Source organism: Desmodus rotundus, chromosome 2 (genome assembly GCF_022682495.2).
Source record: "Desmodus rotundus isolate HL8 chromosome 2, HLdesRot8A.1, whole genome shotgun sequence".
In the NCBI taxonomy this organism is placed as follows: Eukaryota; Metazoa; Chordata; class Mammalia; order Chiroptera; family Phyllostomidae; genus Desmodus; species Desmodus rotundus.
Window position 1 is genome coordinate 54,817,678 of NC_071388.1, and position 253,387 is coordinate 55,071,064.

At 38.6% G+C, this 253,387-nt stretch overlaps 2 protein-coding genes, 2 non-coding genes and 2 pseudogenes across 7 annotated transcripts; 2 read left to right on the top strand and 4 right to left on the bottom strand.

The window, feature by feature from the left end:
• Positions 1-34,057: 34,057 nt before the first annotated feature.
• On the bottom strand, positions 34,058-122,167 carry PLOD2 (procollagen-lysine,2-oxoglutarate 5-dioxygenase 2). 2 transcript variants are annotated; one of them, XM_024556314.3, is made up of 20 exons: positions 121,873-122,167; positions 88,386-88,477; positions 84,808-84,944; positions 73,839-74,002; positions 69,540-69,652; positions 64,147-64,210; positions 62,592-62,689; positions 57,346-57,447; positions 52,947-53,072; positions 51,083-51,204; positions 49,460-49,564; positions 46,423-46,548; positions 43,854-43,995; positions 42,697-42,759; positions 41,583-41,696; positions 38,948-39,013; positions 37,569-37,673; positions 35,867-36,013; positions 35,635-35,760; positions 34,058-35,470 (listed from the first exon to the last, which is right to left on the bottom strand). In XM_024556314.3, exons 1-20 carry the CDS (start codon positions 121,979-121,981, stop codon positions 35,315-35,317), a joined length of 2,277 nt encoding a protein of 758 aa, XP_024412082.2. In that variant the 5' UTR covers positions 121,982-122,167; the 3' UTR covers positions 34,058-35,314. The 2 variants fall into 2 exon arrangements, with proteins under 2 accessions (XP_024412082.2, XP_024412083.2); XM_024556315.3 differs by lacking the exon at positions 42,697-42,759 and having other exon boundaries at positions 121,873-122,166.
• LOC112301031 (U6 spliceosomal RNA) lies at positions 117,192-117,298 on the top strand. The gene has a single exon (XR_002974453.1). It is a non-coding gene; the product is annotated as a U6 spliceosomal RNA (small nuclear RNA).
• A 7,646-nt stretch (positions 122,168-129,813) lies between the features above and the next one.
• Positions 129,814-129,936, top strand: LOC112301033 (small nucleolar RNA SNORA31; annotated as a pseudogene).
• A 130-nt stretch (positions 129,937-130,066) lies between these two features.
• On the bottom strand, positions 130,067-130,170 carry LOC112301030 (U6 spliceosomal RNA). The gene has a single exon (XR_002974452.1). It is a non-coding gene; the product is annotated as a U6 spliceosomal RNA (small nuclear RNA).
• A 35,447-nt stretch (positions 130,171-165,617) lies between these two features.
• Positions 165,618-221,856, bottom strand: PLSCR4 (phospholipid scramblase 4). Of its 3 annotated transcripts, none has more exons than XM_053918237.2 (9): positions 221,580-221,856; positions 192,001-192,028; positions 190,751-190,861; positions 175,969-176,204; positions 172,958-173,000; positions 171,637-171,863; positions 168,798-168,959; positions 167,323-167,481; positions 165,618-166,223 (listed from the first exon to the last, which is right to left on the bottom strand). In XM_053918237.2, exons 2-9 carry the CDS (start codon positions 192,005-192,007, stop codon positions 166,176-166,178), a joined length of 993 nt encoding a protein of 330 aa, XP_053774212.1. In that variant the 5' UTR covers positions 192,008-192,028; positions 221,580-221,856; the 3' UTR covers positions 165,618-166,175. The 3 variants fall into 3 exon arrangements, with proteins under 3 accessions (XP_053774212.1, XP_053774211.1, XP_071076694.1); XM_053918236.2 differs by having other exon boundaries at positions 221,651-221,848; XM_071220593.1 differs by having other exon boundaries at positions 221,615-221,633.
• LOC112300943 (transmembrane protein 106B pseudogene) lies at positions 221,517-235,335 on the bottom strand (annotated as a pseudogene).
• Between the last annotated feature and the right edge of the window lie 18,052 nt (positions 235,336-253,387).

Here is a 253,387-nt window from a genome sequence, read left to right on the forward strand (position 1 = left end):
TATCAAACTTTGTCAAATAAATGAATAAAAAGAAATGGCAGATTATACACATTTTACAAAATGCAAGGAAAAAGGAAGGTATCATGGAAACAGAGAACTATTTTATGTTATACAGTTTATTGGGCATTTGCAGACATAACTCCAGGCCTTAGAGCTACAATTCAACATTTCATATTCTCTTGGATATTACCTTTGCATTTAATCCTCACATTTTAACATCGATTTGGGTGGAAGCCATATATTTGAACTTCATAAGTTCAGCTTAAATTTTGGCATAATTCTGAAAAGAAAGGCCTGTGGTCTCTAAACACAGAAAAATGTTATATAAGAAATAAAGCAAAATACACAAATATAGATATAAAATGAGACATCAAAAGCAAACAGATTGGGACATGAGAAATTATACACTTGTAATGGTTTTTCTGATGAAAGTTGTGAAATCTAGTTTTCACAAATATCCATGAAATTTAGGATATGCCTAAAGATTTGAGAGAAATGCACCATTGAAAAGAACTTTAGAAGACAAAACCCAGGGCCAAGACTTCCGGTAAAGATGGTGACACAGCTCAACACTGGACTTGCCTGCTCTCCTCCCACAGCCACATCAAAATTATAACTAAACTCCAGGACAACCATCATTCAGAACCACCAGAAATAAAACTGAATGGAAGTCCTACAATTACAGAATTTAAAAAAATGATCTCATTGAGACTGGTAGGAGGAGCAAATATGCAGAACAGACTGGCGTTACACCCACATGTAGTAGATAAATATCAGGAGGGATATCTTGGGAGCAAGGGTTCCCAGGCATACATCAGATCTGCTGTCCAGGGGTCCAGTGCAAGGAAGAGATGTCCCCATAACTTCTGGATGTAAAAACCAGCAGGGATTGAGGCTAAGGAAGATGGAAACTGTTGGAATCCCAGGCAGTTTCTCTTAAAGGACCCATGCACAGGCTGACTCTGACTCATTCCCTCTGGCTCCAGCATGGGGGCAGCAGCTTTAAAGGTACCAGAGACATATGGGGAGGAATTGAATTGTCTGGCTTCAGAGAAAAAGCTGGGGAAACAGCTTTCTCACAGAGAGAAGTGCTGGCAAAATCCATTGTTCCTTTGATGAACCCCACCACCATTCCCAACTGACAGAGCTGGCAGGCGGGCACCATATCTGAGACTCCATCAACCTGGCTCACACATTTCCCCACACTGGTGATTCCCTAAGGCCTTGCTCCAGCCAACTTTTAGGCCCACCCAATCTATTTCCAATGGCTTTTCCAGATGCATGGCTTATCTTGGCTCATGCTTTAGATTTTCCTAAATTCTATGAAACAAGCAGCATCTGGCCTCAATGAGCCTTGTACTTCTCAATAAGTGGCCTAGGCCTGGTGCTAGCAGCAGCCAGCCTTGGTTCACAGCTTGGCATCACATGAGTACTTCCACCCAGCACAAGTAGCAGCCATCTGCAGATCACTTTGTAGCTCATGCCAGGAGGCCCTGGGCAGAACACAGGGGTGGCTGACCTTGGTCTGCACCTCCTTGGAGGCCCTAGAGCCCAGCACACCCAAAAGACAGCTTCAGAACACATCAGAGCACCACCATCTAACCACCTCCACAAGCAACACATTGCAGGGGCAGACTCACCAGGCACCAGAGACCCACAGAAGTAAGTCCTGCTCTATGGAGTAGGCCACAATGTAGCTGATCTTCCACAGTGGTCGGAGGGTGGTGGTCAGAGGTCACAGCAAGTCCTTGCAACAGACTGGCCTCAGTTAATCCCTCTTATTGACCTGCCAACAGCAATCAAGGCTCAACTACAAGAGGAGGGTATACTCAGCCCAAAGACTGGGTGCACCTTGAGTACCCAATGTAGTGATAAAGGAGGCTCTGCCACTGCACCCTACAAGACACCTACTATATTAAGCCACTCTACCAAGCCTGGGGAATGTAGCAGCTCTACCTAATACATAGAAACAAACACAGGGAGGCTGCCAAAATGAGGAGACAAAGAAACATGGCCCAGATGAAAGAACAGATCAAAACTCCAGAAAAAGAACTAAACAAAATGGACATAAGCAATCTATCAGATGAAAAGTCAAAACACTGGTTAAAAGAATGCTCAATAAACTTAATGAGAACCTCAAGAGCATGAAAAATAACCAGTCAGGAATTAAGGATGCACTAATTGAAAGAAAGAATAATTTACAAGGAGTCAATAGTAGAATGGATGAATCTGAAATTCAAATCAGTGATCTGAAATATAATGAAGCAAAAAACACCCAATCAGAACAGCAAGAAGAAAAAAGAATCCAAAAAAAGTGAGGATAATATAAGGAGTCTCTGGGTCAACTTCAAGCATACCAACATTCACATCATGGAGGTACCAGAAGGAAATGAGAGAGAGCAAGAAATTGAAAGCTTATTTGAAAAATATAATGACAGAAAACTTCCTTAACTTGGTGAAGGAAATAGACATGCAAGCCCAGGAAATGCAGAATCCCAAACAAGATAAACCCAAAAAGGACTACACCAAGACACATCATAATTAAAATGCCAAAGGTTAAAGACAGAGAGAGTCTTAACAGCAGCAGGATAAAAGCAGTTAGTTACCTACGAGGGAGCTCCAATAAGACCATCAGCTGATTTCTCATTAGAAACTTTGCAGGAGAGAAGGGATTGGCAAGAAATATTCAAAGTCATGAAAAGCAACAATGTACAAACAAGATTACTCCATTCAGCAAAGCTATCATTTAGAATCAAAGTACAGATAAAGATCTTCCCAGACAAGAAAAAGCTAAAGAAGTTCATCACCATCAAACCAGTAGTATATGAAATGCTAAAGAGTCTTCCTTAAGAAGATCACAACTATGAACAATAAAATGACAATAAATATACATCTATCGACAATTGAATCTGAAAACCAAAATAAATGAACAAGCAGAACAGAAACAAGACCATAGATACAGAGAAAATTTTGATGGTTGCCAGGTGGGACAGGGGTTAGGGGAAATGGGCGAAAAATGTGAAGGGATTAAGAAATACAAATTGGTCTTTACAAATAGTTATGGGGATGTAAAGTACAGCAAAGGGAATATAGTCAATGATAGTCTAATAACTATACATGGTGTCAGATGGGTGCCGGATTTATTGGGATGGTCACTTATTAAGTTATGTAATGTCTAATCAGTGGGATGTACATCTGACACTAATATAATAATGTATGTCAATTGTAATTGAAAATAAAAAATAACTTAAAGATGAAAAAACCCAAGACCAAAGCACTATTAGTATAATAAAGAAGTGAAGCTATTTGTAAAATGTTTATGGCTTACAACTATTCAACAGTTTATGCATGTATGTGGAACGCCCACAACGTGGCAGATACTGCATGTGCCTGTGCAAAATGCTGTTCAGAACAACAGCCTCCAGTCACATGGATTTACAGAGCACTTGGAATGTGGCTAGCTCAAACTCAGGGTGTACACTAAGTGAAAAATGCACACCAAATTTCAGAGACTTGGGGTGAAAAAGATAAGTAACTCAATAATAATGTTATACTAATTACATGTATAAATGCTAACATTTGGGATGTATTGGATTGAAACGTATTATTAATATTAATTTAACCTACTTCTTCATGCTTTTCTAATTTGGATACCAGTTATTTTTACATTATATATGGAAATCTCATTATATTTCTTTTGGGGGAAAAATGTCATAAGTACTATTGTGGCAGATATTCATGTTTGCCAAACAAGTCTACTTTTCCATCTTTTGTGGTACCTGGTATATGGCACTCCCTTACTCCCTCTGACATTAAGTGTGACCAAGAAGTTTCCTTTGACCAAAGGATTATAAGGAGATGAAGCAAGTGTCACCTCCCAGAAAAGACCATAAGAATCAGTGTGCATTTCACTCCCTTGCTGTTGTTACTACAGAAACAGATGTTGTAAAGAGGACTCCACCTGCCTGGCTGCCTAGTGACTAAGATTAGAGCCTTTCCACTCCCCCCATGATAGGCACGTAGTCTGAGTCAGTTTTAGTATAAGTCACTAAGGTTTGGAGTAGCAGCATATCCTGGAGTCCAATGTTTTCCAAACTTCAGGGTGCAGCAGAATCACCTAGAGGCTTTTTAAAAACTGGGTTGCATTTCTAACAAGTTTCCAGATGGTGCTGATGCTGCTCATCCCGGGACTACACTTTGAGAGGCTCTGGCCCTGGCTGTCCTGGCTGGCAGGTGCCATGAACAGGGGGAAAAGAATGCAACCAACTCTGGGGGTAAGTAATAGTTTAAAGAACTCCTACATAACTGTTGATAATCATTCCCAATATTATTGTTTATCCAAATATACTAATGAGATGAATATCAGCACATCTATGTTAAGAGAAATTATGATTATGCATTAGACAAGGGTTTTTTTCCTAATTATTGCAATGTCTTTTTATTTACATTATTCCATCTCAGGAACTGTCTACAATGACATTTTCTACTTACTGCTTTCCTTTTCCAAACCATTAGAAAAAACAGAGGTTAAACTGTGTTATAGTAAGTCATCACAATTTATAACTTGCTTTGTAAAAATAATTCCTGTTAGACTGTCTCTAACAAATGCTACAATTGAATACTGACAAACAAAATAGTGATACTAATTAACTTGTGCTAAAGGAATTTTTAGTAAAAATTAACCTGGAAGCCACAAAAAACTAGTCTTAATGTCCTCAAGAGATAATTCCATTGTTTCCTAGCTACCCTCAAGATGGAAAATGGACACGAAGGTACCAGGGAATATCCAGTGTTCAAGCTGACAAATGTGGAAAAACACAAAGGAAGCACAAACACACCCAAAATGCAGGTGTCTCAGGGTTTCATTTGGGGCGGAAGAGGGGCCATTTCCTCAGCAATGTCCAATAAAAAATAACCAGACATGCACAAGTAAAAAGTAACTTTTAAAAAATTATTCAACACCCTCTGCCCAGATCCTGCTTTCTAACATCATTCTCTATTTCTCTTTGAAGAGCTGACGCATTGCAGGAATGAGGCAAGATAGCCCTGAGGCACCTCATCGTGCCAGAAAGTGAGGAAGTGTGCAAAAGACACAACAATGTGGCGAGATGTGTCTGGGGGCAAGGATGGGGGCAAAGGGGAAAAGATTGGGGCAACTGTAATAGTATAAACAAAATATTTTTAAAAAATAAAAATTAAAATAAAGTATTTTTCCCCTGGAAAAGAAAAATAACCCATAGGAGCCAACTGAAAGAGCTCCAAATACCCAAAGTTGCGGTAATTGCAGCAAACAAAAAATAATGCTATCATTATAATTAAAAGTATAAAATAAGTATCCATGAGAAAAATAATTGAATAAATAAATAAATCAGGGATACAAGACAAAGCTTTCCTACAGAAGAATTCCACATACATGATGTGGATGTTCACCCTCATGAAGGTGAAGCTTCACTTCTCACCCTCTGAACGTGGACTGTGCGTAGCGATTTTTTCCAAATACAGAACAGAATGAGGAGCAAACAGGTCACTTTATAATGGAAAAGCCTGGCAAACACCTTCTTTTCCAGGTGATCAAGGTTAACGTCATGTTAATAACATGTACCCTTGATGTGTAATGGTGAGAATGGCACTTCCCCTATGAGGTATTCTTCCAAAAAACCATAACTGACTGGACCTGAGAAAAAGAGCAGACGAACCCAGACTGCGAGACATTCTGCAAAATACCTGATCAGCACCTGGCAAAACTGTCCAGGTCATGAAAACGCAAGGAAAGTCTGAGAAACTGCCACAGCCCAGAGGAGCCTAAGGAGACCTGAGGGTGAAGCTGGCCTGGGTGGGATCTGGGAACAAAACAAGAACTTCAGAGAAAAACTAATACAACCCAGGTAAAGTATGGACTTCAGTTAACGATAATAGGCCAATATTGGTCCCTTAGTTACAATGAATCTGCAACGGTAATATATTAACAAAAGGAAAAACAGTGTGGTATATATGGAAATTAAGTGTCCTCTCTTTGAAACTTTTCGGTAAATCTAAAACTATTCTAAAATAAAAATTTTATTGAAACATTAAAAAAATTATAGCCACTTTTAAAATGTCCTTATCTTTTCATTGGGAGATAGCTGAGCTGAGCGAAGATTCGGGTCTTTTACATCCTGGATAACCTCCTAGAAATTGTTCCTGCCCAGCTACTCCAGAGGGCAACAGTGTCACCCAGGGAAGTCTTCCCTCCTGAAGACAAGATGTGAGTCTTCAGGCTGGTGAGATTGTCTGATGCTCACTATGACACTGGTCGTTGTTTCAATTAGGTTGGAAAATTTACTGAAATATTAAGTTGTTAGGAATTAGAATAACATTAGTAAAGCTGAACAGATAAAATCATTACCCTCATCCCATCAGCTGAACTGACCCCTTCAGATTTAAGTGGTCCCGGATTTAATCAATTTTGAACAAGAAATTTGATGATTTCTCTCTAGAGGATTGAGCTTCAGCCCATGCCTCTGGGAATAAATCAAACGATGGAAATGGTTCCATATAAAGTCATTATTAATGGATTTGTATAAACATATATACAGCATGGAGGTCAGGAATGGAAATCATTTTGGTATGAGGTTAGGATTTTATATATACCTTTAAATCCCTACTTGTTTTCATATAACTAAATTTACATTTCAAATTTTAGTTAACAATTAAAAGAAATGTCCTTATCTTTTAATTGTGAGATAGCTGCACTGAGCCAAGATTTGGGTCTTTTAAAACCTTAAAATGATATTCTGACCATGTGTCCTTTATTTTTCCCTTTGACTTCTTTCTCTCTCCCTCTCTCTTTCATACTCTCCTTCCCTCCCTTTCTCGTTTTCTTTTTCTGTTTTTATTTCTAATTCTGGCTCTTTTTCTCCATATTTCTCCTGGGGAGAAATCTGAGGATGGGAGGTTCCCAGGGAAGTCTGGGTGCCATTGCTAGTTGGGACAGGGTGGGATGTGCACACATACCCCTACCCCCCAGTGTGACACAGGGCCAGCCCAGTGACAGCGTTGCCTCCACTGTGCATTCACCCAGCTGCACAGTCATGGAAATGACCTGTGGGCCCTACTGCTGCATGTATTCAATGAGGACCCTTCATCAACGGGCCAAGTCTGAACAAGGAAATGAGGAAATTACTGTGCAGATTGCTCCAATTTATCCAGTTCTTCTTCCCTCTGCCTTTTCCCAATTAGTCCAGGTCTTCTCTTTACTTACCCTCTTTCTATAAAATCTGTATCTTTTACTTTTGCTTTATTCTACCTACACTTACTTTGCTTTCCATTTTCATGCACACACGCTGCCAGAAGTGCAATCTTCTCCCCCCTGGGAAGGGTTTCTTTTCTAAGCTAGACTTCTCACCCCTCACTGTCTGTAGTTTCTTGAGAAGTTTTGGTTTATGTAGAGTTCTAAATCTCATAAGATGAATAAATATATACACTATCGATGGTGATAATTCAGCGTTTGACTAGAGTTTTACAGGAATTATATAGTGCGGGGCACTTCTAGAGAAGAACTGTTAAATTAAAACCAGTCAAATACAAATATGCAACATAGATGGTACATATTGGCTATATTAATGTAACTGGTTGCTTATATTGGATATTGGTTATATTAATCCCTGTTATTTTTTGTGTTCAAATATTTGTTTTATTTTTTAATTATATTTTTTCCATTACCATTTATCCCTCTTTCCTTCCCCACCTCCTCCCCTGCAATCAGCACATTGTTGTCCATGTCTGTAAGTCCTCAAATATTTCAGTCAACGGTTTTATCAGTACAACCCAAGTTTGGGGTACACTGTAACACACAAGAAAATTCAAGAAGAACCATAAATACCTCATGCAGTTATACATCAAGGTTAATTTGCCTCCTTCCAAGAAAATGTTTTTGATTTTGTGTCAAAGAATTTATTTTCTAATCCACATAAAAGCTACCTGGATCCTTACAGTGAAAATGTGTGTGTGTGTGTATGTGTGTTTAACAAATAAAATCATTTTAAGGACGTTGGTTTAAAAAAAAAAAAAAAAAACAGTCAAATAGAACTCTCTACCTGTATGTCAACAATGTCCATTTAGAAAATTGCATGGGGTTTATGTTATATCATCTGAAAGTTCAGATAGCCAATCAGAGACTGTCTTAAGGTAAATAACAAGAAAGAAAAACACACATACTGAGCATTGTCTAAAATCTACTCTCTGTGGTTAAGGTTGAAGTGAATCAGCCAGACAACAGTTCAGACCCAAACTACTCTTTCTGGTTGTAAATAAGCAGAATAAATACCTCAAAGATATTACTCAGATCCAAACTATGGCTAAAAATCATATGTCAGTTGTTTCTGCATTTGATTTTGCAAGTATCTACATTTTACCCCTGCCTAATCTGGGGGGTTCAATTATTTATTTTTCCAAATCCACTATATCCACATATTCATGCTATAAGACTAGGTGTACTGAAAAATGCAGATAATTAAATATGCAGTTTCCACCCTCCAGGAGGTTATAACTCATTTATCGTATGACTATAATATAAAAAGAACAAAAATCTGCAATCCTAAATGTTAAACCCTGCAGGTAGATCAAAAGAGTAAATTGTATGTAACGTTCCTTATTGGCACCCTTGCCCATTCTCATACACCCACATCTACCTAAAAGCACCACATTAAACAAGAGATACTGAGTAAAAATGTAAAATATTTCCCTATATTCATATATTCATCCCTTTTACCCTGAAATACTATATGCATCACCTCTCCTAGTCTCTGATTCCCTCTTCTTTTAACTTAACGTGGAAGTGGTGAGGAGGAGCAAGGCCCCTGGAGTGTGCTTGCTCTGTTCTTGGGAAGCTTTGTGACCTTGAACAAATTATTCACTCCTTCTGCAGCTCAGTTTCCTCATCCAGTAAATGGTGTTTACAATAGAATTTATGACATGTTGTCAGGATTAAATAAAATAATTACAGTATTTAGATAACAGTGTTTGACATAGAGTAAGCATTTAATAAACATGGGCTATTGTTATTACTGATCCAGTGGTTTGTTACTTCTTTCCATGGCATCCTGGGACTCAGGAACCAAACTGCAGACAGATGCACCGTGCTCCCGCAGCCAGATGGTGCTGTCAGACAGCAGCGGGGAGACCCCCGGCACTATGCTCTGGTAAATGGATCACAGAAATGTCTAGAGGAGAGATAAAGTTGCTTTTTCAACTTAGCAGTCAGATAAGGTTTCACAGCAACAGAAAATGTACTGCTTTCCCACACTATCACATGTTTAAATTCTATTTACGATGCTTGCTTCAAAAATTCAAAGCAGACTTGCTTTCAACCCAGGTTGAAATGATAGCATGCTGCATTGGCCCATGACTCCTTCAATGAAAATAGTCCTGATACAGGACCAAAATAATGATCTTAAAATTTGATTGAAATATAATGTCTTGGTTTTTAGAATGCACTTTAAAGGGTATATATGGTTAGCTCTTTACTCTGAGAGCCTCATGGAGGCATTTAAAAGCAACCTCAATTCTGAAGAAGGGAAGAAGGCACAGCAGATGAGAAATGTGAACTATAGGAATTCTTATCTCTGTAAGCAGAGCCATCAGCAACAGACCATGCATAAAAATATTAAAAATGCCACTATCTCTATAAAGAATGTAAGCATTCTGACACCCGAAATAAAGGAAAGCTGTACAAAGGAGAACACAGTCTACTCCAGTGGTTTGGCTTTGAGTGAGTGACAAGGATCATTTACGTCTTCACAAATGAACTAGCAGTATGGCAAACGTGAAACCAGTTGGTGTTCGATGTGGGGACATTATTCAATAACTGTCATCTTGTCATATATTTAAATGAGTTAATTTGTTTCAATTCATTAATTTTTAAATTAATCAGTTCTATATGTTCTTTTTGCAAATAAAAAAGCTGGCAGGATTCTCCTGCAGCTCAACATTGCTCTCCTGTGGACTATAAGTCATAATATGGTATTTCAGATATTTAAGGAAGAAATAAGAAAATTATACTCCCGTGACACCAGTTTTCAAAGAAGCAGTCGGTTCTCAGAATTCTGGATAGGAGCACACGTGTCTGGCCTCGGCATTTCTGATGTGACCATATCATATTTGAGCGCCTCCCTCTGGGGATCAGCTCTTCCCTGAAGACAGTTCCCAGCTTTAGGCTGGGAGTCTATCCTGTAGTCCTGTGGGCGATTGTTACCAAAAAATGGAGCGATGTGCTAATAAGTTAGTTCACTGAGTCTGGTCAATAGTTACAAGGACTTCCAAGGAGATTTTTCTTACTGAGCATCAGGTATTATCTAAGTTAAAAATTCATAAAACCTGTTAGATTTCTGGGAGATATGGTGAGTTTAAAAATAAGAAAAATTTCCATTAATTAAGTACAAAGGTCCTTGTCAGTTTTACACCCTATGCTGCCAGAGAGAAATATGCCTTATTCTTCTAGGAACCCACCAGGACCTCTGGACTGACTTGTGTAAGAAAAAGTGAAGCTGTTGGACAAAACAGAAACAACCACCAAGTCAAAGGACAGAATCAAGGTGGATCAAGAAAAAAGAAAATGGGAGGGATTGGGAAAATGTTGTGTGTGTTTTTTTCTGAGAATTTTTATAGTTTATTTGATCCAAACTGATGACATAAGCCGTGGAACAAGATTGTCAATATTTCAGGGAATAACAGTCTTGTAGCTTTTTTCATGCATCTGAAATTAAGAAGGGGATGTAAGGAAGATTAGAGAAAGTAGAGTGAGAATTGGATTATAGGATAGCTAACAAGATTATATGCTTTATTGAGGGTTAATACCCCCATTTCTGGCATTTTAAAGGTGTCTTAATCTAGATGCAAAAGAACAATGGAGAGGGCTGCCTTAAAACTTTCACCGAAGAAGTTACCGGCCTGGATTGTAACCACTCAGCATGGCCTGCCCACTTAGGAACTTCTGGTCAAATCGCCCTGTGAGGTTACTTTTCATAGAACCCTCTTTTTTTTCCCACACAGTTCATTCTTTTGGTAATAAATCAGTCTGAAGGATGCATTGATGACCAAGCCTTTGGTCGGGTAGTGTGGTCTCATAGCACTGGAAATGCATTCCTAGGACGTCTCAGTAGTGACATCATCTTATTGGCCACTGGAGATGGAGCAATGCTGTAATCAGAGGATCTGAGCTGAGGCTGAATTTTTCCCCAAAGAGGGAAGAGTAGTTAGGTGTTACGACCTTCATTCTGAATGAAGAAAAAACACTCTGAATCATTTCTATCCTATGAACTATCATGATTTGACTTTTGCCTTCTCATCTTGCTGTATTCAGCATTTAGTATAACATTCACTAAAAGAGTATTAACAGATATCTTATACATGCTCAGTAATCATAAGGAGTTGGACTATATAGAAAAGCCTAAAGAACAAATGTAACTATTGTTATGACTAATGTCACTAGCAGAGAGGTGAAGACAATCAGACAAAATGGTTTCTGAATTCAGTGTCAGTCTGTAGAAATGCAGAGCCTGTCGGTGCCCTGGGATAGCTGTGTAGCTTTGCTGTCAGCAGCTCCTCGTCCTCAACAAGTCTTTGATGTTCACAGACAGGGGAAGATGTCCAATCACAGTTAGCGCCTGATTAAGATCCTTTCCAATAAGGTTGGAGTGTGTCTTTTATTAGATGTTCTTTCCAAAAAACAACGTCTCCAGGTGACAATGATCCTGAAAGTCTTTGACTTCTGGGAGCCGGCCAAATTCACCTGTGAAGCGAGGGGCCGGGGTGGCACAACGGGCCCTTGCTTGTACCTAGCACTGCGCTCAGGTCCAGGTCCATGGGGTGGTCCTGGATGGGCTTCTTCACATTCCCACCGGCTACCAAGAAAATGTTGATGCCAAACCACCTCTCAGCTTCTGGGATCATCCGGTGTCACCCGTGGCTTCTGCAGCCAGTACAAGTCACATTGGGACTGACTCAATTTTTTTAAAAATAAAAGCCATTGGATTTACTTTTTAGAAATATCCTTTTTGGAAATTAATATTCAATTAATGTCAATTTAATTAATATCAATTAATATAATTAATATCAATTTATTAATCTATGTTAATGTTGAATCACGACATTAAGAATATGTTTTATGTCTACTCAAATGGTGATAAAAAGAGTAAGTGGCCCAACATAAGTTGCTCTCTTACAAAGCATGAATCATCGCAGAACAATTATAGTCAGTTTAAGATAAGTTATATTAACCTTTGTGAGCTCAGTTTGCTCATCTATTGAATAGTATTATCATTCTTATTTTTCAAGTTTGAGGGTATAGATGAGAAATAAGCGGGACAAAATACCTTACTTAGCACACATATTGGTAGCTTTTTGAAAGATGGCTGATAATTAACAGTAGCCATAACTGTTTTCTTAGATTTTAGATATATAGTTTACACATATAGTTTAATTTCATTTTATAATAGTATTATTGCAGTCACTGCTCCATGGTAAGGCTTCCCAAGGGTTTCCAGAGTAGAGAACAGAGAGACCACCTAACTTGGGAAATTTTAAGAGTAAATCACAAATTAACCATCTCAAGACCGAATCACAAGAACATAAACTTTCACTGAAGCCCTATTATGAAAATCCACATCCATAATTCAACATAATTTCAATTGCCTCCCACTTTGGTGCCCTGTAGCCACCATAAAAACCTGTATTGCAGAAAAAGCTGTGGAAACTATTTGCAAAAGAAGCTGAAGAAATGAGTCCAAGACCTTCAAGCCAGGTCGATTGTGCATCCTCAGGAGTCTTTTCGGGGAATCACCTCTTTTTCCTGCGGGTTCTTGGTGTGCAGGGTGTGGAGCTCCAGCGCCTCACTCGACACAGACTTTCCTGGGCTCAGAGATTCCAATTGTCTTGGTCCCAAAGCACAATTTAGGTCATACGTACCTTTTCGATATCCAGCATGCTTTTGCAAATCAAACAATAATCATAAGCAAAAAGGAGGAAGGTCAATATTCCAATTATTTAATTATGCTCCAATCACAGAAAGAAACTTATCAAGTCTTCTGAGGCAAAGGGTGTGAAGGATGTCACCTGCAGCACTCACCACAGGTAAATTCAAAGTGCTAGTTGGTAATATCATCCATCTAAAACGGCAATTTTCAACTGCTGTGCCACGACAATTTTTAAAACATGAAATACCTGACTCTTTAGTCAGGGGCACTGACCTCTTTCCCTTAGATTGTCAAATAAAAAAATTACAACAGCCAGCACAACAATCGCCTTCTGGAGTGAATGAATCAAAATTGTACCTATTCGCTTTTGTCACATTGGCAAAAAACATATTTTTGGGTGTGTCATAGAATGCCAGTAGTTAGTTTATGTGTTCCATGAGATTAAAAAAGGTTGAAAATCACTGATCTAAAAGGACACTATACAAGAAAACAGAAAGGAAATGTAATCTAAACTGCGAAGTCATATAAAAAATGAGTTAATTTTTAATCACTATTCAATCACTGCTCTAAGTCCTTCTCATAAATTGACACATTCAATCACTATAGCAAACTTATAACATATGAATGTATCGTTATGCACATTTTACAAGTTTGGAAACTGATGTCCAACAAAAGAAATACTCCTTACTCAAGATTACACGTATAGAAAGTCACTGTACCCACATTAAAACCAAATGTGAAGCTAATATTCAAATCAAACGTGTCTGATTACAGAGCCTGAGCTCTTACCACTCCATGATATTGCTTTTCTAAATTATTAAAATTGTTCATGCATATTTTTTCCTCTTAAAATATACCACGAATCAAAGATATCTTTGTACTGGTTAGGAGACCTACTAAGCTTTATTAAATGTGTCTCCCTCTAAGAGGTAAAGTTATGAGCTGATATAAGGCAATGAAAAACCATGTCTTCTTCTGGTTGGGGAAAGAGGTTTGTGAAAAGTCAGTTTTCTTCCAAAGGGTGAATCTCCGTGAGAGCGTTATGGAAGGCTCGGTCCTGAGTCACAGACCGGAGTTACTGCAGATGGTATTACATTGTCCCTGATTAGATGCTGCCCAGAAACACAAGTATACTCTGCTACTCTTTGAACCATGAAAAAGGGGAGCTACTATAAGCAGCCGCAGAAATCAATACCTGTTCCAAGGAAAAGAGTGTCTTCACCCTAAAATTAACCTATGCTAGGATAAAGACAAAACAATAGTAGTCAATGACACTTTCTTCCTTGCCTTTAACACCAAAATAAATAGGCCTCTTTTCCTTTAAATAAGTGCCTGATGTAAAAGTAATTAATTTAGTTGGTCCATTTTCTTGCATGGAACAATTTGCATGAGCTGCTGGAAAACCCATCAGGCTGTGTTGGAAGGTGTTCTGGAGCAGCCTCTTAGACTGAGTCTCCCCGATGACATGCTGGAGGACTGGAACAGAGTGGGGTACATCGGGGGTCAGACTGGTAAATTTCAGAACTAACTTCCCACAAGTTGAAAGGTTAGAGTCAGTTATAGCACACATAAATGAGAATCATGTTCATTCAGAAGAAAATTGGTAAGCATTAGAGAACAGTCCCATAAACTCACGGAAGATCTGGCTTTTACGAAAGAACTCCAAACCTATCAGAAAATTAATCAATTTTAATGTAAATTATTTATTAAAAACGATATTGTTTTCATAACAACAATGAGGTTTGACCAGAAGTAACAAAGAATCTTATTTAGGAAGCAAACACATTGCCAGGGAGGGAAATGAGGCAGTGAATTGGAAATAAGAGTATGTAAAATTCAGGGCCTGCTCACTTTGAAAAAGACACACCTACCTCAAAGATCAGCAAAAGAGTGAACAGTAAAAGGGAGGAGGAACAATCACAGCCAGGTATCACCAGAGAAGTGTAATAATAAAGAAGAACACAAAGTAGTCATTTATTTCAGACCTGGAAATGGTCAATTTGTACAATGCTTCAAAGGAACACCATTCAGAAACAAAAAAGAGCCAGTCGGAGGGTTTGAGCCTGAGACACATTCAACAAAAAAATTTCGCATGAGATATATGGTCCTAAACACAAATTCTGCCTCTGGAGACAAATTTTACATCATTGCTGCACAAATTCCTTGCATAAGGTATATTTGAAAAAAGTTAGCAAAAACTTCCCATCTTCAATAGTTTATTTAACTCCAATTTCAATTAGATATAAAATGTTGCATGATGTGTTGTCTAGTTAAAAAACAAATTTTAATAAGTTAAATATCTCTGTGACCCCAGAGTTAACAGGAAACATGGAAAACTATTTGAAAACAGGCTCCATGCAACTGACTGCCTGGTCCCCTTGCCTCCTTGTTCCCTGCCCTGTCACTTAGAAGGATGAGAAGGCAGATGGAGAAGGGCGAGGCAGACAGCACTTAGGAAGGAGCAGAGGTGTGGAGAAGGAGGAGATACTATTGGGGATAAGAGGAAGGAAGAGGAAGAAAATGTAGCAGAGAAGGGTGTATTGGGATGAAAACTGAGGAGGAGGCAGGTAGAGGGGAGATAGGAGGTAAGGGTGGAGTAAGGAAAAGCTTATTGATCTCTTTGTTATATCATTTTAAGAGTATTTGAGCTGGAATTGGATAAATTTTCAAGCTATGGGATTGTGAGTTGCACACTTAAAGTGAAAAAAAAATGAGTTCTAAAGGAGGGCAGGAAGCCAAAATTTTTTTAAGTACATCATCTATCTGATTATAAGTATATGGTGGTAAAAAGAAAGTCAGTGCCTTCAAAGGAAAATGTGGAAATATACACAGTATAGAAAGTCGGCCGGCCACCTACAAGAAAATCTGGAGAAAACATTTTTGGTTATGTTCGTTAAGGCTGGTCTCGTATTAAGGTTTTCCAGATTATTTGCCAGGCTGCTAAAATGGCAGTATAAATAAGATGTAATTATTGGTTTGCCCATTGAGAATTACAGACCTTGGAGATAAAAGGAAACCCTCGGAGAGATCACAAGTCTAAAATCCCTTAGTTCACAAACCCAAGTGCCTACTGAGGTCAGGGACATGATTGCATGAGCAGCCCAGTGGGTATTGTGGCAACCGGGGGACTGTGGGCGCCATGTGAAAGGCACAGGGAGCACCTCTTAGCTCCAGCTGGTTTTGCCATGTGAGACTCCAGGCGCTGCATTGCCAGATCTTCTGATTTTTCATGAGAAACTGGAAACACAGCTTTATACATGAAATAACCTAGTTTTGTTTTCATTTTGTTTTTACTATTTATTTTTAATAGGCTTTATTTTTTTAGCACAGTTTTAGGTTCATGGTAAAACCAAATAGAGGTTCCAGAGATTTCCCATATACTCCCTGGCCCCACACATGCAGATTCAAATAATGGCTGTCTGATCCCAAACTCCATGTTATTTCCAGTGTGTCAAATGGCTTCTCAACTCTCACCCACGAACAACTATTTTAAATTAACAAACTTTATTTTTTAGAGCAACATTAGATGCGTGGCGAAACTGAGCAGAAACAGAGTTCTCGTATACTCCCTGCCCCTGCACGCACAAAACCTACCCCACTATCAACATCACCCACCAGAATGATGCGCTTGTTACAACAGCTAGATCTACATGAACACATCATTATCCCTCAGAGTCCATAGTTTACATTAAGGTTCACTCTTGGTGTTGCCCATTCTATGGGTTGGACAAATGTATAATGAAATACAATTATAGGCAGAGAATATTTTCACTGCCCTAAAAAAGCTCTGTGCTTTGCCTTTTCATCCCTCCTTCCCCACTAAGCCCTGACAACCACTGATCTTTTAACTGTCTCCATAGTTTTATCTTTTTCAGAATGTAATATGGTTGGAATCACAGAATATGCAGTCTTTTCAGATTGTCTTCTCTCACTTAGTAATATGCAGTTAAGGTTCCTCCGTGTCTTTTCATGGCTAGATAGCATGTCTATTTTAGTACTGAATAATATTCCTTTTATGGATGTTCCAGTTTATTTATTCATTCAACTATTGAAGGATGTCTTGGTTGCTTCAAAGTTTTGGAAACTGTGAATAAAGCTGCTATGACAGGTTTTTGTGTGGACATAAGTTTCTATTTTGGGTAAACACCAAGGAGTACAATGGCAAGAATGCGTTAAGTTTTGTAAAAAACCATCAAATTATCTTCCAAAATGGCAGTACCATTTTTCATTCCCACCAATAATAAATGAGAGTTACTGTTGTTCCAAATCCTCATCAGCATTTGGTGTTGTCAGTATTCGAGATTTTGACCATTCTAATAGGTGTGTAGTGGTATCTTGTTGTTATTAGGAGTTCAAGACACTGATTAAAAGACCAAAAATATATTGCTCAAACCTCTGGCTTAATTTAATTAAGAGAAAAAGAAAGAAAGAGAATAGAGGGAGGAAGGGAGGGAGGAAGGGAGGAAGGGAGGGAGAGAGGGAGGGAGGGAGGGAGGGAGGAAGAAAGGAAAGAAGGAAAACTCGGTACTCACTTCCTCCCACAACCACACCAAAAGTACAACTAAACTACAGAACAACTGTCATTCAGAACTGCCTGAAATCTGGGTGAATGAAAGTCCTAAAACCAGTGATTTAAAGAAGAAGCCACATCAAGACTGGTAGCAGGGGCAGAAATGTGGAAAAACCTTATCCCACAACCACTTGTGGCAGATAAAAATTGGGAGGGATATCTAGGCTACAGAGATCCCCCTAAGGAACAGGGTCACAGTCCCACACCAGGCCCCCAGCCCAGGGTTCCAGTGCAAGAAAGAGAAGTCCCCATAACTCTAGCTGTTAAAACCCAGCCATCAGCAGATTGCTTGGTAGCTAATGCCAGGTGCAGTGGGTCTGAACACAGGCAGGGCTGACCAGGAGCCATGCCTGGGCAGTTCAGTTGGCTGCAGCATTATCCTGATATGCCAAGGTTGCAGGTTTGATCCCTGGTCAGGGCACATACAAGAATCAAGCAATAAATCATAAATAAGTAGAACAACAAATATCTCTCTCTCTCTCTATCTCTCAAAAACAAAATCAATTAAAAAATGTTAAAAACCAGCAAGAATTGAGGTTGAGGAATACAGAAGGTTACTGGGGTCCCAGGCAGTTCCTCTTAAAGGGCTGTGCAAGAACTTACTCAGACTCACTCCATATGAGCTACAGCACTGGGCCAGCAGCTGGAAAGGCACCAGGGACATATGGAGAGAAACTGAATAGTTTGGCATCAGAACCAGAGCTGGAGGTATGGCTTTCTCCCAGACAGAAATGTTGGCAGAAACTATTGTTCCTTTAATGAACTCTTCCCCCACAGAGCTGACAGGCAGACACCATATCTGAGACTCCGTCAACCTGGCTCACATTGTTTGCCATGCCCTGGTGATTCCCTGAGGCCCTGCCCTACCCCATTTTTGGACCCATCCAACCTGGTTTCAGTGGCTTTTCCATGTGAATTGCCTGTCTTGGCTCATGCTTCAGATTTTCCTAAAATCCCTCTAAACAGCATCTGGCCTCAGCCTGCCCCATTCATCTTGCTAAGTGGCCCAAGCCTGGTACTAAGCAGCAGCTGACCTTGGTTCACAGCTTAACCTCATGGGGCACCTCCAAGCCCAGCACAAGCAGCAGCCATCAGCAGATTGCTTGGTAGAAAATGCCAGGTGCAATGGGTCTGAATGCAGGCAGTTGCTGACTTTTACCTGTACTTCCTGGAGGCCCCAGAGTGAGCGCACCCAGAAGGCAGTTTCAGACTACATTGAAGTGCCACCAGCCAACCACCTCCACAAGTGACACTCAAGGGGAGGACTCAGCAGGCACCAGAGCCTCATTGAGGTAAGTCCTGCTCTGTGGGGTGGGCCGCTGCGCAGCTGATCTTCCACAATGATAAGAGGTTGGTGGTTGGTGGTTGCAGCCAGTCTTTGAAGCTGATCAGCCTGGGGGTAAATCAATCACAGTGACGTACCAACAGCAATCAAGACTCAACTATAAGAGGAGGGTGTATGCAGTCCACATGGCAGGCACATCTGGAGGGCCAAGCTTGGGTGATAGGGGAAGTTGTGCCACTGGACCCCACAAAACACCTACTACATTAGGCCACTCTACCAAACCTGGGAGAGATATAGCAGCTATACCTAATACACTGAAACAAGCACAGGGAGGACGCCAAAATAAGGAGACAAAGAAACTTGGCCCAAGTGAAAGAATAGAGCAAATCTTCATAAAAAGAACTAAACAAAATGGATACAGACAACCTACTAGATGCAGACTTCAAAAGACTGGTTATAAGAATGTTCAATGAGCTTAGTGAGGACCTCAACAGCATAAGAAAGATCCAGTCATAGATGCATCTTTCCATAGAGTAGATCTATTCTACTTACAGTAGAATAGATGAAGCCGAATATCAAATCAGTGATCTGGAATATAAGGAAGCAAAATAAATAAATAAATAAATAAATAGAAACACTCAATCAGAACAGTAACAAGAAAAAGGAATCCACAAACTGAGAATAGCAGAAGGAGCCTCTGGGACAACTTCAAATGTACGAACATTTGTATCATGGGGGTGTTGGAAGGAGAAGAGAAGGAGCAAGAAATTGAAAGCCCATTTGAAAAAATGAAAAAATTTCCTAACCTGGTGAAGGACGTAGAGATATAAGGCCAGGAAATGCAGAGGCTCAAACAAGATAAAACCAAAAAGGCGCACAGCAAGACACATTATAATAAAAATTAGAAAGTTTAGAGACAAAGGGAGAATCTTATAAACAGCAAGAGGAAAGTAGTTACCTACAAGGATGCTCCCCAAACACTGTCAGCTGATTTCTCAACAGAAACTCTGCAGGCCAGAAAGGAGTGGCAAGAAATATTCAAAGTGATGAAAAGCAAGGACGTACAGCCATGATTACTCCACGAGGCAAAGCCATCATTCAGAATCAAAGAACATATAAAGAGCTTCCTCGACAAGAAAACCTTAAGGAGTTTATCACCACCAAATCAGTATTATATGAAATGTTAAAGGGTCTTCTTTAAGAAGAAGAAGAAAACAAATATCAAAAGTATGAACCACCATTTGTTGTTGATAAACAGCAACACTTTATTTCCCACAGTTCTGAAGTCCGGGAAGTCTGGGATCAGGGTGCCGGCAGACTCAGTGTTTGGTGAGAGCCTACCTCCTGGTTCACAGAGACCGTATTTTCTGTGTCCTCACATGATAGACATAGAAAACTACGGTCTCTTCAGCCCCTAAGAGCACGAATCCCATTCATGAGGGCTCCATCTTCATGACCTAATCATCTCTTAGAGCCTCAACTCCTCTCGCCATCACATTGAGGGTTAGGTTTCCACAAATTAATTAGGGGGACAGAAAATTATGCAGTCTATGAAACCTAATTAGAAATTTCCTTGAGACTTTGCTGCTGTTTTATAAAACGGACACAGTCTTCCTCAGCCTCAGATTTCTGATTTCTTGGGAAGCTTCTGAAGTAAACTAAACTTGAAATGCAATAGCACTCACTGTTCACCTGCTGCCCTGAGGAGTGAAGTTAACACCCGGTACTCCTAGCTTGCTTTCCAATGCAGGTACTAAAAAAAAAATTTATTGTTGTTCAATTACAGTTGTCCCCATTCCCCCCATTGTTCTCCCCTGCCCCACCTGCCCCCCATATCAAATCCCCCCCCCCACCATTGTCCTTGTCCATGGATCCTTTATGTACATGTTACTTGACTTGACCCGGGCACTTTTTAAAACAGCTTATGTTTCATATCATAAGTGGTTACATTTTGGACAATGGTTTCAAACCAAAACTATATGAGATTTTAAAAACAGATGTAAAGTGGTTTTGTAAAAATTATGTATATTGATATATTGACCATCTGAAAAAATATAAACTTTTCTTGCATACTTTAATGCAGAGAGTCTAAAACCCATACATTTTGTACCATAATACAGAAAGGCACAATTTTACTGGAATCCAAGGCAGCTCCACAATCTTTTAATATTCCATTTTTCCAAAATATAGAGTTTCCATCCAGGAGCTAGTAATTTAGTTTTAATGGGATGGCCCGCCCAGGGAAGGCTGCAAAATTGAATATTTCCACTTTCCAGTCTTGATAGTGGAAGGAGATGAGACATTTGAATGGCTCGTAGGTGGCCAAAGTTCACATCTGCCCATAAACTGACATTCTGGGTGACTTGGTGAGGAAACAAATAAAGCACCAAAACTTAGTATCTAGAAATGAAATTATTCTGCCCAGTGTGGAGTATAATAGCTTTTGTAACAGCATTTACAAAGTGTAAACAGCCTTTATAAAGTGTTGGCCCTGCTTAAAAACAAACAAAAAAAAAACAACAGATGAACTATGAACTATGTAAACTCTTTAAATAAAAATAAACTGAAGTGTTTGCAGAGTGCATTAAAATAGTGTCCATAAAATGTTGTTCTTTAGAGGACAGTTGATCTTTCGATAATGTAAGCCAGATGTTGACCAGATGCTGCACAGACTGACTTCATCGCAAACGGGACTTTGTTGTCACTGTGGGTAAGCTCCAGTAACTGCTCTCTAGGCTTTATTTAACCTAGGCTTGTACACTTTCAAGTCATGGCAGTCTGGGCTCTCAAAATGCGTGTGTGGAAATGTCAGGACCATCTGCGTGGCAGAGTACAAGCACGCGGAAATGGTACGTTTCTCCGGGGAGAGAGTGGTGAACAAGGGCCATAATTAGAACCCAGTTACAATGTGGTAAAATGCATAATGATTATCTTTTTAAAAGGTGATTCTTGACCAAAGTTCAGGAATTTTGTGAATGAAAATTCTTGTACGTACTTTTTAGAGTACACATCAATAAAAAATAATAGATTGGCAATTCAATGACCCTTTCCTAGAACTATTTCTTTGTGCAATGAGTTTGAGATTCTAAACTGACTTTCTCTTTCAGTGAATATAAATTCTGCTTGCACTTTTTGTTTATATACACACACAAAAATTTTTACACAAAAAAACCTAAAGTGGAAGACAGAAATGATTATGAATTATGTCCAATTTTGACCTTTAAAGATAGGAAACAAGTTGGAGTCCAACAAGGAAAGTAGGTTACATACTTTAAACTTATTGGGTTATGTTTCTAAATTCTAAAAATTATTTTCTAACTGAAGGCAGGAGATAGAAACATTAAGATTCAGGTAACATATTCTCTACCATGTGACTTTGGTTTCTCCTCCTAAAGGTTCCAGCCCTCAGTCTAGGTTCAGCTAGATGGTGTGCTTTTAGCATGAGGATCAGGTGGAAGTGATGATGGTCAGTTCCAGGCCTAGACCCCCAAGAGGCATTCCGTGTTCCCACTTGCCCTCTTTTACCCACATCTTTGCTGTGAGTAAAAAACATGCTGGGGTGGGGTGGAGGGATGGGGAGAAAATGCAGACAACTGTAATTGAATAACAATTAAAAAAAAAAAAAACATGCTGGGGTTAGTCCATGAGGCCTGGCAGGGAAATGAGAGGTTTGTAACAGAGAAAATCTCACTAAGCTGCCCCCCAGGCAACTCATAGATCCCTGAGATTAAATCACTGTTATTTTACGCCAGTTGGTTTGGGAGTGGTTTGTTATGTAGCTCTTTGTGTGGCAAATGCATCTGTGCACAGAGAAACTGCTCTCTAGCCCCGGCAGGACCCCAGTCTCAGGGAAACAGCAATGACAGTCAGGATGTCGAGGAAGGTGTTCAGACAAAAGAAACAAGACAAATCCAGTTTTAGTCAATGGTGTATACAATTTTCCCACGGGCTCAAAAACAAACAAGCTTCAGTACTATCTTGTTACGTGATCTACTTGGGACCCTTAAGCACGGAGAGGATTAGAACTGAGTTGAAAGCAAACGGGACTGAATCTCTAGGAGAAGGTCTAGTATGTCCAGAAGTGGAAACAAATGATGGGCAGCCGGTATTGAGAGGAATGCCGTAGTGGCTTACAGAGAGGACTCGGCCTATGTGGCTTTTGACTTGTCTCTCAAAAGAGCTTAGTGATAGTTTTGTGTGCAATTACAACCCTTCTTATCTTCATTTAACGTTATTAACATCATTCCTTTGGACTATCTCTAATTCATTTTAAGTGGGCATGACAGATACTATGAAACCTATGAACTAGCGCCTTCAAAATTGTACATTATAATCAGCAACAATGTATTTAATATACCAAGAATAATGGGGGATACTACATGAGGAGGTTCCTTGCCTTTAAATAAAGGGCCAATAATGGTTTTTAATGAAATTCTAATTCACTACACTACAACACTAGAGCAACCTAACAGCTTTGAAAGAAATGCATTTGCCAAATGACCCTGAGATCAAAATTTAAATAATTATAGTTATTCTAATTAACCCCTACTCAGGACCCTGATTAATTTCAGAAGTGCCTGAATGAAAGTTTTTCTGCTGCCAAACTTTTTTAAACAATACTCTTTTTAATAACTGGAAGATAACTGGAAGCTACCAAAAGTCAAGAAATAAAAAGTAGTTTAATTTGGATATGCTTCAAGACCCAGTATATTAAATAAAAAGACAGCCACTAGCATAGGATCAATGCATGTTTTATTTGGAAAAACCTTGAATTTTGAAAGCCTTTCTGTATCCCAAGGTTACTGGGCTAAGTAATTTGCTATTGAGTACCATCCAAGGTTATTCATAGTATGATTTTAGGGTGCTTTTATGTATAGCACATGTCAACCAAATTATACTATGCGTAAACCCAATATAAGATGTGTTAAATTGAAATTAAACTTTGTAATTTTTAAATATCCTTTTCAAAGTTTTCTAAACATTTTATAAAAATTAGTAGTAATTTCAATGTTTTTTGTTGAAGATTGGCTTTTAAAAAATTACATTTGGAAATTCTGAAAATAATATTATCAGAGATAATTAAACTGGAACAGAGAAAAAGTCTGATATGTGCATTCAGATTTTTTAAAAAACTACATTTACATACAGTTCAGGAAAACCTCATTTAAGAGCAGAACTCATTTTGTTACACGCTAGAATCACTGAGACACTTAAAAAAATACCTGTACCTGGGCCTTACCCCAAGAGATTCTGGTTTACTTGGTCAGGGTTAGAACGTGGGCATCGGTACTTCTTTTTTAATTCCCCAGGTGATTTTAATGTGCAGCCTGGTTTGAAAACCACTAAGCTAGTGTTTTCTTCTGGATCACTATGGTATGCCTCCTATAAAAGGTGATGAAATCTTAAGCTCAATTCCTAGAAGTACAGTGGACCAGAACGAAGAAGGAAAACAGAACCCGCAGTTATTGGGAAGTGGTGTCCTATTCCAGGGGACAAGGAGAGAGAAGCAGGGAGTCACAGAGGCCAGGACGATGAGATGGTCGTGAAAACCTGCAATGGTTGTCTTGGACAGCAGACGTAGAAAAGTTGCAACCCACTTGCGTTGCTAGCACACTGAAAACGGCATTCAGCTTAGTTACTGTTCCTCCAAAGCCAGAACTAGAGGCAACGGGAAGAAGTTAGGGGGGCACCTGACATCAGCTCGATATAAGGAAAAGCATTCTGACAACAAGAGCTTTTCAATCACAGATGAGCCATCTCCAAAATGCCCAAGGAGAGGCCAGTCAGTGGTCTGTCATGGACATGGAAAGGAAGTTGGACTATATGTATGATCTTTTTTTTTCTTGTACAAATAACATGAATGAACATCCTGAAGCTTCATAAAATTTCGTAAACGGACCTTGTGTTTTTGGAGCTAAAGCAGAAGATACATCTGACTGAGGAAATTCAAACTATTGGCTGGAACTAAGACCGTCTAACCATGAGCTGTTTCTTCTTTGTGAGACTGATTGCACTAGGTTTAACGCAACTGCCTTAGCACTGGTCAAGTCTCTGGATGTAGCATACCCCAGGAGAAAATAGTTCTGTCTTCCAGTATAAACATCGGACTTGTAGATTTCACTCTGATTGCCATTAACGCCTGATCAGACATTTTCATTTAATATGACTCCATTATTAGCAAAAAAATTTCCACGCAGTAAACTACGTTAAAAGTATTGTGTAGTGATAAAAAATAATCACTTACCTTTGTTTAAAAAATTATTCAGTGACACTTGTTAAAGCGCAATAAAGCAAAATTTATCCAGTACCACTGCAATATATATAGGAGCCACTGCAGTGGAATTTTGCAGTGGGAGAGACGGGACTCGACTTGGAATATAGCATGGGCAAGGGAGAATTTATAGCCAAGGAGCAGGGTGGGGGGTGGGGGATATCGAAATGCCTACGAGAAAACATCTGTAGAAAGGAGGGAGTCGAGGTGGACAGACCCAAGAGGACTCCTGCTGAAGGAAGGCCGGGGTGATCAAACATCACCTGGGGAATGTTGGAGGACGATGACCCCAATCATGTATCAAGCATGATCAGATGTTGAGGTCAGGGGTGTTCCTGTAACCTGCCCAGAAATGGGCCTGGGAGAAGGTTCAGGAGCCTAACGTTTGGCCAAGCAAAGAATCTTTGTCACACTTAAAGGCTGATCTTTCCAACTGTTGCTTCTTATTGGAAGCATTTAGGGGGCTTTTAAAAATAATTGATGACCTGGCCTTGCTCCCAGAGCATGGGATTTAATAGGCCAGTTAGAGAGTCACAGCATTCAATGCTTTTAAAAACTCCCAAGTGATTCAAAGAGAAGGCCAAGGCTGAGAACCCCTAAAGTATATAATCTATAAGGAAATTCTCTAAAACTTCAGGATTCTATGTTTATTTTCATTTAACTGTAAAAAGTATACTGTTTGTTTAAAAAAGTAAAGTAAGGAATTCATGCCCATAATCAGCACTCAGATTAGAAAGTTCTGCAGAGCTTAGTAGGCCATTCTGACGTGGGTAGGACTCTCTGAAGCATCTTGTAAATTATCACGACCCAGTTGCTGATGGTTTGCTCATCACTGGGGTGTCGTGAATCAGGAGGAGAATGCCAATATTATGTCAAGTGAGAGAGTCAGCTTTCACACAGATTGCAACAAGCTAACACTGTAATTTCAAACTAATAAATGAAATTGAATTGAATAGCATTCTACACTTGGATCAACAAAAACAAGAAAATAAGTACTATAAAGTGAAGTCATGGCTCAATAGCTTCCCACGTGAAGGAAAAAAGTTTTACTCGATTGTAAATTGTCAGCAGTATGACACAGTGGCCCACTCCCACCAAAAGCAATTTTATATTAAACTATATTAACAAAACTCCGAACTATGAGTAACCTTTGTTTACATACAACTTATATTTACTTAGCATATTGAATTTACATCTGACCACCACCATGGACACAGTGGTACATCATTGCAAATGTAAGGGCAGGGCTGGAAGTGCCGTTAACACTTTGTAAAATCAGCAAGCTATGCTCAGCATGGTGGAGCTTTCAAAGATGGTCATACAAGGACTAGTGAAGAATCTGATATTTAAGTGTAGAAAAGATAACAGGGTGAGAGGCACAGGACCATGGAGGGAATGGTTATGATTAATACTCTTAAGTATTTGAAAGGCCCATGGCATTAATGTTTTCATATTATTCACAAATGTGTAAGTAAAACTTTTAATAGAAGTTACAAAAGACAGATTTTTGCACAACTAAGGAAAAGCTTCACTGTCTCTAGGTCAGGATTCAGTGAACAGCTGGCCCCTGGATTATAATGAAGGATGATGTCTAAGTCATGACTAATTTCCGGTACAATGAAGGGCATGTAACAGATACTGAATAAGCATTCACTAAATGAAGTTTACAAGTACAGTCTGGATGATCAATGACCAGGGAAGCTTGAAGGGGACTTGTTTAGGGTGGGAGCAGCACAGAGACTGGACTACCTAGCTTTTAGGACCGCTTCCAATCTTGAAATTCTATTGTTGGATGATGTAAATTAAATTGCTAAACCCTAAAAGCACTATAAGTTTTTATTTCTAAAATCAATTCATACCTAAATCCAAATTAAATCTATATTTTTTATCACACACAATGATTTTTGCATTCGGTAAAAATAAGCTATGTTGCAAGCTTTGAAACCTCAGTGGCTTCACTTGGCCTTGTAGGTATGTTCCAAATGGGCGAACGATCCACATCACTTCTCTTAGGCCACTGGCCCAAAGCAGTTGCTCAACCCACCAAGCTGTGAGTGGGTGGGAAATCTGGGAAGCACATGGATACTCAGTGAAAACTCCATGTAACTGTTGCAAGAGTAAACCATCATTGAAGATTGAGATTCTGGGCTACAAGTATCTGAGAGGAGATGGCAATGGATTATGTGACACAGACAGAACATCTGCACTTCCTGCTCTGACCTCATTGCAGATCTTAAACAACAGTGTAACACTGGACTAACGTTTGCAAGAAAGTCTGAGGGAAGATGAAACTGTTTAAACACAGTGTCGACAACATGCTTCCTAACAATAGAATCTTACATCTTAACGTCAAGACAAATGTCCCCAATTAAGTAAATCTCATCCCTCTAATCAATGGCAAGTTTATGTCCATTTTTGGAATGTGGATTTATATCCAGTTTTCACAATCTTACTTTGAAATGTAATTAGTTTGATTATAACTCTTGAATCTCATTACTCTGTCCCAAGTCATTATTACTTTTCACACTGGAGTTCACTTTGTTACCTTTTATATGTTTAAGATCTGCCAAATCCTTGACCAATTTTAAACAGTTAATATAGCCTCTGTATTTACATGAAAACACTGCTTCCCAAGTCTGTTTATTAAAACTCTCACATGCAGACAAAAAGATTCTAAGTTCTGAAGGTTTTTTGTTGGTTTGTTTTTTCTGACATCAACCCAGTTACAGCTCCTTAATTCAGTTTTTGAACAGATTTCATACAAGTCCATAGACAGAAGTTTGTAAGTTGTGTTTTCTGTTGTTTTTTTTTTCCCCTGACACCATAACCAGTTATGGCTCTCCTAAACAATGCAGTTTTTGAATAGATTCACAAAGGTGAAATTATAAAATTTTAATTCCATTACTTATACATATCTAGGACCATACTGAACAGATACTAAAATGATATTTGTTTAAAATCAACAAGGCACACCCAAAAAAGCAGGTCACTTGTAACCAGAGTAACAATAGTTTCAGAGAAAATACACAGTGAAGCCACACTCTCCACAGCATTTGGAAATCCAGTTTTCACATTTCTAGTTTAAAACTATTTTTAAATTTAAAGTCAGATGATAGACTTTTTAGTCAGTATATTGGCATGACACTTTTTAAAGCATTTTTCTAAAAACTGTTTTAAGATGCATAAAACCAAATCCATTCAATTCAAACTATTTACTGGAAGTCTAATAAACATAGGGCCCTAAGCAGGTTACTCCCAAACGGACCAATCTTTCTCTCAGTCCTTCGTCCCAGAATGTGGAGGGTTAACAGTGACACCAGTTTCGTTTCATAACACCTTAGCACATCACTCTATTCAACTCGGGGCCCCCATGTATCCCTCTACTCAGGAATAAATGTACAAAATGTCTCAGGTCTTTACCTTATACATCATAACCAAAATACTCATTGATTTATTTTTATTTTTAGTCTATATGCTAAATTCAAAACTCCTATTCCCTCCAGCCTGTATGCTAGGGTCTGAAACTATAAAGACTGAGTAAGTCCCAGTGGCCCTACTGAGGGAAGGTAAATAAACAATCCACCCGGCTAAACACTAAGAAAAGCAGACCCGGCTAAAGAGGCAGTATAGACAACACCCCCTAGTTTCAGGTATCTGTTGCAGGGTAACAAACTACGCCGAACTTCATGACTTAAAACAATGGTACCTTTATCTCTCATGGCTCTGTGGGTTGACTGGGCTCAACTAAGAGGTTCTCTCTTGGGGATTCACATGTGGTTGCAGACAGAAGTCAACTGTGGGGACAACAGTCATCTATAGGTTTGACTGGGTTTGATGCCCAAATAATTCACTCATGGGGGGACAGAGATCAGGAGCTCACCTTCAGCTGTTGGCCGGAGTGCTTGTACAGGGCCTCTCCATGTGGCATGGGCTTTCCAGAGAAAGCGCCTGGACTCTAGAGGGAATGCCCTAAGGGTGAATGCTCCAAGAGATGGAAGACACAGGGTCTCCCATGACTCAACCTGGAAGTTATGCAGTCACTTACCCAGCACTCTCTTGGTTACGGAAGGCCCCCCCAGATTCGGCAGGGGAGGAGCAGTACCAACGTGCGACTCCTGGGAGGCACGGTTCATCGATGGCTATCTTTGGAGACTTGCTATTACAAGCACCCCATCATTTAGGTTTCAGTAACACATACTTTTTAAAAATGTTCTCTCTTCTTGACTCACAGATGGTCAAAAGGGAAGCTGCCTTGGGACAATATGAAGTCAGTGAAGTCACTCCAGTTAAATGAGGGGCACCTGAATCCGTTCCAGCAGCCAGGGCACAAGGTTGCCCACATGAGGGGAAGGTCCCAAGAAGGACATGTTGTCAACATTTGAATGTGTTAGAGGTGAAGTAAATTAAAACTACTTAGTACACCACCCTTCAGCAACTTCAGCAGGAACACATTTTTGAAATTTTCAAAAAGCCAAACACAGATTATTAATTTCACTGTTTGACTCACTCAATTATTTTTTATCACAGGAATCCTATCCTCACTACCATACTGACTAGTTCTGTGATTATGAAGAAAAAAATTACTGTGACTTACCTTTCCCTGCCACAAAGACATTTTTAAAAATATATTTGTTTTCACAATAAAATTCTCTGGAACTGCTCCAGTGTTATGTAAATTATCTTGTTTACTTAAGGCCAGTTATTGGATCCGTTATAATTGAGTCTGGCCACTTCTACACTAATTTTATTACTAGTCCAGGCCCACATTCCCTAGTGAATATGAATTAGCAGTTTACAAAGTACATAAGGAACAATAAACAAGTTGCTTCGGCAGTATGAACTGCAAACACACTTAGTAGCTAACTCTTATTTCAGAATAAGGTGTCCCAATTCCTCCTTTCAAAATTATGTATTGGATATCACAAAAAAAATTCTGAAAAAAATTATCCAATCTAATCATTTTCACTTATATTAGCCTTTAAGAAAAATTTTGAAAGCATGAATATTTTTTAAAAAATGTAAAGCTCTTGCTTTTTGATGGAAATTTAGAGCCTAGTAGTTACCTACATTAACCACAACGTGAGCCAGTCAGTGATGGCACAATCTGGCAAGATTTGTAAAGTATATAAACTATGTAAACACAAATGAAAATAATTTAATAAAGTTTAATAGAATAATGTCATTTTCCAAATATGTACTTTTTTCAATTAATCTGTTATCTAACCATTAATGCTCACAAGAAGAAAAATATGCTTTGATTTATCCATTTCTCACCTGGAAGTTATGAGCTTTGTCAGATGTAAAGTTCTCCTGAGTCAGTGCAGAATTATACAACACAGTGTGGTTTATACTTAAAGATTCTTTCTACCGGTTCACAGTAACATTCCTGAAGAAAAAGCTGCTGAACATAAATTATCATTAAGAATAATGTCTTTTAAAATGATTTTATAATTAAACAGAGTTCACTCATTACAAATCAACATAAAAAATGTTCTCCTCCATTCCTTAATTCTTTTTGCTTTTGTAGACGAATATTTCCTTTGGCGAAGGATGTTTTCAAAGAAACAGTGTTTTCTTATTTATGGCATGCATAATCTGTTCCATTTCATTTATTAAAACTATTATTTCAGTTGATTACTTGTGTGTTTTGTATTATTAAATAGGCAGAAATTCCTTTCTAACTTTCAGAAGAGCATACATATTCATATTTTTTTAGTCAACCATTTCTCAGGAAAGACAAAATAACATGCAAAAATAATCACTGTTACTTGATTTATCAAAATAATAAAAATTAAACACCACTACCTCAAAAATCAGCAAAACCTACTTTTCCAAATGAATATTTTCTAATATATTTTAACATATCAAGAATAAAGACAAAAATATAATTTAAAATTAATCTTTAATTTTCTTAAACCTCTCAGGAAGATTTAAGATTTATGAAGTCCACAAATCCCTAGTATGTAATTTACCTATCCAATTTTTCTAATTCCTTTTATTAGAATAATTTATCTACATAGTGCTTGCATTTTTAAAGCATGTCTACATGTATTTTTTTCTACTCTTTACTTATTTTTTAGTATATTTCTTTTCAAATTTAATCCAAAATTTGCTGCTTTTATTAAATAACGTTATACATATCCCCCCCCCTTTTTTTTTTACCTTTGGCTTTTTCTTAACAAAGTGCTTTTCTAAAAGAAGTCAGTTATTCTTCAAAAAAAAAAAAAACCAGAGAAAGTCTTGCTATTCTAAAAGACCAAAAGTAAACAGTCTTATTTGACAAAGGCTGCTTTCATAAAGTCTGAAAGACTTTAATTTTCCAAAAATAGTCAACATCTAGTCACAGAGAGGTATTTACTGAAACTGACTGCTAAACTATGACTAAAAGTTTTATTTGGTTTTCCTGCAACTTGAAGAGAACTTTTGAACAGGCCACTCCACATTCCAAATGAATGTCAGGCCCCCAAACTGTCATACACGATGGGCTTTCGGGCCTGACAAGCAGGAAAATTAAGCTGCATATGACAGACAGGAAGATGTAGTAAAGGAATATATAAAGTCTGTCATAGGATGGACTACTCAATTCACATGGTAGTTGTTTTCCATTTTTCTAAAGACTTCATTTATTTACTTATTTTTAGAGAGAGGGGTAGGACGGGAGAAAGAGTGGGAGAAATACATCGATCGATTGCCTCTCATGCACCCCTTACTGGGGACCTGGCCCGCAACCCAGGCACGTCCCCTGACTGGGAACCAAACCAGTGACCTTCTGGTTCGCAGGCCCGCACTCATTCCACTGAGCTATTGTTTTCCATATTTTTATTCTGTAGAGGGGTAAAATTTGATCTCTTAGGTAAGTTACCAATAAAGTTAAATTACTAGTTTTTTTTCAAAAATAAAGCCAAATGGAAAAAACTAATATGCTCAACCACTACAAAGTATCCGTGTGAGGGGAAAATATTTGTGCTGATTCCTATGCACATTAGGAATTAGAAAAAAACTGCTGCCACGATGAGCATTTAGAGCCTTTGGTAATGTACGCATGCACATGCACACATGTTATCTTTGACGTTAATATACTTTACTTAATCAAATCAAATTAGTTATGGGAATTCTCTTTCTACTGTTTTTAAGTTAAACAATAATATACAAATTTATTTCCATAGAAAAATCATTCATTTCCTCAAAAATAAAAAATAGCAATGATATAATCTAGGAATTCTACTTTTGGGTATCTAAAGAAAACAAAATCATTATTTCAAAAAGACATCTGCAACCCCATGTTAATTATGGCATTATTTATAATAACCAAGACATGGTAACAACCTAAATATCCATTGACGGGTGACTTGATAAAAAAGTTACACCCACAGACACAGACACAGAAAATGGAATATTTGTCAACCATAAAAGAGAAGGAAACACGGCCATTTGCGACAATATAGATGAGCTGTGAGGGCGTTAAGTGAAGTAAGTCAGACAAGACTAATACTGTATGTTCTCCCTTATATGTAGATTCTAAAAAACATGAACTCACAGAGAGGACAGATTGCCAGGGCTCAGCATGTTTCGAGCTGCTGCTTTCTCCATCCATCCAAACCTGTCAGTTTTCCATCTTTCAACTTTTCTGACCTACTTATGGGAATTTCTCACACTTTTCCTCATTAATCATGAATTTTTCTTTTAAAAAGGACATGCACATTTCATGAAATCTGGGATAAGGACAACAGAAACTGTGCTCAGCTGAGTGCTTCAATCCAATTTCTGGAAACATGGCACATGGTTAATATAGTTACTCTAGGTCAGCACCCATGTACACCACAACCAAACAAACTAGGATTCTGGAGACATCATTCCTCTGAAATGACCACAAGGGACAGTGAGCTGGCTCGCACTGGGATAACTCCACTTTTATAATAAGAGTCTGTTTCTACTGGTGGCATCCATGACATACCAGCGGTTACATATATGGAATACCATCCCTGAAGTATGCTAAATATAAATCACAAATCATTATTAAAATGTCTTCTCTACCAACAATGGGATGGACAGTAGGAATGTACTCTGGGTATTAAGTGCCACTTAAGAGGAGAAAAGAGGTAGAGCCCCCTTCCTTATTTCCTCAGCCCACCTCCCAGTAATTACAACATCGTGTTCATCACCACATAACAGGGCCTGGCCCACAGTAGAAACTTGAAAATCACTATTGAATAAATTTATATTGAATAAAATTATGAATGAAATCAGTAACATAATAAATATAGTTCTACTTCCTTACCTGTAAAAGAAGTTAGATAAATTTCTAGTCACTTTAAGATTGATGATATTAATTCTATGTATAATTCCAGTTTTCATTAAGATATGATACCTTGGCCCTGGCTGGTGTGGCTGAGTGGGCTACACACCAGCCTGTGAACCAAAGGGTCTCTGGTTCAATTCCCAGTCAGGGCACATACCCTGACTGGGTTGTAGGCCAAGTCCCCAGTGGGGAGGGGACGGACGCATGAGAGGCAACCACACATTGATGTTTCTCTCCCTTTCCTTCTCCCTCCCTTCCCCTCTAAAAATAAATAAATAAAATCTTAAATAAAACCTTAAAAAAACAAAAATAAAGATACCAGGAAATATACCAAGCAAAATGAAAAAAATCATAGCCTATTATAACCAGATATTCAGCCTACTCCATTATAATTCCCTTCTTCTTGTTTAAAACCCACACCCGAGGATATGTTTGTTGATTTTAGAGAGAGAGGAGGGGGTGGAGAGAGAGAGGGAAACATCAATGTGAGAGAGAAACATTGACTGGTTGCCTCTCATTTGCGCACAAACGGAGGATCAAACCCACCCAGGTATGTGCCCCAATCAGGAATCGAACCTGCAACCTTTTGTTGTAGGGACAACACTCCAACCAAATGAGCCTCTGGCTAGGGCTAATTCTCTTTTTAAGATAAATCACCAATAATAAAGATAACAACAAAAACTTATTTTAAATTATTTTATTTATCATAATTTTCTAACACATGGTGTTAGAAATATGAATTTTGGCACCATGATTCAGAACTTTTTTCAAGTTTAACCTATAAATTAAAAACAGTAGCTACAATAAGGACACTTAAACCTCACTGAGAGAATTGGTGAAAATCAAGGTACAAACTGTTTTGTGTAGGGAAATTATTTCAAAGTGGAATTTAAAAAAGCTAATAAAAAGAGTAAGAAGGATAAAATGCAGACTATGCTGGGAACACAAAATAAGCAAATAACCCTCCCTAAAAAGAGAGTAAGGAGGGAGGCAAAGGGAAAAAGGGAAGAGAGGCTCGCCAACTTATTTTCCTGATATAAAATTCAAGTACTTAAAAAAATCTTTTTAAATCATAAAATGCTGCTACTCATCTCCAAGAAAAATTAATCCTTATAATTTTCTAGAATTAAAGAAAAAACAACCACCTTCTTTGACATAAGGACACTTAATGATCTTAGTCAATATTTAAGGAATTGAAAGTTTGAAAGCTTTTCTAAATCTAGTATCTACTTAATATAATCTACCTTGGAAAATTCATCTGAAGGAATGAACACAGGGCTTTATTCCTAATACAAATGTAAAAAAATCTAACAATCTAAACAAAAATGTTTTCAACTGGATATGCAACTCATTGTATTTTGCACTAAATTCTTAAGGGAAAACATTGTGTAATACTGTTCTTCGTATTCCGCCAGGAACAACTATAAAACATACCTACATACGAGTTCAAAAAAGTACTTACACATTAATTGCACACAAATTCAGTTAGAATTCCAGTTTTCCAACATTTCAAAAATTGCCAATTTTCATTTATTTCCATTTTATCTAAATGGTGATAAATAAAATTCTTCTCAGGCTTTGTTAAATAAGAAAATATCATTAGTCTCATTTGTCACTTGTACATTTGTACCTGAATATTTCATCAACTGGAACAAAAATTCAGGAAACTGTCATTATTCTCAGAGATAATAAGGCAAAGAAATAAATATTCACTTTAGCTTTTTCTTTCTTTTCTTCTTCAATCTGTGTTTTAAGGCTCAGAGCAGATATTAGGATATATCAAACAATTTTTAATAAAGTTTTTCAAATGTTTGGCCCAAAGTGAAGTTGTTCTGTTGAAGTTACTTAAATATTCCTCTCATCTTCTCAAGCACAACTTCAAACATGTTCATGCCAGTCATCCATTCCCAAAAAAACGATCCAAAAGAGAGTGAATAACTTAGGGGTCTATAAATGACACTGCAATGTATCTCGTTCCATTTTTAACGGGAAGTCCTTCATGCAGATGCGTGAGTCTCCCTGGATGCATGAAGCTCCAGCCCTTTCTGGGTGATTCAATGGAGCAATTGTACCTTAGAAATTTGCATCCACCTCCCTAAAAGAGAGAGAACAAATCATGTATTAGCCTATTATGTTTAATTCTTTTTATCAGTAGCAAAATTCAAATTATGCCATAAAGCAGAATCTTTTTTAAAAAAGGATAAAGGCCTTTTTGTAATGACATATTTGAGAAATGTAAAGAATAAAACCCATAATCACCTGAAAATCTTCCCCCACGTTATTGAGTGCAATGTTGATGGTAAACGTAGAAGCATCGTGATGAGGACGAAGAGAACGCTGTCTATCTGGGGAGTATTTTACCACAAAATTCAATAGTGCAAACCCCTAAAAGGCGAGGTAAACAAATGCATTTGTATCAACAGAAACATAAAATAGCATATTTGTGTAAAAACTAGTAGGAGGTAGGCAGGAGAAACAGGAGAATAACTACCTTTGTATAATAGCCTGCAAAGACCTTCAGTGTCACCGGAGCAATAAACTCCCGGATAAAATGAAGCCATACGTTCTCCAGATCAATTTGCTTCATGTGGATATCATCAGTTGGGACATTTTCATAACCACCGGATATACGGCTATCCTAGAGAAAGCATTCATGACATCATAAAGTGCGGCCCACAAGCAATCCACATTTATACTATCTTGGTATTCTTTTCAACCCCGAGACCATTGTGAACAAAAAAAAAGAATAGTTCAATTATGGCACACCATCTACCTTAACTGTAAAACTATAAAAAAACTTAGGTAACATGGCTTTGCAAGTATATCAATGAAGCAAAACACTGCAAAGTCAGTAGACTCCTGTCCAACTTATTTAATGTGTTAACCCAAAATTAAAAGGCCAAAATAAGAGGCAACAAGTATTTATTTGAGATGCAGAACAATAGCTATTCAGAAAGCACTGATGCAGGCAGAAACCCAGAGTGTTCACATTAGGAGGCAAAGACATGGGGTATTTATGAAGAGGGAAGGGGAACAACTATGCCAATAGAAGGAAGGCATTTCTATAGGCACAGATAAGCTAGCACAGTGTTGCTAATGCTAGGCAATGCGTTTAATTTTCAGTCCAGGTGGTCATAACACCTTCTTTCTTGCCATCTTTGCACACAGTTGTTTGGGATGCAATGCTGCTCTGAGGTCGAGTCCAAGGCCCTTTCGCCCTGTTTCAACATTCTAAAGATTTGAGGAAGAAGATGTGCAAGGCTCTGCGATGGCAGCTCCAACTCCATTTTAAAGTGGCTTCATTTATTCAACGTATTATTTTTTACATATGTGTATATGAGGTCTGACTATAAAGTAGGTAAAATTAATTTCCAAAGCCCTCCCAAGTCCCCCCAAAATGAGGTTTTTACAGTTACTCTTCAGGCAGTCTTAGCGACTTGATGGGCAAAGATCCTCTGGATTACCAACCACCAACACTAGCTCTCCCCACTCTGTTGCTCACATCTTCTTTGTGGGACCCAAAGTCCTTCCACGATAGGTTCTCATTATTCTTCCTGTAAACTGTTGACTTCAAGTTCCTCATCATTCTTCTCTTATCTCCCCGCTCAGCTTACTCACTGAAGTATGTAATTAAGCAGAGGCAGTAATATTCAAGAGCTTCCACTTAAATTCCTTGGTACTGTTAAGAAGCTGGCATGTGTGAGTTCTCAGAGGAAAGGAAAAACACTGAACCACTGAGAGCAGGACTCCCTGCCAACTCTTTTACGCTGAATGTAAATGCAAAGCTGAATTACACTAATGGCATTCGAACAGATTCTTCCTTTTCAAGTTGTGTACTAAAAAAAAAGCTTAAGACAACCAACTGGATAAACCTAGTATTTAGAACAAAAAGTAACCTTGAAGAACATCACAGAGTAAAGACGTACACTACCTTACCATTTCCAGCCTGGGGACACTGACTTTCAGGGACCATCCAGTGTAATTATATGCATAAATGAGAAACTGGGCCCCAGAAAGATCAAATGTTAAACACTAATTAGTAGCAAAATTAAAAGAGCTTTCCTGACAGTCGTGGCTAGCCCATTCATTTCCGTCTACTCAAAGTTGTACTCAGCTCTGAGTTCTCTAAATACCCACCCCTCCCTCCTGCCCCACAAACACATTTTAGTTTTCCATGTGAAACTCCAACTTACGTGATGTTTCCCCCCAGACCACTGGCCATAATGCTCCATTTCTTCCACCAGCTCGTCACAGGCTTTTTCAGAAAATATTGGAAACCAAAAGACATCTGGACAAGGCTACAAAACATGGCATCACCATTAAGAGAGTAACATTTTGTGTCTTTTAACTAATAATGAGCATTTCAAAAGTAATAGGACAGAATAGTCAATATTTATCTCACGTAGATGTCCTTTTTAAGAAGTTTGTCACTATTATGGCATTACTATTGTATTACAAATAATACTAGTTTGGGTTTTTTTTTTTTTAAACACATTCTCGGACTTTTAAAAAATATTTTAACATCAATGAAATCAACACGTGTCTTAAAGCCGTAGCCAAGCAGCCATTGCGATGTAGTTCGAATGCCACAGTGCTTGGTCAAACATTCCTTCTGTCCTCACCTTGTGTGTCCATGTTGTGTGGATGTGTCTGTATATATACATGCATTTAGCTGGTGTTGCATTTGCTGAACTGAGTTGCCCTTTAAAATGTCTTTTTACATGATTTACACTGTGATTTGCAACAGAAACAGTTATTGTATATACAGTACACTAGAACATGTAACATCTATGCCTTAATAAGTCTAAAATAAGCCTTTAAACATATATAAAATAAAAAACTCTAAATGATGAGAAAACACTGTGTTATAGTTTAATTGGCAGCATTTTTTTTCTTTCTCACAGTACATAAAACAACACATCTCAGAATCAGACACCTTACACTCTCTGATATATACGGTATTAGCAATAGTTTGGGATACTAATTTAAAACAGTGTTCATCTGTAAAAAACACCCCTGAGAAGAGTCTTGGGGCCCGATTTCTTTCAAAGGTAATCTGTCACTAAAAGGGATCGGCCAATGGCTTCGTATTTTCAGTGGTTTGAGAAAGCTATGACATTGGGAGTGCCCTGAAAAAAACTCATAATCTTAAACTCTTGGTTCATCTGCACGTTCTACAGTTTTACAGCTATATGATGACCCTTAAGGCTACAAAATTGGGGATTAAGCCATTTGAATTTCACCTAAATTAGGGCAGTTTCTCCTCTTTCACAACGTCCTCTTCTAAAGCAGTACTATACTAATAATTTGCCCTTCTGGAAAATATATAACAAAAATGCTCTACATATCATAGTAATTATTTTTTATTCATTGTTTTATTTTTAGAGCAAGGTGAAGGGAGGGAGGAAGAAAGGGAAGAAATATCGATCAGTTGCCTCTTATACGCACCCCTCCTGGGACTGAACCCAAAACCCAGACATGTGCTCTGACTGGGAATCAAACAGCTTTGCTGGATGATGCCCAACCAACTAAGCCACACCAGTCAGGGCTCAGAGCAATTATTAATACAAACCTGTTCAACTATATTTTCAGTGAAAATCTTTGAATAATCACGGTTTATGTACTTTTCCTTCCAGTCCTACCAAAAGAAAAAAAAATCAATTGCACAGATTAAAACAAATACTTTTACAAAAACTGTAATAAAAATATAAAGTATATGCATTTTAGAAATTGCTCAAACAACATAAATGACTGTTTGTTTTGGACAAAATAGGAGTTCTCAGAAACCACATTTATGTTTTTTAATATTTGCCTGTTTCTGTGTTTGATCACATCTTTCAATGACACACAAAATTTTTATTTATGAAGTTTTGGACCTTAGGATTTTAAAACTTGAGTAATCTATAGTGATTAGATTTATACGCTATACCATATGCATATATACAGGTAGACAAATATGTGTTTAGAAGTGAACAACAAAATCTATCAATAAATATTAGTAAATATTAACTAACACATTTATCAACTTGAGTCTTATACTTTTATTATACTTTTTATAGTGAATTCCTCTAAAATAATTTCAATTTTTAAAATGTATTTAAAATTTCTTCCTTCACTTCAGTTTTAATATTTATCAATGAATGATCAAAGGGTTACTAACACTTCACTTCTTTTAATTACTAAAATTAGGATGTAAGACCATATATTAAAAAATAGGTCCTCTTCACGCTACCTCATGAACCTGATTCTTCTCTTTAACCAGTTGCTGACACATCAACCACACACTAAAATCTCTCAATCTTTGTCAACATCAGCTAAGGAATCCTTTTCCTGGGTCAAGTGTTTCATTTAAAAACCCAATTATTTATAGGGTATATATTAAAATAAATGATTTCTTATCCAAAAAGATCTCTTCTTAAAAGTATTTAGACAGTCTAACAAAATTCTTAATTTTCTCTTTACACAGGAAGCAAACAGGGAAGAATTGAGGTATGGATGTAAAGTAATTCCAATCAAAATATGTTCCAAAAATATTATTTTGAAATATACCTTTTGTGCCTAGGTTTCAGAGGAGTCTAGATAATTTATATGGCATTCTTAGTTTTGCATATCTCTGCTTATATGTAGCTCAAATATTTTTGATATAGAGAAGCAAAGCTATCTTCAAATTCTTTAATAAATTTTATTTTTAAGACATAATAATAAGGATCAAATTACTATATTATCTCAAATTACTGTATTCCCTCTAATATTAATTAGCTTTCTGATTCCCAAATATGGGAAAAAATTAGAAGTAAATAATAATTCATAACACTTCAGAACCTTTCTGTATTCTTTCTTATATATCATTACTGATTTTTAAAGTTAAAATAAAGTTCCTAAAATTTTACATTAATTTTTCATTTTAGACCACATTTCAAATATCATTGAACAAACTGTGACCTTACTAATTTCTTAGTAAGAAATTAGAAAGTCTGATAAGAGGCAATCATTAAATATTTTGCCATGTATCTCCCCCACAAGGCATATCCATAAGGCTAATTTCCAAAAAGACAAAGTTTATAAAGCCATAGAAAGAAAAACGGTCCCAAACTTCCTTGTGATATTATCATTGCATACTCTCCAAAGATTTGAATTTTTACACAAACATCCACAATTCAGGATATAATCTGGAATATTTTTCCAGGAAGCTAACATTACCCAAGAAATCAAATAATTCTCTTTCTCGAAATAACAAGACATTCAGTACTAAATAAAATACGTAATTCCACCCTCACTATTTAAAAAGGCCTCTTCTGAAGTCTACTCCTGTGAAAGATGACGATATGCAGCTAAAAGGGACTGAAAGTTCTTTTAAGATACAAAAATCTCAAAAGATACTCTTTTTCTATTCAATGGCCTTCAGAGTACTCAGAGGCCATTAAATTTACTATTCACAGATGTCAACTACTCCTGCAAAATAAACAGAATTCTGATAAGATTAATTGAGTCTTTGTAATTTAAAACTTTCACTATTGGCAAGGGAAAACCTAATAGTAGTATTACAAAGATGATTATTGAAGAGAGTACTTTCCCTTGAATAAATGTGCTGACTTCACTAAAAAGAATAGGCCCCATTAAGAAAAAAAAAAGTTAATTCCTGTATGATTTATATCTTTCTGTAAAGAAATGAGTTTAGACTTTAAAAGGAAATAGTTTCCTCAACTTAATACTTTCTTTATATGCTGAATCCACTTACTCTGCAATTTTCTCTGGCTATCTTTGGTATGCATTCACAAAATTGTTATTAAAAAAAAAATAAACAAAATGATAAAATAAAATGTATTTTCCCAAACTAACTTGAATTTTCTTCTTGAAAATCAAAATATATTATTGTCATGTTAGCTATTGTAAGCATTTCTTATGAAATTGTGATTAAAAACTTGATGGTACTTTTCAATACATAAGTAGAAATATTGGGAGAAATTTTTAAAAACTGCCAATTACCTTCCCCAAACCTAATATATGTCTAATTTAAAAGAAAGTTCTTGGTCAGGTTTTGATCTACTCTAAAGGACATAAAATATAATTAACTATGGCTTTTAAAAAATCATATAATTAAAAAAAACTTTTAAAGCCTCTTACTATATTTTCATATAATCAACCCTATTTATTTTCATCCATTTAAGTTACAGGAAAATAAGTAAAGTTGAGTATGAAATACATACCACAGGATTCTCAAAAATCTGCCAAAGGTCATTGTTATAATGGGAAGTATTGTAATTAGCAGTTGATAGTAGTCTCCCAAATTCGTGTCTGTTAGAAATGTACATAAATACACCCTATATGTCAAAAAATAAGAGTATTAACAATCTTAGAATAAAGTACAAAAACTACAGCTAACCACAGAAAAATATATAACATGAATTTCAACTTTTATATTTTCATTCATGAACATGCATTTTTATTTTTCATCTAAAACATGCATGACTGAAAATGAGAGGAATAAAATGTTGATTCATTATGAATTCAGCCACCATACAAAACTAATTAATTGCTAGCACTGACACTCAACTGAAAAACAGACGCGGCAGAATGGACTGTTTGTGTCCCTTTCTCTTTGATCCTACAGGTAGACATCGGGAAAAATATTCCTGTTTGAAAGCAGAAGTATTTTTAAACACGAAAGTTCAATGAATTGATTGTACCTCTTTAGGCTTCTTTCCCTTTCAAAGAATACATCACATTTTTAAACAAGAATTCAAATGGCAATATTATTTCATCACTCTATTTTATTATTTTATTATCCTAACGCTTAAAAACCAGACACAGATATTGCTCATACATTATAAGGCAGCTAAAGAAAATTAGTCTTATATCCCTGTCCCAAACCAGATAATTGTGGCAACACCACTAAAGTAAGGTAGTTTCATTTTGTACCTGTTTTAATGGTAAAAGGGTTAGTTATTAGTAACACAAAAACATTCATGAAGAGTGCCCAAATCTCATTTTTATTGAGATGCACTTTATGCATACTCCTACTTCTTCTCTCCTTAAAAAAAAACAAAAACTAGGGAAAAGGATTAATTGAGGTTTCATTTTCTCATCTGTCAACATAAAATGTAAATGAGCACAAGGAACCGAGAGCTGAACATCTCGCAATGCCCACCCCGAGTACACAAAGCTTACAAGCCCATAAGCAGACTCAGAACCAATGAATACCAAAAGTTTAACAAGCTAAATAGAAAGAAGACTCTTTAAAAAACTTTACTGTTAGGCAGTACACTATATCTTATATTAATTAAATCAACAAAAACAAATAAAAAGAAATAAAAATAACACCTTTGGGGGGCTGAGCATTTGGAATGTTTCCGGAGTAGGGGAGTCTTTTTCCCTTTGTACAGTCTAAAATGAAGAGAAGCATTGGGTAAGTTGACCTGCACACCCACTCTCTCAGGTATTCTCAGGTGATAGAATAGCAACGCTTGATGAAAAGCTGACATTCTGAAATGTCCTTCATAGAAAACATGCAGAACAAGCAAAGCTTATAGTGCACACAAAGAAACCATTCCAGCCCTTTTTTTTTTCTGATGAAACATAAATCCAAGCTCATTCCGTAGAATTTCCATTAGACACAAGTCAAGACAAAGAAAAAAATGTGTAAGAGAGGCCATTCCAGGATGCGCTGTTGAGTCAAATCAGCCAAACATGAGCACAAATTACAATTATAGAGACTGAGACTATTCAATATAACAATGCACACAGGGTTTGTAGTAGAAACGAACATATTCAAACAACACATGCCTTATTAAAGTAATAAAAAAATACTTGCCAACTTTTTTGATTTTTCCTAAAATTACATTTGTTTACACAAATTTGAATAAAATAATTCAATCCTTTCTAAAACAGAAAATTGTATAAACACATTTTAAAAGATATTTATACATTTTGAAAAACAAACTCTTTTCTACAGTCATTTAAGTTAATATAATGAAAGTAGAATAATAATGTATCATTAATTTTGGGGATAGATAAAATACACTATATACCTCAATCCTTCTCCCGGTTTAGTGGTAAGGAGTGTGGAGACATTGATTTTCAGAGTAAAAGAATATTCTTAACTGTGTAAATGATCATTTCACCCAGGCTCTATCTAATTAGTTTTAGTTAGGTCAAGTTTTCAATATAGAATTTCAAATGGAAGTAAAGATGAATTTTTAAAAAATGAAAAGCTGATTTGTAACAAATTCATTTTGATTATTGAATCCCATTGTTGTTTATGAGTTAGTGTAATCACCAGCCTAATTTTTCAAATGTTTCGTAGGTAAACATTCACTAATTATCTTCCATAATTGTTCCTAATTCTTCAACACAGAACCAAAAAAATTGGCTAGTATTTACAAATCAGAAAGGAAAGGAACGTCAAAGACAATGGCACATCAACTGGGAAAGCAAGCCACTTTCTGACAGCGTCCAGCAAGCCATCAGCACAGCCTTACCATTTCTCTAGCATTTCGGCAAAGAGCCATGTCCGGATCCAGTCTATCCCGAACAAAATAGTTCCTTTCATTCATTTCTGATCGAAGAGTCTTTCCTTTAATTAAGTATACATTAGCCATGTATGGGACATTCCACAGCCCTCTGAAAGTAAAGAAAAGACAGTCCAAAATACCACAAATACAAAATACTTAAAGTTTTATTTTTGTTTTAAAAATAAATACCTTGTATGTTTCAAATTTTATCAAAATTATTGAAACAAATTACATGGAAATGCAAATATATTTAATGCTATATGACATATAATTATATGAGATTATTTTTGGCAAACACTACATTTTTATGAGATAAATCACTACCTCCCCTAAATAAATTTTATTTTAAAGTTGATACTGGTTTGACATTTTGGCTGTCACCCCCTCACTTAGTTGTTACTAATAGAATAGTATGATATTCTATTGTACAGAAGGTGTTTCCATTTAAGATGAAGCAATTTGATAGAAAAAAATAATGACATAAACTGGTTTGCTAGAGCTGGTTTACACTGGCTCCTCAGAGCTGACTTGTAACTTCACCTCACAGGTCTATGCTGTGTGGTATCACATCAGAAGCTTGAAACCAGCCGTGGCAAAAGTATTTACACCATGGAAACTGGCAATCAGGACTCCCTCCAACCCCAAGAACCAGCTGTTATACATTTACCAGCATACCACTGAATACAGCCTAAAATTCTCCTAAAATACATTCTCTAAATTCATTAAGCCATCTCAAATTTTCGTTAAAAAAAAAGGGAAGAAATGAAGAAAGACAGCCAGAAGAGCATGGAGGCACGTTATTTTGTCCGTCATTCTTCCCACAGACCCATCTCCTCTCTCTGAACAGGCTCCCTTCCTGTTCAGGAAGAACAGTACGAGAAATGATTTGCCTGAAGGAATATATACGCCTGTAGCTTTCAGAGAACAGAAAGGAAAGATCTTGACCAAAAAATGTATATATTGACAAGAATATAATACCATTTTGTCTTACTAGATGAGCCTTAAGAGAAATGGTTGCAAAAATATATATATTGTGTCATCTGAATTCAGAAATTAATCACATAATAGCATAAACAATAAATATAATTTAAAAAAGAAATTAATCACTGGCAGAGTGTACAGTCTTTCAATTTTGAAAGAAAACACACAGGTCATAAGATGTCATTCCTTCATGTAGTTTTTAGATAAAAGCCTGTACCTTATTCTGACCCTCACACTGTAGACAATGACAGAAGGCTGGATGAAAATCGCCAGGGCCCACAGCAACTCAAATAAAACATGAATTCTCCATTCTACTTCTGTGAACCCTTATCTCTCCTATACCCACAGTCAATATCAGGCAGATGGTCTATACACATAATCCCGGAGACAATATAAGTACTTTGAAACAACAGAATACATCTTAATAGTGTTTTCTCAGCTATTATGCTTCTTAACTGCAGCTAACAAAAGCCTTTATCATATTTATATATCTCAAATTTACTATTAGTATTTTCACAAATGAAACATCTTTTTACTACTCAGCTGTGGAACAAGTGTGATTTTTTTCTAAATTTAAGTGCACATATTTTAGTAATGAAAGAATGTTGTCCCTTTTTAACTGGGTTGATGTATTTGAGAAACTAGGCAAAGCATTTAATGTCTCATTCACTCTGGTCTGCTGTACATATGGAAAAAATGAATGACAGTCTTCCATAATATTACCTTAGCAAAAAAAATACAACTTTAATGGTCATTTTTTAGTTTAAAAAATATCCCCTATTGTCTTTAAAATAAATATCAGTCACGCACACACTCTGTAACAAGTATATTCTTTTCTAATTCTAGAAATTGAAATCAGATACTGATGAGGAAATTGATCTTTAAAGCAGAATTTTAGTTATTTTACACAGAAAACACTTTGCAATAGAAAATGTTGGAAGGTTCTGATGCAGAGTATTGTTTTTATTTGCTCATTTATAAGTTTTAAAAGTTATCAAAATGACCTTCACTAACTTTTAACTAAAGAACAATTACTCCGCTAATAATTGATCATAAGACTGCTACCCACGGTAACCATATATTATCTCTTAGTATGTCCTGTAACAGGGAGTTTGTTCCTTTAAAGATTTAGAATTTTAAAAACTTTTTTTGTAAAATACTAGTTTATACAAGTATTTCAGGATCCCAAGTGGTCCTCAGGTTTTCAAATTTCCAATAAACAAAAAAAAAAGATACCCTGGCTAGGTAGCTCAGTTGGTTGCAGCGTCATCCTGTGCACCAGAAGGTTGTGGGTTTGATTCCGGGTCAGGGCACACAGCTGGGTTATAGGCTTGATCCTTGGTCAGGGCATGTACGGGAGGCAACCACTGATGTTTCTCTCTCTCTCTCTTTCTCCCCCCCACCCTCAAATCAATAAACACATCCTCGGGTGAGATTGAAAAAAAAAAAGTAAATAGTAAAAAAAATAAAAATAAAAAAACTTCAGTAATAATGGTAAGACCCCATCCCTAGATCATGGTATTTGACATTAAAAAGATTAAATTAAGTAACTTACACTCTATTCCCTTGAACAATATCCACATAATCTTCAGATCGAGCATAATATCCGTCAGGACTAAGTGCTCCCCAGAAGTTGGACCACAGTTTTCCATGCCGAGTTACAAGAGGAGCAATGATCTTTCTAAAATGAAAGAAAAAAAAATCCAGGAAACTATTTTTTCTTAAATGACCACACAATTATGTGTCTGGATTTTGCATGACACATAAAACAATAAAATTCATTTAACACACATGCAGTCAGTCCAAAACACTAAAATAGAAAAATTTCTTCCCAACATTTTTTTAAGTACACTGCTGATTTAGTAACTCAAAATGTGAATGAAAGTATAAAAAGGACTTTTAAAAGACCCTTACTTATGTCCAAAAAGTGAAAGTACCTTAATTATTTCAGAAACTGTACTATATAAAATCAAATATTTTCACCATTATTAGAGACATAATAATCCCTGGTGCATTAAGGTATCCAATAAATATCTGTTGAATAATGAAAGGAATGATGATGGGCTAAAATATCTGTAAATGAGCCAGTTTTCTTAAAGTTCAGTCCTCACTTTAAAGTTTGTTTCCATTTTGTACAACTTTGAAAATGGGTTGTGCTAACCCTGGCAACACGGAACATTTGTCTGGTCCCCTAACTCTTTCGGAAGACAAAAGAGACACAACTGCCACAGCACTCCACCTACCAGGGAACAGTCTCTTTGAGATCATCACATGGGACCAATCCAAAACATGTCATACTTCTTCTTGGGAAAATCTAGTCTATAATGCGTCAACACTTTCCAAATAAGGTAACAAAATCTAAAGTTCCTCTAGCATTACTTCTAAAATACAGTCCACGATAGTGGTATCTCAGTTTTTAAGAAAAGCCCACAAAACTCCTCCAAGAGAAAGCTTATGGACGAACTACTCTCCATGAAAAAATCCTATTCCACAACACGCCAGTCTTGTGAAGACCAGGTGTGCCCTTTCTCTTGCCCACAGAAAAGGGAGGCTTAGTCTACAAAATACACACCATGCAAAATAATAGTCTTGGTTTAATTTTCCCTGGTTCCTATTAAAATGAAATGTTAACCAGAAACACTTATATTTTGATTTGTTTAAAATACATAGATAACAAGTTAGAATCTATATATTATGTTTATTTAAGAAATGATAATGTCAATAATGGACACAATTAACTATTTAATATAAAAAAATTAAAATCTCAGCTGCCTCCCAAAGATAGTCAGGCAAAGAAATGTTGAAAATCAAAATCCATGTGCGGTGTGCCTAGTGCTTCCGAGTGAGGGGGTGACGACGTGCACTAAATAACGGAAGGAGGAAAATGTGGAGCAAGGGAGAAACAGCAGAGGCAGGAAGAGGAGAGGGCAAAGGGGACTACATGAGATGCAGGAAAGTCTCAGGTCCTAGGCTGTGACCCATCCCCTGCTCCTCCAGCCTTCAGCCCAGTGTCCTGAACCTGCCAGAGTCTTGGTATATGTGAATGAGCTGCGGAACTGCATGCTTGGGTATAGTAGGGCCTAATCCTTTGAAAATTAACAGAAATGTATGAGGCTGGAGAAAGAACCAAAGCTCTACTGGATCTTACGAAGGAAATTTTATATTTTACAAGGTTTAAAATATTAGATTGATTTTAAGGGGGAATATAGGTTAAATGTAGAGTATGAATCCATTAACAGTTCACTGTAAGAATTAATGTGTCATATAATGAAAACATCTAAATATTATTGGAAGCATATATATATTAAAAGTATTGAATTTCAGTCAAATTATGAGAAAATTAACATGTAAATTTCAAGAAAATATTACTGAATTCCACTGGTTTTAAGAATTACAAATTGCAACTCTATTCATGTACTGTTCCTTGTACAATAATTAAAACCTTATACATATGATTTGAAAAATTACCTGCAATTTATACTTATCTTAGATAGATATGTATCTATTCATAGTTATATAGTGGAGCTGTATATACAAATTAATACTGAGAAATCTTAGTTTTGAAGTAATAACTGAATTCTCAAATTGACAGATCATTTATATATAGGGTGGGTTAGTAAGGAATAATAAATTTCTCACATATTTTATGCAGTAAAATAAAAACAGTAATATTTCACTGCTAAGTATTCTTTCAAGAGAAATAATTGCATTAATATATGTAAATATATTTAGAAAAAACCTGACAATAAGCACTTATTAAAGGTGAGCCATTAGTATGTGTGTTAATAATACTCCCATTAGTGGTAGCAGTAGCATTAATAAGTAAAGATTTAATATCATTATAAGCTGGTATAGATGGTGTCTTTGTCCCATTTCAATTCAGTTATATGAAAACAGTTATAGACCAGTAATAATTAGCTCAGGACTAAATAAAACCACAGATCTGGCTGTGAAAAAAATTGTACCTCTGAAATTTCAACTTCTAAGAACTACAACTCTCTTTGTAATAACTTTTTAGGTCAAAAGCTTTATGAAATTCTAGTTTAAAAACATCTACAGAGTCCTGGCTGGTGTGGCTCAGTACACTTGAGTGCCGGCCTGTAAACCAAAGGGTCCTGAGTTTGATTCCCAGTCTAGGGCACGTGCCTGGGCTGCGGGCCAGGTCCCCAGTAGGGAGTGTGTGAGGGGTAACCACACATTGATGTTTCTCTCCTCTCTTTCCCCTTCCTTTCTCCCCTCTAAAAATAAATAAAATCTTTAAAAAAAATTATCTTTAAAAAAGTTCTACAGAAAATTTAAAAATTCCAAATTTCACTTCTAATATAGTTTCACCTGTCTTTAAACAGAAAAAATAAGGCAAATATAATTGACAAATACCACATTTGTGATTGTAACTAACAATAAATACTTCTAATTTTTATTAATTATTTTCTATTTGACTCCTTTAAAAGAAAACTAATTAGAATTGAAAGTTTATAAGGTATAGAAAATACTTTGTTCCTCCCACAGATGTTCTTATAGTGTGTCTACACCAAGGAAGAAAATGATCAGTGTTTAAAATATAAATCGATATTGAATTTCATATAGAGTACCTGTTTTGTTCAATCAAAATCTTTAAAGTTTTTGGGTTTGTCAAAACCACATCTGCATCCACACTAAAGTAATAACCACAGCTGTCATCCTGACGGCAAAAGTCCCTGACATGGAGAAAAGAAATACGAATTAGCAAAAACAGGTATTTGCTGTTGAAAACTGTTAACATAAAGCTTATGTGTAAATTAAAGTTTCTCTAACGTAGTTTGCTAATCAAAATAATGAGACAACGTCCAAAAGGGTAGGGAGTGTTTTGAATTTCAAAATGGCCCGTTTATCAACACAGATGTTCACAGGCAGATCAACACCAAAAATTTTAGGTCAGGTGAGATACGTTTTTAGCGAGCAAATATTTCAGAACATAAAATACGTCAGAATGGCAATTTAGAATTTAGAACTAAATTCTCTCTGAAAGGGAAAAATAATTTACCCCAATGTATTTATCAACTTTTTTTTCAAAGAATCAACATGTTTTCGCACATGTGCACGTGCATGCACACTCACAAACACACACTGCAAAACCTTGGCTATCCAGCAACTCAGATTTCAGTGAATTCCAGAGACACCGGTCAATTCCTCTTTAGGTATTAGCGCTTTGTTAACTTGATTTGAATGGGATTCTTTCTAAGATTGCTACTCCCTTGCTTCCTACCGGGGACACTGACTACAATGTTGCTTTTCTTGGTAGAATCTGCTGTGTTCTATCAGAACACCATGGCATGAACCCCTTGTGATACATGAAAATCTTCCCACTATCATGGTTTCTGCATTTCCTTCCGGGCTCCCAGATGCCATTTTCAGCTATTGTCAGTGTGTATCTCCACATCACATTTGTTTCTAACTAACCTCCAAACCAGTACCAGGCAGTAAAGTAGTTAAAACTGTACAAATAATTTTAAAAAATGTTTTGAATGTGGGCCCAAGGGTTCTCGAAAAAACAAGTTTCGGAACCACTAGTAAAGACATCAGTTTGGTTTCCAGAGACCTGTTTCCCACACAACCGTACCGCCCACACCCAGCAGTATCCATCATGCTGAGCCCGCGGCCTTCACAGCACAAAACAAGAAGTCACCGTGACTGCTCAACCCTTCAGCAGCAGCTATCACCCCCTGCCTGGAACATGCAACTACCATTTACTGAGTAAAGGATTGCTTTTACTATTACCAGAGTTTTATTAGGAATCTCTCTGAAGTACTGAAACGGTTAAACAAAGGACCTAAAATATCTCTTCTGATATCAGTAGCTAACTAGAATGCAGAAACATCCTTTCTTCCCCTTAGTCTAAAACACTCATTTCCACCACACACGACCTGCACTTAGGAGACATTAAATCACTACTTACATATGTCATACTAGACACCTGAGGATTTTTTAATCTTGATCTTAAGTTCAACTAATAGCTTGATTAACTACATGGACTCTTAACCATTAAAATAAAAATGAAAATAACTTCTACCTCCCTTGCATACAAGTGCAGACAGTCTGACAGTGGAAGGTGCTCACATGTGTGCACAAGCACATGCACACACATGTAACTGAGACATTCAAGTTAGGGTACGAATTTTTTTAAGGTTTTTTTTAAGTTTCTTTAGTAGAAATTGTTTAAATTTGTTAAAACATACATTCCCATGTTTCTGGCTTCGGCTTGACTTAGATTTTCTTCTGGTCCTACTATTTTTATAGTACTGATTTCATGTTTAGCTTTATCAAAAAATACCTTGATGTCCTTTTCATGATAAACTTCCTGCAAAATATTTAAAAAATAGAAAATCAGTGAGAAAATAAGACAACAAGATGACTGAGGTATTCACATATAGGGATGGGTTCACATTCAAAGTGGTGAATGTCACAGTTTTTACTTGAAAAATCACACAATTACAGACAAAATGATGACCAAATTAAATGTGTTTTATTTAAATATCATCTGTCACATACAGAATCTAAAATAGACACATATTAATATTTTTTAAAGAGAAGATATTTTAATATTATTATAACATTTACTCCTAGACCGGTGATTGCATAAATATTTAAATCGTGGGTGCTATAAAGTGTTTCCAACTGGGGGTCAGGAGAAGGGTGCGGGAGTAGCTTATGGCCTGAGAATGCCAGACATGTGTTGTAAAATATTCATTAAAAATGCATATTAAACCTAATAGATATTAATCTAAGCTATAGATAGTAATTTTATAAAATAAATACCATATTACAATATCTGTGACACCAGAGAGAAAAAATAATGGTCACATATAAAATTGTGTTTTACAAAAGCACTATTTAACAAAATTTTGTTGATGGGCAATCTATCACCATAAAGTCATCAAATTAATTTCATTATACTGTGCTAAAACTTCAATTAAGATTATCTGTCTCCCTCAGAGCATTTCAGAGCTTTTTATGTATCAAGTCTCATTAAGTATTTTTAAATACTTTTCATAGCTTATTAATATTTATCACATAAAGGCTACATGGAGCTAACTATAAATAAAAGAAGACAAAAATCTCTGCTATCAAAGGTTTTAGGTCCTACAAAAGGAGGAAAAGTACAAATAAAAGACAATGCAGGCTGGGGCAAAACTAAGCTTACAGTTGTTCATATGGAAAATAATACAATAATTAATAATAACACAAACATAAACTCTGTTTCACATACAACTGTAAACCTACTTTTGCCCCACCCTGTCTATAAAAAACATGACACTTCAATGTAAGAATATACATTACAACACATTTTACAAAGCAAATACTCAATGATTCACCCTTTTATACCCATTTTTGCTGGTTTTCTGTAAATTTAAAACATTCTCTGGGAAAGGCAAATGATTAGCTGGCATGTACATTTGGAAACAAGAACAGTGGTAAAGAAAAAGTATTTGGACAGAGAGAGAAAAGAGCATACTTCACAGCTATGGAGTTTTTCTCGATGATGTTAAATACCAACTGTTTTAACAGGAAAGAGACAAGGTCACAGCATACGTGAGAGGTGTTTGAGAGGCTCAGAATATTTCTAAAGGAAATGATACTATCAAATCCTTTGGGGAAGAGCATGCCATTGTGTGATTAATCAAACAATACTCTACCTGGAAGACACTTGAAGTTTTAATGTTATGGTATTACCATACACTGCAAACAATTAATGACAGGTTCTATAAAACAAAGTGCCAGAACTAACCCAAAGGTACAGGAATATAAGGACTTCTGCCATCTCGTTATTATACATTAAGCTGACCCACAAAAACTAGGTGGTATTCAACCATTTGTGATCCATAAAATCTGTCAGATTTGTGAGGCTTATCCCAGTATGATGATACGAGTTTCTAGATTCTTATCCTTATGTCTGAAAAAGGCAGGGCAGTAATTACTCCCAAAATCCCCTATGTAATTTCACCCCATGGATTTTTTCAGACACAAATAGAATATAACAAATAGTTCCAAAGAAAATAAAAAATACATTTTACATAAAATATTCATTTATCAAATACTTACTTTGTTATGAATAAATACTTTAAGTGCTTCTTTTGGGTAATCCAGGGTCAGTAATGTGTCCAGAAATCGAGGTAGGAAAGGGGTTGGTTGCTCAATAAAAACACCTATTGTTACATTTGGATAGACCTTTGTTTTATAGCAAACATAAGAAAAAACTATCATTAGTGTGGTTTGATTTTAAATTGTATTCAAGTCCTACTCAGAACAATATGAAATATGTTAGAATATAAATTCAATGTAATCAGCTGAATGTAAATGGCCCTATGGCAATTCTCTAACATTGGAAATACATTTTTGTAGACCTCATCCAAGTGATTGATTTTACTCAATCACATCTTGTCATTATGAATTAGGTTTGAAAGGAAATTCACTCTCACATTTATTATGTGGATACAATTAAAGATACTGCCTACTCTAGTATACAACACTCCCTTTGCAGTAGTCCTTAAAGAAACATCTTTCAGATCTAAATCTACTTTGACAGCTTTGTCTAAAATTAGAATGTTAATTTTGTTTCCCCCTTTGTTCCCATGGCTTAGAAGTTCAGTGGTTAATTTGAAGCTCAACTAAAGAAATTAAGCAGGTCTTAAGCCTTTATTTCTATCTTTGTATGTCTCCTTTAATCTCATTTTATTATGTATAATCTAATTTTCCTATGTATAATATTATAATAAAAGTAAAATAAACTATTTTGGTTCACTATATTATATGTAGAAAAGCTATTTTCTTTTTTTAAATATATTTTATTGATTATGCTATTACATTGGTCCCATATTTCTTCTCCCCTTTATTCCCCTCAGACCTGCACCCCTCTCCCTCCAGCACTGCCCCTCTTAGTTCATGTCCGTGGGTCATACATACAAGTTCTTCGGCTTCTTCATTTTCTATACTATTCTGAACCTCCCCCTGTCCATTTTGTACCTGCCATTTATGGCCCTTATTCCCTATACCTTTGCTCCCTTTCTCCCCATTCCCCCTCTCCACTGATAACCCTCCATGTGATCTCCATTTTTATGATTCTGTTCCTGTTCTAGTTGTTTGCTTAGTTTGTTTTTGTTTTTTAAGTTCAGTTGTTGATAATTGTGAATTTGTTGTCATTTTACTATTCATAGTTTTGATCTTCTTTTTCTTAGGTAAATCCCTTTAACATTTCATATAAGGGTTTGATGATGATGAACTCCTTTAACTTGACCTTATCTGGGAAGCACTTTACCTGCCCTTCCATTCTAAATGATAGCTTTACTGGATAGAGTAATCTTGGATGTAGGTCCTTGCCTTTCATGACTTGGCATACTTCTTTCCTGCCCCTTCTTGCCTGTAAGGTTTCTTTTGAGAAATCAGCTGATAGTCTTGTGAGAACTCTTTTGTAGGTAACTGTCTCCTTTTCTCTTGCTGCTTTTAAGATTCTCTTATCTTTAATCTTGTAATTTAATTATAATGTGCCTTAGTGTGTTCCTCCTTGAGTCCAACTTCTTTGGGACTCTCTGGGCTTCCTGGACTTCCTAGAAATCTACTTCCTTCCCCAGACTAGGGAAGTTCTCCTTCATTACTTTTTTCAAATAAGTTTTCAATCTCTTGCTCTTCCTCTTTTCCTTCTGGCACCCCTATGATTCGGATGTTGGAACATTTACAGTTGTCCCGGAGGTTCCTAAGCGTCTCCTCATTTTTTTGAATTCTTGTTTATTCATTCTGTTCCATCTGAATGTTTACTTCTTCCTTATGTACCAAATCATTGATTTGAGTCCAGGTTTCCTTCCCTTCACTGTTGGTTCCCTGTATATTTTTCTTTATTTTACTTTGCAAAGCCTTCAATTCTTCCTTTGTTTTGTCCATACTCAATCATTTCTGTGAGCATCCTGATTACCGGTGTTTTGAATTCTGCATCTAATAGGTTGGCTATCTTTTCATCACTTAGTTCTATTTTTGGAGCTTTGATCTGTTCTTTCATTTGGGCCGTATTTCTTGGTCTTGGCACACTTGTTATGCTGTATGGGGGCAGGGCCTTAGGTATTCACCAGGGTAGGGCAACCCACTTCACTTTGTTGTGGTGCTGTCTTTGGGGGAGGGGTCAGAGAAGGAACAATGCCACTAGCTTAGCTCTCACCCCACTTTCAGTAACTTTCCCCACTATCCTCAAGCAAATTGGGCCCTTCTGGCGCTGATCCCAGGTGGGTGGGTTTGTGTACATTCTAGGGCCCTGTGGACCCCTCCAATGAACTTTCCTGTGAGGCTGGGAGTTTCTCCCACCACAAACCCCACAGATTTTTACAGCCAAAGGTTTTGAGGCTCTATTTCCCCACCCTGGAACCCTGGGTTGCATGGTCTGTCTTGCTCTCCAGTTGTTCCTCCCGGTTTATCCACATCACATGCAAATGTGGGACTGTCCAGTCCACCAGCTGCTGCCTTGCTGCACATTCTCCCTGCCCTGGCTGCCTGTCTCTGCCCCTCTCCGCCCCTCCGACCAGTCTGGATAACTGTTTCTTCTTTAACTCCTTGGTTGTCAGATTTCTATACAGTTCAATTTCCCAGCAGTTCTGGTTGATTTTTGTTTTTAAATTGGTGGTTGTCCTTCTTTTGGTTGTGTGAGGAGGCAAAGTGTATCTACCTACACCTCCATCTTGGCCACAAAAAAAGCTATTTTCTTTCACTAATACATTTTATCTTGTTGTACCTATTTTTATATATTTTCTCCAATACTCCAGGTATATTTTAGAGGACAGTTTGCCTTTCATTCATTGCATGTCAACTTCTGAAATATTTGTCAGTCCTTCTAATAAGCAATATTTAAAAAAAGAAATGAAAGTGACTTGCTTGAACTTCCATACGGTGATGAAAGGAGATTTTACTCTGTGTGGTAGGCACACAGTGCAATATATAGACGGCACATCATAAAATAAACCTATATAATTTTAATAGCTAATATTACCCCAACAAATTAAATTTAAAAAAAGAAAGCTACTCAAGGAAAAATAAAAAATAAAGAAAATTAAAAGCTCCTAACTATGCACAAGCTTATCTCTATTCTCCTTTCAGACAGTTATATGAACAGAATCTGTAACATCTTACAGTGCAAATGTTTTGTATTTGCATGGGTTCAGGAGTTACTACAAATTTCATTCCTGTCTATTCGTTCTACTTATCTGGCATTCTGTAGATACTCAATAAGCTTGTGGTGAATGAAGGAAGTAATCAACCTTAATGACCAAAGTCATCCCTAGAATCCATACACATAATAGACTTCCAAGTTACAAGAGCAATTTTTAGAAGAAAACTGTTACTATAGAATATCTTAAAACTGCACTGGTATTGACAGAAGAATTCATAAAAATGTATTTCCAATTGATCATTTACCCTAAAAGCATAAATGATAAACTATAGCATAATTCTCTATAAAATACCTACAAGGTAGGCAAAAGTAGGTTTACAGTTGTAAGTATGTGAAAGTTTATTTTTGTATTGTTATATATTAATTACTGCTTCATTTTTTTTAAGATTTTATTTAATTTTTTTAGAGGGGAAGGAAGGGAGAAAGAGAGGGAAAGAAACATCAGTATGTGGTTGCCTCTCCTGCACCCCCTACTGGGGACCTGGCCCAAAACCCAGGCATGTCCCCTGACTGGGAATCGAAACAGCGACCCTTTGCTTCATAGGCCTGTGTTGAACCCAATGAGCCACACTAGCCAGGGCTGCTTCATTTTCCATACAAACAACTGTAAACCTACTTTTGCCTTACCCTATGTATGTAAGTAACACTGTGCCTGGCATATATGATGTACATGATATCCAGGCAAAATTGCACAGTGATCAAGAATATAGGACCTGGAGCCAGACTGCCTAAATTTGAAGCCCACCTCCAACACAAAAAATTATATGCCCTTAAACAAGTTACTTAACGTATATATACTTCATTTTTCTCATCATAAAACTCAGTCAATAGTACATTCTACTGAAAAAGTTTTATGCAGTTTAAATAAATTACTATATGTAAAATTCTTGAAACAGTCCTTAGTTATACAATAATACATTATTTTTAAATCAAATTTAAAATCAAGCACAAATAAAATTAGCCAATAAAAATGCTGAAGCACTATACCTATTTTTTCCTCATTGCTTTTACCAGGTTAGCACACTAAAATTAAACAAGAACACCCAATCATAGCATTAATATTAACAACCAAACCCCTTTTATTGGAATCAATTATTAGTTGGCTTTGCTTTCAAAAATAGTTCAGATATACATAAAACTAGCAATTTTCTTAATCATGTTTTAGCTTTATAAATCCAATACTACTTATCAAAACTATACAATAACATGCCCCCTCCCTTTTTTTCACAAATCACTATACTTCATGGCAGTGTCTTTCTTCTCACTACATTTCACCCAGTCAGTTCCACTCACATTTACTGCAGACAAGTCAACTGTATCCAGTTCACAGAAAGTGCAGCCTTTGTCCTGTGTCCATGCATTAGGCACATAGTTCCCAAAATAATTCAGGAGAATCTAGTGAATGAAGGAGAACTGTATGAACAAAAGTTATCTTCTGCTTTCAAGGTGCTTTTATTCTACGTAGCTGGTACATGCGACTAGGTAGATTCCTTTAATAATTCTATTAATATTTATCACTTAGTGGTACACACTAAACAACATTATCTCCAGACAAGGAATCATAAAGCAGGTCAAACTCTGTCTAGAAATGCCAAAAAAAAATGCTTCATAAAATATAAACGTCATTTAATGTATTATATAAGGAATGATACCAGAAGAGACACAATTAAAGAAATATGTCAAACAATGAAACAACAGTTTTATTGGGCGAATGAGACTTATCAGAAAAACACCACCAAGAAGAGCAGTCACGTGAAGAGTAAGTTGGTAATAAGATGGATGTTTAAAAGGATCAGCACAGACAGCTACAGCAAATTGGGGTGGTGTCAGTGTGACATCTTACCAACCATCACCACACAAGGGAAATACTATAAAATTTATTACCAAAGGCACTAAAATATGCTGTCTACTATAAACTAGGCTTCTGGGGCACTAATTTCAGGAAAAGAAAGCTTGCAAATTAAAACAGATCTAAAATAAACTGGAAAGTACAGCCAGCCCACAGATCCTATCAGCAATAAGCTCAAGTACCATACTGCTTCAGCCTTTTCAGACCTAGCAGAGCATCTCCTTTGTGACTCACCCTCTCCCCCGCTCCTTAAGCACCTACTGGCTGGCATTCCTTTTTCCTACAAAGTCGTGTCCTTGTGTGTTCTGGACGAGGAAGCAGGTGAGAGAAGATGGATGGAAAAAACACATAAACACACTAAAATTTGTTCTTAGCCCTCAGACAAATCTTGAATATCCATAGACTTGAAGATCTTAGGAAAAATTCTTCCAATTTACTTGAAAAAAATTACTGCACTTTCTACTGCAATACTAATACTTATAGTGATATGAACATCTGCAGATTTTTATTTTACTATTTCTTTTCACAAAGTTCTTCACTTAAAGACAGTGGAACTGCAGCAAACTAGCTTTGGCTGTGACTTTACTTTTAACAGGAAGCACCTACAATCCTTGTTGTGCTATGTAATCACTGACTTTTGACTGGACAGGTGAGATGTACTCAAAAGAAAAAGATAGGGGTCAAAAACATACAGAACTGCCAAGTAAATTTTTCTAGCTTCCTAAGACCCTAGAAAACACCTTAAGGTATAGAACAATTGAGGTAATTAGTCTAGTACCATTCTACAAAAATCGTCCAAAATATTTGAGATTCTATCCAAATATTTCTACTGAACTGAAACCAAAACAAGCTGTTAAGACACGTACAGGATTAATTCCAGTGGGAAAATCTCCGTTAGCTACGGCAGACCTAGTTACATTCAATCTGCACAGCACACAGGGGACATGAACAGCAACTGACTCAGTCACATTTCGTATGAACTACATGACATTTCAGGAAACGAATTACAAGGCAGGAAATACGTAGCTCTGGCATTTGTTAATGACATTTCAAGAGAAAGCGTGGTCACTTTAATGTGCCTCTACAATAAAAAATTATTTGGCTGTTGTCAAATCACAGATGCAAACATTAATTTAATCATTCATGTTCTGTACAAAATTATGGTTTTGAAGGAAGAAAATAAAGCGATTCATGTGAAAATAAATTCTTTATTTGGCATATGTGCAAAAGAGATTTTTAAGGCTAGGAGGAGATACATAGTTTTGATTAAAATATCCCAGGAAAGAATTTTTTTTAAGTAAGAAAAAAGTCCCCCAAACAGCTGGCATTATCTAAAATTCCCATCTATATATACTTGGCTCAGAAATCTAAAAAAAAAAATTAAATATTTATTTCATGAATTATTAATCAGTCTATTAGATTCCCAATGTGAATATAAAAATGAGCCAGTATTTTTTGAAAAGGTTTGAGCATAAAAGGCATTATCTTTAGTTCTCAAATCTAAACTTTATTTCATAACCTTTCTACTGTTGCCTGGAAACCTCCCTCATGGATTTCTCACCACATAGGCAGAGGTCATCCACTACTGCAGCCTTCCCTTTACATCTGTTCTCTTCATTAAAAACCAGACATTTATGCTGGCAGCTTTGAAAAGTGCAGAAAACTGTTTATGTATTTAGGCTGTGCTGGGAAGTCCTTAGCTACTAGGTGGCAGTCCTTTCCCGATTCCCCTTTCACAATATCAAGATGTTGCCAAGTGTAATGTCATTTCATTGGCAAAGAAACTTTTCCAACTCCAACCTTTCTTTTTTTTCAAATGATTCAATTATTCAAGGTCATAGTAACACAAGCATGGTAGTTTTTATGCAAAAAAAATAAATTTTTATTGCAAATCTAAATAGTTTCAGAAATGACTTACTTTCATGTGCAAATTAGGTGACATGATCCTGTTCTGTTAAACTTCTGTTTGTACAAAAATGCCACCACTTTCACAATGATTACTTTCAGATGTATATTGTCTGATATTTAAAAGAAAAGGTTGGGTATTTCATCTTTTCCTATGGCTGAGTAGAAGTCTGTGTATGTAGGGACCACATCTTAATCCAGTCATCTATCAAAGGACATTTGGGTTGTTGCAAACATGAATAATGATGCAATGAACAGAAGGGCGCATATATCTTTATGAATAAATGATTTGAAATTTTTCAGGAGGATACCAAGAAGAGTTATATGGTAACTCTATTCTTAATTTTTTGAGGAACCTCCTTACTGTTTTCCATAGTGGCTGACCAGTTTCCATTCCCACCAGCAGTGAATAAAAGTTCCTTTATTCCCCACCACCTCTCCAACACTTGTTATTACGTGTCTTGTTAATAACAGACATTCCAACGGGTGTAAGGTGGTATCTCATTGTAGTTTTGATTTGCATTTCCCTAATAGCCAGTGAAGTTGAACATACCCACACATATCCGTTGGTCATTTGTACGTCTTCTTGAGAGAAGTGCCTCTGCCCATTTTTTTAATTGGATTGTTTGTTTGTTTGGTGGTGAGCTGTATGCATTCTTTATATATTTTGGATATTAACCCCTTGTCAGAGCTGTTGCTCGCAAATATCTTCCCCCATTCGTAATAAAATAAACATCTCAGGAGCATGTGAGATCTTGCTCCCTGGCTTATGTCATCAGTTTGACTCAAATAAACTCTTTCAAAAGTTGTCCAAAAAAAGCATCTTAAAAAAACAAATGAAGCCCTGGCTGGTGTGACTCAGTGCATTGAGTGCCACCCTGTGAACCAAAGGGTCACCAGTTCAACTCCCAGTCAGGGCACATGCCTGGGTTGCACATGGGGGCACATAAGGGGCAACCACACATTAATGTTTCTTTCCCTCTCTTTCTCCCTCCTACCCTTCTCTCTAAAAATAAATAAAATACTATCTTTATTTAAAAATATGAAAAGCAGACTGAAATGGCCTCAATAAAATAATCAAACTTGTATTTTTTAAAAAAGCATCTTATGATGTATTACTAACAATAAATGAGCTTCAAGAATAAAAAGTAAAGCTTTAAACCAGAAATCATAGTTTTGATTTCATGATTTATTGATTTTTGATTTCAGAAATCATGATTTATAGTAGATTTTATCTAGATAAGGACAAAAATTACATAGAATAAAGAAATATATTTCAAATAAAAGGCTACTTAAAAACACAAAACTGTTTATAAACATTATGAAAACAAATGAAAAATAAGAATGCTCATAGATGTATACTGAAAAGACATTAAACTGAAAACAGCTCTGAATGAAAACAATATGGGAAGTTAATGGGATTTTAAGTGATTTTTATTTATAAATTGTTCTTCCTAATAATAGCATTAATATTTAGAAGAAGTAACTAAGAAATAAACTCATTTTTATATACTTTAGTCTACAAACACTACAAACAATTTATCACTTACAAATTACATGTATACGGTAGTTCCCCATCAACCATGGTTTAACTCTCTGGGGTTTCAGCTGCCCTGATCAACCTCAATCCGAAATAGTAAAAGAAAAATTCTAGAATAATCAACTCATAAGTTTTAAGTTGTCCATTGTTCCAAGTAGCATAATGAACTCTTGAGTCACCCCACTCCCGCCCAGGACATGAATCATCCCTTTGGTCCAGGTATTAAACCTGTTCATGCCCCTCCCCAGTTTAGTCACTTAGTGAGTAACTAAGTAGCCTTCTCAGTTAGCAGATCAACTGTCAGGGTATCACAGTGGCTGTGTTCAAGTAATTCTCATTTCACTTAACAGTGGCCCCAAAGTGCAGGAGTAGCGACGCTGGTGGTGTGTATGTGACAAAGAAAAGTGATAAGTGCTTCTTTAAGTGAAAAGATATATATGTGCAGGAAGAAACACTATATATAAGGTTTGGTGTTAACTGCAGTTCAGGCATCCACGGGTAGTCTTGGAACATATCCCCTGCAAATAAGGCTGCACCACTATATTACAGCTTAGGTATTAGTGAGCTCAATGTTATGGCACAAAAGCCACGGGCATTATACTCATTCCTCACTAAATAATAACTAAAATTAACTTATAAAACCTCATATAAAAATCCTTTCAACTTGTATGATTAAGAAGAGAGTTTATATCTAAAGAGTAACCTGTTTCCTTTTCCTGTTAGCCTGGACGCAGGGGAGAGTGCGGTATGGCCATGTACCTCTATTTAACTTTAATGTAATATTATTAAATAAAGTATTAGCATTGATTGCATGCTTATTTATATATCTTTTCTCAATTTTTTATATTATACCAAATAATAAAAAGACTTACCGTACTTCCTGTTTTGTGGTCAAATAAAATCATAGAAAGATAGACTAGACAGGATCATGTCAGAGAAAATATAGTAAGATCATCATACTGTTTAAATTCCAGAATCAGTGATCGCTCAAACTGAGAATGCTTCCCAGAAGATTTAAAATTCCTTAGTGTTAGGTGAGGGCTCCATAGCTTAGGGGTTAGAGCACTGGTCTGGTAAAATTCCTGAATGAGATCTTATCATACACTGTGTAAAAGATAAAGCCAGTAAATTGCTGGCACCAAAATAAAGCCTCTTAAAGATATTTAAAAGAGAAGATATTCTTCATACTGCTCCACAGTCTATCTCCAAGAAGGAAGAAAACAGAGAAAAGCCACTGTGAGTCACCTTAGTGGGTCCATTTCCATTAATTGCCACTGGTAAGGTTTCATAGAATACATTCTTAGCTCTGGCTTTGCCATTTTCAAATTTCAAAACAACTTCATCTGAATTAAAAAGAAAAACAGGTTTTAGTCATTTAAAATGTGTCTATTCATATATACATACATATATATATATACACACACATACATATATATATATTCTTGTTGTTTTAAAATTGCTCATGCATGCCCATGTGCTACAACACTTCTAGTAACTTGGACCGCTCCTAGTCAACAGACACCCAAAAGACAGAATCAGATCCTGAGCACCTCACTTGCTCCAGTCTGGCACCAGCAGACTGAGGTGCCAGGCCACTGAGGTGTCTGGCGGGAGGAGAGCCTTTCTGCTGCAGTAGGGTCTCTGTCCTGGATAGTGATGTGATCCTAAAAAAGTTAAATTACCATCTCAATTTATTCATCAGTAAAACGGGACCCTTGCCTGCTTTTCAAGATTATTATGAAGATAACAGTATATATACAGCAGATAGAACACTGCCAGGATCAATAAACAAAGTTTCTATTTCTTGAAAATCAGGCTTAATGTAAATTCCAAAAAGATGTACAAGTCATATGGGAGCAGAAAGGTTGTTTGTTTGTTTGTTAGTTTTCAGGTTCCTTCCCTCACATTTGCTGAGTACTCTGCCCTCAATGCTTTTCATTCTGAGAATCCTGTTACTCTATGTACTGCCTGGAGGAATTGTATTGACTTGCAACAGTAGTTTTTAATTTTAAAGCATAATGCATTAACAAATTAATGTATGTTGATTTTTAATGTATTGATCGATTTTAACATATTAACGTATTTTATCAAGATATGTGTCTATTTAAGCAAACACACAGGTACACAGGTGTGTATGCATGTAAGCACATGCACACAAACACTCCACAGTGAAAATGCCTAGTTACCAGGCACATTTCAACTAGGTGAAAATACTCTCCTACTCCTCTACCACTCCAGAGTAATTCTCAATACAGAGAACTTACAATGAAACATATATAACAATACAGTGTAATTAATTTAGAAATACATCTACAGTACCCAGATAATGAGATACTAAATTATAAATTACCTAAGGCCAGAAGCTTATGTTTTTTGCATCAGTCTCAGTCAACAATTTTAACCAAATATATTTAACTATATCAATAAGCTAAAGTCCAATATTTTTTAAAAGTTTCATTATCTGCCCTGGCTGGTGTGGCTCAGTGGATTGAGCTCCAGACTTTGAAGCAAAGTGCCAGCAGTTCGATTCCCAGTCAGGGCACGTGCCTGGGTTGCTGGCCAGGTCCCCAGTAGGGGCCACTCAAGAGGCAACCACACACTGATGTTTCTCTCCCTCTCTTTCTCCCTCCCTTTCCCTCTCTCTAAAATAAATAAATAAATAAATAAAATCTCGTTTTAAAAAAGTTGCAACATCTACCATAAACTTTAGTCATAGCCCCAAAATATAACAAAAGGCAGACCACTGAAAACACAGGTGTCCATTTGAATACATGAGCAATCCAGTGTTTAGGAAGCATACCTACAGCTCCATTCAAAGCCTGGAAAATTTTGCATTTGTGATCCAATGTGATGTTAAGAGCTTCCTAAAATAAGAACAAAGATAGTATTACAAAGGACAACAAAAAACAACAAACAATATTATCATGTTAATGTATTTTTTTCTTTAAAAAAAAATTTGTTAAATACCTTGTATAAATTATTCCAGCAGTATTCTTCAGAAAGATTGTAATTTTTTAGCTGATTAAATTAGAGGATAGAAAGTATGCGAAAGCATTCATGCTATTCTCCAAGTATTTCCACATCTCCACCTTCTGACTAATTCTAACCAATGAAATTGTTAGCAGAATTAAAATAAATAACTTCCAACCTGGAGATGCCATTACCAGTTCGAGACCCTAAGTGTGCTCCTTCTCTCTGGCACATGAAGCAACAAGGTTGGAGATGGCTGCTCCATCAGCCAGGGCCCCGAAGTGAGTACAATAAGCAGAAACCCCTTGCTGACTGATAATGGACTTGGAGCAGAAGAAGAAGTTGTGTTAAGCTACTGAGCCTGAAGGTTGCTACTGAAGCAGGGTGCAGCCAAGAGGAGGGCCCCAAGAAGGGATTTGTAATGGGGTCCAGGACTTGGGGTGTCCAGGAAATATTAGAAAAATGTGTGTAGGATGTCCTCACCCCCACAGGCCTGAGCCAGGGGGGGATGGGACACATGGAACAGGGCCATTCAGAGCTGTTTTGGGTAGCAAGAGCTTTGCAGCTAACCCCTGGCACAGTCATTTAACATATCTATAGCCTTTAACTGGTTTCATGGATATGTTAAACAGCTGTGGCCCTGCTTTGAGCCAGGGAGATGGGAGTGACTTCCATATGATGGGACTGGGAAGCAACTCCCCCTGGTTACAGGGCCTGCGTGAGAGCGTGGAGATGATGGCTCCATGCCATGGGGCCACACCTGCCCAGACTTACTATGGCAGCCCAGTAAAGCTGGAAGAATACAGGGATGCTGGCAGGTGTAGCTGACTGTAGGAGGAGTGGGAAATGGGGCTGCAAAAGAAGATGGGTGCTGGGATTTAAACCTAGGCGCAGCAGCCATAGAAGGGGGAGGACCACAAGGTTTTGGGGGAGGAAGGTGGAGACCATGCAGCTCTGAAGGAAGGAGGAGACCGTGCAGCTCTGAAGTAAAGAGTAGACCACGCGGCTCTGAAGTAAATGGGAGAACCACGAGGTTCTGAAGCAAGTAGATAGATAGAGGTCCATGTGGTTCTGAAGTAAAAGAGGAGAGTACCATGAGGTTCTGAGGGGAAAGGAAGAGGGCCAGGATCAGGCAGCTTTGGTGAAGTAAAGAGAGGACCATGCAGTTCTGAAGGGAAAGGAAGAGGACCACGAAGTTTTGGGGTGCTGCTTTTTTGCCACGCAGCTTAGGCAGCAGGAGAGACTTTGCAGCCATAGAGAAAGGGGAGAGAGGACTCTTGCTGCTGGGCCATGAGAAGGTGCCACATGGCTTTGGATTAACTGGAGATCACAGCAGCCACACAGCTGATGGTGCCGGGAGCCTGAATCACGGACTTCTACTTCTTTTCCTGAGACACGGTACCCCAGACTGGGCACAGGGAGAGGGAAGCACTGTGCATCTGTGGGTATTCTAAAGGACTTTAGTATTTTATTGAAGATATTAGGTCATTACTCTTGAGTTTGTGTAACTTTTAAATAAACAATTCCTTTCCTTTTCACCAGTCTCTGGCATTGAGAGACGTCTTTCCTCTGGCGGCGGGCATTGCGAACCTAGCAGGTGGGCGTGGGGGAAGGAACCTCCAGAGACAGAAAGGGGGAATCCTTTCTGTAATAATTTATCGTGAACCACCCCCCCCCCTTGCTCTGTAACACTACTACAACATAAACTGCCTGAATGCCACAACTGATTAGTAATTAATCAATTTAATCATAAAGATTAATCTGCTTACAAACCTTATGATTCTCAATGAACCAGTTTTTCAGCTACATTACTCTGTCACGACAATATTCCTAAAAGTGTATTTGCACGCTGTTATGGATTGAATATCTGTGTCCCCTCAAAGTTCATATGTGGAAGCCCTAACCCCACTGGGAAGGCATTTGTAGTGGAGGCCATTGGTAGATAATGAGGGTTAAATTCCGGTCATGAGAGTATGGCCCTCACCGTGGAAATTTTGTTGCTATCAGAAGAAATACGAGAGTTTGGGCACACAAGTGTGTGCTCTTTGCCGCCCTCTTGTTTATCTGCCCCCACACGAGGGCACAGCAGGAAGATGGACATCTCCGAGCCAGAAGGAGAGTTCTCACCAGAAACTGACCGTGTCGGCAGCCTTATCTCAGACTTCTAGACTGCAGAATTGTGAGAGGTAAATTCCTGTCGGTTACCGTGTGCAGTCAGCGGTATTTTGTTACCGCAATCGCAGAAGAGTAGGACATGCTAACCAGATAAAAAACCTTAGCTTAGAGGGAAAACTCAAAAGGATTTAGACAACCAAAAACATCACAACCCCAGCAAGGAGGAAGCATCCTAAAGACAACTACATAAGCCTCCAAGCACTTTCCCAGGTGAATTACACCAAGGGAAGGTGAGCACCGTGCTGCCTGGGCGAGCATCCTTGCAGGGCGGAGGCCTCTTCTCCGGGTGAGAGAGCAAGCCCTCAGGCCTGCCACGTCAGGCACAAGAGGGAAAGTGAGAAAGAGAGATGAAGAAAATAAACAGTTTAAGGATGGGCTTCTTAAGTATCAAGTGTCTATCGAAAATATTTATCTAAGAAAAAGAGACAGTTTTAGTTATAAATTCACTATAAAATGTATTTTGAAAGAACCTTGTTTCCTAATGACAGCACCCACAAAGACCCGATTCAGTAAATCTTAGAACTCTACTGGTCACATAAATTTATGAAACATTAACTTGTACTATGTAAATAAAAATATTGTTGAATTAGAGAATTTTTCTTTTTTATATTTTATTGTTTTAATTAAATTTTATTAATTATGTTGTTACAGTTATCCCACTTTTTTACTTCCCTTTATTCCCCTCTGCCCTGAACCCCTCCACCCTCCAGCATTAACCCCACTTAGTTCATGTCCATGGGTCATATATATATAAGTTCTTTGGCTTCTCCATTTCCCATCCTATTCTTACCCTACCCCTGCCTATTTTGTATCTACCATTTATGCTTCTTATTCCCTGTACCTTTTCTCCCATTCTCCCCTCTCACCCTCCCCACTGATAACCCGCCATGTAATCTCCATTTCTGTGAACCTGTTCTTGTTCTAGTTGTTTGCTTAGCTTTTGTTTTTGTTTTTTTTAAGCACTTATTATATGAAATGTTAAAGGGACTTATCTAAGAAAAAGAAGATTGAAACTACGAACAGCAAAATGACAACAAACTCACAATTATCAACAACTGAACCTAAAAAAAAATGCTTTTCATGACTTTGAATATTTCTTGCCAATCCCTTCTAGCCTGCAAAGTTTCTGTAGCAAAATCAGCAGACAGTCTCATGGGAACTCCCCTGTAGGTAACTACTGCTTTTCTCTTGCTTCTTTTAAGATTCTCTCTTTATCTTTAACCTTTGGCATTTTAATTTTGATGTGTCTTGGAGTGGGCCTCTTTGCATCCATCTTGTTTGGGACTCTCTGTGCTTCCTGGACTTGTATGTCTATATCCTTTACCAAACTGGGGAAGTTTCCTTTCAGTATTTTCTCAGGTAGATTTCCAATTTCATGCTCTTTCTCTTCTCCTTCTGGCACCCCTACGATGCAAATGTTTGAATTATTGTAGTTGTCCCAGAGGCTGCATACAGTATCCTCATTTTGGGGATTCTTTTTTCTTCTTGCTGTTCTGATTGGTTGTTTTTTGCTTCCTTATGTTCGAAATTATTGATTTGATTCTTGGCTTCATGCACTCTACTGTTGTTTCCCTGTAAATTGTTCTTTATTTCAATGAGTGAATCCTTCATTTCTGACTAGATCTTTTTTATGCGGCTGAGGTCCTCACTAAGTTCCTTGCGCATTCTTATAAGGTGGGTTTTGAACTCTGCATCTGATAGATTGCTTATCTCCATTTCATTTAGCCCTCTTTCTGGAGCAGGCCAAGGTCAGCCCCCACCTGTGTTTTTCCCAGGGTCACCCTACCTGAGCCATAAAGCAACCTGAGATGGCTGCTACTTGTGCTGGGTTTGGAGATTCCCAGGCGAAGCCAAGCTGTGTATTTAGTCTGGCTGCTGCTAGTGCCAAGCCTAGGGCTCATTGAGGCCAGCTGTTGATTGTTTGAGAGGATTTAGGAAGTTGTGAAACATCAGCAAAGATCAGACATTCATATGGAAAACCAGCTTTGGTGGGGCCATAAGTCTGGTAGGGCAGAGTCTCTGGTGATCTTCAAGGCAGGTCAAACAGTGTCAGCCGGGCTGATGGAGTCTCAGATTTGGCACCAGCTTGCCAGCTCTGTGGAGGGAAGGTTTAGGAAAGAGACAATGGTCTCTGTTCACCTTGATGTCAGACACTTCAGTTTCTCCCTATATACCACTGGTATCTTTCAAGCTGCTACCCCAATGCTGGAGCTCCAAAAGAGTCTAAGTAGGTGAATCCATGTGTGGGTTCTTCATGAAGAACTTCTTGGGGTTACAGTAGTTTCTTCCACAGGCTCAATCCCTGCTGGTTTTTGCAGTCAGAAGTTATGGGGTCTTACCCTCCTGGCACTGCAACCCTGGGATGGAGGCCTGGTGTGGGCTGGGACTCCTCATCCCCGAGATATCCCTCCCAAAATTTTATCCATCACATATGGGTGAAGGATGAGCTCATTCCATGCCAGTCTGGATGGATGTGGTTTCTTTAATTCCATAGTTGTCAGACTTCCATTCAACTCAATTTCCAACAGTTCTGAGTGTTTGTGCAAACAGGCAAGTCATGTCTGTCTACGCTGACATTTTGATCAGAAGTCCTGCTTTTATTTTTCTCTAAAGTTTCATTCAAATCAATCTTAAGAGTGTTCTCTCTAGGGCCTGTGGCAGACTGGTATTGGCCCCAACATCTACCCCACCCCCCCACCTTAATTACAGGACTCAGGTTTCTACAACATATTTACCTGAAATAAAGGATAACACTTCTGCCCTGGCTGGTATGGCTCAGTGGTTGAGTGCTGGTCTGCAAATCAAAGGGTTGCTGGTTCGATTCCCAGTCTAGGGCACATGCCTGGGTCCCCAGTAAGGATAACACTTCCTTTGCATGTTATATATAGCCACATAAATATGTTGTAGTAAAAGAAAAATGTGAGAAAGTATATTGTAAGAAGGAAGTTGACAAAAATGAGACGGTCCCTTATTTACAACTGCCCAGAATCTCCAGTAGCCAATAAGAAGGCAGTTACACTGCAAATGGGAGCAGGAGCCACTACATACCCTCTTCAGTGGATCAATGTAAATTTTAGTATAAAATAGTTGATCATCATCATTATCCTGTAGATTCCACTGCTGAACTATACGGTGGATATATGGGGCGTAACCAATAAATCCTGCAATACAACAGAGAACAGAGAATTTAGTATTCAAAGACCAAAACTCACCTCTATGTCAATTCCATTAATTCCATCGACCCACTGCTTATTGATAAACCCATGAGGTCTAATCCTGAGGCTGGAACCATCACAGCTCACCATGAGAGAAATATGAGTTATTGACAGTCCTCGGGTTTTATATATAAATTACAATAGGGTGAGTTTTAATTCCAATTACAAATCAAAGATTCTTTCAATAAACACATACCCAAAAATTAACTGACAGAAGACAGGGAACTAATAGTTTCCAGGGCTCCTTAGGAAAACACTTATTAGTAAAAGAATAGAATAGACAGAAGAAATGTCCTGTCTGACCTTCTAAAATGCTCTTCTTGGCTCCTTTACACAGGACTCAAATGTTTCTGAAAAAAGAAAATCTCTACTACAATGATTTTAACGTCAGTGCCAGATGCTAATGCAATCAAAGGAATGTTGGATTTGTCACTGACTGTAAACATCCCAAAGAAATTTTATATCTAGCACATTCGGGGAATTTTCCCTTTAGTTGAGCTAGTCATTATTGTACCTGCTAAACCATTTTCTGGCTAAGTTTTGTTTGTCATAGTCTGGAGAAAGGAAGTCTAAAATTGGATTGTTCCCCTTGGCCTGAGAACATAAGCATTAAGTTTGCCAACAACAGTTGTCTATAAAAAACACAGACAACAGGATCATTTTTCCCTTGTTTTGAGTCTTCCACTGAGTTTTTAAAATGCAGCCAAACTATGTTTCACTGGCATGCAATACTTTTTAAAAGAGACCAATTTTACTCCTGTGAATTAAAGAGAAACCTAATGTTTTACCCTCAAAATGAAAATTCACTCATAAAAATAAAGAATTAAGAGAAATAGGTCCAGGAATATTACTGTTACATACTGAAAACAACACAAAATAAAAATGTGGCTAAACCAATCACTGTTTGCTCCTTTTTGTCATTTTTGCCAAATAAAAAAATCTTAAAACACTGAGAAATGCAATTTTTAATACTGTGACCAATCTACTCTGATGAAAAAATACATGCAAGTAGACCATGACATTTTCAATGGTTTGTGATACTGTTTTTCAAAAATTACATTTCCTTACCATTTTTATAAATCCCAAATATCCTTTAAAAAATAAAAGGAATTATAGTTGACTCTTAAACAACATGGGTTTGAACTACCTGGGTCTCCTTAGATGTGGATTTTTTTTCCCAACAAATATACAGTTAACCCTCTGTACCCATGGGTTTCCATTCTGTGGATTCAACCAGCTACAGATCAAAAATAGCATTTTTGATCCAAGCCTAAGAATCCACAGATGTGGAAGGCCAACTGTATGCATTCTTTTATGCCATTTTACATGAGAATTGAGCACCCATATACTTTGCTATCTGCAGGGGATCCTGGAACCAATTTCTCTTGGGGACTGAGGGATACTGAAGCTTTGGGGGAGTAAAAAGTTATGCATGAACTTTTGACTGCATGAGGACCAGTGCCCTTAACTCTTCATCGTCCAGTGGGCAAATATACATCTATTTTTACTGCATGTGATACATATTTTGTATGATTTATATTTTTCTATTAAACCACATTATTTCTTTTTTTAATTTTAATTGTTATTCAATTACAGTTGTCTGCCTTTTCTCCCCATCCCTCCACACCACCCCAGCCGAAACCACCTCCCTCCCCCACCTCCACCCTTCCCCTTGATTTTGTCCTTGTGTCCTTTATAGTAGTTCTTATAAACCCCTCTCCTCACTATCCCCTCCCCACTCCCCTCTGGTTATTTGTTAGATTGTTCTTAACTTCAATGTCTCTGGTTATATTTTGTTTGCCTTTTTTTAACTGGAACATAATTAAACCACATTATTTCAAACCAACAAAGTTTCTCATATTCTGAAATTTTCCTTGTAAGGAAACATGTTCACTCTCTGTATTTTTCAATTAAATAATATACCCAAAAACAAAACTTATATCCCTTAACTGTCAATATATCACTCATGAAATCACATAAACTTTTGTTGAACATACTTAATTTTCTACCACCTCTTTAATTATTTTACTACAAAAAGCATAAACATTATGTTTTGATTCCTTGTATGATCTCTTCCTCACTTATAAACACCTTTTCCTTAACTAAACCTGCTCACAAAGGCACTCGCTTGGTGGTTTTTCTGCTATGTCTACAGTACTGTGCACTGTCTGAAATTAAATTCCTGATCGAGATTAATTTACACATTTCATCATATATGCTTTGTTTGGAAAAAATTAATAAATATAAAATAAAACATACCAGAGTTGCACAGCTAAATGGTTTTTAAACTATCTAGAACTTAATGCTAATTTGAAAGATTGGTCATCCTGAGGGCCTGACAGTTTGAAAGCAGAAGCAGCAGCAATCTATGATTCGAGTGTTCAGACAAGAAGTCAAGAGTGGAAGTCTTCTTAGGGACAAGCTTTGTCAGTGCATGAACTGGAAATCCAAGGGAAAGGCTGCTAGGAAAAAGAGGACAGAGTGACCAATATGACAAACCCTAGATTCTGACTTGAATGCAGAAGTAAAGCCCAAAGGTGGTAGGCAGGTAGATTAGAAGAAAATAAAATGATCAAGAGATCCCAGAAACCATGAACGGTCACTGTACTGAGAGGGAGAGAAGAAGGGAGCTAAAACTTGGCAGCACAAACTGCAACTGAAGGTTTTAGAAGTGTAGCATTATTCACACGGCCTGACAAAGTTCTATGGTACAACTGTAACAGTGATTTACTTAGATAAAGGTACAGAGGAATAGGGCCGGAATTCGGGCATCTCAGAGAACATAAACCACTTGATAAAAAAGGTTTCACTACGTAATCAGCTGAGCAAAGCCTAGAATTCAGACACACTGCTACTTAAAGCAGCACTTCTTTTTTTTATCCTCACCCGAGGACATGCTTATTGATTTCTCAAGAGAAGGGAAGGGAGGTAAGGAGAGGGAGAGAAACTTCGATGTGAGAGAGAAACACTGACTGGTTATCTCTTGCACATGCCCCAACTGGGACTGAACCCTCAACCTAGGTATGTGCCCTGACCAGAATTCAAACCTGTGACCTTTTTGTTTCCAGGACAACACTCCAACCAGCGCAAAGTAGCACTTATGTGAACTAGCCTGAATTGTATCAGTTGTATACATACATACATACGTAAATCACTCAAAAACATCTGTTCTCCCAGTGTGGCTTGCATGTCTAACATGTCCCCAGCCCCATCCTATTTGATTATAACTTATGGCCATATGTTTACCTTAATCTCAGTCTAAAAAGAACATTTCAGAGTCATATTAATGACCAAAGAAAAATTTTACTTTATATTTTGAAGGGAGGGAAGAAATGTGATAATTTGTTCCTTCAATCCATGGTGGCATAGCTCATGCAGCATTTGAAGTATACCAGACAGTGCATGATGAATCTATTTTTTTTAATGTTTTATTCATCGATTTTAGAAGGAGAGAAGGTGGGCAGGGCAGGGCAGGGAAGAGAACACTGACTTGTTGTTCCACTTACACATGCAATCATTGGTTGGTTCTTATATGCACCCTGACTGGGGACAGAACCACAACCTCGGTGTATGGAGGCTGCTCCAACCACCTGCTACAGAGCCAGGGCTGCATGTTGAATCTTTCTGACTAGTGACTTCAAGACAATTTACTCATTTACTCCAAAATATTTAAAATACAGATAAAATTAAGTAATGCCTATTTTTTTAAAGCTACATGATTATAGCTTACACTTTTTTACTAAATGCAGTTCTGTCCTGTAGCCAGAAAATTCTCAATGATACTATAATCAGAAAACCCGGATCCATATTGCTTTTCCTTTAACAATTGAATGTCTTTTGAAGAAATCACTTAAATTTGAGGAACATGGGATTTCTCACGTATAATTCAGAAATAATGACACATTATCTAGTGTTGTTAAGGGCATCACATGATATAATATGTATGGGAAAATGTTTTGTCAGCTATAAAATGCACTGTGCATTTTAAACTGATAAAGTTTGTTCAGAGTAATAAGATAATGGTTATTTAAAACTACATGTCTGTAGTTGTACATATAAAACAAGGCTGTTCCATCATTATTTACAATTTACTATAACTTACATTACACTCTTCTGTCAGTACCCTACCTACCTCCTGAATTCAGGTAGCGTTTCCCAATGTGCACAACAGGGTACTTGTCTGCCAGCCGTTTATCGGGCCACAAAATCCCATCGGCTGCAAAGACCACTTTGTGATTTGACTTTTGGAACTTTCTTAGAACTTCTTCTGGACCACCAGCAAATATGACATCAAAGCTGTTTAGTGAGAGGGAAAAAAGTTTTAAAATACAAAAACAAAATAGACTTCTTAGAATTTAGAATTTAGGCACATAAACCAAGAAGCAGTCTCTAATAAAAGTCAGAATTCGGAATCCAATACAAGATCAACACCAACTACTTAATGAGTACACCAATATCCCCTCAATTTAAATTATATGGATTCCATTAAATTAGTAGTGTTTGTTTACATTGAAAAATGAAGTCCAAATAAAAGACAGATTTTTGTTAGTACTAGTCTTACTATTTTTTTTCAATAATCACTTATTCCCTTATCAAAATTCTAAAACAGGCTTAAAATGTTGAAAAGTCAGTAACTTGCTATATAATGTAACAATCTAGACACAATCTTCAACAGAAGTTGCCACTGTAACTGCCTAATGTTTTAATTTGTAACCATTCATAATTTCTGAAGATTTCATTGCTTTAAAAAATGTGGCCAACTACTAAGTGTCATCAATATTTATATGTATTTTCATCACAACTTAGCCTGAAATCCTAAAATAGAGTGTATAGATACGTACATCATTTTAAAGCTCAATACACTTTAAAAAAATGTAAAAATTGACACCTTAATGTCTATAGTTTCACTGATCTGCCTGGAAACTTGATTCCTCATAGTCTATTCACAGACTCACAATGACTTAACAAAATATGAAATATAAAAGCCACTACCTAATGTATTTACATTCTGCAGTAAGTTCTATATTCTTGCTACAACGAAAAATTCTTCTGCATCATTGTGGGGGGAGGTTATTTTTGTTTTTTGCATCAGAGTACCTCAAGGCCAAAGGTTTTCAAATATGATAATGTAATAATTCAACACCCCAGGTAACACACAAACTACTGCTCCTGAATTCAGCACCAGGTCTTTCTCAAGTCAACATGCAGAGGTACTGCTGTGGCCTCTCATGGAACAGTAAGGAGGCTGTTCCACCGGCCTCTCCCAGCCAGACTTGCTCTCCGGGAGCTTGTTAATATGCGAGGATAGTAGTGAAGCACTAAGCAACATTTAGTAAGTTTCTATATATGAACTATGTTATCAAGAAATATATAATTTCTCATCTCTATAAAAGTAGAAACCCAGTAAAATTGTTTAAAACTCCTTTAGCAAGAATAGTGTAAGTTTATATTGTATTAATATTTGTGGCAGTGATTCAGATACCGCCCGCCCACACCATATACATTCTCATGCCTTTATTTTAATTCACAGAATCTCTCATGTTACCTGGGCCCATGGCCATCCTAAGGACTACTCTGAAGCTAGCTATGGCCACATGACTACGTCTGTCCAATGAACTGTGAGTGGAACTGCTGTGCTCCCATAACCTCCAGGTGCTTTAAAAAGGAAACTGCCTGCCTTCTGCCTCCTCTCTCTCTCTCTTTCCCCTTCATGGGGAACCAGACCTTACACAACACTTGACATGCACACCCTCACCATATAGTCCACTCCTGAATTTTAAAAAATTGAGGATTAAAGTGTTGTTAATGTGCAACTAAATGTAGTAATGATGCCTAACCAATTCTTTCTTCAGTAGTAAAAATAGGGTCGGGATCAGAGACATTGACTATTCCTTTTTATTTTAAATTAAATGTCATTTAAAATTATGCTGAATTATTTAAATGTTATCATCCACCTTTATTTCAGTTACAGAAAAATGGCAACTCAAAATTAAAACATATATATGTACTTAGGTTTTGGTAAATAGTTTTTTCTTTATTCCAGGATCAACAGGCAAGAAACTATTAGTACTACTAAAACGTAATCATAAAGTGACTTGTGACATACAATTTGAAGTCTGCTGGATGGGTTTCTAATCCCAGCTCTGCCACTTGCTGTCTATGTAACCTTAGACAAGTCAGTTACTTAAATTCTTACTCTTTAGTTCTTTGTGTATAAAATGGAAGAGAAAGTTGTACCTATCTTATTAAATTATTATAAAAAATAAATATAAATTAAGAACAATATATTAAAACAATAAATTTTTTAAAATTAATATTATTAGATGAAAGGTACTGAAGTAAAAGGAGAGGCAGGAGAAAAAGTCCCCTTTGAGTTTATACTAATCTGTAATTTAAAATAATTTTATTTTTAGCCAGACACACGTTTCAAGATAAATTTTAAGACAGAATAAATGTGTTCTAACTAAAACCTCAAATTAATTTTCCCTTTTTTTTTAATCCTCACCCAAGGACATGCTTCTATTGATTTGAGAGAGACAGGAAGGGTGGGGAAAGAGATAGAGAGAGAGATAAGGAGAAACACAGATGTGAGAGAGAAACATCTATCAGCTGTCTCCTGCCTGAGCCCCAATCAGGGCTGGAACCTACAACCTAGACATGTGCCTTGACCAGGAATCCAACCTGCAACTTTTCAGTGTACAAGATGATGACCCAACCAACCGAGCCAGCCAACCAGGAATTCCTTGACTGTTTACATAGAAAACTGAATTAATCTGACTTCAAAAAATATTATTTACATAAATATATCAAGTTTCTGTTTTTCTTACAAGTGATTTCCCCAGCATGACCACTTCCAAATTCTGCCTAAGATAATCTTATCTTTTCTAACAAGGGTATTTTCCTCAAGACTACTACTTGTTGACATAATTTTTAAGAATGAAGATCAGGAAATAAGACCAGTTTTATGGGTAATTGAGCCGGCAGAGGCGAGGCAAATAAACCAAACCATCTGAGACTGCGACTGCCAGACAGGTTGCAGCGGAACCCTGACACGGTGCCTGGAGACGGAAAAGGAGCCTAAGATTGGAGACTGGGGCCAAACTGATTTTTAAATGTTGCAGGTAGGATCACGTTCAAAGTTATAAAAGCACATTTGGGAAGTGAACATTTTCTGTCTTTGTAACCCTAGTGAAGGACACAATATCTACACAGTCAGTATACCTCAAGCTATTACCAGGAGCCAATGGCCTAAAAAGGAGAAGTTGTGGCAACTTTTACTTTTATAACTTAGTATTTCATGAGAATGCACTACCTGTGTAACAAGAAGTGATGTTTTTAAAGCAAACTGTGAAGGCAAAAATTTTCTTCACATAATTCAAGTGAGAATTTGATTTTTTTAAGTTGCTAAAATATTTCCATTTTATTATAGTGCTATTGTTATTTCTGTGTTTGAGTACTTTAGAAAATTTGCCGCATCAATGTAAAACTTTTCAAAGTTTTCCTAAAGTTACTTTGATAACAAAAACCGAAAGGTTTTTTTAATGCGTAAAGGTCATAAACATAATTCTCATAGTAAATATTCTGGGTCCTGCAAAACCCCTGAGGTTCTACCTCGTGTGGCATGTTGAGTTCTCCCCTAGATTGGTCACTGTTCTATCTCCAACAGGTCATTGAAACTGTTATGACCATTTGTCCTTCTGGCTTCCCTGTTTCCATGGCAACAGTAACCATGCTGTCATCCAAACTGCAAATCTTTTGTGCCACCTTGATTGACCCTTTCCCTGGTCTCCTCTCATCAAATCTTTTGCCAAATCATATTGATTCCACACACTTAAGCTACTTAGCATTCAAATCCTCTCCACTCCTGCTAGAAGACCCTGGACCAGCTTAATTCCAAAACCTTCCACATTACCATCTCCTCCATCACGCATAAGGACTGCGACCTCTCCTGAAAACCATTCTGTGCCAGCCCCCAGACTGCATCAGTGGTTCTCACTGGGCTAGGTGGTCTCTGTTGCAATGACTCAACTCTGTTGTTGTGGTACAAAACCAGCCACAGGAAACACATAAGCAAATGGGCAGAGCTGTGTTCCGATAAAACTATTTACAAAAACAGGCACTGGGCCGGACCAGAGTTTACCCTCCGTGGCCTACAGAACAGTCTAAATGAATCAGCCCCACGTCAATACCTTTCCATTAAATGACCTGTTTGGAGTCCAAACTAAATTGTTCGATCTGTCACCACATCTTTACTCATGTTATTTCGTTTCCTTATTAGTGTGTCTTTTCACAGTCAGGTCCAAACCATCCAACCTCAGGTCGATTTCAAATGTCACCCCCTCTTCAAATCCATACTTCATCAGCATAACTGAAACAGATCACTTGCTTCCTCTTCGCTCCCACAGCTCTTTGCCTCTCCCCTTTAATGAAACACTTTATTTTCTGCTTTTTGTGCTGAGACCAGAGTGCATGTTCTTCTGTATGCCAGACCCACATCTTCATTCACCTGTGTGTTCCTCTAGCCTTGTATGTTGAAGAGAGTCAGTAGACATTTGTTGAACAAGTGAATGAATAAATGAATACCAAGTTACAACACTTTCTTCATCATCACTGATATAAACTTAAGCTCATGTAAACTATTAGCAGCGAGAGTTTAAAAGTTTAAGTCTGATGAAACTGAAGCGCACAAGTAGCCACACACCTTATAATTCTGTCTTTAATGAAGTCTTCACCTTAAATACCTATCAATTGGGTTGGCCAAAAAGTTCATTTAGGTTTTTTTTTCCATAAAATACCATAAAAGACACAGTTTTCATTTTCACCACAAACTTTATTGATAGGGATATTTTGAGAATGTCAGGTATTTTCCACGTGGTAAAATGTTGATTATTCTCAATTAATATCTTGACTTGATCGCTATCAACTTCAATTGGTCTACCCAACCACAGAGCATCATTCAACAAGAAATCTCCAGCACAAAACTTCACAAACCACTTTTAACATGTTCAGATCAGTCATAGCACCTTCTTCATACACTGCACAAATCTTTACCTGTATTTCAGTTGCATCTTTACCTTGCTTGAAACAATAAAACATAACATGCTGAAAATGTCGCTTATTTTCTTCCATCTTCAATATTAAAATGGCTACATAAAAATTCATCAATTTTGATAAGTGGTTTTTAAAAGCAAGCTGACATGACAGCTGTCACAATACATTCTAACAATATTGTTTTCAATGAAGTTAAAAGTCAACTAAGTGCTACTAGAGCCATCTTATGAGAAAAAATGAAGCAAACTTTTTGGCCAATGCAGTATTTCCATAGATAATACCCCAAATCAGTATTATGGAACTACCCCCACCCCAACCCACCCCCCAAAAAACAGTTAAAAATTTCCACCCAGTTGAATGTGCAGAATAAATCTCAATAAAATCACAGAGGAGCCCTGGCTGGTGTGGCTCAGTGGATTGAGCACAGGCTGTGAACCAAAGGGTCACTGGTTAGATTCCCAGTCAGAGCACATGTCTGGGTTGTGGGCCAGGTCCCCAGGGGGGGCCACATGAGAGGGAACCACACACTGATGTTTCTCTCCCTCTTTTTCTCTCTCCCTTCCCCTCTCTCTAAAAATATATAAATAAAATATTTTTTAAAAATCACAGTGGAAATGATTAGACTATTGTAGGGGTTTTGGAAGGAGAAGGAAATCAGCTTGTAAAAAACAAGACCTATTTTTAAAATGAAATATTACTGGGAGGATTTTCCTCCAAATAGAATATAATTTTGTTGCTGAGAAGATGTAGAAGTCTAGGAGGACAGGGTCTAGCTGGAGGGTCACTTCCTGCAGACTATTTTCTGAGAGTGGCCTAGTACTGGCGTGACACCCAGCAGAGAGGCAGCCAAGCAGAGAAGGGTGGGCAGACAGCAAGCTGCTGCCGCTGGCTACCTGAGGGGCCATGAGTCACCTCACCTATTGCTGGGCCAGCCTCTTTATAAAGAAATGGTTAATAGATGGCTAATTAATGAAAATCTCCCCTTCATTTTAAAATGATAGTTAAATTTAATCTCTGCAACATTAGTACTTTCAAACCTGACACATATGTAGTGCACAATAAGTATTCATTGAGTCAAGAAATAAAGAAACCTTTTTTAAATCCCCAAAAAGTAGTATTATGTAGCCAAGTATTCCAGATACATCATATAGAAAGCTATGGATAGAAAGATGTATCCAGAAAGCAAGACTTCTATCCCAGCCAGCCCCCCATATTTTGCACTTAATAGATACTTAATACATGTTTACTCAAAAAACTAAATTCATGGAGTAAACAATCTGGTGTTAGGAACAAACATATATACATATAAACATATGTATGTATGTCTATATACACACATAAAATTGACAAGTTAATGTCGTACAAGAGTATCCTATGTCCATCTCCATATACATAAACAACCAGGGTTTCTTGGGCATACAACCTGCTTCTTCCTCATTTCAACATACCCACTAACACTCAGTAAAATTATCAAGAACATTTGAACAATTTGAAAAAATACATCATTTATTTCCTATACAATTTCTAAGCATATTTCACTATTCTGAATGAGCCGAAAGGCAGTACAATATATTTAAGTGACAGCTAATGACTCAATCTTTCCTTCAAAAAAAAATCAGTATAGAAACTGAGAACTTTGATGTATTTTGACTTTCCTTCACCCTAATATAATGAATGTTGTCCATCACCAATGACTAGGTTCCTTAAATCTGCACACTTAAATTGCCATCACTGCCAGGATGTAGGAGTCCATCAAATAAACCTGCCACACTTCGTTAAAATCACAGCCATCATATTTGAAAATCTCTGCTTTCAGAACATCTTTACTCTGCCTTTTGTATAAACAATATAAGACAATATGAAATGTAGGCATACTGGGTATGTGACCTGAAATATGAGAGGCATAAAATGTTTAATTCATAAAATAAGATAGGATTTGCCAAGCTGTAGAATTAACCTGTAAATTATATTTAGGGCAATATCAAAATCTTAAAAATATTTTCACAATTAGAAAAATGATGCAATAAAGTAATCTTTCACAATATTCTAAAAGTAAGAGACTCAAAGGAGATTATGCCAATATTCAAACTTTTTGAAAGCATACATCTTTCTTTCGAATTACGTTTGTTGTTTGCAACATTAGTATGCTATGAGAATTCCTCGAGGGTGAGACCTGTGTTTCCCTCACTTTCTGTAGTATGAGGTTCAATACCTACATCAGTGTGCGCTCAAGACACGCACACCAAATACAAAGTGAAAAATCTGTTTGCTGGCCTCACTTCTTAAACTAAGTAACACGTAATTAGAAGCTTTAAGAAACAAACATTAGCTCACATATGAAAGAGCGAACCAAGAGCCTCATTTTCATAGTTTCTAATATAAATTCAATTTTTAAAATAATTTTAGTCTTTGAGATTTAGAAATTTTCAATGGTTTCCTGCTTTTGTGAGTCATTTAGTTTCTCCAAATGAACAAAGAACAACAATCTTTAAAAACAGTTTCAAAGCATCCACCTTGTTTCTCCCTCTTGAAAGTTCTGTTTCTCCCTCTTTTAATGCAATTTACTCTTACCTAATACTTATCGGTTCCTTGATATTTAACCTGACAACATGTAGATCAGATACAGCCCCCAGCTTCACTGTCTGAAATGTACAAACATTCATAATTCCATTTGATAAGTGAACAGAAGCTAGTAATAATGGATCCAAGTGATAAGCCATACACACTAACAGCAAAGATTTGTGTGACTAAGACTTTCAGCCAGTATTTATCTATCCTAGATCAATCTCCCAAACTAGGGTCACCTATAAAACTACTCTAATAGTGGCTTTATTTTATATTCATTTTAATTCTACCTTAGCTCTTGTATTGTCACACTGACTACCATCCCAGTTTAAGTGGCATTCAAGTGGTCTTCCTTATGCTATCATTAGGTAGCAATGGCCTATAAATCACAAAATCATTTTAATCATCTTTAAACATGTACCTAAATGCACCAGGAGTTTCTATATACCAAAATGTTTTGGTAGATGTCTTCAGAGAGGAAATACTCCTTTTGGTAGCCTAATAACCACCCTCGAATATGCCTTTCAGATATTTCCCAAATTGGGAGACTTTCAAAGTGGAGAGCGTATTTGCACTCTGACTATTGGTGGAGTATTTAGTGCTGCCAGAAAAATATAAATGTCTTCTCAGTCCAAATTCATGTTCAAATAATTGCACCAACTTTATCTGATGCAATAGAAGAAACTACTTTTCTTCTAAGTAATTTAAAGTCTAAAATAAAAAGAATTAAACAAATAACCAAAGTTTTCTTCTGTAACTTTTTAAAAAATCCTCACCAGAGGATACGCTCATTGATTTTAGAGAGAGAGGAAGGGAGGGAGAGAGAAAGAGAGAGAGAAAGAAAGACATCAATCAGCTGCCTCCCATACACACCCGACCACGCATCTAACCCATAACTTAGGTATGCGCCCTGACTGGGAAAGGAACACACAACCTTTTGGTGGACCACATGACGCTGCAACCAACTTAGCCACCTGGCCAGGGAAATAACCAAAGTTTTTATTAGACACTTATCTAATACCCAAAAGGTATTCCACATGCTTATTTTAGGATCTGGACTCTGCTAGTTTATATTTTACTGTACTCATCACAGAATAAATTTGTGGGAACATTTGGTATGCAACCGTTTACTCACAACTACTCAAACACTGCTTGTTACATATCGGCCCCATGATTCTATAGAAAAAAAAACAACAACCTTGCCGTTATATAATAATTAGGTCAATCGGTCATCAATGCAACTAGAGTAAAAGAAATACATGCTTTGAAAGATAATTCTAAACAAATATTTATTTTAGCAAATAAAACTGTGTTCAAATTAATTATGAAAGCCTATGTAAATGAGTTAGAGGGATCATTCTGGGGTATTGGAAATGTTTTAAAATTGAATACTGATGATAATTGCACAACTCTGTAAATTTACTAAAAATTATTAAATTTAACACTTAAGTGTATATCATGATATATAAATTATACCTCAATAAAGTTATTTTAAAGAAGCCTACATAAGCCATTCACAGTAGGTAAATCTTTGTATTTTTTTCATATAGTGACCCATGCTTCCCTAAAACTATGACAGTTGAATGGTCCCTAAAAATTCACATAAGAAATAGGGATTTGCTTGATGTATTAAAATTAATATATTCTGAATTCTAACCTTAACCAGATGTAAGCTTAATTAGGAGATGAGCAATTCTGTATAGAACTCTGATAGATGGGTATCCTATTTCAAATAATTTACAAACAACCTAATTCATATCTCTATAATTTTCAATTGTATTGCTCACTCTGCACATGATACTTTTTTAAAAGGGTATTGTTTTAAAAACAAAAAGAAAGAGGAAAAAAAGCTCTGAAGTGGCACCAGTTGTCTACCCCTCTTTTCCTTGGTTACTTTCTCATTATCACTAGGTTTTCCAGGGCAGACAAGATGGGTGATGAAGAAAGTGTTCATGATTCTTTTTAGGAAAGGGCTTGGCGGAGGTTAGGCTGCATGTTTTCAGTTAGCTGACTGCTCTCACAGAGGAAGTTGTCAGAAATTTTGTCTGGTCCACTCACTGATATAGTCCAAACACTAACGCAGCCTGGCACACACTGCCCTACCATTAAAATTTTACTGCCGTCTTTTTTATCAAGCTGGATCTTAAAGTATCATTTAAATACATAAATGCAACCTCAAGCAGTCTTCAGATATCTGTGTTTCTCTCTCCTCATTAGAAACAAACTGGCTCCTTATTAAATCGGTTTCTTCCAAGGCTAAATCTTAGACGAGGGCGTTGGACAGGGTGTAAGTAGGACAGGGCATGGATACAGACACAGTGAAAGTTCATCCTAAAACCGTCACGGGCTAACATGCGGTAGGTAACTTTTACAAGGATAATCTGCCTCAAGGTCAAAATTAAAATCTACATGTGGTGAATTCAAACTGACCAAAATGACTGTTTCAAGTCCACAGTAATTATAAACCTAAATACACTCAATATTTAACCTAAACACTTCCTACAAGCTTCCTACTATTTTAGTAAGGATAAAAATATATTTAATAATAGAGCCTGTAGAAAAATTCTCAATACACAGCTAATACCAGCTATACCGCATCTCATATTTGCAAGAGTAAATCACTATAAGCAGAACTTACTTTTTTTCATAGGATTTCTGAGGGAAATTTTAGAGATTCAAGTATATGGACCCTTTCAAAACTTTTTAAGTGTTGATGGCACCGAGAATTCATTACATCTATTTTCACTTGAAAATATATGCCTTTGTTATTTATAGACTTGCATAAAAAGGATTAGTCTTATTTTCATCTGCAATAATGTGTGGTTTTAGATTTTCAAATTGAGGGAAAAATATAAGGAAACTTTCCTAAATTAGAGAAGAAAAGGCAAGGGGATTTCAAATGAGCAATCAATGACCAGAACATAAAAATAAAAAAGGCAGAGAAAATGGATGAAGGTAGCCACCACTAATGACCCCTGACAACATGACCTTATCAAAAACATATCAGAAGGTCAAGAAAGACAGCAGACACTCAAAGTTAAGTGGAAGTAAGGTGGAGTAGTATACAAAAAGATATTTACATGTTATAAAATATATTTATACAGCATTCTTAATAAACACAGGTTTTCATATTTCTTACTTATAACTTTACATGATCTACCTGCTTCTGGTTGACCAGAATCCCAAATACTCTCCGCAACAGAAAATCTCAACATGATCTTTACTCCATCTCTGATTCAAGATTAAAGCATTCATTTCAGAAAAATATTAGCTCATGCCATATTTTCTCATTGGTGTTTACGATACTCATCAAAATTGATTATTACATTACTATGTTAGACCATGGTTTATGAGTAAAATCTACTTTTAAAAATAGTGATTCCTTGTGATGAAGTAATTTAATCTGTAACCTACACATATGAATTTCAACTCTTTTTAAAAGTAATTTAATATAGATTTAGAAACCCGCAGGTTATTTCTCTTACCATTCAGTAAACAAGACAACCAGATCCTCTTGATCGGCGTAATGTCCCATAACTTCCTTCATTAATCTCACTTTCTGGCCCCCTCCAATACTATTAATTCCATCACCTCCTCTCCACTCTTCTCCTTGACCAAGGACCTATAAATACAATCCACATTTCATCCCTGAGCAAAATTCAAATGACAGTATCATAAAAACTGGAAGTCATCAGCAACTTGTAGAGTATTACACAGTAACCACCTTTAAACATTTCACTAAATCACAGTGCTAAAAAGAAAACAACTTGATACCTAGGACAGGTCATAATTATTAAATATTATCCACACCATAAAATGCTATTCCCAATGTTACCATTTCAAAAGCAGAGTCTAACCCGGCAGACAGCAGTGGGGAGAGGTGGTCACAGAAAGTATTTCTCATATGTTATTTCTATTTGTTCAGATTAAAAGGGAAATGGAGGAAGTTTCCATAAGACTTCCAATCTGACAGCAAATCTATGAGACGAACACAGAAAGTCTTGGAGGCTCAGTGACTCCTGATAGGGCCTTCAGCAATTTTCCTACTGAACCAAAATGGGTTGTTCAGGGAAACACAGAGAGCAGCAAGTCAAACATCACCTTCTTCACTTCATACATTACCCTGAAAAGCTTAGTAGTAATTCCTCCACGCAAGAAACTGCCTAAGCACAATTAATCGGAACTCAACTTGGAGCTGTTCTCGTCACTATCTACTTTCGCCTCAGCAGCTCCCTCCTGAGTTAAAGGTGAGCCGTGACACCCCTGGCTGGGAGGGAGCGGGAGGCATATGTCCCCCACACCCAACATACACCTTGTGGAACTTCGTTTCATCAGAAGAAAGTCTGAAGTTCCTGAAATAATGATATACTTGGAGATTTGTAAAATTAAGGGGTAATGAAATTTAAAACCAATAGAAAAGGATAAAATAAACTTAGAAAATAAAGTATTACTTTCAACTTTTACTTAACATTGAGCCAAATATAAATCTGGATGGCAAAGCCCACCTCTCTCATTATCAGCTCATGAAGGGTAGAAGAAAAGGCTAAGCAAGAAGACTCAAACTGATGTGAACCTGGGTTCGTACTGGGGCTAGTCAGTAAATGTATTAGTTTTTGCCCTGAAGAGTGGCCTCCTCAGGCCCTGGGGTTTATTACACTTCCACTTCCATTTCACAACCCTCCTGGACTTCTCCAATACTGCAGCAATGCCGGGCCCAGGGTATCTGAGAGCCTTTCTGTACAGCGCACTACACTAGGTTCGATTCTCCATTTTCAGTCGCCCTCTATCAGTGTGCCAAACTTGAGCTTGTATCTGCACCACAGAGAGGGCTTGTTAAAACACAGACTGCCACATCCTGCTCCCAGAGCTTGTGATTCAGCAGGTCTGAGGCAGGGTCCGAGAATGCGCATTTCCATTTCCCAGACGATGCTGATGCATTTCGAGAAGCACTGCATTTTTTTAAAGGGAAGTCAGCAGGAGGGTCAAAAACGCCAGGCGGTCCAACAGGACTGGGGTCCAAGAGTTCACGTTATAGCTCCGTACCCTGGGGCAAGTTTTCCTTACCAATAAACAAAGTAGAACCTTAGATAGTTCATATAATGATTCAAAAGTATACCATATATGAGGTCCAGAAGGTTTCCAGCCATGTAGTATGAAAAATAGAGACATTTATTGAAGAAGATACGAGAAACATTGTACACAGGACAATGATGCCTCAGTCTCCTTCAAAGCAGGCACCTTGGGACCTCACAGTTCTCTCAAAGGCCTCAGCTGCCCCATCGTATTTTCCTGAATCTCATCACCAGTCTGAAATCTCTTCCCTTTCAAAGGTAATTTTAGTTTGGGGAAAAGTCAGAAGTCGCAGGGTGCCAAATCTGGGCTGTAGCAGATCTGAGTCACCTGAGTGATTCGATGTTTCACCATAAAACTGCATGAAGTGTGATGTGTAAGCGAGCACCTTGTGGCAGTGAAGCTGCCTGTCACCACTTGCCCACAGCTGCGGCCTTCTGAATCATCCAAACAGTTTCCGTGGAGGAATGTTCAAGGTTAACGCAGATGCATTGCTCTACTCGCTCAGTTTGAACGTGATGCCTGCACAGTAACATGCTCACTCAATGGTTACTACCACCCCCACTGACTAGTACAGTGAAGTCATCATTGTCCACTCATGTGCATTCCAGTCCACTCTCCTCAGCCACCAGGTTACATCGATGTCACACAGACTGTTCTCATTATATTAACAAAGGCTGGACTTTTTACAGACAGACCTCTATACACTATGTAAAGTAACACAGTGACTCACACATAAGAAACACTTCTTGCTCTCCCCAGTCTGAGCCCTAAAGATTCCCCTCATTGGATTTCAGCAGTATTTTACCCTGATTTTTCTGTTACTTGTGCCTCCTATCCGTGCATACTACTACATTTCTCCTCTATCCTAACAAATTTACATTTTCATTTATCCTGTATTAAACATCTAGTTGTTAACACTAGCTCTCCTTCCCAGCAAAATTCAGCCTCTTTAATAGCTATTCTATCTTAACATCTGTTCCTGGGCTTCCAGCGGTAGCAAATTCTACCTTCTTTCTACATTACATACTGGAACAGCTCAGTGTTTCCCTAGGCAAGGATACCTCCCACCCCCACTTTGTAAGGTTTTTTATTTTGTTTTGTTTTGGTAAATAGGTTAATTTGTTTATTTGTTTTCCTATCTGGGATTCTTCCCTTATTCCCTTATTCTTCCCTTGTTACTCCCACAATGGGAGTAACAGAAAAATCAGGGTAAAATACTGCTGAAATCCAATGAGGGGAATCTTTAGGGCTCTCAGACTGGGGAGAGCAAGAAGTGTTTCTTATGTGTGACTCACTGTGTTAGGAACTTTACATATGGTATAGAGGTCTGTCTAGAAAAAGTCCAGCCTATTTTCTCTTATTTGTGGGGGAAAACTTTGTTGAAAGGCCCTCATTTGTATTAGATAAATAAGTAAAAAAAAAAAAAGCCTTTCACAGCTCAGTTTAGCTCACCAAATTCCTCAAGTTTCCTCTGATTATTTACCCATGAGGTATTCCCCTGAAGATGTCTTCTAAAACCTTTTCATAATTTTGTGTTTCCAAACTCCTCTAAAACAAATAAAAAACAGGAAAAGCAATTCTCCACAATGGGACAGAAAGGCATCCCCTTCGCCATGTTTGCATGTCTCTGTAAGCAAAGTAACAGTATGACGGAGAAAAAATATTCCCGTCAAATCTCAGTTATGTTGTGCTTACACGTGACCCCATGAAAGAAATATAAATATAAAAACGTAAACATATTTTTGTTATTTTATAAACATGTTTGTACAAAGCATTAGCAAATTTAAGAAATTACTGTCTCGAGTAGCAGTATATTAATGAGGCCAAAATGTATCTTTATATCAAGTATACATAAATTGTAAAAGCAATTATGTAATCACATTCACCTTCTCCTGTGGATCGCAGATTGGGTTGCTATTGTTATTACTGTTATAAAAATGTACTTTAGGCACATATTTTAATGTCTTCATGAATTAAAGATATACCGTACCTTCACAGTGTAATTGAAGTATTTGGCTGACTGCATAAACCGATGGAATCCATCACTTTCTTTTGTTGCTACAGTTATGACTAATAATTTATCTGAAAAGACAGAAGGAAATAACGTAAGATGGTTTCTCAAGAAAGAAGTTAAATGCTCCCACTTTACAGTCACCATGGTGATTCAAAACGTCGTGCACTCATGGGAATTCTCTGGTTTGTTAATCTACACAAGGATAAACAAAGAGCCGCTGAAAAAATAGGCAATTCGAGCTGGTGATACTACGGCCAAATGATAAACCATTGAATAAAAAATCATTTTAATGGTAAGAAAATGCATTCATGTTTTCAGAAAAGCATGCTCTCAACAGAAAGTTTGAACACTAAAAGAAACACTTCCATAAAATACACAACATTTTCATCTGTAAAGATAGTCTCTCCTAGATATTATCGAATCAACCAGCCTCGTCGTCCCCTGTAAATAATCACTGATGCATTACACACACCAGTGAGGTCTGGAAACACATTGCACGTACAAAAGAAAAGATCCAATTATGAGACTGGTTGTAATTTTTTAAAATAAATTATGATAAGTTGGAAGCAAATATTTAAAAACAGAATCTTAATTTTTTTCTTCCTGTCAATGAACTGTTGTATAAGAAAAGTCTGTAAAAACAACATTTACATCACCTTCAGTGTTTTGTTTTTACTTGTAAATAATAGGAGGAACCAAAATCCACACTAGCCTACTAAATACAGTTTTTAGTGACCATTTTACTCTACTGAATTATTATTTTAAATCCAACAAAATACTCCCTCTTAGTAGAGAAGTAAATAGGTTTAAGGAGTCTTTTCAAAATACCTACAGAAGCTATCAAAGAAAATGCTTATTAGGAAAAGATGTTGCAAACTGCAAAAAAGAAACAACTGCATCAGCAAATGTCAAAGATGCTGGGACTTTTTTTTTTTAACCTGAGATACAGGAGGACCAGTGGACTAAGAAAGCAAAATTAACATTTTTTTGACATTCTAGGCACTGGCACTAAGCTATATGGTTTGATTCTCACTTGCCTGTTATAAATAAGAAAAAAAAATCAGAAGGTCGTAAATGTCCCCTAAGCAATAGAATATTAAATAGAATCACTGAATATAGCATTAATGTATTATAGGAATCAATTAAAAACAATTTCATAGGACCCAAAGTAATCATCAAAATTTGAAAATAATTAAAACAACAAAACATAAATAAGCGCAGTACACATAAAGAAGTAATGAATTCAAACACTCACTAGTCAACCCAGAAAATGAAAACATTTCCATGAAGGTAAATAACAACACTGTTTGATTTTTTTTTCCTGTTAGGTATTTCTCACATAATATTTACCATTATGAAAAATATATATATAAGAAAAAAATAAGTCATTTTCATAAAGTTGTCAGACCCCAAGTAAATATATTTTAAAAGTACTTTTTTAATTAACTATTCTTTTTTATTTAAAAAATTTCATTTGTAGTGTTTCAAACAGGGGTTAACCAATTAAGAAAACCTGACATGTTACCACTCACAAAAAATTTCAAAATAGTGAATGCTAGATTGTATTTATAAATGTAAAGAACATGCTTTATAAAGTCTTTTTTCTCTGTAATTTAATGACATTTAAAGGTAGCTTGCTTTCTTAATTTTTTCTACATAAATCATAAGAATTAGCTACAAGTTTATATTTTAAGTGGATAGATTTTTATGCTTACCATTTCCAGTATAAAATTAACAGCAACGATTTCATCATCCTTACTAGGAAAAGTAATGTTGGCCAAACCCTCGGGCAGACAGATATGTCACCTAATCCAATGACTCAGAAGGCAAAACTAAAAATGTGTAGTCTGGCAATCTAAACAATTTTGTTCAATGAAGCTATGTTTAATAACATTGTATTTATATAAACACCTGTTTCCTCTCATCTGCTAATCAGCATCATTGCTGTGATGAGAAATCAATCTTACTCAACTGGGGGACACAGGAGAGGAAAGCGTTGACACGCACCACCCACGAGCTCTCTGACCAACTCAAGGGTCCAACTTGCTCACCACTTATGAAATGTTCTTGTCAAAAAATCTAACCTACATTTGATACCTACTTTAGATTTCACTAAAATGTACACTACAAACTTACCTAAAATGAAAAGGAATGGCAACTGACTCATAGAATCAATGGTAAATATGAAAAAAGGAAGGAAAAGTGTCACACTATATTAACAGAATTAAGAGATAATTCAACCAAAGGTAAATCATGGACTTCAGCTGGGTCCCAATTTGAAAAACTAACTGCAAAAAGTTATTTAGGAGAAAATCCAGGCTATCTGAACACTAATTGGAAATTTGTTGATATTAAGAAATTATTAATTTTTTAACATGGTAATGACATTGATTTTTTTTAAAGAGTCCTTATGATTTAGAGACAGATACTAAAGTATTTATACAAGACAGGCTAAAGGGTTTGTGATTTGTTTATAATTTATGTGAGGTTAGACATAAGGCAATGAAGGAGGAGGGGAAGGATAAATAGTAAATAAGACTGGCCATATACAATAACTGTAAAAACTAGATTCCTTTTGCATATGTTTGGAAATTCCTATAATTAAAAAAAGAAAGTTCAACTTTACACACAATCCCTTATCTTCCAATCAGAAAAATGACAAAAAATATTCAAAATAAAACTTTAACAGCCTAATCACTCAAGGAAAGATGCAATATATAGACAGCAGAAATTTTCTAAACGAAGTTATAATTTAAACAATTATGATTGGTACCTTATCCAGTCCATCCAGCTCACTGAAATGATAAAGTGGGATGACAGTGGAATGGGCTTGAGTAGCAGGCACCCACCAAACACTACCAGCACCAATCTATAGGGGCTGGCAGATGGAAGCGCAACTGTGGCCAAATGTAACCCCCATAGCCACTGTCTGACTCTATTAGACACGAGATTAATACAGTTTGCATGAACAAGACACATGCAATGCATCTAGAGTTGGTAGATTAGAACCGCCGCTCACCCATGAAAATCCCATCACAGAAAAACAACAACAAAAAGACACTTCTGGGATCATCTTTACAAAGTCCCATAAAATGCCTATCAGCATAGTAAACTTTAATAAATATTGAAATGGCTAACTATTTAGTCTACATAAATTCAGATGAGTATCAGAACTTCTCCAAAAGTCAGTAAGTTAATTTATTTAGCAAGGTCAAAACATGCTGTGTCTCTCATGAATGCAGTCACAGATGTGGTGGGAAAATGCACTGCATTACTTTTTCTTCAAATGTTTGTTGATGCAAGAGCAAAATTTATCAGTAGATGGTGCTGACCTAATGTTTCCTTCAAAGACAAATGATGGATTTATTCAAACAGGAAGATTTTGTGCTCATATATCCTGCTAAATGCTAAACTGGCACATAAAAACCATGTGGAAATCACTGCCTTAATGCCAGGGATTACATGAAGTAACTCAGCACGAGCCCAGCTGCCTTTGATCCCACCACTGAGGAATACATGTCCTATCTTTCCAAGAAACTTTCTCTACACAGAGTCAAACCAGTCCTTAATTATAAATTTGCAAATATCAAGAAAAATCATTCTACCACAGGGACTCTGAGTTCATTGTTCTCATTCTGCAACTCCTTTTATGACCAGATGTGGCCTTCATCTGTAAAGATCAGTAACTCTCAACTTCACCGAAGGCACAGTTTTCTTAAAACGGTCAGCACGTGCGGGGGCGGGAACCTCTTGCTGCAAAGGACGCATCGTAAATATTTTAGGTTTTGTTGGCCACATATACTTTCTGTAACAATTCTCTTTTTTTCTCTTTCTTCTTCTTTTAAACCCTTTAAAACTGTTTTTTTTTTCTTTTTCAGTTTTCTGGCTGTTTGTACAAAAATAGCCACAGGCCGGATTCACCCTAGCGTCACAGTGCGCCACTGCGGTTGGCTGGGTGAATATGAAGACAAACCACCCAAGTCAAACCCCAGCTCTACTACCATTAATTATTTGTCAGAAATCGGTCCATTAAACTCTGTGTCTCATCTGTTTCTCATCTTTGATATGCGTGTAATAACAGCACCTGCCTGACAGGTTTGCTGTGAGAGTTAATTAGTTAATATATGCAATGTAGCTAATACACTGTGAGTTCAATCTATTAAATAGTACCTTATACGTTTCTCGTTATTTCCATTCAACCATGCATGGAAAAGGCAGGTTGTAGTTGTGCAAATTTCAGTAGGTTTTATCTTTCTTTACCAGAATTATACACTCAAGAATCTAGTACCTCTTCCAACTCTCAATATTTTATGATACTAGTAATGGTTTTAAAAAAAAACACTATGTAAAAACAGTTCAACTTGAAGTTGTTCATTCAAATAATTTAGCAAACAACTGTAGATATACTTTCTCAAACCTTTACATCTCTCTTCAACTCCAAGCAAGTTATATAAAACTAACTCAAATTACAATCATTAGCCCAGGCTTCTGCAATAGCCTCCTAAACCCACTTTCCCCACTCCAACCATATCCCTGCAAAGCAGCCAGAGTGGTCTTTTCAAGAGGCTTATATATCTAATCATGTCACCCCACTGCTAAACACCCTTAAGTGGCTTTCCAATGCTCTTCAGATGGTGGTTGGGATGCCTCAAAGTGGTCCTTAACTACCTGTATCTTCTCCAATCTCATCCACTACCTCGCTCCCTCTGCTCTCTCTGCTCCCACTGCACTGGCCCTCTTTGATTTTTCCAACAATGCCTGCCTCCTCCCACCAGATGAAAAGAGCTTGTGCAAGACCATTATCTAATCCCTCCTGATCCCTTGATGTAGCTACCGCCTATTCGAATTTGAGATTCTTACATGTTTGCATTTCCTCACCTTCCCAGACCCACTAGAATAGGTCAGTACCCATGACATATTTTTACTGCACCTTCTACCTCTCCTTCGGTGCACTTGCCACAAACTGTTAATTGCTGTAATTGGATACTAATTTGCATGGTTACTATGTGAGACTGAAGTCTGTCTCCCAAACCAAACTAGAAATTGCAGAAAGGCAGGATGTCTTTTGCTCAGCACGACACTTCCCAGGCTTATCACAATGTTTATCATACAGTGTGTTCGAGGTAAACACTTGTTCTCTATAAAACCCTTATGTTGTTAGCTTTATGACCTTCAGTTCACGATGAAGGTCAGGTTTACACAAGTTAAGCAACTTAGCCAAAGTCACCCATCAAGTTACTAGCAAAGCCCGGAGCAGAACTTCAGTTATTCCTCAAAGTCTACTTCTTTCCAATGTGTCATGTGGCTTTACTTGGTGGTGAGAAGCCAAGAGACTAGGAGCAAACTCTGGCTTTCATCACACATGCAGAAGAGATAATGCAGATCTTACGAAGATCTGCTTGCAGGGTGGCTCCTTGGCCGGCAAATAGAAAGTGACATTTGAGGAGGGTTCCCATCATTCCCAGATGAGGAATGGGTCACTGTGTCTAAATTGTACAGACAATACATGTATACCGAACACATGCTTTCCTTCTAGGAGGTGGGAATTTTGGTGCAGGGGTTGCCTCTTTGAACAGCCCCCAATAAAAACCTTGGGCACTAAGTCTCTAATAAACTTTCCTAGCAAATGACATTTCACGAGTGTTGTCACTAGTTATTGAGGGAAGTAAACAAACCCTGTGTGACTCTGCTGGGAAGGACTGTCGGCAGCCACACCTGGTTTCCCTGGACTTGACCCATGGGCCCTTTCCCTTCGATGACTTTGCTTGGTGTCCTTTCACTACTCTAAATCCTAACCATGAATACAACTGTATGCTGAGTCCTCCTAGTGAACGATTAAACCTGGGGATAGTCTGGAGAATGCCCTTCCCATTGTGCATCTAGCCACAGGCAGCAAGTTTTTGTCTCAAAGAGGCTATATGGGACTAATCGGTTATGTGTCTGATAGAGGGCTGGGTATGATACCCTGCTCACTACTGCCTGCGAGTCATTACACTTTAACTAAACTGTGGCCTCACGAACAGTCTAGCAAAGCCCACTTCTTTAACAGTAGTAATCCGGGAAATAAAGGGAAAACAAGACTTGTCCAGGATCCTGCAGTGAGGCAGTGACCCACCAAGTGCTGAACTCAGGGTTCCCACTTACTGAAACTATGGTTTCCCTAGGTCTTAGGGCACAATTGTGTTGCTTTACTAAGTGCTGAGTCATGCAAACACTATGACAAACTGGAGCCTAGAGGACAAGAAAACAAATTTTATTTTGTGGAATTGTTGAAAGAAATTCAAGACAGAAAATCCTCAAGAGCAATTCACAACCCTGTTTCCACAAGGAAGTGTCAAAGAGACATCGGAGGATTCTTCAGCATTTTTCCAAAGGGGGTTAAAAGGGGAATGGAACATTCAACCACTAACGCTACATAGGGACCATGTTCACACATGTTTCAATCAGATGGAAGCCTGAGCTTCCACATTCCACTGGGGACAGTGCACAGACATACAGCAAAAGATGTGCGAGGAGGCGGTGGGGAAGGGTAGTATGCAGGGAGGCCAACCATGCCAGTCTGCCCAGGACCAAGGAGGCTGCCAGAACACAGGCTCTCTCTTCTGAGACACGGAAAGTCCTGGGCAGACCAGGACGAGCTGGTCACCCAGCAATATGTGCAGTAAGACGAGACAGGTAAGGATGGCCAGTCATGTATAAAAGACTGGGTGAGAAATAGTCCGCGACACAAATGGTAGAACGGCAGTAAGTTAAGGATAAACTCTTCCAGAACCAGAAAGTCACCCACACCAGACATCAAGTGAAGCAGGGCCAGATTAAGACCTCCAGAGGCCTTAGGCACCTACTACGTCAAAGTGGACTGAAACCAACTCTGTCCCTCGTAAGTACTTCAGGTCAAAATATACATTTCAAATAGAAAAAAAAAATGCTGTGCATGAGCTAAAATTAAAAGGCTTTTATGGGGGGTTCTGTGATATTCTGTTTAGATACCCATGTTTCCTGATTATATATACACATGTTGAGTTTGCCTGTTGGGTAACCTAGTATTGAGTGGGAGACAAATTTCTAGACAGAGTCTAAGGGCTATTAATATTATGCTCAAGAATTCCTAGGAGTTGGGAATAGGTGAGGGATTACAATTTTTTCTATCTGAAAAAGAAAAAAAGATTCACCACCTCCCCATCTCCTAATATTTGAAGAGAAAAAAATAGATTTCCTCCATGTTATTTCACAAAAGATAACTGGCTAGGGGAAGAATTAATGGAGAGGAGGCAGTTTTGTCTTGACACTGTGTTAATCCATTCGGACCGCTCTAACGAAACAGCACAGACCAGGTGGCTTATAAAAACAGAAGTGTATTTCTCACAGATGGTCAGGCGAGCGCCTTCTTCCTGGTTCTTACCCAGCGCCTTCTTGCTGTGTCCTCGTATGGTTGAAGGGGCTGGAGTCCCTTTGCTGCCTCTTTAATAAGACCACTAAATCAATTTGTGAGGACTCTACACTCATGACTTAACCAAAGGTCCCATGTTCTGATACTACAACCTTTGGGGATTAGGATTTCAACATATGAGTTTGGGCGGCGGGGGCACAAACATGGACCATAGCAAATACAACGTCCAAGTAAAAGAATGCAGAATGAATGGACCTGTCTCAGAGAATCAGTTTACCATCTTTATAAATATTAATACAAAGAGCATGAGACCATTTTCCAGGATTTATGAACTGAAGAGCACACTTAATCCCTCCAAAAGTTATGAAATCTATGCCTTGGATGTAATTATAATGTCAAGGGAAAAGGGATCTGCCCCTTTCGGACACAGCAGACTTCAATCTGTTGAATTCCATGGGCTCAAGGGTTGCAACCTCCAACACAGAAAGATGTACCAGGAATGCAACCTCCTTTGAGTGGGAATGTGTAACTCATCTGCTGGACAAATGCTTTAGCAGGGACTGTGAACTGCCTGCCAGCAATCTAATCCCAAGGTTGTGTAGTTGATTCAAACAACTTTGATCTATTGCTGTTTATTTCACATTTTACATAGACACTAAAAATATTTCCCACACTCCTAAGCAAAGAGCATCAACAGTAAAGTTAACAACCAGAACAAAACAGCAGGGGTTGAGATAATATATTCCTGCTAATTTCCTACAAACAAAAAAAGAGCTGCCCTGGGGCAGAAGCTGCCTGAAGATGGAGGACCAAGCCATGCTCCGTGAGAAAGGTGTAAGGGCAAGGTGTCTAAAACAAGATGACTTTTACTTCTCCATTATCTTTGTGAAGAAGTCTGCCTACCTAAAGGAATGGGAATAAATGAATTTGGGTTACAAAATTAAAAGCATCACGGGCAATCACAAAATAAAAGGAAATACATTCACTATAAAAAGAATGGGTTCCGGCTGTACGACACAGTGATAGGGCAATGGGCTCTAACTCACGAGGCTGCAGTGCTAGTCTGTTGAATCCTCACTAGATGTATTACAACCCTCTGCTATTTCCCTCCACCTCTCTCATATGCCTACCTTACACCTCTCCCTCACAAGTGTGCAAACCAATGGGATGGTTTAAATGGGCAATTAATTGTTGTGCTTAATTTAAAAGTTCATGATTTAGTGTTCTACTTAAACATAATGCTATACAGGCCTCTCTCCCAATTTTTTAAAAATAAAAGTGGGCCTGATAAAGTGTGGTGTGGCTGAACCAGAAACAAGAGGGGAGAAAAGTCGTAACTTTCACGTGTCAAGTACAGCCAAGCTTTTGCTTCTTCCACTCCACATTTCCATGAACACATAATACTTCTCAGAAGGGAACATTTTCTACTATATCTTCCTTGCATCCATCCTCACAGTCTTGAGGGTTTTATGGCATCTACTTTGGCCACTCAGAATCCTCGCCCACAACTTGCTAGTTCTCCATATTGTTCAATAAGCTGAAGTTGCCATATAAGAGATCACTTGAAAATTGAATCAGTATATTAATGGAGATGTAAAATTAAATGTAGGTGATCTTATATCTTCAACTATACATATCTTCTACAGAATTACTACAAGACTCCCCCAAAAATGGGGCTTTATTATTCATTTTGGATTGTAAACTGTCATACACTTTAATCTTTACGTAAGAGAAATGGAGCTTTTTTGGAGTATATCCCATAAAATAGCAGAAACATTCTAGCATTCACTGTACCAAGTCAGAGATTTTAAAATGTATGTTTATATATACACATGACTGACTTTCCTTCGCCAGCCACTCTTGGTAACTTCATTTGTTGGAGCAGGAGATAATGTAGAAAGTGATGTCCTTTCCTAGCCCTTCCTCCCAGACATCCAGCTGACTCTCCCTTGGAGATATTGACGATATTGCTCCTGCGATGGTTCAAGGAGTATGTTAATGCATATAAAAGCAAATACCTTATATTCTGCACCCATTTTTGCATCTTTTAAAACATATTTACATATCTTTGAGATGTTTTCAAATAAAATCCAGCTGTATAGTATTCCATCATATGGATGAGGCATAATTTAACCACTATTATGATGGCAGATGTTTACATTGTTTCTAATCCAATGCTGTACTTTGGTTTAATTTTTTTTATTTAAATATTTTATTGTTTATGCTATTACACTTGTCCCAATTTTCCCCCTTTGCCCCCCTCCACCCAGCCTGCCTCCCGCTTTCAGTCAATCCACACAGGGTTGTCCATGGCCATGAGTTATTCATACATGTTCTTTGACTAATCCCTTCACCTTCTTTCAACCAGTTCCCACCTCTCCCTTCCCTCTTACAGCTGTCAGTGTGTCCCCAAGCCCCTAGTTCTATTTTGCTCATTAGTTTATTTTGTTCATTAGATTTTTCTTATAAGTGAGATCATATGATATTTGTCTTTCACCAACTGGCTTACTGCACTTCAGCGTGATAGTCTCCAGTTCCATCCATGCTGTCGCAAAAGAGTTCCTTCTTTTTCTGCTGCACAGTATTCCATCGTGTAAATGTACCACAGTGTTTTTATCCACTCATCTACTGATGGGCACTTATCCTGTTTCCAAATCTTGGCCATTGTAAATAGTGCTGCTATGAACACAGGGGTGTATATTTTTGTTTGAATTGGTGTTTCTGATATCAAAAAATGGGCAAAGGACCTGAATAGACTCTTATGCAAGGAGAACATACCAAGGGGCCATACACATATGAAAAGATGCTCAACATCACTAGTCATCAGAGACATGCAAATTAAAACCACAGTGAGATATCATCTCACATCTGCCAAAATAACTATCATCAATAAATCAACAAACAGCAAATGCTGGCAAGGATGTGGAGAAAATGGGAACCCTTTGCACTGTTGGTGGAAATGCAGACTGGTGCAGCCAACTGTGGAAAGCAGTATGGAGATACTTCAAAAAACTAAAGATGGAAGTGCCTTTATTTTTAGTTCTCTTCCATTTTTTTGAAGATTTTATTTATTTATTTTTAGAGAGAGAAGAAAGGAGGTAAACAGAAGAGAGAAACATCGATGTGTGAAAGAAATATCCACTGGTTGCCTCTCGCCTGCAACCCAGGCACGTGCCCTGACTGAGAATCGAACCAGCAACCTTTTGGTTCGCAGGCTGGCACTCAGTGCACTGAGCCACACCAGCCAGGGATGTAACTGCCTTTTGACCCAGCAATCCCAATGCTGTACTTAAAAAAAGAAAAAAAAAAAACCTGCAACAGATAATGATATGTATATACACGTAAGACTGCATCTGTAGAATAAATTCCAAGTACAAGTTCTGAGTCAAATATTTTCCTCCATTTGCAATTTATCTTTGACTTTGTTTTGACTACATGATTTTTGCCAGGCAGAATTTTTCTATCAGCATTGTTCTAATGGCATTGTGTTTATCACCTATTAGCTCTCACTTTTCTAGGTTTTGTATTATACTTTACAAAGGTCTTCCGCATGCTACACTATAAATTAATTCATCCATAATAAATAATAATTACTATAACATAATAAATATTATTCCACATTTTTCTAGTACTTTTAATTCTTTTTACATTTATATATTTTATTATATGGTTTATATTCAATAAATAAAATGACAAACTGCTGAGAATTTATCTCATATTATTCCAACCAAAGAAATCCTTAGGTTTTGTTGTGAATTACCAAAGCCTCTGACAAATTAATATGTTAATGTTTTAATGAGAAATATTATTTATTTCAACTATGATTGCAAGGTGATTTTTTAAAAGGCAGAATAGGCCAAAAGTATGCAATATATACTTGTATAAATTATACAAATTCTGAAAACACTAAAATTAACAGCAGCATAATACTGTTCCACAATTTGTTTTTCTATGTAAAACTGGCTTTATAACAGTATTTTAATTGGACATAAAAGCCTATATCTAAAGTTCTCCATGTGCTCCCATCTGTTTCAGTGACAAAAACTCCTCTAAAATGTAATGACCTCTGATCCAATCAGCTTCCTGTTGTATAAATGCCTGATTTTCCTGCCCTCTTATCTCTTCTCTCAGTTTTGAATAGTGATCTCCTTAAATTCTGCACTAGGTCACATGTTAAAAGACATACATGGGTGATTCTCACTGGCACGTCACTGTTGGACAAGACTGGCCTGCGTCTGATTAACTTATGAGCTTACAAGTCTTGAAGGTCAGCAGCAGCAGCAGAAGTCAACCTAATTGCCCTTGCATCTTATATCATGCAAAACAATGTAAAATCCTAAACACGTTAACTTTTCTAAGTTTTGCAAATGCAATACAAAGCTATTAGAAAATTTTGAGTAAAAGGATGACATAATAATTGCTCAAATACTACTACTACTATTATTAATAATAAAATCTACCACATAGCTACAATTGTCTTATTTAATCCAAGTGCAACTATTCCAACTATACACTTATTTATGTTATGTCACCCAAAATTAAATAGACTATAAATGTCACGGCCTAAATTTAAACCCAGACAACCTGGCTCCAGAGTCTGAACTCATCACTGCTGTACAAATACTGTGTCCCTGGTGTGACTAGAGTTTAACAGGATTACTCTGGTTTCTATGACTGGAAATGCTCGAGGGTAAAGTGAGGAAGTCTGTGGGAAGTGTTTACAACAATAATCGCACCTGGAGGCAATGGTGATGTGGGGCAAAGAGTAGCCTGAAGAAGCTAAACAATATTTGTTCAGTTTGGATCTGCGTGAAGGTAGACTAAACAAACTGACTGACAGATTAGAGGTGGGGTTTGAAAACAAGGAGTGAAGATGAGCTCCAAAATATTTAAGAAGACTAACTGTAAAAGATTAGCCTGCTTCACAGGTAAAATGGTGAGAAAATGTTTTTAATCAAAAGTATTTCCTGGGGCCTTCTACAGGATAAGAAATCTAAACGCCATATTCCATATATTGAAGCGGATAGAGTCCCTGTAACTACCAAACAACCTAAATGTAGATTCAGTATTTCATCATAATGCATAAAACAGGATAATGACCAAGCTCATCCTAAAATATAAAGCTTTTCTATACCTCATAATACTTCATTTAGATTTGCACTGGTTTTAGCAGAAATCAATATGCAGGGGCGTTTTTCTTTTTCTTTTTTAAAAACCTACTTGTAGAATAAGCAAGCCATAGTTGCACATTCCTATCACTTTAACAACAACTAAATGCCATCACTGTAAGTCATTAGTAAGAAATGTGTTACAGGATTGGAATGTGTACATTGAAAAGCACCTGGGGAAAAGAAGTATCAGTAGTCAGGAATGAACACTGTTAGAGGAAGGCCACTGTGAAAAAGTGGATCCCTCCCTCCCACTCTCTCCCTGTCTCTAGCTGCAACACTTGAGAAATAAACAGTTCACCAAGTGCTTCTTCAAGACAAACAAAAATATATCAAATCATTAAGTCACCATAAACACGATACATATTTAAAATAGATATTTATAAAATAGCTCTCTTGAATGCGATCTAATCTCAGCAGTTTAAATCCACATGGGGCAGGACGCTCTGCTGTACTGGGTCAGGCTGTATCTGGACAAGTCAGCAGCTCATTCAGGAAACCTGTGTAACAGGAACCAGATACCCTGGTGGGAAAGCTCAGCCATGCCACATGGGGCCAGATGCTGTGAAAATCCTGAAAAGTCCAAGGTCTCAAGAAGCCTCTGCACTCCAGAGCCAAAAGAGGAGACAACCCTGCTGCTGAAAGGGATCCCGGCATTACTCATCAGACAACTGCTCCCCGGGGAGTCTGATTCCACTGTGACCTGGAAGGAGGGCTAAGCAAGCATTCAGTATTTTCTCAGCAAGGATGACTCCAACACTCCCCACTCGCTCTTAGTTCCAGAAGTCCTCACAGTAAATGAAAACTCACATTAACGTCATACATCCATATATTGTTGAAAATATAACTCAAAATATAACTCAAAGAACTGGAATTAAATTATACTATTTATGTGTAGCTTTTCAGAAATATACAGTATGACTTAAAATAAGAATAAAAAAGATTTCTTAAATTCACAAACTATTTTCTGTTAGCACTCTTAGGCATTGAGCATTCCTGCCTCTGATCTTGGAGTTAAACATGGAGCCTCTGATCTTTCTCTTAACACATTTTAATAAAAATCATTCTATAAAATACTATAATTAAGCAAATACTACCAAACAAACATAACCTCTTCCTGATATTTTATGACCCTTACTTACTGTACTTTCCAGTGATACCACAGTTCCCCCAAACACACCTAATTCTAGAGAGCTATTTATCTCAGGAAGTGGCCCAGGAAAGAATGCTTTTTCACATGCTGTTTCTAACCTTTAATTTCCTGGTCTCCATTCTCCTGTCTGAGTGTCAATATGCCTGCTTCCATCTCTGCCCCCTTCGAATTTTTATACAATGTCCTGAGAGGCAGATAACTCATTTGTTCAAACTGTGTATTAAATAAATGCAGTAAATGGTTTTATTATCTTTAATAATGAGAAATATAAAGAAACAACTAGATGTTTAGATTAATTACTGGCAAAAAGTACAAATTTAACTGTTAAAATTAAAACTGCTATATTTCATAAATTCACCAATAATGAAATGATCACTACTACATGAAGTAGTTAGAAATTATTCTTGCATCTTCAACTGTATACACTCCCCACATGCAGTTTACAAAAGAAGATCAAACATTAGGGAGATTCTAGATTCCACTGAAAGAAAAGTCAGGCTGACGCAGTGAAAACTATCTCAGGCTTCCATGGTATTTGGTGAAAAATCATGTTGCTCTGATAATTATGAGAATGGAATGAAAAAAATTCCAAAACTCCTGGGGAAAACAATACGCAAACACACACACATAACCTACCTACAAATTCTTCTGCCAAAATTAAACAAGTAGTATCTGAAGAGGAGAGAACCCCTAGACATACACTCCATACCTTCCTTTCACTGGCATAGTAATTTGGGGCCCTACATGACACTGAAGCGTTTTTTTGTTCTTTTATGCTCACTTGAGGACATTTTCTCAGTGCTTTTTCAGAGAGAGGAAGGGAGAAAGAGGAAAAATTGATCTAAGAAAGAAGCCAGAGAAGCACGCACTGGTTGCCTCCCACACACTCCCCAGACCTGGGATCTCAGACAACTGCACTGGGAATCGCACCCCCAGCCTACGTATGTGCCCTGACCAGGAATCAAACCCACAACCTTTCAGTTCCAAGAGGACGGTCCAACTCAGCCACACTGGCCAGGGACTAAAGAGCTTTCAAACATATTGATGCCCAGGACCCACTTTAGTCAGACCAAGTAATCATTCAGAATTGTGTTTCCGTATTTCCCATTTCAGGGAGGCAGATCGCTGTGATCAGACAGAAACTCATGCACCACAGAGCACCACCAAGGCTGGGGCACCTGGAGATGTCAGCCTGTGAAAGAGAAAAGGAGTCCCCAGCCTCAGGAGAAGTATATATTTCTGAACTAATAATCCCCAATGGCTTCCATCTTCATTTCTTCAATAAATAGCTATTGGCTGTTCTCGGAGAATCAGGCGCTGTATGATATGTATAGAGGTTTAACAGTAAACGGGTGGGACAATGTAAACTCCAGAACCTAACATGCCCCCAATTCCTAGCTGACACACAGTAAGAACTCAATAAATATTTTGGGAAGGAAGGAAAGCACTCAATAAACACTTCTGGAAGAATCAATCATTGTCTTCATCAATCTTATAATACAGTGGGGGGGGGGGGCAGAAAGTAAGCAAATAATTGCATGAATAGGTGTAAGTGGACATTGTGGTAAATGCCAACGATAAATTCAAAGCAAGAATGAGGTGAGGGATTTTAACAGAACAATCTATTTTAAACTGAAAGGTTAGGGAAGAAGTCAGGAATTCCCACTAACACTAGGACCTGAAGGAAAGATAAGTTCAGAAGAAGAAATGTGCTGTTTGTATAAGGGGATGGAATTAAACATAGTCCAGTAATACTGATGTCTCAGGGGCCCTCTCTTTGCCAGTTATTCTTTTTTTTTTTTTTTTCATTTCTGTCCCCAGAGAGTTAGAGGATTGGTATGAACGTCCCTTCCTGTACCACTGACCAAACGTTCCTGGCAAAAAAGCAATTAACAAGTTACAGTGTAACACAATGTCTAGCCTACTTTTCAAAAAGATGAAGAAAATACATATCCATTTGCAAGTAACTCTCAATCAACCACAACTGAAGCTACTATCTACTGCTACTTAATATCCTTTATTTTTTTAAACTAATTTTTCTATCAGACTTTTGTAGGCTAAATCAATGTGTGTACAGTATTTTCTTTTTTCAGCAAATAGAAAATTATGTAGTTCAACAAAGTTCTGTGTGAGTCAATTAGCAAAACATCTATCTAGTGCCCAGTTCATTTGCTGTCCAGCTGTATCAAACTTTTCCCTCCTGATGCTTCTCTATTTTTTCCTGCCGATTCATTTCCAGTCTCTTTTTCCAGTTTTTCTTCCTCCATCTGCTCCAGAAAATTAAGTAGCACTTTATAAGAATCACCCAAATTTTTTTTCCAACTACAGGGTAGCTGCATTTTTATGCAAAGTACAGTTGATAAAAATACTGTAAAACCCAAACCTCTAATATGGCAAGAACACTCTTTCCACTGAACGAAATTGAAACCAAGGAAGACAGGAGTAGTTTCCAGGCACATAAATCTCCCAGTGTGGCCTTTAAACACGATTTAAGCATAACACATAACAAACGATAAAAGCTAAATTCAAAGCAAAGCTTTTAATTAATAATATCCTGCATCAGATGTAAGAGAAGGCTATCGCCAGCACTTTCCAACACGCTCATCAAACATGCTGCTGCCTTGGTGCGAACCACGGCCAGCAGGGACCCACGGCAGCGGCCCTGACCTCACCGTCAAGAAGCCAGATTCCCCCATCTGTTCCCCCCTCTCTTGGTTTGGTTGTATGACAGTCTCTGTAAACTTAAAAATCTGCTTCAAGCTGCTCTGTAATTTTTCATCACTTAACCATTTTCCATTCTCTCCCACACTCAGCGAACACAGCAGCTGCTTTGGCCTGCTTCCCACAGGCCTGTTTACAGCACTAGCACTCTACTAAATAAATACTTGGATAACAACATTACAGACATAAACATACTAAAACTGTTAATAAGGCAATTACTAAAGTAACTGTAAAAGTGTCACCAAAGCCTCTTAAGAGACATGCAATCCATGTAAAACAAGAGTGAAAATAAGGAGAATGGCAGGTAGAGTGTATTCCTAATTGATGCAGACTTAGGCAAATTTAAACTTTAACATGAAAATTTTTAACTCCTCTGTTCCTCTCACATTCCCCATCCAACTTCCCTCGGCGCTGCAGAACCCAGCCTTACCTAACCACCTTCTCTGAGACTGGCCCCAGCGTCTCCCCCCTGCGCTGCTGCACTACTGGAGTGGCCTCCCTGCACTGACCCCTGCCCACCTGCCTCTCCCCTTCCCAGGGCCACCGCTGCGGCACATCTACAGTCCAGCGGCTAAGCAGCCGCCTGCACACAGCCGCCAGCAAAGGGCCTAAGCAGACAATGGGGCAGAAATCCAGCCCGCCTCCATTCAGAGGAGGCAACATTCTAATTCACACAGACCTTGTCTCTTTTTTCCTCAGAAGAGTCCAATGGTTTCCTTCTCGTTCTCAAATTCCAAGTCATTACCATAGTCTCCAAGTCCCTATGAGATCGGACCTGTCATCCTCTTCTCTTCCACCACCCGCCCCTCTCTGCCCCGACTTCAAGCTGCAGGGTCTCATCAAGCACATCCTGGGCTCACGGCATTTCCACTGGTGACTCCACTCACTGCCCATAATGCTCCTTCGTCTCCCAGCAACAAACCCTCCTTCCAAATCTCTGTTCAAACGTAACCAGTATGGAAAGCCTCCCTTGCAAACAGTACCCAAAACGACCTTTCCGACCTCAGCACTCTCACCCCTCATCCTGTTTCATTTTTCTCCTCAGCGCGCAGATCCCCCGAGTTCATCTGCCGCCTGTCCTCCTTCACTGCTCTGGAACGTGTGCTGCGTTGACCTGAACGTGCGACTCACGGAAGAGCGAGCAGTGCCCCAAAAGATGCTTTTATTTTGGCAAGTGAATAAATCACTACGTATTTAAGAAATTAAAAAGGAGGATAAAGAGAATTAAATCCTATTTTCCCCTAAAAATTGGAAGAGATTTTTTTTTTTAAGCAATGCTGCTGAGACCATACCACAGACTATTTGGTACCCGACTGGTGGAGCAACTTGATAGTATGCAACAAAAGACACGAGAGTTCGATTTCTGTATTTTGTTTCTTGGACCCACTCAGTAAAAATGGAAACCAAACTAATTTTGAAGAATACCCCTACAATATTTTGTTAGTACAAAACAGGGCTATATTCCAATAATAGGTTAATGGGTACACAAATTAGGGTATAATAACCCAATGACAAATATTAACAGGTTACTTAAAAATCATGACATGACGAGTATCTGAAGCCATGAGAAAAATACTTACAATATAGTGGTTTATGAATAAGGTAGAATACAAATTATTCCCTTGTGTTTCTCAGCAAGTGTACGTGTCCTGGTTTTATAAAGAGAACATACAAAGCTGCACGAACAGATGAAAAAATACTATCACAGTGCTTTACATTGTTCACTAATGCTGAAATCATGGACAAATTTAATTTATTCTTCTTAAATGTCTTCATTTTTAGTTATAAGCAGGTATTTTCTTATAACCAAAAATATAATTTTTACATGAAGACATACGATCATCATAAAGCCTATTCTATCCAAGTGCTTAACTGATTCTTAACGATGCCCCAACGTTCTTGCAAGAGATCTGTTATTTCTTATGATAGCATTCAGGATGATTTATAGATGAAAAACATTATCAGAAAGAGCTACACTGACTGTATACTGGGCATATGTTATTTTACTGGGTACATGTCATCAAAATAAACCCAGATTCACCAAAGATTTGTTTTTATCTTCATCAAAATAAAAGCAAAAATTTTTGAGATGTATCATTTTAAACACACACACGAAACCAAAGAGCTAAAATTCCCATGGCAGCATATTAAACCTATATATGCACTATTAATCTAACCCATCCATTCCCAAACTAGTTTTGTTTATTCATTTTAATGTTGAAGTACACGTACTTACCACCTGCACTTGTCACCAACAATAAGCAAAACAAATATAATTTAAAAATAAGTAGTCCTGGCTGGTGTGGCTCAGTGGACTGAGCACCAGCCTGAGAACCAAAGAGTGGCCACTTCGATTCCCAGGCAGGGCACATGTCTGGGTTGTGGGCCAGGTCCCTAGTGGGGGGCACGTAAGAGGCAATCACACATTGATGTTTAACTCCCTCTCTCTCCCCTTCCATCCCCCTCTCTCTAAAAATAAATAAAATATTAAATAAGTAAATAAATAAATAAATGGCACATGTAGCTGGGAAGAGCCTAGAAAAGTCAAGTAAAATGAACCAGCATTTGCATGTCCCAATTCCAAATAATTTTGAGGAAGACCAACATTCTAAATCTATTGCAAGCCACCCCTCTATAGATTTGCTCAGCAGTTTTGGCCACAAACTTAATTATAGTTCCTGCTATGGGCAAAGAAACTACAAAGGTAAAAAAAGGATTACATGGAAAGAAACCTTTCAGCCCCGACTGGGTAGCTCAGTTGTTTAGAGTGTCATCCTGTTGTGCTAAGGTTGTGGGTTCAATCCCCGGTCAGGGCACATACAAAAATCAACCAATGGATGCATAATTAAGTGGAACAATAAACCAATGTCTCTCTCTCAATGTCTCTTTCTCTCCCTCTCTCTCTCTCTCTGTCTCTCTCCTCCCTCCTCCCCCCCCCCCCCCGCCTTTCCTCCTCTCTCTCATTTTAGATACTATTTTCCATCTGCAGCTGGTTGAATCGACAGATGCGAAACCCAGGGATATGGAGGGCCAACTTATTCTCCAGAATTCATTGACAATCTATACTTTTCTCCCCATTATTAATTGAGACACAAGAATTAATTCCATATATTCTTGGTTTCACTTTAGAATAATGCTAATTATAAGTATACTGCTTAAAACAGTAGAGCTTACTGAGCAATTTCTGTTTGCAGACCCTCTTTACTAGAATTGTCATATTTAATCCTCCAATCAACTGTCAGAGGCAATCATCACTATAAAGAAACTATAATTTAGACAAGATAAGTAACTTGCTCCAAGGAGATCAGCAAATAACTGTTAGAGTTAGGATTTAGATTCAGGCTGTGTGATTACAAAGCCCCATCCCCTTAACCACTGCCCTACACTGTCTCCCACAGGGCATCTTTCATAATCAGCACACAAGCCGTTTATGAGCTTCCAGCCTTTTAAGTCACGTACTCTAGTAAGCCTGCGAAGTTCACACAGACCTTTAATTCACAGTTAGAAGTTTCTAGCCCCTTTCCTCTATAGAGAGCCCTCTCTGGCTCCATCTGTAACAGAAAGCAAACACTCTCTTCTATACCATCTCTGCAGTTGCCCTAAGGTCTGAAGAGCAAAATAGCAACTGCCTCAAATTCTTAGGAATATATTCAGGATGAAAGTGGGATCAATACAGCTTTCCAGATAATTCAAAGCACAACGGACTTGCACCTAAACTTAAAACACCAAGTGATGCAACGTGAACCTCTGCTACGATGGAGCACATCCATGGTTGGCATCACAGGCAGAGTCCATATTTATAAACCTCTGCTGATCGCCAAGGCAACGAGCTGATCCCTCAGCCAGAGGAAAGCAGATCCAGTACCACACACTGTCTCAGTGTGCACATCCTGCCAGAGTCAACGCACGCTGGACCACAGGCTGAGTCACAGTGTGGCAGGAACGACTGGGACATACTACTGATCACAGCTATGAGATGCTGTGCCATCAGTTACCGCGACCCAGATCGATAAACCCCTAGCATGAGCTACTCAAAATGTACTTCTGCTTGGGGCATGTCAATTTTACATGAGTAACGTTCCCCTTTACCAGCATTTGAGGCAGTGGCGGCTAGTTCAGGTTTTTTCTGAATTAACTATTTAATGAACAGTTAAATGAACCCATTTGGATCACAAATTTTATAATTTTCTAACAAGCTTGTAAGCAATTTCACCCCAATCCCCACTTACCCTCTACCCTATCGCCTCTTTACACTGAATAAAACTCATTTTCAAAAGGACTTTTTACAATTCAAGTATGCTTGAAACTAATTTAAATGTGGACTTTTCTAAACTTATTAAGAAAAATTTACATTTTGCAACTACAAGAATTTCCATCCATTTATAAAAAAGGAGATGTAAGTGTCATTTGTATTCACTACTTAAGTTTACGTGTATGGTTTAAAGTAAGCTTCTTAGTTTATCTTTTACCTCAAACTGAAAAAAATCTTAACTATCCATTCAGCCCTAGAGGGTCCTCCCCCCCCCCCCCACAGCGCTGATGGTTCTGGGGAAACAGAGCCTTTCCCTGATGGGTACGGAGAAGGGGGGCTTGGCTGCTTGGGACTTCACACCCATGATAAAACCCTATGCTTACACATGAGAGACATAAAAATATCAACTGCTTTTTATTAAATAGTAATACAATATTAAAAAACACATTTCAAAAAAATAAATTTTTTTTAACCTTACATACTCTACAGGAGAAATACCTGCTAACATTTACTTGCTTATTCAATAAAGCACAGTTAATCTCCAAAAACAACAACCAGACTAAATGGTTCTGTGATTTCTAGTAGTCTTAACACTTTAAAAAGTAACAACAGTTTATATTTTCAAAATTAAGTCACCCTCTTCCTCCTCCAATTATTTTATTTGAACTGCTTCCTTCATTTTACATACCTCTGCAAACAGCATGGGGGGGGGGAGCCAGAAGGGGAAAGGCAGTGGGCACCACCAGCTCCTCCAAGAACTGGGTCTAAGACTCTGTCACTCACAACATGTGTCCCATTCTAGAAACACGAGCGCAGGCAGAAAAAATGCCACTGAGACAACACGGAGCAGGGTCTCAGAGACAAGTGCCAATCGAAAGGCATTCTAACTCTGCTCTGTTCTTAAGGCCTAACAGTAATCTCCATGCTAAACACATTCCCTCACACACACACTCATATACACAAAAATGCTGCTTCTCTCTGATAAACTGATTTTATTTACCATGTCCCGAGTTTACTAAATGCGACCACATTTTAAAGATATTTCATACAACTAAAAGGTAAACCTAGGATACTTGATAACAGTTTCAGGAACAATTTGGAGGAGGGCCTAATATTTTTTTATTGTTGCACATTAATGTAAAAAAATATTTTTAATTTCTAAAGAGTTACAGCATCATTTTTGTTAACCAATATGACTTAAACAGTCAGGACTGAAACGAGAGAAATATAAATTCATCTTTTTAAGTTTATAGTGTTTAAGCGCACTAAGGAGCACATGTCCTCACAGAACACAGCTGCATGTAAACACTGGACTCTTTTCTCCTGTCGTATTAAAACAGCTGGAATAATTTTAAATGTAAATTTAATTCTAGTTATTCTTGGCCTTACTTTCCTACCTCTAAATCAAAAGCTAATTAGGAACAAAGCAATACCAAAGTCTGTCCAAGTCCAGCTCCTGAAAGAATAACTAGAATATTAAAATATGGAATAACTTTGTAGCTGTGCTTCCTTTGACCTAACAAATTTATGGACAGGAAGTTTACTTAAGGCCTCTTTTCTCATTCCTGCAGCACAGTATCTCCACTACACATCCTGACACGTAGAATTCAAGGAACATCAAATAACAGAGCGATGCAGATCACAAACTACAAAGAAGTCCGGAGAGAGAGGAGGGAACTGGCTCAAGGCTGGTGAGCGGAAGGGCTGGAGCTCAGACCCAGGTCTCCTGATGGGCAGACGTTGGTGCTCTTCCCCAAGTGCCCGGCTGCTGCCCGCAAGGGTCCCTCGGGCTCACTCAGCTTTACATACCAGTGATTTCCCCTGTTAGCATCTTAGTTAGGGTTTCAGTGTGCAGCAGAAACTGGGCCTGGAGTGTTTTTTATTTGTCTTCTTTTGTTTTCCTAGTTTTCCTCCACATAAGGCAATTCAGAACACAGACTAGTCATTGAATCAGCACTTGCTGAACTACATTTTGAAATATTGTTCCACTTCAGAGTATTACACAATGGGAATTATTCTTAGTATATATTTGTATGTAAGAAGTTAGGACACTGTAAGTTACCTTTGGAGAGTAAATGACCTGTGAATTTTTAAAGTTTAGTTAATGAAAGAAATGTAGATTTATGAAAGTATGTAAATTCATGAAAGCAAATGTAAATTACTGCTCAAAACCAAGAATTAAGGCAATACCAACAGACTTATTGGCAAAAATACATAAGAACTTTCACCCACGAAACGAAACACTGTCTAATGGCTAAGTATATGCTGACAGGTCCCTACGAAAAGTATGAAAACATCTAGTTCCCCTATGTCTGGGAAAACATAGGTTTCCATCAGGTTTCTCCTCCACTACTTAACGCACAATACTTCTGACAACGATACGGGGTTGTTTCTTTTTCCCAACACTGACCAATTCTCCCACACTAACTGGGTGCCTGCAATTCAATTCAATTCAACCAGAGTTAGTGCAGACGCCACAGGTTAAGGTCTCAGTCCCATAAAACTGCTCCTACTTCAGATGCCAATCACAGGTAGTAGGTACTCGGTTATCCACTTCCACAGGACTTGGTTACAAATCAGGGGTTCTCAAGACCCCCTCCTCAGGTTCAATAATTAGCTGGAGAGGCTCACCTGAAGCCAGGAACAGTTTACTGTTTATTACAAAGAATACTTTAAAAGACACAAATGAATAGCTAGATGAAGAGCTACATAGAGAAGGTCTGAAAGGGTCCTGAGTGCAGGAGCTTTTGACCCCATGGAGTTGGGGTGCACTGTGCTCCTAGATTACGATTGCATTCAACACCCCAGAAGCTCTACAAACCCCATACTTCAGATATTTTTACAGAGGCTTCATCATGAGGGCATGAACAATTATTAACCTATTTCTAACCCCTCTCCCTCTTCAGAAGATGGTGGGTAGGGCTGAGAGTTCCAAGCTCTAATGTTTCTAGTAACCAGCCCCCATCCAAGAGCCTAGCAAGTTGTCTCATTAGAACAAAAGATGCTCCTATCACTCAAGAAATCACAAGGGTCTCACCCTGATCGGTGGGCATCAGTTGGTTGAGCATCAACCCACGAAGTGAAAGGCGGCCCCTTTGATTCCCAGTCAGGGCACATCCCTGAGGTGTGGACCCGGTCCCAGTTGGGGGTGTACAAGAGGCAATCGACTGATGTTTCTCTCACACCTTGATGTTTCTGTCCCTCTTTTTCTTCCCCCTCCTTCCCCTCTCTCTAAAAATATATAAATAAAATCTTTTTTAAAAATTACAAGGGTACTAAGAGCCATGTGACAGAAACCAAAGTCAAGACTATACATTAGTTACTGGGAGCAGAGACCAAATATAAAATTTGTATTGTTTCATAACCTATTAACACCTTCTACCCGTGGACTTCCCGTACTCCAAGCCTGAAGAAAGAGCTGTCTGTGTAAAAGAAAGTGGTGGGAAGTGAGCAGTGGGCTCGAAGAAGGGAGGGAGAGAAGCTGAGCAGGACACAGAATCAATGAACTCCCAGGATGCCAGCTATGCGGGTCTCTGTCTAAAGTCAGAGGAAAGGAAGAAGAACTCTGTGTCTCTACTTTGTAAGCCTGTTCGTTTCTTTGCTTTGGTGGTTTTCCAGTTGCAGGGTTTTTGTTTTGCCCTTGGTTACCTAGTAAAAACACTGTTTAAAAAATTCCAAACCTGTTTAAAGTAAACGAAGAAGAAAAGGAGGACTGTCCTTCCCTAGACACGGCTGACAGGAATTTCAGAGCGTCTGGACCAGCAGGGCACCCCGGTCACAGTTGCGGCACCAACTGCCGGCCAGGAACGACCCAGCAAGGCTCCAGCGGGACAGACGGCCTCTGAAGACAAGGAGCCCTGGGGCCGGCTTGGCATGACTGGCAAATCCCGCCGAGGGTCCGGGCTGCCCTCTGTGTAATAGCTCTTGAAGACTTCCCAGGTGATTGAATTGGGACATCCTAGCCTGCCTGCAGATCGTTAGCCGCCCTCTTAGTTTTTAAGAAATTATTTAAATTCTGCATTTGCTGAATTTTTTCTGAGATGCTAAAATAGTTGCTGGTGTTTAGTACACTGCTAGAAGAAGGAAGAAAATGATTACATGTTTAAAGAACCAGTTAGAGGATACATTTAAAATACCCTCCTTAGCCCGGCGTATTGCACCTGTAATTAGCACCCGAAGGCCCAGTGAAAGTTTGGCTTCAAACCTGCAAAACAGACCAGTCAATGCTGGCGCCGTGCTCATGGGACACAGGCTCTGTGTTGGAGCTTGGTGGTCACTGGAATTAAGAAGTATAACTTCTGAGACATTTCCCGAACAGATTCCCAGAATTAGAAACCCCAAACTGCCAGGATTCCACAAACATCTTCCACTTGCTGCTATGCCTGCAGAGGGGAAGCTGTGTGGCAGGATCTCCTTAGAGATTCACTATCTTCTTGGAGCCCTTGAGTGTCTGGGACGGACTGAGGGAGCCGGTGAGAGTGATGTTTGAAAGTCCCCTGGTGCCATAAGAATCTTAACCAAATGGTGTCCACAGCACAGAGGGGCAGAACCACAGTACTTACCTCAGAAGCAAACCCTCTGTTTCTCTCAGGAAGGAAATTTAAATCAAAATAATAACTAGAAAATACGTACAATTCCTTTAAAAATTTTGAGAACGTAACCCTAAAGAAAATGAGCAGATGAGCCACGAATGTAATAAACACCAGGATGTCTTATACATATAAGATAATAAAAGCAATAGTAAAATCAACATGACAATCAAATGAAATTTAATTTAACTCCGGCTCACTTTGGAAACAACCATGTTTGTTACAAACCCTTTTCTTGACCATGTGGCCCCTCATTTTAGCTGTATGTCCTCTAAAATGCTTATTTGAATTTAAAGTTTTATATAGTATGTTCACAGTAAAAAGCATGTTCTTTACATTACACTGAAATTTAAGTGTGAGATTCTTTTCATTTCTAGTGAAAACTCTGATTATTAATACAGTGGCTCTTTAGAAACATGAGCCCAGCTAAAAGGGAGAGGATAATCAGACATAGCAGACGATGCCTGTCTCAACGGTGACAAAGTATCCACGCCCCTGGGAAACTTGCACAGAAACTGTTATTTCCTTGTCAGAAGAATAAAGGTCAAAAAGAACAGTAACGGAAAAGCTTTCACTGTTGACAGTGCTTTAAATAAAAGCGAAGATTGTCTGGTAACTATTTAAAGTTTTCTCCCTAATTAGCCCTCACTGCTGTGGCTTGTTTGGGCATCCTCCCGCAAAGCTAAAGGTCACCAGTGATTCCTGGTAGGATCACGTGCCTGGGTTGCAGGCCAGTCCCCAGCCGGGGTCCACACAAGACACAGCCGACCTATGCTTCTCTCACACATCCACGTTCTTGTCCCTCTCCCTCCCTTCCTCCCTCCCCTTCCCCTCTCTGAAAATAAGTAAAATCTTTTTAAAAAGTAATAAAATAATAAAGTTTTCTCCCTAATTAGACAACATTTAATTCTAAGCCTATACAAACAAAACTTTGAACCAAATTTCTTGTACCAAAATAGAAACAATAAACAAAGTATATTTCTAACCTAACAAATTAAGCATTTTTCTCACTTAATTGCATCTCCTTTAAGAAATAAATCTAAGAATAAGATATATCCATGTTTCAATGGGAACAAAAAATGATTGTTATTTTCCCAAAACTGCTACAATAAATACGCTACTAATAAAATTAAGGCCTGAAAAATGTTTATGAATCAATCTAGTAATCACATATGTAAATGTACCAACCTGAATTGGATTTTTTAAATTAAGATTTATATTTAAAAACAAATTTCCCTCTTTAACACACAAAAGAAAATAGTAATGAAAATCTTTTCTCTAGGTAGAAAAATAATATACCTCTGCTCTTTGACTTTTGCTTTAAAGTTACCCTGAATGGGAAACATTGAAAGTTATTTGAAGTCACTGTGTCTTTTCATTATAAACAGTATTTTTTGAAGGGGCATTCTTGTGACCCAGTTACTAGGGTAGCAATCAATTTTGTACTGCTAGACCATCCTCAGTAGCACAACCACAAAGGCAGGGCAACAGACGGGTCTTAAGCCAGTAAGTAGTGTAAAGACAACACTGTAACTACTGTTGATCATTCTACTGTTCAGGGTAACTATTTCTTGGCTAAAATATCAATAGCTCTGAAAATCAGTTCTACTATTTTGGTTTAGTTTAGTGAGGTAAGCACACAGCACTTACAAACTAGTAAAATAGAATAGAAAAAAATATCTGTCGCTTCAAAAGCAACCAATTTCTCAGTTTAGCATAATTTATAGCAAATGCCAAAGAATAAAAATACTCATTGATAAATGTGCTTAAGAATTTCCTCCCAGGAACCTGGCCACAAATGTATAACCAAGTTACTAGATCAAATTTCTGGAACACACGCAAGCTCGAGGAAGAAATATGCATCTCCATTCAAATGGCCATCAGAGTGTTTCATTCATTTTTTATCGTAACTACATTATTCACACCAAAGGACACATGTAGTTAGCAGTAAGCTCCGTGTCTCAAATGTTGTAACACAGAAGCTCTATATTTGAATTCAAAGGTCTAAAATGAAAAACGGACCTGTGCAGAAGATACAAACTTCACGAGGGGTAACTGCAGTAGACACTGCTGCATGACATAAAGAGAGGCTGTTAAGAGAGTTAATCCTAACCGCTCTCATCACAATGAAAAAATGTTTTCCTCTTCTTTTTTCTTTTCTTTCTTTTCCTTTTGTCCTATCTATATGATAACAGACGTGAGCTGAACCTAATGTGCTGATCATTTCACACTGTATGTAAATCAAATCATCAGGCTGTGCACCTTAAACTTTAAGAAATAAATCAATTAATAAACTCAAATGCTACTGTCCAGAAAAGGAGCAGCAGAGGTGCATGAGCCACAGTTCAAGTGGGAATGTCATCTCCTATGGCACGAGCTGACAAAATTTTTCTGCACAGGGCCAGAGAGTAAACAATCTAGACTCTGAAGGGCATACAGTCCCTGCAACTACTCAACTCTGCATTGTATCACTGAAGCAACCACAGCCAGTATGTAAGTGAATAATCGTGGCTGTGAGCCAATAAAACTTTTTTGGACCCTGAAAGTTGAATTTCATATAATTTTCACATGTCACAATATATTACTTGGCTTTTGCTATTTTTCAACTATTTAAAAATGTAAAAACTGCCCTGGCTGGCTAGCGCAGTTGGTTAGAGGGCCGCTAAGATACACCAAGGCCGTGGGCACCATCCAGGTCAGGGCACATACAAGAATCAACCAATGGCCCTGGCTAGTGCGGCTCTGTGGGGTGAGCCTGCTGGCCTGCAAACTGAGGGGATACCGGGTCAGTTCCCTGTCAGGGCACAAGCCTGAGTTGCAGGCCAGGTCCCTGGTTGCTGGCCTGCGAGAGGCAGCCTATGGGTGTTTCTCTTGCACATGGATGCTTCTTTCCCTCTCTCCCTCCCTCCCTGTCTCTAAAAAACGTAAATAAAATCTTTTAAAGAAGCAACCAATGAATGCATAAATAAATGGAGCAAGTCGATGTTTTTTCTGTCTCTGTCTCTCTGTCTCTGTCTCTCTCTTCCTCCCTCTCCCTCTAAAATCAATAAACAAATTTCAAAAAAAATGTAAACACCTTCAGCGGGAATGGCCCCGGGGCCACAGTTTGTCACCCTGGCCTAGGGCACAGTTTGCCTAAAATTCGCACCCCCAAACTATCTCCCCACCCCCGACTATTTACATACACTTACAAAGTCTGTGCTTTCTCTTTTAGCAATACATTCTTTTTGCCTCTTTATGTCTCAAATGACCAGTCTGTTTCTTTCCCATAGGTCCTAAAAGTGCTAGGGAACATGAAGAGGTCAAGAAAGACACGGAGCCCGGCTGGAAGGAAGGGCACACACCCCTCTGGAGTAGCTTTGCAGCGAGCGATCTGCACATTACAGAACCCTTCCAGGTCTCATTTCACAGTGTATGAAAAGAGGACCAGGGTGTCCAGCCACTGGACTGGATTTCTGAAGGTGACTCAGAAAGGAGCAAGACAGGTAGAACAAAAAACAATACACGGCGTGCTCGCCCCAGCAGTGCATACGCTGAAATTGGAACAAGACACAGAAGATTAGTATGGTCGCTGGGCAAGGACGAGATGCAAATTTGTGAAGCTTTCTGTATTTTCTATATATATATTCCTATATATTGTTTTACGTGTGTGTGTGTGTAAAAAACACCGTGGAGAAGAGCTGCCAGCTACAGTTCCGAAACAAGGCCTTACCTGATGATTCACTGGCGAATTGCTAGATCATGGTCGTGTACAGGTCCCCAGGATAGAGAAAGAAAGCTCAGTGAATTTAATTAAAATCCCAGGAAAAGGAGCAGCTAGCAAACCCACTGACTGCATGACACTCTTCATGTTTCTCTGAGTGGGTCAAAAACCCAAGAACACAAACTGAGACTCTTCTTTGTGTTCAAAAAACAGGGAAGGTACTGTGAAGAGCACAAAGATGAATATGACTCAGTCCTTCCTTCAAAGAATTTATAATTTATTAAACATAAACATCTATCATACAAAGCAGTTATGATTTGTATAAACCAACTGCCTTACGAAGTTCAAGAGAGAGCCAAACAAAAGACAGTAAGAGGAAGAATTTCCTAGGAGCTAAATTTAAACAGAATTTCACGAACAGGCAGACACCGAAATTTAAGAGTACAGTAGTCCCGCGTATTTGCAGGGAATTAGTTCCGGAACCCTCACAGACCCCGCAATCTGCGGACGCTCAAATCCCTCACGTAAAATGGTGCACAACATGTGTGCAAACCATCTCCAAACATCTGAAAATAAAATCAGTCTTTTCTTGCGCAACAAACACAAAAATGTATGCAGTCAGTCCTCTGCATCCCTGGATTCCCACCTGCAGATCGGAAATACTGTTTTCAGTCCACAGCCAGCTGATTCTGAGGATGTGGAGCCCCTGGACATAGAACCCGTGGATACGGATACGGAGGGCTGACTGTACTACAGGATTACAGGATGTGAGCATTCTCAGTGCCAGCAGACGTTACTAAATTGTTCTCCAAAGACGTTGTTCTCTCATCAACAGTCTGAAAGCTCTCATCCTTACGACATTTAGTATAATCGGAGTCCATTTCAAAATGCTTTACCCAATATGATGGGTAGGAAAGGGTCTCTCAATTTAATTTTCACCTCCTATCCTAACATTGTCCAGAGCTGTTTCACATGTCTGTGTTTTTACTCTGAAATAAAAGGCACGGTCTGTGTAAGGATAATAAGATATGTGTGATTGGAGCCCAAGACAGTGAAAGTGCAGAGGACCAACCCTCTCTCCTCCTTCCAGAGGTTTCTCCAGGACCTTGCTCTTTCTCTCCACCCCATAAATTGCTGGTTTACATCAGCAGATAGGGACAAACCTCTCCTTTCCTCCCTGAATGTGCCAGAGTAAATTAAAGAGTTTGTAAATGAACATGGTAGAAAAATACTGGTCTTGACAGAAACATCTGAAACCATTTCCTCCCTTTTTGCCCAGAACTTGGTTTCTGCTCAATTTATATTATGAAATAGTCAAGGTGCCTTAGAAAACACAAAAAAATGTTGATTCCGGTCTGGAGACCTGGTTGCAAATGCTTGGCAGGAATACAGCCGCTCCTCTCCTCTCTTCTGAAGGGTAGAAAGTGCAGGAGAGATAAACCAAGGTGTGAACCTGATCTTTTTGACACTCATTAGGAGGGTGTTGCCGCAAAAGCTCCCGTGGGGATGTAATTTTACGGCAAAATTCCTGTGTAAGTAATGTTAGGAGAAAGATTACTGGTTTTTTATGAGAATTTTGTTTAGATTTTCTCCACGCTAAGAACAAAGTGGCAACCAAAAAGAAATAAAAACAGCACACAGCAGAATGCTCAGTGAATATAACAAAAAGCAATGTTCTCAACTCTGGTCAATACATAGTGTCAAAGCTAGGAAAGAACTATATTCCAAATTCTGATTAATGGGATTCAACTAGGGCATTCCCCACTACAGTGGAAAAATAGAAAATCACTATAAATATTTGCTTTCAAAAAAGAGTTGCTATTATCATTCCAGTAACACCATAAACCACATTGCTTCAAATTCACGTAGGTTTGTGGCCTCTAGTCATTTTCAACCCCTCAGGGCACATTTGGCCAATTTTCACTTTGAGGCAGTTTTCATTCTCCTACCTGGAGGAGGGTGCTCCTGGCATCTTAGTGGGTAGAGGCCAGGGGTGCTGCTAAACGTCTTCAAAGACAGCCCCACAACAAAGAATTATTTGGCCAAAATGTCAATAGTACCAAGAAACTTCGAAAACCACTTTTGACATATTTGATCGGTCACAACACCTTCTCCATATACTGCACAAATCTTTTTTTGTGTTTTGGTTTTATTTTTACCTTTCTTGGAATAAAAAACACAATACACCGAAAATGTCGCATATCTTCTATCATTTTCAATATTAAAATGGCTGCACAAAAATTCACCAATTTTGATTAAGTCTTTTTTAAATGCACGCCAATGTGACAGCTGTCACAGTATGATCTAACAAAATTGTTTTGAATGAAGTTAAAGACAACTAAGCACTACTACAGTAACAGACTTTTGGGCCAACCCAATACATAGAAAAATAAAAATTTCCAATTTAGTAGTTTTCACTTGAAATATTTTAGGGAGAAAGAATATAGTCCAGGATTCTAGCCACATTATCAAGCAGTGTACCATCTATATTTATTAGCTTATCGCATCTACACAAAAACCTACACAAAAATTCATAATCAAACTGGCTACTGCTGGCTCTTTCTATTACAAATTAGTATTTTTCCTGCATTTAGGTGATAACTGATTTCCTCATGCCTACCCACCAAAAGCAACTAGTCCTCAGATTTCAGCAGCAGGCTTTATGTAGTCATTTTCTTAGGAAATCATTCACATTGAAATTTCCTTTCCTGATGTTACAGTCTGTTAAAACTTTATTGTCCAGCTCCATGAAACTCAAAAGCCAAAGGGGGAGGAGGGAGATGATTTGGACTGTAAACTTAAAGGCAGCAAGGAAGAAACACCTTTTATAAAAAGGAAAGGGTGTTGCTGATTGAGTGAAATAAAATAGACAAAGGCTGAAGAGGTTCCTCTAAAAGTGCAAAGTCATTAAAGGTTATTTTATTTCCTACTAAGATTCCTTGGGTGTTTAGCAAATAAAGTCATTTCTCTGGTGAATTTTTTTTAATGTCTCCATTTCCAAGTTTGCGGGAGGCATTTATTTACTTGTCTATGTTCTAGCTATTACACTAAAAGAAAACTTTAAAGTTTAAAAAAAAAAGTCAGTTCACATTTAAAAGAATCACACAGGGTTCAGAAATCTATTTCAGCCCTGGCCAGGTAATTCAGTTGGTTTGAGCATCCTCCCAATACTCCAAAGTTGCAGGTTCCATCCATGGTGAGGGAGGGCGCATACAAGAAGCAACCAATGAATGCATACATAATGGGAAGAACAAATCGATGTTTCTCTTTCTCTCTCCCTCTCTAAAATGAATAAATATTTTTTAATTCATTTGAAAACCATCACATATATCTGAAAGAAAGAAAAAGCATCGTGTTAACTGATAGAAATCCATCTGAATACTGGTTTCTCAAGCTAACAAAGTAGGAATATAGAAAGATGGGCAGCTTAGCCACTGAAGTTTTCTGAAATGCTTGAAGATGTAGACAAAACTATTGCTACATGGATTAGCTAAACTCTACACCAAAAGGTCAACTTTGGAGTGTAAGCCTGAAACAGAAATTTGTGTCTTTGTGTTAAGCAAAATTCAAACAGAAAAACGCCCTATGTACTTACAAAAAAAGGCCAAATGATCCTAATTGAAATTTCAGATAACTGAGCAGAGTTAAAACACAAAAATGGAAAACTCCAAGGACACCTCATATGTGACAAATGGCAGCAAAATATGTTTAGACAAACACGTGGCGAGACTGTCTTTAATCTAGCTAAATGTAAAAAGCTTTGCTTTACATGAACTTCACCAGACTACTAACTGCAGTTCCAGCTTCCGAAAACAAGAACCGGCACCAGGTTTAGGAAAAGAGTGGCTAAGGGAAGAATCTGCGTGTCCACAGCTTCCCTCTAAATCCCCAAGGAGGAAAGCTGCTGCCTAAAGGTATTGGGTAACTAGGCAGCCTTACTGAAAACAACCAAGGCTTTGAGCGTTGTTTTTGGCAAGAGGTAGGTGTTACTGGCTGCTTCCTGGGGCGCTTGGAAGGAATGTGTCACCATCAATCAGAAAGTACACTGAGCCCCGTGTTTAGGTCACAGAAGGAGTACTGCCTCGTCCAACACGGATAAGTCATGCCAACTCAAGGAGGAGAAAGGAGAGTTGCAGGAAAGGTGTGGGTACCCAGTGCCCTGCAAGACCAAACGGGAACCGGACTTGTGCAGTAGAAATCTCCTGCGCTGCGAACAAGGTTGCAGAGAACTTCGGAGTCCGGCAGGGCCGGCGCTCCCACTCCCTTGGGGACCAGCACTGTGGTCCTGGGGCGGAGGGGCAGTCCAGCCCACTCCTATCAGCGGGCCTGGGGATCGTCACGTCTGCACTCACCTCTGCGATGCTGGGGAGGGACGCGCTCCCCACCTACTCACCTGGCGAGCCCCGCGCCTAGGGCTGAAAGATGAACGAACTGCCTGCCCCCCAGGACGAGCCTCGGGGAGGGGGGCGGGTCGCGGGAGTGCTCACCTGTGGGGATGCTGGAGGGCTTCTCCAGGTCTGCACCTAAGCAGGGTTTCCACAGCTGGATGACCAGAACCAGCCACAGGAACTGAGGTTTCACCGTGCACAGCCCCATCTTCGGCCCCTCGAGGGCCCGGGCGGGCGCACCCGTGAGCCCCAGCAGCCGAGGACCTCTCGCGAGACCGCGGAGCCCCCGGTTCCGCCCCACTCCACGATCACGCCGGAGCGAGCGAGCGAGCCAGCCAAGTGCGCGCTGCGACCCGCACCCCGAATCGGCCCTCACGGAGGCGCACCCGGCGCTGCGAGCAATTATAAGCTTCCCCGAGTGGGAGGCGACAGGGCGGGCCCCGCCGCGCCCCGGCTATTGGCCGCAGCTGACCCGGCCCGGCGCACTGCGTGCGGCCTTGCGGTGGCCTGCGCTCGGCTTCTCTGCCCCGAGGCTGGGTTTGTTTGCTCAGCGCCGGCCTTTTTAGGGAACTGTCTGCGGCTACGTGTAGAGGCTCACGCAGGGGTCTGGCTGGAAGCGGGAAGCGTGTACTTCGGTTTGGGAGTGGGCCTGGGAGAGCAGGGAGGAGCCGCGGGCGTCTGCGGGCGGGCGGCGGGCCGGCGGCGCTCCCCCTCGCTCACCTCTGCTGCCCCAGCCCCAGCCCCAGCCCCAGCCGCTTTCTTTCCATTAGCCTCCGAGGGTGAGACGTTTCCCTCTTCTGGCCTGGGATACTACCTTGTGAGAAGTGGCTGAAAATCCTCAGCAATCCAGGCAGAGTGGCACCGAGCCAGAGACTCTGGCATTGAAATGGATCTCCCACCCCCACCCCTGTTAAACCCAGGGGTCACGTTTCTTCACCCAGCAAAACAAAGACAGTTTTTGTTACTCTGTAAACTGAAAGTTTGTATCGTCCGGTGAACATTTCTTCCTCTTCCTCCAGTGCCAGGAGAGCCATAGACTCTCTCCAGTAATGGCTTGTAAATCCTGCGAAATTGGAGCCCAGCGGTGTAACCTGGGGCTGTGCCTTACAAGATCGTCCTTCAGTCCACATGGAAAATTACTCTCGGAGCTGTCTCAACCATCTCCCGGCTCCTTGGCGCGTCTTCCTCCCCTGCTTGGAGACTCCTGTCTAAGCACATTTCATTTTTCCGTATTACTTCTCATAACATTTTAGCTAGGCCAGTGTTTAATCTCTTAGGATGAGCAGGGCAAAATACAAATTAAGGTGAAAGCGTGAAGATACTGCCTCTTATATTTCATGACATGAGCTGTATTATGGGACAAAAAGCAGCAGACTGGCAGTATGGCAGTATTTTGTAATCTACTGATTTGAGCCAATACCCTTTCCAACTCTGAACCTTTGAAGTGAAAACAAAAAAAAATATTGAAAAAGATATGTTCCATTATAAACACATTTTGTCTACAATTAATTAGCATGGTATCTAGATAAGAGGGGCACTAAATGGTTGCATAAAATACAGGTGGAAAAACCTGCAAAGAAATGTTCCCTGGGGTGTGACATTTTAGAAGAAGAATCATTTCCTGTGCTCAGAACTAAGCCAGTTGTTAACTGTGTTTTTAAGGTTTGGTCTCGATATTTTAAAAGGAAAATTGGAGAAAGTTCAGAGAGGAGTAACAAATAATTAGATGGAAAGTATGACCTGTGAGAAGAATGAAACGAGGTTTATTCAGCCCAAAGAAGAAAAATCTGAGAGATGGATTCCTTCATAACATGCCCCAGTGTGTGGGCAGCACCACTCTTCAAAACTAGGTGGTAGGCAAATGACATTAGTCCTTGCAGTCTGAGGGCTCTGCTGCAAATGCCTGGCCTTCGGGCCAAACCTCAGCCTCCAAAACTCCAAACTTGTCCACTGCACCCCAACTCTGCCAAACTCCTTGAACTTGACTTCTTGCTTCCCCGGTTGCCCAGTATCTTCAAGAACTTGTATGGTTAGAACCTAGCTTTCTGCCTTTCCTCATGCCCTCATGCCCTCGTGCCCATTTATAGCCTCTCCACGTCACAAGTGTGTGTGCTTCTACTGCAAAGTCTGCGATCGTTGCAGGTGACTGTAACATTCACCCTTCTGTATTGAGTCGCAGGTCAGCGCTGTAAGAATTGTATAAAGCAAGTGTTTCTTGGGGGTTTTCAAAATAGCTAGACACATGTATCACCATCTGAAAGAGCCCCAGTTCTGAAATAAAATCCTTCCTGCCTTCTTGTATTTCCAGCTGTCTGCTGAATCTCTCTCCTTGGACATTCCACTGGCACAAAGTCCAAATGTCTTTTAACTCATCAAATCCAAACCCCACTCAGTTTCCTCATCCTGTTAATCATACTGCTGCTCTCTAACTCACAGGGCCCTGCTGCACACAGAGCTCAACACCAAATCCTGTCCTTTTTTCCCTTCACATTTTCTCTCCATCTATTTCTCTCCATGCTCACTGCCACCTTACTAATGCACTTCTGAATATACCCTATGTGCTGTTTGAACTGTCTCCTTATTGTACACTGTCCCTGCCCCCAGTATTGTAACAATGGATACCACAGCTGGATTCATCATACTCAGATAGCCTTTTGATCACTTCATCCCCATACTCAAAGATTTCATAAGGAATTTGGAAACAATTCAAATTCCTTTGCTATCAAACCTAATCACTACTACCTATATCCTATATCCAGCCAATCTGGTTTGCTTTATTATCTCCCAAAGGCTGCCATTTTTATTCTCTAGAGTTTGGGTAACAGTCACTTGTCTTGAATTGGGTTCTTCCAGAGGCCAACCCTGAACCAAGACTTAAAGACCAGCAGTTTGTTGGGAGTTTGAAGGAAAGGGTAGTTGAATGTGAAGTGATAAAGGAAAGGGAAGGTAGCTGGTAATGGGTGCGTTATTAAATCTAACACAGTAGCTGACTAAAGTTTGCCTTATTCATGTTACCTTTTGTCTAAAACGCTTTTCTCCAAACCTCTCCTCCTTCCTTCACTGGGTTAACTTCAGTCAGACTCAGATACCACCTCCTGCAGGAAACCCAGCCTGAGTGCCTCGCCCTACCCTAGGCTGAGGCTGGCTTAGATATCCATGTTCCATGCTTTCTAACTCTTTAAACAAACCTCTCAGTTCTTTGACAGATTTTCATTAGTTTGTTAATTAGAGGAGGGCAAGATCTAATTTTTTGCATTATTGTATACTAAATAATTGGCACATAGTAGCATTTATTCATCCATTTGTTCATTTAAAAAACATTGTGTGCCTGGGGGTTGGGGGGATGCTTCCTGTCAAGATTGCTGCATAGGCAGACATGGGTCGCCTCTCTGTACAACCACATCAAAATTACATCTAAAATATAGAATAACCATCACTCAGAAACTCCAGAAATCAAGTTGAATGGAAGTCTGACAAATACAGAATTAAAGAAACCACATCCATCGAGACTGGTAGGAGGGGCACAAACAAGGCATAAGCTGGTCTCTCACCCACATGTGGTGGCTAGAAATTCAGAAGGGAGCAAGGAGTCCCAGCCCCACCCCAAGCCCCCTAGCCCAGGGTTCCAGTGCCAGGAAGATAAGCCCCCACAACTCTGGCTGCAAAACCAGCGGGATTGAGTCAGTGGAAGAAATTTCTGGAGCCCTAAGCAGTTCCTCTTAAAAAACCCACACACAGACTCACATACTCAGACTCACTCCCTCTGAGCTCCAGCTCCCTGGTGGCAGCTTAAAGGGCACCAGAGCTATACTGGGAGAGGCTGAAGTGTCTGGCATTGGGACAAGCAAAGGCCATTGTCCCTTTTCTGACTACCCCCAACAGAGCCAAAGTGCTGGCCAGCTGTTGCCATATTTGAGATGCCATCAACCTGGATAACACTATTTGATCTGGATCCGCCTTGGAGATCCCCAGAGATTCTGCCCCACCCAGCTTATGGGCTCACCCAAGCTACTTTTCCATATGAATAACTAACTGGTCTTGCATCTTGCTTCACAGCTTCCTAAATCCTATCAAGCAAGCAACAGCTGGCCTCAGTGAGCTCCAGGCTGGGCACTAGCCAGATTAGTTTCACAGCTTGGCTTCACTTGGGAATCTCCAAGCCCAGAACAAGTAGAAGCCTTCTCAGATTGCTGTATAGCTCAGGAAGTGTGGCCCCGGGCAACACACAAGTCGGGGCTGACCTTGGCCTGCACCACCCAGGAAAGCCCAGGGCCAGTGCACCCAGTGGACAACTACAGACCACTTCGGAGTTCCACCACCCTGTCCCTGCTCAGCTGATCCTCCACGGATGGTGGAGGTTGGTGGTCAGTGGTCACAGCCAGTCCTTGCAGCTGACTGGCCTGAATAAATCCCTCCCATTGATCTGTCAACAGAAACCAAGGCTCAACTATAAAAGGGGGGTATATTCAGCCCACACAAAGGTCACACCTCAAGTACCCAGCTTGGGTGATAGGGGAGGCTGTGCCACTGAACCCCACAGGACACCTACTACATTAGGCCACACTACCAAGACATGGAGTCAAAGCAGGTCTACCTAACACATAGAAACAAACACAGGGAGGCTGCCAAAATGAGAAGACACAGAAATGTGTCCCAAATGAAAGAACAGATCAAAACTCTAGAAAAAGAGCTAAATGAAACAGAAATAAGCAATCTATCAGATGCAGGTTTTAAAACACTGGTTATGAGGGTGCTCATGAACTTAGTGAGGACCTCAGCAGCACAAAAAGGATCCAATCAGAAACAAAGGATACACTAATTGAAATAAAGAACAATTTACAGGGAAACAATAGAATGGATGAAGCTGAGAATTAAATCAATGATTTGGAACATGAGGAAGCAATAAAACAACCAATCAGAACAACAAGAAGAAAAAAGAATGCAAAAAAATGAAGCAAGTATAAGCAGCCTCTGGGACAACTTCAAGAGATTCAACACTCTCATTGTAGGGGTGCCAGAAGGAGAAAAGAAAAAGCAAGAAATTAGAAGTCCATTTGAAAAAATAATGAAAGAAGACTTCCCTAATTTGAAGAAAGAAATAGACATAAAGCACAGAGAGTCCTAATCAAGTTGGACCCAAAGAGGATCACATGAAGACACATCATAATTAAAATGCCAAGGGTTAAAGAGAAAGAGAGGGACTTACAAGCAGCAAGAGAGAAACAGTTATCTACAAAGGAGTTCCCATAAGACCGTCAGCTGATTTCTCAAAAGAAGCTTTTCAGGCAAGAAGGGACTGGCAAGAAATATTCAAAGTGATGAAAAACAAGGACCTACAAACCAAGATTTCTCTATCCAGCAAAGCTATCACTTAGAATGGAAGGGCAGATAAAGTGCTTCCCAGACAAGGCAAAGCTAAAAGAATTCATCATCACCAAGCCCTCATTATATGAAATGTTAAAGCGACTTATTTAAGAGAAAGAAGAAGATCAAAACTATGAACATTAAAATGACCATAAACTCACAACTATCAGCAACTAAATCTAAAAAAAATAAAAATAGCTCTTGCTGGTGTGGCTCAATGGATTGAGTGCCAGTCTGTGAATCAAGAGGTCACCAGTTCAATTCCTGGCCAGGGCACATGCCTGGGTTGCAGGCCAGGGCCCTCTCCCCCTCTCTTTCTCCCTCCACTCCACTGTCTCTAAAAGTAAATAAATAAAATACTATATTAAAATATTATTTTACAAAAAAGTAAATAAAAACAAAAATTAAATAAACAACCAGAACAGGAACAGAATCATAGGTTTGGGGATCATTTGGAAGGTTATCAGCTGGGAAGGAGAAGGGGGGAAATGGTGTAGGGATCAAGAAGCATAATTGGTAGGAACAAAATATACAGGGGGATGTTAAGACTGGTATAGGAAAGGAAGAAGCCAAAGAACTTACACGCATGACCCATGGGCATGAACTAAGGTGAAGGGGGAATGCTGGAGGGAAGGTGGGCATAGGGCAGAGGGAGCCAAACAGAAAAAATAAATGGGACAACTGTAACAGCATAATCAATAAATATATACTTAAAAAAATAAAAAATAAAAAACTTTGTGTGCCTACATGCCTACTACATCTTAAGCACTGTTCTAGATGCTGGTAAAACAAATACATCAAAAAAACCCAAACATCTCTGGTTTTATAGAGCTTTTACTCTTATATAATGAAAGAGATAAACATATAAAGGTGAAAGTGGTAGAGAGAAAATAAACCAGGAAAGTTAACTACAAAGAACCAAGAAGAAGGTCACTGAAACTTTCACTTGTGGGTCCGAAAGGCCTCACTGAGAAAGTGATGCTTAAGCAAAGACCTGAAAGCGGTGAGGGAAAGAAGTGGTTTCTGAGGCTGGAATATATTGGGAGTGTTGGAACTGGGCAAGGAGGAAATGAGCAGTAGTTCACTGCCTGTAAAATTAGCAGGAGATGAAGCCAGGGAGGTAAAAAGGGAGGGAATGGATAAACATATAGCAGTGTGATTTGAGTAGAGCCTGGTAACAACTCTGGCCTTGAGGACATTAGTCTAAGTGAAATAAGCCAGTAACAGAAGGACAAATACTGCACGATTCCACTCACATCTAAAATAGTCAAACTAACTCATAAAAGCAAAAGATAGAATGATGGCTGCCAGTGGCTGAGGGGAGGGAGGCAGAAGGAGCTGCTAATCAACAGGTATAAGATTTCCCGTGTGCCAGATGAATAAATTCTAGATCTGCTGTATGACAGTCTGTCTTTAGATAACAATATTGTATTAACAACATTTAAGAAGTTGTTCCTACCACAAATGAGAGAGAGCCTTTGGGATGGTTGTAAGCAGAGAGCTCTGACTTGATCTTATGAAGGGTTTGAAAGGGTCACAGAGTCCAGATGCTTGGGAAAATTAAACATAAGACCTGAGACCACCTTGGAGGTTAATGCAGTGCTCCAGAAAATGAGGATGGTTTCAACCTGGTTGGTAGAATTAAAAGCAAGTCAGTTTCTAAATAGATTTTGAATGTAGAGCCAACAAAATTTGTTGGTATGAATGTGGGCATAAGAGTAAATATTCAATGAATATTTGTTGAATGAATGAGAGATAAAGCCTTGGGAACATGTGTTAATAGTTCTGGGGATGGAAAGGGAGGGAGAGGTTAAATGAAATAGATAAGAAGGAAAGGCAAACAGCCAAGAGCTAAAACTAAGAGAAAACAGACCCTTGGTTTGCGGGGGCGGTGGGTGGAGAGAGGGAGTAGGGGCTGGAGGAGTTAGCAAAGCAGACTGATAAAGTCAGGCAAACAGAATTAGAAGAGAGACTTAGAAAATAAGAGGAAGCATGAGAAAAGGCCATTGAGGATAAGGATTTGAGATCAAAGCCTTAGATGGGAGCAGAAACCACACAGCCTATAGGACACAAACTGGAGAGAGGGTGTGGAGGACACTGTGAAGCAGAGCCTCCATTCCTGACTCTTCCTTCTAAAGTAGGCCTGTCCTGCCGCGTCAGTGGGTGACCTTTGAATTGCAGGTGAAGTTTCCACCAAGAGAAAGGCACTGTCTATCCGAGCGTTTGAGAGGTCTACAGCATGCTCTGTGGGTCCCAGCACTTTTTTCTTTAATCTTTTAAGCAGAACTTGAAGGGAACAATTTCGAAGGTGAAGTTTTCCAAGAGTAGGATATCCAAACAAAATTGGTATGAAAAAATAAAAGTGAACTGCTTAACATACGATGAACAAAATATGTTTCTTCACCCAACTTATGCCAGGGTGGCAAAATCCCAAAATGCTCCCTAGGATAACAGTTTTGCGGCTTCTTTTATGCATTTGAAATCAAGGAAGGGATGTAAGGAAGAATACGGGAGGGTGGGGGAAAAGCAAGGTGGGGGCTGTACTGTAGGATAGTTAAGATTATGTGTTCACTTGAGGGTGGTTATGGTTTACCTCAAAGGTATGTTAATCCAGATGCACAGAAACAATGCCAGAGCTTGATTAAGACAAAGTAAACCTTTCACTAAAGAAGTTATCTGCTTCCATTGTAGACCTTCAACAATCCAACATTACCCTTTTAGTCTGCACTACGATGTGAAAGAAAAAAATCCCTGCTCTTTGTCTTTGTGGCATCCCAGATGGAATAGGGGACTACAGGTGTCTTACAGAGAAAGGAGGAAAAAAGAGAAAAAAGAAAGAAGTTATGTCTGGGGTGTGACTACCCACCATGACCCGCCTGCTTTCCATAGATCCCATTTTTCTTTTTTTTCTTTTATTTTTTCTTCACTTAAAAATATGGAACACGTTACAAATTTTCATGTCATCCTTGTGCAGGGACCGTGCTGATCTCTGTATTATGTCAGTTTAAGTGTATGTACTGCCAAAGCGAGTACTAGTGAAGCAGGGTGCAGCCAAGAGGAGGGCCCCAAGAAGGGATTTGTAATGGGGTCCAGGACTTGGGGTGTCCAGGAAATATTAGAAAAATGTATGTAGGATGTCCTCACCCCCACAAGCCTGAGCCAGGGGGGATGGGACACATGGAACAGGGCCATTCAGAGCTGTTTTGGGTAGCAACAGCTTTGTAGCTAACCCCTGGCAGGCATTTAACATATCTATAACCTTTAACTGGTTTCATGGATATGTTAAATAGCTGTGGCCCTGCTTTGAGCCAGGGAGATGGGAGTGACTTCCACCCAAGATGGGTCTGGGAAGCAACTCCCCCTGGTTACAGGGCCTGCGTGAGAGCTTGGAGATGATTGGCTCCATGCCATGGGGCCACACCTGCCCAGACTTACTATGGCAGCTCAGAAAAGCTGGAAGAATACGGGGATGCTGACAGGTATAACTGACTGTAGGAGGAGTCGGAAATGGGGCTGCAAAGGAAGATGGGCGCTGGGATTTAAATCTAGGCCCAGCAGCCATAGAAAGGGAAGACCATGCGGTTCTGAAGTAAATAGGGGGCCACGAGGTTCTGAGGGGAAAGGAAGAGGACCACATGATTCTGAAGGAGAGTAAAGAGGACCATGTGGTTTTGGAGTGCTTCTTTTTGCCACTCGGCTTAGGCAGCAGGAGAGACTTTGCCAGGAAGAAAAGGGGAGAAAGGGCTCTTGCTGGTGGGCCGTGAGAAGGTGACACATGGTTTTGGATTAACTGGAGATTGCAGCAGCCACCCAGCTGATGGTGCCGGGAGCCTGAATCACGGACTTCTACTTCTTTTCCTGAGATAGGGTACCCGGACTGGGCACAGGGAGAGGGAAGCACTGTGCATCTGTGGGTATTCTAAAGGACTTTAGTATCTTATTGAAGACATTAGGTCATTATTCTAAGTTTGTGTAACTTTTAAATAAACAATTCCTTCCCTTTTCACCAGTCTCTGGCATTGAGAGACGTCTTTCCTCTGGCGGCGGGCATTTCGAACCTAGCAGGTGGGCGTGGGGGAAGGAACCTCCAGAGACAGAAAGGGGGAATCCTTTCTGTAATAATTTATCGTGAACCACCCCCTGCCTTGCTCTGTAACACTAGGACACCCTTTTTGTTGTTGTTGTCCACATTCCCTAGGTAGATCTGAATTGTGAAACCCTGTACCTAACAAAATTATGTCAGTTGTACTAAATTCAGCCAGATTCAAAGTAAGAGGAGCAAGCCAGGGTAGTAACAAGAGCCAGAGTGCATACAGTATTCCAAAGATGACCCTAACAGATGTTGTATGACTAGTTGCACTGATTTGGGTAGAGCTGTCTAGGCCATGAGTCACTCTAAAAGGTTAGCAGAAGTTTGTGGCTTCTGCACTTAGTCTTCCAAACACATTTTACAGACGTTTCAAGCTATGACACATTTTACCGAAATTCCAAGCTATGACATATTTGTCGGTGTTAGAAAAGGTCAAGAAATAGAGTCAGGAGAACCAGATGATGTGATCCAAGTGCCTTTATTCGATGCTGCGCTTGCGGACGGGCTGGTGGTCCGGCTGAGTTGGGATCCACTGCAGACCCCGGGGGGGAGGCAAGAGTGGGGTTTTTAAAAGAAAAATTCATGGGTTTTGTTGGGGGATAGGAGAAGGGTTAGTCTCTTGTTCTTCTGGGTGGGTGCCTCAGGGTTCCAAGTTGTGAGCCGGGACAATGGGTTAGGTAAAGGGCCGGGCTGTTCCCAGGGTCTGACCACCGGCCATTGCGGCTGGCTCCAGCTGTCTATTCTGTGCGGTAAGAGTTTCCGATTAAGCCGTAGGCTAACAATTGAGTTGGGATAACTGAGTCATGCGCAGTCCAGCAGGTTGGAAAACTGGCCTGACGGGGTCATGAGCAGTCCCAAGGGCTGGGAAACTAGCCTGACCCTTTCAGTTGGCAAAGGTGACACCAGTTCGACATTATGATTAACCCAAATATAGTACTGTCAACGTAAGAAATGTCTAAACCTGTAACAATATTTATGAGTTTACCTGAGCCAAACGGACAAAAAATGCTGGGAAGAAAAAAGTGGATTGAGGAAATGCTCCAGAAAATGAAAATTTTCAACTTTGTTTATACATTACAGTCAAAATGAAACCAGAAAAGACCAGCATTCGTGCTGCCTGTCACATATCGAGCCCCATAAGCGGAGACAAGCACTGAATCTTTATGGGTGCTTTATTCAGGTGGCCGATGATCCAGCGAGTTCATACCCTAATGGACCCTCTTACTTTTTCTTTCAGACCAGCCTTTTTATAACAGAGAACAAAGTGCAGTGAGGGGTTTTGAAATTCAGGGAAAATTAGATTAAAAAACTGCAGTGTTCTCGCCCTGGGCAGTTAGCTGTCCCCCTCTGGGCAGGTGGGCGTCTCTTTCCCCAGAACACAAGGGCTCCAGCTGTGCCCCAGGAGGTCGGCTGTCTCTCCCGGAAGTGGTGGGCCCTTATCCGCAGTCCCTGAAACAATAGCTTTAACATATTCATTACCTACTAAGCTTATTAACTATTTACCTTAAACTAAAATTTTCCAATTCTTGAGTCCCCTATCAAAAAGAGGAGGTATAAAGGCCTTACATGAAAGCCATTGGTGGTAGATTAGGGAGGTGGGAGAAAGCAAAGTGGAAGAAACCTCTGGGATTGGATAGAAAGGTAAAATGATAGACACACACTTCTTTTACATAGTTGGGTATAGGGTAGTTAACAGCAACAATGAACACAATAACAATGAGGGGATTTGTGTTCTCTGCTCTGGTGCTGTGGTTGTGCAGAGTCTGAAAAAAGGAAGTTACCTTGACATTCCAAAGGTATGTTATCATAGATGCAAAAAGACAGTAGATGACAGGCTCAATTAAGGTAAAGATTGACTTTTGTCAGGAAAGTTTCTAGCCTAGGAGATGACTACCCTAAGCACCATAAACTGCTTTTAGTTAAAAAACTTTAATTTCACACAATCCTGTAAGGTTGTAACCATGGAAACTGGGGCTCAGCCACTTGGTGCCTTGAATCTACACAATTCAGCAATTTGTGTTGAAGGAAACAGATTTTTGTTAACAGGGTCCCAAACTTAGGGGTCTGAGAGCACTCCTGCCCAGAGTCTTCCTCTTCCACAAGACCAAGCACTTCCCTTGCTCCCCAAAAGACTACAAGCCAAAGCCATGCCCAGAAGTTCCCCGTGTCTTTACCTGTCCATCAGCCAGTCACGCAAACAGATCTCCGTCCTCTCTGGGATGTGCACTTTTGTGTTTCGGAGTCCCCATCCTCTCACAGCAGCTCCCTTCTGGGGTGCACTGTTCTCAGTCTCCATGTAGCAGTTCAGGAAACCATGTGCCTTGTTACACTATCCCAGAAGCAAGAGGGTGACTTCTGTGTACATCCTTCAGGAAAGCGGAAGTCTGCCCCTCTGCATTCCCAGTGACATTTCAGCTCCAAGAGTCTCTCATGACTCTGGGTGGCCAGGCAGGTCCCCACATCTCTCTCCATCAGCTCTGTCATCATCTTTTTCAGGCACACCTCTGGGCAGACTTCCAGGCAGGCAGAAATCATGAAGACTGACCTTCAGGCTGAAACGGGAAAAGCCAGTGTTCATGCCACCTGTCACCTACCAGACCTAATAAGCAGAGACAGGGGTTAAATCTTTATGGGCGCTTTATTCAAATGGCCGGCGACCTGAGAAGACGGCAGTTTTGTACCCTAACAGACCATCTTAAATTCCATTGTAAACTGACCATTTTTATAAGGAGATGAAAAGTGTAGGTAAGGAGATTGGAATTCAGGGGGAAAGTTAATTAGATAAAAAGCTGCAGCATTCTTTCATCTGTGTCCTGGGCAGTGGGTGTCTCACACTGGAACACAGTGGCTCAGATACCATCTTGACTGCTTGAGTCCTCCTGAGACATAAGGTGGAACTGCTTATGGTCTCCTGGAGTCAAGGGAGGTCACACCTTCAGTTCCTGAAACAATAGCTTTTTATATACATTGATTACTAAGCTTATCAGCTATTACCTGAAACTAAAACTTTTCCAACATTTGAGTCCCCCATCAAGATCTGCCACTCCAATTTTAAATGCTTAGCTCAGAACTTCCTGTGTGATCTCACATCCAGCTCTTCCTATGGTGTGTTAGTGTCCACCACTTTTGTCAGCTCCCCAGTATCTTTGACCCCCTCTTGGCTGCCATCAGTAGTCAGGGCAAGAGTTCCCAAAAATGCATGGGCGTCTGGGGAGGGCATCCACCCTCACACAGCTCACGTAGGTGCTGTATGAGCTTCTGTATGAGCTTCTGTCCCCATGCCCTACCCCCCAGGGCTGTGTCACAGGTCACTGCAACTGTGTGTTCTCACAGTCACACAATTCTGAGGAACCTTACACAGGTTCTGAGATCTTCCTTTCAGGAAGTCATGGGCTGTTAACCTGCCTTTGTTATGTAATGTACCTTAAAGCTATACTCATCACTCTGTGGGCATTTCCCTCCTCACCCCTCTCCTACCTCCCTGCAGGATTTGAGGGGATGGTGGGCCACCCCTCCCCCCGCCCTCAGGTGACCCATGCTTTGCACCCCATTACAAGGTTACTTTAGGTCCCTGAGTTTGTAAGGTCACCACACAGGATTCCCTTGAGCTCGTTATCCTTAGTTGTGGTCCACTTTTGTCCACAATCTCAAAAAAATTTTTTTTTGTTCAACAATAGATTCTAATGGTTTTTTAAAAATATATTTATTTATTTATTTATTTATTAGAGAGAGGAAAAGACAGGAAGAAAAACATCAATTTGAGCAAGAAACATCAATTGGCTCCACCTTGTACATGACCCAGCAAAACCAAACCTGCAAGATACACATGTGCCATGACCTGGAATCAAACCAGTAACCCTTTGTTCTGTGGGGACAAGGCCCAACTAACTGAGCAAAACCAGTCATGAGAGCAGATTCTTATGAAGATTCTAATGATTTGTTATGCTTCTCTGCCCTTATGGTTCCTCATTCCCCTGCTTTTCAGATCTATTCAACTCCTTTTTCTGGAATCATCTCTGCCAAGAGGCAGATTTGCCCTAAACCTGAGAATGTTTAAGGGTCACTTCCTGTCATTTGCAACAGACTTTGTGAATGTTGCGAGTGGTTGGGAGTTGTATAATAACTGAAGTTGGACATTAAGCCAGATTGTAATGAAGAAAAATTACTGGAAAAATAACAAAAGAACAACAAAAAGAAAAGAAGAAAGAGAAAGAGAGAAAGAGAGAGAGAGAGAAAGAAAGAAAGAAAGAAAGAAAGAAAGAAAGAAAGAAAGAAAGAAAGAAAGAAAGAAAGAAAGAAAAAGAGAAAGAAAGAAAAAGAGAAAGGAAGGAAGGAAGGAAGGGGGGAGGGAAAGCAGGAGGGAGGGAGGGAGGAGGGAAGAAAGGAAGAAAGGAAGGAAGAGTAATAGACACAGACAACTGTATGTGTCCATAGGGGAAGAGGAGGTGGGGGAAGACAGAAGAGGGCATAGAGGGGATAAATGATGATGAAAGGAGACTTAAGTTGGGTTGGTGAACATAAAATACAATATAGAGATGATATATTATAGAATGGTACACCTGAAACCTATTTAATTTTATTAACCAATGTAATGTCAATAACTTCAAAAAAATAAAAGAAAAAAAGAACAGGGAGGATAAAATAATAGAAAAATCTAAAGGTTTGGCCTGAGAGAAATGGATAGTATTCAGATACATGCCATAAAAAGTACTACTGTTATTTTTAATTCATCATTTCCAAAACCTGGAGAGTAAATTCTGTGACAGACACTGAAGGAATTATTTTCCAATATAATTGAAAGGAAGGAGAACTTACTTTAAAGGGTGTGCCAATAGAGAAGAGCATGGCAGTGCCAACACACCAGGCCACGCCCAGTCTGCCTGCTGCACCCAGAATTATAAGTGTTGTCTCCTTTAAAGTATTTTTCATTACAGGTTTCCAAAAGGGATGGTTTGCATCAGATATAATTTTCTGTACTATAGACACATCACAATGCACGGAGCCACTTCATACTTTTTGAAACTAGCCATAATGATCATGCGGTGCATTTGCTGACTGCTTTCAAGGCTCTTTGTATCCTGCGAGAATGTTCAGTGAATTCCCTGTAGGCATTGGGTTTTGCAGAGCTCTCTGACGTCATAACACCACTCTGGTATTGAAGGTAGCCATTTGGTGACTGCCTTCTAATTTCTTTAACTTCAATCATAGTGTTTTTCTTAATTACTGCTCTAATGTTGCTTTGTTAATGTGTGGCCCTCTTGTTTTTTTTCCAATTAAAATGATTCTTAAAAATCAAAATTAGAGATAATTAATGCCAATTTTAATCCAAAGTAAAAACACTATTTATGTGCAAAGGATTGTTAGTATTTAAAAAATGTTTTAGGTATAGACTATCAAAGGCAAATAATCACTTAAAGAACAAGTTTTTAAGCAGGAATTGTTTTTTTCCCTTAAAACTTAAAAAATCTCTCATTACGAGAAATCTCAAATCAACTACTCTTGTCATTCATTATAAGACCCTGTAGAGAATTTTATAAAACTTTATTTAAACCAAAAGGAAGATACACCTTGAAGTAAATTTCAATACACTGAAACACACATTCTGGAAAGAAAAAACAGTTTTGCAGTTTCTTTTATGTATTTGAAATTAAGGAGGAAAAATAAGAAAGATTACATGGAAGTGAGAGAAAGCAAGGAGGGACTGGATTACAGGATAGTTAAAAAGAGTACCTGTGCTCTTGAGGGTGGTTACAGTTTATTTTTAAGGCTTCTTAACCTGAATACACAAAAACAATGGACAGGTCTTGCTTAAGGCAAAGATAAACCTTTTACTAAAGAAGTTATATGGCAGGGTGTGACTGCACACCTTGACCTGTCCAGTTAGAAATTTATGATGAGATCATCCAGTGAGGTTACTTTCCATAGAACTCCTTTTTTCCTTCACACTCGACTGTGTCCCTTTGGATTCTTCTATTTTTTTTTTTATAATTATGGTTTAATGCCTAAATCAAAATAAACATTACTAGTATCCACATAGCAAAATTGCCCCAAATCAATCACAAAAGTAGAAAATCCCTTTTTCTCTTTATACCACCCATGGTTTATGGTTTCCTTAAAGTGGGTGCACAATTGTTCATTCACTCGGTCAACAAATAATGAGCTGAACTCAGCCTCTCATAACAACACCAGCTGGTACACTGACACAGATGGGTTCCTAGAACACTCACCTAGTGGGGGATGCCTGTGCTACAAGAAGCCTGACTTCCAGAAGATAATTCCACTGGGGGGGTATCCCCTCCTCATATTTGATAACATGTAAGATTTGTGCATCTACCGTATCTATGTAACTATACCTCAATAAAATTTAAGCTTGATCTAAAGGAATACAGTTATCTGGAGAGAAATTTTAAAGAAGTTTTTATAGATAGCATGTACTTGTTTATCTGACAATAGAAACATATTTCTATTGGTTCCAACTAAACTGTGCATGTTTCCCCTTGAAGAAATAGTTTGCTAAAGGTGTTTTAAAGATGTGGCTTAAAGGGCCCAAATGAAAACATCTTCTATTAAAACCATTTTGATGCTTTATTAAATAACAAATTTATTTTAAATAACAAATTTATTAATTGATTTGTAAACCTTTGGGCACTGTGCATACCCTGAGTCCTGGGGATAGAGTGTACTGAACTAGACAGACACAGTCCCGGTCCTCCTGGAACAGAAGGAGCTACAAGCATGCTGGTTGTCTTGAAGGGGAGCACAAGGTGGCTCGAGGCGGTTGAGTGGAGGGCTCAGCTAACAGGGAAGGTTCTGATGAGAAATTGTTTAAACAAATACCTGAAGGGTGAGTAGGGTTTCACTAGATGAAGGAGGTGGGAATGAGGTATTCTGGGGCTGTGAAGGTCACAAGCAGGAGAGCAACACAAATTGCTCACCAGTAGTGAGCGAGGGGCGTGTGAGGGGAGATGGAGCTAGAGAGGAAGAGTGACGTGGGAGGGGGGAGGTCATCCTGGCAGAGGGGACCACAAAGAGCACTAAAGGCTGAAGGGAAGATTTGGCCTTTGGTTTTTGGTCACCATCAAGGCAAGCCAAGTCCATATTGGACCTTCTTTAAAAAAAATTTTTTTTTTCAAATTTTTATTCCAGAGAGAGAGGAAAATAAAGAGAGAGACAGACGTGTGCAACAAACATTGATCAGTTGCCTCCCATAGGGGCCACCACCCAGGACCAAACCAGCAATCTATGCGTGTGCCCTGACCTGAAATCGAACCTGTGACCTTTTGGTTTCCAGGACAGCACTCCAACCAATTGAGTCACAACAGCCAGGGCAATATTGTACCTTCTTGTCAATTGTTGCTGAGACTTTCACATGTCCATCTTTGTGGCTTTTTGCCGCACCATTTGAAAAAAGTTTTAGTCTCGTGACAACGTGAAGAGGTTGTCATTGAACATGAGACATAGGTTTCACATTTCCCTGAATCTTCACAAGGATCTGCTAACGCAGTTTGGCATCTGGATGGTGTTACTGTGCAGTTCAGCGATAAAACATTTGGACTCTTCGAAGGATGTAGCTAATTGTAAAAGAAGGATGATCCCATAATGAGGTGCAAGGTCATCTTTTGTCCTCAAGATCTTCTGCTTCTCTAGTGAATTCTCAGCAGAAATTTTCTTCTCCCCCTTGCCAGGGCTCTGACACAAGGCAGGGCCAGAGTTACATCAAGGTTTTCCACCTGCCTTGCAGCCTGAACCCTCACTCCCAACCATCTTCCCCCAGGAAAACATTTCTGGTCATTCTGAAGTATGAATTAAGTTCAGACAGCATTTTTTAATACTTTTATAGAATCACTTGAGAGATAGATAAATTGTCTTGGGTTGTGACAGACAGAAGAGCCCACCTATTTTTAAAGTTATACCAATGCAATTCTTTTTCAGGGAACTTTGGATGCTAGTTCTAGGAAGAGGTTTTTTTTTTTAATCTAGTGTGAGTTTTCAACCTTACAAATGGTATAACTCTTGGTCTATCTTTTAAAGCCACAAACTAAATTTTAAACCATTGCATTGATTTAACCTATAGTGGACATGCAAGATGGACAGTGACTTTTCTAAAAGAGGAAAAAACCCTTTAATTTGTTGTTCAGTTTAATAAGATGTCTATCTGTGAGATATTATTATTTTGTAAGAACCGTTTTTTCATTGTTTACTTTTTACATGAGCTAAGGATAAAATGAATGAACTATATTCAATAACAACAAAAATTTTAAGTTCTTCTAGGGCAAGTTTCAGGAGTTCAAAAGTTCATCTTTGATTGTTTGCCAATATAAGACTGCACACTCCTGGGAACCTTTCCTGCCTATTTCTTTAATGGTTAATAGAGATCTTTACTTCTTTGCTTAAGATCCAACTCAAAATCTTTTTTTTAAGATTTTATTTATTAGTATATTTAGAGAGAGGATAAGGGAGGGAGAAAGAGGGGGAGAGAAACATCAGTGTGTGATTGCCTCTCACGTGCCATTACTGCAGACCTGGCCCATAACCCAGGCATGTGCCCTGACTGGGAATCGAACCAGTGACCCTTGCATTCCCAGGCCTGTGCTCAATCTACTGAGCCACACCAGCTAGGACTTCAACTCAAAATTTTAATCTCAAAGAATTCTTTGTTTTCTACTTAATAAGAAAGAGGAGGCCATGAGTACAAAGGTTTGAAGAAACTTCCCTTCTTACTCCCATGGCTTGAGCTGTAGATGTACCTGCACTCGCTGCCATCACAGATCCTCCCAGGCAGGCCTCCCCACCTGTGCTCCGGGTCAAGTCACTTCAACCTGCTCACATACTGAACCCAATGGTCATCTCTCCTACACCTTCAACGCCTCTCTCGCTTTGCACTTTCTTAAAACAGCTTGTATACACTACACATTCTATTATAATAAAATTAAAACACCTACTTCTTTGGGCCTACAAATCCATCCTCCCAATTTCTGGGCCAGAGAATCTTAAACTTCAGAACACTTTACATCCTTAAAAATTATTAAAGATCCTGCTGTATACTGAATGTTTGCCCCCCCATCCCAAATTCATTTGTCCATATGCCCAAGCCCCAACCCCCAATGTGATGGTATTTGGGGATGGAGCCTCTGATAGGTAATTAGGTTACATGAGTTCAGGGGGGTGGAACCTTCATGATGAGTGAGTGCTTTGTAAAGCAGACCTCTCTGATCTTCTGTCAAATGAAGATACAACAAAAAGACAGCCATCTGCAAAATGGGAAGAGGCCCTCACCAAACACTGAACCTGTCAGTGCCTTGATCTTGGACTTCCCAGCCTTGAAAACTGAGAGAAATAAATATTGACTGTTTAAGCCACCTAGTCTAAGATATTTTGTTATAGCAGCATGAGCTGTCTAAAACAAACCCAAAGATATTTTGTTTATGTGGGTAATATTCATTGACATTTGTCATATTTAAAATTTTAAGCAGACTTTTTATTAATATTTATTTATTATTTTGACTTATTATTATCATTTTTTAATCCTCACCTGAGGATATGTTTCTATTGCTTTTAGAGAGAGAGGAAGGGAGCGAGAGAGAGGCAAAGAAAGAGAGAGAAACATCGATGTAAAACAGAAACATTGATTGATTGCCTTACACATGCGCCTCCACCAGGGATTGAACCTGCAACCTTTTTGTGTATGGGATGATGCTACGACCAACTGAGTCATCCAGACAAGCCTATTTGTTTATTATAAAGTACCAGGGGAAAACGCAGTACATTTTAACATAAATCATGTATTTTGTGAAAAATAACAATATTTCCCATAACAAAAAATCTAGTAAAAATGACATTTTTAAAATATTTGGCTTAATAAAAAAACTGATGGATTCTCATGTCTTCTTATGTATACTTTCAGTTGTAATGTTTTTGCTTTTCAGCTAAAATACATGAAGAATATCTAGTCTTATACAAATATCTCATCCAAAAAACAGGATTATTGTAATAACCATTTCAGATAATTGTGAATATTCTTCTCTGATGCCACACCAAAATTTGAAAAGTACTAGCTTCTGAAAGGTTAGTTGGAAAGTAAAATCTGAAATTGTGTCAATGAACATTTGATACTCTGTCAAATTAAAAACCCATTGGTGTAATTTGCACTTTGAATGTATCTTACCCATATATGATGTAGCAGTGTGGTTTGTTAGTGTAGTGGCTTATTGAGTTATACAGATATTCCTAATCTACAGTGGAAAAATCTACCACACACTCATGAGATAATGAGTGAAAAAGTCCAATAGCAAACCACCCTTACTATGAAAATAGTTTTGACGATTTCTAGGTAATAGGATAGAGTGGCGACGAGAGTAGAATCTGGTGTCAGACTTCCAGGTGTGACTATCAGCTCCACCGCCTTGGGAAGAATCTACTCATCGGTTTATTATGGCAGTAATAAAAAAAACCTTCATCACTGGTACTGCTGTTACATTAAAATGACACAATAGATGCCATATACTGGCACAGAGTAAATAATGCAGAATGATAATTCTTTTTATATTTCCTTTAGCTCCTTCTGTTCCCTGTGATTTTAATTTCTATTCATGCTCTTTACTTTTATTTTGCCTCCTCTTCTGATCTCTGACCTCTGGGGTATATGGGGCCTTGGGTCAAGCCTGAAGAAAATTTTCAGAGCGTACGATCTTCAGCTAAGTCCAAATTGGAGGACCAGAAGACAGGCTAGCGCATGCTTTTTAAAAAGTAAGAAGATTTCTAGAATTTGGAAAACAAAGAAAATGAGTCCTTAAATCCCAAGGATCCAAAAGTTTCACAGATGAAGGATAAAATTTATTAAGGATATTTTCTTACTAAGGATAAGACATGTTTCATTAAAAGGAGTCTATTCTGAAGGCCTCCTTGGGCATGTCTGTAAGAGGAAGCAGAGTTTTTCCTAAGTTGCTGAGACTCTTGGGAAAGCATTTTGTCAAACTGAGGAGAATGATTGTTTTTGGCCCCCTGGCCATAGAAAAATAGTTGATTTCAGCCCTTTGTCAGAAGTCTGACTCAAGTTGTGTTTAAGTTCCCAGTTTTGTTGCTACCGCTGTGTAACAAATTACCCCCAGATTTGGCAGTGCAATTTACAAAAACCATTTCATTAAGCTCACAGACTGTGCCATCAGAACTTCAGACAGAGCACAATATGATCTGCTTCTCCACATCTGGGGCCTCAGCTGGGAAGATTGGAAGGCTGGGGAAACCCTACAGAGTTGAAATTATCTAGAGGCTGATTTACTCTTTGTTGGGTTAAGCACCTGCACATGGTCTTTCCATGAGGCCGAGGCTACCTCACAACATGACAGCCTCAAGGTTGCTGGTGGCTTAGGGCTCCCCATGTGAATATTCCAGAAAACAAGCTAGAAACAGCATTGCCTTTCATGGCCCAGATCCATAAGTCACGTAGTATCACTGCCGCCGTACTGAGTTGGTTGAAACAGCCTGTCAAAACACTGCCTATATTCAAGGGGAGAGGACGCAGACTCTACCACTTAAAAAGAATTTTTAGGTCATGTTTTAAAACCACCTGAGTTCCAGACAAGGAAGCTATTCTCTGGAGCTTAATGTAAAGAAGAGTCTAACCCTGAGAACTTGGACCCAGGAATTCAGAATAAACAGGAAGGGCAACCAAGGATTTAGAACACAGTGAGTTGTAAGGTGATTTGGACAGGTAGGGACTTGGCTAGATAGGGCTTCAGAAGGCTCAAGGGTTCTGTAGTAGCAGACCTGGGCGTGAAGAGGATGAATGAGAAAGCTTGGCAAGAAAATTGGGAAAATAAAGTAAAAGTAAGCAAAATAAAATCACTCATAATCCAACCACTTGGAAATAACCAGTTTACATTTTGATGTTTCTTTCAGTGTTGTGTCTACATGTATGTGAGTGAGAATGTTTACATGTGAGTGTGTGTGCCTATGTGTGTGGGAGCACACATGTGAAGCAACATTGCAATCACAACATATAATTAGTTTTATGTCCTGTCTTTCAACCCAAGAATTGGTGTGCTCCTCATAGGCACCTTGCTCTGAGCAGATTTATATTTCAGCTTTATTCACGTCTGTCAATTCAGCTAAGTTAGTCTTGATAGAGTTTCCTTGTGCTTAAGTCTCTGTGCCCGTGCCACTCCCCTGCTGCTGAGTGTTGTCATCGTTGTTGTTGTTGAAGTGTTTAGCAATTTGAAGAAGCTTTTCCAACCTAGAAGTGAGCAAAGGCACTAATTACTTCTCCAGAAACATAAGGGCTAAGGTTCAATACAAAGACGTTTCTGCCCTATAAACCAGACCCTGCCATCATCTATTAATGTGCCATTCCTGGTACAACAGCAAAGACAAGAAAAGTGGCTACTCACAAACATCATTCCTCCCTTCCAGCAATTACTGGTGCGGCCCCAGGTTGACCATTTGACCACCTGAGGTCTCCTTGGAACAAATGTCCAAAACAATTTAGTAAACTCCTAAACTAAGCTACCTCCTCAATAGGTAGCTTCATCTACCAAGAACCAGTTTTTCTGAGAGAGAAGAGTCCAACTAACATCTCCCAGGCTGCTTTGCCTACTTCTGAGACATCAGTCGGATTCCTAACCTCACCACCAGATAGGGCCAAGGCAGAAAAGCTTTCTGCAGAACAAATTGTGAGGAGAAATTATTTCCAGATTTGTATCCCAGGAAAAAAGCAGAGACAGAAGTAAATATATCTTGCCAAAAGACTTAGAAGAATCTAAGAACATGGAGTAAAGCTGAATATATATATATAAATATATATAATGTGCTGCATGTTTATTTATTTAAAAATTGTTTTTTTATTGATTTTAGAGAGAGGAAGGTAGAGAGAAAGAAACATGGATTTGTCATTCCACTTATTTACGCATTCATTGATTGCTTCTTGCATGGTGTATGGAACCTACAACCTGGGCGTATTAAGACAATGCTCTAACCGACTGACCTACCTGGCCCGGTCTAATGTATTTTTTTATTTTTTGAAATATTTTATTTACTTTTTTAAAGAGAGGAGAAGGTAGGGACAAAGAGAAGGAGAGAAACATCGACGTGCGAAAGATACATCCATTGGTTGCCTCTTGAACACCCTCAACCAAGGGCCTGTCCCACAACCCCGGCATGTGCCCTGACTGGTAGTTGAACCCATGACCTTTCACTTCACAGGCCAGTGCTCAATCCACTGAGCCACACTAGCCACGGCTAATACTGTATTTTTAAACAGAAAAAAAAATTATGGCAAATGGATATGAAATGGGTATTCTCAAATTTAAAAGTGTCTTTTTAAGGTAGCCATCATGGTTAGGGACATAATTATTCTAAGGATTTAAATTCCACTTTTTTAAAAAAATAATTTTATAAAGAAAGAGAAAGGGTGTGTGTGAGAGGGAGAGGGAGAGGGAGAGGGAGAAGAACACTGATTTGTTGTTCTCCATATTTATGCATTCATTGGTTGATTCTGGAAGGTGCCCTGACTAGATCAAATCTGCAATCTTGGCGTATGGGATATGCTCCAACCAACAGAGCCACACGGCTGATGCTTATGCCCCACTTCTGAAGTTATCTTTAGAGAGGCCGACCTATTATGTTTCCTGCACTCACCTTCCTCAACGTGTATTGAGTGTCTGCCTGTTTTAGTCACCGTTGTAGCCAGCGAGGGTGTATTGGTAAACAAGACACACAAAGTCCCTGCCTCCTCGGAAATAAGTATAAATAAACAAACAAGCACACAAATAATATTCTGCTAAGTGCTGACAAGAAGAGAGTAATTTGCGGGGCTGGGAATATTTTAGGTACAGGAAGGCAGGGCACGCCCTTCTCAGGAGGTGAACTGTGAGGGAAAGGAGTAAGCTCCCTTAAGATCCAGGAGGAGTGATCTAGGCCCCTGACAAGAAACCAAGTTTGTGTTAAGACATTTGGGCACATGGAGAGCTGCTGGAGCATTTTTAGAAGGGAGCAGCGTAACTGGGTAAGTCGTTGAGAGTGGATTTGAGATAAGTGGGTGAATGTGGTGAGCGTTTCAACTGAGTCATAGAGTTTATGGTACAAACAGCATTTTATAATTTAGGGAGTCGCTTTTAAATGTGGTTTCCCAAACTGTGTTAGCAGCAGTGGCCTTAGGAGGTTCCCCACACTGGCCTCACCCAAACTAAGTCTTTACCAAGAGTAAATATCTCATTAGCAATGGTTGCATGCATGAAGGCAGTTAGTAAGTTGGTAGAAAATTTAGTATGTCTAAGAATTGAACATACAAATTATCTACACAATTACATTGCTTTGTTTTCTTTTTGGGAGGGTTAAATATGCTGTTTGATTCTTTAAAAGTTCACCGCGGAAATAGTAATAGTACACTGGAGTTTAGACATTCACATATTCAAACTTAGAGGAGCCTGATGTGATGCAGCCTCCTTGAACTCTAAAACAGAAACGGGTTCTGATTCATCGGGGACCTCACACGAGCTAATCTACCCAGATGTATGGAAACATGGCATCTGCACACATTTTTTCCATTTCATTTACTTTACCACTCAGACTTAGGGATCTTCCTGTAAATCTGTGACTCATCCTCAAGTGAATGACTTAATCTAACCAAGGGTAGGGAACATGATTATTCAACAAATCCGTGATCCCCAATTAGGGTGCCAGGAACCTCTAAGTGGGTTCTTGTGGCTTGGTACTTTTCATCTTTTCTTTTTTTCCTTTGAAATCAGTGCTTACAGACTGTCTGGTAATTGGTATTTCTTTTACCCATTGAGGGTATTTCTGGGTCAGTTTGCTTTACTAGCTCACATAAGAGCCTGGCTCAGCTTCTTCGTATAGGAAAACAAGCCCTATTCCGACTACTCTTCTCTTTTTTTTTTTTACAGTAAAAATGTTAATGTTTGCACTAATCCAATCTTATCCACACAAATGATCTCACTGGAATTCTCATAATAACACTGTTATCAGAACAAGTCCGGCATTGTGTTTTTAATTTTACAGAAGCAGGAGTGGAGGAGCTTCATTTCTAGCCTAAAGTCACTTAATTGGTAAGGGTGGCCGCTGGACTCCAAGCAATGTCTGGGCCCCACAAAACGTGGTTACACTTTCTCTGATCACATGTCTCTGCAGGAAACACCCAATACTTACTAGAGACTTGCCTCCCACCCCCAAATGAATAGTAGGCACTGTTACAGTTTAAGCTTTCGTTGTTCTCTTATCATATATGTGTTATCTATAGCAGTGATTTGTGTGGTTAATGGAGAATTCTAGACAGAAAGTTTATGTTTTGGCAGAGATAATAGTCCTCTCTCTTCAAAAGACCATTTACTGAAAGAGACTCTGTGGTTTCTGTTTGAAACTGACACTGAAAGCAGGAGTTAGAAGATAAATTTACTCAATTCCTGGTGTGATACCAACAGGATATACCCCGAGGCTTGCATTTCCATATGAATGAAAAGGGGACAATTCCCGAACAAAAGATTCTCATAGTCCTGTGAGCACACACAGCACACTTAGGCACTTACGCACTTATGCATTGCAGTCACTCGCACTGGCCAACCCATCTGTGCTTTTCCTTGCTTTAGATATTTCCTGCATGGTGCAGAAAAAGAAGATTCACAAAAACTGAAAGCAGGTCAGTTAGTTGGTTGCAAAGAAGAGGGACTGAGGTAGTGGGAGTGATAGGAGCAGAGTTTGGAAGTTATTTGCTTATTTTGTGAGCCAAGAAACTGAGCCAGTTGATATAAAACCCAGCACTATTAGAGATAAATAAAGAGACTTTTAGGTCGTTTTACAGGCATTAGCATGATGATCTCTCTTTGCTTCCTCCTCAAGTATTCAGTCCTTAAAAGCTCCTTTTCCTACAGAGACCTACACTACTCTTCAGTGATTTTTGGAATGCTGTTTGTGTTTGGTTTGCAGGTTTGCCAGAATTCACACATAAAAGGACAGGAAGACTAGTTAAATTTATTTCTATGGAAGCAATGGGTAATTTGTGTGTGTGTGCAAGTCTCGAATATTGCATGGGACAGTCTTTTACTATAAATTGATATCTGAATTCAAATTTAACCAGGCATGCTCTATTTTATTTAGCAACCTTATTCATTTGGCTAAAACATGGATAAAAGCAAAAACGTTTATTTTATCAACTTTAATGCAAATTGGAAGCAAGTTTCTTGGAGCTTTCGGGCAATAACCTCTGTTCTCACACTTGGATGCATGTTAGAGTCAGCTGAGGAACTCCGAAATCTGGTGCTGCTTGCTGCTGCTCCAGCGTCCAGTCAGGGTATGGGGTTTTGGGAAGCATTCCAGGTGGTGCTAATGGGTAGCAGTGAGAGGCAAGGGGATGGATGCGCAATGGTTTTCGTCCTGCATGACACACAAAAAAGACCTAAGGGACTTGTTTAAAGTGTCCACAACCAGATCCCACCCCACATCGATTAAAGCAGCGTCTGGGGGCAGGCCCCCTGCTTTGCAATTAAAGAAAACCTCTCAGTAAACTATAATAGCCCTTCAAGGTTAGGAAACCCTAAATTATAGCAAAAAAAAATGTGACATCCTAAGGGAGGATCAGTTATAGGAAACTTAAAAAATTATCTTTAATTTTTAAATTATGAAAATTAATCTTTAGTATAATAAATTCAAGTAATAAAGAAACATCTAAAATAAAGACGAACTTCCTTAATTCCACTTCTCAGAGGTATTCACTGCTCCCTGTTAAAACCTGGGTCTGTTTTTCCTATGGCAAGCGAGAGGAGGACTTGATGAGAGGCAGACGGTCTGTGTCAGTTATCTTTTAAAGAAGTTGCCACACTTCACTTTATTGGACCGGAACTTTAACACGTCACCGTATCAAGGAAATAGTTGTGTTTATTTCAGGCTTCACTGTGAGTCAGTGAAATTAGGAGCTATACTAATATGAGGGAAGAGCATGAGAAGAGACTTGAGTGGACCAAACCACCTCTTCCACAATCATTCTCCACCCTTGACATTCCCATGTAATGGTAGTGGCATTGGAAAACACTTCTGGCCATTCTCTGTCCCCTCATGTATTTGCCTCAGGTAACAGGCATAACTGACCCAGCTAGCGCATCTGAAAGAAGAGATTGGGCTTAAGTAGTTCAGTCCCTTCTTTTTGTCTCTCTTTGGGAAGACAGCCTGTCTTGTCCATAGGGAGCAAACATTCCCAGCTCTTCCATGGGGTCAGTTTTACAGGGACCAGCCTCCACTAGAGATTCCTCCAGTTGCAGCTCTGCTTGAGACTGGGAGGGGAACTCTGATTCTACATTATTATGTAAATCCACTGTTGTCAAAGAACACTGCATATCCTTAAAACAGCCTGAGCGGGATAAAAATCATTTGTGTTTCCCTCCTATGTCTATCTTGCACTTGATTTCATTCACAAAGTACTCTATCAAAACACCGGCAATATAAACATAGTTTCCCTTGGAAAGTTACAGAACTATCAGTGAGGAAATTAGCATCAACTCTCCCTGCTTCCCATGCCCAGGTCATATCTCAAAAAAGTGGCATGAACGCATCATAAACAGAAATATATAAGGCCATAGACAATAGAGGTTGATATACAAATACAGGAAATACAGAGGAAAATAGAAATGCCCTAACTAGTACAAAAAAATATTAATAGCAAAGCAACTCACGGGGATAAAATAGACACTGAACATTGCCAGGAATAATCCTTATAGCTGACTCTCATCCTATCTAACAGATCCCTGAATGAAATAATCCCACACCCCCAGCCACATCATCTGTTTCTGTCCTCTGTTGGGTCAACAGGCAGACTAGGTCCTATCTACACAAGAGCTGTGTTCACTTCTCCATTAGCTGTATTTTTCTTTCCCTACTTAAGGTAATGGTGTGAACATGTCTTTGTTCAACTGATTCCTTTTTGAACAAAAAATTACATTTATTCAAAGCAGAAAAATCTATCAATGAATAGCATTTTACAAAAAAGGAAAAAATATATAGTAATAAAAAAATTGAACTCAGATGTGAGTGATGACTACAGAAGATATCACTGTATCAATGAATGAATAAACAAAATAAATTTCTATGTTACCCATGACATAAATATATATATATATATATATATATATTCATACACATACATATATATTTAATCCTTGCCAAGAATCTGCTTGAGAGGAAAAAAGAGAGAAGAGAGACACTGCAAAATGAGGGAAACATCTATCAGTTGCTTCCTATACATGCTGGACCGGGAATTGAACCCCACAACCCAGGTATGTGCCCTGAACGCGGATGGAGCCTGCAACTTTTAGGTGCATGGGACAACACTCCAACCAACTGAACCACCCAAACAGGGAGATGATGCAAATATTTTAAATATTCCTATTGTTGTTTTTGTCACATAGTAATTTAGTTGCCTTTTCATAACTAGAAGACCTCTGTAAAATTAGACTGGTTTATTGAGGTAGATTCTATAAACACATGCTTAAAAATGAATTAGAAAAGTTTAAGAAATTTGAAGCTGGGTTTTTACTATTTTATTGATTAAAATTTTAATGTTATGAAAGATGTTGCATTAAAATTTTTAAATCACTGCTAAATTTTTGGTTTGGTGGAAGGGAATTGGAATAAGAGATGGAAATCTGTACTTTTACTTCTGGTTCTACCACTAATTTCCAATGTAACTTTGAATATATAATCTGAGTCTCTCTTAATTTCTTCACTTGTCTATTAGAATGTAGAACAGATAGGTCTTAATACCCCTTATAAATCTAAAATCTTTTGATTGGATTCATTCCCCCTGGCTGGCTGGCTTGGTTGGTTGCAGCACTGTAGGTTCGATTCCTGGTCAGGGTACATATGTAGGATGTGGGTTCAGTCTCTGGTGAGGGCGTGTTCAGGAGGCTACAGGATGATGTCTCTCACATAGGTGTTTCTCTCTGTCTCTGTCTCTGAAATCAATGAACATGTCCTTGGGTGAGGATTAAAAAATAAATTAAAAAAAAAAACCTTCTAGTAAGTACCAATATATTCTTGGCTGAAAGAAAATGAGCATAGGTTACTAAAAAAGTCCATGAGCTGCTGCTGCCCCCTATAGTAGACTGACCTGGGGGTGGTGCTACAAAACTAGGTAAACATTTTGTTGTTCTACCTGCAACCTGCTGCCATCCTCTACGGGCTTATTCTCTCAAAATCAGGAGTTTTAAAAATTGTCTAATTTCTAACTGCCTGTTTTTTATCTGTTATAATGAAAAGTAAAACTCAAATAAATTATGTTTAATGATTGTTAGCTAAGACAATTTGAGCAAACGTGTTTTTAAAACTATTGAAAGAATTGTTTCTGTAATTTCCTAAATTAAATTTATCTGCACCTGGGAACACCACGGGGATGCCTGCAGAAGGGAAGGCAAGCCCCTCAGAGGGAGCGCACACCCAGACGGGCCCTCAGGGGCTTCCCAGCTGCAATCCTAAACTTGAGAACACATGAGGTAACATGCAACTATTTTATGCTATTTCTGTTTCTGTATATTTCTCTGCTAACACACAAAGAAATCACATATCACACAGAAGCACAGAGCATAGTGATTTGGAGCCAGCTTCAAGTAATGGCTTTGTGGGCATAAGTTGGATACCTAAGTCTCTATCTTCTTATCTGTAAAACGTCAGAAATTACAGTGGTCTGTCTTGTTGGGTTATGAGAACTGAGTGAGTTAATATATGGAAATTCCTTAGAACTGGAACGGTGTCTACCTTCTAGGAAGCACTGAACAGTTAGCTGGTATCATCATCAGCACTGTCGTCATCAGCAGTTGGTCACGTTACATCACCTATATCATGATTTGGTTGGTTTTTCTCCATGCGCACTCAGATGTGTATCCATCCAGCCTAGAATTAAATCTTGAGGTAACCTAGCAACTACACATTTCACATGACTGGCTCCTTTGTTGAGAAACAGCAGAACTAATAATTGCAGGAAAATTTAATGGGTGTTTTTAGAATTTGCTACTTTTTGTTTATATACTGTGTGCCGAGCCACCACCATCAGCCCAACCTTAGTGGCTACCCCACATCCACCACACACCTCAACAGGGAACCCTCACTACCAGCCCATCCGGAACCATTAACTGGGAAGACGAGGTTAGGAGAGCAGGCTGCCTGTTGAGATTCTGAGCTGGAATCATGAGACGGGGCAGCTCTGCAAGCTCTTACCTAAATCTCTGCAATCTCTGTGTTACCTAAATTCCACCCGATCTACTCTCCCTCTTCCAAGAACTTTCGGATTTCTCACCTTTTATCGAATCCTTCATCACAATTACAGCAGGAGGAAAAACTTCTTAGCACCCCATCTTCTCCTTACTATTACCTCTTTGTGAAGTTTGTTTCTTCCTTTGAGAAATGATACTGATGGTTATCTCATCAGCTGGGGGTGTTAAGTAATGCACATTTCCAACAAAATAGTTTTTGTTTTATGCAATAATTCTTTAACTTTGTGCTGCAATTATGTACTTACTTGCTTTATCCTTGCTGAGGGGTAGAGGGCTACCTTTTCATTTGTTTTCTTGAACACCTAGCACAGTGTCATACACATATTGGAACCTTTTTCATTCATTCAACAAGTATTTGATGAGCATCATTGATGTACCACTCTCCTGAGCTCTATGTTTACTGTAATAAATAGCCAATCTTGAATTTGCTTGATAAAATTTGCTAAATTGATCTTCCAGTTGTATTTACCAGGCATTCAGCTTTCAGACAAGACTGTGAAATGACTTTCATTCACCCGCAGCAGTATCAGGAAGTTTATTTACCTGGGCATAGGATACAACCGGCCAGCCTAAACTGTGTGATTAAAGGGATGGACAGCAATGTGTTATGTAGCACATGAGACGGTGCTGGTGCCATGGCCGCTTACTCAGTGTGCCAACATCCCATTGAACGCACGTGCCCACTGTGGCCCTCAAAGATAAGATATGGGTTTTGTTTGCTTAAAAGTCTGTCTTGCCCTGGCCAGTGTGGCTCAGTTGGTTGGGCATCATCCCACAGACTGGAAGGTCACAAGTTCCTGGTCAGGGCATATGCCTAGGTTGCAGGTTTGGTCTCCTGTTGGGGTGCATACAAAAGGCAACCAATCGAAGTTTCTCTCCCTTTCTTTTTCCCTCTTTTTCCCTCTCTAAAAACAATGAAAAAAATGTCTTCAGGTGAGGATAAAACCAAAAAAATAATTAAGTCTGTCTCATTCATTAGCCTGTGAACCTCTGAGAATACAATTATGTATTTTTCACCTTTGCATGTTCCTGTCTTTAGAAAATAGTTCAGTGCCTGAATTTAATGGATGCTCAATAAAATAAATATTGATAGAGTGAAATAGTGGGAACATTTTTGACTGGCTACTACAATATTTCAAAAATATGTCCATAGGCTGTATTGTTATTCATTAGGCAGCACTGAGTGAATGAACGCCTAACATGTGCTATTATTAACCATGCTAATTGTTATCATGTAGCACACATACTATGTTGCCTCACTTTGACTAGAGCTGGAATGTCGCATTCTGTTTTTCCTTTTTCTGGGGTTTATAATTTAAGAGGCTTAGGGAGAAACAGGAAAAGTATTCTGTGTAGGTCAACCAAATTATGGGAAAAGATCAATTTTAAACATTAGCTATCTCTCGTCAAAAAGCTGAATTTGGTACTAGTTTAATAAATCCAGACTCATGGGTCTCCCGAGCTTGACCTTTTAATATAAATTAAATTAAACGTTGAACCCAGTGAGGGTGGGAGGAAAGAACTAAAAAGTAGCCAGTTGTCCCAACCCTGTCAAGATGCAATTTTCTGGAACCATGGCTTATTCTATATTTGAACTTAATTTAACATCTAGTTAGTTAAAAATTCAGCTGGCAAATTAGTCTGCTAACCAGCTTTTTGTATAATTTCTGGAAAATTTGGTCATTAAGAAGAAATTGTTTTAAAATGCATCCTTATCACCCTCAATAAATTCAATAAAAAGGTAAAAAAATAAATAAGTAAAATTTATCCTTCGCTGACATTAAAAGTTCTAGCAGCTATCCTCCTTGATACAGACATTTAAATCATAATTAAATTTTAAATGTGTTCTAAATAAGTGGGTTAGAAATAAGCATTTATAAATAACTTTTAAATATCAGAAAGCTAGTTACTGTTATGCAACACTACAGAAATGAATTTATTGTATTAAACTTACATAAGAAAGCAAGTACCCTGAAGGAACCTGATAATTCGTAAGAAATTAGTTTGAAAATCTCTTTGGAAAAAATATTCAAAGGCTGTCTGAGTGCATTTGGATGGCTATTCCAACACCACCATAGACTGGGAGACTTACAAACAACAAACTTGTTTCTAAGGGTTCCAGAAGTTCAAGGAAAAGGCGCTGGCAGAGTCGGTGTCTGGTGAGAGCCCCCTTCCCAGTTCACGGATGGCTGTCTCCTCGCTGTGTCCTCACATGGCAGAAGGGGTGAGGGAGCTTCCCGGGTTCTTTGATAAGGGCACTAATCCCATGCACAAGGACTCCAGTTTCGTGACTTAGTCCCTGCCTAAAGGCTTCACCATGAAGTACCATCACATTGGGGGTTATATTTCAATATAGCAATATTGGGAGGACACAAATATTCAGTCTGTAGCACCCCATTCCTGCACGGGAAAAAATTCACATCCTTCTCACATGTGATATACACTCACTCCATCTTAACAGCCAAAAAGTCTTGTTTTAGCAACAACTCAAAAGTTTAAATCCAAGTCTCATTTGTATCATTTAAATCAGCTATGGGCTAGACTCAAGGTAAGACTCGTCCCAAAGCAAATTTCTCTCCAGCTGTGAACCTGTGTAACCAAGAAAATTAGGTGTTGCCAAAACAAAATGGTGGGACAGGCATAGAATAAACATTCTCATTCCAAAAAAGAAAAATAGGAAAAAAGAAAGGAGTGACAGGTCCCAGAAGTTCAACACCAAACAGGGCAAACAACATTAAAACTTAAGGCTGAAAAATAATCTTTGCCTTCTAGGCCTACTGGGTGGCCATATCACCCACAGGCCTGGGCAGAATGACCCCACATATTCCAAGTCTGGGCCCCATGGCTCTCTGGGGCTGGTGTTCTGAGCTTCAGGTTCCCCCTATATAGCCCTGTCCCTTTCTTAAATAAAGATTTTTAAAATTTATTTATGTATTTAGAGAGGAGGGGAGGAAGAAAGAGAGGGAGAGAAACAGCGATCAGTTGCCTCTCACACATGCCCCAACAGGGACGAGACCTGCAACCCAGGCGCGTGCCCTGACCGGAACCGAACCAGCGACCTTTCGCTTTGCAGGTTGATGCTCAACCAACTGAGCCATGCCAGTCAGGGCAGCCCTTCCTTTGAAATCTAGGTAGAGGCAGCCATGACCCTGTGGCCTGTGTGCTCTGCACTCCAGTGGAGAATGGGTGGGCGCCCTCTGAAGGGGTAGCTGCAGAAGCCATATGACAGCAGGGCCCAGCAGAGCCACATCTGTGGAGCATGGCACCAGAGTACAGAGAGAAGAACCCCCATTGGAAGTAGTGCCAGGGAGCTTGCAGGGGTTCCGTAGGTGCTGGCAGTCCTTCCTTCGAACTGCTCTGCCCGTCAGGCCCTTGCACTTGGGCCTGTAATGTGAGTGGCAGCTCTGGTGATCACTAAATAGTCTTTGGGGTCCTTCTTCTATCGCCTTGGAGAACAGCACCTGGCTTCCCTGAGAATGCTGATCCACATTAACCTTCCTGGCCACACCCTTAGTGTTGTCATGATTTCCGATATGAATAGCCTATTTTCCTCCCTTAACACTTTGCTTAGGCACTTGCTTTAGCTAAATATCCAGTTTCATTGCTTGCAAGTTCTACCTTCCACAAAATAATAGGACACAAATACAATTCAGCCAAGTTCTTTGCTACTTTATAGCAAGGATTGCCTCTCCTCCAGTTTCCCATAACCTTAGAACCAGAAAAGTCAGTACTTGTGCTGCCTGTCACTACCAGAACCAATAAGTAAAGATGGGAATTGTATTTTTATGGGCACTTTATTCAGATGGCAGGCTATCTGAGCAGATTATGTACCCTAAAAACCATCTTAACATCTCAAGCTGACCTTTGTAAGGAGAAGAAAAGGGTAGATCAGGTGTTTGGAATTCAGGAAAAAGGTAGGTAAGGGGCTTGGAATTCAGGGAAATAGGTTAATAAGATAAAAGCTGTAGTCTGGCAATTTTCCAACCATTCCTTCATCTGCTGTCCAGATTCTTTATCTGCATCCTGGTCCACAGGCATTCCCTCCCCGGAGCACAATGGCTCAGATACCATGCTGATTGCTTGCGGTCCTCCTGGAGCACAAAGGTTGAATTGCTTGCAGGTCTCCTGGAGTCAGGCTGGGTCCATTCATACATTCTAGTCCCTGGAACAACAGCTTTCTAGATGCATTAATCACTGAACTTATTAACTGTAACTTAAAGCTAAAAAGATTTTAACTCTTGAGTTTCCCATCAATCTGTTCCTCATTTCCATCTGAGACCTCATCAGAATGGCCTTTATTACACACATTTTTACCAACTCTCTGTTCAGGATTACTTGGGAATCTCTAAGAAGATTGAGGCTTTAGCTACAGCTCTCTTATTTTCTTTCTGAGCTCCCACCAGAATCATCTTTCAAATTCTGTTCCTGGCAATCTAGGCATTTTCTAGAGTGCACCTCAAAACTCTTCCAGTCTCCACCTGTTACGCAGTTCCAAAATCACTTCCACATTTTTAGGTATTTGTTACAGCAGCTCCTCCCTTCTCAGTACCAATTTCTATCTTAATCTGTTTGGACTGCTGTAACAAAAATATCATAGATTAGTGGCTTAAACAACAAACTTTTATTTCTCATAGTTCCGGAGTCTGGTAAATCCAAGGTCAAGGTGCTAGCAGATTATAAGGGCACTAATCCCACTCATGAGAGCTCCACCTACATGACCTATCACTGCCCCAAAGGTCCTACCTACAAATACCATCATATTTGGGTAATTCATACATTTTGGAGGGAATACAAACATTCAGTCCAAAGCAAAGACTCAAAAACAAGTCAAAAAATAAAACAGTATATTTATAAGCCATATTATATTTATTTAAAAGTCAAAAACAATATGATGAAGTATGTACACACAAATTTCAAGAATACCTTATTTTTTAATTAATCTGACCTATGTATACAATGAAATATCACTTAAGAAATATAGAAATTATAATATGAACTGTTGTATAAAAATATAAGACATGGTATTACTGTGAAAGAAAGAGAAGTTATAACTGTAAGAGACATGTTAATACCACAAAAGCGTTGAAGAAAAATTAAAAATGTCAAACGCTAAAAATAATTTTTTTCTTGGTGTTATGTAGCAGGTCTTGGAATGGGATGTGTGCAAGTAAAAATGAAAAGTTCACGCAGATAAAATTTCTGAATACTACTTGTCTGATTTTCTACAGAAAATGTCAGCTATTTTTATGATAAATAATATATGTCTCAAAAATATATATGTATTGTTGAGACATATTGAAATAATACATATATCTAAAAGTACAATTGCATTTTCAAACATAAGGTAATTAGAATTTTAGAAAGCAGCAGCTTTTACATATTTTTAAAAGCCAGTAGTTATGAATAAAAATGAATATTACAATAAACTGAGTAAACAACTTTTGCCGTGAAAAGGTGAATATAATTAATAGGTGAAGCACCTTTCTCTCACTTTAATAAGAAGTGTGGGTGAAGGTCCTTATCTCAGAATAACAAAGCTAAGAACATTCAGACTGCTTCATTTAATTAGGAGCAGAAGAAGAACATATTCCATTCCATGTACTGGCTGTGTTAAAACACACACACACACAAACACAGTCGATGGCCAGATAGGAAGGTAAAATGCAAGAGAAGCAAGTGGATTTATGAGTACAGTCACTAACCCACCATGCTGTTAGTTAGTTAACACAAACAAGTACAATGTATATTTTAACTACATTGATCCTATATAATCTGTACTGATATTATATAATCTATAGAATATTTACTGTTTTATCCTTGCATAGACACAGATTTATCTACTATTCAAAAAGCAGCAAAGGGATAGTAAGCAGTGTCAGAATTTATAGTTCCTGCTTTTATTTTTTTTAATTTTTTTCCATTGCCTTTTAGTCCACTTATACCCCTTCCCTGCAGCAAGCACCATGCTGTTGTCCATGTCCATGAGTCCTTTTCCTTTTGGTTCAATTCTTCTACCCCCTAACTCCCTCCCCCCGACTAGCTTTCATCCTGCTCTTCATCTATGAGTCTGTCCCCATTTTCCTTCTTAGTTAAGTTGGTTCATTAGATTCCACATGTGAGTGAAATCATATGGTATTTGCCTTTCTCCTACTGGCTTATTTCACATAGAATAACGTTCTCCAGGTTCATCCAATCTATTGCAAAGGGTAAAGTTTACTTCTTTTTCATGGTTGAGTAGTATTCCACTGTGTAAATGTCCCATAGTTGTTTTACCTACTCATCTACTGATGGACACTTATGCTGCTTCCGTATCTTGGCAATTGTAAATAACACTACAATGAACCTACGGATGCTTATGTTCTTTCAAATTAGTGTTTTGGGTTCCTTTGGATATATTCCCAGAAGTGGGGTCTCTGGGTCAGAACACAGACCCATTGTTCATTATTTTAGGTATCTCCATACTGCTTTCCAGAGTGGCTGCAACAGTCTGTATTCCCACCAACAGTGCAAAAGGGTTCCCCTTTCTCCACATCCTCGCCAGCACTTGTTGATTTATTGATGATAGCCATTCTGACAGGCGTGAGATGTTATCTCAGTGTAGTTTTAATTTGCATTTCTCTGATAGTTAGTGAAGCTGAGCATCTTTTCATGTGTCTATTGGCCATCTGTGTGTCCTCTTTGGAGAACTGTCTATTCAGGTCTTTAATCCATTTTTTAATTGGGTTGTTTGATTTTTTGGTATTGAGTTTTGAAAGTACTTTGTAAGTTTTTATGTTAACCCCTTATCAGATGTATCGGTGAATATATTCCCCCATTCTGTGGGTTGTCTTTTTATTTCGTTGATGATTTCTTTTGCTGTGTAAAACATTTTAGTTTGATATAGTCCCATTTGTTTATTTTTTTTGTTTCCCTTGCCTAGGGAGATACATCTGATAAAAAATTGCTACAGGCAATATCTGAGATTTTGATGTCAATGTTTTCTTCTAGGATTTTTATGGTTTCATGTTTAATATTTAAGTCTTGGATCCATTTCAAATTCATTCTTTTTTTAAAAAGATTTTATTTATTTATTTTTAGAGAAGGGAAGGAAGGGAGAAAGAGAGGGAGGGAAACATCATTGTGTGGGTACCTCTCATGTTCCCCCTACTGGGGACCTGGTCTGCAACCCAGGCATGTGCCCTAAACTGGGAATCAAAATGGTGACTCTTTGGTTTGCAGGCCGGCACTCAGTCCACTGAGCCACACCAGCCAGGGCTTACTTTGAATTTATTCTTGTGTGTGGTATAAGAAAGTGGTCTAGTTTCATTTTTCTGTGCATCTCTCTCCAATTTTCCCAACACCACTTATTAAATAAACTATCTCTAACTCATTGTATTTACTTGTTTTCTTGTCAAATATTAATTTACTATAAAGGAGTGGGTTTGTGTCTGGGCTCTCTATTCTGTTCCCCTGATCTATGTGTCTATTTTTATACCAGTACCATGCTGTTTTGATTACTATGGCCTTATAGTGCAGTTTGATATTAGGTAGTGTGATTCTTCCAACTTGGTTCTTCTTTCTCAGGATTGCTGCTGCTATGCAGGACCTTTTGTTGTTCCATATAAAATTTTCAAATATTTGTTCTAGTTTTGCGAAATATCTCGTTGGAATCTTCACAAGAATTGTGTTGAATCTATAGAATGCTTTGGGTAGTACGGACATTTTAATGATGTCAATTCTTCCTATCCACGAACATGGTACATGTTTCCACTTACTTGTTTCCTTTAATTCCTTACTTCAGTGTCTTATAATTTTCTGAGTAGAGGTCTTTTACATCCTTCATTAAGTTTATTTTTAGGTATTTTGAAGTTTTTGAAGCAATTGTGAATGGGATTGATTCCTTGATTTCCCTGTTAGTCATTGACTTATAAAAATGCAACTGATTTCTGGATATTATATTTGTATCCTGCTACTTTGCTGAATTCATTTATCAGTTCTAGTAGTTTCTTGGAGGAATATTTGTGGTTCTCTACATATAGAATCATGTCATCTGTGAATAAAGAGTTTTACTACTTCCTAATTTGGATATCTTATTTATTCTTCTTGTCTGGTTGCTGTGGCTAGGACTTCCACTACTACGTTGAATAAAAGAGGTAAAAGCAGACATCCCTGTCTTGTTCCCAATCTTAAGGGGAATGTTTGTAGTTTTTGCCCATTTAGTATGATGCTGGCAGTGGGTTTGTTGTATATGGCCTTTATTACATTTAGGTATATTCCTGCTAATCCATGTTGCTGAGAGTTTTTATCATAAGTAGGTGCTGGGTTTTATCAAATGATTTTCCTGCATCTATTGATATGGTCATGTGGTTTTTATCCCTCATTTTGTTTATGTGATGAATCACATTTACTGATTTACAAATGTACCAAACTTGCATTCCCAGAATAAATTCCCTTTGATCACAGTGTATGAACAGTTTGATGCATTGCTGTATTTGGTTTTCTAATATTTCATTGAGGATTTTAGCATCTATGTTCACCAGATATATTTGCCTATAATTTACTATTTTTGTAGTGTCTTTATCTGGTTTGGGAATTAGGATAAGTCTGGCCTCATAAAACGAGTTTGGGAGCCTTCCCTCCTCTTGAATTTTATGAAATAATTTGAGAAGCAAAGGTGTTAGTTAGTTCTGCTCAGAATGTTTGGTAAAATTCTCCTGTGAAGCTGTCTGGTCCAGGGCTTTTGTTCTTTTTCAGGTTCATTTAAGTGTGAAGTTAGATTGTTTATTTGAGCTTTTTCTTGATTTTTTTTTTGAGATAGCCCTGTAATGCTATGAATTTCTCTCTTGGGATTGCTTTCCCATCATCCCACAGATTTCAGATTGTTGTTTCCTCATTTTCATTTGTTTCAAGGTAGCTTTTGATTTCTTCCTTGATCTCTTTTTTTGACGCATTCATTATTTAATACCATGTTATTTAGCTTCCGTGTCTGTGCATGTTTTTCAAGGTTCTTTTTGTGATTGATTTCTACTTTCAACTCAGTGTGGTTAGAGAGGAAGCAGATGTGATTTCAATCTTCTTAAATTTATTGAGACTTGTTTTGTGGCCTAACATGTAGTCTATTCTAGAAAACATTCCATGTGCACTTGAAAAGTATGTATATTCTGCTGCTTTGGGGTGAAATGCTCTGAAGATATCAATTAAATCCATTTGATCTAGTGTGTTGTTTAAAGCTTCTGTCTCCTTGTTGACTTTCTGCCTGGATGATCTATCCACTGAAGTCAACCGTGTTAAAACCCCCTACTATGACTGTATTTCTGTCGATCTCTCCCTTTATATCCATCAAGATTTGCTTTACATATTTAGGTGCCCCTATGTTGGGTTTGCAAATGTTCATTTGGGTTATATCCTCTTGTTGGCTTGTTCCCTTCATTATTATGTAGTATCCTTCTTTGTCTCTTATATAGCCTTGATTTAAAGTCTATTTTGTCAGCCATACGTACTGCTACCCCAGCTTTTTTTCCCCATGTGTATGAAATATCTTTTTCCATCCCTATAATTTTAGTCTGTTTATCTTTTGATCTGAGATGGGTCTCTTGGAGGCAGCATATATATGGGTCTTGTTTTCTTATCCATTCAACAACCCTAGGTCTTTTGGATGGAGCATTTAAGCCATTTATATTTAAGGTGATTATTGATAGACACATATGTAGTACCATTTTTTTGTTAGACTGTTTTCCTCTGTTTCTTTTTCTTTTCTTCTTAAAGCAAGCCCTTTAACATTTGTTGCAATGCTGGTTTGGTATTAACAAACTCCTTTACCTTTTTCTTGTCTGGGAAGCTCTTTATTTCTCCTTCGATTTTAAATGATAGTCTTGCTGGGTAAAGTAGCCTTGGTTAAGATTCTTCCTTTTCATCACCTTGAACATTTCATGCCTGTCACTTTTTGCCTGAAATGTTTCTGATGAGTAATCAGATGACAGTCTAATTTGTGCTCCCTTGTAGGTAACTACCTGCTTTTCTCTTCTTGCTTTTAGGATTCTCTCCTTGTCTTTAAGCTTTGTTATTTTAATTATGATCTCTCTCCCTGTAGGCCTCTTTGGATCCATCTGAGCTTCCTGGACTTGTGTGTCTCTTTCTTTCATTAGATTAGGAAAGTTTTCAGTCATTGATTCTTCTAATAAGTTCTCAATACCTTGCTCACTCTCTTCTCCTTCTAGTGTCCCATGATGCTGATGTTGTTCTGCTTCACGTAGTCCAATGTTTGTTAAGTTCTCCTCCTTTTAATTCTTTTTTCTCATAGATGTTCTGCCTGGGTTTTCCCCCCCACCTTGTCTTTCAAATCACTGATGTGATCCTCTGCTTCATCTAACCTTTTGTTTATTCCTTCTAGTGTATTATTTCAGATATTGCATTCTTTATTTCTGACTGATTCTTTTTATGGGTTCTATGTCTTTTTCGATGCTTTTTAGTATCCTTGTAGTCATTACTTTAAACCAGGGGTATCTAACCCACGGCCCATGAGCCACATGAGGCCCAGGATGGCTATCAATGTGGCCCAACACAAAATTGTAAACTTACTTAAAACCTTTTTTTTTTGCTCATCAGTTTTCCTTGTTGTCTGTGTATTTAATGTGTGGCCCAAGACAAGTCTTCTTCCAGTGCAGCCCAGAGATGCCAAAAGGCTGAACAGCTCTGCAAACTATCTGATAAATTGCTTGCTTCCATTTCATCTAGTTCTTCTGGAGAGTTCTCTCATTCTTTCATTATTTTAGATGCAGGATTTTATTTTTAAATTATATTTTATTTACTATGTTATTACAGTTGTCCTGATTTTCCCCCTTTGCCTGCCTCCACCCAGCACCCCCTACTCCCTCAGGAAATCCCCCCACCATTGTTCATGTCCATGGGTCATGTATATAAGTTCTTTGGCTACTCCATTTCTTATACTGTACTTTATGTTCCCATGGCTATTCTATAACTACGTATTTGTACTTCTTAACCCCCTTAACTTTCACCCATTCTTCCCCATGCCCCCACTTTTTGGCAATCATCTGGTAACTAACTTCTTTTCTATTGCTGCTTTTAGAGTCTTTACCTTTAACCTTCAGCCTTTTAATTATCATGTGTCTTGGAGTGGGCCTCTTTGCATCCATCATAATTGGGACTTTGTGTGCTTCTTGGATTTGCATATCTATTTCCTTCACTAAGTTAGGAAAGTTTTCTTTCACTTTTTTTTCAGATAAATTTCCAATTTCTTGCTTTTTCTTCTCCTTTTGGCACCACTATAATGCAAATGTTGGACCTCTTGAAGTTGTTCCAGAGACTGCTTATCCTAGACTCATTTTTTGGATTATGTTTTTCTTCTTGTTGTTCTGATTGGTTGTTTTTTTTCTTCCTTATGTTCCCAATCATTTATTTGTTTCTTGGCTTCATCCACTCTACTGTTGTTTTCCTATAAATTGTTTTTATTTCAATTAGTGTACCCTTTATTTCTGACTGGGTCTTTTTCATGCTGCTGAGGTCCTCACTAAGTTCCTTGAACATCCTTATAAGCAGTGTTTTGAACTCTGCATCTGATAGATTACTTATCTCCATTTCGTTTAGCTCTTTTTCTGAACTTTTGATCTGTTCTTTCATTTGGGCCATGTTTCTTTGTCTCCTCATTTTGGCAGCCTCCCTGTGTTTGTTTCTATTAGGTAGAACTGCTTTGACTCTGTGTCTTGGTAGTGTGTCCTAATGTAGTAGGTGTCCTGTAGGGTCCAGTGGCACAGCCTCCTCTATCACCCAATGTGGGTGCCCATGGTGCGCCCTTCATGTGGTCTGAGTACACCCTCCTCTTATAGTTGAGCTTTGATTGCTGTTGGCAGGTCAATAGGAGGTATTTACCCAGGCAAGTCAGCTGCAAGAACTGGTTGTTACCACTGACCACCAACCTCCACCATCTGTGGAGGATCAGTTGTACAGGGGCTGGGTGGTGGTGCTGTGATGTGGTCTGTAGCTGTCCACTGTGTACGCTGTCCCTGGAGTTTCTTGGGTGGTGCAGGCCAAGGTCAGCCCCCGTTTGTGTTTTGTGTGGGTCACCCTGCCTGAGCTGTAAAGCAATCTGAGATGGCCACTACTTGTGCTGAGCTTGGAGATTCCCCAGTTGCAGCCAAGCTGTGAGCCTAATTTGGCTTCTGCTAGGGCTCACTGAAGCCAGATGTTGCTTGTTTGTTTGCATTTAGGAGCCAAGACCAGCCATTCTTATGGAAAGGCAGCTTGGGTAGTCCTGTATGTTGGATGAGACAGAACCTCTGGGGATCCCAATGTGGGTTAAACAGTGTTAAGCAATTGATGGAGTCTCAGATATGGCACCAGCTTACCGGCTCCATATGGGGGGAGGTTTAGCAAAGGGACAATGGCCTCTGCTTGCCTTGATGTCAGACACTTCACTTTCTCTCTGTGTACCACTCTGCCTTTCAAGCTGCTACCCTGGTGCTGGAGCTCTGAGGGACTGAGTAGGTGAGTCTGTGTGCAGGTTCTTTAAGAGGAACTGGTTGGGGCTCTAGAAATTTCTTCCACTGACTCAATCCCTGCTGGCTTTTGCAGCCAGAAGTTGTGGGGACTTATCTTCCTGACACTGGAAACCTGCGCTGGGGTGCCTGGTATAGGTCTGGGATCTCTCGCTCCCAAGATATCTCTCCTGAATTTTTATCCATGTGGGTGTTGGACCAATCCGTTCTGTGTCTGCACCCCTCCTACCAGTCTGGATGGATGTGGTTTCTTTAATTCCATAGTTGTCAGACTTCCATTCAGCTCAATTTGTGATGTTCCTGAGTGGTGGTTATTGTACACTTTAGTTGTGTTTTCATGTGGTTGTGCAAAGAGGCGAGCCATGTCTGCCTATGCCACCATCTTGACCGACAGTCTGTTCTTTCATTTTGGTTCTGTTTCTTTGTCTTCCCATTTTGTCTGCTTCTTTGTATTTTCCATTTTAGTTGTTAAACTAATCAGCCATTAAACCAATCAATTGTTAAATCAGTCAAGCTATAATCAGCTGCATGGCTTAAGCTCCACAGAATGGGGCAGAGTATTTCCTGCAGGCAGGGCTTTTGCTTCCCCGCAGGCTAATGCCATCTGAAGGGGACTGCTCTGCCTGAGAAAGATGGCTCCTGCAGTATGAGGAATGACTCAGCACAGGGATCCTAGTGGCTGTTCTTTCAATTCTCTCTGCATAGCCACCATCCCCAGACTCTCCTCAGTCATCGTGAGTCTATTCTGCCCTCCCTCTACTGGAACCCAGGGTAAGAGGGTGCAAATGGAATTTTGTGCATTGACCCTTTAAGGCTCTCTGAGCCTCCAGCCATCTCTCCCTGGCATACAGAAACCCTGCCGCTTTCACAGCTGGATGTTATCTGGGTTCCTTTCCAACTCTGTTGCTGTAGGCTGGGGAGCCTAGTTTGGGGTTAAGCTATCACACTTCACAGGGGAACGCCACTGGCTGCTGAAATATCCCTCCTCATTTTCAGCTGTTGCCTGTGGGATCCCAGCCAGACCTCTTGCGCCTCCCCTGCAGTCCCTACAAGTCACATTGTGGTGAAGTGGTTTATTCTGTCGGTCTATGGTTATAAGGCTTTCTCCAGCTAGTGTTCAGTTGGTTGCTCAGAATGCTTTGTCTACAATTTAGTTGTAATTCTAGATTGGTCCTGTGAGGAGGTTAGTGTAGCTTCTACTTTCACCTCTGCCATCTTGGATCTCTAGAATAATTCTTGCTTTTAGAAAATGCAATGCAGATTGTCATATTTCCAAATTTGAAAACAAAACTCCAATTCTTGGGATTAAAACAGCATAGTGATTATCAGGGATCTTCTTGAAAGAAAACAGTTATCTCCTCTGTGTTACAGCAAACAAGATACAACAGTTTAATCAGCAACCTTAGAGATTTGGCCAAAAATATTTAATATGTAAGGCATCTGACCAAGAGAGGTTAAATGTATTAAATGTAAGCTTTTTATAAGGCCAGTGATGTCTCTAAGTCGCTAAGAGATCTAGAGTGTCTGTGGCCCTTGTCATCCTTTTTTCCTGAGAGTCTGACCTTGTCTTCACATATAAGGCAGCTCCTGATTGTCCATGCTAGCAAATGAGGGAACAGGCATGGAAAACATAAATCTTATGATAAAAAGTTTTATTTCATAATAAAATCAAGTTTTCCACTGAAATTTTTATAGATTTTGCAAAATGAGGCTTTGACCATGTGCACAAGTGAAATGTTCCTTGTACAATAAAATATAATATTTCTGCCCACCTTTTTGTTTTTAAAGATGAAGAGTATCATTGTTTTCAACTTGAATCAAATCTGTCTTTGGTAAGAGGCTATACCGATTGACATTACCTACTAATATGAGAGCTCTGGAATTCATTTCCCCTATATCATATTAAAGTGTTTTCAAGCTCATTTCGTATCTATATTTCCTTTGTTAATGAGTCATAGCTTTTTCAGGATGAACTCCTATTCTACCAAGCAGACAATGGGACGCACAATCAATTGAAGCACACATTAGATTGTATTCTTACACTTGCAGCGTATATGTCAAAGCTAACACCAAATAAAAATAATCTGCAAAAGCAGGTAAATATATTTGCAACTAATTGAGGTTGACTGTAAGCCCAATCCAACCTTTCTAATTTTTTTTTTAAAACCATCAATGGTGATTTGCGGTGTCCATCTATCCTGATGAATGTTGTGGTGGAGATCTTTCAAAATACATGAAGTCCTGAAATTGGAAAAAGAATTTACATATACATAAATATGTATATGGAGAGAGAATTATATTTATATAAATAAATAATTTGCCATAATGCATAAATATAACCCTTTATAATTTATCTGGCAATCCTCCACACCAGTTAAAAGTAAATAAATCTAATAAATCTTTATAAGGAGGACCTAATATAAAGAGCAGCAATTATAAACTTAAAACTGTTGGTAGCCAATATATTTTCCATTTGGAATACTAATTAACTAAACTTTCTTTGTTAAAAGACAAACAAACTTGATAATCAATATTAAATATGTTAAAATACCAATTGTAATATGTTAATCAGGCTCATAGAGTAAATATTACCAAGTTTATTTCTATGCTTTATTTATGACTATTACCCACTAATTACTAAGAAATATAGTGAGGGAATTACACCTCACGAATATAAACATGGCATAACACCAACAGTGCATGGACAGAGAGGCAGTAGGGTGGAGGGAGAGGACATCAGCTTTAGAGGTATTTAATTTCATCAAGAAGTCACAGGGCAGGCCTTTTTTAAAAATCCTCACTTGAGGATATATTTTTTTATTGATTTTAAAGAGAGAGGAAGAGTGAGAGAGAGAGAAGCATCGGTGTGAGAGAAACATCAATTGCTTCCTGTACGTGCCCCAACCAGGACTAAACCTGCAATCTAGACATGTGCCCTGAGTGGGAATGAAACCCACAAACTTTTGGTATACGGGATGATGCTCCAACAGACTGAGCCACCCAGCCAGGGCAGGACAGGCCTTTTTAAGTAGTGAGAATAATCAGTAACATGCAATGTTGACAATACACCCATTTGATGCCTGATATCGTCCACTCTCCTGTCCCTTTATTCATATGATATTGAATAGTTAATATTTATAAACAAATTATAAGTATTTTTATCTCCACTTTATAGGTGAGGAGACTGAAGCTTATAAGTGTTAAACACTTTATAAAATATGTAATTAGTAAGTGGTAAAGACAGAAGTTGGTCTAGTTTCAAAGCTATTGCTTTTCTACTATGTTACTTTTCATCAGAAAGAATAAATCTCTCAAGATAACTCAAAAGCAAAAGGCTTACAATGAGGAAGCAAGCTCCAAAAATCATGGCTTTCATCTTCACATCCAGGTCTAATGGAAAGTGAATGTCAAAGTGGTCAGCATTGCCCATGGCTGACATCAGACCATTCCACTTCCTAATAATACTGCCAATGTTGGAGACACCATCCAGGGATGTGACCTAGAAAGATAAGAATTTGACTGTATGATGGCTGAAAAATGTTATAATACATGTTTTATTCTTCTTTTTTATTCAGAAGCAGCTTCAATGACCACAAATACAGTGTAGGAAGTGAATATATTAAAACATAATTTCAAATAGGAAATTATGGCCAGGAAGGGCTAAGTGCCTTGCAGCTGGTCAGTAACTGAGCTAGAATCTTATATCTTACACTTCTCAGGCCAGTGTTCTTTCTTAGTCCTTAGATGAGTTGGGAGGTATGATTTGAATTGATTCTGAAATTTTTCTCCCTATAGCAAAGGGCGGGAGTTAGGGATTGGAAGGGAATTTCTTCCAGTCCAGGGAAACAAATGAGCAAAAGCAATGAGGCATGGTTTTGTGCACTTCACAAACTCCTTATGATCACTCAAGTTTTTGTGTGCCAAATAAATCGACCCTGTCTTAAACTATGCCAGGATCCTGAAGGACTTCAGCTTCTACTTCGATACTGACTTTTGGTGATCAGAATGACTCTATACACAGAATGAGTCTGCCCCTGGAATTTGGCTTATTTATATTTTCTATTTCTCTACATGGTCTTTCAAAAAATAAGAAATGCTTGGTGACTTGGCGATGTTAAATGAGAACTAAGGAAAGTTTTTTGGGCGTCATGGGAACTACTGGAAAGAGCAATTTTAGATGATGAGCTTGCTGAATTGCAAAGCATTCAGAAAGGACTCTGAGAGGATCAGCAAATATTTCTAGGAATCTCCTTCGTCAGGTTCACAGAATTATCCATCGAGATAAAAGTAAAGCAAATGATTTTTCTTTTTCCTGAGAAAATGTTATAAGCCTCTTTGACTGTTATCCATGTTGTCAGTGCTGTCCTATTTCTTGAGGACATGGACTTCTGTCCTACAAAGAAGCAACGTGCACAGCCTTGCGGGTGCCCACGTGTTCTGAGAGATGGAGGGCACTTTTCATCCATCACTCAGGACCTGTTCTCGGACCCTGGAAATCTTTGATAAAAAGAGGTTAATTAAATACAACCAAGAATAAAATACATAGATTATGACAGGCTATTTACTCTTGGAATTAGTGTTTTAATGGTGTCTCTTATCTTTACCAAACACTAAAATCATAAAAATAGACCTCACATTTTGGAAAACATTAAATAATCCACTAACAATAATTTGAAAATCATATAAAGTCAACCAGCTAACTCCTCATACTACTCTCTTCATTCACATGAAAAATCATCCAAAACCAAATCAATCTGAAGTCTGTTAGTACACGTAGAAAAAAGATGTGGAGACATTATTGTTACATTTGTTTACCTCAAACACAGAATCTGAACCACAGCCATAGGTGGAGCACGGCCCACGTATGCGCATCATAGTCTCCTTCTTCTCGTTCTGGATGCTGTACACCGCCCGGCACAGGTTCCAGTGGTCCAGAACAAAGCCCAGGGTGACGCCAGGAGGGCACTGAACCTCCAGCTGCAAATGAGGCAAGACAGAGGGGAGGATGTTACATAGGTGCACATACGTACAATTGAGATGTGTTCTTAATCCATTTGGGGACTGGAGGACTTGTTACTGGGAAAGAGTCTTCTATTTTACCCAGGTTATTTCTTAGCTTTCCATTTTAGTGAACAGCCTTGAGAGATGAGGTCATATGCCCCTTTGGGACAAAGTTACTACTTATTTATCATATAATGGCCAGTTCTCTGGGCTTGGCATTCTGTAGCTGTAAATGGGAGCTCTTCTGAGTCAACCCCATAGAACCTGGGGACGAGGGGACCTACAAAAACAGGCTGATGCTTGTGCCACTCTCTGTGCTGTATGGAAGATCACCGTGTCTCATGTCTTCTGGAACAATCCACAAAACAATAAAATTTAACTTCTCACACTTAAATCTCAGACATGACCATTAGCATAGAAAACAGAACAGAAAAGAAGCATTCTGAAAACTGTACATTGGGAAAACAACAGAATGTGTTATGGGTATACAAAGCTGTTTTTAAAAGAGGTTTAAAAATACTGTCCAATACTCTCAGCTAATTATCTTTGCAATATTCATTTGAGAAGAACTAAGATCTTCATATTTAATAATAACAAAAGAGGCACAAAATTAAAGTATTTGGTAAAAGACCAAACTACAAGCTCTACTGATGATTTTCTTGGTGTCAGATATACTTTCCTAAGAATTTTGAGTTCCCTACGTCTCACTATGGGGCAAGACTAGACAGCTTTGTGAACTGTCAAATGAAGATATTATTGTTCATGTATATACAATCACACACATATACAAATACATATATTTGATAGCTTTCTAGGACAGAGATTTCATATAAGTTTAGGCCTGAGGTTAAAAAAAGAAAAACCTGCATACAAATAAATTAGGTTCAAAAGAATTCATATGATTTAGTCATAAAAAGGAATGAACTATTAATACACGTCACAACTTGCATGAATCTCAAGGTAAATTATATCGTGAAATGAAACAGTCCTGAAAGGTTCCATACCACATGGTTCTGTTTCTACGACATTCTTGAAATGACAGCTGGAGAACGGACTAGTGGTTGCTAGGGGTTGGGGAGGAAGAGAAGGGAGGGAGGGAGGTGTGGTTATAAAAGAGTTTTTTGTGGTAGTAAAACTGGTATTTGAATTGTGGTGGTGATATAGGAATCTACATGGCTGATAGAGCTGCACAGAGCTAAACACACACACGCACATGACCACAGGTCAAACTGGAGAAATCAGAAAAATCCTAAATAATTTTGTGGGACAAAATCCCATATATTGGACCAAGGCTGTAATACTGATTTGCTTTACCCTGCCCTGGGCAACTGTGGTCTGGGGTTGCAGGCTTTGATTTACAAAGCCCACCTCGGAATACACAAAAAAACAATGCTTACTAAACAAAAGCATTAAGGATAAGAGATGGAAATTCACCTCAAATATAAGGATACACACACACACACAGGACAAGAATGCTAAAGGAGAAAGATATTTGACAACAGTAGCTAATGTCTGTTTAACACTATGCTATTTTCCAGGCACTGTGCTAAGTAGTAGACATTTATTTACTACTTAATCCTCAAAACAATTATCCATGAGATAGGTGCTATTAATATCTCCATTTTATAGGTGAATAAGTCAAGGCACAGAAAAGGCTGAAATAAATTACTATGTAAATGCTGTGGTTAACATTTACATATCCCGGCAATCAAGAGGATATGGTTCTGCACAGTGTCCAACAGTGAGGCCCAAAAAGGTTAAATAAATTGCCCAACTTTAAATAGGTGGCCTATCTGAAATTCAAATTCTGCTGGGCTCCTCTCTAAACCTACTTTTCCTTTCTTTTTTTTAAAAGATTTAATTTATTTATTTCTAGAAAGAGGGGAAGGGAGGGAGAAATACGGGGAGAGAAACATCGATCAGTTGCCTCTCACATGTGCCCCAACCAAGGACCTGGTCTGCGACTCTGGCACGTGCCCTGTCTGGGAATGGAATCAGCAACCATTTGGTGCACAGGCCCATGCTCAATCCACTGAGCCACACCAGTCAGGGCCCTGCTTTTCCTCTTCCTTCAGCAAAAAACTTTCCTAGAGCTACACAGGTCACAGAACAGTAAGCGAATTGTAACTCAGAACGTCTGTGTTCCGTTCCAGCACTGCCACCTCCCAGGTGTAACACCATCCACAGGTATTCCATCTTTCTGAGCCACCCTTTCTTTGCCTATAGCCAAGGTTTGTGTTGTGATAGGCAGTGTAAAGTTATTTAAAGTATTTTCTAATTCTAAAAGCCTATTTCTACCTTAGCATATTTTATCTGAGGATACATAGGTACATTTAGATAAATGTATGTGACTCCAAAGTGACAGGTAAATTTCTAATTAAGGAGACACAATTCATAGAATTGTGGTCACTGATGAAATACTTTTGTTTGATCCACTCATTAGCACTGAAGAGCATAAACCCACAGTAAAAAGCCCTTTGTAATTTAATTTTCCTTAGGTGAAACAATGAGGCTTCCTCCCTCCTTACTATCTTGCTGCATTTTGATGCACAGAACCAGTGAAAACCCCTCCTGTGTAGTTTTGGAAAGAGCATAACCGTATGTGACGAGCTGGATCAGGAAGAAACAACGCATTAGACTTGCATTCTCGGACCTCTTGCCTGGTGGAGGGACAACAGAAGCAACAGCAGGTGCATTTGAAAGGTCTCTGCATTGTCATGATTTCTCGGCCCATGAAGTCAGTGACCCGGAGGACGAAGGGCCTCAGTGTCCGATAAGCATTCCTGGTAAAGTCGTCTGTGTCTTCAGTTACAATGTAAATCATCTGGTCCAGGTTGTTTTTAATATCATACTTATTATTAGTTTCAAAACACATCATCACTAAAAGATAAAATGAGAAAACCATCTTAAATTAGAAGTAAAGTGGGCCTCAAAAAGGGGAATAAGAGGTATAAACTTCCAGTTATTAAAAACAAAAAAGTCACAGAACTGTAAAGTACAGCAGAGAGGAAATAGTCAATAATATTGTAATAACTTTGTATGGTGACAGAAGGTTACTAGACTTATTCTAGTGATCATATCACAAGGAATATAAGTGTTGAATCAGTACAATTAAAACTAATATAATATTGTATGTTAATTATACTTCAATAAAGAATAAAACATAAGTTCTTTTATGGGCTTAAAGCAAAGCAGATTTTATAAAATTTCACATAAAATATATATGGTTGATTAGAATGGAATATTAAAATAATTTGTATGCCTTATAAGTATTTAAGTAATTTAAAAAATTTAAAACATTTCTTTTAAAAGGTTCAGTGTAAAATGGTTTTTAAAACTTGCACATAAAATCAAAGATTGAAACAATATTCCTAGAGTATCTGAATTCAGAAAACAATTACAGAAACATATAAATGAAATTGTATATGAGATCGTAAATTAATCAGCTCATGAAATATGCTGAGATGATTAGGGTCAATATTAACTGCAAATAAGAAAATAAACCAAGGGAAGTCAGGGGAATGGGCAGAGGTGGTACAGCGAGGGTCAGTAATCTGGTGAGAATGAGCTGACAACAGGCATTGTATGAGTATATTGTGATTTCTTCCTACTCGAAAACAAGGGAACTGCGCTAGAACTCAGCCGGTTTCCAGTTCTGCCACTGATTCGCTGACTCTGCAGCCCCTGACTAAGACTTTAGTTAGACTTTGGCTCCTTCTTTTTGTCATCCTTGAGAGGTTAACATGGAAGAGCTGGGTAGGTAAAGGGTAGGGCAGTTGTCCACATAAAACATAAATCTTGTTCAAGTCTATGAGCTTACACGTGACATGCAAACATAAAATTGTACAAAATGTTTCCCTTTATACTTTCCTGAATCACTAAAAACTGATCAGTGGGAGTAAGGAACTAGGTATTGGGTACTACAAATTTCTACCTGGTTCAAATGCTGACAAACACTACTGAATTATACATACTTTCCAGAGGCTCAAAATGCTGAAGAACATGTATGTTGTCCAACTGTTGGGATAGAACAAAGCAATTAGGAAAGATAGGAATATCAGAATTAAATTAAATCAGCACTAGAAAAGAAACTCATGAGATAGGCATTAAAATTTATCAATCAATACCAAAATGTCTTTTTGAAACTGAACAGAATTAAACATGTTTGACCCCATGGAATCAGCTTATATGCACCTGATCAGGTGGTTACTGGAGCTGTTGAGATAGAAAAAGCACTTTTCTCCAGTTCCACTGTAAAAGACTAATACATTGGTCTAAAATATCAGAAAATTACCCCCCACCACAGTAAGAGCATCTAGACACAGCTGGGTTGACACAGGTTGTCCCTAGCTCAGTCCCTACTCACTGGTCTCCCTGACATGTCATCCGCAGACTGGAGGTGCTCAGGAAGTTCATGGACCAGCCATAAAGAAAGCAATTGTCTCAGTGGCTCCAGGAGAGCTAATCAGCCAGGTAGACTCTACTGACACAGGAGTGTCAATTTTATATCATTTTTCAGGTACTTTTGAGATTAACATGCTGATTTTTCATTCACCCAAGCTACTAAACACCCAGACGTTCCCCAGGTGCACACTTCAGTAACAGGACGGTCTCACAGAGTAGAAGCATGTGACAGGGATTAAGGCAAAGGAGGGGAAACTCCAGGTGGGATCCCTTCAAAAGGGAGGCTGGAAATATCATTAAATAAACTTCAAACTTAACTCTACCTAGGAATTACTTTAAAGAAAGACAGTTTAACAGGCCCGTTATCTGTTCAACTTTCTTGCAAAAGAGAAAAAAAACCTCCTCGAGGACAGACTGATCATATGTATATAAGTTTAGATAATATAGATCATTCTTAGTCCCTGAGCCCAGAATACTGCCTGACATGCCATATCTCACCACATATTTGTTGAATATATTACATAATGAGAAATACATGAATGTGGTGATAAAATAACAACTAGACATGAATGTTTTAGGGTTTGATTGATGATAGGAGGGTATAGGACCATATAATCTTTCATTCAAAATGTTTTTATTACACAAAAACACAACCAGGTGAGGGGTCCAAACATGCCTCCACATATATCCTTTACAAAATGTCAAAAGTGGCCACTAAGGTGGGTTATAGCCCCTTAAAAAAATCTAGAATGTTGAAACCTAGAATTAAGAAGTGAAAATATTCACTGCGTGGCAAAAGCATTCACTGCTGAGCAAGGTTTTCTATGGACACCATGCCCAACAATGTGGAAGAGGTTTGCCCAATAAGATACCAAGGCTGTTAAGGAACAGCTCTCTAACAAACTGGTGGAGTCACTGGCCAAGCCAATATTCTAGAAATAATACAACCCTGCTACTTTAGATACTATAGCTGTGACAGTCCTGATAGAGATTCAGCTGCCTGCACAAGAGATGGCAGAAAGACTAGGATAAAGAAAATGATGAAGGTGATGGGCTCTATGTCTTCTGCTCACATACAAGGTGTATTAACTAATAACATCCACACGGTTATAATCTATTGGCTGAGCCCGGTGTGCCAAAAATACTGGGCACATTACAAACCTTATTCAAGGTTATAAAGTACTGGGGGAGTAGAACTAGAATTAAAAAGCAGGTTTGTCTGGCTCCAAACCTGTTTTGTTTCCATTTTCATTTTTTTAAACTCAAAACATTCCTGAAAGGGAAAATAGAATTCATGAAATATGTTAATGTAACTTTGGTCAGAACAATTTAAAAAAGAGAAACTTTTAAAATATTTAAATGAACAATATTTAAGTTATACATTTTCAAAAGAGAAATGACTCTAAATCTTAGATTTCCAAGGACAATTTCAGTTATTTATCATTGACTTTAAAAAAAGACTTTCTAAACTTGATTAACTTATAAACATTTTGTAAGCGTCTAAAATAATATAGGGGTTTACTCTAACGTTTTGCCTGAATGACTGGCTTGGTATTTTGTCATTATTTTTGCCAAAACAACAATTTCATAAAAATTTTGGTTCATATACAATCCAAATTTTTCTGATTCAACTGTACTGGCTTGTAAGTATCAACACTGTAATGTTGTTCCAATGGTTTTCAATACACGAGATTAACTGAGTCTCTATCATTGCAAAAAATTGAAAAGAAAAACTTACCAACTTCAAGGAATGTTTGGTTGACTATATGGGAAGACACGTATTGAACTGGCAAGTCCCTTACTTGTAATGTATTTTAACACTTTCTTTTTCTAAAAGCGAAACATGATTCAGTAGTTTCTACAGGATTTTCTATACTAGCTTTTTCTTACTTTCATTAAGCAATCTTTTTGAGTTTTTGATACGGATTTTGGGAAACACACCCTTTGGTGCACCAACTTGGCATATTGCCCATTTCTGACCTGGATGGCCTGGGAGTTCCAGAATGTCTGTGTAAGTGGAAATTATGGAGTCGCTGGACTATGTGAAGGGGTTCTCTGGAACTGGGCCAGAAGCGCTATCTCGGTTAGGCCCCTATTTCTATATACTTTGCATGTTTTGGGGAATGACAGGCTGGATGATGAAAATCATGGGTGGTAAGAAAAGGCAATGGGCTAAGACACTCAGTAATTCACTCACCGTCTACTGTTCTGTTCTTTCTTTATGTTGCTTTTCATGTTAACTCTACTTCTAAGCAAATGGCACCCCAATTAGCATCTTTGATAGTTTTTCTTATATTCGTATTCCTATTTTTTAAACTGCCTTCAACAGGACATCATGAGTGTCTTAAAATTCAACATATATCCTTTACAAAAACCATACTCATCCCACCAAAAACATGCCTATACTCTTTGGCCTTCTTTCGCATTTCTAAAATTAATACTATCACTCTTAGAGTTTCACAAACCAGATTATCTACCATCAGTGACCCATCACTTTATCTATTCAGTTCAGCCAGTTGTCTCTTGTTGGGTCCCCAGTCATTCTTCATTAGGAAATAGAAACTGGGTTTGTGTGACGTACCTGGGTTAAGTATTCCAGGCCAGGAGGGCAGTTTGGTATTGCAGCTGGCCCTGGCATCCATGTTATTGGAGCAGGTTGATATGACACCGGATATTTGCCAGGCTGGTATTGGATAGGGTAGGTGCCACCAGCTGGCTTGCAGTAGGGGAAGGTACTGGGCTGCTGTAGACTATAATATCTCACAGGGAAGCCTCCTGGGTAGCCTACAGGTACAGGGACAGCTGTTCCAGGGGGTCCTGTGTTAAAAAACAAATGAAAGTGTTATATGTTATTAACACTGCAATATATTGGAAGTTATTCCCATTTCAGAGGTATAAAAATAAGGTTTGAAATATAAAGTAGCATGTTAAATTCTCTACGCATTAGGCTTCTTCCTCTTTGGAAGAATAAACCTACTTCATTAGGTTGTAGTGGGATTAGCACAAGGCCAGTACATAATTAGCATCACAAATTTCTGTTAAAGATCACAAAGATAGTAAGGTCTACTTAACTTTAAAAGGGTGCTTTTAATGACTGCTATCTAATTCCAGAAAAGTTTCATCACTCATACTTATTAGCAGTCATTCTCCATTGCCCGCCCTGCTCCTCAGTCCCTGGAAACAACAGTCTCTAGAGACTTGCCTAATCTAGGTATTTCATATAAGTGCAATCATGTAACATGTAGCCTTTGCGTCTGGTTTCTTTCACTTAGCATGATGTTTTTAAGGTTCATCCATGTTGTAGCATTCCTTTTTTTCTTTCTTTTATTTTACTTTTTTATGTGCAATTAATTTTGGATTTATTGTAATGCTTTTGGGGGGGGTTATTGAGATGCAATTTTCATATAGTAAAAGTCACACTTTTTTGGTGTACAGTTGATTTTTCACAAACTCAGAGTCTTGCAACTGCCTCCACAATCGAGACACAGAACATGTCCGGCATCCCAAAATTTCCTTCAAGCCCCTTGGTAGGTTGGTCGTTCCTTATTTTTAAAAATTTTTTGTAGAGAACCAAGATGGCGGCGTAGGTGGACACACTGCGCCTCCTCGCACAACCAGAACTGACAGAGAATCTAACAGCGGGGGGCACCGACACCAAGGAAATAGAAAATGGACATTCATCCAGACTGGTAGGAGGGGCGGACACGGGCACTGGGGTGGAGAGGACTCTCGTGGCTGTGGCAGGACTGAGTCTGGCGGAGTGTGGGACAAATGGCGCAGGCAGTCCGAGCACTAGCAGACCCTGCGGCCCCACATTTGCACAGATAAACTCAGAGGGCCAGACTCAGAGTGGCGGAGAACATAAACCCAGCGGGTAGCACCCTCTATCTGTGGGCACCACATTCGCCCACGGATAAACAGGACTAACGGCGGGGAGCGAAGCAGACCTCCCAACCCAGGGCTCCAGCTCGGTGAAATAAAGCCTCAAACCTCTGATTGAAAGCGCCCCTGGGGGTTGGGGCGGCAGCAGGAGAGACTCCCAGCCTCACAGGAGAGGTTGTTGGAGAGACCCACAGGGGCCTAGAGTGTGCACAGGCCCACCCACTCGAGAACCAGCACCAGAGGGGCCCAGTTTGATTGTGGGTATCAGAGTGAAAGATTGAAATCCGGAGGAGAGTGAGGCGGGCGCCATTGCTCCCACTCGGCCCCTCCCCCACGTACAGCATCACAGCGCAGCGACAAGACCAGCGTTACCCCGCCCCAGTGAACACCTAAGGCTCTGCCCCTTAAAGTAACAGACGCGTCAAGACAAAAAAAAAAAAAAAATGGCCCAAATGACAGAACACTTCAAAGCTCCAGAAAAAATACAACTAAGCGACGAAGAGATAGCCAACCTATCGGATGCACAGTTCAAAGCACTGGTTATCAATATGCTCACAGACTTGGTTGAATCTATTCGAAAAACAGATGAAAAAATGAAGCCTATGCTAACAGAAACAAAGGAAAATGTACAGGGAACCAATAGTGATGAGAAGGAAACTGGGACTCAAATCAATGGTGTGGACCAGAAGGAAGAAACAAACATCCAACCAGAAAAGAATGAAGAAACAGGAACTTGGAAAAATGAGGAGAGGCGTAGGAACCTCCAGGACACCTTGAAACGTTCCAACATCCGAATTATAGGGGTGCCAGAAGGAGAAGAGGAAGAACAAAAAATTGAAAACTTATTTGAACAAATAATGAAGGAGAACTTCCCTAATCTGGCAAAGGAAATAGACTTCCGGGAAGTCCAGGAAGCTCAGAGAGTCCCAAAGAAGCTGGACCCAAGTAGGAACACACCAAGGCACATCATAATTACATTACCCAAGATTAAACGCAAGGACCTACATCCAAGATTACTGTATCCAGCAAAGCTATCATTTAGAATGGAAGGGAAGATAAAGTGCTTCTCAGATAAGGTCAAGTTAAAGAAGCTCATCATCACCAAACCCTTATTATATGAAATGTTAAAGGGAGTTACCTAAGAAAAAGAAGATCAAAAATAGGAACAGTAAAAATGACAGCAAACTCACAGTTATTAATGACCACACATAAAACAAAAATGAGAGCAAACTAGGCAAACAACTAGAACATGAGGGTTGTCAATAAGGGAGTGGGAGGGGGAGGGGGGGAAGGTATAGAGAATAAGTAGCATAGATGATAGGTGGAAAATAGACAGGGGGAGGGTAAGAATAGTGTAGGAAATGTAGAAGCCAAAGAACTTATAAGTATGACCCATGGACATGAACTATGGGGGGGGGGGGGAATGTGGGAGGGAGGGGGGTGGGCAGGATGGAGTGGAGTGGGGGGGAATGGGACAACTGTAATAGCATAATCAATAAATATATTTAAAAAAAAAATTTTGTAGCAGTCCTTTTTATGGGCAACTAATAATCCATTTTATGGATATATACACTTTATGGATCCATTAATCACCTGATGGACATTTGGATTATTTCTACTTTCTGGCTATGATAGATAACACTGCAGTGAACAGTGGTGTACAAGTTTATTTGTAGCTCAATACTGGCATTGGCAAATGGTAACTTCATGTTCAAATTTTTCAGAAATTGCCGAACTATTTTCCAAAGTAGCTTCACCATTTTGCACTCCCACCAAAAGTGTACAAGGGTTCTAATTTCTATACATCCTCGGCAATACTTGTTATTGTCTTTTATTTTAGTGATTTTACTGAGTGTAAAGTGGTATCTTATTGTGGTTTTGATTTGCATTTTCCTGATGACTAATGATGTTGAGCATTGTTTCATGTACTTACATCCGTATGTCTTCTCTGGAGAAATGTCTATTCAAATCCTTAGCCTACTTTAAAACGGCATCATTTGCCTTTATTGTTGCATTGTAAATACTGTTTATATATTTAGGGCAAAAATCTCTTGCCAGATAAATGGTTTATAAAATATTTCCTATTCTGTTGATTGTCTTTTCTCTTTCTTAATAATATTCTCTCAAACACAAAATTTTAAATTTTTATGAAATTCTTTTTATTTATTTTTGGTTGATTGTGCTTTAGGTATCGTATCTAAGAAATCATTGCTTAATCCAAAGTCATGAATACTTATACCTATATTTTATTCTAAAAGTTTTATAGTTATGACTCTTACATGTCAGTCTTAGACTGATTTTTAGGGGGGGGTTTTGTATACACTGTGATATAGGGGTACAAATTCATTCTTTTGTGTATTGATAATCAGTTATTTCAGTACTGTTTGCTGAAAAAGACTATTCTTTCCCCAAGCAATTTCCCCAAGCAATTTGGCACCTGTGTTGAAAATGAATTGGTCATAGATGTTTGGGCTTGTTTTGGGACTTTCAGTTCTACCCTATTGGTCTACATGCTGGTCTTTCTGCAAGTACTATATGGTCTTGACTCCTGTAGCTTTGTAGTAAGTTTGGAAATTGGAAAGTGTAGTAAGTCTGTACCCCCTGCAAAGATTAGTTGGGCTATTCTAAGTGCTTTGTATTTCCATATATGTTTGAAGATTAGCTTGCTAATTTCTTCAAAACAGCCTTCTGAGAAATTGCTAAGAATGGTTTTGAAACTGTAGATCAATTTGGGGAATATTGCCATTTAACAAGATTTACTTTTCAAGTCTAGTAACATAGGATATCTTTCCATTTATTTATCTTCTTTAATTTCCTTCAACAATAGTATGTTTTCAGTGTACAAATCTTAACACTTCTCTTATTACATTTATTCTAAGTATTTTATTCTTTTTGATGTTCTTATATGTAGAAAGGTACTATTACTTTCTTTTGGCTTGTTCATCACTCTTGCATGGATATACCATTGGCATTTTGTATATTTATCTTGTATCTTACTACACCACTGATCATTTATTAGTGCTATGCATGTATGTGTGTGTATATTTCTTAGGATTTTATATATACAAGATCATCTCATCTGTGAATAGAGATAGTTTTGCCTCTGTTTTTCCAGTCTGGATAACTTTTATTTCTTTTTCTTGCCTAATTACCCTCTCTAGAGCCTGAAGTACAATGTTGAATGGTAGTGGTATAAGAAGACATCCTCTATTATTACTGATTTTAGGGGGAATGCATTCAGCTTTTATTAAGCGTAGTGTCAGCTGTGGGTTTTTCATAGATGCCATTTACCAGGTTTGGGAAGTTCCTTTTCAATCCAAACTTGTTTAATGTTTTTATTATGAAGGATGAAGGATGTTTTATTTGGTCAAAGGCTTTTTCTCTATCCATTGATGTGATCACGTGGTTTTTGTCCTATAGACTACTGATATAATATATACATCAACTAATTTTCTTTTTTAAATTAAACTCATTGGGGGGTAACAAAGATCAATTGCATTATATAAGTCTCAGGTATGCAACTTTCAGGTATACATCATCTGTGTATTCCATTGTGTGCTCCCTGCCCAAATACTAGTCTCCTTCTGGAACTGTATGTGTGATACTCACTAACCTCTTCACCCTCCCCATACCGGCTTTCTTCTCTTGTAACTGCCAAAACTTTGTCTGTGTCTGTGCATTTGTTTTATTTGGTCATTTGTTGCTTTTTGTTTCATATTCCACATATGAGTGAAATCAGATGGTTCTTGCCCTTTTTTGTCTGCCTTATTTCACTTTACATAAATTAAATTTCATGTGACAAACCAACCTTACGTTCTTGGGATAAACCCCACTTGGCCATGGTGTTTAGCTGTTACTTGTTGGTGCATTTAGTTTGCTGGTATTTTGGTGAACATTTTTACATCTACATTTAAAAGGGATATTGGTCTGTAGTTTTCATTTCTTACAGTGTCTTTGTCTGACTTTGATAACTTGCTTCATAGCATGAGTGGGAAAGTGTTTGCAAAGTATTGGTATTAAAATCTTCATTCAGCATTTAGTAGAAGTCACTAAAGAAGCCATCTGGGCCTTGGCTTTCCTTTGGCAGAAACTTTAAGTTACTGATTAAATCTCTTTACTTGTTACATGTCTATCAGGTTTTCCATTTCCTCTTGAGTCAGTTTCAGTTGTTTGTGTCTTTCCAGGAATTTGTCTGTTTCATCTGAGTTTTCTAACTGGTTGGCATACAATTGTTCATAATATTCCCTTACAATACTCTAATTTTTTGAAGTTGTTAGCAATGTTCCCATTTTCATTACTGATTTTAATTTGTCTATTATTTTCTTGGTCAGTTTGGCTTAAGTTTTCTCAATGTTGTTGATCTCTTCAAAAACCAATTTTTGGTTTTGTTGAATTTGTCTATTTAGTTCTTTTCTCTATTTCATTTATTCCTGATGTAATCTTTAAGATTTTCCTCCTGCTTTCTTTGGGCTTGGTTTATTTCTAAGGTGGAAAGTCAGATTACTTATTTGAGATTTTCTTATTTATTTATTTATTTTTATCCTCACTGAGGACATTTCCATCTTTTCTCCTAGAGAGAAGAAGGGAGAGAGAGAAACATCAATGTGAGAGCGAAACAACAACTGGTCACCTCCTGTATGTGCCTGGACCAGGAACTGAACCTGCAACTACTGTAGAATAAAGACGCCTTGAGGGAGAGGGATAAGGTAGAGACTGCTCTTTCACAGAACCCAAAGGAATGTGTCCTAGACAGCATGCAGACACGAAAGGAACTCCTGCCAGAGGAAGCTATGTCGACTACAAGAAAAGAAGAGAAATGAAAAGAAAAAAACCTAACACTTGCTGAGCTCTTTTATGTTCCAAACACTGTTGTAACTACTTTGTAAGTATTAAATCTTTTCATCATTACATCAACCCTATGTGGGAGACACTATTATTATTCTTAATTTACAAAGAAGGAAACTGATACAAAGAAGGAAAGTGTGGCATAAAGAGGTTAAGTAACTGTTGAAAGATTAATAGCTAATATGTGACAGAGTCAAAATTAAAACTCAAGCATTCTGACTGCAGAGGCACCACGAACTAACATGATAATGCTACTTCTCCCCCCAGATCAGAGGCCAGGAAGACAAACATCCACAACGGGAGGGCCCAGAACTGCAGACTGGAAGAGCAACTCTAGCTAGCAGCTATTTTCAGGTCCTTACATCCTTAGGTTCTGCACACCCTCCGCCTGCCCATGGGAGAGCACAGCACAGGAAAAAACAGCTCAGCCAGCAGAAAGTTGGTGTCAAGACAGTAGAGGTGACCAGGATAGAGGCAAAGCAGTGGTCTGGAGTCAGCTAATGCTGAGAAAGCCAGCCACCGCCAGCAAGGGACATTGCCCGAGAAGTACTTTGGGATGGAAAATAAAACAAAGACAGCAATCTCTGTAATGCAAGTGGGACAGAGGCTCGGATTCCACTGATTTGAGCGCAAAAGGGAAAGCCACTGCTTTTAAACCTGAGGAAGTCTGGGAGATTTCGGTTACTCGTAAAAATCTCACTCATGAAAGTCATGAATTGCAAAACTGTTTTTCCTAATACTCTCCTGAGTACAAGGCCATAAAATAAATCAACATTCCTTTACCTAGGAAACATTCCTCAAGCCTATTTCAAGGACCAGCTGCTGTGCCTGCTGCTAGGAACAGAGAGGTGTACAAAGACATGTCTGTCTTCAAGGACATCCAGTTCCTTGGAGAATACACACATTTATAAGAAAAAGTGAACGGTGTCATGAAGCGAGACTCAGAGGTGTAATTAGAGGTGGATGCATTGTATGTGACGAGATTAGAGAGGAGGGACACCTGGCTTAGGCACAGGAGGTACCCTAGAGATGAGTGCTGACACTTAGAGCTCACCAGCAGCTCCGTGAGGGGCAAAGGTTTTATAGGGTAAAGATGCAAAAGGAGCAGTTGCACAAGGGAGGCTCAGCACTGTGTGGGGAATGGCCATGTATGAAGGTTTAGCAGATGAGATAGAAAGGAAGGTTGGCAAGAGTGAAAATTATGAAAGATCTATACTCTGTGACAAGAACTTGAACTTTATGCCAAGAAAATGGTAAGTGGAATGATTAGCTTTACATTTAGAACCTTTATGGATGAGAAGGTTAGATTAGGCAGGACGTGCTTGCAGAATCCACATGGAAGGCAAGGAAGCCTGATTGTGATGAAAGGAGCAAAAAGCAGAGAAATAATAACCAATATTTAAGAACAGTACTGTCGTGGTAATAAGTTGAATGCAAGGAAAGATTCTCAAGATTCTGACTTGGGTCCCTATAGACCTCCAAAGTAGAGAAAGAACAGAGGGTGTGTCTTCGGGAGCAAGATGCCAAAGCTTGACTGAGAATCACTAAGTCTGATCTCCAGGGCCATCTGGGGAAGTGTTCTATAGGCACAGGAAATGCAAGTGTAGAGCACAGGAGATTGATATGGAGCTAAGGGATTCACAAGTGGCTAAAGGCAAATGAAACCACAGGTATTGCAAGGTGACTTGGGAGAGTGTGTAGAAGGATGGGTGAACAGAAGGGGTGAGAACAGGCAGGGCAGGGAAGGACAAGGGAGTGGACTGCGAAGCCCTAGAGAACGCCAGTGTTTAAGGGTGGGGAACAGGGAACTTATAACAGAGACTGACACTCAGAAGAGACTAATGGAAAAAATAATGGTAACTAGAAACAATGTCAAATTAAAGTTTAAAAAAAGACCCAAAGTCTTCTAAAAAATGAAAGAAAAAAATTAAAAAATGGAAGAAATGACATGTTTCAGTGGGTCATGAGTTGTCTTTAATTTCTTCAAGAACTGTGTTTAAGGGAACTTAAATTGGGTTACGAATCAGATATCCTTCCCTACTTTTTTAGAACTATTATTAAAAACAATGTAACTAAAAACCATATGAACTATCTTAAGAATACTAATTGTTATATCATTTTAATGAGTTGATTATTGTGATATTAATCTAGTGACTCTAGCATAAAAATATCTCATGTAATAAAATTTGATGATCTATAAATAAAGAAGAAAATTACAGTTTAGATTATGGGGCTTTTCAGTATAGAGATTACATTTCTAATATACATATATATATATATATACATATACATACACACACACACACACACACACACACACACTTATGTAATCAAATGATTTACATCAAATGATGCATTTTCCAGAGATGTTATGAGAACTGAGGAAAAAAATATGACAAATTACATGTGGGAAACTGGTATTTTAATACTCTTTTGAGCTTTGAAATTGCCACTAAGTGTTCTGCAGGAAAACAAAACAAATCAAAACATGTTTAACTTTGTATAACTGAAGCATCCCTCACTCACGTGAAGAAAGAAGTCTGCCCAGCAAAGCTGTCGTTTAGAATTGAAGAACAGTTGAAGACCTTCCCAGACAAGGAAAAGCTAAAGGAGTTTATCACCACCAAAGCAGCGTGACAAAAAATGTCAAAGGGCCTTCTTTAAGAAGAAAGGGGTAAAAAAGATTAAAAAAATGAATAATACCCCTGGCCGGGTCGCTCAGGTGGCTAGAGTGTTGTCCAGACGCACCAAGGTCGTGGGTTTGATGGTCAGGGCATATAAAGGAATCAACCAATCAATGCATAATAAAGTGGAAGAACAAACCAATGTTTCTCTCTGTCTCTCTCCCTTCCTCTCTCTCTCTCTCTCTCTCTCTCAGATCAATTAATAATATGAATAATAAAATGGTAATAAATACATATCTTTCAACAATTACTTTAAATGCAAATGCATTTAATGCTTCAATCAAGGCACGTGAGAGGATAACAAAACAAGACCCGTACATCTGCCGTCTACAAGAGACTCACTTCAGATTGAAAACACACACAGACTGAAAGTAAACAGATGGAAAAGACATTTCATAAAAATGGAAACAAGCAAACAAAAGCTTGAGTAGCAATACTTATACCATACAAAACAGACTTTAAAACAAAGGCTATATAACAAGAAACAAAGAAGGAACCAGCAATTCTACTTCTAGGTATATATCCGAATAAACCCAAAACCCAAAATCAAACAGACATACATCCGTTTGTTTATGGCAGTATTATTCACAATAGCCAAGATATGGAAGCAACCTAAGTGTCCGTCAATGGATGAGTGGATAAAGAAGTGGTGCATATATACAATGGAACATGACCCAGCCATAAAAAAAATGAAGTCTTGCCATCTGCAACAACATGGGTGGACCTACAGGGTACTGTGCTGAGTGAAATAAGTCAGACAGAGGAAGACTGACGCCATATGATTTCACTTGTATATGAAATATAAAAAAAAGAAAATAAACAAGCAGAACAGAAACAGACTCACAGATATAGAGAACATTTTGACAGTTGCCAGCTAGGAGGGGATCTGGGGGGATTTACGAAAAAGGTGATGGGATTAAGAAGCACAAATTAGTAGTTAGAGAATAGTCATGGGACTGTACAGCACAGCACAGGGAATAGAGTCAAAACCATTGTCACAACTGTGTATGATATCAGGTAGGTACTAGATTTATCCAGTGATCACTTAGTAAGGTATATAATTTCTAATCACTGGGTTGTATACCTGAAACGAATATAATATTGTATGTCAATTACAATGAAAAAATATTTAAAGTAAAAAAAAGATGCCTAAGTCCTAACACGATGAGTATAGTTAATAATACTTACTGTATACTTGAGATTTGCTAAGAGAGTAGATCTGAGGTGTCCTTACCATAAAGAAATTAAAAAGTTAACTATGTGAAAAAAAAATGAAGTCTGTTATGGGCCATTGTCCTACCAATATCAGTGTGAGAAATGTTGCCTTGTAGGATTTTTGTTTTCTTTGTTATTTTTTAATATTATCATTCTTCTTTATTTCAAGAAATGTTGTCATTTTTTTTCTTTAAATAGACTATGTATAACAAAGTTTTCTTTATTTATTACCTGTTACTTTAAACATATTTGGGACAAAATAATTTTGGGAAAGAACACATATCTAGTACTATATTGCAAATGAAAATTATATCATTAAATTTAAATAAATTAATTAAAGCCAAATATTTCAAGTTACTTAATAAGAATCACAGGGACATAATCTGTCACCATTAGAAAGTACATAGTTCAGCCACTAGGTGGCGGTCACAGTAAATTTTTGTTACAATTTCATAACAAAATTAGTTGTATGCTCTGCATCATATTTTTCAACTTATGCAGACATTTAATTTGAATGATGTCTCTTACTTTTTTTGTTAATTTGTTGATATACAGAGGAATAAACACTTTCCAAGATGACCAGAATATGATTTTTTTAAAAATGTTTACTGTTATTCAATTACAGTTGTCTGCATTTTCTCCCCATCCCTCCACCCCACCCATCAGTGGGGAGAGGGGTTTACAGGCACTACTATAGATGACCAGAATATGATTTATAACCAGTGTTTACTTCTTAGAAATGGTGGAACAGCTGTTCCAGTAGAATCTAGGTGCTTAGATAGAGTGGTGAAAATAAAATTGATTATGTAGATCATATTGATAGTTACTGAAATTAAACATAGAGAAACAATCAAATACCCGAAGACTATAATTTTGGGCTGTCAAAACCATGGATTTAGCAGGGTTAAGCCACTTACAGGGGGTTATCCTGGATTACGTGTACACAACATGCGTACACGTGAGGGAAAGGGGTAAGGAAGCCCTGCTCCTGTCAGAAAACACTGCAGGGGTCAAGGCTACCTGAGCTCCATGGGTCATACGTCTAGAGCCAAAGCAACATCTCTGCCATCATCCTGCGGACACCAGGGTTTCTTCTGCTCTTTAACAGCCTAACTCAGTGGTTTCCACCTCTAAATATGCATAAATGCATATTTGAATAAATATTGCTACAACCTTATCTATCACTTTCTAACTCATTAAAATATATTTGAATATAATCCTGTTGAAAACTATTTACTTAGAAGTGTATTTTTAATTTTAAAAATTTTACTCTTTGCAAAATTACTTTCTAAAATGGCTACATAATAACTCAAATTTCCACTAGCAGTGTGAGTATCCATTTTCCTGAGTCACCAGCAGCAATGTATTTAGATTTGTTAAAACATCCACAGAACCACAAGCTCATTACCCAGCAATCAATGACATCTATTTCTCTTGCCATTTGCTCCATGTGTGTTTCATACCAGACCTTCATGACCTGTGCTTTTGGACATACTGTTCTTTTGGCTAGCCATGGTCCCTGCTTCATTTTGTTTGATTGGGAAACTCTTTACCCGCCGTCAAACATGACCACCTTGGTTAGGAGGTTAGGGCTTCCTGCAGATTCCAGTTCACTGTCATCTGTGCCCCTACAACATTTTCTTCATTTTTCCATAATAGAGCAAAGAGAATGCCATCAATGTTTGTACAGCTTCTTCCCTCAGTAGCCTATAAATCCTATGAAAAGTATGTTCTTTTTAAATTATATTTTATTGATTATGCTATTACAATTGTCTTAATTTTTCCACATTTGCATGCCTTGATCCAGCACCCCCCATACCGTCAGGCAATCCCCACACCATTGTTCTTGTCCATTGGTCATGTGTATAAATTCTTTGGCTACTACATTTCCTATACTGAAATTTACAGCCCCATGGCTAATAACTACCAATTTGTACTTCTTTTTCTTTCTTAAACTTACGTCTTTTTTTAAAAAAAAGATTTTACTTGTTTATTTTTAGAGAGAGGGAGAAGGAGAAAGAGAGGGAGAGAAATATCAATGTGTGGTTGCCTCTTACACACTTCCTACTGGGAACCTGGCCCACAACCCAGGCATGTGCCCTGACTAGGAATCAAACTGGCAACCCTTTGATTCACAGGCCCATGCTCAATCCACTGAGCTACACCAGCCAGGGCCAATTTGTACTTATTAATCCCTCATCTCTTCACTCATTCCCTCACAACCCAATCCCATCTGGCAACCATCAAAAGTCTCTCTCTATCCATGATTCTGTCTCTATTCTTCTTGTTTGCTTAGTTTATCTTTTAGATTCAATTGTTGATAGATATGTATTTATTGTCATTTTGTAGTTCATAATTATGATCTTTTTCTTAAAATAAGTCCCTTTAATATTTCATATAATCATGGTTTGGTGATAATGAACTCCTTTAGTTTTTTTTTTTTTTGGTCTGGGAAGCTCTTTATCAGCCTTTTGATTTTAAATGATAGTGCTGCTGGGTAGGACAATGCCTTATTGGCAAGAAATATTCAAAGTCATGAAAAGTGGGAGCCTAATTTCTTTTGAGAAATCAGCTGACAGCTTTATGGAAACTCCCCTGTAAGTAACTAATTGCTTTTCTCTTACTGCTTTTGATATTCTCTCTTTATCTTTAACCTTTAGCATGTTAATTATGATACATCTTGGAGTGGGCCTCTTTGCATTCATCTTATTTGGGACTCTGTGCTTCTTGGACTTGCATGTCTATTTCCCTCACCAAATTAGGGAAGTTTTCTTTCATTATTTTTTCAAATAGATTTCCAATTTCTTGCTCTGTTTCTTCTCCTTCTGGCAACCTCGTGATGTGAATGTTGGATCGCTCAAAGTTGTCCCATAGGCTGCTCACCCTATCCTCATTTTTTTGGATACTTTTTACTTACTGTTCTGATTGGTTGTTTTTTGCTTCCTTATGTTAAAAATCATTGATCTGATTCTGGACTTCATCCACTCTACTGTTGATTCCCTGTAAATTGTTCTGTATATCAATTGGTGTATCCTTCGTTTCTTCTTTTTCATGCTGCTGAGGTCCTCACTAAGTTCCTTGAGCATCCTCATAAGCAGTTTTGAACTCTGCATCTGATAGACTGCTTATCTCTATTTTGTTTAGTTCTTTTTCCGGAATTTTTACCTTTTCTCTCATTTGAGCCATATTTCTTTGTCTCCTTCCCTGTGTTTTGGCAGCTCCCCTGTGTTTGTTTCTATGTATCAGGTAGAGCTGCTTTGACTCTGTGTCTTGGTAGTGTGGCTTAACATAGTAGGTGTCCTGTAAGTTCCAGTGGCACAGCCTCCCCTATCACCCAAGCTGGGTACTTGAGGTGCACCCTTCATGTAGGCTGAGTGCACTCTCCTCTTGTAGCTGAAACTTGATTGTTGTTGGCAGATCAATGGGAGGGATTTTCCCAGGCCAGTCAGCTGCAAGTACTGGCTGTGACCACTGACCACCAACCTCCGCCCTGCACAGAGGATCAGTTGTACAGGGGCCATGTGGTGGTGCTCTGACATGGTCTGTAGCTGTCCACTGGGTGCACTGGTCCCTGGGGTTTCCTGGTTGGTACAGGCCAAGGTCAGCCCCCTTCTATGTTCTGCCTGGGGCCATGCTGCATGAGTGACAAAGCAATCTGCAGATGGCTGCTACTTGTGCTGGTTTTGTAGGTTTCCAGGCAAAACCAGCAATGAAACTAGGCTGGCTGCTGCTAGTGCCAGGCCTGAGGCCCCTTAGCAAGAGGTAAGGGAGCTGGGGGCTCACTGAGGCTGGCTGCTGCTTGGTTGAGGGAATTTAGGAAGTTGTGAAGCATGAGCCAAGGCCAACCATTCTTATGGCAAAGCCACTGTTAACAGCCTGGGAGGCCCGTAAGTTGAATGGGGCATAGCCTCAGGGATTCACCTGGGTGGGGCAACCAGGTCCATGGAGTCTCAGATATGGCACCAGCCTGACAGCTCTGTAGCTTTGTGGGGGAAGAGTTCATAAATGGAACATTGGCTTCTGCTTGCCTTTCAGTCTGGGAGAAAGCTGTCTCCCAGCACTTGCCTTGATGCCAAATACTTCAGTCCCTCCCCGTATGCCAGTGATACTTTCAAGCTGTTACCTGGGTGCTGGAGCTCAAAGGGAGTTAGTTGATTAAGTCTTTGTGAGGATTCTTTAAGAGGATCTGCTTGGGACTCCAGAAGTTTCCTCCACTGACTCAATCACTACTGAGTTTTGCAGCCAGAATTTATGGGACTTATCATTCGGGCACTGAAGCCCTGGGCTAGGGTCCTGGTGTGGGGCTGGGACCCCCTCACTCCCAAGACATCCCTCCCAAATTTTTATCCACCCCACATGGGTGTGAAACCAGCCTGTTCTGTGTCTTCACATCTATGCCCCTCTTAACAGTCTGGAGTGATGTGGTTTCTTTAATTCTATAGTTGTTGAACTTCCATTCAACTTGATTTCTGACAGTTCTGAGTGATGGTTACTCCATATTTTAGTTGTAATTTTGATGTGGTTGTGTGGGGAGATGAGTGGGGTTTACCTATGTCTCCATCTTGACTGGAAGCCCTAAGATTATGTTCTTAATTGACACTGAGTAATCTACTTGGTGCCTGTGGCCATTAGATATTTATTGAACCACACAATTAATTAATTGTTTTCAAAAGCAATCTTGACTGTTAGAATGGTTGTCTGGAGAGAGGAAAGACCCTTTCTGAATATTTAGCCTACCTGGTATGAAATGGGAATTGTAGTCAGGAGGGGCATCGGGCTGTGGATCAGGTGACTTTATTTGATTTTCCACTTCATCTGCAGGTTTCTCAGGGGCAGTGGGGACTACACCTTTGGGGAAAATGGGGAGAGCACAAGATTTACAACAGAAATGATATGATAACAGAACGTATTCATTTTTTTCCTATTGGCATGCACCAATGCATAAAACCAATATGAAATACACTCATATTTCATAGAAAAAACATAATTAATTGTGCATATTTAATATCAACCTGTTAATAATATATTTGATGAATTTTCTGGTGGAATTTAGATTTAAAAATAACATACAGCAGAAAACCACTCTGTGATGTTCAAGCAACGAGCTTTTGTGCTCGCAGCTCCAGCTGGCCTGAGTCTGACTCCGCCCTACACAAATCCCTTCCACAGTGTCAAGTATCCTTTCTCCTAATATACACAGTCATGCACAGAGTGAATCTGACTTTTTCCTGAATCCACTTTTGGAAATAGCTGCATTTTTAAAAAATTCAAAACACACCATGACAAATACTCAGTAAATTCAAAACAGAGCACTATGAATACTAAATGTTTAAAAACCAGCGGTGCCACGCACAGCCCCATGAGAGGTGGTTTGATCTGAAGCTGCATTGCCAGCGAGTCACACTTGCACCCTCTTCTTCCTAAAAGCCCTGAGTCACCTTGATCACCTTGATGGCATCAAGCGGGTACTGAAGTGTCTTTCCGTGATGTCCTCTTACTGAAATGAGAGAACCTTATCCTTGGACTCACTAGAAGGAAAAGTTCTGAATCTCTTAACTGGTTGACTTTCATCTAAAAACACACACACAAACCCCACAAATGTGGTGTTCTCTCCTTATGTCATCTCCTGCATTTCTCGAGGATGCAGGGGCTACTTTTTAGCCCTCATGTAAAGCTAGGCTGTCATCACGGGCTTTTTATTGTTACTTCCTTTCTTTCCAATGTTTTTCCTTTACCCAAAGTTCCCCATGTACTTCAGAGACCTTTCAGTACTTATGTGCCAATATAAATCGCTTTTAATTCTTCTTGTTAAATACAGAAAGAAATGTTCATGTGTATATATGAGCATATATATACATGAATATATATTCTCCAAATACTAAGTAACAATAAAAAACTTCAAAATGAAATAAATTCCAACTTTTAAAGCAATCACACAATTCACATTTGAAAATAAAGCATGTTAAAACTTATTCACAAAAACTTACCTGACATTTTGAAGAATTCTAATTAATCCTGAAAAACAAAATATTTTCACAACTTTAAAAAATGTAGTTATCATTATTACTTAGTGATACATGACCAAGTTCTGTGATTCTTTTAGCCTCTAGTTACCTTTCACTTATTCCTTCATTAATCCAACAAATATTTACTGAGTACCTATTATGTACCAGGCACAGATGTTGCAAATATAGCAGTAAAGCAGATGGACATGCTGCTGGACATTATATTCCAGTGGAATGAGATTTTTAAATATGTCAGCAAATATTTAAGATTAAATTTACATAGTACAGTTATGAAGAAAGTAAAAAGTTTAAGAAAAACATGAGCGTCAGGGTAACCCTCTCTCAGGAGGTGACCTCTGAGGTACTTGAACTATGAAAGGAGACATTATACCAATAATGTGGAAAGAGAGTTCCAGAAAGACAAGGAAGAGTAAAGGCCCTGATGTAGCAGTGAGCTTGGAATCCCCAAGGGAGAGAAAGAGGTCAGGTGTGACTGGGACACTATGAATGAAAAGAACAAGGTAAGGAATGACCTGATCATACCTAAAGGCCATGGCAAAATGCTCGGAATTTGTTGTAACTGCAGTGGAGTGAGCAGATCTGATCAATAATTTATCTTGAGGGGGCAAGAGTACAGGCAGAGAGCAGTGACAAGGATGGCAGCAGCTATCCAGATGAGAGATGATGCTGGTTTAGAGCGGACAGGTGTGGTCAGATGTGTGACAAGATTTGGAAGCTGAACCTACAGATGGGTTAAGGAAGACAGGACTCAAAGATGGGTCTCAGTTTTAGGTCAGGGCAACTAAGCTGATGGCAATGCTATTGACTGAAGTAGAGAGGAAGGTGGTGAGGGAAATGATGGAAAATGGGGAGGGTAGGAATCAAAAGTTCAAATCGGGTCATGTCATGGTTAAGAGGAGTCCAAAAGAAGACATGTTAAACGTTTAAGTCAAAAATGTGTGTGTGACCATTCTAAGAATATCTCAGAGAGGTAAACTAGAAGTTGAGATGAGATTTTGAAACAAGGGGTGGTTGGGGAGAAATTTCATTAATTCAGTCAAGAAAGAAAGAGAGGTTATCAGAGAAAGGAATTTCAGTATTTCAGGTTTCTGAATCCTGAGTGATGACAAATAACAAAGAGGACGACGACACTGTAATTTACTGCATCTTTACCAAATGTCAGGCAAAGTGTTGAGTACCTTTCATCTATTATCTCTCATTATACCAGCATCTCTCTAACATGTAAATGGCCAAACTTTAGTTACAGTCAAGTAAATCCAAAGTCCATGTTCTTTCCAATATGTTATCCTGTTTATCAGAGTAGGGAATGTGGACATTGTGTCATCCAAGTAGAGTAGAAAGTCACCAGCACAGAGTAGGTGTCAAAGAAGCATTAGAACACTGTGTGAGTAGTCAGTACAGATACTGAGTTGACTCGTGAATGTCACCGTGGCCTTAGCCAGCGTGTAGGTTCCCAGCTCAAATGACTGTCTGCACCAGCATGGGCCAGAATTTCCGGCCTGGACTGCTTCCACTCACCTCTGGAGCTTCAGTCAGGTATCCTCAATGTAAAAAGAGTTTTCTGGGGCACACCAAAAGTCCAGGCCCAATCAAAGGCCCAGTATGGAGTCCAAGGAATTCGATCCTATTCCTTGAATGAAGGTAACCTCTGGTATTTAGAAAACGGCCACACCTTTCTAGAACCTTAAATTCTGGGCATTCCTAGGAATGTATCCTCAAGTGACTCTTGTCCTTGTGCACAAAAGTTATCGACAAGAATGTTCTTGACACACTGTTCACATAAAAAGAAACTGAAAGCATTCCCAACGTCCATCAATGCTACAGTAGATTCTGGTATATTCATATGTCCTCCCTTAACGCCATTGATAGGCGCTGCAGCTGTAAGGGAAATGACGATGTAAACCCAATTTTAATGCAGGCTCATGGGTGTAAACAGGAGTTAAGTTCCTACAGCACCTCATCAACATTATAACAAAACTACACGGGGAAAAAAAGACATTATCTGAAGACCTGTTGTAGTGAAAACAAACTACAGCCAAACATATCAACAGGGATGAACCTCAACATTATAACACTGAAAAAAATAAAAGCAAGTCATCTGGGAAAACACATGAATCCATTTAAAAAGTGTTCAAAACCAGGGAACTGAAACACTTTTTTTCTGATACATCTATGGGGAAAAACTTTAAAGAAAAGTCAGGAAATAACACAAAATTCAGGAAACTGGTCACATGTGGAGGAGAAATGATGTGTGTTAAATACTGAGCAATGGCCCACGAGGGGCTTGAAGTTCCTGCTAATATTCTAGTTCTAACAGGGCAGTGGGTACAGGAATGATCCACTGTTACTAGTTTTTAAGGGGTATAGATATATGCTTAAATATGCATATTTAGATGTATAACATTGTTCCACAATGAAAAGAACAATTTGTTCTATGTTGAGTGGAACCTTCTAACTAAAACACCTGTTATTCCTTTCTACATTAAGCCTAGGGACTACAGGCAATGAAGGAAATGAATTAGAAGAGCTTATTAAGTGCCTTAATAGAGAAAGAGGCCAAATTACCTACCACCCATCCAACCATCCATCCATCTATTCAAATATCAATAATGGCAAATGGTTACAGTATAGTACAAAAGTGGCAAATTTTAACAATTGTTGAATCGGGGTTAAGAAAAAGATTTGAACATTTGTATTTTCAAAATGAAAACTTGAAGTGAAAAATACAGAATTCAGTGAGAGTACAACTGACCCCACAGAAATACAAAGGATTCTAAGAGACTACTGTGAACAATTATGCCAAGGTAAATATAACCAGAGACATTGAAGTAAAGAACAAGCAGTAACCAGAGGGGAGGGTGGAAAGGGTTAATTGGGGAACATAGAGGAAGGGCCATCAAGGAACGTGTATAAAGGACACACGGACAAAGCCAAAGGGGGCAGGTTGGAGGGTGGGAGGTGGGGATGGGTGGGGCAGTGGGCGTGGTGGTGTGAAAATGGAAATAAAAGAAAAATACAGAATTCATGCACCCAAACATGGGGTCCAGGCCCGGAAATCTGCACTTTATCACAGTCCTACCTAAGCCTTGTAATCATCTATGTTTCAGACTGACATATCGTAAAGTAAAGTAACAGTTCTCAACCATGCCAGTCAGAAATTAGGATTCAAATGTGGTTCAAGTGATTGAATAACAACTTGAAAAAATAATAAACCTTTCTTAAAAACTTTAAAACTATGTAAAATGTTTTTAAAAGCAATTAATATCACCCTGGCCAGGTGGCTCAGTCAGTTGGAGCATTGCCTCCTACATAAAAAGTTGCAGGTTCGATCCATGGTCAGGATGCATACAGGAGGCAGCCAATCAATGTTTTTCTCTCATACCGATGTTTCTTTCTCATACTGATGTTTCTCTCTCTCTCTTTGTTTCTCTCTCTCTCTCTTCCTTGCTTTCCAAAATCAATAAAAACATATCCTCAGGTGAGGATTAAATGCTAGTAGTATCAATGAATTTAAACAAAATATAAAATACATACCCATTGCCTCACAAGCTGCAGGTGTGAAAAGAATGGGTTTACCTCCCCCACTTTTTGAGGCACTGGGTTTTCTTTTTCACCACACTAAATTCTCCTCCCTTTATATAAATTTTTACAATGGTTTTATCCAAAATGTTATTAAGGCAGGATAATTTCCAATTGCCACAAACCTGAATGTTGTTCATCCTGTCTCAATATTCAGTGAGTCGTTTTCAGATCCCAATCACCCAGGAAGAGCAAAAAGTGCCATAGGCTGAAGAGAGACTGGCTTCTGGCCTTATAGCAGATGGAAACTAGAATGGAAACCTGCACTGTGTCTCCATAATAGGTTAGCATTACATGGTCCAGAGAGCTCTTAATTGGAGAGGCCTCAGCATTTTCAAGTCTGCCTACAAGGGAACATAGGATAATGGGAACACAATAAAGAGGTAAAGGAGCCATTGGGTGGACAGGCCAAGGTTGGCAGAGCAGTGTCTGCTGCTTTGCAAAGCAGCCCTGACATTCCGAATGACACCCTATAGCAAGAGAGCATGTATATGGATACCGCTTGCTGCACCCAGCACTGCAGCCATGTTACATGCTGTCTGCAATTTCACCTTAAAAACACGGACATGCTAACAGAGCTCAGTGAAACCATAAGCTCCGGACACACCATGGATATCTGAAACTTCAGTCACAAAACAGAGAATGATGGTTAGCTTTTGGCATTTGAGTATTTACTAGAATCTGTCCTACCTCTTGGCAAGGGAGGCTGTGGTAGCCTAACGGTTGTGATTCTCTAGGCACAAGGCTTAGAAACCTGCACGTGCCATCTAAAGCCTTGGGCTCTGCCAGTCTCCAGTGCCTTCAGCTGTGAGAGGAGAGAAAAGAAGGAGGGCACTGTTCGTACAATTCCTTCTGCTGCTTAGTAAGGGCAGGAGAAACAGCTAGTTCTACAAAGTCCTAGTCCACTGACCACAATCTCCCATTTGGATTCAATATGTAACTCTTAGGAGAGTTACAATATCCTTTGTACTTAGAAGACAGCAGACGAATTGGTAAATGGTGTATGTCAGCGCACTTGAGACAGCATGTGGACAGTGAGTAGTTCAGATAAACAGACCCCAGGTATCCCTAACAGCTGGGTGACCTTGAGTGACCATTGTGTTCTTGGGTTATCCTGCATCACCAGCATGATGACAGTGGAATGCATCTCACGGGACTGTTGTGAAGACTACGATGGTTACACTTAGCATTTAACAGTGCCTGGCACACAGCAAATCCAAAACAAATGTGCATCCCTACAGTTTCACTAGGTAAAATAAGCCAACTGGTAAAGAAACCAAGAGTAAAAGTCTGCATTCTAATCCAGTATATAAAAGAGCTGTCTGCCATTCAGCCATTTAACGTGATTAGTGAGCATCCACTTATAAGGTTTTCTTTTACTGGGTTCCAAGCTGACGCCAGTAACTGTCATCTTCCACCACCAGTGAGTTCTGGCAGATGTCATTTTATGCGCATTGCTTGTAATGAGTTTTAAAATGTAAATAACTAGGAGAAAGAAAATGGAGATGCTGCTGGAGGGCTTTTTCTTATCTTGTAGCTAAATGAAAGACAGACAAGAAAGTACAGCGTAAGTGTCTATAGGACTTGCTTTTACTTCATGATAGTGACATCAATTATGTTACATTATTCAGATGGATTTATCTAGTAATACACTTTAAAATGTGCAAAGAAAATTAAAGACATCTTCTAACAACCAGAAGAACATAATACTCATTACGTCCCCAAGATAGAACTACAAGCATACCTTGGAGATTTTGCAGGTTCCAGACCACTGCAGTAAAGCGAGTCACATCAACTTTTTGGTTTTCCCACTGCATATGAATGTTTACACTGTAGTGGACTGTAACACGTACAACAGATTTAAGTCTAAAAAAACCCCAATGTACATATCTTAATTTAAAACTATTTTACTGTTAAAAAATACTAACCCTAATCTGAGCCTTTGGCAAGTGTAATCTTTTGGTAAAAACCATAGTATATGCAAAGCACAATAAAATGTAATAAAATAAGGTAGACCTGTACTGTTTTTTTAATTACCCTGCACTATGAGAAACTGAATATTAAGCTTATATTAATGTATAAAACTCTTAATAAATGTGTTAGTATTTTTTCCAACATTCAAATTTTATAAACCTCTTATTTCACAAGGATTCATACTAGGCAAATATAAGGTAATGTGATAATAATCCTAGAAATGTATACATGCTTTGCTTAAAAAAAGAAATATTAGGCTTTGCAAATTATCTCATGCATTATTTTCGTCTAAATCCACAGGAAGCGATGGCTTCTCAGTTTTAGTTATTTCATGTGACTTAGCATTGTATAAGGAAGAATTTGGCCTTTGCCCAAGGTTATGTATGGGGAGATCCTCTAAACCCTCGGAATCTTCTGAGTGACAGGAGCGTCTTTATTAATCCTTGTGGGCCCCAGGATCACACTTTGGTTTATGCTAAGCGGATGTTACTGGATCGAAGCTGATCACGTCAGAAACATCACCATAGAATGAAGAGGGCTCGGGCTTTGAGCTGTAATATTTGACCCATGTTCTGACTTCTGGGCGACGAGAGGGGCTGGAGTTTCAGTTCTACCACTTGGGCAGTAATCCAAATAACCATGCCTATGTAATGAAAGCCCAGTAAAATCTTTGGCCTCTTCCCTGGCCACTGTGGCTTAGTTGGTTGGGCGCCCTCCAGCAAACCCAAAGGTCAGGGCACATGTCTGAGTTGTGGGTTCAATCCCCCGTTGGGGCGTTTGCGGGAGGCAACTGATTGAAGTTTCTATTTTATATCAGTTTCTCTCTCTCTCTCTCCCTCTGTGTGTGTGTGTGTGTGTGTGTGTGTGTGTCTTTCACTCTCTCCTTTCCCCTCTATCTAGAACCAATAAAAGAAAAAAGAAAACCCAAAACCTCTGGCCACCGAGGCTAGTTTTTTCCTGGTTGATGAGCACATCAATGTGAGGAGGGTGATGCATCCTGATTCCACAATGAGGGAGGAGGCATGAAAGTTCTTTCTTTTTTTTTATTTTTAAGATTATTTTATTTTATTTTATTTACTTTAGAGAGAGGGGAAGGGAGGGAGAAAAGGAGGGAAACATCAGTGTGTGAGATTTGGTTGCCTCTCACAACCCTCCAACTGGGGACCTGGACCGCAACCCAGGCATGTGCCCTCACTGGGAATCTAACTGGTGCCCTCTGGGTTTGCAGGCTGGCACCCAATCCACTGAGCCACACCAGCCAGGGCGGCATGAAAGTTCTAAAATCGGGACCCTATCAGACCTCACCCTACATGGCTCTGCATTTGATTGATCCTGATTTGTACTCTTCGTGATAAAACTTTAATCATAAATATAGTGCTATCCAGAGTTCTGTGAGTCATATCAGCTAAGGATCAAACCTGAATTGGTGATGGGAACCTCTGAATTTGTGGCCAGTTGCTCAAATCTGTGGGCGACCTGGAGACACTGGTACTTACGGCTGGCATCTGAAATAGTAGCAATCTGTTGGGGGACTGTGTCCTTAAATTTGTGGAGTCTGTGCTAACTCTGGGTGGTTAATATCAGAATTGCATTGCACTTAAATTGTCAGAAAACTTGCTAAACTGTTACAAACACAAACATGTGAGGGAGACCCCCCCAAAACAGAATTATCTTATGGAAGGCAGGCACCTTTTAATACAGGCTTCCTCTGCTAGGTGAGTGTTCTAGGAACCCATTTCTATCAGTGGACCAGCTGGCATGGATCTGAGAGGCTGCGTTCAGCTTCAGTGAATTTTTTTTGAAGACTCAAATGTGTTTGCCCATTTCATGATGGGTGATTTACACGTACACCTGCCCATACCGTGCTGAGTGTTCAGCAGTTTTTGACCAAAAACAGCATGACCCTCATGCCCCACCCTCCCTATTCACCCAATCTCTCCATAAACTTTTTTTTTTGTTTCCCTGGATGAAAAAAATCCTCAAAGGGAAACGTTTTACTGATGTGGAAGAGGTGAAACAAAAAATGGCAGAAGCACTAAAAGGCATCAAAACTGATGACTTCAGAAACTGTTTTGAGCAGTGGAAAAAATGTCTCAATGGGTGACTTGCATCAAATAGAGAGTACTTGGAAGGTGACTGAAGTTTAGACATGTAAAAATACACAATTTTAATAAATGAATTCAATTTTGGGGTCCCCCTTGTATATATTTCTAATGATAAATGTAATACACCATCATTTGTAAAAATCAAGAAATGAAGTACGAATATAAAACAATGAACACAATGCCTTTTTAAAATAAGATTTTATTTATTTATTTTTTAGAGAGGGGGAGGGAGGGAGGAAAAGAGGGAGAGAAACATCATGTGTGAAATAGCGATCAGTAATCAGTTTCCTCTCCCAAGCCCCAACCAGCGCCCTGGCCTGTAACCCGGGCATGTGCCCTGACCAGGAATTGAAAGGGTCACCTGGTGACCTTTCAGTTTGCAAGACATTGCCCAATTCACTGAACCATGCCAGTCAGGGCAAAATGATGAACATAATCCTTAATCCAACCTCCCAAAATAACCACTTGGAAAATGCTGGTGAATATCCTGTGTGTGTTTATGCTTCTGTGTGTATGCATGGGGGTTTTATAATAAATATTAGAAATACTGTGAAACTAACAAATATTTGGTTAAATCCAAGTTACCAATGACTGTACCTTAATTCAAAGGATTCTGTTTTTCCTGTTTATACCTTTTTGGTATTATGACAAATGTTATAAAATTTCTATTTACCTAAATATTTGTACATGCCTCTGACTCTTCCCTTATGCTAAACTAATTTAAGATGGATTCATGTTCTACAGGTGAATGTTTTTACAGTTTAGGAAACATTTTGCTAAATACTCTTTCTAGCAAGCTTCTTCAGTTTAAACCCAAATAATACGGAAGCGACCATCTCAGTATTATTATCTTCCTTTAAACTTTGACAATTTGCTAAGTGGAAAATTTCCTTTGTATTACTATGCCATTAAAAATAATTCCTAATTCCTTAACTGTTAAAAATAATAATGTTTCCCAAAAGAGACACTTTAACTGATTTGGTAGCTTAATAGGGTTTAAAGAATCACCAAAGCAAAAATATTACAAAATAGCAGGTACTCAGTGTGGAAGGAACTTTCACTTACAACATTAAAAAGGATTGTTGATTCTTCCTTCTTAAGTAACCCTTTAAATACCTATTGCCAGTTTAAACATATAAAAGATTTACTGATTTCTTCAAAGAAGACAAAGATAAATGGAAATGTAATGACTACCTAGAGAAACAGCCCCCAAAATTGAACGTTTTAAAGCAACAGATAGGATGAGAAACCGAAACAGCCTTCTCCTACCTTTGCACCTCTTACAGGAAGGAGCACCTCAGCCCAGCCCGCCGTCCTCAGCGCTGTTCCCTCTTCCTCCAGCGGGGGAAGGATGGAAAATGAGAAGCTGCGGTGGCCAAGGAGTCCCTGTGCCCCACCCTCTCCCTGTCCTTGGGGAGCAGGCAGGGCTCGCAGTGCCTGATGAATCCGGAGTTACTCAGAAATAATGCTGCTATCTGAAACCCATGTCGAACTTGTATGCAGAAAGGGCAACAATGATAGCAGCGGGGGATTTGCAGGAATTTTGTTGGTTTGGGTGGAGATCACTACAATAGACTTGCATGTCTATTTCCCTCAACATATTAAGTTTTCTTTTTTTGTTTTGTCAAATAGATTTCCAATTTCTTGTTCTTTCTCTTTTTCTGGCACCTCTATGAAGCAAATGTTAGAACGCTTGAAGTTGTCCCAGAGGCCCCTTATGCTATAATCATTTTTTGGATTTTTTTTTTCTTCTTGTTGTTCTAATAGTTTGTTTCCTTATGTACGAATTGCTGCTTTGATTCTCAGCTTCATCCACTCTACTGTTGATTCCCTGTAAATTGGTATTTCAATTGGTATATCCTTCATTTCTGACTGGATCATTTTTGTGCTGGTGAGGTCCTTGCTAAGTTAACTGAGCGTCCTTATAACCAGTGTTTTGAACTCTGCATCTGATAGATTGCTAATGTCCATTTTGTTTAGTTCTTTTTCTGGGGTTTTGTTCTGTTCTTTCATTTGGGCCATGTTTCTTTGTCTCCTCATTTTGGCAGCCTCCCTGTGTTTGTTTCTATGTATTAGGTAGAGCTGCTATGACTCCCTGTCTTAGCAGCACAGCCTAATATAGTAGGGTCCTGTAGGGTCCAATGGCAGTTTCCCCATCACCCAAGCTGGGTACTCAAGGGTGCCCTTTGTGTGGTCTGAGTACACCCTCCTCTTGCAGTTGAACCTTGATTGCTGTTAGCAGGTTAATGGGAGGGATTTTCCCAGGGCAATCAGCTGCAAGTACTGGCTATGATTACTGACCACCAACCTCTGCCCTCTGTGGAGGATCAACTGTGCAGGGGCTGGGTGGCAGTGCTCTGACATGATTTGTAGGTGCCCACTGCATGCGCAGGCTCTGGGGTTTCCTGGGTGGTGCAGGCCAAGGTCAGCCCTTACCTGTGTTCTACTTGTGGCCACTGTGACTGTGCTAATAAGCCATTTGAGATGGCTGCTACTTGCACTTGGCTTAGAGATTCCCAGGCAAAGCCAAATTGTGAATCTAGTCTGGATGCTGCTAGTGCTGGGCCGAGGGCCACTTAGCAGGTATGGGGGGTTGTGGGCTCACTGAGGCTGGCTGTTGCATGTTTGAAAGGATTTAGGAATTTGTGAAGCATGAACCAAGGCCAGCTATTGATATGGATAAGCAGCTTGCATGGGCCTGTAAGTTGGGTGGGATGGACTGTGTCTCTGCCAATCTCCAGGGCAGGGCAGACAGTGTTATCCAGGTTGATAAAGTCTCACATATGGCACCAGCCTGCCGGCTCTGTGGCTCTGTGGGTGGAGGGTTCAGAAAAGGGACAACAGCCTCTGCCTGCCTTTCCATTTAGGAGATAGCTGTCCCCCAGTTCTCACCTTGATGCACACATTTCATTTTCTCCCTGTATGCTACTGGCGTCTTTCAAGCTGCTACTCCAGTGCTGCAGCTCAGAAGGATTGAGTCAGAATAAGTCCATGTGTGGGTTCTTTAAGAGTAACTTCTTGAGTTATCAGAAGTTTCTTCTACCAACTTAATCCACTTGTTTTTGCAGCCAAAAGTTATGAGGACTTATCTGTTTGGCCCCCGGAACCCTCAGCTGGGGGGGGCCTGGTGTTGGGCCAGGACTCCTCATTCTGGAGATATCCCTCCTGAATTTTATCTACCATACATGGATTTTGGAGCAGCTCATTCCACTTCTGCCCTCCTCTTACCAATCTGGATGGATGTGGTTTCTTTAATTCTGTAGTTGGCAGACTTCCACTCAACTCGATTTATGATGGTTCTGAGTGATGGTTTTTTGTATTTTAGTTGTAATATTGTGATTGTATGAGGACGCGAGTCATGCTTACCTATACTGCCATCCTGACCTTATATTTAGGGTTTAACTCCATTTTTTTCCCAGCAAATTCACTAGATTTATGTGTTCTTTTCTTTTTACATTTCTTAGCTTTACAATGATGGGTAAAAAAGGCTGCAATGCTCAAGAGCTGATTATTATTCTTGTGGTCAATTTATCAAATCAGAATCTGGTCCTCATTATTGATGAACCTTTTTATGTTTAAATTGTATTTAACAAAAACTCTTTAAAACACTTACAAAGGCAACTTACAGATGCTCATTATGAAAGTGGTACTATAACAGATGGAAACTAAAGCACAGAGAAGTTATTTCTTTATTATTTATTTATTAAAGATGTTATTTATTTTTAGAAAGAGGGGAGGGAGAGAGGGAGATAGAGAGGGAAAGAAAAACATTGATGTGAGAGAAACATTGACTGGTTGCCTTGTGTACGCCCCCAACTGGGGACCTGGCCTATAACCCAGGCATGTGCCCTGATGGGGAATTGAACCAGCAACCTGTCAGTTCATAGGCCACGCTCAATCCACTGAGCCACACTGGCCAGGGCACAGAGAAGTTATTTAAAGGCTTCTCCCCAAGATTGTACAGCTAGGGAAAAATACTGCTAGTTGTTGACCCTGCAATCCAGTTCCCTGAGGACTACGTGTTGCTGCCTCACGTGGGCCTTTCTCTTACCCACTGCAGCTGCCTGCCTTTTAGCCACACCAGAACTCCTCAATATTTACTTTTGAGATAGGGTGGAGTGGGAAAATGGAAAAATAAATACAATTTACTGAGTTACTTTTTCTTGACTCTGTAAAACATAACAATTCTGGTAGTAGGTTTGGTAGAATAAAAAAACAGACACAACTAGTTCAAATACACTTCACTTTGAATATGAAATTCACCTCATAATTGGATGCATCTGGTCTTTGAAATATTCTTATGGTAAGGGTGATACACTATATTAACCCCTATTTTGGCTCAGCTAAAGTTTTATGAATTATAAATAGACTCGTTAATACATAACATTAGCATGGATCATGTGAGCTGGAAATTTTAAACTGAGTCAGTTTACATGTAACAAAGTAGGTGAAGCATTTATTTCACAAAAAATTCTGCAACAAGATTTCTCATAACATAAACGTAGCTCATAAATAAGATGCTTTTCATGGGCTTCCCCAACCTTCCTTCCTAGGAGATTGGCCAAAAGGGAGATAATTTATGAATGGGAGTGCTGGGGTCTCTGCCATCCCACTATGGCCAAATAGATGCACTTGACCGAAAGAAAATAGCTTTCTGGCTTAGGGGTGGTGCTATGTGATGGAGAAAGAGGATGGTTAGTGGAGAGTGGTCCTCTGGTAAGGAAATGTAGGGAGAGAGAAAATTAGCAGTTATAAGAGTAAACAATTTTGAGGAGGTAAGAGCTTTAAAAAGGATTAAATTTTGGTGGAAGCCCCAACTAGAAGGTAGGCTTCCTAAAGAAAGAGATTTTAAACTACTTTTCACTCTAATATTCTTAGTACATAGAACAGTATTTGCACATGATGGGTAGCCAATAAATATTTTCACATGAAGCTTCTCATCATGTAAAATCCTATGCTACATACTTTAAGAAAATCTACGCTAACAGCTTGAATTTCTCTTCTGTGTCTCGGGGAGTATTTTTGTTTCTTCTGAATATAACTCCCTATATATTCTGCATCATAACAGATCACAGGATTTAAGCACTTTAGATGTACTGGTTTCTCTAAAACAAAAAAAGAGGAAGGTTGTATATTTTAAATAAATTTAGAGTAAAATAAAAATAAATTAAAAATTAAATTTATTATGCCTGGGTTGCGGGCCAGGTCCCCAATCGGGGGCACGTGGGGGGCAGCCGCACATTGATGTCTCTCCCTCTTTCTCCCTCCTTTCCCCTCTCTCTAAACAAAAAATAAAATCTTTTTAAAAAAAGTTTATTGGTTGTTGGTAGATTCATGTGAAGAGAGTTCCCTAGCAATTGCATGTTTTTGTCACTTTTGCATTAGTCTACATTATTATATTGTTCTGCTCATAAAATAAATTATAAAATGTAATACTCTTGACTGTATACAACCTCTACAACCCTCCTACTTAGAGGCAACTGAATATGTTGAATTATTTTTATAACATACTACTTGCGTATATTTTATATGTTATGTACTTACATATATCTATATGATATATAATGCTATTTGTATATTATATAGTTACATAATATACTAAGCCACAGGGCTGGAAAGAATAAGTAAACCAGTCATTTTGATTTAAAACTAACTTGCGTGAGGACAAGTAGAAAACATCATTCTTCTAAGTAAAAAATTTTAATATTTTCTAGAGAAAGTTTAAAGTAGTTTTTAAAGGAGGAGTTAGCTATACAAAGTTGTGTAGTCACCTACTGATTAATTAAGACCCTAAATAAGCTGATATAATATCCTTAAAACACCTTTTTCGGTGGGTTTCAGATTTAAATATCAATTACTGATTTTCTAGGAGGTACCAGGAACTTTATACATTTTGAGTCAGGTGGATATTATAATTTTTATTACACATGCATGTTGGGAACCCCCCTGCCTCGTTTCAGAGACTCTAACTCCCCATGGCTAAGGCTGAGTGAGAGACCTTGAGACCCTAAGCCACTAAGGAGACAAAGCTTATCTCCCTGGCAGGGGCACTGCCTCTGACCACTTTACCCTGCCTGGCCTCCAGTGCATGACCGGTTAGCCAATGACAGGTAAGATTCCTCAAGGGAGGGACGACCTAAGACAGGCATGGTCACGAGGGGTCCCTCAGGGAAGGACTTAAGGAGCTATGCAGAAAGGGAGTGATGGATCCTCACCTCTTGGCTTTGACATAGCCTGAGTCCTCATTCTGTCTCCAAGAAGTCGCCTAATCTCTTGGCTGCCTTACTTTCCCTGCTCGACCTAAGCCTGAAACAACGCTGGAGGTGGGTGTGGCCCTATGCTGGAAAGGGCAGGTTCCCCAGGGAGATTGGGCCTAAGGAAGAATACACAAAATCCTGTGAAACCTGCTTTACTAATACCCTCAAGTTAAATGATAAGGGTCCAAGCATGAAATCAGTTTGTTTCCCCAAAGTTTTATGGTCCTTTAGCTATCTGACCCTGACTCAAAATAAGCCCTCAGAGTTCTTTGAATGTTATCTATTTGAGTATTACTGCCTGACAATGATTGATGAGCTTTCCATATATGCTCTGTATTCCTACGCAAATTAAGCCAATAAAAGCCTGTCAATGCAAGGGTCAAGGCACTCTCCTCTTGAGAGATTGGCCATGCCATCCCTTTTCCTCCACAGGACTCGGTAGCCCATGTGAATTTGTCTCGTCTTAGCCACAGTGCCACAGACACTGCTTGCAGGTGACTGTGTCACATGCAAAGAAAGAGAAGCTAACATTCCTAAGAATGTTATAAACTGGGCAAACTATGGTTCAAAACTGCAATAATCACAGGCTACGTTACTATTTTAAACCCTCCTGAAAATTACCTTTTGCATCTCTGTTGCCCTTTCTCCTGTCCTAACACTCTCATGTTGTTCCAAATTACCCAGCTCGCCTTACCACTATACCCTATTATATGAGAATAGGCCCTTCTACCTTCCATTTTGTAAGTTTTTAAAAATATATGTATCACTTAAAAAGACATTATCTACAAACCTGGAGAAACAAAATTCATAATAGATCACATGTTCCAGTTCTGGTTAAGCCACAGTAAACCTACACCACCCTGTCTTCCCATATAATGCAATTCATTAACCTAGACAAAACCTTTGGGCAACTATTTGAAACCCTGGAAATTAAACAATAGCAAGAGCATAGGAGAAGAACACTAGAATTGGAAGTACCATCTAACCAGAATCAGTTTTCTAATTTTTCTCCGGTATCCCCAGCCTGATACTATTTCAAGGCAGCATGAAACACAACAGTAGGCACCATATGCACAGAGAGCTCCAGGAGAAGCCCTCTGATTCTGGCTTGAGCAGGGGGAAAGCAAAATTCCTAAAGCTCAGAAAGAGTTGGATAACTCCCCAACATTTTTTTTTCTTTTCCTCCATTCCCTCATGTCCCATGGTGGAGAAAGGAGTGGTTGTACCAAAAAATGCTCACAGGTCTCTAGAATTCTAAGGGAGGGAAATCTTCTAGATACAAGGAGCTGTGGTATTCAGCTGTGGTACTAAGATGATAGGGTAAACTCCACGTGCCTCCTTGCTTTTATTTTCCCTCTGCCATTTTATGATTTGATCTTGAATGCAAGTACATTTGTGGGAAGTATAGAGCAGAAAAAAGTATATAAAGCCTAACTTTTCTAGTTTGAGAACTGAAAAGGAGAGGCCCAGAATGTGGGTAAGAAAATGGTGAAGAAGGCTCAGAAAGTATCCCAGAAAAGTTATTTATGAACTTCAGGGCATCATTGAGTGGTGCATGCATAGATTCCATCCTGAACATCTGACCCTAACAAACTATTTGAGAACTGAAGTAAGGGAGACTACTGGCCAGGTCTCAGACGAGCCACTGGATTGCATACATACCAGAGAGATCTAACGAGCATGGCAGACTTTGAAAATGAACCTGACATGAAATCACCACACACAGAAGGCTTGTCAGAACTTGTGACGTGCAACCAACTGGGTCACTGCCTGATAAAACAAGAAAAACAATTTTCTCCATAGCAACTAAATAAGACTCAGAATCTCGTAACATAATTGTTAAAATGTCCACGATACACTAAAAAGTTACTTGGTATACAAAGAACCAGAAAAGTCTCAACTCATATAGAGGGGAAAATCAAGACAAGCCAAAGCCAAGATGACACTGATGTTGGAATTATATGACAAAAAAATGTAAAGCAGCTATTAAAAGATGCTCCAAAGGGGGGAAAGTGGAAAGATTAAAAGTCTTTCATAGAATTCAAGATGTAAAGTAAATGGAAATTTTAGAAAATAAATAAAATGTAAAATTCACTAGATGTGCTCAATAGAAAAAGGGATATTACATGGTAAAAGTTACTGAGCTTGAAGACAGGTCAATAAAAATTATCCAGCCTGAAGAACATGGAGAAAAATTATTGAAAAGAAAAGTCAGCAAAACCGTAGGGATCTGTTTTAAAAATATATGTGGGACAATCCCAAAGGTTCTTTTTTAAAATATATAATCTTCATTATATATTTTCCATTACCATTTAGTCCCCTTACACCCCAGCAGCCCCCCCCAGCAGTCACCACAGTTGTCCATGTCTGTGACAACACCAAAGGTTCTAACAGTTATGTCAGCAGAGGCTCAGAAAAACAGGAGAAACAATGAAGTGTAGAAAAAATATTTGAAGTAATAATAGCCGAAATATTTCCAAATTTGGCAAAAAAACCCAACAACTCTTAAACATACAGACGTGTAAAGCTCACTGAACCTCAGACAGGATAAAGTTAAGATATCCATTTCCACACACATCGTAAACAAATTGCTGGAAACTAAAAGGCAAATAAAAAATCCTGAAAGCATCCACAGAAAATTATGCATTACTTAGAGATGAAGAATTACAATGATTGTGAATTTATCATCAGATAATCATGACGTTCAAAAAATACTTTTTCAGTGCTGAAAGAAAACAATCAACCCAGAATTCTATATCAAGTAAAAATGCCCTTCATAGTAAGGAAGAAATAAAAACACTGCAGCATGAAGGAAAACTAATGGAATTTGTTGCCATCTGATATGCTGAAAAGGAATTCAGAAAGAAAGCTTACATATGGAAGGGAAATGAAATAGCAGAAAGAAACTTGGAACATCAGGAATGATAAAAAATAAAAATGGTAAATAGCTGTATAATCAAATATTGGTATTCTCTTCTTGAATTATTTAAAATAAGTTGGATAATTGAAAGCAAAAAATATAATATTGTCCAAGGTGGTTTGCAACATAGGTAAATTTAAAACATGGACAGCTGTAACACAAATTTATAGGTGTAAAGAGACCTATATGATGGTAATATTTCTACATTCTACTTTAAGTGGTAAAATATAAATTATGAAAATACTGTGAAAAGTTAAGTACATATACTATAGCCCTTAGAGCTACCACTAAAAACACTAGTTACAAAGATACAATTGAAAACATATTAACAGACTAAGTACCACAAAAAAGATTTAAATACCCATAAAGAAGACAGTTAATGACTTAACTACATGCTCTCTAAAAGAAACTCACTTCAAAAGTAATGCTTCAGGGAAAAGATGAAAATATATGTCATCTAAATGTGTAAAAGAAAGCTGGAATGCAAGACATACAGGAAACAAGTAGCAAAATTCTGACATAAATCCTATCTTGTTAGTAATAATTACTTCAAGAGGCATGGATTAAACAATCCAATAAAAAGGCAGAGACTAGATAAATAGTTTAAAAAATTTTAAATGTAATCCATATATATGCTGTGTACAAGAAACACAATTTAGATTAGAAACCAAAGAGGGTGAAAGTATAAGAATCAAAAAGATACATACCATGAATGTGCTAACCAAAAAGTGTAGTGGATATAGTAATCTCCAATAAAATAGCTTTATCCATCAGAAATATGTAATACATACATTACACATATATACACATATATGTATATATACATGTCTACTATACACAATATATACACATATAAACATATACATGCATATAAACATATATACATATACATTTATACTATATATAGTACACACATATATACACACACAGACAAAAAGAGTCTCAAAATACACAAACAAAACTAGACAGAACTGAAGGAAAAATAGACAATTCAAAAATAATAGTGTGACACTTCAATATCCCATTTTCAAAAGTATACACACCCACCAGGCAGGAAACCAGTGAGGAAACAGAAGACTTGAACATTTTTATGAACCACCTAAACCTAACAGTCATCTGTATAAAACTGCACCCAACTATAGCAGGATATATTTTTCTCGAGTGCACATGGAACATTCCACAAGATCAATCATGTGCCAGTCTACGAAACAAACCTCAATACATTATAAAAGACTGAAATCATGTAAAGTGTTCTCTGAAAACAATGGAATTAAATGTAGAAGTGAACAACAAAACAAAATTTGGGAAATTCACAATATGTGGAAATTAAATAACAACCTTCCAAGATTCACAAAGAAAGTTAGTTAGAGATTAATGGAACTGAAAAAATAAAATGCCAAAAACTTATGAGAAGCAGCTGACACAATGCTTAGAGGCAAATTTATAGCTATGAATGCACATTTTAAAAAATTGTTCTCTAATCAGTAACCCAACCTTCCATCTTAAGAAAAATAAAACCAAAGCAAGCAGCCCTGGCTGGGTAGTTCAGTGGGTTAGAGCATCCTCCTGATATGCCAACATTCTGGGTTCAATCCCTGGACAGGACACATACAAGAATTAACCAATGAATGCATAAATAAGTGAAACAACAAACTGATGTGCATGTCTCTCTCTCAAATCAAGCAATAAACAAACATTAACAAACAAACAAACAAACAAACAAAGCAACCCTGTCCAGTTGTTTCAGTTGGTTAGGGCATTCTCCCCATAAACTAAATATGTGGTTCGATCCCCAGTCTCAGAGCACATACAAGAATCAACTAATAAATGCACAAATAAATGGAATGACCAATTGATGTTCCTCTCTCTTTCTCTTCCTCTTTAAAACGAATAAATTTTTTTAAAAAGAAAAAAAAGCAGGCAAAAGAAATAGTAAAGATTAGAGTAGAAATAAAATACAAAATAGAAAAAATAAACATCAAAAGTTGTTGTTTTGAAATGATCAACAAAACAGACAGACTTTTAGCTATACTTAAAGACAAGAAAAAGAAGACCCAAATTACTAAAATAATAAACAAAATGAGTTATACTTACATTAAGAAAAAGAATTATAAGGGGATAATATGTCAAAAGATTAGATAAACTAGATGAAATAAAAAATTATTAGAAAGGCATAAACTGCCAAAACTGACTAAAGAAATAGAAAACCCAAACAGAATCAAACCCAAACAGAAAGCCCAAACAGAATCAGAAAGAGACTGAATTAGTATTCAAAATACTTCCCACAGAAAACCTAGGCACAGATGACTTCATTGGTGAATTCTACCAAACATCTAATAATAAATAGAAATCCGTCACAAACTTGTCTGAACAATGTAAGTAAACATATCCCAACTGATTATATTTGTCTCTGTGCCTATGATATCAGTATCAGGCAAAGGTACCACAAGAGAAGAAAGCTACAGTAACACCTCTTATGAAGACAGACACGAAAATCCTCAACAGAACTAGGAGACTGAATCCAACAACATATAAAAGAGATTATACACTATGACCAAGTGGGACTTATAACAGTAATAAAATATTGGTTTAATATAAAAAAATGAATAAGTGATTTGATAATAAAATAAAGATAAAAGAACACACGATCAGCTTAATAGATGCAGAAAGTGTACTTGACACAATTAAGTACCTTTTCACAGTTAAAAAAATAAAAATAAAAAACTCCCCAAGCCAATAAACTAGAAATCAAATGAAACTTCCTTAATCTGATAAAAGGCACTTATAAAGTGCCTCATAACTAACATCAGACTCAGGGGAGGAAGGCTTAGATCCTTTCCCTCTAAGACCAAAAAGAAGACAAGATACAGTGGTCACTTTTATTTTATTGTACTCTTTCTTGCCAGGACAATTAGGTTTAAAAAATAGAATTAAAAAGCATCCGTGCACTGGACATAAAAAAAATGTGATATATCTTGTATATAGAACTTCCTAAGGAATCTACTATCAGAAGTAAGAAACAAGTTCAGTAATGTAGAAGAACACAAAATAAATATGCAAAAATCAATTGTGTTCCACAGACTGGTAATGAATAATACAAAGAAGCCAATTCCAGGTACAATAGTATCAAAAAGAATAAAATACCTAGGAATAAGTTTAACAAAAAAAGTGTTAGACTTGGACATTAAAGACTATAAAAATTTTGAAAGAAATTGAAAATTTAAATAAAAGGAAAGACATCCCAAGTTCATGGATCAGACAGCTTAATATTAAATGGCAATACTCCCCAAATTGACATATAGATTCAACATAATACCTATCAAAATACAAGTTGCCTTTTTCTAGAATTTGACAAGTAAACATAAAATTCATTCAGTAACAAAAGGAAAAACCATAATAGCCAAAATAATCTTGAAGAGGAAGAAAGATGGAGGACCCACCCTTCTGAACTATAAAGCTACAGTAATCCTAACAGTGTGGTACTGACCTAAAATAGACAGACAGACCAAGAGAACAGAATTCACTGCCACAACCATTAATAGGAAGAAACAATATTTCCAACAAACAGTGCTGGGAAAACTGTATATCCACACACAAAATAAATTTGGACCTCTACAACATCCCATACAAAATAATGAAGTAAAAACAGAACATAAATCCAAAGGTAAAATGTAAAACTAAGAAATCCCAGAAGAAAACATGGGAGTCAATATTCATGACCTTGGGTTAGGCAATGGTTTCACAGACATGACAGTGATGGTGTAAGCAACGAAACTAGAAATCAATACATTGGGCTTCATCAAAACTAAAGACGTCTGCAGTTCAAGGACTACCATCAAGAAAACGTAAAAATAACTCAGAATGGGATAAAGTATTTGCAAATCATATATCCAATGAGGAACTTTTATTCAGATTATTAAAAAACCTCAGCACTCAATAATAAAGACAACTAACACAACTGAAAAATGGCCGAAGGATTTGGACACTTCTCCAGAGTGAAGATATATGAATGGCCCATGAGGACATAAAAAGATTCTCAACATTATCAGTCATTAAGGCCATGTGAATCAAAACTATAATTAGTCGCTTTTCACACTTACTAGGATAGCTATAATCAAAAGGACAGTAACAAGTGTTAGCAAATGTGTGGAGATACTAAAAGCCTCATATACTGCTGGTGGGAACATAAAGTGGTGCAGCCACTATGGAAAAAGTCAGGCAGTTCCTTGAAAGATTAAGCACAGAGTTTAATATGGTTTGTACAATTAAACATATGACCCAGCAATTCTTCGATACATACTCAAGAGAAGTGAAAATGAACATTGTCATAAAACATGTTCATAGCAGCATTACTCAAAGTAGCCAACAAATGAAAACAACTCAAATGTCCATCAACTGATGAATGGATAAATTTTAAAAAGTAATATATTTCTATAATGGAATGTTATTCAGCCACAAAAGGTAATAAGTTCTAATACATGTTATAACCTGAGTAAACCTTGAAAGCGTTAGCTAAGTGAACAATGTCAGATGTCAGTCACAAAAGATCATATATCATATGATTCCATTAGTATGAACTATCCTGAAGAGGCAAGTCTATAAAGATATAAAATAGACTAGTGGTTTGCAAGGGGCTGCAGGAAGGGTGACAGGAATGCGGAATAACTGTTTTGGGCATGGGGTATTTTGGAATTATAAAATGTTCTAAAATTAGTTTGTGGTGAGGGTAGTGAAACCCCATGAATACAGTAAAATTCTAACTTTAAATGGGTGACTTTTGTGATATGTGAAGTATACCTTCAAAAATTTATTGAAAGAATGAAAGCTGGATATTAACATTCTACCAGTAGACTTCAGAGCAAAGAAAGCTACCAAAGTTAAGAGTAACGTCCTTAAAGTAGGAGTCGATATACTGACAACACATAGCAATTCTAAATGATGGGGCCTTCCAGCCCAGGTTTCCAGAGCCAGGAAGAGAAGTCTCCAAACCTCTGTCAGTAAAAACCAGTGGGGATTATGGCTCAGTGAAACCAAAGGATTCTGAAGTCGCAGGTGTTCCTCTTAAAAGGCCTGTGCACAGACTCACTCACTCTGAGCTCCGTCACTGGGCGACAGCTTGAAACAATCCAGGGACATAAGGGACGGGGGAATGAATTGTCTGGCATCAGGGCAAGAGGTGAGGGAGGCAACTTTCTGCTGGACAAAAGCGCTGGCAGAGGCCATTTTTCCTTTTCTAATACCCCACACACAAAGCTGGCATGTGGACAACATATCAGTCTCCATTAACCTGGCTCACACTGTTCTCCCAGAACTGGTGATTGCCTGACACACAGCCCCCTGCAACTTTCAGGCCCACCCAAGTTATCTCCAGTGACTTTTCCATACAAATGGCCCTCTTGTTTCATGCTTCGGACTTTACTAAAATATGTCTAACAGGCAGCATCTGGCCTCTGTGTACTCTTTACCTCTTGCTAAGCGCCCCAAGGCCTGGCACTAGAGGTAGCCAGCCTTGATTCTCAGCTTGGCTTCCCCAGGGTACCTCTAAACCCACCAAGAGCAACAGCCATCTAGTGTTGGCTGACTTTGCAACTCCTAGGTGGCCCCAGAACCAGTGCACCCAGTACATAGCTTCAGATCATGCTGGATTACAACCATACACTCTCCACAAGAGATATACCCAAAGGGTGAACTCGGTGAGCACCAAAACCTCACTGAAGCAAGTCTGGGTCTGTAGGGTCGACTCCTTCCTAGTAGCTTCTCCATTGTAGCAGCTAGTGCTCACAAACTGATCAGCCTGGGGGTCAATCCATCCCAGTACTGCCAACAGCAATCAAGGCTCAACTACAACAGGACAGAGCACACAGCCCATGCAGGGGAGCAGCTGTGGAGGCTGTGCCTCTGTACCCTATAGGACACCTTAGACACGAGGTCACTCTACCAAGTCCTGGAGACATAGCAGCTCTACCTAATACATAGAAACAAACATAGAAAAGTAGCCAAAATATGAAAACAAAGAATCAGGTCCCAAATGAAAGAAAAGAAGAAAATCCAGAAAAAGAACTAAATGAAATGGAGGAAAGCAAACTACCAGATACAGAGTTCAAAACAGTATTTAAATGGATGCTCAAGGAGTTAGTGAGAACTTCAGGGAAGTTAGTGAGAACTTTAACAGCATGAAAAAGAAAATAGAAATCATAAAAAAGGAACCAGTCAGAAGGGAAGCATACACTAACTGAAATGAAGAATAATTTACAGGAAATAAACAGTAGAGTCAATGAAACCAAAAATCAAATCAGTAATTTGGAATATAAGGAAGCAAAAACCCTAATCAGAACAGCAAAAGCAATAAATAAATAAATAAATAAATAAATAAATAAATAAATAAATCCAACAAAATGAAGACAGTGCAAAGAGCCTTCAGGACAACTTCAAGTGTATTAACATTCACATCATGGGGGTGCCAAAAAGAGAAGGGAACAAGAAATTGAAAACCTATTTTAAAATATAATGACAGAAAACTTCCCTAACCTGGTAAAGTAAATAGAAATACAAGTCCAGGAAGCACACAGAGCCCCAAATAAGATGAACTCCAAGGGGCCCACACCAAGATACATCATAATTAAAATGCCAAAAATTAAAAACAGAGAGAATCTTAAAAGCAGCAAAGGAAAAGCAGTAAGTTACCTATAAGGAAGCTCCCATAAGACTGTCAGCTGATTTCTCAACAGAAACTTTGCAGGCCCGAAGGAAGTGGCAGGAACTATTTAAAGTGATCAAAAGAAAGGAGGACCTACAAGATTACTTACCAGGCAAAGCTATCATTTAGAATAGAAGGACATAAAAAGAGCTTCCCAGACAAGAAAAAGCTAAAGGAGTTCATCACCACAAAACCACTATTACATGAAATGTTAGGATCTCCTTTAAGTAGAAGAAAAAAAGATAAAATATATGAACAGTAAAATGACAATAAATATAATTAACAACTGAATCTAAAAAACAAAATAAATGTACAAGCAGAACAAAAAAGATGCATAAATACAGAACATTTTGATGGCTGCTATATGTGAGGCAGTTTGAGCGTATGGGTGGAAAAGGTAAAGGGATTAAGAAGTACAAATTGGTTTTTACAGAGCCGTCATGGAGATGTAAAGTACAGCATATGGAATACAGTCACTAATATTCTACTATGTACGGTGTCAGATGGGTGTGAGATTTATCAGGATGATCACTTAATAAGTTATATATGTCTAATCACTAAGGTGTACACCTGAAACTAATATAATATCGTATGTCAACTCTAATTGAAAAATTAAAAAATGATTAAAAAATAAAAAAAGAAAAAAAAGGAGAAACGAGAAAGCCCAAGTAAACAACCTAACATTATATCTTAAAGAACTAGAAAAAGAATGAAAGCAACCCAAAATCAGCAGGAGAAAGAAAATAATAAAAATTAACAAGAAAACACAAAGGAAAAAAATATATATATAAATTTTTTTAAATGAAGGAAAGTAAAAACAAAAAAAGAAAAAAATTAGAGCAGAATCAAATGAAACAGAGAACAAAAAGACTCTACAAAAAATTAATACAACAAAGAGCTGGTTCTTTGAAAAGATTAATAAAATTGATGAACCCCTGGCTAGACTCACTAAGGAAAAAAGAAAACAGACTCATATAAACAAAATCAGAAATGAAAAAGGAGAAGTTACCATAGATATTATATAGAAATACAACGGATCATGCTAGAATACTACAAAAGACTTTGTCACCAATAACCTAGAAGAACCTTCCTAAACTGACTCATGAAGAACTGGAAAAGCTAAATAGACCCATCAGCAGTGGAGAAATTGAAAACACCAATCAAATCTCCCCCCCCCCCCGCCCCGCAAATAGCAGTCTAGGACCAAATGTCTTCACTAGTGAATTCTACCAAACATTCAAAGAAGATTTGATACCTATTCTTCTCAAACTCTTCCAAAAAATAGAAGAGGCAATACTTCCTAACCTTTTATGAGGCCAACATAACCCTGATATTAACCCCTGGCAAGGATAACACACACACACCCACACACAAAAACTATAGACCAATACAGCTGATGAATATAGATGCAAAAACCCTAGACAAAATACACTAAAACAATAATACATCATGAGCAAGTGGGATTCATTCCAAAGGCACAAGGATGGTTCAACATATGCAACTGATCATTGTAAAACACCACTTTAACAAAACAAATGATAAATCATATGATCTTATCAATAGATGCAGAAAAAGCATTTGATATGACACAACACCCATTTATGTAAAACAGTCAATAAAATGGGTATAGAAAGAAAGTACCTCACATAATAAAGGTATATGACAAACGCTCAGCTAATCTTATACTGCATGGTGAAAAACTTAAAGCTTTTCTTTAAAATCAGGACAAGACAAGGATGCCCATTCTCACCACTCATTCATCATCATTCTGGAAGTCCTAGCCAGAACAATCAGGCAAGGGAAAGAAATAAAAGACATCCAGATGAGGAATGAAGAAGTAAAAGTGTCACTTTTTGCAGCTGTCATGATTCTGCATACAGAAAACCCTGAAGACTCCACCAAAAAATGCTTACAAAAAATAAATAAATACAGTAGAGTTTCAGGATACAAAATCAATGTACACACACAGAAAAAAATCCACTGCTTTCCTGTATACTAACAATAAAATTTCAGAAAAAGAAATGAAAAAATAATTCCTTTTTAAATTGTAACCAAAAGAATAAAATACCTAGAAATAAAGGTTGTGAGGGACCTATATACTGAAAACTACAAAGCATTATTAAGAGATTGAAAAAGACACAATAAAATGGAATTGATATTCCAAGTTCATGGACTGAAAGAATCAACGTGGTTAAGATGCCATGTTACCTAAAGCAATAAAGAGATTTAATGCAATCCACATCAAAATCTCAATGACATTTTTTAAAGAAATAGAACAAATACATCATCAGATTTGTATGGAACCACAAAAGACCTCAAATAGCCAAAACAATGCTGAGAAAAAAGAAGCCAATATATGACTTTAAATTATACTAACAGAGCATGGTATTGGCAGAAGAACAAACACACAAACCAAAGGAACAGAATTGAGAGCCAGAAATAAAACCACATGTATATGGGCAAATAATTTTTGACAAAGGAGCCAAAAACACACAATGGAGAAAAGAAAACCTATTCAATAAATGGTGCTGGGAAAATTGGAAAGTCATACACAAAAGAATAAAACTAGATTATAGTTTGTGCCACAATATAAAAATTAATTCAAAATGGATCCAAGACCTAAACATAAGATCTGAAACAGTAAATTACATAGAAAACAACAAAAGTACTAAATTTATGGACCTTGATGGTAGAGAACATTTTATGAATTTGACCCCAAAGACAAGGGAAGTAAAGGCAAAAATAAACAAATAGGGCTACATCAAACTAAAAAGCTTCTGCACAGCAAAACAAACTGACAACAAAACAAAAAAGGCAACCAACTGAATGGGAGATATTTGCAAACAACAGCTCCAACATATCTAAAATATATTAAAAAACTCATACAACTCATCACCAAACAATACAATTAAAAAATGGGCAGAGGACCCAAACAGACACTTCTCCCAAGAAGACATACAAATTGCCAAAAGATATATGAAAAGATGCTCAACTTCAGTAGCTATTAGGGAAATACAAATCCAAACTACAGGAAGATACCACTTCACACATGTTAGAATGGCTGTTATCAAAAAGACAGGTAATAACAAGTATTGGAGAGGTTGTGGAGAAAAAGGAACCATCATTCACTGTTGGTGGGAATGTAAACTGGTAGAGCCACTATAGAAAACAGTATGGAGGTTCCTCAAAAAATTAAGAATAGAGTTACCATATGAGCCAGCAATCCCTCTTCTGGGTATCTACCAAAAAAACTTGAAAATATTTACTCAGAAAGATACATGCACCACTATGTTCATTGCAGCATTATTCACAGTGGCCAAGACATGGAGACAACAAAGTGCCCTTTGGTAGAAGTTTGGATAAGGAAGACGTGGTACATACACGTAATGGAATATGACTCAGCCATAAGAAAATATGAAATGCTGCCACTTGCAACAACATGGATGGACCTTGAGAATATTATGCTAAGGGAAATCAGTCAATCAGAAAGAGCTAAGAACCCACGTATCCCACGTATGATTTCACTCATACGTGGGATATAAAACTGAAACTCATAGACAACAGTATTGTGTTTACCAGAGAGTACGGGATGGGGGAGTAGTAAAAGATAAAGAAGACGAAATATATGGTGATAAAAGATGTTCTGACTTTCATTGGTGGGTATACAATGCAATATACAGATCATGTATCATAGAATGTATACCTAAAACCTATGATCCTACTAACTAATGTCAGTCACCCCAATAATTTTAATAAAAAATGACATTTGCACGACCATTTCTGAGAATTGACTGTCATTTGTCAATTTTTCTGTGTGCTAGTTTTTTTTCTGTGTGTGTGTGTTGTTTATATAAATGGTATCAGAACTTTATTTTAAGAATTTTTTCAAAATTTGTCTTTTATATTTACTTCATTTTTGCCATGCATTCTGTATTTTCTGTAGTCGTTTTAGATGATTTACTTTTTAAAGGCTAGCATCTCTCTCTCACTCTGAAGAATGTATACTTTGAGAACAATGCTGCTAATATATAGAGAGAATATGAACAGTCCCACATTTCTTGTTTATAAAGAAGTTAACAGATTGTGAAACCCTTCAGGCAAAACTTTTCAACTCTGTGCCTACATAAAACATCATAGCAATATTAGAGGAGAGAAAAGGATTTTCAAAGAAAGAAGCTGAAAAAGGAATTCAAAGAGAAAGTAAATGAAAAGAATATGGAAAGCTTTGTGAATAAAACGTTTCTTCTACAGTGAATGACAATTGTCCAGAAAGGAATTACTTTTTGTAAATTACTAATTACATTCTCAGTATCTTTATTTAGTTTTATTATTTTTCCTACTACAAAATCATTTTTCCTTATAAACATACATAAAATATATATGTATTAGAACATGAATGTATATAATTCAGTCTTTATTTACAAAAGTATTGTTACTGTGTATGTACACACACATACATGTCTTGTTTCCACTTATTTTATTTTTGGTGTGTTTTAATGTATATTCTTTGAACATATTTTCAAGTTAGAATATTTAGAGCTACCAAATGTTTTAAAACTACATATTAATCCACCTTTGAATGTACCATGCTCTCCTGCCTAATATCACTGACCTATAAAATTCACAACATTGTCAAAGTGTGATGATGAGCAGTTTTGGCTTTCCCAAATTTTTTGGAAATGATGCTACTGTTTCAGGATAACTATGTGAGACACATAGATGGAGGTTTTCGGTCTATTCCAATTGTTGCAACACCCAATTTTAAAGTACTGAAACCATACCCTTTTAAGTAGGTGGGAAATCAACGTTACTGCATTACAGTTTTAGTGGCTTCATTTCAAATATACAATGTAAATATCACCTCACACCTGCCAGTATGGCTATCATCAATAAATCAACAAACAAGTGCTGGCAAGGATGTGGAGAAAACGGGAACCCTTTTGCACTGTTGGTGGGAATGCAGACTGGTGCAGCCACTGTGGAAAGCAGTATGGAGTTTCCTCAAAAAAAATAAATATGGAACTGCCTTTTGACCCAGCAATCTGATTTCTGGGAATATACCCTAAGAATCCCAAAACACTAAACAGAAAGAATATATGCACCCCCATGTTCAGAGCAGCAGCATTATTTACAATAGCCAAGGTCTGTTAAAAGCAGTGATACATTTACATACTGGAATTCTAGTGGCTGTAAAAAAGAAGAAACTCACCCTCTGCAACAGATGGAAGGACCTGGAGATTATTATGCTAAGCAAAATAAGCCAGTCAGAGAAAGACAAACACCATATGATCTCACTCACATGTGGACTCTAATGAACAAAAACTGACAAAATAAAAACTGGATACAGGCATAGAAGGACAGATCTCAGGGGAGAGGGAGTTGGGGGACTGGAAGAGATTAGTCAAAGAACATATATGCATATATGCATAGCCCATGGACACAGACTACACTGTGATGAAGGTTAGGAGGGAGGGAGGAGTTGGGGGAAACGGGGACATCTCTAATAGTGTGAACAATAAAAAAATTCAATTAAATTGTATAGTCTAAGAGAAGATAAACAAGACCAGAAAATATAAAAATCTAAGTCTTGAAATATAGAGTTACATATTACAGAAACAAAGCAAGCACACCCAAATGAACCTCGTCCTCCCCTTTTGGCCGCATCGCTAACGTGAGACTGGGCCTCTCCAGTAACCCAGCCTGCCCCACCCCGCCCCGCTCCCTCCGCGTACACCAGTGACTAAGAACCCTCTTTCTGCCTTTCTGCCTGGCCCAACTCCGTGAGGGCTGCGCCGAGAGAATGTCCGCGAGAGGCGGGACCGGCCCGCGGGACAGAGCGGCGCGGGACAGAGCTGCGCGTGTGGCCAGCGAGGCCCCGCACCCCGTGCCTCTCCCCCTCAGGGGAGGCAGAAGGGGCCAGGGAGGCAGGGCGCGCAGCCAGGTCTCTAGCGCGTTCCCGCCGGGCCCAGCCCGCTCCCCAGCAGACAGCCTCGGTCTGCGGCCCCTACCTCCACCCGGCTGGACTCCGCACCCCGACAGCCACCTGAGGCTGCGGCGCCGGGCGCTCCGCCGCACTCACCGCTGAGCCCGCGGTCCGCTCGGCTCCAGCGCCACCGGGCCTGGGGTCTAACTTTCTCCGCCTGGGAGAGAGAAGGGGGCGGAGAAAGAGAAAGGGGAGGTGTTCCCGACAAAAAGAAACTAGAGCCTGCGGGGAGGGGGCGGTGCGGGACTCAGGGGACTGTGCGGGTGGACTCTGCGGCTTGGACTCCACCCAGCAATGTGCACCCTGCGGGTCAAGGCTCTGAGAGCCGGCGGTTCCCCTGGGGTCAGCTTCCCAACAGAAGACGAGAGGGAGAAGGTAGTAAAGAGAAATCGACTGGTCTCTGCTCTACTGTGCAGCGGCTGGAAGAGATAAGCCTAAATCCACCAAGGCCTCTTATCAGGGACTGGCAGGTTCCAGAGCCCGCGAGGAAGGACTCTGTCACAGGCTCCAGGAGCTGTGAGAGGATGAGAAGAAACTACTCTCACAAGAGGCCCTGTTGGTTCTCATCTGCTCCCACCCCACGCCCTTGGCTGGGAAATGGTCTTGGCTTTGCAAGGCTGGCGGGAAATACTGGGCTCAGGCCCAGGGTTTTTGTTTTCTTTTCTACAGGATCAGAGCAGACCAAATGGCTGTGGAAGGGGGGTCTGGGAAGATGGGAGGGGAGCAGGGTGCCTGTGTTTTCTGATGTTTGGTGAAAAATGCAGTTTGTTAATTGCCCTCCTTAGGCACAAAATATTTTTTCAAAGGAATGGGGTCAGGTCTGTGGTGGTCCATGGGGAGAACCTTAATGTCCCTGACCTTACAGAAAATCAAAACTGGACAGAAGTAATATAGATTAAGCTCTGATGAGTCCCTGGCACTGCACCACTGTGGGAGAACTTTGGCCAGGGGAAGGGAAAGGCGTATGGGTGTGGAGTTCTGGAATTTTCCACTTTACTTTGTATGCCATTTGTTAGTATGCTTGTGAGAACAGATTTTTTAAATTCATATTGTATTTCTCTGTAATAATTGCACAGGACATAATCCAAGTATAGAGATAGTGTTATATTGAAAGCATAAAACAGAGACTTCTGGTCAAGATGGTGGCATAGGCAGACATAGCTCGTCTGTTCGCACAACCACATAAAAGTTACAACTGAAATATAGAATAACCATCACTAAGAACTGTCAGAAATCGAGTTGGATAGAAGTCTGACAACTTCGGAATTAAAAACATCACACCCATCCAGACTGGTAGGAGTGGTCCCACATACTTGTGTGGTAGATAAAGTTCAGGACTGGTATTTCAGGAGTGAGCAGTCCCAGCCCCAAACCGGGCTGCCCCAGCCCAGGGTTCTGGTGCCAAGAAGGTAAGTCTCCACAACTGTGGCTGCAAAAACCAGTGGGCATTGAGTTAGTGAAAGAAACTTCTGGAGCCCCAGGCAGTTCCTCTCAACCCACATACAGACTCACCGACTCAGACAGACATCACTGAGCTCTGGATCCATGGTGGCAGCTTGGAAGGCTCCAGTGGCATGCTGGGAGAGACTGAGCTGTCTGGCATTGAGGCGAGCAGAGGCCATTGTCCCTTTTCTGGGCTCTCCCCCCACAGAGTCATGAAGCCGTAAGCTGGTGCCATATCTGAAACTCCATCAACCTGGCTAACATTGTTTGACCTGCCTTGGAGGTCCCCAGGGACTGTGCCCAACCCAGCTTAGAGGCCCAAGCTGCTTTTCCATATGAATTGCTGGTGGTCATGGCTCATGCTAATATCTCCCTGAATCCTGTCAAACAAGCAATACGTGGCCTCAGTGAGCCCCAGGCCCAGCACCAGCAGCAGCTAGCCTGGACTCACAGCTTGGCTTCACCTGGAAATCTCTAAGCCCAGCACAAGTAGGAGCCATCTTGGATTGCTTTATAGCTCAGGCAGAGTGGTCCTGGGCAAAACACAGAGGGGTTAACCTTGACCTCCACCACCCAGGAAACACCAGGGCAGGTATACCCATGGGGCAGCTACAGACCACATTGGAGCAACACCACCATGACCCTGCACAGCTGAGCCTCCACGGAGAGTGGGGATAGGTGCTCAGTGGTCACAGTGAATCCTTGTAGCTGATTAGCCTGGGTTACCCTCCCATTATCCTCCTGATTACCCTCCCATTGATTTGCCAACAGCAACCAAGGCTAAACTACAAGAGGAGGGTGTACTCAGCCCACATGAAAGGGCACACCTCGAGTACCCAGCCTGAGTGATAAGGGAGGCTATGCCACTGGACCCTATAGGACAACTACTACCTTAGGCCACACTACAAGACACTGAGCCAAAACAGCTCTACCTAATAAATAGAAATAAACACAGAGAGGCTGCTAAAATGAGGAGGCAAAGAAACATGGCCCAAATGAAAGAACAGATCAAAAATCCAGAAAAAGAACTAAACAAAATGGGTATAAACAATCTATCAGATGCAGAGTTCAAAACACTGTTTATAAGGATGCTCACGGAACTTAGTGAGGACCTTAATAGCATCACTAGCCATCACTAGTTTACTTGGTGTGTTTCTTCTTGGATCCAACTTCTTTGGAACTTGCTGAGAGTCTTGGACTTGCATGTCTAGTTCCTTCACTAGATTGGGGAAGTTCTTCTTCATTATGTTTTCAAATAAGTTCAATTTCTTGCTGTTCTTCTTCTCCTTCTGGCACCCCTATGATTCAGATGTTGGAATATTTAAATTTGTTCCTAAGCCTCTCCTCATTTTTAAAAAAAATTCTTCTTTCTTCATTCTGTTCTGGTTGAATGCTTATTTCCACTATCCTCCCCCTTCCTTCTCCCAGCTGATAATCCTCCAAATGACCTCCATATCTCTGAATTTGTTCCTGTTCTTGTTTGCTTAGTTTGTTTTTGTTTTTTAGATTAGTTGTTAATAGTTGTGTTTGTTGTCATTTTAATGTTCGTAGTTTTGAACTTCTTTTTCTTGAAGAAGTTCCTTTAACATTCATGTAGTAATGGCTTGGTGATGATGAATTCCTTTAACTTTACCTTGTCTGGGAAGCACTTTATCTGCCCTTCCATTCTAAATGATAGTTTTATTGGATAGAGTAATCTTGGTTGTAAGTCCTTGCTTTCCATCACTTTGAATACTTCTTGCTAGTCCCTTCTTGCCTACAAAGTTTCTTTAAAAAAATCAGCTGATAGTCTTATGAGAACTCCTTTGTAGGTAACTCTCTGCCTTTCTCTTGCTACTTTTAATTTTCTCTCTTTGTCTTTAACCTTTAGCATTTTAATTATGATGTGTCTTGGTGTGGTCCTCTTTGGGTCCAACTTCTTTGGGATTCTCTGTGCTTTCTGGACTTCTATGTCTATTTCTTTCACAAATTAGGGAAGTATTCTTTCATTATTTTTTCAAATAAAGTTTTGATTTCTTGCTCTTCCTCTTCTCCTTCTGGCATCCCTGTGATTTGGATGTTGGCACTTCTGGAGGTGTCCCAGAGTCGTCTTATACTATCCTCATTTTTTTTGAATTCTTGGTTCTTCTTTTTGTTCTGGTTGAATGTTTATTTCTTCCTTATGTTTCAAATTGTTGATTTGAATCCTGGCTTCCTTCCCTTCATTGTTGGTTCCCTGTGAATTTTTCTTTATTTCACTTAGTGTAACCTTAATTTCTTCCTTATGTCTTTGCCATACTCAATGAATTCTCTGAATCCTATCACCAGTGTTTTGAACTCTGCATCCAATAGGTTGGCTATATTGATTTTGTTTAGTTCTTTTTCTGCGGTTTAGTTCTGTTGTTTCATTAGGGCCATATTTCTTTGTCTCCTCAATTTGGCAGCCTCCTTGTGGTTGTTTCTGTGTATTAGGTAGAGCTGCTTTGACTCCTCATCTTAGAGCACCTGTTAAGTTGCATGGGGCAGAGCCTTAGGTATTCTCCAGTCACGGCAGCCCACTTCACCACTTTGTGTCTCTGTGTGGTGGGAGGGTTAGGGTTAGGGAGTGGGGACAATGCTACTGCATGGCTTCTGGAGGTTTGCCTGGCACTTACCCCATTTCCAGTCACTTCACCCACATCCTGTATGTGACTTCTAGTTTTTGCCCTGATGGTGATTCCCAGATGGAGTAGGTTTGTGTATGTTCTAAGTCTGTGCAGGCCCTTTAAATGAATTCTCCTGAGAAAAGTGCAGTTTCTTTTACCACCCAGACCCCCACTGGTTTTTACAGCCAGAAGTTATGAAGCATTATCTTCCCAGCACTGGAACCTTGGACTGTGTGGTCTGGCATAGGTCTGGGATTGCTTGCTCTCAAGATATCACTCCTGATTTTTATCCACCACATATAAATTTGGGACTGCCTATTCTGCCACTACTGCCACCACTGCCTCTCCATACCACACCTTGTCCTCTCCACCCTGACTCCATGATTCCATCCCTCCTACCCATTTGGATGAATATGACTTCTTTAAATCCTTGGCTGTCAGACTTCCATACAGTTCAATTTTCGGGCTGTTCTGGGTGTTTTTTGTTTTGAGGTGGTGGTATAAGGAGGTAAAAGTGTGTCTATCTATGCCTCCATGTTGATCAGGATTTCCAGTTTCGTAGCATTATGATCAGAGAAGATGTTTGATATGATTTCAGTTTTAAATTTCCTGAAACTTATTTTGTGTCCTAACATGTAGTGCATCCTAGAACACATTCCATGTGCACTCAAAAAGAATGTATGTTCTGCTGCTTTGAAGTGTTCTGCGGATATCAATTAAATCCATTTGATCTAGTGTGTCGTTTAAGGCTGCTCTCTCCTTATTGATATTCTGTGTGGAAGATCTATCCGTTGAAGTCACTGGGGTGTAAAATCTCCTACTAGGACTATATTTCTGTTGAGCTCTCCCTTTTGTCCATCAAGATTTGCTTTACATATTTAGGTACTTCTACTGGGTTCAAATAGTATTGGATTGTTCCCTATATTAATATGGAGTGTTTTCTTTGTCTCTTACTCTTGGTTTTAAAGTCTATTTTGTTGGATATATGTGTTTCTACCCTTTGCATTATTTTCCTTCGCATTTCCATGAAATCTTTTTCTATCTCTTTACTTTAGTCTGTGTGTATCTTTCATTCTAAGTTGGGTCTCTGGGGGACAGCATATATGAGGGTCTTGTTTTCTTATTCATTCAGCTACAGTATGTCTTCTGATTGGAACATTTAAGCCATCTACATTTATAGAGATTATTGATAGATATATTTGCCATTTTATTTTTTAACTATTTTGCTCTGTTTTTTTTCTTTTTTCCTTCTTATAAGAAGCCTTTTAACATTTGTTGCAATACTTGTTTGGTAGAAACAAACTTCTTTAACTTTATCTTGTTGGGACGCTCTTTATTTCTTCTTCAATTTTAAATGTTAGGCTTGATGGTTGAAGTAGATTTTGTTGTAGGTACTTGTTTTTTGTCATCTTGAGTGTTTTATGCCAATCCCTTCTGTTCTGAAATGTTTCTAGAGAAACCAGATGACATTCTTATGGGAGCTCTCTTTTAGGTAACTAACTGCATTTCTCTTGCTACTTTTAAGATTCTCTCCATATCTTAGAGCTTTTCCATTTTAATTATGATGTATCTTGTGGGCCTCTTTGGGTCCATCATGTTTGGGATTCTCTGGGCTTTCTGGACTTGTATGTCTTTTTCCTTCACCAGGTTAAGGAAATATTTGGTCATTATTTTTTAAATAGGTTCTTGATCCCTTGCTGTCTCTCCTCTCCTGGTTTACCCATAATGTTGATATTGTTACTCTTCATGTTGTCCAAAATGTCCCTTGAACTCTCATTTTTTAATTTTCCCCCTCTTTTTGCTGTTCTGATAGGTGTATTATTTTATCTTGTTCTCCAAATTGCTGATTCAGTCTTTGGCCTCATCTAACCTACTGTTTATTTCTTCCAGTGTATTATTTGTTTCAGATATTGCATTCCTTATTTCTGACTGGTCCTTTTTTGTGGTTTCTGTGTCTTTTTTTTTTCATGCTGTTGGATAGTTTTATAATCATCACTTCACTCTATATTTGACAAATTGCTTGCCTCCTTTTTGTTTAGTTCTACTTCTGGAGAATTAGCCTGTTCTGTCATTTGGGGCCTGTGTTTTTGTCTCCCATTTTTGAGTGCCTCTTTGTGTTTGTTTCTATGTGTTTCTATGTGTTCATTTTATTTGGATGTTCTGTAGGATGTTCTGTAGGAACATCCAAATAAAAGTGGTCCATGGTAGATGGCCAGTTTCCAGAGAAGGAGGCACAGAGCAGGTAATAGTGCCCAGTGATAGAGTGATTACTTAGGACTTTTACTTCCCTTTCCCATGCTGACATGTGAAATAAGATATTAAATAAGATAAGAAAAGATAAGAAATAAGATATGTGGTTTGGAAGTATTTTCTCCCTATCTCTAGCTTGTCTTTTTATCCCTTTCCTTTCTTCTGCTTGTATTGAGCTTATTTTGCCTCTCTTTATTTAATTTCTTACAGTAGATATTTAAAATATTGAGTTGAGACCTTTCCTCTTTTATAATATAAGCATATAATGCTATAAAATTTCCTCTCAGCATGGCTTTAGCTGCATCCCACAAATTTAACATATTGTATTTTTATTTTCATTAATTTCTATGTATCCTTTATATGTCTTCTTTCACCCATGGATCAGTTAGAAGTGTGTTATTTAATTTCTAAGTGTTTAGAGGTTTTCCTCTTGTCTTTCAGTTTTTGGTTTCTAGTTTAATTCCATTATGATCAAAGCACCCATTCAGTATGAATTCAACTCTTTTTAATTCATTGAGGTTTATTTTATGAGCAAAGATATGGTCTATTTGGCACACATTCCATAGGCACTTGAAAAAAAACATGTATTTTGCTGTTGTTTGCTGGAAGGTTTTTTATATGTCAGTTATTCCCTGTTGATTGTGTTCTTCAGATCATCGACACCCTTGCAGATTGTCTGTGTAGTAATTCTCTCAGTTGTTTAAAGAGGTATGTGGGACTCTGGGTCTTGTTAAAATCTCACGTTTACCAGACAATCACCCTTGCCTACCTATTTTGGACTGTGGTTCTACTAATCATTTACTTTTCAGAGCATTTATGATGTTAGTTTTGTCTGTTTAATCTGGTGCTAATGGAGCCATCACTCCCTGTTTGTACTGGTTGAGGGTGGGGTAGGGGTATAACCGGACTGGGCTTCTAGGCTGCCAGGTGTCACCCAGTGGGGGGAGTGAAGTCTCAAGCCAACAGGGTCAAGAGGTTTCTGAGGCCAGGCTTTTTGTGGCTGAGTCCCAACTGCCAGTTCTGCCTGCCTGCCTTGCCGTCTCCCAGTTGGCAAGGGGAGTCCTAGGTCCACAGACCTGTAATATTTTGATGTCAACACTTTATTGCTATTCACACTTGCTGCCATAACCACTAACTACTCAGAGTTCATTGGAAATTTGTCTAGAGCCTCTCCTTTCCTCCTAGCCCAAACCCAGCACTACTTCATGAGTAGGATTCTGAGCATGATGGCTAGTTTTTCCCCCCTCTAATTTAAACACACAAAAAGAAAAATAAGAAAAATAGCACATCCATATATGTCATCTTTATAACATATTGACCCCAGCAGTCACTGAATGTGACCCAAGTGGTGTTTTGAAATCAGACAATTCAAAATAGCAACCCCTGGGTGTGGTGTGACAGTATGATCAGGAAGGGGGTTGGCATGTGGCAGTGACTTCCTTCTTCCTACTGAAGAATGTGCAGTTAAATTCAAGCAAACACATAGGCAAAGCATGAAGTTGCCTACACATTATATACAAATCTATTGGATACTGTAGTGTGCCAGACACTTTGCATTTATCTCATTTAATCTTCAAAACAAACATATGATGTAGACCCATTATTCGAGTTTTATGGATCGGGAAGCCATAGCTTGGACAGGATAAACTTTCCCAGGATTAGGCAGAGCTGAAGCCAGTCAGCTACTTGCATTTCATTATATTATACAACCTTTAATAGAAGTAAAGCTAAAGGGCTAAACGATAATGTCAATAGAGTGAACAAGTCTGAACACTGATGAGAATGGTGGGAATATCGTGCTTCATTCTTAGCACTTCATTTCAAAGGGAGTTATGGAAGATGAAAATGTTTTTTAAAATAGCCATCAGAGTGAGAGACCACCAGAACATGGCTTCATTTGAAAAACAGCCAAAACCAGGGAAATTTACCCAGAAAAAGGATGGTTTAAGGTAGAGGATGAGTGGGATTGTCTTGGAGCATTTGAAAATATTTTAGAAGTATCTTTGCATTTCAATGTTTAGAGATGCTAAAGAAAATGAAAAACAAAAAAGACCACAAATTTTTACTTGGTGTAAGATGTTACTATCTAATCATTCATTACAAAAGCTTTCAAGAGCTACTTCCTTCCAATTCTTAAAGACCCACTCGGCAAGTATAACAAATAGGGATTTCTAGTCACGCATGTTCCCTGCCCAGCTCCCAGCAGTTTCACCTGAAAAGGGAAGGTCAGAGAGGTTCACTTCCTCGTGTGAGAGATCATACACAGTATGTAATCATGGAAACAGCTTGCCTACAAACATGATGATGAGGATAGTGATGACATTAAATCATGCAGAAACATGTACATTTGGGCTTGTTGGTCCCTGAAAGCCAGGACTCACATAGCATAGCCAATAATAGCTTGACCTTCATGCCCTGCTCTAGAAGAACTCTAGTAGATTTAGGTGTTGACAATCTTCCTCCAGCTGCCTCAAAAAAAAGACAGGTGGTTTGCCTACTTTTATCCAGCCAATCCACTCAAAATACATACCAAAGTCCATATAATGACCTGTATAGTCTGGCAGTTAGAGCTCATCTCCTTGCTTTCTCATGCTTGCTTTCACTCAAGAACACCTCTGGAGTGTGTATTGGATGCCTCTTGCACACTCCAAACTTGGGATCTTTGCAAATGCTGCAGCATCTCACTGGAAACTTCTTCCCCAGGAAACCACATTTCGCTCTCTCACCCCCTCAAACCCTTCCTTAAATACGAAGATCTTTCTTCTGATTATTCTATTTTAAATTGTAACTATATATTTCATTTATTTACAATTTGTTTAATATTTTTTACTTGTTTATATATTTGTTAGTTTATAACTATATTTATTAAGTTTATATTCTGCTTCCCCAAAGGAATACAATCTTCAATACTTTTAGAAAAGCAAAAATTTAAAAATAACCATGCACAGTAAAGACAAATTTAGAAATTAAGAATTTAGGCAAATGCAAATCAAATCCACAGTGAGATACCACCACACCCCTGTTATTTTCAGCAAAACAAGTAATAACAAGTGATGAAGAGGTTGTAGAGTAAAAAGAACCCTCATACACTGCTGGTGGAGATGTAAATTGGTGCAGCCACCATAGAAAACACTATGGAGTTTTCTCAAAAAAGTAAGTATAGAGTTACCGTATGGCCCAACAATCCCTTTTCTGGGTTTTGACCCCCAAAATTTGAAAATATTTATTTATAAAGATTTATGTACACCTGTGTTCATTGTAGCATTATTCACGGTGATCAAGACTTGGAAACAATGGGAGTGCCCTTTGATAGAGGATTGGATAAAGATGTGGTAAATACATACAATGAAATACTACTTGACTTTAAGAAAAACGAAATCCTGCCGTTTCCAACAACATGGATGTATCTTGGGAATATCACACTAAATGAAATAAGTCAGATGGAAAAAGTCAAGAGCCATATGATTTCACTCCCATGTGAGATATAAAACTAAAAACAAACAAGACAAACAAACAAAAACCCATAGACACAGATGACGGTATGGTGGTTACCAGAGGAAAAGGAGGAAAGGTGGCTGGTTGACAAGGGTAAAGGGGAACAAATACATGGTGACGGAAGGAGACTTGACTTGGGGTGGTGAACACACAATGCAGTATACATTGATGTATCATAGAATTGTCCATTTGAAACCTATATAATTTTATTAACCACTGTCACTCCAATAAACTTAATAAAATTTTTAAAAGAATAAACTTAATGCCCATCAGCAAACGAGTGGATCCAAAAACTATGGTATATTTACACAATGGAATTCTACGCAGCAGAGAGAAAGAAGGAGCTTATACCCTTTGCAACAGCATGGATGAAACTGGAGAGCATTATGCTAAGTGAAATAAGCCAGGCGGTGAGGGACAAATACCATATGATCTCACCTTTAACTGGAACATAATCAACAAAAGAAAAAAGCAAACAAAATACCACCAGAGACATTGAGGGGGGGAACTGTCTAGCAGTGGCCAGGGGGGAGTGAGGTGGAGACAGTGGGAAGAGGGGATTGCAGGAACTATTATAAAGGACACATGGACAAAATCGGGGGGGATGGTGGGGGTGGGGGAGGGAGGTGGGTTCAGCCGGGGTCGGGGGAGGGAAGGGGAGAAAAGGCATACAACTGTAATTGAGTAACAATAAAAAATAAATAAAAAAAAAAGAAATAAAAAAAAGAATAAACTTAAAAAAGAAGGTGTAGGTATTCATGAGAAGGACAATGAAATTTTATCAAATGTTGGAAAATGTAGGAAATGCCCTTGATGGGATAACTTAAGATAAAAGTCAATTAATCCAAAATTAATGTATTAATTTAATACACAAAAACTTACAAGATTTTTAAAAATTGTCTAAAATTATGTTGAAATGATGAGGAAAAATACATGCCTTGAAATAGGCAAGAAATGTGTTAGAAATATAATTTAAAGGTAGTTTAAAGTAATAGGACCATTGAATATTTTCTATAACAGTGTTTCCTCACACACAAAAATATTTTTCCATTCAAATAGCTTATTTGGGAAGTGATGCTGAAAGGCACCAGTAGGATATTGGGAGATAATTCTCTATGGTTCCCTTCAATTTCTGTTCAATTGGAAGTAGAGACACTGACTGTCTTTGTTCTAAACTCTCCTCTCAAGAATGATTATAATGAATAACCTTAGAAATGGAGACAGCAACTCCCTCCAGGGGAAAAGAGAAATTTGTTTATTGTCCTCTATAATAAAGATAATAACTCCTTCTGGGGCAGAGATTAGGCAGGTTTGCTTGTAGCCTACTTTAAAAGATGTGGGTTCCCTTACCTCCAGGTTCCCCTCCTGTAATGCCACCCACTGCATGTGCAAGCATCCTCTGCCCTTTACTGAGTCACTGCATGGGAAGTGGGGTTCAGGGAACTGGAGTGAGAAAATGGTGCTCCTCTGTCTATGGCTAGTAGTGTGAGTAATTAGCTGATCTTTGTTTCTGAAAAAAAATTATTTTTCTTGTGCATATTTATTGACTTTCAAAATGCAACTACTTTGCCATTGGCTCAATGTTCACAAATGCAATTGTTAAAAGTTTTGATAATCTATTTTATATTTGTTGCTTGTTCAACTCTCTTAGTGTTTCTCTTTCTATGATAATTCTACAGGTATGCATTTTGAATTTGGGGAGTATATGACTACTAGAAATTATTTGTCTATAGGATCTAGAAATAGAGTGAAAATGTTAGAGTATTTTAAACAGTGTTTATTTCCAGTGACTTTGGAAAATTTAGTTCCTTCCTATTTTGGGGTATATTTTTCCAGATTAAGCACATGTTTCCTTGCATTCCAATTAGTATTACAAAGAAAGAAACTTTGTCCATTTCTTATTTGTTAGTCTCACATTTTTCTTCAACTTCTCTGCCCATTGTTTTTTGTCCTATTATAATGTGTTTCAGGCTTCTACAGAGAAGCAGGACCAGTAGGATACCTATCCATCATCATCTATCATCTAGAGACTGGCCCATTTTAAAGAAGTGGCTCATGTGATTGTGGAAGCTGGGAAGTCCAAAGCCTGCTATTTCTATATAATTGGTGGGGTATTTTTCTTTCCTTTGCCAAAATAACCATCCAAAGAAGGTTCCTTTTCACATATCTTCAAGGGGACTACAGCCAAATAAAAATGTTCTTGGGAAAAAATATGAGAAATGTTGTTGCACCTACCACAAAATTAGACTGAGTTTCAGCCATGACCTGACAATATCCATTACATGGTATTTTTTTTCTTTTTTCCATTTCCTGTTTTATTTATTTTTCTGAGAAACCTTTATTTTGAATCTGTACTATTTTATTTGACACCGATTAAAGCTATATAAAAACCTTGTGCAGTTTATTTACAATATTGCACATTAACTGTGTTTGAAAATTACATAACAATTTTACAGAACTATAACTAATATGGAAGGATATGTGAAACATTATTTAGGAGCTTTAAAATTTTTAGATACAGAATTTTGCAAAGATTATTTTGGTTTATAAGTGTTACTCAAACACTGGCTTGAAATAAAATGGACAAAAATATATATGAGTAGAATACCAACAAATGAGAAACTAAACTAATTTATAACTAATTTAGTTATAAGATAAAATGCCATATAGTTGAAATACTCCCTTGTAGCAATGAGAATTTATAAAACAAGAAAGAAGGATGATGCCTTAAAAGTCTTTCATGAAGAATAGGCTCCCAGTAGTGGTCTATGAAAACATACAGAAATAAAGTTTCTCAAATTATGCTCATCACCAGACTTATATTTTCAGTAGTGATTGGAGCTGTGAGTTTCGAATATTTATTGTCCTCTAGTAGAAATCTCGGTTTTCTCCTCTGGGGATTGGCAGTAGGAGTTTGGGGGAGAAGAAAACCAATCAGTAAATTTAGATTCAAGTAAATACCTTGGTCCAAATATCATACACACAGTGGAGAGTTGTAAAAACTGGCAAGTCCAGGAATTATTAGCTATACTCTTACAATAAGAGTGTAAACTTTAGGTTTGTTTAATTCAATCTCTTATCAGGAATTAGGTGCTTCATTCTTCAGAGTTTAAAAAATATCAGTAGATATTTTTTTCTTCTCCAGGTGCATCTCTTCCAATACTTACTGTGTGACTGAAGTACATTCAGATATTCAAACTGTCCCAATTAATAAGTTGTGTTCTTGCACAATCGACATACCGGTAACTCTCCCGGAATATCTGTTCAGAGCGTCCAAAGTACGTTGCTGTCACAGTGACTTGCGTCAAGTATTATGTTGTGCACGTGACTGTACAGAAATCAAACATATAACTCATTTCCTCCGCTACGACAGTAGGTACTATGTAATCAATCTGTTTCATATCCAATGGACCAATATTTGTTGGTTAAGCGTGCTTTTCCAATCATTGTTTTTGAAAATTGGACTTGTGCAATGATGTTTTCAACTTCAACAGAATAATAGTTATTGTTTGTTATATTTAGTGTCTTCATGTATTCAAATGTATGCTTTTGAACATTGTAACTGATGTGTGCTGATTTTATGCCAATGTGTTTCATGTTGATACAGCGCGGGAAAGGGGGAAAAACAGCCAATCCAGAAATCAGCAGACAAACACAGAAGTCATCATATACAGTTCTGTTGTTTTGACCTTAACCTCTGACCACTATATGGAATCAGTGCCACCCACTGGTTTTCTTGTCCCTTAGGGATTCTTTTTGTTCCTTGACAAGTGGGGCAAGTGACACTATCCCTTCCTGTAAATAACACATATGGAAACAGAAAGGCATCTCCACTTCTCCCATCTCCACTATTAACCAATCCACCTCTCTATTTTCAGTTGGTGCTACGTCACCATGAGCATCTTTATTTGAATGCAAAGGCAAATGAAAAAATGACTTTCCTATGTTGCACGCAGGGGCACTGTGCATTCCTGAGTGGCTTTGGCTGCATGGACAGGCCTGAGGACAGGCTGAGGAGTCCGCAGCCCCTCTGGGCGCTAGGGCTAAGCCTTAGGCCTGCAGCACAGTGGCTGTGGTGTCAGGGGGAAGGGGCCAGTATTTGTTTTTCTTTAGAATATTCACATGTGTTCTGCAAGCCCCATCCAAGTCTTAAATAATTTGGGGAGGATAAATCAGGAGGTGACCGAACTTTGTGCTGGCAAGAAAATATGCAAAACTGTTTTAAAGCTACAAAATATATGTGCTTAAAATAAATTATACATGAGCACCATATTATAATGACTTAAAGGAAGTATTTTATAATATCATTAAATTCCTAAAAATATGAATTTTTAAACCATATCTTTGATATTTCTCATGACTTTGAATCCATGAGAATAGAAATTCAATTCCTTACTTTCAGAGCCAAGTATGCTTTTTAGATCAAGGGAACCTGTGTCATGGGTCTGCCCCTCTCAGCTCTATGATGCCCATAGCTCAGGCTTCTGGCTGCACTAGTGTCCATGAGGTGAGATGCTACTGTACTGTCACAGAGATGTTCTGCTAACATTTAGGACTTAGGAGTGGTAGGTACACAGTTTTACAAATGAAATATTTGTTTTAAGTATATAGTCTGTTTCTCAACTAATTCCAAATGGAACCTCAGAACTACAAAAAACTCCCTGGGATACTGCATCCTGGGTTGACCTGAGTACCAACCTGACCATTTGTTCCCTCTCTTCTGTATAAACTGGTTATATGACCAGTTGGGCAGCCCTCCCTCCACTAGGAAAAGTTTCCTGAGCCAGCATGCAAGTTCAAATACAGTTCAAAAGTAAGAAAATGGAGTCTGGACCACACCACCTGGATTTGAACTCAAACTTTGCAACTTACTAATTATAAGATACCCTTGAGGAAATGACCAAATTTCTTTTTGTCTCAATTTCTTCCACTATAAAAAAAAGGAGTAATTACCTGTCCTAGAGGTTTGTTGCAAGACTGAACATGTCAATAAGTGTAAAATGTTTGTGAGAGAATCTGGTATAATTTTATTTGGAGGCCTACATCATTGCTGATTTATTTTGGAATAGAAGGGTCAAATGCCACACCAATGCTGATTGATTACTGGATTTGTGACTTGTGTATTTCACTTCATTCATCTGACTTTATGTTTCTCACTAGTAAAGGGAGATTAATTATTTCTGGCCCTGTTATTTCACAATGACTTAGGTTATCTTTCAAAGGCTTGGGCACACAGCAGCAAGCACCACATACTGAGTTTCAACAGGACTGTGAGTTCCCTATTATTACAGTTTCCTAAAGAGATGCGCTTGGACCATGGGGTTAGGTGCTGGCAGAGGTACTCTGTCTCCCACTGCTTTCTCCTTCTAATGGGGAGAACATAACAGTGGTCTTGCTCAGGGGAATAGATACCTGGTGCGGTGGTTTCAGTTTCTTAATGATGTGCTGGAAAAAACTAGCTCTCTAATACCTAGCTGAAGATAGTGAAGGAAGTTTCCAGGCCACCTAGAGAGAGAGGTTCATAGTCAAGAACGAGAACTCCTGTTTCTATGTACAATAATGAACTACAAAATGTAAGTAAGTGATTGTTGTGCTTCTTTAAATTTTTTATTGAGGTATAATCAACATGTAACATTATTTTAGTTTCATGTATACAACATGATTCAGTATTTGTTTATATTGTGAAATGATCACCATAAAGTCTATTTAATATGGTTCACTACTCATAGTTACAAAGTATTTTTTCTTGTGTTGAGAAGTTTTAAGATCTACTCTCTTAGAAACCTATAAATATGCATTGCTTAATATAATTTATTTACTATAGTAAATAAATATGTATTTACTAGTCAGCATACTGTATATTATATTGTTGTGTTTATTCTATAAATAGAAGTTTGTAAACTTTGACCTCTTCCCCCATTTTGCACCCTTCCTCCCTCCCCTCTCAACCACCAATCTGTTTTTCTGTGTCTAGGAGTTTGGGGTTTTTTATTCCACATATTAGTGAAATCATATGGTATTTGTCTTACACTGTCTGATATATTTCACTCAGCTTCATGCCCTCAGGTTCTATAATGTTGTCAAAAATGGAGAGGTTTATTACATTTTATAGTTGAAAAATATTCACACACACACACACAATTTTCTTTATCCATTCATCCATTGATGGGCTTGAGCTTGTTTTCATATCTTGGCTATTGTAGATAATGCTGCAGTGAACATAGGGAATACATAGATGTATGCAGTGCATACATCTTCTGGAGTTGATATTTTTGTTTTCTTCAGATAAATATCCAGAAGTGGAATTACTGAATCATATGGTAATTCTATTTTTAATTTTTTTCAAGAACCTCCATACTGTTTTCCATAGTGGTGGCAACAATTTACATTCCCATCAATAGTACACAAGGGTTCCCCTTTTTTCCACCCTTGCCAACATTTGTTATTTCTTATCCTTTTGGTAACAGTCATTCCAACAGGTGATATCTCATTGTGGTTTTGATTTGTAGTTCCCTGATGGTTAGTGATGTTGAGCATCACTTTAGGTACCTAAAATGTCCATTGGTGTATCTTCTTTTGAAAAATGTCTGTTCATATCCTCTGCCCATTTTTCAATGAGATTGTTTTTTATTTTTATTTTTTTACTGAGTTTTATGAATTCTTTATATGTTTTGAGTATTAGCCAATTAACCCTTTATCAGATATGTGGTTTGCAAATATTTTGTTGATGATTTTCTTGGCTATGCAGAATCTTTTTAGTTTTAAGGAATTCCACTTGTTTATTTTTGGTTTTTTCCTTTGCTTTTTGTGTCAAATCTAAGAAATCATCACCAAAACCAACATCAAAAGGTTTACTGCCCAAGTTTTCTCCTAGAAATTTTATGATTTCAGTTCTTACATTCAATTCTTGAATCCGTTTTGAATTAATTTTCACATGTTGTATAAAATAGTGGTCCAGTTTCATTCTTCTTCATGTGGCTGCCCAGTTTTCCCAGTAGCATTTATTGAGGAGACTGTCCTTTCCCCATTGTATAAATTGGCTTCTTTGTTATCAATTAATTGATCATATTATGTGTGGGTTTATTTCTGGGCTCTCTATTCTGTTCTCTTTATCTATGTGTCTGTTTTTGTGTCAATCCCATGTTTTAGGGGGAGATTTTTTAATTGTTAAACACAATGTAAACTAAACTAATGTATCTATAAATACTCTAAAGCAATGGTGAAATATTACAATAAAGAATATAATTTGCAGAATACATAGTGCACATGATATTATGTTCTTAATCATAAGTATGTAACTTTTACTTCAATATTTAAAAATCTGACATTAAATGATCTTTATGGTGGATCAAACTTGGGATTGGCAGCTCACAACTGAGATGAGGGATGCTATCAATGGACAGGAAAATAAAAATCAAATATTTTTTTAATATAATATAATTTTCTAAAACCAACAACAATATTATAAAGCCACTAACTTGCAAAAACTTTTTTTAACACACTTATTTATGAATGCACTATAAGAAAATTCACATGTGCATTTATATATTATTGGAGCTTGCAACATAAGTTTTAGTTAATATAGCTACATTTTAGTGAGGAAATAAAAAATTTCATAACTTGTCTAATGTCTAGTAGGTAGTATATGATGGAAGTAGGATTCACACCTCCATTGGCTCTATTTTAAAGCTTAGAGGACCTCATTCTAGACCAAGTGAGAAAGATTTAGCTTGCTTTGTTGTATGAAGCGATACTACCCTCTGGTCAGGGCTGGCTTCATAGGCCTGGTTACTTTCAGTCTTACAGGCCTGGTTTAATGTGCTGCTATTACCTCCTTGAAAATGTAATGGTATTTCAGCAAGTGGCACTGCATTTTTAGTTTGCACTGGGCCTGGCAAATTATGTAGCTGGTCCTGGCAAATTATATAGCTGGTCCTATTTCTTGGAAATATCCCAACAGCTCTTTTAACAGTCCTCACGTTTAAAGATATGATAAAACATATTCTAATCAACAGCAAAACTGTTCCTAGACAATTTTGAGACTGACCCTCTTCTTTTCATCATTAGTAAAATAGCTTTACCTTTCAGATGTCAGGTTTCTCTTTCCCTTAAGAATGATACTCACTGACCCTGAAAGTGCTCTTGTTGCCTAAATGCCCTTCATCCATGTTGATACTTCTGGAGTTCTCCAAAGGAGGGGCATTCCCACTGGGAAGTCATGCCCTTTCATGTGGGTTGAACAATCCTCTTAGCAAACCACAGGACTTGGGACCAAAATGCCTTCCTCTAGTTTACTGAACAGATATTTTGACCTTTCTTTAAATCCATCTTCAAAATACTAAATCTGTGTGAGAAGGAAGGAAGAGGGAGAGGTGACCGTGGGGGGTGGAGTGAGGGGGAGAGACTACAACATTCTCAATAGTCCCATCTAGAAAGAGTGTATTACTTTCTCATTGGATCCCTGTAGCACTTTATGCAAATCTCTTTAATTGTCTTTCTCACCTGGTAAAGTTGTTATAGGATTTAATGTGTTACTACACTCCTTGAATAGTGGAACAGATTGTTGTTTATCTTTTTTTATCTTTGGACTGATAAAATTTAGTCAAAATTTTGATGGAATGTTTGGTGAAATAAAATGCCAAATTCCCCTTTTAATCAGATTTTGGCAATTATGTATCTTGATCACGGTTATGCATTTTTCAAGTGAGTTACGTGAAAATGTCTCCAGACTAAAACTTAATGAATCCCTGCAATGGATGTGTAAGTGCTTCATTACCTAAAAGCAGTGGTTTCAATTAGTTTCCACCTCTGGGTTTTATTTTCCCAACGTGATTTAACTAATGCTTTAGCTGAAGAGAAATTGAGCCATTGATTAAACTAATGCTTTAGCATAAGATAGAGTGAATCATTAATTAGCATAAATCTTTCTTCAATAGCATTGACAAAAACAACTGCTAATTATTTAGCTAACTACAAATGTACTTGTCAGGTAGTAGGCTCATGCCATTCTTTTTGCCTTTCTTTTTTCGATTTTCTTTTTTCCTAAAAAGTTGTGATATTGTACTCAAAGAAGTAAAAGTTTCTCTTGAAAAACACAGTGTAATTGTGGACATGCTCTTTGTAGAAGAAGGAAATAATTTATACTAAGAAAAATGAGAAAATATATATCTATTTCAGGAGAAATAGGATTAATGTTCAAACTCAATTAAAACCCTGTGAATGCTAACAAAAATTTAAAGAGGAAGTAGAAATACCAATATTACATCAATTTTTTCAGAGTATAAAGCATGATGGAACAATTCCCAAATGTTTCAATTTTTAGGTGAGAATAATAGTGTGTGGAGCCAGCTTGCATAGGTGAGTAAGAGGTAGTGGTGAGCATCTCTTCTTAACTCTGCTCTCAGTGACATGTGTTGGTGGATTCAAATCATCTATGATAGAAGTATGTTCATCAAGTAATAATTAATCACTATAAGTCAAAGCCTCTTATTCCCCTGGAAAGCCAATGATTTAACATTTACCAGCACACCACTGGGCCAGTTAACCCTGATTGCATAATTCAACAAGGATATAACAAGAAGAAAAAATTACAGAATAAAATTACATATGAACATAGATGTAAATACCTTCAACAGAATATTAACTAAGAGAAAACACATAAAATATGATCAAATGGTATATGAAATTATAATTGATAATTTAAGAATGCAAACTTAGTTAAATAATCCAAAATCAATCAATGTAGTTTATCAACTTATTAAAAATAAGGAGAAAACTCATATGACATTACCACCAGATGCATAAAAATCCTTTAATTAAATTTAAATTGGTAAAAATTTCAGGAATTTAAGGACAGAATTAGACTTATTAAATTTGATTAGGAGTATCTATAAAAAACCTAGAGCGAATGTCATACAGGGGTGGGCAAAGGTTTACAATTGTGAGTATAGGAAATAGGTTTTTTTTTTAAATCCTCGCTCAAGAGTTTTTTTTAAATTAATTTTAGAGAGAGAGGAAGGAAAACAGAGAGAGAGAAAGAAAGAGAGAGACTGATGTGAGAAACATTGATCGGTTGCCTCCTTCCTGTACACGTCCTAACCAGGAATGGAAACTGCAATCTAGGTATGCGCCCTGACTGGGAATAGAACCTACAGCCTTGTGGTGCACAGGACAGTGCTCCAACCAACTGAGCAACCCAGCCAGGGCCACAGAGTTTATTCTTGTATTATTATTTATTTGTTAATTATTGTATTATTTGTTATTATTAACCTGCTTTTGCCCACCCCTGTATATAAGGGTAAAATAGCAAGGTTTTTTCCTTGAAGAAAGTTGAGAACAAAGCAAAGATGTCTACTGCCAATACTTTTATTCACCATTATAATGGATGTCCTAGCCAATTCAAAAAAAGCAAGAAAAAGAAAGAAAACCCATAAAGATTGGAAAGTGAAAAGTATAATTATTTTTATTAGCAAATGATGAGTGTGTGCACAAAAAATCAAAGACTCTAAAAAGAACTTGCTAGAACTTAAATTTAGCAACTCAGTATGCACAAAATCAATTGTATTTCCATACACAGGAAACAAAAATTAGAATATACAATTTAAAAGATGCGTGTACAACAGCATCAAAACATTCAATATGTAGAGAAAAAAGGTAATGAGAAATGTGTAAGACCTCTACTGTGTTAATTACAAACCTTACTTAGATGACAGAAATTAAAGACCTACATAAAAGAGAGACATACCATGCTTTCATATTGGAGTTCTCAATATTTTTATAATGTTAGGTTTATGGATTCAATAAAATTCCAAATAAAAATTCCAACACGACGTTTTTCTTTGTTTTTGTGAAAAATGGGTAAAGGAGAATAGCCAGAGATTCCTAAGTCTTTTAGCAGTGTTTTACTTTTTAGACTATTCATATGCTACTTATTGATAAATAAAAATTAATCTTTTTTTTTTATTTTTCAGCCACAGTTTATATTCAGTACCACTTCCCACCTGTTTCAGATACACAGCAAATTGGTCAAAAAACCATGTACTCTACTGAGTGGCCCCCCGCTGCCCCAAACATCCACCTGGCCCCATACCCAGCTATCTTGCCATTACTGGCTATATTCCCCATGCTGCAAACAGCATTTTTGTGGCATTTCTGCAGCTACCAATTTGTACTGCTTAATCCCTTCAGCTTCTCACCCAGCCCAGCCAAATCACTCCCGTCTGACAGCTGTCAGACTGTTCTCTAGATCTATAAGTCTGTTTTTAATTTGTTAGGGTTTTTTTGTTCATTAGATTCCACATATAAGTGAAATCATATGGTATCTGTCTTTCTCTGACTGGCTTACTTCATTTAGCATAATACTCTCCAGGTCCATCCATGCTGTCACAGAAGGTAGGATTTCCTTCTTTTTCATGTCCAAGTATTGTAGTATTCCATTGTGCAATGTGTCACAGCTTTTTTACCCACTCATCTACTTTTAAGGGATGGGCACAGGAGAAAAAACAATAGAAACTGAGTGGGAAGAAGTGGGGAATCAACTTCAGGGAATGGGATCTCTAGAAACCAGTGGAAGAGGAGAGTTCTGAAAGGAATTGCCAACAACTCCAAATGCCCTAGAGAAGTCAAGCAAGATAAGGTTTAAAAGGATGCCTTGGTGAATATAAGGGAATGGTGAAAGTACAAGAGAAACCACAATAAACTGGGTGGTAAATGGGAGATGAGGAAGTAGAAAAATGAAGAGAAAAGTCAAGGTTAGATATGAAAGAACAACAAAAAGCTAGAGGTGGAGATTGATTGAAGGATATTAGAGGAAAAATAATAGAATCCAGAGCATGTCTAAATATTGATGAGAAAAATATTCTTGTGAGTGGTTCTGAAACTTGTCTACACATGAGAATCACCTGGAGAGTGTAGAAGTTTCCAAGACTTGTGTGTATGTGGGGCAGAGGGTGTATTGGAAATCTCTCAGCCTTGAACCTAAAATTGCTCTTAAAAGAAGTCTATTTAAAAAAAAAATTCATGTTCACTCCTATGTTCATTGCGGCATTAATAGTAACAGCTAAGACATGAAAGCAACCTATATGTTCATCAATAGATGAATGATTAAAGGTGTGACATATATATATATATATATATATACATATTACAATACGTATATATGTGTATATATATATGTATGTATGAGGTCTGTCCAGAAAGTATCCATACATGTAATAATGAAAAATAAAGGCATTTATTTAAGAATATTCAAGATATAAGAAACATTGTACATGAGACAATGATGCCTCAGTCCCCTCCAAAGTAGGCACCTTGGGACCTCACACAGTTCTCCTGTTCACCATCAGCTGCCCTGTTATATTTTCCTGAATCTCACTGATGGTCTGAAATTTCTTCCCTTTCAAAGGTGATTTTAGTTTTAGGAAAAGCCAGAAGTTTCAGGGTGTCAAATCTGGGCTGTAGGGGGTGCTGAGTAACCTGGGTGATTTGATATTTTGCCAAAAAACTCTGCACTAGACATGATGAATGAGCAGGAACATTGTCATGATGAAGCTGCCAATCACCAGTGGCCCATAGCTTGCGACTTCTGAATCACCCAAATAGTTTCCATGGAGGAACACTGAAGCTTCATGCAAAACTTGATGCAGATTTCTTGCTCTACTTGCTCAGTTATTTTGAATGTGAAGGCCACACAGTACACATGCTCACTCAACAACATCTTCCACCCTCACTGACTAGTACAGTGAAGTCATCATGTTCACACATGCACATTGCAATCCACACTCCTTGGCTGCCAGGTTACATCAATATCATGCAAACCATTTCTGTTATATTAGCAATGGCAGGAATGGAATATTATTCAGCAATTAAACAGAATGAAATCTTTCCTTTTGTGTCAACATGGATGGACCTAAAGGGAATTATACTAAGTGAAGTCAGACAAAGACATATACTGTATGATTATACTTATACATGGAATCTAAAAAAACAAAACAAATGCATGAACAAAACAAAAAACCCAGTGACATAGAGAATAAACTCATGGTTGTCAAAGGGGAGGGCTTAGAGAGAAGGGGAATAAAATAAATAAATAAAATAAAATACACTAAAAGTAAACACAGGGGCTCAAAAAAAGAAAAAAAATTCAGTGTCAGGCTGTAACTTAGGTGGATGAAACAGTTAAAGGGGATCAGACAAAACCATCAATAGTCTTTCCGTTTCCAGGGGATTCCAATACGTAGACGACTGAGAACCACTGCAATGCTCTAGTGCTTCTCACACTTTAGTGACGATTAAAATTTCACTTGAGTTTGTTAAAACACAGATTGCTGGCCCCAAACCCAGAGTTGCTGACTTAGTAGGTCTATGGTGGGGCCCATGAATTTCCCTTTTTAAAGAGCTCCCTGATTATGTTAATGTTGTTGACTCAAAGACCACACTTAGCGAAATACTCTGCTCTAGGGGTAGAGATTGAAGGTAAAGGAAAGGTGCTTTGGGAGGATGGAAACATCTAGAGTACCAGTGATTTGGTTAGCTCTTCAATGGCAGGAAAGGCAGCTGCTTCTTCCTTTGTGGCAAGAAGGAAAAAAAGAAAGTATGAGTGTGAATTAAATGAATTTGTTGGTAGATTTGCAGGAAATTAAGGAAGGTCTGCTATGGTGACTTCAAGCATTTTAGTCTAGTACTGACAGTGTAGAATTGTCACAAGCACCTGACATATACGTAGTAATGAAGTAATCTACAGCAATTGCTTACGTGTTTGCAAAGTTGAATTCCAGACAGCTACATCCAGGTTACATTGATGTGTGTAACCAGGATATATTGGCCCCAAATGTGTGTGCAGTTGCAACCATATTGATTATAACAATTGTTTTCTCACATGAAAACTGAGAAAATATGGTGCACCCCCAGTGTTCCCGATATCTGCATAATAACAAAGGTGACTCTTCTGCTTTGAAGTAGGAATTATTTTTGGACAGTCATTCAGTAGGTTTTTGGGCTATGGAATCCAATCTCAACCAAATTAATCCAAACCAAAAACCTCTCTAGTCATCCAGTAGTTTGAATACTGATGATTGTCCTAAATTATTCTGCAAGCTTTGAAATCCAATTTCATTCCTAGTTGCACTGGGAATGATGATTCTTACAGATAGTGTGGAACAGTTCTGAGAAGTATTCCCAGTGACAGTTCCCATGAGCTAATGTAATTGCTATGATGTCATTAAATCAATGATATATTCTGTAAATATACCTGAAGATCCCCAATGATGATGTTTGAAGATGGGGCAATTTGGATGATTTTGGTGATTCCATAAATGTTTAATAAGCTTTCATAATTTGCTCAACTTGGTCCCTTTAGTAGGTCTCAGAATTCTGACTGAAATCTGGTAATTTATTCTAGTGCCAAGATTCTGAAAGTGTGGTCCCCATCAACAGTAGCTTCACCTGGGAACTAGTTAGAAATGCAAATTATCAGACCACACCCCAGACCTACTGAATCATATACTCTAAGGGCGGGGTGCAGCATTCTGTGTTTTAAAAATCTCTCCAGGTGATTCTGATGCATGCTAAGTTTTAAATAATGCTATTTCAGTAAATGGCCAAAAATTAATAACCAGGAACCCTGAAGTTTCCCAAAAATATCAGCACCTATCTGTCAGTGAATTATTTTGCCGGATGATTTGGAAAATATTTTCTAGCATAATCTACTTTATTAGAGTGACAGTGTGACCATGCACCATGGGATATGGCCACTTGTCGCCATGTATACACATACCATAAAGGTTTGTGAGGAAGGAAATAGGTTTTTATTAACAGGAAACCTGATTTGAGAGGGCTGAAAACATTTCTAACCAACCCCGTTTGCAAAGCACTATAAACCAGCCAACCTGAGGAAGATTAAAGTCCAAAACCAAACTCAGAAGTTTTCCATTATTGCTTATCTGTCCTTTGGAGCTCAAGAGGGCTGTACACTGCATTCTCCAGCTCTCTCTCTCTTTCTCTCCCTCTAGTGAGGTCTCCATTGCCCTGTTGCAGCTCTCTATCCAGCCGGGGTTGTGCAGGGAAAGCACCATCCATGGAGCCCCAGCACCCAAAGCTGCTGTTGCCCCCAGGATCTTTGCTCATTCTCAGGTTGCTCTAGCCTCTGTGCACTACTCTCAGGGTGGGAGAGTGGAAGCAGTCCAGGATGCCATGCTGCTCAAGGGTTGGAGCCTCCCAGCCTTCAAGGTACATGTCCCAGTGTGGGACTTTGCCTCTGGGAGCTGGCTTCTGACCCTGTGAGGCTTTAGCCCTCAGTGGGGTCAGTGTCTGCCCAGTGGCCAGGCTTTTGCTGGTCCTGTAAGTGCTCCCACAGGGGATGCAAGGCAAGCAAGTTAGAGACCCAGAAAGCCCCGGCTTCTAGCCTTTCTGTTTTTAAAAGATTCCTTTCAAAATCTCACATACAGAAAACTAGTGGGAGTGTCCACCTTTTTAACCAGTGTGTGCCCGTGTGTGTGTTTGCCCCTCCTAGCTGTGGGCTATTAAGCCCAGCTTCTGGTGCAGTCCCAGGCTGCCTCTCTGTCTTTCCTCATGCTAACTGCACAGCAAGTGATGGTGCCTGAGGCAGTTCTCTGGCAGCCCCTCTGCTGAGACTGCAAGGGCTGCTTGGTTGTCCTGGCAACTCCTGCTCTCTTGTTTACAGTTGCTGGCTGCCTTTGTTAATAGTTTGCCTTGGGCAATGTGCCTTCTCCTGCGGCCCCTGCTTTGGGGGAGGCAGGTTGCTTTAATTTGCCACAGTGGCAGCTCTTCCAGCTCCCTGCCTGGAGAAGGCAGCCTCTCCCCTGGAGACCAGCCTCTTGTGCTTGATTGGGGCTCCCCTGGACTGGGGTCTCCCCTGTTCTCTAGCAATCTCTGGTCCGACCTGCCCCATGACAACAAGATATCACATCCACTTACATAGCTGGTGAGACTAACATGTAATGTATTTTTATGTACAGTAACATATTTTGAAGCACATTTAAAAATTCTAGTTAGCTTGCTCTAAAATTCTATTGGATTGACTCTGCAAGGCAATTGAAAATCTCATTTGCTTCCTATCCAAAGTATTTACTGGTTGATAATTTTGGGAGCATATGTGAACCCACATATTCACATATTCAATAATGGGGAAAAAAAGGCCCCAAAGTTTCTTCCAAGTTTCATATTCAGAAAACAAAACATAAAACAACCAGAAAGCCACTCCAGTACATGTCACTAAGTAATCTTTAAAACCTGATAGAAATCAAATACTCTTTAGAGTATTAATAGCAACAACAATAACAACAAATACTGACTGGCTCCATAGCTCCCTACTAGGTATTGGCAGAGCCCCCCTATTCTCCTAATGCCCCCTCATAATTTCACCATGTCATACCAGAGAGTATACTTCAAAGGCATTTCATTTCAAGTGTTTTCAAGAGCCAGTCCATCTCTGTTAGTTCCCCACTGCACGCTGTTCTCTGTTTCTTCTGCTCTTGCTTCCACTTACCCTTCTCATGTGATCCAGAGAAACCCTGCCTGGGTCGTGACCTGTTACGGGAAACTTCGTACCAAGGACGTTGGGTGTGGGTGCTGTCAGTGTGCTAGCACAACATCAAATCAGCTACTGAGGCAGGACTAAATGTTGTTCCGAGAACAATTTCACCTGTTTTACGTGATTTCTTCTTGATCAATTATACCAGCTTCTGGCTCACAATGCCCCGATCGCAAAGGATGAGACTCGGACACCGTCGTTTACACCGTCACTTCATCTTTCTCTTCCTCCTGTAATCATTTCATTACATCAAACATACCTGACAAGTTTTGAGCTGCAGATAAATTTATTTTTTCTAACGTATCCCATGTAAATGGTTTAGTACCTTGTTCTGCAATGTAAGCATTGAAATCTTAATGTTTTATGCTTAGCCTTTAGAAGCCTGACCAGGACAAAAGCAGAAAACGTTCAATTTTTACATTCTATTAACAACTTCAAACAAGACTTTGTCCTCTAAATAAAGTGTTGATATCTACATAAATGGAGTCTAACTAGATACTAGTGTGTGAACAAGTTTCAACTTTCTCCATACAATGTTCCATTGTGGTTATGTGGATATCTGAACGATCAACATTTAATTATATATGGCTATAAAAATACTGTCTGATATGTACTAAGCATTCAGTATGTGCCATGCATTGTGCTAAAAGTTATCTAATTTTATGTTCCAAACAGTGCTTTAAGTAAGCACTATTACCATATTCACAGTTTAGAGGGGCTGAGTACCTTGTACCAATGGTGCCAAACCCTTATTTAGTCAGACCTGGATGTAGAGGGAAAGTGGATGTGTCTTCCAGGGACTGCAGGCAGATGAGGCTCCTAGAAGGAACTGTGAATAAGATAATTTGGAAATAAAATTGCTTCACAAAATTTGGGAACAAAAAAAATCATATTATGAATTTTTTTAGTTTAATTTGGTTCTAGGTCTCTTCTCACTAATGTGCTAAGAGTTTTAGTCTCATATATTTTTGAGTGTGTGTATGCTACTTTCCTACTAAAGGTCATAAGAGACTCCTAATGAATAGTAGAAAGCATATAAAACTCAGGAGAACATCATAGGCCAATGTCTTATAGTCCTTCAGAAGGCATAAGCTACCACATCCTCCAGACTAGGACAGAACGTGGGGTTATTATATGAATTCCCCAGGCCACAGCACCCAATAAACACCTTTATGCATATGCCTGGGTCCATTTACCTCTGGACCGGTCACCTGTTCACAATCCCCATCCCCTGGCAATGTCTCTCTCAAGTCTACCCCTCTCTTTAGATAAGCCACTTCTGACTCCTTACATTTTTTTCTTTCTAATATGTTCTAGGTCATATGCATTCCAAGCATGAGATTTCGCAAAAAAACCCAAAAAACAAAAACAAAACAAAAAACTCTATTTTCTTTTGTGGAGAGAAACCTCTACCACCAGGACAAGAGTTGTCCAGAATATGAAATGGCATCCCTTGTATGCCAAGGGCTGTTCTATCCAGACACTTCTGTAAGAGGGAAGAGTAGCCTTTGTGTGGAAATATTCAAACCTTGCTTTAATATATTTCACTGAGTCTTTATCTGCTTTGGGTGCTTTTAGGACAGTGTCTTTGTAGTTTTGATGTAGGATGACCTATTCTTTGGAACTTACATCTTATTGAAAACAAACATATCTAAAAATCATCATGAATAATCATAAGTTACTTACACAATGAGACAATTAAAACATAAATCACAGGTTAAAAGCTATTTCATAGGTAACACTGTCTTACTCATTTTGGTTTATCAACAAACAGAAATTAATTTCTCACAGTTCTGAAGGCTGGGAAGCCCAAGATCAACATTCTGGCGGATTAAATGTGTGGTGAGGTTCCACCTCCTCACCGTTGTTGGTCATCTTCTTGCTATAACTTCAAGTGGTGAAAGGGCAAGGGACCTGTCTGGAGTCTCTTTTATAAGGGCACCCATCCCATTCCCTAGGGTCCCTCTCTCATGACTTAATCATCTCCCAAAGGCCTCACCTTCTAATATTATCACATTGGGGATTAGGTTTAAACACATAAATTTCGGGGGACAAAAACATTTGGCTAGAGCAAATACAAATAAAACTCACCCTTGAATAATGTGGTAGATTGTGAAAAATATCCTCAATATTTTATAGCACCTCATTTCAAGGAATAGGATCTCTTTCAATATCCCTTGAATGTGGATTTAGCCATGTGACTTGAATTTCCCCATGAGACATTAAAACACTTGATGCAAGCAGATGATTGAAAAGTGCTTGTGCAAGAGGGCGTATCTTCTAGCTGCTTTTAGAAGCCAGCCATCATACAATCAAGCTAGGCTAGCTATGAATAAGTCCAGAGACAGAAGCCTGTCCTGAGAAAAAGGGTGGGTGTGGCTTTTTAAAATGGAGTGAACTAAACCCGATATATGGAAAGCCACACAGTTTTTAAGGAATTATACCAACACAGAGTAAAAGAGACTGAGACAATTTAAAACAAAAAGGGACTTCTGTCCCCAACTATAAGCTACTCAACTAAAAACATGGACATTTCATTTAGGAAATGTAAAATGTCTCAGAAGGCAGAGCCAAAATACCAGAAGGCACAGCCATAGAGAAGGATGGACTCTGCCAGAGGGCGGAATATTCTCTGTCCCCAGAGTAAGTAGAACTGACAACATGTGCCCATCTCAGTTCTGAAACAGCTGTTGAGTGTTGACTGCTAGGAGGACTCCATTTGTTTATTGTGGTTACTTTGACTTTGGCTCACTACTGAACATTGGGTGTATCTTTTTATTTCTAAAATCTCCGAATCAAGAGGAGCTGCATCCAAATATCCTAACTTATACTCACAAAAGATGAAGGTCACGTAACACCAGGCTTGAGCCTGGTGAGTAATTGAAGAAGAGATTCTGGAGAGTCCTGACAGGGTCGGGGATGCTGTACACGTGGGGAGAATGAAATAACTGTGACCAGAGGGTGGTCAGTGGTTGATTGGGATGGGAGGGCAAAGAAGGTCATACTGTTCTGCAGCAATTCCCATAAAGCAATTGAGTCTATTTTTTATTTTTCCATTCCTTGAATCTTGACTTGACTATGTGACCTCCTTTGGCCAATGGAACACTAATACATATAATAAAATCAGAGGCTTGGAATGAACTGGGACATTTGAGCTTGCCTTCTTGCTGCTTTTGTTACATAGTCATTGTGTGTAAAACCTTTGGCTAGCCTCCCAAATGATGAAAGATTTGTGATCTGGTGCCCCCATTGCCACAGACAACAATAACCTTCTATGAATGAGGCCATCTGGGATACGACAGTCCACAGCAAATCTGGTCACTGACTGGACATGCGCAAGTGAGCCAGGTCTTGACCAGGAGCACTATACAGTAGGATTCTTATCTAAATAAAGTGATCATTATAAGTTCTAAAGTTTGGTGCGCTTTTTTATGCTCAAAAAAATCATCCAAGTAATTTTATTAAAATAAAAGTTTATTTAGGTATTTTCCATGAAAGTGGTTTAATTTTGCTTAGAGCTGTCAAAACATAATGCCGCTTATCTCTGGCATACTCTTAGGCTGATTCTTACTACCAAGGTTTCAAATGCATGTGGTCCTAGAATGGAAATGAAAAATAAATGTAATTAGGTCAGCCTGATTGTAGAAATAGGTACAAACCTTAGATGTGACAGTGCTTTTTGCGTCTGGTTTATTATACCATGATTATAAACATATTAAAACAGTGTCCTGGGGATCATATCAATAAGCATCCAACTTCTAAGGGCATAGGAATGATCATTTGCTACCCTTGTATGCACCCAAATAATAATTTTGAATTTAAAGTCTTTTAGAGTACAGAACAGAGAACAGATTCTACCTCATTTTATTTCTTTTAATATATTTTTATTCATATATTCAATATAGAAAAGTGTAACACTAGAGATGGAAAAAAGTTACATGTTAAATCCTTCCAAAATCTAGCATTAATATTTTGTTCAAATTCCTTTCACAAGTACACACTTGCCATTTTCTCTGCACGATACATCCTGAATATCCATTTCATCAGATTTACCTTACTGAACATTTGAGTCTTTAACATTCTTTTTTAGATATATTTCATAGTGTGTTTAATATATTTCATACTCTAAATTTTAGGTTGTTTTAACTTTTATCTATTTATTAAAGTTTACTATATAGAATATACATTGCTATGTACTAGAGTAATATAATTATTTGCTTGCATCTCTGTTAATTTGTGAAAGACATTGATATATAAAAAATAAACATTAAAATTCAATTATATTCTATTTATCTAATTATTTATTTTCCATCACCATTTTTACCCCCTATACTCTCTTTGACCTATATCCACTCCCTTCCCCACAACACACTGTTGTCTTTGTCCATGAGTTTTATTTTGAGTTTGTCTTTTGCGTTTCTTTGGATAAATTTCAAAGGTGGAATCCCTGGTTGATAAGGCAGTTTCATTTCTAATTTTTTGAGGTAACCCCGTACTGCTTTCCATAGTGGCTAGACCAATCTGCATTGTCACCAACAGTGCACAAGGGTTCCCTTTTCTCTGCATCCTTGTCAACCCTTGCTGTTTGTTGATTTATTGATGATAGCCATTCTGACAGGTGTGAGGTGCTATCTTACTATGGTTTTCATTTGTATTTCTGTGATGATTAGTGACACTGAGCATCTTTTCATATGTCTATTGGCCATCTGCATGGCCTCCTTGGAGAAGTTTCTGTTCAAGTCCTTAGCCCACTTTTTAATTGGGTTGTGTGGGGGGTTTGGAACAAAAGGAAGAAATAAACATCCAACCGGAATACAAGAAGATACACGGATTCAAAAAACGAGGAGAGACTGAAGAAGATCTGGAACAAGCTTAAATGTTCCAACATTTGAATCATAGGGGTGCCAGAAGAAGAAGGAGAGCAAGAAATTGAAAATTTTATTAATTTATTTCCTTCAAATAATGAAGGAAAACTTCTACCATCTGGAGAAGGAAATAGACTTCCAGGAAGTCGAGGCAGCTCAGAGAGTCCCAAAGAAATTGGACCCAAGGAGGAAACACATCATAATTAAATTATCTAAGATTAAAGATAAGAAGAGAATCTTAAAAGCAGCAAGTGGAAAGGATACAGTTACCTACAAAGGAGTGCCCATAAGGCTATAAGCAGATTTCTCCAAAGAAACCTTTCAGGCAAGAATGTACTCAAAGTTATGAAAAGCAAGGACCTACATCCAAGATTACTCTATCCAGCAAAACTTTCATTTATAATGGAAAGGCAGATAAAGTGCTTCTCCGATGAGGTAAAGTTAAAGGAGTTCATCATCACCAAGCCCCTATTATAGGAAATGTTAAAGGGACTTATCTAAGAAATGGAAGAAGATAAAAAATATGAACAGTAAAATGACAACAAAGTCCCAGCTATCAACAACTAAACCTAAAAAAACAAAAACAAGAACAAACTAAGGAAACAAC

What these genes read in the sequence shown, in the direction of transcription:
- PLSCR4 (XM_053918237.2), bottom strand. An exon ending in CAATTCCCATTTCATACCAG is followed by an intron (nt 176,205 to 190,750) that starts GTAGGCTAAATA and finishes TTTTTAACACAG; the next exon opens with GACCCCCTGGAACAGCTGTC. An exon ending in GTTCAGATTCTGTGTTTGAG is followed by an intron (nt 167,482 to 168,797) that starts GTAAACAAATGT and finishes TTATCTTTCTAG; the next exon opens with GTCACATCCCTGGATGGTGT.
- PLOD2 (XM_024556314.3), bottom strand. Translation starts at nt 121,981, where the DNA reads ATGGGGCTGTGCACGGTGAAACCTCAGTTCCTGTGGCTGGTTCTGGTC. An exon ending in GTTGTCTTGTTTACTGAATG is followed by an intron (nt 74,003 to 84,807) that starts GTAAGAGAAATA and finishes CTCACTAAACAG; the next exon opens with CTTTGATGTCATATTTGCTG. An exon ending in TTGACTTGTCTGCAGTAAAT is followed by an intron (nt 53,073 to 57,345) that starts GTGAGTGGAACT and finishes TATAAAACAAAG; the next exon opens with GTCTATCCAAATGTAACAAT.